This window comes from Sinohyriopsis cumingii, unplaced genomic scaffold, assembly GCF_028554795.1.
Source record: "Sinohyriopsis cumingii isolate HCF-2022 unplaced genomic scaffold, ASM2855479v2 utg000160l, whole genome shotgun sequence".
Taxonomy (NCBI): Eukaryota; Metazoa; Mollusca; class Bivalvia; order Unionida; family Unionidae; genus Sinohyriopsis; species Sinohyriopsis cumingii.
Genome location: NW_028315873.1, coordinates 1,379,436 through 1,659,942, shown reverse-complemented (window position 1 = coordinate 1,659,942; position 280,507 = coordinate 1,379,436). Strand labels below are relative to the sequence as shown.

At 35.0% G+C, this 280,507-nt stretch overlaps 2 protein-coding genes and 1 long non-coding RNA gene across 3 annotated transcripts; all 3 read left to right on the top strand.

Annotated features, from left to right (window-relative positions):
• The first annotated feature begins 1,260 nt into the window (after positions 1 to 1,260).
• On the top strand, positions 1,261 to 14,437 carry LOC149774629 (factor VII-activating protease-like). Its single transcript, XM_089944956.1, has 4 exons — positions 1,261 to 1,279; positions 4,496 to 4,736; positions 11,248 to 11,363; positions 14,265 to 14,437. The coding sequence occupies exons 1-4, from the start codon at positions 1,261 to 1,263 to the stop codon at positions 14,435 to 14,437; spliced, it is 549 nt and encodes a 182-aa protein (XP_089801082.1).
• A 47,266-nt stretch (positions 14,438 to 61,703) lies between these two features.
• Positions 61,704 to 83,625, top strand: LOC149774628 (uncharacterized). Its single transcript, XR_016416739.1, has 5 exons — positions 61,704 to 62,103; positions 62,617 to 62,738; positions 73,467 to 73,581; positions 82,956 to 83,062; positions 83,515 to 83,625. It is a non-coding gene; the product is annotated as an uncharacterized LOC149774628 (long non-coding RNA).
• A 59,306-nt stretch (positions 83,626 to 142,931) lies between these two features.
• On the top strand, positions 142,932 to 274,081 carry LOC149774627 (transmembrane protease serine 9-like). Its single transcript, XM_089944955.1, has 10 exons — positions 142,932 to 143,043; positions 146,208 to 146,448; positions 152,968 to 153,083; positions 156,181 to 156,345; positions 160,781 to 160,957; positions 213,885 to 214,125; positions 220,640 to 220,755; positions 223,657 to 223,821; positions 228,169 to 228,345; positions 273,978 to 274,081. Exons 1-10 carry the CDS (start codon positions 142,932 to 142,934, stop codon positions 274,079 to 274,081), a joined length of 1,614 nt encoding a protein of 537 aa, XP_089801081.1.
• Positions 274,082 to 280,507: the final 6,426 nt, after the last annotated feature.

The following is a 280,507-nucleotide window of genomic DNA, read 5'->3' as shown; positions in this document are numbered from 1 at the left end:
ATGATAGAAAATGACAAACATAATATTAAGATGTAAGTTAGAGATTGACAATTGTAATATTTAGGATAGTACTTATGTATATTCTACTTAAGGTAGCCATTTTTTCAAATTGCATCTATCAAACTGGAGAAAAACGATCAACGTGACTAAGTTACTTAGATTATTAAAAATGCAAATCACGTTATTGCATCATGGAGACAAGTTTGGTAAATATGGTTTGCAAAAAGCCATTATTTGTATTGCATGAACGAAAAGAAAATGTACCTTGATCTCTTGGTCTTCAAAATAGTTTCTAAATAGATCGTTCAAAGTGTATACCCAAATTTCGACTAGAAATAATGTGTTTATATCAACTGTTGATGATAAACATTATAGACGTAGTTTGGTTATAAAATGTGCACTACGACTGGACTCTGTGACCAGCCTACTATCGTGGCGTAAGCGTGCTCGAGATAGTTAACATCCTCTCTCTCTCCCTTCTTCACACGCGCACATACACACATACACACAAGGGTTAACTGATGACGTTCGTGTGTAATCTAATTGAGAACATTCAATGATCACAGTGCAATAGGCCATATTAAGGCAGTTTAACAGATTTAGACAAGGTAGACGAATATGTATCCTGTGTTTACCTATAAAGTTTACATTTGAGATCTTGAATCTAATATCTGAAGGTATGTAATCATTTGACCAGTTTTCAATTTTATGATTCTGAAAAACAACTGTTCAAGGATGTTTCTCATGAGGTTAAAGAAAGGTTATGATGACACCCATTATAGTCATTGACAAAAAGTTATTTCGGTCCAAATTCTGGTTCCAGGCAAAGCACAAGCTCCTCCTTCCCTTCTAATTCATTGGCTGGTCCGTTTATGACACGTCACAGAACGTCAATATAACCTGAGGTTTCTTCATATCCAAGCACTTGAAACATATGTGCGGTATTAGAGAAACTCATGTAGACGAAAGAGATAATTTTATATTAAGAGGTTGTATTATTACGAATTAGGTAAAATAAAATACATCAATATGCATGCCGTGAGATCTCAAACATGGATAATTCTCGCATGTTTGGCATTCATGTCGCACTGGTGCAAATTCATTTGCTGTGAATCGGTAGTTCACAAAACTGGCAATGGGTTGGAAGAGACAATTGTTGGAAATAAAATGTCACATGAAAGGCATGGATTGGAGGGGAATAGATTTCACCTTGCACTTAACATTCCCTCCCACCGTGACATCAGCGAGAATAAACACACCATGAGAGCCGTCACTCTAGGTAAGTAACATTACAGCTACTATGTTTGAGCGTGTATTTTCCTCACGTCAAAATTAAGAAACAAGTCAAGCAATATCAGATGATTCCAGGATTGTTGAACTATCTTCTGACGATATGCCGTTATGTTGCATCGTATGTTATTCTTTAAAACTTTAAATAATCATACATCTGTAATGAATAATCATGTTTGAGTGAACTATTCTGCTTTTAATCTTTCATAAAAACAACTTTATTATAAAACAGTCTCATGTCAAGTATATTGAGGAATCGAGTAATTTGATAGGGTTGATTACGTTCTGTAATTTTGTAATATGTAAATTGGCAGTGGCAAAGGTTATGTTATCCTTGAATATCATGTTTGTGTATAAACATGGGATGTTGAAATACGATATCTTCAGAAAATAAGTAGATATATATTTTTAGTTAAAGAAAAGAGTTGAAATTCAAATGTCTGTATTGTATCAATCATTCATATGCTGTAATGTGGTTTAAAATAGCTGTTACAACTGTATATATATATATATATATATATATATATATATATATATATATATATATATATATATATATATATATAAGCTGAAAATGTATATTGAATCTCCAATTGTTCGAACTATTTGAAATTGGACAAATGCTTGCCCACATTGTTTGCCTGTGAGAACATATAAATGTAGTTTGGATTATGATATGAATATTAAGAATGAGATAATTTAAACAACCTGATAATTGTGAATTATATCTGGAGAGAATTTCACGTTTCTCTTTCTCTCACACACACGTACACACATTCATACATACATGCGTTCGTATACAATCAAACATGTATACTACTATTGACGTTTTGGTGTTCCATATCCGACAATAACTTGAGCATTATGTAATCAACCTTATTTCATGAAATTTCTTTTAAAAAATCCACCTATGCACACTTCGACAAGGTTCATTTGTTGGTGTTCAATGTTAACCTGTCCATTTTGTATTTAGAACCTAGCGTTTCATGTTCAAGTGAAGTGAAATCGTGATCAAGATATTGAATCATGGTGAATATGTTTATTGGCATAAAGAGCTTTTGTTCAATAGTCCGGGTCAAAAGGAAGTCAGAGCAGACCCCCCACCCCCCTTACTGTATTGGGTAATCTCTTAAGACATATTTCACAGCTTAAATATAAAAGGAAGTTTCTTCACATTCTGGCACTTGGAATGTATCTGGAGTATTAAAGAAAACCTCACGTTGTTGAAAAGATAATGTTATAATAAAAGTTCTCTCATGAAGTACATCAGGACGCATGTATTCGAATCTCTGACGTAGATAATTTGTTTAAGTCTTATATTCATGTCGCACTTGTACTGGGGGTATGTTGTGGATCGAAAGTTCACAATACAGATAATAGGTTGAGACAGAATATTGGTGAAAACTAAAAGCTACGGGTGACAAAACAATATATTTAGAGAGGAATATTGATCAGTCTGGAGCTACACCAAAGACCGAACCCATTAGGAACAACTCAATGTTATATCAGCGGTGTTTTTTTAGAAAATTATAGTTGTTTTAGAAAATTATAACTATCTACGAAACGACGTTGAACATAAACCACATAGGATGGAAAAAAAGACGTTTCTTTTCACTTAACATCAACCTCCCACGTGCAATCCGCGAAATAAAGATGAATAGTCTCACCATCAATTTAGTTTATCGCTGCAATCAGAATGGTGGAATTCGTTTGTATTTTAACCGATTGTTGGACTTAGCTACATATTGTGATAATAGTCAAGAAGATTAATGACGATATCAAATGAGGGACAGACATTTCATCTGCAATAATTCACATGATATATTCGTAACTGTCGTAAACAATAGTAGAAAGAAATATGATAGGAACATCTCCTAATGGTAGCATTGTTGCTACAATACATTAAGCACACGGATAGCATTTAAAATGCATTTTTGATACAATACATTCAGCTCAGGTATATCACCTAAAATGCAAAGTAGCTACAGGACAGTTAGCACAGTGAAAACAGCTAAAATTCATTGTTGCTACAACACATGAAGCACACGGATTGCTCCTAAAATGCATTGTTGCTACAACACGTTAAGCACAGGTATAGCACCTAAAATGCATTGTAGGGACAAAACATAATGCACAGAGATATGCACCTCAATTGCATTGTAGGTACAACACTTTAAGCACAGGTATATGCACCTAAAATGCATCTTTGCTGCAACACATTAAGCACACGGATAGCTAATAAAATGCATAGCTGCTACAACACAGTGAGCACAGGTATAGCACCTTAAATACATTGCAGGGACAAAACATAAAGCACCGAGATATGCACCTAAGCTACATTGTAGATACAACACTTTAAGCACAGGTATATGCACATAAAATGCATAGTTGCTACAACACATTAAGAGTAGCTATTAAAATGTATTGTAGATTGAAAACAGTGAGCACAGCCATAGGACCTGAAAGTAATTTTTGCTACAACACATTAAGCACACGGATAGCACCCAATATGCATTGTAGCTACGACAAATTAGGCACAGGAATAACAGGTAAACTGAAATGTAGATACATCACAGTGAAAACAGGGATAGCACATACAAATGCAGTGTAGCAACATCACCTTACCTCAGGGATATGCACCTTAAAAGTATTGTACACAGTATTGGTAGGCCAGTCAGTATATACCGACACACACACAGTGACATGTATATATATATATATATATATATATATATATATATATATATATATATATATATATGGGGTGTGTGGATAAAATAACCAGTTTTAACATAGACAACTGGGGTAGCCAAAGCAATGTAAGCGGATATAGCAGACTCATTGTGTGACCAGGAGAAGACGATCTTGTTAGTAGCACCTAAAATACTATTATGAGATTCATCTGACCCATCTGTCAACATTTATGTTGGGATAAGGGTCAGTCTCAATCGCCTTTCAAACAGTTTGAATTTTTCACAAACACAAACGTCTAGACATACTACATGCCTTATTTTGATCTGATATACAAATGGATATAGGTGGTTACTTACTGTCGAAATGCTTTGTATTTTGAGTTATTAGTATGAATCACATTCACTTACTGTATTAAGAGACACATTTTTCTCCAGTCATCACTTAATACAAGCACACGAATTTCTATTTAGGCAGGGATGTCACCAATTGTAATATAATCCATCTCCTTCAGGACCTGTAACCTGTGGGAAAAGGCCATTGATGGAGCGCGGCAAGCGGGATGTGACTGAGGAGAAGCAAGTAGCTCCAAGACCAAAACTTGAGAAGATAATTGGAGGAAAGAATGCAGTCCAAGGAGCAAACCCATGGCAGGTTGGGATCAGACGTCTTGTAGGCACCATGTATGATAGCCACTTCTGTGGTGGTACCATTCTCAGCGAATACTGGATCCTGAGTGCTGCTCATTGCTTTCAGTGAGTAATGGTCTGTCTGTTGTTTTGCTTACATAAGTGTATAGTTTGGCATAAGTATATGTTATATATTTGCAACATTGCTTCAATTTTCCGTATTGCCAACATACGATATTTATGAATTGTTATCAGAGTGACATCTTCATTGGAAAACATTCTATCACAAAATATAGGCATTTCGGTAAAAGATCATTTCAATACATCACATCACAGCTGTTTATGATATAGATATAATCTGTTGAATCGGATTTTCACTCTCCATATTCGAGGCCGTTGATTTCATTTAACACTTTCTCGTGTCTTAATCATTTCAATTATGAATACGATGACTTCAATAAGTCGGATATATAATAGTCATATTGATGAAAGCTACACTGATTTTTTTTAATGTATCAAATTCGGACGACTTAGTGATACCGAGTTAGAAGTTGAGAAAGCTCAGCCACGGTTGGTGTCATAAATTGATCGACTTGATTGTGAATTAGTTATTTCAAGATTTTAAATCATATAACATTTTTTTTTTTTAATTTGAAATAACGTCTCTAGATTTTTTCATCTTACCTCCAAATTTATACTCGGTTTTTCTCTTAGGAAAGAGAGGATTTCCTTAGCATCAGTAGATTTATGTGATACAATTACCAGAATTTATTAAAACTTGCATTAAACTGTGTCCATTCTTCCTGTCTAGTCTGTATATATGGACATGAGACTAACATATGTCGTACATGAAGATTGGGACACTGTACCCCACTGTCCAGAATTTGAGAAAAATTACCTGAAAATTGTACCAACGATGTCAATACTAACACCTTACCACTGTGATCAAACTTATAATGTGAGTGCTACTGCAGATGGGCAGGATTTAAAGCAAAGATTGGTCCTTGTCACCTACTTCTCAGATTGTATTCTAGATTGCAAAAAGCAATAATTACGTGCATCGTCGATGTATTAAGACGAAATGTACACATTTGTATTTCATGGGTTGAAAATGTGTCACGCATCAACATTATGACCTACCTTTTAGTATTTAAGATAAAGTGGAGACTATTAGCGTTGGCTCTAATTTCAAAACACCAACAGTTGCTATATAAAATGTGATTAAGAATGAAAAGTTTTCACACCTACAGATGGATCACTTGCACTTATTTAACGGTGTATTCTGCAAATAGTTGGCAAGGCTTTAAAACACTGATCAATTGCACATATTAATTTGGTAACAGCTCAAGTTTTCTAGATTAAAACATAAAGATAACCAGCTAATGCGCAAGCCGGTTCAATTTCTCCTCTACAATTTAAATAAATTTAATTTATAAAAGGTGGAAAAACATTGGAACAATATAGAAGATTCTATCACATTTCAAATCCAATCTGAGTAATCGATGATCCAGATTTTCTGCATCTTTTGATCCAGGTTTCACCATGTATGTAAATTGTAAGAACGCTTTAATATATCGAGAAAATGAAAAAAAGAAGAACAATATTCAGTCATGTGATGCATTTAAAAATTGAAGAAACATTAAAAATCGTTATAGTCAATATGTTATGTTTTGTCTGGTCAGCAAATAAAGTTTCGTTTATTTTGAAAACGTTCTCCTTCAATGGATATCATACTATATATGTATTTATTTAAAACCTAATACACACAAACAAATGTTTTCATTGTTAGACCGCATTCATAATAAACGAAATTTGAATCTGATTGTTTGCCGTTTCGCACAATATTTCACTGGTAATATTAGCAAAGAAAATTGAAAATATTAATGTATAGCCATTACTTTAGTTATCAAATAAATAGTCCCAACGCATGGCCATTAATTGCTTTTTAGCTGAGAGAGAGAAACAGTACATGTTTAGTGTAAACGGAAATTTGTACTTGGTAATGATTTGAGGTGACCCTACGAATCCATTACACAACAAAACGATTTATTTTCTATGTTGCTCTAAAATAACAGATCAAAACAGATTGGCTGCTAGGAGAATATATTACGGTGAATTAAAACTATTACTTCCCGTTGACAACATAAGTAAATTGTTTTCATGTGTAACAGAAATTAATTTGAAAACTACGTACATGTTAATGGAGTATATAAACCTCTGTAATTACGATTACATTAAAAAGACACATGCATTTTGAATAGCGTACTTTTTATCATTGATTTAATCTTAAAAAGGTGTTGTTAATTGTTTAAATGTAAAGACATGTTAGGGCAGTGTCTTCATTATTTCAGTGTGATTCATCGCCATTTTATTGTTTGGTACAGTATCGTCCCTTGTGACACCATACCAAAGAATTACATAGTGATGCAACTTGATAGGTCTATCGATATTCGTTTTAATAGTCCTTGTTTACAAACGTAGTTTACATTTTCCTCTCATTTTGCAAGCATATTCTAAAGCCAAATAAATTGATGGGAAACATAACACATTGATGAAAAAGATAACCTATTGATGGGATGCAAATCACATTGATGGGAAGCATAACAGATTGATGGGAAACAATATAAATTGATGGAAAGCAGATTACTGTAATGGGAAGCATAACAGATTGAGGTGAAGCAGTTGCCTTGTTCACTTTATGTGCTCAGTTAGTCATTTACCAGAGGAGTTATTCAATGCCATTTAGTCAAACGTCCATCTGTCATTCATCATGAGCCTGTCTGGGATTCAAATATATTAACAAAAATATATTATAACCTTTAAACTAATGGGACGATTGCCATTACACTGTACACTATTCTTCTTGAAGATCGTGCAATGAAACGTTGCCCTTCATGCATCCAATATAGTGAATGTCTTGGTATCAGTACCCTCCCAACTAGATGGTAATATCAAGATGTACGTTTCATGAAAAAACTCAAATAGAAACATATTTGGTCCTAAATGACGTTGGAGTTGATGTGAGAACTAATGAATCCTCTTTAGCGACCATTGGAACATCTGATCACTATTGTACTGAACAGATGGTGATATCAATATATGATTTTCACTGAGAGACTTATAATGATGTTGATTGGGTTCTACAATAACACGGTAACACTTGTATATCCAATATGAAAACCACAGTGGCGATTTTGGAAAGTAGTATTGTTTCTAATCTTTCTGAATTGACTGTCATAAAATTAACACAATGGGATTTTCTATAAGAGACTATGTATAATGTTTAGTTGGTTCTAAATGAAAGCAGGACTGGTCTGACACACATTATATCTATCACAATGGAAAAGTTGAACGTTTTTCATCACAACTATTTCTGAGCAGATGGTCTTGTTGATATCTTCTCCTTCAAATACGTTACCCATTTCCAATAACGCTAGCTGCATAAGTCATACTATCTAACAAAATCCAGCCCTCTCAAAGGCAATAACTTTGTATATAGACAAAGGGCAATATATCCCGCCTAGTACTGCTAGTTTTAAGGTCCCACTAGTGAAGTGAAATTAGTATTCACTTTGACTTTCAAAATCCATGCCCATCTATTGAAAGATGTTGTTACTTTTCAGATTTATTATGGAATTTTCAGCATATTGTATGCATTGTTTTCTGTATAGGTTATGTGTTATTTGATTGCATACCTACACAAGGCCACATATTACTAGAACATGTTTAGTTTCATGATCATACAGGCAATATTTTTCTTTACCACCCTGAATTTAGCGGAGATATTTTTGGCATTCTTTTAATGTAGTTAACTCTATGAAAATCCTTTGTTTCTAATTTCTTACCGTGTCATTTCAGAATCAACTATAATAACAAGGTATGCTGAATGCAAAAATTCAAAGCTAGCAAGTAATATCATGTCTCATATATCGCATATATGAAGAGTGCTATATCCATCAGCTCTAATTCATCTTAAATGATCAAAATATGGATTTCTTATATATCGTAATCACTTACGTATTCACATTCATCTGAATTGTCATTCTCAAGTAATCCATTTCCTACATATAGTGGATCATAACGAGGCAGTTTCTCCTCAGACTGTGTAATGCTGCAGCAGATCTTATCCTACTGGATCACCTCTACATGTGACCTTTGCAGATGGCCTTGCTATCTCAACGATGCAAATCGTCCTACTGTATCACTTAAACGTGTGCCATTTGCAGCTCACACGTGTACTCACATTCCATGCCACTCGATTACAATATCAGCATAACGAGCAAAATAGTATCATTCCTGGATGAATGGTGCAACCAAGTTTTGCGAACAACATAAATATCATTAAATCTGCCACTAAAAAGGATGTGACTGTGTATATAAATGCAAGTTTCATTGGATGCAAAGCCCATCTGTTACCAAATGTCGACACTGTCAGTAACCAGTAGAACACTGGCCTTCATGTCAGTATCTTGGAGATGAACGTTATCATGAACGTCTTCATTTTTAGAGCAACTGTTTTCAGAACAAGTTTGTTGTTATGGCTGTGTAGTAAATTAAGCAACTGTAAAAGAGAAATCAAACAGGTATGTAAAATTCAGCGAATAATTTATTTGCTTAAGACACCATATGGGAATTTAAAAGTAACTTAGAGTAGTCTTCTCTAAATCCCAAAGAATCCAAAAGTTATATCAGAAGTCAAAAGTTATAGAGCATACAGAATGGATTCCAGTGGTATTCTGAATGAATTCCAAATCTTGAATGTGCTGATGTATCAAAAACCTTTAATGAGCCCCTCTTACATTGTTTTCAAGAACTGGTTACGAGTAAAAATGACACAATTTCCATTTTAGTGCGTCTGTCACATAGGCAGCCGTCATTTATTCTTATAATTCTATGACAAAATGTTGGCTAACATTCTATCATATTGGAACATCCTTCGATCATTGTGGCTATGATGATCTTGGTCATAGCAAAGACCTCTCTGACTTTTCATTCTTTGACCTTCGTATACCTTAATCATTCACACTGTTTTCCAAAGTGGAAAATATCATTTGTTATGTTAAGCCTGAATTTCAAAACTTCAAGCTTTCAACACTGACTTTGCTGAAGCGGAAACTTCTTTAAAACAAAACCTTTCTCCTGATCACATCTACCTTGGCATGCAATTAATTCCATGGACTCTCTATTGAGCCAGTCAGCCTTCCGTTTCGATGAAATGGATCAGCAATCCTTATGATGCAATCCAGTTTCGTCATCAAGAATCGTTTGCCATCATTGTGCAATAGAAAAGGAGACCTATGACTTCACTCTTGTATTAACACAATCCAGAAGGCCTTCAAAGAGGAACTATTATGTAAGATCAAGTGCTATCTAAATTAGACTGGGCATATTGTGGAACTCAAACATGCCTCTTTCTTGCATATATACCTGAGAAATAGCACATAACTCCTCAGGACTTATCATTGTGATTAGCACGCACATTCAAGCATAGCTCCAAAGCAGCAAGCCCTTGATCTGGTAGGTCCAGTCTCATTTGCACAAGCAACAATCAGACAAGGATGAGATCAGCACAACCTCCATATGAACACACTGTACATCTTGAAATGGATTCACCCATAATTTGTATGCGATAAGATGATTTCCTTTGTTTTTTCTTCCCACACATAAAACCTGTCAACTCTAGTTGTGCAGCTTGAACTCAAAAATCAGTAGAGAGGGTTTACCTTCAATATTTTGCACTCAGAAATTACCAAAGAAATACGTTGGGACATTCCGTCTACCTATTATCTATTCTCCAAATGAAATGTGATATGGGAACGTATTTGAAGGTGACACCCAATGTTTTGCAGTATGTTTTGTTTCTGCCAGGATGCTTCAAGAATGCTCACCCAGTCGTATTACTTTAATACACACCAATCCTCCCCACAATGCAAGCATCCATTCACACGATTAGCGGGACCTGTAGGTGGAATGGAGCGGTAATGTGCAGAGTTGTTGCCCTTGTCTACATAACATGGACATAACAACAGCCAAATTTCCATTATTGAGTGGGCAGTTATGAGGAGATAGTAGGCAGATATATTTGATTTTAATGTAATCAGGTACGTATTCTAGGAGAAAAATATTTTATTGGAAAGTTTACTTGCAATAAAGGACCTCTGCTATTTAGTTTGTCATAAGTGGTGCAGATTGTACATTCACTATGGCTTGAAAATGTTATTGGATTACTTCTTATAATGTCCAGTTAGAGTTATTGTTAATTGCTCTAATCTCACAATCAATATGGCTAACATAATGGCCATCGTGACAGCCTTGTTAATGCCTCTTCCCTTCAATTGACTGTCATACTGATATGGTGTTTTCAAAATAAGACTTTTATATGATGTCTGACAGTACCACTTATTGGTCATCAAGAAATGCATGCTACTCCAGACATACGGGTTGGTATTTTGAATTTTTTCAAACATATTAGTGAGTTTTTAAGAAGAACAGAAAAGTAAAATACGCTGACTTCTCTTGGATTGCTTTACCTGTTTTGGCCATTAATTTTAGGTTTCCTATTCCCATTCTTTCTGTCATGAAGACGATGTCTACTTGTATAAATAGCATGTGTAATTTTATGTTTCTGTTTCCATAGAGGTCTCAGGAGTGATGAAATCGTTGTGAGAACAGGTGACCACGATAACACGGGTTATGATAGCCATGAGAAGGAGTTTAGGATTGCTTCTTTCTTCACCCATGAGCGATATAATGGTAACCGCGGATGTCTATCTCACACTTCGCTGTATCGCATTATAATATATATTGGATGCTGTACCTGCTTTGGGATAAACATGTTATAGCCCGTAACCAGACATATTACAAGAATATTTCCAACATTGATTCAAAAGGATTAAAATATTCATTATAGTGTAAATATACTGGTATATACGTTTGATAGTTTTCTATCAATTACATAGATAATAGTTTTTGTAAGACCATTTCTAATCATGATCCATATTAGAGACATATGCAGTTAGTTGGCTATACAAAGCTTAAAAAAGGCACATATTATGGAAGTTGACGAGGAATACGTCGCTAAAGGCATATTCTATAATATAAAAAAACAATTCAAAATTGATAATATACAAACATGTCTTATGAAAGAAAAGAACAATTCAATATGAATAACGTAAAAGCATGTCATATGATTCAAAAGAGCAACTCAAAATGAATAATATGAAAGCATTTCCAATGATGGAAAAGATCAATTCAAAATTAAAGATAAAAATCAAGTGTGAATATAAATCAAGGCAACACATGCAATATGATTTTCATTTTGTTGTATTTAATGTCATCACAATCATCTGTAACATGAAATGTAAATTAAAAGACTGAGTTCTACATTTTGCTGTATTACGATTTATAAGGGGAATATTATCATGGTCATTTTATGTCTAGACTTTAAAAAAAAAAAAATTAATTTAATGGACGTTTCATGTCTTTATCAAGTTTATTCATCATTCATCAGAGATACAGATATTCAAAAAACATTACTAGGTCATTTATTTAGAGTTGTGTTTAAGAGGGGTATTTTTCTGAACAAATGCACTCATACTCTGCTCAGAAATCTTCAGTGAAAATAACATCACATAACTAGTATAACCAAAAACGATCATATTTCTACAGCTTTGTGTACATCTGTGTTTTTAATTTCATGGAATGAATTTAACTGAGTAAAAGGTAAAGACTGCATAGGGATTTAGGAGATGAATGAACTAATCTTGAAGCAGGAATCAATACATATAACAATTAATCTTTGTGAAATTATAATGCTTCTTTTCAATTAATTCTTATGACAAAACCATTGCCAATTAATTAGTATAACTGAGTGATATGTTCTCCCTCATTAAATATACGTTTACCAGTATTTATTTTACATTATTTGCAGATGTTCTCATTTTTCATGATGCATGATTATCGAAAACATGTGTGTGCATGTTTTGCACATTCCTGTGTGTGCATGATTATTCCATGTGTGTGTGTATGATTAGTGCATTAATGTGTGTGTATGATTATTGCATTTATGTCTGTGCATAACTGGAACATGCATGCGTTTCCATGATTAGTTCATGTATGTGTTTGCAGCATTAGTGCATTCATGGGTGCGTACGATTAGTACATGCATGTGTTTGCATGAATAATGCGTGCATGTGTTTCCAAACTTAGAGAACTCGAGGGCCCGTGTGACGGAGATGTATAAAGCTCTCCCCGTTACGGGTCTCTACCATCTCTGCATGATTAGTGAATGCATGTGTGTCAACGATTAGTACATACATGTGTGTGGATGATTGGTATGAGCATGTGTGTGCATGATTAGTGTTTTCTTGTGTGTACATCATTAATCACATTTCCATGATTAGCACATACATATGTGTGCCTGATTAGTGCATATATGTGTATGCACGATTAGTGCATTCATGGGTGCGCACGACTAGTACATGCATATATTTGAATTATTAGTGCATGCATATATGTGCATATCTAGAAGAAAAATGCTTTTCCATGATTAGTGAATGCATGTGTGTGCATGATAAGTTCATGTATTTGTGTGCATGATTAGTGCATTCATGGGTGCGTACGATTAGTACATTCATGTGTTTGCATGATCAATGCGTGAATGGGTGTCCATAACTAGATAACTAGAGAGCCTCGTGTGGCCGAGTGGTCTAAAGCGCTCTCAGTTAGGATCATTGATATCTCACCTGTGCTGCGTAGGATCGAGTCTAGGATTCGGCCAATGTGGGTATGTGAGAAAGCTTGCCAGTAGCTTCTTCCTGGGTTTTTCCCGGGTTCGTTCTTCAACATTAATACGGGCCGCGTTAAACCCATCAACAACAACAACAACCATAAGTAGAAAAAGCATCAGCTTTCATTGTTAGTGCATGAATGTGTAAGTATGAAGTACATACATTGGAACAGTATAATTATTATGATAGAAACATGGCAAGTTAAGCAAGTAAAATATTTTATTTTTGAAACGCATTTATGTTTCATTTCAGTGATTATGATGGGCAAAATAGGTTGATTTGTTATACATTTTGGACATTATGGCAGTTGTTAAGTCTTTTATAGTATTACCTTTAAATGATCTTTCTGAATTTTATTATTTTACCCTGCCATTATTCAGATTGAATTTTAAAAATATTTTCTTCGATATGCTGAAGCACATGACACAATAAGTCCAATGATTAAGTCTTGTAATTGCAAAAAATACCGTCTTGTAGGATGGAAGCAATGTAGATCAAATGTGTCAAAGTGCCATATATTTACTAATGTTACTGTCGGCTACCAAATTTATTTGTTTGAATGTTTATTTCCTCTTTCATATATGACTCTTGGAAGAGATGCATTATAAGCAAACTATATATTGCAACGGGACTGATTTTAGTGTGATGCATCAGTAGTGTATTATTAGTGTATCAAACAGCTCTCTGCGGTGCTGCACATTGGACATATATTTGCAGTAAATTTTAGTTGAAAAACACTTCCACATTCTATTTAAGATGGTCAGTACAAAAGGTATGAAGTATTTTCAATTGATAAGAAATGTACAACGGGTTTCATCCTGTGTTTGAGTCAGAATGTATTGATACTAATTTTCATTAATTATAGATGTAAATCATGATTATGACCTGGCACTTCTTAAGATTCGACCCAAGGATGGGCGAGGCATTGTGTTCAATGACTATGTGCAGCCAGCATGCCTCCCACAAAGTAACACTGAGTACACAGCGGGAATGCAGTGCCACATTACAGGATGGGGGAAAACGTCTATGAGTAAGTAAAAGCTTGCTGGTGCTCAAAACATTTGCTGCTTACATTTCTGTTGAAATGTAGGTACGATATATTGATAGTTCTAACATAGTTACATGGAATTCTCAAGTCCATAAGGTATTGTCCCGATTATTTTTGTGTGTTTCATCCCCACGCAATCGACATTTACGGGATAAGGTGTATTGTGGGTTTTTTTTTTTGTTGCTAATTCTTGCGTTTGTTTTTTCGTTATGCCCGTTGTATATTGGAACCTTTTCTATCTACACATATGACATTTGTATTTGATGTATCTCGTCAAGAGTAACTAATAAAGAACTTAGTGTGACCTGATTTCTGAAGCTGCCGTTAGGTAACATGTAAGTTGTCATCCATTGTTTCAATACACTCTTAATACCCTTTATTCTATTACACTGGTGCTCATAAATAATTGGTATGTGGATACATATTAACATAAAAAACGTAACTATATACAATTATAGCCCTCTATACAATCAACCTTTCATTTGTTAGACCGTCAACACTTACACATATAAAATAAGAATCAACAATTTTTAGTAGTCTTAGTTTTTTATGTAAATCTTCTTTACTGGACAATTACGCATTGTTACATTAACACCTGAGCAGAATCACATTTTTGTAATATTGTTGTGCAGAATGATGATCTGAGCAAATTTATTTTATTCAAATGATTCTGTATTGGAAATAAAAAGTGCTTTAAATTAATATCCCTGGACTTAGAGGTTTGGATTTATAATGAAGTTCAAATAAGGATATATGTTTTGATTATACTTTTTTGTGATTCCGTAAAAGACTACTCGCACATTGTCACAACACAAACTTTTTTAGATTTTTAGATTTTTAGAATACCGCTAAAGTTTATTTAAACTGTTTTCATTAGGACTTGTGTTACAAATTCTAGAATAGTCACAGTAAGTCATTTTTTTATTGTCACTTTTTATTCTAGGAAAATAAATTATTTGTTGAATGATACAAAGCTTGTTGCTTTTGAGTATTTTTAGTACTTATTATAATGCCTTAGGTTTGTAATAAGCAGTCGCCTATATACAATGACCCGTTTGACTTTTCCCCATTGGTGGCTGATATCACATGTCTGACTGTGTTGTGTAAAACCTGGATGAAGTAGGCATTTACCCAGTGGCGAGACATACACAAATGTTAAGTGCTACCCACTAATCTGAGACTTAGTCATTTACCTAGACACACAACCATTGGCTTAAATCCTATCCAAGCCAATCGGAAATAACGGTCACGGCTTTACCTTTAGAACATTCTTAACTCCATTGCATGGCATCAAGGTTTCCATCAGCAGGTGCACTGTCAGGTACTCCAAATGAGCTTTAGCCGTGTAGGGATCCATGTTTACACGTAAACACATAGCCGTATTTTAATTAATCATATGCATCACTGAAATTGATCATATCCATCATTACAATTAATCATATCCATCAGTTGAAGCTTTTACATTAATTTAGATATTGTGATAATGTATGCTATTATTATATCATGAGAAAGGATGAACGACAATACAGGTTTCAGATGCTGCATCCCTAGGTTAAACAGGAGGTCAAAGTTTACAATTTCATATGTAATAAGGACGCTTCCCTGTAACCTGAACTCCAGATGCAATAACTGAGGGATAGTGATCATAGTTAATGCTATGTTTCACTAATAGAATATATAGCAACATGGATTTGAAACATATTTGCCAACACGGGGGTTCGTGATGATGTGAGTTGACGTTGACACTTCAGAAACAAGTTTTCAATCTTTGTAATAGGCTGTATCTGTATTGTTCTGCTTCTCCTAAAATGTTACTAATATTTCATTTGTATTATTTGTTGACCTTTTTAATGTTGTTTTGTAATATATATAAACATATATATATATATATATATATATATATATATATATATATATATATATATATATATATATATATATACATAATGCTTAATTGACCTTAGGCTAAAGTCAAGTTCAATAATAATATATAGTTAACATGTTTTGTGCAATTGCGGACTAAATATCCCAATCATGATCAATGTAACCATGTTTGACATAATTTGAGTTAAAATATTCAATTTTGACTCTGACACTAGACACTTCTAGAATGGAAGTTTCCATAAATGCCAGAGTATCTCCAGAAAATGGTGATTATGACGTAGGGCAAGAAGAGGGGTATATAATTTTGTTCATCTGAACATGATTCATTCTTTTCTTAACATCTTGAAGAAGAATTGGTTATATTGTTATATCGGGTTATTCATTTTTGTGGAATAATGTATTTAAATTACTATTTATAGGAAATGCAAATTGCTCGTCAATAATATTCTTGGACCGGAGTATTTGGAATTATCTTGAATTGAGACAAGGACATTTTGGATTATAGTATTGTGACAAATTCAAAGACTTAGCATATCAGGAAAATGTAAGTCATTGGAACACCACCATGTTCAAGAATTCAGGAACATGAACACATTCAACAATGGAATTTGTTCGTAATATCACTATAATTCAGTTAGATCTTTAACATTTGGATGTGTGATACAAAATAATTAATTAGTGTTATTTAATTTAGAATGATGTAAGTTCATTGTTTCATTTTGAATTATAATCTAGGAAACAATTCATTTGCTAAATTTTACAAATCTTATTGGTTTTCGCTATTAGTGTTCAAGAGTCACAACAAAACCACTAACTATATGACTTGATAAAACATCTTTGTAGTAGCCACTCAGCAACCACTGGCCATATGACTAAAAGACAGAGAAAGCTTTTATATAACATCTTTGTAATAGTCACCCAGCAACCACTTGGCGACCTGACTAATACAAGATAAATTCTTTATATAACATCTTTGTAACGGCAACTTTGCAGAACCTTATCATATTTTTAGACTTGTTTTCTTGCATCATTAAAGACGTTACATTGATATTAGATATAATAAACAGAGGTGGTCATGAGGCCAGAGGTCAAAGATTTAAAGTAGTAAAATCTTTCAAATGTATTGTATATCAATTATGCCAATCTGCCAACAAATATGGCTTCCATTACCATGAATAGTACATTATTGGAATGACTTGTCTGCTTGACTGAACCTGAAGAAATCATACATGTATCAACCCAGTGTCGGTATCTATCAGGTTTGTACCATGACGTTGATTTTCCAACTGCAGTGGCTACCAATATTTAAAATAGATAATTCTTGAAACTAATTATCGAAACTTACTTGAAAGAATTTTACCAGGTGTGGCTCATACATGTATATATTGATATTGGTATAGATATTGATATAATGAATACACTTTACCATCGATATATAGGTGTGGATATTGATGTACTGTATACATTTGCATATATATATATATATATATATATATATATACTATTATTTAAGGTGGGTCGTGGGCAGTTTTGTCGTCCTCAGACGGTTTCGTGGGCAGATAAAAGTTCGTGGGCAGATTTCCATCTGCCCACGAAGCACGTGGTCCTTTTCTGCACTCTTGCCACAAATATCAATAAAATAAATGCATATTTATGCTGCTGAATGTTAAATATTCGATAAATATTCATCTGCAAAATAAATAATTGCCTTTTTACCTATTTATTTCCATTTTTTCATTAATGAATTGAATTGAATAGCACAACTTGAGTTACCTCCCATTATGTACTAGTATATATTGCACCTTAAAAATAGATTGACCCGGAAGTAGTATGTTTCAAATTTACTGCCCATGATGACAGGGGGTCGTTACAAAGAAAATCAAGGGATGGGGTTCTAACCTGTAACAATATAATATGTTAATAGTGTTACAGGTTAGAACCCAAATCTGTTGATTTTCTTTGTAACGAGCCACTATGCCCGTGATTATTATTGTGAGAGATCAAAACTGCCCGGGAACCAGGATGTGGAGTGAATAATCTGCCAATGTCGCCAACAAGCACCATACATATATACTATTTATTTTGATATCTAAGAAGTTTTCAATAATGCTAATTAGTAACATTATAATGAGTGAGCTGTTATATGTCTTTCGAAATACCTCTATTCACTATTGCTGGTCTTGAGCCCAAACTAAGAGGATTGTGGCTGTCATTAGAAATACAAGTGATACCATTTATTTAAATCCAGGCTTAGTAAGTTCATAACTTCACTTAAGTTCATATTATATGCTGCTGCATTTTCTTCTCTCAGTCTACCATTAACAACGACAACAAAAGAAAAATGGTGTTTACTCAGAATTTGTTCCTATATTTATCAAAAAATTTGTTTTGGAACAGATATTTTGTTGGAAAAGCTGAAAGAATAAAATTGGGGGAAAATCATGATGGTATAATAATACAATTGTTTACTTATAATAAAAGAATACTGGATTTAGTGTACAACATCCTTGCAATAATTAAATGGCATTGTGAATATGCAGAACCCCAATTCTTTAATGTACATGTACTGTTTAAGGTACAAAACTGTTTTGCATACTTCATAACTTATTTCTCTAATAGTGCAAATAATAGGAGACAGAAGACATTTAGAAAGAATTAATTTGTCAAAATAAGTTAAATATCAAGATTAGTTTAATGGACGTTTGAAAATTTACTATTAAAGTAAAATTGCCTATTTTTGAGAGAAACATCCTAATAGTAATACACGTAATTTTATTTAAATTAGCAGTAATGTAGAGGATGCTGATTTATTTATGAAATATACCATAAACGTGTGTTTCATGTTCATTACTCCAAAGTAAAATACCCAAGAACCACCTCAGAAAATCAGTAATGACATATTCACGTAAAACACAAAACACAATTCTAAAAAGGTGATGGAGATGCAGTTATCAGCTGTGAGTCACATAGCTAACACATGTTGAGTAGCAGACTGGATGATTGGTATGGAACGAATTGTATTTGCCTTGTCAGAATAGTTGGTAAAGATTTTAAGAGGACTTCCTGGTTGGAAAAAAGTGAATTGGAGAAATGTATTATTTTTTTCATCGTATGTGTCCTTGTTTCACTTCATTAATAATAATGATATGACTTTTGACAAATCTTTTTGTCCGAGTGACTCAATGCTGATAAGTGTAAAAAAATGTCGAGGCTGCGACAGATGTGTCCTCTGTAGAAATGGGTGTTTATTAAACTAGGTCAAAATTAGGTAGTGTAAAAATAGGAAGTGGAACAATACACAATATGGAAAACGCTCGCTGTGGAAGACATTGGGCGGACATACAGACACATCAAGATGTATTTAATAAGATTCATACACATATTATATACTGTTGTATAGCTCTCCTTGTATGCTTCAGATTTATACTATAAACATTGAAGTGTGTGATACCGAGACAAACGGCAATGGAAGATGCACGTATCAAGGTTATGAAGATTGTTAAATTCACAAGCGATACAGAGTCAAATATACCAAAACTTTCATATTGCATTTTCTTACATTTCTACTATCACAGATCGATTTAGACTGATGCGAAACCTATCAATTTATATCAAATTTGTCAAAATCGGGGTTTATTTACTATTGTTATGAGTTATTCACCTGTATGGAAAACGATCGTATAGGAAGACATTAGGCGAAATGACAGACAAAGGAAGATATACTTAATAAGATACATACACATACTATTTACAGTTGTACGGCTTTAATTATATGCTTTAGATATATAGCAATAGCATCGAAATATGTAGTACGATCGCAAAACGGCAATGGTAGATTCACGTAGCAAGGATATGCAGATCGGTAAAGTCGCACCCGATATTCAGTAAAAAGAACAAAACCTTCTATTTTGCATTTTCACACATGTCTATTGGCATAGATCGATTTAGTATGATTAGAAACATATCAATTAAAATCAAATTTGTCATCTGATATCAAATGTGTCAAAACCGTTGTTTTTGCGATTGTTATGACTTATTCGCCCATATGAAAAACTTTCGTATAGGTCGGATCTAGGCGCACGGACAGACAAATAAAGACGTGCTTATTAAGATATATACACACATTTTATAATATTGTATAGTTTTAATTCTATACTTCAGATCTCTAATATTAGCATCGAAGTATGTGCTACAATCACAAAATGGGAAGGGTGTATTAAAGTAGCAAGCATATGAAGATCGGTAAAGTCGCACCCGATATTCCGTAAAAAGTGGAACTTTTTTATTTTGTATTTTCACACACGTCTATTGGCACAAATCGATTTAGGCAGATGAGAACCTATATATTAATATGAAATTTGTCAAAAGCTGTGTTTGTTTACTATTGGTATAAATTATTCACCTATATGGAAACCGTTCGGATAGGAAGGCATCGGGTGCACAAACAGACATATGAAACCGTACTTAATAAGATACATACATATATTATTTAATGTTGTACATCTTAAATTATATGCTTCAAATCTATAGTATTAGCATCCAAGTATGTGCTACTATCGCAAAACGGGAAGGGTAGATGCACATATCAAGGATATGAAGATCGGTAAAGTCGCAAGCAATAATGAGTCATAAATACCAACTTTTTTATTATTAATTTTCTCGACTTTTTTTGGCACAGATCGATTTAAACTGATGAGGAACCTATACATTGATATTATATATGTCGAAATATATGGTTGTTTAAGATTGGTACAACTAATTTACCTATATGGAAAATCTTTGTGTTGGAAGGTATTTGGCGCACGGAAAGACAAATGAAGACGTACTTAATAATATATGTAAACATGTTATATGCTGTTGTTTAGCTTTAATTTTATGCTTGAAATCAGTAGTATTAGCATCGAAGTATGTTGTAACCGCCCTCCCCTTAGTACGCTACTGCAAGCAGACTTTGTTAAATGCTAAGAGACACTAATTGCTCGAAAATTATAATTTAAAAATATTTATGTATTTATGGACTCGTATATTATAACCTTATAATGCGCCTTCATTTTCCATCAGGTAGGTCTCCAGGTCGAGTTGTCATGAAAAACAGGAACCAGTATCGTACATTCTTTACTAAGCGACTTCTCCGATGGTGCAATGTGTCTATAGAGCGTCCGCCTCGGATGCGAGGGGTCGCGTATTCAAACCCCGGCCGAATCATACTAAAGACATAAAAATGGTACTAGCAGCTGCCTCTTTTGGTGCCGATCATTAAGAGGTTAGTGTTCGGATTAGTCGGCCTGGTGTCAGGATAGTGTGACTGGGTGGGACAAGTTTGTCTTATGTCCGCTAAAATGCAAAAGCCTACTGAACCAAGTCGAACAGGTTACGTATTATACAACTTATTTTCGAGGTTTCAGCGCCCCCCCCCCCCCCTTAAATGCGTACATATATTATCAGTATACCTCCATGCTCAAGCCTATGCATTTGGGTTACCCCCCCACCCCTCTATGCGTACATACTAAATGGACGGCCCCTAACCATTCATGAGATGGTATTGATTCAAATTTACGAGTGCGATTGTGATTTACGCATTTCCCTACACAAACACGGGATGGTATTATTCAACCGTACATGTCCACAAAACTATATATATTTACAGATATATGTATACAACCATGGTACATCAATTAGGTATCTAATTACATAATGACAGTGTAGTGGTTAGCAAATTTGAGAAATATACTTTTTTATTCAGACACCATGCCAAAAGGAAAGAACTAACTTACAGTTTACGCTGAACTAAATTAAATTTACTATTTTTGTTTCCAGCATGGTCGGAATATGTTTACATGTTTCATATTAGGAAACAATTTGCATTATGGCTAAGTATATCTAAGAAGGAAATAAGATGTTCTTACAAACTCTTATTTTGTTGGTGTATTGGTTACCTCTCAACATATGAACCATTCTTTGCCATCTCACGATTATAATCCGTATGTACTTAAGCGTTGTCTCATTTGTAGTGTTAATTTTTAAATGTATACTTTGCTTGTAAAATGATCCCACTTTATATAAATGTACAAACACCGCAATCGTGATGTGCTTACAGGAATACATTCTTCTGAGTTCTACTGAAGTCAGTTATTCAGTATAATTTGTAAAACGATATGGACTGATTGATAAAAGTGACTGTTTTCTTTACTTTGGTTTGTCGCAATATTTTTCTAACACAGTACTAATATACACTGGTCACACATGACGCCCCAAAGAAGCAGTTGTAGTTAATTCTTTTTTACCTGTAGTAATGGGATTTTTACAATATATGGCTGTGGCAGATGTACGTCGATTATCAGACAATGGTCGGCTTTTGCACTATTCGCTTATTTCCCTACTTCGAGTGCGGACTGATTGACCGTTAAGCAAAATCTCAATTAATCTCTGCGATTTATGTGCAACGTACGATATTGTCCCCAGTGTTTATTTAATTCCATCATCGTTTAACAAAACTCCTTTTCTTATCCTCTCTAAATCAACTTTTGTTGACCAAAGACAATACATTTTATAAGCAAGGCAGAACGCAAAATCACATTACCCATCCACGAGTACAATGAAAATATGTAAACAAAAATAGTTAATAAAATTCCAAGGTATGTATAATATTGTAATATATTTTGGAGTATGCGCATTTGTTTACCGCTCTCCATTTTAAGGATTCCTTATATACTTGCTTGAATATGGGAAGTCGGTGCTGGGATTATAGTCTTTAGACCAAAATAATTAGCCAGTTACTAGGGGCAAACGTTACGGAGTGAAGTGTAAGTGAGTTTCAAGATGACATGGTTTACTTTTGGTGAATTCAGGTAAGAGCCGCATGAGTATCCCTGTCACTCAGTAGTCCCTATTCATATCTAATTGCGTGAATTGATCGTGTGACTCCAGGTGCAGTATTTATGACTGGAGATTGGTAAATTATACAATGGAATCAACAGAAAAGGACTGTTCCGCCGTCGGCGGGCGCCATTTATTGTTGCTGTGGTGGTAAATATGTTACAAAGTTACAGGCGAAATGAAGCTAAAAATCATGATTTAAAAGGCCTAAGGTGGCGTAGTAAAAACGGTTCCCTGTATTAGGTTGTTGAGTTGTATAGTTTCACGGCGTGAAATACTGGCGGTAAGTTACGGAAAGTTAACGAAGAGAAGCTTTGCAGTTGTGACATTGACATACAATTGGGAAGTTGGGATTTGTGGTCATGTATTAATTAGAGTAACATTACTGATAGATTGGACGCGTTGGACTTTCCAGTTTGCAGAAGTAGTTGTACAGGATTCCTTTGAATCGGGGAAACCTATGACTCGTAGCGGGATTCGCGCAAGGGCTTGACATCGCTCGGTCAAGAAACCCATTTGGTTGATACAATATTTCTTGCGTGAGCATAATGCAAATGTGTATATTGGCTTGCACTGTTTGCAGCTATGATGTACGATGTTAAGATCTCAGTCGGTCAGGATATTCTTTAACAACGGTATCTTTTATCCTAACACGTCTTTCAATACGGTACCATTTACCCCTTGCAATAAAGTATATCAGTTGGAGGTTGAGGATGAACTAATCGATATTGAATTTCTCTAAGTACTGTTTGGTCAATGTTCGGATCTCATTATCTTGTTATTGCAAAAAATATATATTGGTTATAATCAATTACACCTTTAGTTTTATGATTATTTAGACATTCTATATAAATCCAGCATGGTATCAGTTAATATTTCGACGATATTGTTATATGTGACCAGTACATTTGAACATGTATGATTATAAACAGTAAAATTAGGCATTTAAACTGTAGGAAAAAAAAATTCTACTGAAAAATGTTTCATCAGCATAAAAAACTAAGGCTTGTCAAATCCGAGACTAGCAATATTTTATAGTACCTATATTTGCTCTTTTCAGGCCAAGTTCTCACGTAATGGCTTGTTTTAGTAAATTGCTTGTTTTTGTGTGGGGTTTTTTTTGGTGCTCCCACACAAAATGCGCATGCGCGGAATTTATTTTCCGTTGCCATGACGTATAAAAGTTACCGGCCATGCACCAACATTTTTCTTTATACATCAGATTTGCATAACATGATTAAAAGTAGTTATACTTGAACAAAAAGAACCAAAAAAAACCTATAAAGTGTACAGAAAAAATAATTTAATTTCTCGAAATAAAAGTATACATCACTGTTACTTAGATACGATTTTCCACCTATAGAGGACGCCAGCAGGAAATGACGTACATTTATCCCCACAAGACGAAGTACTGGGGGGGGGGGGCCGGCACCAGACAGACCCCCCATCCCACTTTTCCAAAAAATTATAGTGCTTTATGTGTATTTATCCCCCCCCCCATGTGTTGTATGTTTTATATTATGCAAAAGAATTTAGGTCAAAAAAATTTAATTCTCCTTTTTAACGGGGTATTTCTTTTAAAACCTAGTTTTATCTATAGGGTTGTTTTTCCGAATAGGTTTCCATCTTTCCATCACCTGACTTGAAATCCCTTCCCTATACTCTTGGTTGACCTTGGCTAGAGGTCGCCTATATCCCGTGTGTGCTATATATATATATGCTATAGTTTGTGTATGCTATATTTTGCTTCCATGTTGGGATAGCCTTTATTTTTTCCAAAATCTCCCCAGTAATCTTAGGACCTTATAATCGGATCAAGAAAAGGTTTATTTTTATTTATTTAATATATTTTTGAATTTTGGCTAAGTAACGGTGTATTATAATTTAATTAAGAAAAAAAAAAACTTAATGTGTTCTGTGTGCAAATATATTGTGTCATTATTCACATATTGGATTTGTAAATTGAAATCCGCTGTACTCGAGTTGGAGTCCATACACATTTTTATTTGCTTGTATTTCTCCCACCTAGAGTTAGGCCGTCTCAAATTATTTATTGGATTTCTGCCAAAATCTCTAAAAATGGTTGTTCTTCCCACACACACACACACACACACACACACATACACACACACAGTGGGGATTTACCGTGCAGTGCGACAGCTGCACATTTTGAGCAAATAGAATTAGAAGAGAGACTTATTAGATCCTTTGTTTTCGTGTATGTATGTAAAGTTTCCTATATGAGGTGTTTTTCCCGACTCTTTCATAGCCCCATGACGTCATTATCTCGTTCTTTTCCCATATAGTTTCTCTGTCCCGATAATTAGGATTTGTGATAGTTTACGTAATATAATTAAAGTCTATTTAATTATTTAATTTTAATTGTAATGGATAATAAAAAGAAACTGAAGCTGTTTAGGAAAATTTATAAGAATCTAAAAGGGTGGCGGCTACAGCAGATTCCAATCCGGGTGGGGGTATGAGGGCAAGGGTTCACTTTGTGATGGTCCCCTTTAAGGGGAGATTATCCATTGCCCCATCTCCCTCCCCTTCTTTTCACCCTTTGCAGCCCCGTCCCTCCCATTCACAAATCTTCCTAGAAGTTCTTTTTTCTAATTAATTTGAAAGGATTACAAAAAAATTTGCCTATTCATTTTTTTTATGTTTATGACTTGGTCACACACCATCATGGTTTTAGTTATGTTATCTGTTATTTTTCCTATTAAAGTTTTGTTAAAGTTGCCGTCTTGATATAAAACTTGGTTTCTTCTGTATTTTTATTTCTTGGATATCTCCATAATTAATTGTATCCTGTCTTGTTTCCTAAACTCGCACTGTGCCATCGCATGATATTTTGTGAAGTTCGCACATTTGCACATGAGATAATTTACATGTATGCATATGTCGTGTAGATATCTGAATATCAAGCTTTGTATTTTTGGAGAGCCGATGTTGGTCCAGTACCTCTAAGGTCTGTCCCAATTAACCGAGATATTTCCTCCTCTACTTTATTTTTAATTTTAGAGGTTAAATTTTCCCTTATCCAATTATATGTTTCCTTAGTTTCAATTCCCCAAAGTTCCTCATTTTCCCTATATTTACATAAAAGTTCCTTTATACTTCTAAAGGTCCTTGTTGTTTCTAGTCTTTTTACCAGTTTATTATTTTTGTAGATGTCACTTATGTTTTTCATGCTAAAACCAAACCAGTAAATGTATAAAGCTTCCTAAGGGGTTTTGGGTTGGATATTTACTTCTTTTACATTATAAATTAAATACTAGAGAGGAGGCCTAACTCGAATCGGGAGAAACACAAATAAATAAAGAAAGAAAGTGCGGACCCTGACTCGAATACAGCCTACCTCATTTTGAAAATAGACTTTAATGTGAGAAACACCACACCATAGTCAATCACATAAAACAAAAGGTTTTATTTTAATTTCAAATGGTAGTATACCGTTAGTAGTGAAGGGGGGCACTTTACGGACAATGGGAATTAGCATTACAAGACCCCTTGGGGCACTTTACGGACAATGGAAAATTAACATGGAGAAAAATCGTGGGGCACTTTACGGACAAGGGGAATTAACATGGCAATAAATCGTGGGTCACTTTACGGACAAGGGGAATTTAACATGGCAATAAATCGTGGGTCACTTTACGGACAAGGGGAATTTAACATGGGAATAGAGTTTGGGCTTGTTTAGGGACAAGGGGAATTTAACATGGGATTTTTTTTTAAAAATTTTTAAAAAAGGGGTAGGCAATTCAAAGACTATCTCTTTTCGAGAAATATGGCTGGCCCTGAAAAGGGCCTTTGGTTTATGTTAATATGCCCTTAACATAGAGGGCATTTGCGACATCTTCTTTTCCTCAAACTTCGTCTTACAGCAGGGCCATACATCAGAGTCCTCTTGAGGCAACCTTGTCTCTCTATATAGACTCTTCTTATCCACAGGCTGCTGTTGGTCCTGTGGACAACGGTCCACTTGGATCGGACATACATGAGCATGTCCGTCCTGAACATCATTGTTGACACAAGGGTTGAAGATTCAACGTCTGTCCACATGTTGAGGCTCCGAGAATAGGTGAATCAATGCAGTGAACGGCGCTTATTTATAGGGACAGGAAGGATTGAAACGGATTGAGTTCATTCACCAATCCAAACACGCGTTACAGAATTCAGTCAGCCCGCATCCAATCGTAAGAGTGCAGTCTGTGACGTCACGTAGTCTATATAGATTCGCTGGCGCTTGTGTGCAGTCAATCTATGCGACAGTGATTCAACATGACGGAAACTCAGAAAACGATCCATTGGGGTGCACCAGCAGGAGAGACTGCCCAAGGGAACTCGGACTTACTTTCAGAAGAGGTGAATTGGGATTTTGTGGATTTTCTCTCCTCGCAAGAATTTGTTCCGGAACCTTCGTTACCTTCTTCATTACCGCAAGTGGAGAATTTTAGACAGAGACAGAAAGAAGAATTGGAGAAATTTATACAAAGACAAAAGGAAGCCGAACAAGTTTTTCTCCTACAGCAACAGCAGCAAGAAGAAGAGGTAAGAAAAAAACAACAGCAGCAACAGCAAGAAGAAGTAGTAGCAGCAAAGAAACAAGAGGGTGAAAATCAAACGGTCACGGTACTGTTGGACATTTTAGCGGAGTTAAGAAGTCTGAAACAAATGTATCAGACTTCTTTATCACGACCGAAGAGAATACGACCTTCCCGAGCCAAACATGTCAACCCTGTGACTAAGCCTACCGTACCACCCTTAGTGATTTCAACCCAATCATTATCATCATTACGCAGTCCAGAAGTAGGCCTTGGCCGTGGCAAAGGCTTAAGGCAGTTAAAATTGATTGCTTAAACTCACCCCTGCACCATAAAGAAAAAAGGCCCTTTTCAGGGCCACCCACATTTCTCGAAAAGAAATACAATTTCAATTTGCCAATAACTCAAAAAAAAACTCACCCATGTTACCCTTATAGTACGTGTCTGTGTATGAGTGCGTGAGTGTAGCTTCTTATTTTAAAATCAAAACTCAAAGACTCTTACCTTATATCATTCATTTATTCTTTTCTCCATTTTTTACAATCCAATTCACAATTCACAACACAACACTTTAATAAAAAGTTCATTGATTTCTTCTGTCTCCTTGTTTAGTCTCTCTGTTTTTTGAATTTCTTCACCCTCACACTCTTTTCCTCTTCTTCTTCCTCGCTTTCTTCCCTTCTTCTTTTTTTCTCCTGTTTCTTTTTCTTCACCTGTCTTCTTTCTTCCTCAGAAGAATCCCTCTCTTCCTCTGAAGAATCCCTCTCTTCTTCTGAAGAATTCTTCTTTTCTTCTGACTCCTCTTGTTTCTTTTTTGGGCAATCTGGAGACCAATGTCCTTTTTCTTTACAATAATAACAGGTATCTTGACTTTTGTCTTTTTTATCCCCTGTTTTTTTTTCTTTTTTGACGGTCTGGACACTCTGAAGACCAATGCCCTTTCTTCTGACAGATATAGCAAGTATCTTGACTTTTATCTCTAAAGGAAGGAGAGTAGTCCGTAGGCTGGTCTGAAGAGAATTTTCTAATGACCCCTCGCAAAGCTCTGACGAAACGTTCCATCTGGTCAGTCTCTTCCATCGTTGTGCTCGGCTTGAGAGTGAAATGAATAGTGAAAGGACAAGACACACACCCTTTTATATACGCTGGTCTGCTATGACTATAAAGTAGTTTATGGTGTTTGAACTTGAGTCATTTGACTTTTTGCTTTCAAGATGAAACGATCCCATTCATTCGAGAAGAAAGAAGAAGAAAGTAAGAGGCAGAAACGTGATCTATCGCCTCGTACCAGGGCTGAAATCTTGGCACAAATTCATGCCAGTGATTTTGAAGAGGACATGAGTGAACCAGAATCCGAACCCTCTAAACTAAGTTCACCACCCTTTGTCAACCCTGAAAAGTACTATTCCATTCGAGAGACGGAAAAGCGCTCCTCTAGAAAATTTAGAACCACGGCTTACAAATACACGGTGAAGTTTAAAGATTTCAAGGCTGAAGTGCCGTTAGAGAAAGCAGAAGTGTTCATCACTGAGGTGTGGGATTCTTTGCTCACTGCACTCAAGCGACAATGTCAACCCAAAGAAGACGATCGCTTGAGACTTTCCATACAACACGACGGTTTGAAATCCCCTGTTTGGATCGAGTTTAGCACCCCTGCAGAATTGACTGCTTCCAAAGTCATGGACAAGATTCAACAGGTACAACAATCTAATGATCAGTTTGACATCACCGATGGTAAAGCCACACTGGACATGACCCACGTCTCTCCTCCTCAAGGGACAGGACGCAAAAAGATGTTATTGGTGGACGACCTTCGCAACACCAAAAAGAGTCTCGTCCGAATTAACAACTCTCATGACCAGATGTGTTTAGCCCGTGCCATCGTGGTGGGACGAACCTATGCCAACAAGAACGACACGGTAGAATGGAAAAGAACCTGGGACACTATTCAACGATCCGATCGAGCCAAACAACGAAACGAAGCACAACTCCTGTTACAACAAGCCGGACTGTCCAAAGATACACCCTGTGGCATTCCTGAGATGCAAAAATTGCAAGATACCCTAGCTCCACGCTACACCTTGAAAGTGCACCCTCAAGAAGTGCGCGGACCTCTGTTGTTTCGAGGCCAAGACTTTAAGGACGGAAAATACATTCATCTTTATCATCACGATGAACATTTCGATACCATTACCAGTATCACCGGATTCCTGAAATACAGTTATTACTGTGAGAAATGTGACCATGGTTATAACAATCGAGAGCAACACAAGCATTGTGGATCGAAATGCACAGGATGTTTGGCCTCTTCACCCTGTCTGAGCGAAAAACCAGTGCCATGTTCCACTTGTCTGCGCACGTTTGTCAGCCCTACCTGTTACCAACAACATTTGAAGACGCAAGGTTCACAGAAGAAATGCGCTTGTCAACTGCTGAGATTGTGCTCTACGTGTGAACAAGTCATACGTACCAATAATACCAAGGCACACGTATGTTCAGGAAAGAAAAAATGTCACATTTGTCACCACATCGTGGACTTGGAACACCAATGTTACGTGCAAAAATACCAACCCCCACCAGAGAAAGAGGACGGTCACAAGAAGAAAGGCAATTTCATCTTTTTCGATTTCGAATGCATGCAAGAAACCGGCATTCACATTCCTAATTTCTGCGTGGCTCATCGAGCGTGCGAGAAGTGCATTCAAGAACCTATCTTCAGTCATTGCCCTCACTGCAGCAAGATACCCGGAGGGCGTGAAAAAATCTTTCGGGGACCCAACACGTTAGCCGATTTTGCCCAATGGGTCTTAGACCCCGTCGACAAGACGTGGAGCCAAGAGGACATCGAACGTTACGGAGATTGTCATCGTCATGCCACGGTGATGGCTCACAATTTCTCCGGATACGATGGACAGTTTCTTTTGAGGCACTATACGGAACAAGGCACCGAGCGTCCTAAGGTGACTTTGAACGGAGCCAAAATCATTTTCATGCAAGTGGGACAAGTACAGTTTAAAGATTCGATGAGCTATTTGGCCATGCCTTTGAGTCGAATGCCTAAAACGTTTGGAATGACAGAAATGGCTAAAGGGTACTTTCCACACTTTTTCAATACGGAAGCCAATCAACACGCCGTTCTACCCCATTTGCCTGAGGCTCACTATTACGACCCCGACAACATGCGTACCGAACAACGAGAAGCTTTCTACGCTTGGTACCAGATTCACGCCTCAGACCCTTTCGACTTTCAGGAAGAAATGCTAAAGTATTGTCGTTCCGACGTGGACATTTTACGGCGTTGCTGTGGAAAATTTCGAGAACTGTTCATGGAACACGGAGGGGTGGATCCTTTGAAAGAAGCTTGCACCATTGCCAAAGCGTGTTCCCTAGTGTATCGACAACGATTCATGCCTGAAAACACCGTGGCTGTCATCAGCCCTCAAACGACCCACTTTGTCAAACGTCAATACTCGGTCAAAGCCCTACGTTGGTTACATTACTTGTGCGACAAGGAAGACAAGTGGATTCAGCATGCCCGCAACGGAGGGGGCGAAAAGACCATCGGAACGTATTCGGTCGATGGCTGGGACTTAGAAAACCCCAAGATCGTGTACGAGTTTAACGGTTGCTTATTTCACGGATGTCCTGTTTGTTACCCTGACCGTGGCACTAAAAATCAGTTTTTGCAACGAACCATGGAAGACTTGTACCAGGACACTTGTCAGCGACGCCTAAAGTTAGAACAGCAAGGATACCAAGTGGTGGAAATGTGGGAACACGAGTACGATCACCGTATGAAAACCGATCCCGAGTTTAAACGCCTCGTGGAAAGTTACCAGTTCATGGACCCGCTGAACCCGAGGGATAGTTTGTACGGAGGAAGGACCAATGCCACCTGTTTGCTGTACCAAGCCGACGAAGAGAAAGGAGAAGAAATCAAATACTTGGACGTGTGTTCGCTGTATCCCTACGTGTGCAAATATTGTCGCTTTCCTGTAGGGCACCCGCAATTGCTGACGGAACACATCGACCTGAAAAACATTCGACAATACGAAGGCTTGATCAAGTGCAAAGTTTTGCCTCCCACGAACCTATACCATCCCGTCTTACCTCACCATTGTCAAGGCAAACTGATGTTTCCCTTGTGCCGTACTTGTGCCGAAACGTGCAACCAGGACCAACCTTGCCATCACAGCCAGGAAGAACGGTCCTTGACGGGAACCTGGGTCAGCGTGGAATTGTTCAAAGCTCTGGACATGGGATACCAACTGTTAGAAGTGTACGAAATTTGCCACTTTCCCAAGACACAACAGTACCGCAAGGGTGACCCCACGCAGAAAGGCATTTTCGCCGACTACGTGGATGCCTTTTTGAAACTGAAGCAAGAAGCCAGCGGCTATCCTTCCTGGTGTCACACTCCCGAAGACCAAATACAATTCAAAGAGAAATACTACGAACAAGAAGGCATCACTTTAGACCACATCGAGAAAAACGAAGGCAGGCGATCGTTTGCCAAAGTGATGTTAAATTGCTTGTGGGGTAAAATGGCACAACGACCGTGTTTACCCAAGACGGAATATTTGACAGAACCTTCCCGCTACTTCCAGATGATTCACGACAAAACCAAATACATGAAACACGTGGACGTCGTTCGAGATAATTTGATCTTGGTCAATTACGAAGAAGATCTGGACTTTGTACAAGACGACCCTTTTGGAAATGTCATCATTGCGGCTTACGTGACAGCCCATGCTCGCTTAAAATTGTACGAAGCTTTAGAACTGTTAGAAGAACGTGTCCTGTACTTTGACACAGACAGTTGCATTTACATCCATCACCCGATTCAACATCACCCTAACATCGAAGGAGACCGTTTAGGAGCCTGGACAGACGAGCATCCCGACGACAAGATTCTAAGTTTCGTCAGTGGCGGTCCCAAAAATTACGGCTACGAATACCGGGACAAACAAGGAGAAGTGCACACGACGTGCAAAGTGAAAGGACTGACTCTGAATTATCGTACCAGTCGAGTGGTCAACTTTGGAGTATTGAAAGAAGCCTTGCAATCGGGAGAGGATGGAAACTTTAAAGTGACCACTCACCAACCGAACAAGATTGTACGTTTACCCACTCACCACATCGTCAGTCGGCCCTTGGAAAAAGTCTATCAAATCGTGTACCAGAAGCGAGTTCGACTTCCCAATCATTTCACCTTACCGTATGGACATGTTGGTATAAAACATTGGTTGTAAGAGGATAGTTACGAGAAAGATGACTTCGCCACAGCAAGAATCGAGTGAGAAACCCGATGAGAACTCCAAGTTCAAGCCCTACCATTTTCCAGTCTTCTTACCTGACTATTGTGATTGTGCCCGTCGATTGGACACATTTCAGAAATGGCCTACGGATAGGGAAGGATTACCTTCTTCGCATGTTTTAGCTAGAACAGGATTTGTCTACTTGGGACCTGAGTCAGGATTGGGATACGAGGTACAGTGTTTCGCTTGTGGACTGAAGTTACGAATGGATCTATGTATCTATAAAGATTCAGCTATTCTGGAACATACTCGATGGTCTCCGCACTGCCCTTACCTTTCTATGGCCTTTCCACCCATCACACTACGGTACAATGTTGACGGTACCTTAGAGACGGTACCTTCCAGAACAAGACATAAAAAACGTAAAAAAGGAAAGATGTACAAGCTGGAGACTGCATTGAGACTAGTATAAAAAGGGGCTATGGTCAAGATCGATAGTTCATTGTGACTACCAAGACCGAGCGAACAAGATGAATACTTTCAGAGAAACACAGAACAAGTTGTTTAGAAGGGCACAATTCAAGTGTGAGGCTTCGGAAGTGGAATGCGATTGTGAGCCTTGCGATGGGTACGATGCTGTACCTTGTGACCTGAGCGATGCCGTAAAGCATCATGGGAACTTTAGTGCCCCTACCCCTGTCATGGAAAGTGATGCTGTGCGTGTCAAACCAGTGGGATGCGAAAGCGATGCTGCTCGTCCTCTTGGACATTTTACTGGGTTTCGTTTTAAAGGGGAATGTCCACCTTCACGTTTACCTCCCTACGGATGTCATCCAGCCCTGAGCAAACTCCTGCCCATTTCACTCAACCCTCATCGAAACGAACCTGTGAAAAACGAATATTCGTTTCCTGTGCGTTTGTCGGAATACTGCGACTTTGAAAATCGTCTTCAATCGTTCAAAGGAAAATGGCCAAAGTATCTGGGAGGACCGACCCCCGAAGAATTAGCCAGAGCCGGATTTTTCTACTTGGGCGAAGGAGATAAAGTCAAGTGCTTCAGTTGCGGTGTGTCACTTCACCACTGGGAACCGCAAGATTCGGCCTACGTTGAACATGCTCGATGGTCACCGAATTGTCATTACTTACCCTTAGTGGGACCGAGACATTGAAGTAACTTCTTACCATAATAATTTGTTCATGGATACTTTACAAGAGAACATTCGTGCTTTGCCTGTGGAGTTGAGAGAACGCATTTACCGAGAGCTGGTCAAAATACAAGTGAAACGTAAAGAACAATTGCATCCGTTACGTCACCGGTGTTTGAACCACTGGTACCTGAAGGCTATACAAGGATTGATTCAATTGAAAGTGTTCCATCGGACAGACATTGATCAACGATCCTCTAGTTTTAAAAAGGATTGGTTTGGTATGGACGATTGTAGTTACATCATTGTAAACGTACTGCATCGAATTCCAGAGGAAGAGTTAACGAATTACCAACATCTTGAACACAATGTCAACTTGGTGAAAGAGGAAACTTCTGAACGAATTGTAATGTGTAGATTAGTGACTCAACGATTTAAATTCGACACTGAAGTGAAACCATGTTTGTGCAAAGAGTACATTTCTTGTGTCAGACCAAAGAGGAATTAGTATGACCTATTCATGGATACTTTGCTAGAGAACATTCGTGCTTTGCCTGTGGAGTTGAGAGAACGCATTTACCGAGAACTGATCAAAATACAAGTGAAACGCAAACTCAAAGTGATTCGTCCGTTTTTAAATTATGCTATGTTCCAAAGTACAAGAAGACTGATTATGAGTGGATATTACATTAGACACAAAGTTAAACGAGGCTATTGGTCGCCACCCAACGATTCCAAAAACAGTGTATATAATTATGGATACTTTACAAGAGTACATTTTGGGCTTGCCTGAGGAATTGAGAGAAAGGATTTACCGAGAGCTGGTGAAAATACAAGTGAAACGTAAAGAACAATTGCATCCGTTACGTCACCAGATCTTTAACCACTGGTACCTGAATGGTATAAGAGGACTGATTCGTCAGAAATTTTTTCACTGGTCAGACCTTGTTGAATACTTTCAGTATATGAATGATGATGGGCTAGACGTTCGTAATGTTGGTTACTTGGAGATTCACTTACTGCAACGTATTGAGGAAGACGAGTTAAAGGATTACCAACATTTGTTACATGGAATCTGCTTAGAAAAAGACGAAACATCTAGACAAACTCTGACGTTTCAGTTACAGTATGTAACATTTAAATTCCCTACTGGAGAACGAACGTGTTTGGTTAGAAATTACCTGTATTGCTTCCGAAACAAAGACACTATAAAATCAAGTTGCCATGCCACGGATTATGTCACATATCATTCACACGATTCCGTGGAAGGAACTCAATGACCATATTCAAACCGTGGATCATTACCATCAATTATTGCAAGAACTGTATCCATTCAATTTGGGACGACAAGTGGTGTGTGTCTTAGTGACTTGTTTTCTGGGATTTCGTTTACCAGCCGATTCTTTGTGGACTCTTTACGATCAGTACTTACCACCTCCATGGCCTTAAATGGTCACGAAAAACTCCTTTTGCTCAAAGCCTTGCGGTTTCATCTGGATACTTCTCGACCTCAACAGGAAAAAAAGATTCGTCAACTTTTAGCTACCCAAGACGTGTATGACGATGTGTGTGTAGCTTGTGACTTACACCCTCATTGGACAGATGTTCGTGACTGGAAAAAGGGGGGTTTTGAGGTTTGGACCCAAGAAGTGGCCCAGTATGCACAAGAGTTGTTCAAGGAAAAAAGTTACTTTTCAACCTGTGTTAGTGACGGTGCCAGAAGAACCCGTCACCGAGAACAACCACTCGCTTCAGGACAGGACTGTCATGGACAGGCCTGAAAGGTCATTCCGGGAGGACACTTGTGTGACAATACCTCATGTAGAGACTGTAAGAACATTACACACTGTCCCTAGGACATCTTCGTTACCCAAAACATGTTGTACAGACACTTGTTTATATTCTACTTTGATCGCTTTGCTGTGTTTTATATTCCTGTACATCACTATTTGGGTTGTATGTATTTTTGTCTTTCGTGTTCATATTTGAAACATTCAATAAACGTGTTCTGAAAAAAGTACATAAACTCTTGTCTTGTTTGTTTTTCGTGTCACAAGTGACATTTCTCACACCATGGCTACCTCTGCTGTCTCTGCTCCCTCTTCCTCTACTGTCAAAGTCATCGACGAACACTTAGATCGTGCCAGTTGGGAGGCTTTGTATCTTCGCCATCCCTTTAACATGCTCATTGTTGGACCTAACGGTTCAGGCAAAACCGAATTCGTCAAACGTTTGATCGAACATAAACATCATTTGATCGATCGGCCCCCTCAACGGATCGTGTGGTGTTACAAAGAGTGGCAATCGGCGTACAGCCTCTTGCGAGAAAGTCAAGGCGATTCCATCGTGTTTGTGGAAGGCATTCCTAAAGAAGACGACGGCATCGTCTCTGACTCCCGTCTAACCCATTTGGTCATTTTCGACGACATGTTAGGAGAAGACGAAGAAGAAATTAAATTGTGGTTCACGCGCAAAGGGCATCACCGTAATGCCAGTGTCGTTTACATCACCCAAAATTTGTTTCAACAAAGTAAAGCCCATCGCACCATCAGTCTCAATGCGCATTACGTGGTCTTGTTTAAAAGTCCTCGAGATAAATCGCAAGTGCAAGTCTTAGCCAAACAGTTAGGAACGCCTTGGCTGACTCAGGCGTACGACGATGCCACTCAAACGCCACACGCCTATTTACTCGTCGATTTGAAACCTACGACTCCCGAGGATTTGCGATTTCGTACCCACTTGTTTCACCACTGGTGCCAAGACGGAGGGCCTGTCCTGTACACGTCTCCGTCCTCGACTTCATTTCATTCCCCATGAAAAAAATCTATAAAAACCTCAGACCCTTTTTCGTCTGTCTCACACAGTGTGAACATGACGTCCCTTCAGTCGCATCTTCCCGTCAAATTGATTCGTGCCTTGTATGGCATCAGTCGAGAAAAAGATCCACAAACACGAGCCCGTGTCTTAGAAGCTAGTCTCAAAGAAGTCTTACGATGGTTCACGGTGACGGCACGTCAATTACTCCAAGGAATCATTCAGATTCCTCATCAAACCCAACGCTTTTTCGATCGAAACAAAGTCGCTTTGGTCCAACTGGCCGATCCCCGCATCGATACTCAAACCAAAAAACAAATCATTTTGAAACCTGGAGGGAGCGGTACTCTAGGAGGGGTCATCATTCGCTCACTCTTAAGATGGGATCCTAATGCCCCCAAAGTTATCCCCAAGACAAAAGTCCAACGAAGCCCCAAGAAGAAAAAGAAAAAGACCAGGTCCCCAAGAAGAATAACTTCTCCAGTGGCAGGACCCTCCTCTTACCAGACACCACCACCATCACCCCGGAAAAAGAAAAGAAGCCCCCAGAAAAAGAAACAGAGAAAAAGTCCCCAGAAAAAGAAAAGTCCACAGAAGAAAACTAGTCGCAAGAGAGGCACTTCGGCCAGGACGCAACCTTACACTCGCAAACCACGACCTGCCACGGCAGTGACTGCGTCTCCGGCATCCTCACGTTCGTCCACTTCTCCGTTGATGTCACCAGGAACTGAAGAGTACTTGGAGACGTTGATTACACCAAGAACTTCTCCGTTGATGACCCCCAAAAGAACTTCCCCAGTGGCAGGACCTTCCAATTTAGCGGCAGTGGCTGCTGCTCACAAAGTACCTTCTCCCAAAATCAAAGTCCAAGAAAGATCGGGCATGTTACAAAGTTTACTGGATTTGTCCAAACAAGAACTGGCTCGATTTAGTCCGTTACGTACCCCATGCACGACGTGTCATGCCTGTCCTCAAACTGATAAAACGTAAAGACAATCAGTGGCGACGCGTTCCAGTATAAAAAGACCTGTGACCAAGTCGGGGGTATCAGTGAACTTGTAAAAGATGTCACCTCCAAGAAGCCACAAAAGAAAGAGACAAAGGCAGACGCGTCATCCGACAAAGCGCTTAGCCAAGCATCGACGTTACCCTAAAAAAAGACAGTCGTTCCAAGAAAAAGAGGCACCAACAAAGGGGAGGATTCCTTGGCGATTTTCGGAAAAACATTGTCACCTTTATGACAAAGCGATAGTCCCAGAAAAAAGATAAAAGGGTGTGCGTTAAATCATCGACGTTAGTGTCTGTTCGGTGAATGTCCCGGAACCCACAAGCAAAAATGTCACCCTCCAGAAAACCCCAAGGAAAAAAAAGGAAAGGACTGCCACCACGTTTAGCCAAACATGGGGACATGTTATCTGTCCTGTCCAAAGCTTCTCCACCCCTACGAAAAAAACTCATTCAAACGGCCTCCAAAGAGGTCATCGATACCGTGTGCGAATGTTGTTTGAACGTTTTGAAAGGCACGATCCCTTTGTCCAAACACCAGAAACAATGCTTAGGCAAACATCGTCACGTTCTTCGGAAAATGGTTCAAAAGAAAATTCCCATTCGTCAAAAAAAGAAGATGTTGGTCCAACGTGGAGGCATTTTACCTCTCTTGTTAGGCCCCATACTGAAAGGAGTCTTGGGAACCATGTTGGGAGGACTGGTGGGAGCAAGATAAAAAGGCCTTCGGAAGTCCCAAGATCTCAGAATTCACCCCTGACAACCCCATGGAAGGACGAAAACTAGCTTTAGTGCCTTACAAACGATGGATGGAATACCATCGGTGGCAAGAACAACGCACCCCGCATTTACCTCCCAATCCCAATTTGAGCGAGATGTCCCAGTTACAACACGAATTGCAATCCTTGATGGATCGCCAAGATTTGTCCGAAACAGAAAAATCGCAAAAGTACGGTCAACTCTTACAAAGACTGCAACTCTTTCACCAGAAAGCTTTAGACGAAACAGCTTTACCCACTCTGAAAGATTTTAAGATCTTGATGAAAAGTCCAGCACCATCATCATCATTACCACCACCACTGTCATCCCCAACCGTCACCAGAGATGCTACCCCACGAAGACCTGAGGAAGAAGAGACGCGCGAAGTGTTTCAAACACCGTCAGCAGCTCCCATTTCGAGTAAGATTGCAGCATCCTTATTGACCCCGTCCCCCACACCCCAACGAGAAGAAATGAAAGCTTGGGTTAAAAAGATGATGTCCACACCTCCTTCGACAGAAGTGAAAAAGAAAGAAGAGAAACCAGAAGCGAAAAAAGAAAAGAAAACCAAAGCCATTCCATTGCCTCCTCCACCACCACCACTACCTTCGACTTCTACTCCCGTAGCCCATCGGACACGTAAATCCGTTTCCAAACCACCCTTTCGACCCACCCAAAGTAGCATCACCGAAGAGTGGGTGACTTATTAACACACCAACACAAAAAATAAAAAATGGAAAAAGTCTTAGCCAGCATTTACTACGATCCCTCCCATCCTGCAGGTTACGCAGGAGTTCAAAAATTGTATCGTGCTGCCAAAACGCGACTGAAAAGTCTCCGTTTACCTCAAGTACAACGATGGTTACAAGAACAAGCTACCTACACTTTACACAAACCCATTCGACGCAAGTTTGCCAGAAGTCGCACCCGAGTGGAAGGCATCGATCATCAATGGCAAGCCGATTTAGCCGATGTCTCTCATTTGGCCAGCTACAATCGCGGCTACAAATATTTGTTTTGTGTCATCGACGTCTTTTCCAAAATTGCCTGGGTCGTGCCCTTGACTTCCAAATCCAGCAGCGAGTTACTGAGAGCCCTGCAACGGGTGTTGAAACAAAGCGGTCGTCACCCTCTTCGATGGCAAACGGACAAAGGCACCGAATTTCTGAACCAAGCTTTCCAAAAAGAATTAAAGAAACGTGACATTCATTTTTTTACCACCGAGAATCCCGAAACCAAAGCCAGCATCGTGGAACGTTTTCAACGCACTTTGAAAGAACGCATGTGGAAATATTTTACGCATCACCACACTCTGAAGTACATCGACATCTTACCGCACCTGGTGCAAGCGTACAACCAATCTTACCATCGAAGCATCGGACGTGCCCCGCAAGACGTGACTCCCGACAACGAAGTGCTGGTGTTTGAGCGCCTGTTTGGTACGTCCCCGACGAGGGCTGTCCCCAAGAAAAGTGGAGAGTTGACCGTAGGAGATTGGGTGCGCATTGGCAAAACCAAACGCACTTTCGACAAAGGTTACTTACCTAACTGGACGACCGAATTGTTTCGCGTCACTGGACGAGTGCATGGCCGTCATCCTGCCGTCTATAAATTGGAAGACATGAACGGAGAAGTACTCAAAGGAACGTTTTATTTGCCCGAGTTACAACGTGTCACCAAAAAAGAAGACGACGTGTACGACATCAAAAGCATTCTCGAACGCAGAACCCGTAAAGTGGGCAAACGACGTGTCAAAGAAGTCAAAGTACGTTGGAAAGGATATCCACCCAGTTTCGATTCTTGGATCGACGCTTCGCAAGTCATCGACTATAAAAAGAAGAAGTGACCATCATGCCCTTTCACACAGCAGACGCAGCTACGTCGACCACTCCTTCTTCCACTAGTTCTTCTGTGCAAGATTTACAAAAACAACCCTTGTGGGTGTGGTGTGGAGAACGTGTGCCTAAAACGCAAATCGTCTTTTTCTGCCAAATCTTCGTGGTGTATTGTGTCATCGGGGCAGCCATCGCCAATTTGAGTTTGCAACAAGGAGACAAACAATTGTGGACCATTTTATTGAGCAGTTGCATCGGTTACCTGCTTCCCAATCCCTCCCTGAAATTCTCCTCAAACGGGAACGTTGTGTCCAGTGCCAGTGTCAGTGCCAGTCACCACTCCAACAACCACAACCAGAACCAGAACCCCATTTTGGGCGGAGACACGCCTCTGACATCCACTAACCCCTCGGACAGCCACAGAACTCTGGAATTATGAGTCACCAAAACCAATTTTACTTAACCTTACCCAGTGACAGTTCCATGGAGGTGTTTCCCAACAACACGTTGTGCTGTTACACGGCCAAATTACCTCAAGCCATCCCCTTAGATCACGAAGCCCATTGGGAAGTGGCTTTAGTCGAAATGATTCACCCGACCCAAGTCCTCAATGTCGTTGCCAATCAAAATAAATTTGATGTGGAAGTTTATGACGAACAACTGCAAAAGTGGATGGATGACAATAGTAAATATAAGTATAAAAACCCTAACAAAGACAATCCAAAGTGGACCAACTATCAGTTGTTCATTCTCCCAGGCTATTATTTTAGTGGTCAACATTTGGTCAACACCATAGCCACCAAGTTTAATGGCGTGTTTGGGGAAGCTTTTAAGACTTTCAAGACCAAAGCTGTCACCATAGAATACCACAAAACAGCTCGTCGCTTCTTGATAAAATTTCCTGAGGGGGATAAAATCATGGGTTTCTATTTCTGTGATGAATTGTTTGACATGTTGGGCGGTAACATGAAGATGAGGAAGAAAACAGAACAAACACTAGCCCAAAAAACCGTCATTTACAGCAACGAGTCTTTTGGCCAGTATTTTAATACCCCGGTAGAACTGAACCAAGGACTGAATTTGATGTTTGTGTATTCCGATGTGGTGGAATACAACGTGGTGGGACACACCTCCGTGCCGTTACTGCGTGTCATTCCTTTCAAAGTGGATTCTGCCACGAACGCTGACGAGGAAGGTGGAAACACTTACCACGTCCACCGCGAATTTGTCCATCCTCACTATTTGCCGGTCAGCAAGTCGTATTTGGACACGGTCAACATTACTATAAAAGGAGATCTGGGACAAAATATTCCATTCACCAAAGGAAAAGTCACGGTGAAACTCCATTTTCGAAAACGGTTCTCTCACGACTCGTAAGCAAGTCATGTATCCAGTGTACCGAGGGGTTGCACGACAGCGAGGACACGGTTTAGGAGATATGTTAAAATCGGCCTTTCGTTCGGTGGCCCCGGTGTTGAAACCGATGGTGACACGCGGATTGCACGCCTTGAAAGATGCGGCACTGACGCAAGGCAAAGAATTTCTCCAAAATGTCATCATCGACAAACAAAACCCTAAAGAAGCCTTCATGAGGGCAGGTAAAAATGTCTTGCTGCAAACGGGAAAAGACATTTTGGGCCGACGAGACACACCTATAAATGCCCTGCACGCTACCGAGTCTGGCAATCAGCAAGGACAAGGCAGAAAGAGACGACGAAGAAGAAAACACCCTTTCACCAGACTTCAAGCGAGAAAGGCCAAGAAAAGAAGAACCGTTCGAGACTTAGACGTTTTCGATTATTGAGAAAGAGAAAAAAATGATGCACCGAGAGTCTTGTGCTTGTTCCAAGACGGAACTGGATCTGTTTGCCATGCCCCCCACGATGATGACCATGCAAGAATCCCAGTGGGTGGAATTTAATCCCATCTCCACATTGACCGATTCTGCTCCCATCGAATTTGAAATCAAAGGACAGCCCGAAGATTACATCGATCTGAATAGCAGTTACCTGTACTTGAAAGTCAAAGTAACCGAAGCGAACAACGGTGCCATAGACAATGATGATGTAGTAGCTCCCGTCAACAATTTCATGCATTCCTTGTTTAGCGAAGTGGACTTGTACTTGAATAACAAACTGGTCAGCAGCAGCATGGATACTTACCCTTATCGAGCGTACCTGGAAAATCTCTTGACGTACGGAAAAGAAGCCAAGAACACTCATCTGGATGCTTGCGTGGTATGGAAACCTGACCAAGCGGATAGGTTCAACAAAACTACAATTGTTGCTGGGGAGGAACCAAATACAACGGGATTTGTAGAACGAAGAAAGAAAATTCATCTAAGTCGTAGTTTAGAACTGATGGATCGCTTGCATTTGGACATGTGGTTACAAGAGAAGTATTTGCTGAACGGGGTGGATGTCCGCCTGAGACTGAATCGCAGTAGTGCTGCTTTCCATTTGATGACTGGTGCTGCTGATGCCACTTACAAAACCACCATCGAAGAAGCCAAACTTTATGTGCGTCGTGTGGAAGTGTTACCTAAAGTAGGTAACGACATCAGTCAGACATTGAGCAGAACATCCGCCAAGTATCCCATACGACGCGTAGAAGTGAAAACGTTCACCATTGCGTCTGGACTCCGATCCAAGATCGAAGATCATCTGTTCCAAGGACAGTTACCCAAACGTTTGATTGTTGGCATCGTCAAGAATTCAGCTTTAAATGGTGACTATAAAGAAAATCCTTTTCAGTTTCAACATTACAGAGTGTCCAAGATCGAAGTCAGCCGCGATGGCAAGACCTTGTGTACCCGACCTTTCGAACCTGTCTTTCATGCCGCCGATAAGACTAAGTCGAATTACTTGAGATCGTACTTGTCCCTGTACGAAGCCACCGGACAGTTAGGAACTAACACCAGTCACGGCATTACGTACGACGAATATGACGGAGGCTATGCTTTGTGGGCTTTCGATTTCACTCCAGACCAAGGCAGCGACGAGGGACATTTCCACCCTATAAAATCTGGCCAGATTCGTGTGGAACTTCAGTTTGCGGTTGGTCTACCAGAGACGGTGAACGTCATCCTGTATGCAGAATTCGATAATACCATAGAAATCAACAGTTTGAGAGAAGTCATTCTAGATTACTAGATGCCATGGAAGACTGTTATCCCTCTTTACAAAGTGAAGAAACTTTGGACATGGAATGTGAGGAGACCGTGGAAGGAGAATCCCAAGACGAAGAAATTGTCATGATGAAGTCGAGATGGCCAGAACAAGAAGCCCATTTAGTCTCCTGTTTTGCCAAACACTTGGTCGACAAAATGACGGAATTGATCAAGAAAAATTGCTATGGATGTCAAAACGATCATCCCAGTCAAATTCAACACGATAAATGCCTGATGTTAAGTCAAGAAGAAAAATTGGACGAGTATCTGGACGAAGCTTGGAGTCTCATCTCGAACAAAGACGTGTTGCACCAGTGGTATAAAGACTTGCGTGAACATTCTTGTCCACCATTAACCACTCAAGAGATCCATCGTATCGAAGCTCTCCTGAATCAGAGTGAGGAAACAGAACGAATAACCGTTTATTCGTCAGACATTTTCAAGCAAAAAGTCAGGATCGAATTGACAACTTATTATTACCTGTGAAGAAGAAAAAAGCACACACAAATCAATGGATACCTGGGAACTTTATTACCTTTTGAACCACAGTTCGTATACGGCTTCTTGGAATCCTGTCGTCTGTGCTAAAGATGAACTCCCTCATCGCAAACCTAAAGACCATCAAGCTTACGTGATCAACACGGACGACAGTCATCTCCCAGGAACCCACTGGGTAGCCATCTACTTTCCTCAAGAAGGATGTGTGGAATATTTCGATTCGTACGGATTGCCCCCTTTGGAAGACGATATCATTGACTTTATGAGAAGAAATGCTCAAACCACCCGATTCAATAATGTGAAATTACAAGGCACAGATTCCTTGGTGTGTGGACAATATTGTGTGTATTTTCTGCATCATCGCAGCCTGGGCTATTCCTTAGAACATTTAGTGACTCATTTCGATCCTCGTTCTTCTGCTAGAAACGATGTGAAAGTAGACCGATGGTTTTGTGACAATTATGCTTATCTTTTGTCTCAAGCTAGGAAACGTAGTGTCAATCAATGGCCTAATGATTTCCAACAGTGGAAATCACAATTTCATTCACAACGTTGTCAGCCTTGTTCAAAGTAGTTAGTATTTGAAGAAAAAATGTTTGTGATTTGAAGAAAATTGTTTGATGTTATAGTGTTGGATTATTGTTAAAAATGTTGTTGTTTAGTGTTAAGTGATTTTTAAATAAAAAATGTTGTGTTTCGAAAAAAAATGCCTTTGTCTTTTGTTTAGCTATAAGAATGTTGGATTGATGCTCTTTCATTTCTTACTATCCCTCTCATGAACGTTGCGGCTCGAAAACCGTGTGGGGGATGTTTTCCTTCACGTCCGCGCTTTAACTTTAAGAACCGGTTTGTTCCCAGTCTAACCATCCATTGTCGACTCATCCTCCTACGAAGATGTGCTCCAAACTAGCTAAGCTCAACGAAGCCTACGTGAATTTGCATAGGGTCAGACACAGTCTGATACCGAAGCCAGACGAAATAGAGAATGTGAGAATGTTAAAAATCACTGAAGACCTAATAGAAGAGCTCTTCAGAGAAGAAGTGAACAGGGAAAAAGAAGAATGGACAGAGAAGTACAGACTTCAGAGACAGCAGCAACAGCAGCAACAAGAGCAGCAGCAACCTGAAGCTGACAGAGGCTTTGTCGATTGCCGTATCGACACCAAAGAGTTCTTCTTCTCTTTCCGAAGAAGCAGACCTATCGCCAGAAAGTCTATCCTCAGAGGACATCGCATTCTTAGAAACTAAAAAAGAATGCCATAGCAAAACAAAAAAACAGCCCTTTTCAGGGCTACCCAATACTCTAGAAAAGAAATAACTATTAATTTGCCAATGTGTGTAAGTAGAGTAGTGTGAAAATAAACACTAACTCTCTCTTAAAAATGTGAGGGTATGTGTTTGTGTGTTAGTGTGTTAGTGTTAGTAAGAGCTAAAAGTAAGTTGGTGTGGATAGTAGATTAAAATGATATCTTATCTTAGTGTTTGAGGTGTATATTTGGGATTATATTGAATTGCTTTGAGTATGTAGATAGTCTATTGAAGTGATTTATAAAAAAATTTTACAATAGTGATGGGTAGCATAAAAAGTGAGTGAGTGTTTCTTTTAGGTCCGCGCGTTGTTGTTTTTTTTTTGGTTCATGATCTAGGTAAGATGAATTTAATGTTATTAGGGGATGTTTTCCTTCACGTCCGCGCTTTCAGTATAAATTGAAAGTCGTTCGGCAGTCCAGCTACCCTTGTTGATTGATCAACACCAAAAAATGAACACGAGACTTGAGAAACTGTTGGAGCTTCATGTGCATCTGGAATATGCCAGGCGCATATTAAATGAACTGGCCGCGAAGCCATTGTCGAGGAGGGAAGGATAAGAGAGGAGGAAAGAAGAAACAAAGAAGAGGAGGAGGAAAAGGAGAGAAAAAATTTCAAAATCCCAGAGAGCGAAAATTGGGATTCTGAAGCGACATATCCTGCCTCTGCTCTCTCCCCCCAAAAGGTAAAAAGTAACTGGGGGATAAGATGCGTATGTGGTGCCAGGCCTGGAAGGTGCCACCATTAACCAGGTGCCCATGAAGTTCCAAACAAAACAGCCCTTTTCAGGGCTAACCAATACTCTAGAAAAGAAATAACTATTAATTTGCCAATGTGTGTAGGTAGAGTAGTGTGAATATAAACACTAACTCTTTATTAATAGTGGAAGTGTGTGTTTGTGTGTTTGTGTTTGTAAATGGTGAAGTAAGTTTGTGTGAATAGTAGATTATGGGTTTCTTAGCGTATGTGAAGAGTATAGTTAGGGTTATATTATATGAAAAAAGTAGGGGGATGTTTTCCTTCACGTCCGCGCGTTGTTGGGTCATGATCTAGGTAAGATCCATTTTATGTTTTAGGGGGATGTTTTCCTTCACGTTCGCGCTTTTCGTATAAGAACCCACAGTATTAGTTGTTCAAACCATTCTGCAAAGAATAAAAAGAAGATGGCGTCAAACCAAATGGACAAAATACAAACCTTGCAAGACGTTTTAGACAACTTAGGAATAATGGAACAGATGCTAATAAGACTCGTTGAAGACCATTATTCCTATAGTCCCCATCGTGTAAAGATGGAAATTAACAATTTAAGAAAAGCAAAGGACAAGATTAGTGGTGTGATGAAGGAAATAAAGGAGGAGAAGGAGGATGAAGAGGAAAAGATAAGAATAAGAACATGGAACGAAAAAATTGAAAAAGAAGAGGAAAATGAAAAGAAGAAGAAAGAAGAAGAGGAAGAGAAAAAGAAAGAAGAGGAGGAGAAGAAAAAAAAGAAAGAGAAGAAGAGTGTAGGAGATAAGATAAGAACTTGGTGGAGGAAAAGAAGAAATTAGAAGAAGAAAACCCAAAGGCCCTTTTCAGGGCCAGCCATATTTCTCGAAAAGAGATAGCCTTTCCATTGCCTACCCATTTTTTCAAAAAAATTTTTTTAAAAAGAAAAAAATCCCATGTTAAATTCCCCTTGTCCGTAGAGTGACCCACGATTTATTGCCATGTTAAATTCCCCTTGTCCGTAAAGTGACCCACGATTTATTGCCATGTTAAATTCCCCTTGTCCGTAAAGTGACCCACGATTTATTGCCATGTTAATTCCCCTTGTCCGTAAAGTGCCCCACGATTTTTCTCCATGTTAATTTTCCATTGTCCGTAAAGTGCCCCAAGGGGTCTTGTAATGCTAATTCCCATTGTCCGTAAAGTGCCCCCCTTCACTACTACCGTTCATCTCGCCGGAATTCTAAATTGCAAATTAATTCAAAAGCAACTAAATTTATACCAGGACAAACAAATAAATTTGAAAAGTCCATAGAAAAATATATATTAAGACAACAGAGACAAATTTGACATAGTATCGCTGTCCCTACACACAGACTATATAGCATACACACACCATAGCATTGATACACATAGCATACACGGAACATAGAAAATTCTTGACAAAGATCACTAAAAATCAAGGATATGAAATCTGAAAATGGGAATAAGACCCATGTTTCAGACTACTACCCTTTAGAAAACACTAGGACTAATTATAAACTAAAAGTTTGATCAAAATTCCTTTTTTAAACTTTAAACAAGCACACACATCTTGGGGTATACAAGAGTACATGAAAACACTTTATTTTTTATGTGGTGGGGGTCATCTGTCTGGTGCCCCCCCCCATGATACTTTCGTAACTCATACCTGCGAAAGATTATCATTTGCACTCACATTGTATGTTCTTTAAAATAATGATTTTTTTTTTTTATTTGCGAGATATCGTCGTATAGTTAACCTGGATACAATATAATCTTGGTCCGTTTGCACCTTGAAACTTATCATGCGTGAATGGCAGGCGCCTTCAAGCAATCTGGTGATATTTTCGTCTCTTTTGCGATATTTTTTTTATCTGACATTAGCGATACACACACAGTAAGGATGCATACGCATGCCGGCATCCGCTACATTTACGGAGTTCGTTGATATATTTTGTTCTGTAAATTTCGCATGATGAAAAAAGAAGGAATACATTATAACAATGCAAGGTTAGTTTCTTTTATTTTATTTTCAATCAAGTGTTTGTTTATTGTACCGTGCCGGGGCGGGGTGGGATGGGGGGGGGCACAAATTCAACACAAAATTAGTTCCTTTCTTATCTGCATGGAATAATGGAGCAAATATGATTGACGATATTGACTGGTAATAACAAGCTTTCAATTTACGCGCGCACACACGAAGACAACTTGAAAAATAGAAACAAACAATAAAATTAACTGGTAACTTCGCACTTGCTCAAGGCTTTGTAGTTACAATGGGGGGGGGGGTCTGTGCTATTATCTGGTTAGGCATGACTATTTCGCAGAAATACAAACAAATCTTTTGAGATGAGCATAAAATACAATTATTTCTTTTCCTCCATACATTTACGATGCTCTCAAAGGACCCACATATTTAGGTAAAAGTATGACCGTTACCAGGCGTTACCGAGTTGAAAATATGCCGAGTAAACTTACGAATTACGCCACGTACAATGTATAAACAACACTTGGCAACTTTTAATGATAAAAGATGGTGTTTTTATTTATTTACTTATTTATTTAGTTATCAGAACTCTTTCAGAATAACAATGTAACTGCCGATTATACAGCTCGCCTCTAAGAAGATTTTCGTAGTTTCCAACTGCCATGCATAAAATAAGTTTATGCCAAAGTGATCGTGACCTACAAAATGTTGGCCATTGTCACAGGGCATAAAATTCATAAAACAATAAAGAACATTCCTTTTTGTTCTACCAAAGCAGCGGAACCATAATGAGTTGATAAAACACAAGGATATTTGTTGTTATTTTGCAAACCATTGCTAATAAAATCAGCTTCAGAAACTATTATTATTGTCCGCCCTAGAGGAAAGATTTTACAAGGTGGAAATCACTGACTGTCAGTATCCCTGGAATGACAACCAGTATGACAACTATAACTAGTTTGTGCATCAGTAAATAATCTTGAGTAGCCACTGCACTTGAAATGCGTGCAGTCCATTCATCGAATACCTCCTATTCATTCATTGTATAATACACATTTTACTTACTAAGAATACCCTATCACAGTATAAATGTTTAGTCATAAATCGGGAACGTTTACAACTGTATATGCATATTTATTTCTATTTTAACCGTACTGTCATAAAGGTACTTCTGTGGAGGCTAGTGTGTATATGTCATGATGAAAGCTTATGTCATTAATAGTTTTCTTTCTTTGCTCTTTACAAAAAATCAAAATAATAAGACTTTCGTTATCTTTTGTCAGATTTCATATTTTCTTGAGAATTTTTTAAAAAATGTATCTGGAAAGTAAACATAAAAAATACGATAATTTAAAAAATGAAATTTGGGTCTCCATCTAAAGAATTTATATATTCTTAGTTACTACTCAGTAATTTTTAATTATTCATAAATGATTGTAAGATAAATTAGTTTTACAGTGTAAAAGTGCGAGTTTGCTCCATTTACAGAAGGGTTTACTTGCTATTCTCTTTGTATAATTCTCCCAGCTTTAAACTACAGATACAGAACATTACATAAGACAGCGAATTTCAGTCTTAACCTAAAGCTCGAGGCTGGAGAAGAGGTCACTAAATTACCGTTTCCATAGTTACACACTGGTCAGATAGAGCAGTCTCCCGCAGGTATCATTCCCTATAGATGAATTAGAGGCCAAGTAAACTGCCTTCATTTCATGAGCTATACTAGTGTAGTATAGATGAAATAAGTTTTAAATTGCAAAAGTTGTCTCTTTTGTAACCAAAGTGCAAATCAATAAAGAAATATAATGACATGTAAAATTACATGAACAGCAATGGAGGATCTTTTCACGAGAGTCGCAAAAGATTGAAACTATTTAACGAATTTCATAAATTTCATTTTAATAAACTTAAATGTAAGATTATGTTATGTGTATCACATGACAGAAATGATATTCAATAAAAAGCATAAAAATAGGTTACATAATTGACTTTAAATTGCATTCGTCATTACACCTTCAATTCATATGTCGTCATGCCGGCATTTGCTGAGTTACTGGGTGTTATTAAACGTATCATATAGTTACGTATGATACTGGAAAATATGATATGGGTATATTAATCTTAAGAGGAGCAACATTGGCTCAGTGGTTAGCGTCTCAGACCTGCGACCGAAAGGATGCAGGTTCAACCCCTGCCATCGGATCAAATCCTCGACCTTATTGGAAAATAATGAGATAACAAGTACATTCTACAAAGACATGGAACCTATTACCTCCACTGAAACGTACGAAATGATCATCTAAATTTGCAACAAGTGATCAGGAGAAGTGCGACCTGTTGAACTCGGAAGTTTGATATGTTACACGTTTAAAAAATTATGATAAACAGTTACCGCATTTTGAAGTTAGAAATGAAACTTTTATTTCTGCCATCATTATATATAAACAAGAAATTATTGATGTAGTAACTAGTCTTGACCTAAACAAAACCGCTGGAACCAATCCAATAAGTAATAAACTTGTACAAGTATAGTTGAAGAAATGTATGTTCCATTGCAAATACATTTAAATAAATCACTCCCAGCCAGCGTGTTTTTAACACAGTGCAAGCTAGCGTATGACATACCGATGTATAAGAAAGGAGATAAAACACTACCGTCTAAATGCAGACTAATTGTTGACTTCAGCTAAATTATATACACTATTCATAAGTCCAACCTTAGAATATACTTCTGGAGTCTGGGATAATTGTTCTATTGAAGATTCGGAAAGATCAGAATAAAGGGGGGAAAATCAGATGGAAGATGCACGGATCGTTCCAGATCTATACCCATTAATTCTTCTAGATAGTCTCTTTATGCGGAAACTGCTTGGTTTGCACAACGAAGGAAAAGGAAGAGATTATGCATTATGTATTCGATTATAAATACTCAAGTACCTAACTATTTAAACGAACTTCTTCCACAAAGGAGATATGAGGCATCTAATTATCGTCTACGTTACTCTCAAAGTATCACACCAATCTCAACCAAACTTTATATTTTCACACGACCTTTTACCATATACGATTCGTCTTTAGAACTCTCTGCCTGATGATATCCGAAATCCTCCAAATCTTTCTATTTTTAAGAAACGTTTCTCTAATTTAACTAACGGGTCATCACACAAGCAGTAAGACATCTTATTGTAGGTGAGTAGTCACGTCACTTTTCAATGATAACTCTAGACTTAACCAAGAAGTGTATTGAAAGGTAGAGCGAAAGAGCTGGGATCTTTGGCATTAGGTAAGGGGCAATAGACAAAGTGTTCAACTTCTTCATTATCATAAGCACATGCACACGTGAAAGAGTTAACTAAATTCACCATGTAAAGGTCGGATTTCAGGAGACTACCTGCTTGTCTAAGTTTAGTATGTAGGATATTAAGGTGACATTTGTCAGTAGCGTAATTTTAGCGTGATGACCCGTTAGTTGAATTAGAAAAACGTTTCTTAAAAACAGAAAGATTTGGAGGATGAGAAACCTATAAACTAATATCAAATGTGTTAACATCGGTGGTTCTTTACAATTGGCATGACTTATTTGGTTATATACAAACCATCAAAAAACGGCAAGGGTAGAAGCGGGTAGCAAAGATATGAAGATCGGTAAGTCGCAAGCAATACCGAGACAAAAAAGGCAACTTTCAAGGTAGCATTTTCACACATTTATATTGACACGGGTCGTTTTAGACTAATGAGAAACCAATGACTGGATATCAAATAGGTCCAAATCTTTGTAGCTTTTTTTACGATTAACATGACATATTTAGCCTTATAGAAAACGATCATGTTGCAAGGATATAGGCGCACGGACAGAGACATGAAGATGTACTTAATAAGATACATACACATAATTTTTACTGTTTTATTGCTTAAGTATATGCTTCATATCACTAGTATCAGCATCGAGGTATGTGATACCATCGCAAAACAGCAATACTAGAGGCACGTAACAAGGATATGAAGATTGGTAATGGTAAAGTCGCAAAGGATACTGGGTAAAATATATAAACTTTTCTAGGTTGCATTTTCACACATTTCTGTAGGCATAGATCAATTTAGACTGATGAGAAACCTACCAAATAATACCAGATTTGTCAAAATCTGTGTGTGCTTACGATTGGTATGACTTATTCGACTCTAAGATAAACGTTCGTGTTGTAAAGATCTAGGAGCACTAACATTCAAATGATTATCATCGAATTATATGGTACCATCTCAAAGCGGCAAGGGTAGAGGCACGTAGGTAGAATATAGAATATGATGATCCGTTGATGATCCGTAATATCGCAAGCGACACCAAGTAAAAAATATCAACTTTTTTACTTGCATTTTCACACATTTATATATTTCACAGATCAATTTAGACTGATGAGAAACCTATCAATTGATATCAAATTCGTCTAAATCGCGTTTTTAAAAAATTACTAATGTTATAACTTATTTGCCTATATGGAAAACGCTCATTGAGGAAGACATTGAGCGGACATACAGACACACAAAGATGTACTTTATAAGATGCATACACATATTATATATTGTTGTATAGCTTTCCTTATATGTTTGAGATCTATAATATTAAAATTGAAATATGTGGTACCGTGGCAAACTGCAATGGTAGAGGCACGTATAAGTCGCAACCGATATCGAGTCAAAAATACAAACTATTTTATTTTCATTTTCACACATTTCTGTTGGCACATATCGATTTAGACTGACGAGAAACCTAACAATTGATATCAAATTTTGCTAAATCGGTGTTTATTACTATTGTAATGACTTATTCACCTGTTTGTTAAACGATCGTATAGAAGACATTAGGAGAAAAGACAGACAAATGAAGACGTACTTAATAAGATACACACACATATTATTTACTGTTGTACAGCTTTAATTATATTCTTCAAATTTGTAGTATTAGTATCGAAATATGTGGTACAATCGCAAAACGGCAATGGTAGTTTCACGTACCAAGGATATGAAGATCGGTAATGTCGCACCCGATATTCAGTAAAAAGAACAATCTTTTTTATTTTGCATTTTCACACATGTCTATTGGCAGAGATCGACTTAGAATCATGAGAAACGTATCAATTGATATCAAACTTGTCAACATCGTTGGTTGTTTGCGATTGGTATGACTTATTCGCCTATATGGAAAATATTCGGTTAGGAAGACACTAAACGCAAGGACGTACAAATGAAGACGTACTTCATAAGACGCATACACATTATTTACCGTTGAACAGCTTTTATTATATGTGTCAGGTTTATAGAATTAGCATCGAAAAAATGTGATACGATCGCAAAACGGGAATGGCAGATGGACGTAGCAAGGATACGATGATCGGTAACGTTGCAAGCGATACTGAGTGAAAAATACCAACTTTTCTATTTTGCATTTTCACCCATCTATATTGGCACAGATCTATTTAGACTGATAAAAATTTATCAACTGATATCAAACGTGTCAAAATCGTTCTTTGCGATTGGTATGACTTATTCGCCCATATGGAAAACTTTCGTATAGGTCAGATGTAGGCACACGGAAAGACAGATAAAGACGTGCTTAATAAGATACATACACATATTTTATAATTATGTACAGCTTTAATTCTATGCTTCAGATCTATAGTATTAGCATGGACGTATGTGCTACCATCGCAGAACGGGAACGGTATATGAACGTAGCAAGGATATGAAGATCAGTAAAGTCGAACCCAATATTCAGTAAAAAGTACACTTTTTTGTATTCTGCATGTTCACACATGTCTGTTGGCACAGATCGAGTTAGACAGATGAGAAACCTATATATTAATATGAAATTTGTCAAAATCGGTGTTTATTTGCTATTGGTATGACTTATTCGTGTATATCGAAACCGTTCGTAGAGGAAGGCATTGGGCGCACGAACATACATTATGAAGACGTACTTAATAAGAAGATACATAAACATATTATTTACTGTTGTACAGCTTTAATTATATGCTTCAAATCTATAGTATTAGCATCCAAGTAGGTGCTACCATCCCTAAACGGGAAGGATGGAAGCATCAAGGATACGAAGATCGGTAAAGTCGCAAGCGACAATGAGTCGCAAATAGCAACTTTTTTATTATTCATTTTCACACATTTTTTTTAATTTTTTTTTTTTTTTTTTTTTTTGCACAGATCGATTTAAACTGATGAGAAACCTATAAATTGATATCATATATGTCGAAATCGGTGGTTGTTTACGATTGGTACAACTTATTTACCTATATGGAACATGTTCGTGTAGGAAGGCATTTTGGCGCACGGAAAGACAAATGAAGACGTATTTAATAAGATATATAAACATGTTATGCTGTTGTTTAGTTTTAATTTTATGCTTCAAATCAGTAGTCAGCATCGAAGTATGTTGTAAACTCCCCCTCCCCTTAGTATGCAACTGCAAGCACACTTTGTCAAATGCTAAAAGGCACTAACTTTCTTGAAAATTATAATAATCAAAAAAAATTCCGGATTCGTATATTATAACGTTATAATGCGCTTTCATTTTCCGTCAGGTGGGTCTCCAGGTCGAGTTGTTATGAACAACAGGAAACAGTATCGTACATTCTTTGCTAAGCGATCGCTCAGGTGGTGCAGTGTCTGTACAGAGCGTCCGCCTTGGATGCGAGAGGTCGCGGATTCAAACCCCTGCCGAATCACACTAAAGACATAAAAATGGTACTAGCAGCTGCCTCTTTTGGCGCCCATCATTAAGATATTGGTGTGAGGATAATGTGACTGGGTGGGACAAAATGCTGTATGTTTGTGGCATGATGCCACATTGCTAGACATCATTATAAACTGTCACAATGCAGACATGGTAGCGATATGATTGCATTTTTTTTTAAAGCTACGTTAAAAATTACACACACACACACACACTTTGCTTAGTTATTTGCTATTTGAAGAGATGGAATATTGTTCATATTTCAACCGCTTTTTATTAATGATCATCGATGTGACCAACATATACGATAATAATACTCCCGATGATGATGATGATGGTTGTTGTTCTGATTTCTGTATTACTACTGCTCCATGGGTATATTATATATCGAACTTGAAAACAGAAGCACTACCAGCAATAAAGCAGCTTTGAAAACAAATCGCACTTAATCGATATCAATATATATTGACATCAAAATGAACGTCAAATGCTCTGTGCAACTGTATCGAAATGAACTATTACATGCTGGGTTTTTTTTCTTTTTTGGGGGGGACAGTTTTAGACCGAAAAAAGTAGTACTTCAAGGCTCTGTCTATGGTATAAATATGTTCATGTACACTTTTCCATTGTAACTTTAAGTGTATAGACTGCAAATACGATGAAGCACAAATCGAGGACGTCGAGTGTTAGCATTGGAACAATGTTACTACTTCGGTCGAGAAGGATAACGACCTATATATGTATTCCTGCCCACTACCATGTAGGATGTATCAAACTGTATATTACTCAAGCGCTCTTTGTCGAGCGTGCTGGTGTGTGTGTACAAAAACAAATGGAATATAATAACTTTAACTGAAATATATACAATTAAATTCTATATAAAAGTGATGCGGCACCTGGGAGTAAAGCAAAAATGGAAGAAACAAATTTCCGGATCGCTACTATCAACAGCAATGGGATAGACAAAGCGAAAGCAGACAAAGTAGCCAAAGAAACAAACTTTGGTGTAATAATGATACAAGAAACACACTATAGAATTAAGCCAGAGTTCGAAATTTTAGTAGAAGACAAACTTAACGCAATAAAGATATGCAACAATTTTGCAAATAATGATATTAGAGTTGGTTGCAACAATAATATTTTTAAAAAGCTGGGAAAGGTTTGAGGAGGGGGGAATTTTTTAAGGGACGGTTGCTACGTGTTAAAATGTTTAATTGGCATATTATAAATGTGTACATGCCAGCTAATAGAAATAAGAAACTAATTTTAAAGAAAACTTATACACCTACCTGCAACAATATTCGATGGAAAATCTAATCATAGGGGGAGATTGCAACTGGGTAACTATAAATTAAACCAGTATAGCAGGATTGATAAATTTTACGGAAATTTTTATGATCCATTAATATATATTAATACTGCAATAACCAACCAAAAGCTATCAGACCATTTCATGCTCACTATTGACCTAAAAATGAAAAAAATAGAAAAATGTGGGTCAGGACTATGGAAACTAAATAATAAGATTTTAAATGACAAAGAATATGTCGAAATAATAATTAAAAAAAGAAATTGAAACCGTCAAAAATGAAGAAAATATTAATATAATAATTGATTGGGATGTTTTAAAAAACAAAATAAAAGGAATAAATATTCAGTACTCAAATAGAGGGCGGAAAAACCCCAGAACAAAAAGACAAACACGAACTCAAATTAGAACTAAGCAAAACAACAAACGACGATGGAGAAAGAAAAAAAAAACGATTGACAGACAAAATTAAAATCGTTGAAGAAGACGAAAATCAGGGGAGAATAATAAGGGCGGGAAAATTTACAGAGATCTACAACGAGGCAAAAAACGTATATAAGCGAGAAGAATTTAGAAAAGGGGGTGATACAATTTTAAACAATATCAAAATAAACAATGTAACCCATACTGTAAAAGAAGATATCCTAAATAATATTTCCAAATATTATAAAGAACTATACACCACACACCACACAGAACATATACTTCAGCACAATCGACAGCTACTTAAAAAATGTCGACTGTGAGATGACATCAGCAGTACATAGAGACCAATGTGATGATGTCATCTCAGATGAAGAAATCACAAAAAGTATATCAACACTCACAAAAGTCACCAGGGAAAGATGGACTCATCGTGGAATTCTACCAAAAGTTCCACGGTGAACTGACGCCGATCTTAAACGCTTTGTATAATAATATAGTTTTAAGTAAAAATAAAATGACTAAATCTATGAGGGAGGGAGTTATCACAATTATATACAAAGGGAAAGGGAATAGAGACGAGATTAAAAACTGGAGGCCTATATCACTTTTAAACACGGACTATAAGATTTTAAGTAGGATTTTAACAAATACAGTAAAGGGTAGGATAAACAAGATAATTAATGTAAATCAAACTTGTGGGGGAGGGATATACAAAACAATATTTTAAACATTAAAACTATAATTAACTACATAAATGAAACTGGTATGATGAGTGTTATGGTACTCTTCGACCAGGAGAAAGCTTTCGACTGATTTGAACAAAACTGTATAAAGAATGTTTTTAAAAAATTTGGTTTCGGACCCAATTTCCAAAATGGACCAAAATCCTACACACTGGGATAATTAAACGGGAAATGCACGAAAGAATTTGAAATACAACGATCAGTGATACAAGGATGTCCACTATCAATGCTAGAATACGTAATGGCAATATAAATCCTACGTCACACGATAAGAAACAACCCAGATGTGCAAGCAGGGGCGTATTAACCATTAAGCAGACTAAGCACGTGCATAGGACACCAGGGCCAAAGGGGGCACCACAAAGTTGAGAAAAGGGTGAAAAGAAAGAAAGAAAAAAGAATGAAGATTTGTAAAAAAAACTGATACAACTAGTGCAAATTGATCATGATGTTCTGTTTCTTGATCATGGTACACCCTAGGGTTATCTTCTCAGGTGTACGTGGAAAAGAGGGGCGCGCCAAGATTTGTCAGTGCTTAGGGCACCAGTGAGCCTTAATCCGCCCCTGATTATACAAGGCATACAAATACCAAACCTAAAAAAGAATTAAAAAATGCTCTAACATGCATATGATTGCAACATCTTTATAAGAGAGGGGAAATGCTATAAGCGTCGGGTTCCAAAATAAACCACAACAAGCACGAAATCTTAAAAATAGTTAACTGGAGGGGCAACCACCCTGGATTATCGCCCACACACACACACACACACACTTACTGAGAGACACTGTAAAGGCTCTAGGGGTTTACTTTGGTAATAAAAAAAAGAAGCTGTAGAAAAATATGAACATATTATCAATAAAATAAGAGAAAATGTGAAAATCTGGCCATGGCGCCATTACCTATCATGGAGCGGGCCCAAGTGGCCAAGACTTATTTATACTCAAATATTAACTACATAATTAAATCCATAGATATGGATAATACAATTTTAAACAAAACAGACAACGAAATAATAGATTATATATGGAATCATAAAATGCATCATGTAAAAAAAGAGACATTATATAGGGCCAAAAGTAGAGGGGGCTTGGGGTTGCCGAGCCCTCTACTACTATAATTAACTAACATAATCAATAGATTAAAAAAAAAATGCACTCAGACCCGGCTACAGCGTGAGAAGCACCGTACATCTACTGGTTCGGCTTCACCTTGAGAAACCGACCAGAGATATACAAAAATAACAAATTAATATAAAAAAATCGAAGTGCCACGCAAACATATGAGAACTAATTTTAAAATATAGAGACAAAACAGATTTATGCAAAATTTAATAAGTAAAAGTCACGCTTGGATTAGGGAGGAGGTAACCAAAAATATAAAATGTAGAGTAGAGCAGGACAACTGAGGGGGTAAATTGGACAAAAAATTGGAAAAATTGGGGAAAATAAGATCTGTCAAAACACAAAGTATAATTTTTAAATACCTGCACAACACCTGGCTAACAGGCGAAGAAACAATCAAACATCGTATGCTGAGGATAATGCCGAAATGCCCTTTATGTAAAACAGCGAACTTCACCAAACTACATACGATTGTCCAATGTGATAAATCTAAACATAATAGGATAAAGTTAATAATGAAAATTTGCAAAAAATATAAGTATAACAAAAATAACATTTTATTCATATATTTAGACTACGAAAACAAAATCGTTCTAAAATGTATAGACTATATAGTAACTACGATGATATCCTGTGGACAGGTGATAAAGATTTTTAAATAAGATACGTGGTAAAAATAAGAATATTAACCACAACAAGAACTCAGTACGTCTTACGACGAATAGATACTTACCGTCAGGTTGATATAACGCAATTGATGTTGGAATTGGGGGAGAGAGGGGGAGGGAGGAATAGGTATTACAGACCGAAGGGTCGCGTAGCGCAATTGCGAGCTGATGCCATACCCATACCCCCTCCTCGCACCCCACAACAGCCATATTTCAAAGAAAATTTCAAATTCTATTTCAAATATTTCAAAGAAACCCATATAACTTTTTTTTAAAGAGAAAAGGGAAGAAAGGAAGAAAGAAAAAAATAAAAGAATTTTGTAATTTATTTTTTTTTCTTCTTTCTCTGAAAGAAAATTCTAAAGACATATATAGGAAGGGATACAGGGAAAATATAAGGGGGAAGTAAATGGCGATGACATCATGGGGCTAAGTCACAGGGCTCAGTGAAGTGCATAGGCCCATCATGAGTCTTTGAAAACACCCAATGTAGAACATAAACAGACAAAATAAAGACACAAATACATACTGTATAACACTTAGTTTAAAACCCTACTAACTTCTCCCGCACTGCATGGTTGACCACTGTAGAATAATGTGGTCTCATAAATACGTTTGGATCTTTCAATAAAGCATAATCAGATAAACTAAATAAAGGAGGCCTAACGCGACCCAGGAAAAACACATAGAGAATAAAGAAGCGTGAACCTTGGATCGAGCGTAACCTACCTATCAACATCTTTAAAGACTATTATGAGGAACGACACATATTATCACTCGAATAATAAAATAGGAAATTATTTTTTTTAAACAAAGTCTAAATAGTACACCATTCCATCGTCAAAATTAGAAAACCATAAAACAAATTAAAAGATACAATATAACATCATAAAGGAAGAAATACAACTGGGAAAGATATTTGATCTATACTTGCTGTCTCAAACATAAAGAAAATATAGCATACACACAATATAACACCATTACATATAGCAAACACTGAGACCTAGGCGACATATAGCAAAGGTTACAAAACATTTCAAGGGAATGAACTTCGAGCAAGGTGAGGGAAACCAGACTCGGACGAACAACCCTTTAGATAACACTATGGAAACATAAATACCCCATCAAAAATTCTAAAAACTAAATTTTTTATATAAAATTTTGTTTTAATAAAACGTAGAACACATCTGAGGGGGAAATACACAAATATAAAATACTTTTTATTTTTTTGGGGAAATGGGGGCATCTGTCCGTTGCCCCCCCCACTCCCAAAAAAGTGTGTGTGTGTGTGTGTGTGTGTGTGTGTGTTATTATACCCATTACATTACTTGCAAAATATATATGGTGCTGACATTTTCGGCAAGAGGGAGACCTACCGATATTCTGCATATAATTATTTTAATGTTTTTCAGAGCGAGAGTATTGGGGCCTGATCTGTTCAATATATTTCTCAACTGATACAGCAGGTATAATCAGAGGCGTAGCGGGGGGGGGGGGGAAGGGGAGTACATATGTCCCCGGGCGCCAAGGTACAGGGGCGCCAAAATGAGGCTTACAACGTTACATTATAATAAGTAAACAAGGGTAATATTCAAAAATGTGATTAAACGGGGAGGGGGCTGGGGCGCCAATTTTATAGTTCGTCCCCGGGCGCAAAATATCATAGCTACGCCTCTGGGTATAATAGAGACCCCCCCCCCCCCCCCGAGTTTGCCACAGAGCGCTCGTGTAATATACGGTTTAATACAAAATACATGATTGTGGGCAGGAATATACAAAATTTGGTCGATATACATGATCGTTGGTATCTACTCAAACGAGGGCCATGAAATACATTAGCAAATTCCTACAGTATTTTAAGGCAGGCGATTACGAATTATTTAAACCACGTTTTTTATCTGTCACAGATTTTATAATCATTTTGAAGTGGCTGCTTTATCTCGAGGAAAACGAGCGGTAAGTGTTATACAAAACAAAATCTTAATAGCAATTTGATCACTTTTGCGTCATTTGACAGTAAGAATAGTAATAAATAGAGGATAATTTCTTTTCCTACGTTAGGCCTAATACCTGGTATGTTTTTTAGTGTGGTACACACACAAAAAACAACCCCAAAACAACACTAACAACATTTTAAAAAACCCACAAAAACGAGTGCCGTGCCGAAGCCACGGGCTAAAATGCTTTATTATCATTTTTTTTTATTTATAGCATCAATCACAAATTGAAATATATACAGTATTAGCGTTGGAAAAGAAAGTTTTCTTTTTGTTATATTTTTTTTTCTCACCCTAGCGAAACACTTTCTGCAAATGACCTTAATAAAGAAAAATAATAAATTAACCTAAACCACTTTGAATGTCGACCGTATCTTTTATTTACACGGCATCATGCGCGGAAGAAAATACCAACTGAACCGGGATTTCAGACAGCAGATGAATTGAAGTTGATTCATTGAACATCATTAGCAATTGTACAATCAAACAGATGCAACAATGAAAAGTGGAACTATGAAAAATCGAGAATGTTAGATTTGCGAAGGATTTATTCCGAATCATTGTCTGCTAATAGAGAATTCATGTCAGTTGCTGTGTCGGCGATGCCCACACAGCGCGCCGTCCAAATGTGAAGTTGCGTTTTGCTGACAGACATAACACTGTGCCATAATTTATCTGATGGCATGTAAAGAAGCTGCTTAAATTATAGTATTTAAAAGTTTCTTCATTTTGTAAGAGCTCAAGAAATTAATTCTGGTTTGAAAGACAAGATGACGGTAAAACTCAGAAGACGTAGCTGTACAGTACCGTTGGTGTTGGAGACGTCATAATAAAGGTAACTGCGTTAACTTCGCTTTTTGTTTGGTAATTTGTTGGATATTATCTTTTGCTGATCTTCTTTGAGCTTGGAGTAAATTTTACATTCTGAACATTTTTATTTGCACTTATCTGCTTAATATGTATTGCTGGGATATCATATAGAATATGAAGTCAGTATAATGGTACTATATTACATATTTGAATGATAAAAGACTGGTAAATGATATAATGATAAACTACAAAATAAATAATTTGCCCAATATCCCAAATATGTTAATTAAAACAAACATTGAATGTAAATTCAGATATAATGAGCAGTTGTAAGAAGTAAGAAATAACATTTTATCCATTGAACCTGTTATGTGCTATCATCATCAGTTTTAAAATAAACACATGGAGACAAGTTTGCTTAAATTCTAAAATTAACACACACACACACACACACACACACACACACATATGGTATTTTAATCTAATACAGAAATGGTGACATTGATATATGCAGACCAATAGTTTTTTTCTTCTACAGATATAAATTAAAAAGCCTAATTCTGAGAGTTTCACCTACAACATTCATGATGGGAAAGGGCCACTAATTAAGAGCTGACATATGTGGAAGAAAAATACCATCCATGTTGAAAAGGGCTAGAGGTAATGTGAGAAAACATAATTTATCAATCTTATTTAACATTATTGTTGATATTTTATCTCAACTGGTCAAAAGGCTAAGTGGGTTTATGTAATGGTCCAGAGTGTGTTATTTATTTCACATCCCCCTCTGTCTTTCAACAGTAAGAAATTAGCTACTTTGGAGTCCATAGTTCTGATCAATTTGTTTATATAAAACTTGGTTTTGGGCTTAAATCAACATCTTGGATAAATCTAATAATGAGCAAAATCCAAGTATATACATGTGATCATGTATAAGATTAGTTGAGTTTTTTAACCAGCCTAAAAGCCATACTTCCACAATATAGGCTAAAATCATTAAGTTGTCCTTGAAGTTTGATGAGTGTTAACCATTAATAATAATAAGGTGATCTTTCATCTGAGTATGTTACCACCGCATGCAATATTTATACATGTAGTGCAGTTTTTACTAAACGTAGAATACATGCTTATATAAATGAGATCTAGATTGAAGAAGTGAAGATGCATACAAATACATGAGGTTATAACCACTACTGCTGATTCAAGTTTGATCATGCTTGGCCATTGGGCTTATAGAGTCAAGTTTCACAATGATGCTTATTATGTGTGATAAAGGTATGGTAGTGAAGTGACCTTGCATCTGATTGGCAGAGTTTCTTATGATTTGCACAACAGTGTTTATGATCCAATTTAGATCTGACTTGTTTAATTATTTGCTTGTATGTCTGAGGCTATAAGCAAAATCTATGCATATAATGTGGTGGTTCTACATCTCACTAGCCATTCTTGCTACTGCTCTTAAAACTATTTCTCATTAATTTCATCAGACTTGGTGAATAGATTTATCTCATCAAGATATAGCAAAAGAGCAATTTTGTAAAAAAAATATTCATTCATATTAAACTCAAATTCTGCATCTGATTGGTTGACCTTGCAAATACTATAAGGGCTCTATTTCTGACAAAAAGATTATTTTGATCTAATGTAGCAGAAATGCTTATATGATCAAAACATTGAACATATTTGATGACAAATAAGAAATAGTTTTTCATGCAAATTTGATAAACATTGATAAATCGGTTCATATCATTAAAAGCTTGGAAGAGTTTGATTACATGTGAGACCATCACATATTAATCATTCTTTATTTAGAGAATTATTTTTGTCAGGATTTAGTAAAATATGTAAAATCAATATGGACTGGTTTTGTTATGTACAGCAACACTAGTTGTTTACTGAGTACTGAGGGAATTGGAGTAAGGCAAGGGTACATTGCAGTAGGTAACCTGGTTGACTTGATAACAGGATTTTAACACAAACATTTTTATCAGGAGTCTAGCATACTAACCATTGATTCACTGCAGATCCTGCCCCCATTAGTTACCTTTTAATACATAAAGCATTTGGGTTTTTTATGTCACAAATCCCATAGGGATTAAAATTAACATCATAGGTCTCACTGGATAGTTTCGTATTTTGACATCCCTCTAATTTTTAAGGTAGAAGGCATGAACCTAATTATCACAAGCCTAGCATTTATAAATTTACACATAAGCTAAATCTATAATGTGGTTCAGATTTACTTTGAGTTAGGCATGGAAATAGGTTGGCTTGTTGGTGACTGCCTGTCACAGTTAGATGAGCATTGGAGATCATATGCGTAACTTAGTCTGCAAATGAGCAGCCGACTTTTATTTGTGTCTGCTACAGAGGTAAATATAAAAAAATCTTGATGGTAGAGGGGTGACGAAAAGTATGCTAATTTGTTATAGTACTAGTGAACTTTATTCATGCATAAGGCACATACTGATTCTTTTAGTTGCCTTGTCACAGAAAAATATTGAAAATAGCTATTTCTAGTAAAAAATGAATGTAAAATGTACCTGCATCCTTTGACCCTACCAGAACCAAACTAAAAGCTCAAATTTGTGCAGCTGCTTTTGCTCATCACAAACATAATTGGGAGTATAACTGCTAACCCTACCCTCTAGCACACATTTCATTCATTCATTGGATTAAAGTCACGTGCACCTTTCGGTATGTGCGACTGTTTAGTTTGTACACGTTTGTGTACTTTTTGAATTTAGCGATTAACTTATACAATGCCCCCAAGCAAGCAAGCCGAAGCCCAGGTGCCCCAAAAGGTCCCGCCCAGGCTCTCATCGCTGCAACCTTCTCCATCGTTGTACTCCGTTGGTGGTCTGTTTCTGCATCCTGCATCTCCTTCCTCTCTCATTTCAGGCAGTAACCGAAGCACACCAGCAGCAGTATTATGAAATTTTCGTTGCAATCAATGCCCAGTTCCCTATATTTATTGGGCTATTCCTGTACTATCTTGCCAAACATGTGATTGTCACATACGCTTCAGATATTCCTGAGTTGTGAATTTTCCTATCTTGTGTAAGGTCTATTAAATTTTGTGTACTTTGCGTACTTGAATTTTCCGAAAATTTTTTCACATCTAGTAGGCTTTTAGTAGCCCTTTATTTTGTTTTGGAGATCTCAATTTGGTTAAGTATTTCGTACGTGTGGCTTTAAACCAATCAGTGTGTTTCAGGGCCAGTAAGTTGTTGGTCAAAAGAGGGCTTTCGTGGGTCAGAATGAAAGCCCTATGTGGTAAAATTTGTTTGTAAAAAAGAAAAAAAAAAAGAAAAGAAAAGAAAAAAAAGGTGGGTAGGGAGTGTGTATGCTATATTTGTGTGATGGCTATAGACATTTTTGTTCGTTTTTCTGCTTTTCCCACATATCCCGACAACACACATTCACGCTCACTTTCTCATTCACACTTATAAGTAGATGTGGGGGGGGGTGGCCTTATTTCTTTTGTTTGATTTCGGGAAGGCAATTCTTTTCATACTGGGGGGTGGGGGTGGTTTGATTATTTGAGGCATACTCTTTTCATTGTTTCTGCCTTCATTCCCCAAGGTCTGCAAGTGTCCTGTTCTTTCTTCTTTTACTGCCTTAGGACGTTTAACTTCATCCTGTGCCTTTTCCTGCTCTTCTTTATTTCAGCTCTTTCTGCCTTATCCCGTGTCCGTTTCTATTTTGGTCTTCTCGTCCTTTTGATACTGCCATGTTCGCCGTGAGATGTTTTCTTCGAGGGAGGTGGTTTGATTGCCTTTGTTTCCCTTCGCTTTGACCACTTGGCTATTTACCTGTTATTTTTGTTTAGCTTAGCTATTTGTGATTTATTTTAATGTATATTTTTTTTATTTTTATTTTTTTATATTTTTTTTATTTTTTTTTTGATCCTACGGGACCTAGCATGCCGTTATAATTCCGAAACAGTGATTTTGTAATATTTTGTCCTTATCTGGTTTTTATTGTTCGGGTTATGATCGGCTGTGCCAGTCTGTGAACCCACGATACCGAGCCAGCCGTCACAATTCCCAAACAGTGATTTGTAATATTTTGACTGGTCTTTGATTTACTTTTTAATATTTTTTTTTTTGTTTTTTGTTTTTTTTTTTTTTTTTTTCCTTTTTTTCTTTTTTTTTTTTTTTTTTTTGAACCTACGGGGCCTAGCATGCCATTATAATTCCAAAACAGTGATTTTGTAATATTCGTCCTTATCTGGTTTTTATTGTTCGGGTTATGAGCGGCGGTGTCAGTCTGTGAACCCACTAGCCCGAGCCGGCCGTCACAATTCCCAAACAGTGATTTGTAATATTTTGATTGGTTTTTTTCTTTTTTGGTTCGATCTTTTAGGTTTATTGGTTTTAATTTCTTTACATGGTCTCTCTTTATACCCAACCCTTCATTCGGTTTAGATTTGTCCCCTTTTGCCTATTTTGTTAATGAATGTCATGATGTTATTATAGGTCATTCCTATGTTATTGTTTTTTGCCACAAGTAACTCCGGGTATGTCCACCGTTCTCCTATTTGTTCCTGTTGAGATTTTAGTTCGGCCCTTTCCTGGTTGTATTTGGGGCATATATTTATTAAGTGTGCGATTGTTTCTGGAGTTGGGCAGTAGGGGCAGTTTTCGGTTGGTCCCCTTTTTATGTGTTTCCCTGCGCATCCTGCCAATAGTGTTTTACCTGTTCTTATTCTATTTATTATTGTTATATCGTATGGATTTTTGAAGGTCGGACTTTCGACTTTTCTACTTACTTTTTTCATCATCGTGTGTATTAGACTGTTTGCATCCGATTTTTCCCATAGCTCTTGCCACATGTCATTGATCTTGTCCCATGTTATTGATTTCAGTGACGCTGTATGCTATATTTTGGGCTTTTGGTTCGTTTGTGGCGTTTTTTGCTTCTGCATCTGCTTTGTCATTGCCTGGGATTATGGATGTGAGAGGGTATCCATACGAATTCAACGTGTTTGTTGTTTTTTTCAATCTCTTTAAGTAGCGATCTTGCATGATTAATCATATTAGGTCTGCTCTTGGATTGGTCTGTTGCTAACGATTGTAGTACACTGTAAGAGTCGCTTAGAATGACTGCCTTAGTTGTGGGGTATGTTTTGACGTATGTTAATGCCATTAGTATTGCCATGAATTCTACCGTGTATATAGCGCATTGGTCTGGGAGTCTTTTTCCAACGGCGACATCTAATTTTGGGATCACTATCCCTGCTGCAGTTTTATTTGGATTTTTGGTTTTTGATCCATCTGCGAAGATTTGCGTGTATGTCTCGTATTTGTTGTCAATGTACGTTAGTATTGATGCTCTTAGTCCTATCGGGTCATTTTGTTTTTGTCCTAGTTTACGTAAGCTAAGATCTATTTGTGGTGTGGGACAGGTCCACGGGGGGTCTGGGTAGTACCTTATTTTTTCTGGGTTGATATTTGCGATTTGAAATTTCCTTTTTAATTCTATAATTATTTTCCCACTAGGTATTTTTTTATTTTTTCCTTTTGTATCGAATGGTTTGTCGCATGCTAAGAGGGCTTGTAGCGTGAGGTGGTTGGGTTGGTGTATTGATATTCGAGTCGAGTATCGCAGCATCAATTCCTTCCGCCTTAGGTCTAGCGGGGGTTCTCCTACTATTATTAAGATATCTTGTGTGGGGGTACCATTTAGGACGCCGGTGCATACCCTTAGCGCTTTTGATTGGACTGTGTCTAGTTTCTTTAGTAACGTGGCGTTCGCCGCTCCATATACCTGGCAACCGTAGTCCAATTTTGCTCTTATAAGTGCTCTATATAGGGTAACGAGTGTTTTTTGATCAACCCCCCAATTCACCCCTCTGAGGTTTCTGTGGAGGTTGATGTCTCGTTTGCACTTTGTTACGAGATCTTGGATATGAGCTGCCCACGTGAGTTCGTGGTCGAATACCATACCTAGGAGTGTCGCTTGTTTTTCGAATTTGATGGGTACCCCCTTTAGGGTTAAGTTTGGAGTGGGTGGGGGGTGGCCACCTCCCGGATTGAAAACTATGCCTACTGTTTTTAGAGGTGACAATTTAAATCCCCATTTATCTGTCCAATTTCCTATATCGTTTAGTCCTTTTTGTAAGTGCTTGGTCGTTTCTCTGCTGGCTGGGTTGCCAGTTTTCCATACGGCGCTGTCATCGGCGAATTGGGATAAGTCAAGGTGGTTGGGTTTTACCGCTGTTTCCAGGTCGTTTATCATTATATTAAATAAAGTTGGGCTGATTACGCTTCATTGTGGCGTGCCATTTTCCAGTTTGTATCGTTCGGAGTAGTCTTGTCCTAGTCTGACTTGTATCTTTCTATCGGTTAGGAAGTTAGCAATAAATTTGTATATATTGCCAGTTATTCCGTATGGTTTAAGTTTACTTATCAGTCCCTTAGTCCACATTAGATCATATGCTTTTTCCATGTCTAAGAAGATGGCTGTAACATATCTGGATTTTTAAAATTTTTCTCTAGATGCTAATTTGACAGCGGTTTCTAGTCTCATGAGTTGGTCTATTGTGCTTCGGTAGTTGCGAAACCCGCTCTGTGTATTAGCTAGTAGTCCTTTGCTTTCTAAATGGTATTTCAGCCTGTTGTTTACCATAGTTTCCATTATTTTACATATATTGTCTGTTAGTGATATGGGCCTGTATGATTTTATATCGCTTGAGGGTTTTCCAGGCTTAAGAATCGGGACCACTACTGCCTTTTTCCATCTTATAGGTATGGTACCGGTTTCCCATATTTTATTAATGAGGTTAAGTGCAATTGTGACAAGTTTTTTGGGTAGGTTCTTGTACATTTCATACCCCAAAGTATCCTCCCCGGGGGATGTGGTCTTTTTGCCGGCGAGGGCCTTTCTCCATTCGGCTTCTGTAAACGGAAGGTTTAGTGGGCCGTCATTATTTCCTGCTTCCTTTATGTTGTCAGAGTTGCTTTCCTCAAATTGCCTTTTATGATTTTTAAACTTATCCTCTAAGTTGGTATTGCTACACATGTTGGCGAAATAGTTTGCGAATAATTCTGCCTTATGTTTGTTGTTTTGTCCAGGTATGTTGGGGGTTATTGATTTAGTTTTGCCTCTCATTTTTTTAATTCTTTGCCACACCTCCTTCGATTTTGTGTTAATATCTAGTTTTGAGCAGAATTCTCTCCATGAGTTTTGTTTAGCTATCATAATAGTTTGTTTGGCAGTTTTTTCCTTTTCCTTGTAGTAGTTAAAGTCCCTATTATTTTTAGTTCTTTTGAATTTGTTTAGAGCTCTTTTTTTTCTCTTTAATTGCTATTTTACATTCATTATTCCACCAGGGCACCGTGGGTTTGGGTGCTACTCCTTTAGTTTTAGGAATTGTTTCTTGGGCCATTGTGTTAATGGTTTCTATTAATTTGTCATTAAAGGTGTCAATGTCCCGGCGATATATGGTTTCTGGGTCGATTGAGTCACCTATCTGTTTGAACCTAATCCAGTTGGCCTGTTCGTATTTCCATCTTGGTGTGAAGGACGCTTTATTTTGAGGTATTCTAATTTGTATTTCTATATTTATAAGGTAATGGTCACTTCCCATAGGGTCGCTTTCATCAACTTGCCAATCAGAAATGCCTGTTAATCTTGGTGTGCATAGAGATAGGTCTATTGCTGATGTGTGGCCTGTTCTGTCATCTATCCGGGTGTGCATTCCGTTGTTTAGAAAAACTAAGTTGCATTTTTGTGCCCATTTTTCTACAATTTTTCCTTTAATGTCCGTCTTTTGACTCCCCCATAGTTCATTGTGCGCATTGAAGTCCCCGCATATTACCACCCATTCTCCACAGTCTTTAATCATTTTGATTGTTTCGTCTGCACTTAAATTGCGCTGCTCATTTGTTTCATAGAGGTTAACGATTAGTACCTGCTTAGTTTGAGCGGTTATTTTGACTATCTGTATTTCGAAGTCATTGGGCGGTCTACTATCTGTTAATTTATGCATTTCTGATGTAATTCCATCTCTAACAAAGGTTGCTAACCCCCCTCCTCTTGCTGTGGGGGATCGATGCTTTAGGTATTTGGTGTTGTAGCCTATGATGTTTGGGATACGTGAGGTATCATTTAGGTGGGTTTCCTGTATGCATATAACATCTGGTTTTCTTTCCTGTTCAAGTATTTTGTTATTTAGTTGGTCAGCGTGGGCCCTAAGGCCGCGTGCATTCCATTGCCATATTTTGATTTCTGCTCTGGAATCCATCTCTAGTGCAAAAAGTCTTAATAGTTTGTTTAATTTACTGTTGTTTTCGTTTTATGCGTGTTTCCTACCAGTGAGGGTGCTACCTATTTATTTTGTTTTTGGTATCCTGATTTTTGTTTTGGCCTGCTTATAGTTTACCCCATGGGAGATCATATATTCGACTATTAGGGCTTCTCTAAGAGCCCTGGGGCATTCTGCGTGGTTTGGTTTATGGTTACCACTACAGTTAGCGCAGTGCTGATTGGTGGCGCTACATGTTTTCCGGTCTGGGTGGTGAAGACCACATTGATTGCACCGGAATAGGTTTCCGCAACTCTTAGAGTAATGCCCCCAATTTTTGCAGTTGCCACAGAACCGTGGTTTGTTTTTGAAAGCAAAAATTTTTTTAGCCTCGAGTTTTTCGGCTATTTTGATAGTTTCTGGGGTGGCGCCCTTAAAAAAGAGTACCACTGCAGTGCTATCCTTTCCCATTCTTGTTTTTAGGCGGATTGCTTTCTCTACTTCCTGTCCTTTACTCCTTATGTAGTCTACTATTTCATTGGTTTTATTTTGAGTTGATACGTATATGACTCCTTTGTTGTGTGTTTTTGGGGGGTTTGGGTCTATGTGTTGTTTTGTTCTGTTGTGTCTAGTGACCTGAACATTTATTTGGTCTATTCTTTCAATTTCCATATATTTGGCAATCTGTTGTTCAGTGGTGCATTTGATTATCAGCAAGTCGTCTCTAGTGCTTTTAAGCGTGAATTCTCCTTGGTGATGTTTGTTCAATTGCCATGCTATGGTTTTAAAGGCTAACTTCGTTATTTTGGAATTTACTCCCTTGACGAAGAGAGTCAGTTCAGCGGGGTGTTTCTTGTTTTGGATATTTTGCAGACTGGTCTTTTTTCCCCTGGTGTTTGTCTCTTTAGCTGACTTTGTTTCGTTGTCCATAACCGGCTTGCTGGGTCTTGTATTCTGACAGTTAGTGTGTTCCTTATTCTTTCTAACTGGTATTTGGGATTTGGTTTTCCTATTATTCTTACCTTTTGTTGAGTCGTGTGTGACTGCTTTATTTGTGGTAGGGTGAGGGCGTTCTGTTTCATCTAGTAGGTTCTCAGTTTGAGTCCCCTGGCTGCTAGTGTTTTTAACCAGCGTGGTCTGGGTTGTTTTTGTGCTTGTTGAGTATTGTTCCTCAGTTTGGGTACTCGTGTCGGATGTAGTTTTGCGGTTACTCGGTAGATTGTCCACATTCTCGTTTACGCTTGGTGACAGGTAGAGTCTACTCATCGAGTCAGTTGGGGTCGAGTTGAAAATTGGCGTTAAGAACTGTATCTGTCGTTTTTCTCTTAGGGGGGATGAGACTGCTTCGGAGTAAGTTTGCCTTAGTTTATCTGCCTTTAGGTTGACCAGGCAGCTGAGATAACTATTTGATGATGTGACATTAATTTTGTTGTTATCCATCTTGAGTTTCTTTATTTGATGTAAGGTATATATGACGGGATATTTCTTTAGTTTTAATCCTGGGTTTGTTTTGATTTCTTGCAATTTATTTGAGTTTAATTCTAGCTTAAAGCTATCTGTCTTAACTATACTTTATTCTACTTAGTACTATGAAAAAGCAACAGCTGTAAGGGGATATGCAAATAGCTTTTATTCTGATTTGTGTAATTAATTATTATATTACTATTATCCAATTTAAACTTATTGAAAATTATTTTCTAGCCAAATGGTCAAAGTAAAAGGTTTTACTTACCCCGATCCAATTTTCTTTTTAAGATCTTTAGAGTTTTTAAATACAGCCTTCTAATTATACAAGTTTCATTACATTGGTCAATAATTAGTCACATGTGATGACACTTGTAACTAATCAAACCACAGCAACTGAGAGCAGACTAAGCACTGATATTTATATGGTACAGTGGCAATATACAGTCTGTCTGCCGCAACACATGAAACAAACTGGACAAATCTGAAAGCCTTGAATTTGACTTTATTTATCTGTATGGTAGAACAGAACCTGAGTTGAAAAGCTTTTAAAGAAAGACCTTGATATCAAACCTAATAATAACTGCAGGAGTTATATTATGGATAATTAACCATTCTCTCAGTTTCAAACTGGGCATTCCATCCCATGGGGTTCTAAATGTAAACCAAGTGTAACTGATATCCTAATGAACTGTAAAGACCATAGCAGCACAACAGCAGGGGACCAGGTATGTCCAGATCCAGAAATCACAGACCAGTTTCAAACTGATGATGAACCACATAAAAATTACACATCTGCTAGAACTTATGTTATGAAGATAACTTAAATTGCATTATTATTAATCCTCCTCCTCACATTCATCATAATTGAGATGCATCATATATGTTTTATTGTAAAATAGTTTATGCAACATAATTCAGTGAAGACCTTTGCTGCCAATTTACCAGTGAACCATTTGTTTCAATGAACATATTTTATGTTGTAACAAGGAGCATCATTTAAACATTATGATACACTTATCATACCTGTATATGAAATCTTAATACTAACACTTATACTTGCAATACTACTACTAATAAAAACACCTGCATTGATAATTTGATTATGTTCAATTGGACTTGTATCTAAATGATCACCAGCTGTATGAAAAGACGTATTTTAATATATAGATATTGGATGGAATACTAGTTACCACAATTGAATAGTCATATGATAAATGATATATTATTTTAAACAATTTATATTTGCAGTGAAACATACTTTTACATTATTTTCACTTAAATTTCATTTATAGAGCAGTATACTCTGCATTCATTAAATTACTGAAATGGTTATAATACAACAACAAATACTGCAACTTCCAGAATCACAAAAATCAAAAGATATAAACAAAAACTTCCCTACATGTATCAACAGTTGTCACTTAATAGACAGAACTCTGAAGATTTAGAATAGGATGTTAACAAATTAGGTATTCAAGTTAAAAAGAAAAAAATACCAAGTAAGCTTACTACCAAAAAATCAAACAATAACAGTGAATTTTAGTACATTCCCAGGAAACAGAATATATGATTTTTCTTAACTTGATCTGATACATCTTAAATCTATAGAAAATGATTCATATTGTATGACTAAAATATTATGTAAACAAAAATTCCATCACTTTTTTCAGATGCAACATGCATACCCCAACCCATCCTTCTTGATCATAAAGTATACCAGCATTCCACTATAAGATGGGGAGCTGTAGTGGCTCAGTGGTTAGCTTTCTGGACCTGTGAAATAAGGTAGGTTCAAATTCTACCATCAGACCAACCTGGGTTAGCTACCATGGTGTGTCCTTGGGCAAGGCACTATACTTAAAGTGCCTTGGCACTAAATAACTTACTTGTGTTGGTTTACCATAAAAGGCCAAACCAAACACAAAAAAAAAAACAACTTTAAAATATGAGTTTTGTCAATACTAAGTAATTGAAAATCATACTGAAGAAATGTTTTTGTTAATACAGATTAATGGATCTAAAAAATCTCTTTCTTCTGCAGGAGTTTAAAATGTTAAATTAAAAAGGTCATGGTACACATTGCTTTGTTCGTACACATCAGGCTCCGTAACCCATATCCAACTAAAAATTTTAGTAGAGTCTGAATAAAACATATTTTAATCTGGATGATAATATTCTTTCTCCATTCATATATTACACCACCAAGATTGATCCAAATAAGATTACATTTTACTATAACACTGAGGATGAGTATGCCTCTTAACAACTGACAAATGTGGAGAGAATGGAGTTAAACTGAACTTTGATTTCTTTTCAACCATAGCACAAGATGATCATTTATTATGAAAAAACCTGAATAAAGTTGGAGTTCATAACCATGACAGTCTTGATACAATATAAATTCAATATATTATTGTTGTCTTGAGGTATAGTTCTGTATATTACAATCTCACACAAGATCAGGGTATATTTTAGTACCATACAGTTAATTCGGGATTGTATTAATACCTATTCTGGTGAATGAACATTAAATAAGATTTACTATTTTGGAACCAGTTGCAATAAAGTTTACTAAACAAGAGAAAATATGACTTTACTATAATATCTAAAATGTAAAATCTGCAAACAGAATACTTGCTTGACTTTACACTTCAACTATATCATAATATTTATTTGAAATGAATTTATACAAATGGCATTAAATTTGGTTTCAGGCTGGTAATGACAATGGTAGTAGTGAATAGGGATGGTCTAGGGACTAGGGAACTTCCATGTTAAAAAGGGTATATCCACTCTGGGGACTATGTAATTTAACATGGGAGAAAAAAAAAATATCCATTCTAGGGACAAGGGGAATTTAACATGGGAGAAAGAAAAAAAACTATTCACTCTAGGGACAAGGGAAATTGAACATGGGGAATAATTCGTGGGACTGTCTTGGGACTAGGGGAAATGGAACAGGGTCGGGACCCTATTTTAATAAGGTCCCGACCTGATGGGTCTATGAAAATGGAACAGGCGAAAATTGAAACAGGGAGGGGTCTCTATTTTTTTATTATTTTTTTAAACAAAAAAATAAAAAAAGGGGTAGGCAATTGAAAGTCAAGATCTTTTCGAGAGATAGGAATGGCCCTGAAAAGGGCCTTTGGTTTTATGTTAATATACCCTTAACATAAAGGGCATCTGTGACATCTTCTTCTTGACCTTAGGCTGTGCCTGACTGCAGGACCATAGATTAAGACTCTTTTGAGGCATCCTTGATGCTCCACATAAGATTCTTCGCATCCACAGGCTGGTGTCTGTCCTGTGGATAACTGTCCAGTTGGATCGGACATACATTGATATGTCCGTCCGGAACATCATCGAAGACACAAGCGTTGAAGATTGTACATCGGTCCACATGTTGGGGTGCTGAGTAACAGGTGAAGGAATGCAGTGAACTGTACTTATTTATAGGGGGAGGAAGGATTGAAACGGATTGAGTTTGTTGACCAATCCAAACACGCGTTACAAAATTCAGTCAGCCCACGTCCAATCCGAAGAGAGCAGTCTGTGACGTCACATAGTCTATATAGATTCGCTAGCGCCTGTGCGTAGTCAATCTAAGCGACAGTTTTTCAACATGACGGAAACTCAGAAAACGATCAGTTTGGGTGCACTGATGGTGGAGACTACCCAAGGGAACCCATACTTACTTTCAGAAGAGGTGAATTGGGATTTTGTGGATTTTTTTACCTTGCAAGAATTTGTTCCTGAACCTTCGTCACCTTCTCCTTCATTACCGCACATGGAAAATTTTAGACAGAGACAGAAAGAAGAATTGGAGAAAGTTATACAACAGCAAAAGGAAGCGGAACAAGCTTTTCTCCTACAGCAACAGCAGCAAGAAGAAGAGGTAAGAAAAAAACAAGAAGAAGAAGACGCAGCAGCAAAGAAACAAGGGTGTCAAAATCAAACGGTCACGGTACTGTTAGACATTTTAGTTAAGAAGTCTGAAACAGATGTATCAGACTTCTTTATTACGGCCGAAGAGAATACGACCTTCCCAAGCTAAACACTCCAACCCTGTGACTACGCCTACTGCACCATCCTTAGTGATTTCAACGAAATCATCATCAACAGTACGCAGTCCAGAAGTAGGCCTTGGCCATGGCAAAGGCTTAAGACAGTTAAAGTTGATTGTTTAAACTCACCCCTTACACCAAAAAAGGCCCTTTTCAGGGCCATCCACGTCTCTCGAAAAGAGATAGGCTTTCAATTGCCAATAACTAAAAAAAAACATTTTACCCAATAGTACCTGTCTGTGTATGAGTGTGCGTGAGTGTAGGTTCTTATTTTAAAATCAAAACCCAAAGACACTTACCTTTTATAATTAATTTATTCTTTTATAAATATTTACAATTCACAATTCACAACAGAGCACTTTAAAAAGTTCATAGACTTATTCTGTCTCATTGTTCACTCTCTGTTTTTTTAATTTCTTCACCGTCATAGTCTTTTCCTCCTCTTCCTCCTCACTTTCTTCCCTTCTTTTCTTCTCCTGTTTCTTTTTCTTCACCTGTCTGTTTTCTTCCTCTTCTTCTTCCTCTTCCTCTGAAGAATCCCTCTCTTCTTCTGACTCCTCTTGTTTCTTTTTTGGGCAGTCTGGTGACCAATGTCCTTTTTCTTGACAATAATAACAGGTATCTTGACTTTTGTCTCTTCTAACCCCTTTTTTTTCTTTTTTGACGGTCTGGTCACTCTGAAGACCAATGCCCTTTCTTCTGACAGATATAGCAAGTATCTTGACTTTTATCTTGAAAGGAAGGAGAGTAGTCCCTCGGCTGGTCTGAAGAGAATTTTCTAATGACCCCTCGCAAAGCTCTGATGAAACGTTCAATCTTGGTAGTCTCTTCCATTGTTGTGCTTAGTTTGAGAGTGAAATGAATAGTGAAAGGACAAGACACATACCCTTTATATACGCTGGTCTGCTATGACTATAAATTAATCCATGGTGTTTAAACTTTAGTCATTTGACTTTTTGCTATCGAGATGAAATGATCCAATTCATTTGAGAAGAAAGAAGAAGAAAGTAAGAGGCAGAAACGCGATCTATCGCCTCGTACTAGGGCTGAAGTCTTGGCACAAATTCATGCCAGTGATTTTGAAGAGGACATGAGTGAACCAGAATCCAAACCCTCTAAACAAAGTTTACCACCCTTAGTCAACCCTGAAAAGTACTATGACATTCGAGAGACGGAAAAGCGTCCCTCTAGAAAATTTAGAACTACGGCTTACAAATACACAGTGAAGTTTAAAGATTTCAAGTCTGAAGTACTGTTAGAGAAAGCAAAAGGGTTCATCACCGACATGTGGGATTCTTTGCTCACCACACTCAAGCGACAATGTCAACCCAAAGAAGATGATCGCTTGAGACTTTCCATACAACATGACGGCTTGAAATCCCCTGTTTGGATCGAGTTTAGCAGCCCTGCAGAATTGACCACTTCCAAAGTCATGGACAAGATTCAACACGTGCAACAATCTAATGACCAGTTTGACATCACCGATGGAAAAGCCACACTGGACATGACCCACGTCTCTCCTCCTCAAGGGACCGGACAATGCAGAAAGACCTTATTGGTCAACAACCTTCGCATTACCAAAATAAGTCTTGTCCAAATTAACAATTTTCAAGACCACATGTGTTTAGCCCGAGCCATCGTGGTGGGATGAACCTATGCCGACAAGATTGACACGGTAGAATGGAAAAGAGCCTGGGAGAACATTCGAAAATCGAACCGAGCCAAACAACGAAATGAAGCAGAACTTCTGTTACAACAAGCATGCCTGTCCAAAGACACATCCTGTGGCATTCCTGAGATGCAAAAATTGCAAGATGCCCTAGCTCCACGATACACCTTGAAAGTGCACCCTCAAGAAGTGCGCGGGTCTCTGTTGTTTCGAGGGAAAGACTTTAAGGATGGAAAATACATTCACCTCTATCATCACGATGACCATTTCGATACCATTACCACTATCACTGGATTCCTGGGATACAAATATTACTGTGAGAAATGTGACTTATGATGGTTATAATAATCGAGAGCAACACAAACATTGTGGATCGAAATGCTCAGGGTGTTTGGCCTCTCAACCCTGTCTGAGCGAAGGGCAAGAACCAGTGCATTGTCCTGCTTGTCTGCGCACATTTGTCAGCCCTGCCTGTTACCAACAACATCTGAAGATGCAAGGTTCACAGAAGAAATGTGCTTGTCAACTCCTGAGATTGTGCCCAATGTGTGGACAAGGTCTATGTATCAACAGTACCAAGGCACACGTATGTTCAGGAAAGAAAAAATGTCACATTTGTCACTGCATTGTGGACTTGGAACACCAATGCTACATACAAAAATACCAATCCCAACCAGAGAAAGAGGATGGTCACAAGAAGAAGAAAGGCAATTTCATCTTTTTCGATTTCGAATGCATGCAAGAGATCAGTATTCACATTCCTAATTTCTGCGTGGCTCATCGAGCGTGCGAGAAGTGATTCAAGAACCTATCTTGAGTTATTGCCCTCACTGCAGTAAGATTCCTGGAGGGCGTGAAAAAATCTTTCAAGGACCGAACACACTAGCAGATTTCACACAATGGGTCTTAGACCCCATCGACAAGACGTGGAGCCAAGAGGACATCGAACATTATTATGGAGATTGTCATTGTCATGCCACGGTGATGGCTCACAATTTCTCCGGATATGATGGACAGTTTCTTTTGAGATGTTATACGGAACGTGGCATCGAGCGTCCTAAAATCACTTTGAACGGAGCCAAAATCATTTTCATGCAAGTGGGACAAGTGCAGTTTAAAGATTCGATGAGCTACTTAGCCATGCCTTTGAGTCGAATGCCTAAAATGTTTGGAATGACAGAAATGGCTAAAGGGTACTTTCCACACTTTTTCAATACAGAAGCCAATCAACACGCCGTTCTACCCCATTTGCCTCAGGCTCACTATTACGACCCTGACAACATGCGTACCGAACGAGAAACTTTCTACGCTTGGTACCAGGCTCACGCCACCGACCCTTTCGACTTTCAAGAAGAAATGCTAAAGTATCGTCGTTCCGACATGGACATTTTACGGCGATGCTGTGGAAAATTTCGAGAACTGTTCATGGAACACGGAGGGGTTGATCATTTAAAAGAGGCTTGCACCATTGCCAAAGCGTGTTCCTTAGTCTACCGACAACGATTCATGCTTGAAAACACTGTGGCTGTCATCAGTCCTCAAACGACCAACTATGTCAAACGTCAATACTCGGTCAAAGCCCCATGCTGGTTGCATTACTTGTGCGACAAGGAAGAAAAATGGATTCAGCATGCCCGCAACGGACAGGGCGAAAGATCATCGGAATGCATTCGGTCAATGGCTGGGACTTAGAAAACCCCAAGATCATGTACGAGTTTAACGGTTGCTTATTTCACGGATGTCCCGTCTGTTACCCTGACCGCGGCACTAAAAATCAGTTCTTACAACGAACCATGGAAGACTTGTACCAGGCCATTTGTCAGCCACGCCTAAAGTTAGAACAGGAAGGATACCAAGTGGTGGAAATGTGGGAACACAAATACAATCACCGTTTGAACACCGATCCCGAGTTTAAACGCCTCATGGAAAGTTACCAGTTCATGGACCCCCTGAACCCAAGTAATAGTTTGTACGGAGGAAGGACCAATGCCACCTGTTTGCTGTACCAAGCTGACGAAGAGAAAGGAGAAGAAATCATATACTTGGACGTGTGTTCACTGTATCCCTACGTGTGCAAATATTGTTGCTTTCCTGCAGGGCACCCACAATTGTTCACCGAACACATCGACCTAAAAAACATTCGACAATACGAAGGCTTGATCAAGTGCAAAGTTTTGCCTCCCACGAACCTATACCATCCCGTCTTACCTCGCCATTGCCAAGGCAAACTTATGTTTCCTTTGTGCCGTACTTGTGCTGAAACGTGCAACCAAGATCAACCTTGTCATCACGCCCAGGAAGAACGGGCCTTGACGGGGACATGGGTCAGCGTAGAATTGTTCAAAGCTCTGAACATGGGATACCAACTGTTAGAAGTGTACGAAATTTGCCACTTTCCCAAGACACAATAATTCCACAAGGGTGACCCCACGCAGAAAGGCATTTTCGCAGACTACGTGGATGCCTTTTTGAAACTGAGCAAGAAGCCAGTGGCTATCTGTCCTGGTGTCACACTCCCGAAGACCAAAAGACATTCAGAGAGAAATTCTGGGCACAAGAAGGCATTACTTCAGATCACATTGAGAAAAACGAAGGCAGGCGATCGTTTGCCAAAGTGATGTTAAATTGCTTGTGGGGTAAAATGGCACAATGACCGTGTTTACCCAAGACGGAGTATTTGACCGAACCTTCCCGCTACTTTCAGATGATTCACGACAAAGCCAAATTCATGAAACACGTGGACGTCGTTCGTGAGGATTTGATCTTGGTGAATTACGAAGAAGATCTAAACTTTGTAGAAGATGACCCCTTTGGAAATGTCATCATTGCAGCTTACATGACAGCTCATGCTCGCTTAAAATTGTACGAAGCTTTAGAACTGTTATGGGAACGTGTCTTGTACTTTGACATGGACAGTTGCATTTATATCGATCACCCGAGTCAACAGCACCCTGACATCGAAGGAGACCGTTTAGGAGCCTGGACAGACAAGCACCCCGATGACAAGATTCTAAGTTTCGTTAGTGGTGGTCCCAAAAATTACGGCTACGAATACTGGGCCAAACAAGGAGAAGTGCACACGAAGTGTAAAGTGAAAGGACTTACTCTGAATTATCGTACCAGTCGAGTGGTCAACTTTGGCATATTGAAAGAAGCCTTGCAGTCTAGAGATAGTGACCACCTATCAACCCAACAAGATTGTACGTTTACCCACACACCACATCGTCAGTCGACCCTTGGAAAAAGTCTATCAAATCGTGTAGCAGAAGCGAGTGCGGCTTCCCACCCACTTTACTTTGCCGTATGGACATGTCGGTATAAAACATTGGTTGTAAGAGGATAGCCACCCACCAGAAGGATGACTTCGCCGCAGCAAGAATCGAGTGAGAAATCCAGTGAGAATTCCAAGTTCAAACCCTATCATTTTCCAGTCTTCTTACCTGACTATTGTGATTGTGCCCGTCGATTGGACATGTTTCAAAAATGGCCTACGGATAGGGAAGGATTACCTTCTTCGTATGTTTTAGCTAGAACAGGATTTGTCTACTTCGGACCCGAGTCAGGATTGGGATACGAAGTACAGTGTTTCGCTTGCGGACTGAAGTTACGAATGGATCTATGTATCTACAAAGATTCAGCTATTCTGGAACATACTCGATGGTCTCCGCACTGCCCTTACCTTTCAATGGCCTTTCCACCCATTAAACTACGGTACAATTATGACGGTACCTTAGAGACGGTACCTTCCAAAACTAGACATAAACACATTGCATCCTATTTCATTGTTGTTTCTTTTCCACATAATAGCTTATTTTTTATAAAATGTTAAACTTTACTAATCTTTTTTCAAGATCACTTTAGTTTGCAAAAATACATCTTGTCATTTATTGGCATTCTACATTGAATTTTGTAAACTAGCTATAAACCTGACCTAATTACTCAACTTAACTGCTGACAGAAACAGTCTACAGTAAATGTATTTCATTTCTATAGCTCGATGGATAAACATTACATCTTTTAAAGCTGTGCACAGAATAGGCCGACATATCACGAGTCAGGAAAACATGGGGGTGGTATCCCCTGTGTCCAAAATTAATATCATTTTGAATAGAATATTCTAGTGACAATTGCCTCTTTTCAAATGGTAAGCATTGCTTTTTTTATTTTCATCAATCTGTCAAATTCGGTATGCATTTTGCTTTAATATTTGAGATGGAAACCTTAGGTGCATAGAAATGTCAGACAGCATTGTACATCATGGATGGTGTCCAACATACTTTTATGATCATAAAACAAAATCCCATTTTTTAGTTATGGCCACTGATTTAAAAAATATTCATCCAAGCTAAATATAATAATAATAATAATGAGGACTTTGTATAGCGCCTAATCTTTAGAAGCTCTAAGCGCTTTGCAACATTAGACAACATAAAAACATACACAATGATATGATTACAAAAACAAACACCATGAAATTAGAAAACATAAAAAACATGCTGAGAATATTTAAGGTAGTTAACATTATTAAGTCATTAAGTTTGTTTTTGTAGTCAGAATAAGTAGTTTTGAGAGCACTCTTGAATGGGATCACTGCGTCTTTGTGTCTAAGTTCAGTGGGCAATTCATTCCATGTTGCTGGGCCCTGGTATGCAAAAGAATGCTGTCCATGTGACTTTGTTTTCATAGTGAGAATAATGAGTATATGATTGTCGGAAGAGGAGTGTAAGTATCTTGCTTGTGTGTACACATAGGTGAGGTCGGATAGGTATGTTGGACTAGAGTCTGTCAGTGAAACGTAGCACAGAGAACTAATGTTGTGTTTGATTCTGGATCGAATGGATAGCCAGTGTTGGGTACAGAGCAGCTGGGAGGTGTGCTCTGATTGTGGTACTCTAAGTATGATCCAAGCAGCTATGTTTTGAACTTTTTGAAGTCTCTGCAGTAGATATTAAGATGAACCAGACAGAATTGAGTTACCATAGTCCAGTCTTGAAAGCAGTAATGAACACACAAGTGTTTTAGTGGCATCAACTGAAAGATATCTGAGAATGGAGCTGATGCGTCTCAGCTCAAGATACGCAGCCTTGCATATGTTCATGACATGTTGGTGCAATGTGAGAGTACTGTCCAGAGTAACACATAGGTTTTGTACTGATTGTGTGAATTTAATGTTGGTGTTGCTGATATTTATTGTGTGAGGTAAAGGATGTGAATGAGAAAGTCTTTGATAAGTAAGTATGGCTTGATTTAAATTGTGTTTTTCATGTGACTTGCCAGAGATTTTTAAATGAATTGATAAAGTAACTTGAGACACATTTCAAAGTACATGTTTTAAAAATATTCCATTGATTATTGCTGGCATTTAGAAAAATGCAATGCATCCTTTGTTGTGAAACTTATTTTAAAACATTGTATTACTCATGCAGAAGCCTGCTTGAAAACTAATGGCAAAGCAAAGGCAAATGGAATGGAAGAGACCATATCAGAGACCCTCAAATATGCACCCAACCAACGCAGAATGATAAAAAACAAGGTTATCCAAATGACTCTTATTTCATCAATATTGGATTCAGTTTCGTCTTTTAAAGCATAGTATTTGCAAAGCGGATGCATTTCTAAACTGATAACAAAATCAGCTTATCCTATTGCCCAGGACTATCAGAGCTAGAGTCCAGCTAACTACAAGATGCATATATCTTGTCTGATCGGACAAGTGCCTCCATTTGGAATTTTTATTCACATGAAATATTTGGATGAAATAAATTCATCTTTGTGCAAATTGATTGCACCATCCACTTGCCAGAAATGACAAGTAAGTGCAAAGTTATCTTGTATCATGGCTTAACGATAGTAAGGGAAGCACAAGTGCAGTGAAGAAAATTTCATACATTTTTATAATGCTGATTAACATGACTTCTGCATATGTAACTAGTGCTGAGATGATATGACTTTATTTAAGCATTACAATTTTGTTTTAATTTGCAGGTGCCTGAGCAGAAGAAGTAATAGATAAACTTTACAGTGGAGTTGGAGACTGATTCTGATTCATAATCTTAATTAAATCTAGAAAATAAACATTAAAGTCATATTAAAATATCTGTTGTATTGTTTCCTTCTTTCATTTTTCTCTTAAAAACAAATGTCTGAACCTTTAGTCTGTAAATTCAGTGGATTCCTTATCAGCCCATCTACTTTTACTTTACACCATGCTACTTTAAAAAAAAAATGAATTATCCCCATTGGGGTAGGTCCCCCCAACCCCCCACCCTACTTTGTCAACTTACCTGCCACATTTAAATCTAATGGAAGGCCCTGCTGTAAAGCCTGTTAGTAAAACTACCCAACAAGAGGATTTCATACATTTGCAACTCCTAGATGGATGGTAATGTTTTCATTTTTGTAATGTAGATTTGGACATTCTTGCCACCAGTATGGAATATGTGTTTGAGAAACACAAGCAGCTTTCATCAGATTTGCATATAGGTTTTATATGTTGTGAGTATGTTGTAGGAAGTTTTTTAAAATAACATCATATGAGATGATGCCAGTGGAAATGGCAGAAAAGTGTCTGTATTGTTCACCAACTACACCTTGTTCTTACAAAATGTGGCTGTTACACATTCCCATGATGATGTCACTGACAGCCATCAGTGAGGAATGCCCCAACAAGCATAATACAAATTGCTTCCATTGTAATTGTTACAATTCCATTCTGACCACTCCGGTGTCCTAGTGGTTAGAGCGTCCGCCTCAGAAGCGGGAGGTCATGGGTTCAAACCCCAGCCAAGTCATACCAAAGACTTACAAAAATGGTATTAACAGCTACCTCGCTAGACGCTCAGCATTAAGAGGTTAGTGTTAGGACTGATCGGCCTGGTGTCAGGATAATGTGACTGGGTGCAACATCATACTACATGTTTGCAGCATGATGCCCCAGTGCTATACATCACTATAAACTGCCACACTGCAGACATCGTAGCAATATGACTGAAAAATTATTCAAGCTAAGTTAAAAATCCAATCACACACACACAATTCCATTCTACGATCCAGAACCAACACTAATTCCGTACTACAGTTCTTGCATTTCAATCCAATTTTGCTTTTGAAATGTAGTGCCACTCAATTCATAATGAACCCATTCATTTCAAACACTCGCAAATACTTATTATTCCTGTCTACAACTGAAAAATATCTATATAAAAAAACGTGTAACTGTGTTTTATGCAAGGGCATGGAGATGCACAAAAACTTGCACCTGAAGCTTGAATAAAACCCCGACTGTGGATAAGACTTTACCCATCGATTACCCCAGCTTGGGGATAAATTCCGACCGTGGCGATTTATTATATATCCTATGACTGCTCCAGCTTGAGGGCAAAATCCAAGCACATCCCTAAAAAGATAACAAGTATAGCGGCTCTTTACCTTCTGTAAATGCCACTTGAGCTTCCTGATGCTGTTGTATCTGCCATTTGACAGAATCACGAATGTGGATATATTTCTTAATTGCCTCTAGTTGTTGAGCTAGTTTAGCTGTATGAAATTCCTTTGTGCAGACTCACTCATTATTAATATTACAACAGTGATTTAATTACACATCACCTGTCAGCACACCGATGATAAGTCAGTTATTTTATAACACACCAACAAGCTTGCCCCTTGCACCCCCCCCCCTTTTTTTTTTATTTGGGCACCTGTGGACATGAATCTGCAAGGCTCAAATTGTCATTTTTAATATAAGATCTCAACATTTTTAAGGCCTTAATTTTAAAGACATCCTTAAAACCCCCAAAAGGTTATCAACTGGATCACCAGCCTTCGTTTAGAGTAACAGCAAGTATATATATATATTTAGGTCTAAGGAAACACAATAAAAATGTTTGATTTAAGAATGACATATTTGCCTCAGGTCTGTGATCCTGAATTGAATATTAACTGTCCATTTATTTTCTTGGCTTTTCTTTACTAGGAAATTGATTATAGAGATTTCTGCAATGGTGAAGGCAATGTACAAATTGGTTACTATAACATACTTTTTACGCCATGTTTGAAAAAATAAATCCAATGGAAAGGTTATAGTCTGAAAATCTTCATTAAATTAAGTTAATATAGGGGAAAAAACTTTAAGAGTTCATAAATATTTTTCAGTGCTGAATAAAGATATAACATAACACTTTCTGCTGTGATTTTAATAGTTTCTGAGAGCATGAAAAATTTCTAGAACTATAATGTATAAATGTTTTCAAAAGATTATATTAATATGAGGGAAAAATCTGTTATGAAATAAACTGACAAGATCTTGTATGAATTCATGTTATCTTTAAATATGATATTTGTGTGAAAATATCTGGAAGAAAAAACAAGATGTTGCCACTCACACATACAATGTGGTTGCCACAGTAGCCATATTAAGAAACTTTTTATCGCTACTTCTGAATGGATAATTGTGTCAGCGTGTCAACATGTGTACAAAATACTTATGTTGATGTCTAGCAGGTCCTGAATGAGAATTATGGTGCTGTACAGACATCCTATAAGGCCACCAATGTGGCCATCCTGAAAATCTTGGTATAACTACTTCTCCTGAATGAATCGTCATATCAGTGAAAGACTTCTTATGTCTAGTTGGACATAAATGAAAATAGTGCCAATCTAACCTCCACTATGGCTGTTTTAATGGGCATCTGGAAAACCCCTTCCTTGCTACTTCTCCTAGATGGCTGGTCATTTTGACATTGTGCTTTCACTAGATGACCTATTTGATGTCTGGTTGGCCGTAAATGGAACTATGCATATGGTTTTGATGTCTAGTTGGTCCTAAATGTGGTTTTTGCTGCTCATAAACTTCTAATGGTATTATAGTTGGTTCCTTAATGAAACTGCTGTACAAAATTAAAAGGCCTTCTGACTTTCTATCAAGTTGGATACAATTGTCTTTACCAGCTAGGATTTCTTGATCCTCTTTTTTATACATCAACCCTTCGCATATGTAGTTAGCTAAAACAGTATTTTGAACAATTAATTGCCCTCTTGCAAATACAATCCCAATTGCATGCTTTTACCAGTGTGAGAGCTCCTTATATAAGTAGCTAAGTATTCAGTAACTGAATTTCCACATCCACATGCATCAACTCAGAATTAAAAGTTGCAAAACATATACAAATTTGAAAATCTTGAGACATGTGTCACTTTGCATGGTGGGTGTTATGATTTAAATGCAACAAGGAAATTGAATTAGGGTTAATTTCTTTAAGCTGTATTCAATCATGGGGCCCTGGATTATAGAATGGTCTAGGCATACACATCACTAATCAACTCTCTCTAGTCCAACCAATGTGTGTATATGAGAAAGCTTGCCAGTAGCGTTATGTGTGATGATTTCTTCCAATAAATATGTTGGCTGCCATGTAAAGTCTATGATGTCCTGAAAAATGGTGTTAAGCTCCATACAAGCAAGCTAAACAATCAATGATATAATGGAACAGTAGACACCATTTTAGCTAAACATGCCAAGAATTGATTTAGAGACTTGGTTAGTGATGATGACTTAAAATTGGCAAGGGATTAAAAAGATAAAAGAAATGACCTTTCATGGCACTGTAATATAACAAATGAGGAAAAACAAAAGTTTATTGCATTTGAACCTTTTGTTTTTTCACAGTTTCAATTTAAGTCATAAGGCCCCTTATTTTGCCTTACCAAACATATAGCAAGTTATTACCTCAAGCCCTAGCACTAATAATGCCTCACAAGTAAGCAGTCTTTTATGAAGTCTCAGGTCTGAGTATATGTCTAGCAATACTTATGTCCAGTTTGTTTATAAAATTCTTTCTCACATGGTACAGTTTTCAGAGAGACACGATAAATTCAACAAGTGTGGTAATGAAGGGACAGGCATTCTTTATTTATGCACACATCCCAAAGGGACATTGCTATGTTTGAATCAACACTGAACTGAAGAATGGAGCATCAGCTGCATCAATTAAAATATTGTGGCCCACACAAAATACTGCAAGGACTATAATCAATTTATGAGTGCAATGGGCATGAATTACTATAGCAGACTGGAGGAAGTAATCCGAATTTATTAATATCTTGAAGCTAAATATAGTAAAGTTTTCATCTATAATCTGTGGAATCATTTTTGCACACAGTTTGCAGGATTTGTCTTTGGGTCATCGTTTTTCTTTTTCTTCATCTTTCTAGCTTATGGTATCTTGATAAGTCTTATGGTGCCGTGCAACTGCACTTGATGATTACCACAGCCAGTGACATTGTATCAAATCTTCTGGGATCAGATGATTCAATGCAAATTCCACATAACCTATCACCATCCTCATGTTTGCCATCTGACTTACTAAGTTATTTTGCCTAAATAATAATAAAAACAATCTGGTCTGATGTATTGATAGCGTTCTGAATAACCATAATATATTCTCTGTATCTATCCTAGAAAATCCTGAGTGGATTGCTGTTTGGTTTTAATAAACCAAAGTAATCCAATGAAAGGCATTTTACAGACACAAGTGTCTGTTTCCTGTATGCAGTGATTAAATGATAGTATTATGTCTTTATTTTTTTAAAACTGATGATACATATGATCACCTTCAATGTGCAATATTAGTTATGTTAATTAACGAGTGGGCAATATTTGAATTTCAAAGATAAAAGTGTATGCCATGATCACTTTAGTAGGATGATTTGTCAAGTGAGGTTATCTTTTCTGTTTGAATAAATATTGTTAACTAAACTATTTTCGCAAGTTATGACATAAGAATGATTCAAAGAAAGAAAATTCATTAAATTGAACATATAAAATGTAATACTGCAACAGAGTCTAGATGAACTATTTCTTCAGAGACACAATCCAGACTCTGTGGCAGCAAAATTATCAAATAGGACACAACTAAGAGGCAATCACATTTTCAGTCACAATGGTTTGACAATTATCAATGGCTTGAATTCATTGACTGTGAAGGCAAAGTGATTTGCAGTTACTGCAAAAAAAGTTCCCAAACTGTCACAGATTTTAAATTCTACCAGTGGACTTGTAAGTGTAACTGACAAATTCAGGATTTAATCAAGCAAGTCTCATGATAGTTTATACCTAATAAAGCAAAATGTAGCACAGTATATTCATGACACTTAGGCCAGCATGTACAAAATATTCCTCAAGTTACAGTTGCTAGCACTCCACTAAGAAATGTCATTTTATAATAAATAAAAATGTAATGGAAAAAAAATCGATAAAGTGATTGCACTCTTTAACATAGCCTACTACCTAACTCAATAATGAAAATGATTTGGTTCATTATATCTTTGTGTTTTATGGAATAAATGCATACATCTGATTGAATTTTAGGCAAGAGACTGAACTTTTGGGTTAAGTTAAAATGTATGTGGAACAAATGCATTTTCTAAAACTACTTGTATCAGTGTGCATTGTGACTTTTCTTTAAGATAACTCTAAATGGTACTGGGTATATATCATTTTCTTCAACTGCACACTGTTGTCTTCCATTTGATTTGATGACTTACAGCTATACCGTCTACACAGTAGGCCTCAACGTCAGGAAAAATTCTGTATACTTCAGTTACAGCTGAAATAAGTTTTGCATTAGTACCTGAATCAGACAAAAAAGGTTGTGTTCTGGTGTGTGAATAGAAACGGCTAAAAGTAATATAGACAAAAGCCATAAGAGTACACAAGTTACATATGAAAACCACCAATTCACTTGCATGTGTGGCATACAAGTTCAAAGATTTGCTTCATGTTTATTTCTGTACACACATTGTTCAACTCATAAGATATTTTAAGAGCTATTTCTCTATTGTATGCATAATTCATTTACAAATGTGATTAGTGGGCCACACCGAAGGCATACTATTAGTTCACTTGGCAATATGGTAATGTCAGCTGAAAAGCATAATCATCCATTAAAAGAGCATTATGATATGAACATTAGGTATTTAGGACATATAGATTTTTCTTTTCCAAATGGAGTCCAAGTAATTATTGCCCAATCCAGGTATAATTTTGTACACAAGTAAAGAACAAAATAAGATAAATCTTCATTTATTTGCAATTGACAATACACTTCTTAATGAATATACACTTTTGCATTTATTTTGTATCACTTGAATAAACAATATTTCTTTCAGTTCATTTTAAACTTTTATTTTATATCACTTGAGTAAACAATATCTCTTTCGTTTCATTTAACACTTAGAAACAGGTTCTTCCAGTTACAATAATCAACTCTGGAAACAATAAACAAACTGGAACTTTTGACCTAATTATATTACATTTACTAGGGTTAAAACAATAAATTCCTTAACATAATAAATTAACAGTTCCAGTTAATCAAACACAAAATCACCTTTTATACAGGGTGTGAACTGTTAATATTTACAGGATAAAGCTTATAGTTTCCAAATTGATTGAAGCTTACATGTTGCAGTTGCTGGCACATATCTATTTCCAGCATGGTTTGCATACATTCCACCTTTAATAATTTTGTTACTTCCCTACCCCACCCCATTCAGTAACAAGTATCAAAAATCAGGCTCATTCTAAGGCAAAGTCTGTAACTTGTGTACCACAGTCATCAGAGAGACAAAGATGCAAAACTTTATGATGCCTGTCAAAGGAAGAAAACAGTTTGTTGTTTACCCAAGTTTTGAACCAGTTAACTTGAATTCTCAGACCATCAATTGCTACAGCCCCACTAATTACAATTGTTAGGGAATAATGAGAACTCACCTTCAGTTATCTGTGTATATATATAATTTTAATAACCAAGAATACCGGATGTCTGGGAACATTATAGCATTCAATGGTAACGTCAGAACTGAGATGAGAGAATTAAACAAGCATAGTACATGACATAATATATCCATAAACTATTGACTGGGAAAAATACTACAGAACACCATTTCTGCTGGCAGTAAGATGTTGAACCTATATGTCATAAATATCAGGTTGGACATCTAGGACCAGTAATATTCATAATGGGCAGTACCCACCCCCCACCCCCCCCCCAAGTGAGAAGGGCCTGATTTGTAATCTAAGCCACCCAACCTATCACAGCCTTTATAGTACTTGAAACAAATATTGAGTAATAGTAAAACAAACTCTGAAAGTTATTAAAACCAATTTGTTATATTTCCATAACTCTGCATAGTTAACTGTGCAAGCAGACTTAAACATATCAGTGTATGACAGTTAAATTGAGCTATAGCATCGATTAACAGAAGCTACGAATTCATCAACAAGCAGTGAACAATCATCTTCACAATAAATGTCAAACATTAGCATCCATAAGCTGTCAAGACAAGTTGTTACACTGGATATATAATCATCCATTTATTTCAAACAAGCTGTGAAAAACGAACCTCACGTCCGCTATATGTACGCTGGCCATTGCAAAGGATGCTTTAATAGATTAATGTTTATCGTCGTGTCTTGACAACCATTTTGCGCGCGCACACCGGAAAGTCATGCTATATATGTGTTACTTGTGAACGTATTCGTGGGCAGTACGCTATATATTGTTCCCGTGACCGTATTCACGGGCAGAATGCTATATGTTTGTCTTCGTGAACGTATTTTTGGGCAGTTACTTTGTCATCTTCAACCTAAAGGTCAAAACTGCCCATGAAATATATATATCTGCCCACGAACCGAAAACATGAATAGGACTATAACATAAGTGTATATACTTATTTTCAACATATACATAATTACTATGTAAGAAATACAACCTATGTATATGTATTTTGATTTGAAATGTAAACTATATCAGATCCTTCCCGTAAACCCACTTTCGGGATGACTGCCCACAACGCACCTAAAACGTGTGTATATATATATATATATATATATATATATATATATATATATATATATATATATATATATATATATATATATATATAGGTATAGTGACTGAATACAGTTTGCCATGAATATATATGTTAGAAAGATGCGATAAATTAAAATACCATGAATAAACTTTTATGGGTGTTGTATATATAATTGTATTTTTGAGTTACAACGTTTTCACATAATTTGACCTGTTTCAGTAGTTCACAAATAAATGAACCTTTTAGTGGCATCTAATCAGGAAATCCAAATAAGTTAATACTAAAAATGTTGTAGGTTATGATAATGATAGCAGAAAGCAAAAAATACCAAGAAAGGTATATTAGAGGTTTTTTGTACCTTATTAAAGCTTGACTCCTATACCAACATGTTTTCTGAAAATGTAAACTCAGAACTCTAGGAGAGTGACATATGACTATGATAGTCTATTACGTTTGGAAGAACATCCTCTTTGCAGTAAAATATGGGGATATGGGATTGCTAGAATATGAATGAATTTGCAAGACAATAGTCAAAATACCCAAATTAGATTCAATCTATCGAGTCTATACACTTATCTCAAAGCTGGGTGGATCATTATACTGAGAATATGATACTAGGTAATTTAGATTTAAAAACTGAATGATAATTAGATCTTATAGTTTTCATGGTGACAAAAGCTTTCCAAATAAACACAATGTGATATATATTTCACAGTGTGGACCAAATTAGCTGTTATTAAGAGCTTTAGATGTTCAACTGAAATAGGTTGCTTCCTTGGACGGGATAATTCTTTAGTAATTTCTCATACTCAGAGCATAACTATCTTGAGAATTTAACAACGAAGTTCATCACGAAACAGGGATATGGGGACTGAATTACCACCTATCGACACAAGTCTCATTGTATAACGTGACCATTATATGATAAAAACATTGCTATTACCGATAAGTTCGAATTCTTAAGATAATTATGCTCTGAGTAATTGAATGTCTAATCATTCATGTAGTTGAGCAGTTTATAGGAAAATATATTATTAGGCTTTTATACTTTTCCAGGATCGCTTCCAGACATACTACAAGCTGCCGTAGTTCCCATCATCAGTGATAGTGAATGTAAGCTTGTATACAAAGATCGCATAACTCCACGGATGTTTTGTGCTGGTTACTTGTATACTGGAGGTGTGGATAGCTGTAGTGGAGACAGTGGGGGACCTTTTGTGTGTAACATAAACGGTAATAATGTATTGCTAATATATTCCGTTTTGATGTGGGAGTCTGCATTGGGGTCATCTACAGTTAGAGTAGTCAGTTCTTTGAGTGGCAGATCTGCTACCCGTTAGGATTTTACTATAACAATTACAGAAGCAACCCTTCGGTGACAATCTTACAGAACAAAAGCGAGAAATACAAAAAGATATAATCAATGATTTAAAGTCCACATTTTGCCTTGCAAAGTTTTGTCTGGATCTTGGTTTTTATATTCGAGTCAGTGTAATAATACAAGTTTCGAGATGGCTCCTGTGATATACGAGCTGTATATATTTCATCCAGGATCAACAAGACAGCTAGCAAAGACTACATTTGAAATCCTATAAAAATCTGACTCTTCATTTCGAAAGAGTTCAAATGTAAGGATTTCAATATGACTGTTGCTGTGGTTATGTTTGACATCAGATTGGCACTATTTTCATTTAAAACCAATTAAATAGAATATGCTGTCTTATGGTGTCAACCCTATGCATTTGTAATGCCAGTAGCTGGTAAAGGAAAGTAACATTTCCATTGGTCAGAATGTTACCTCGTGATCAAAATGAATTACGTTTATTTCTATTCGAACTGAAAGGATTACAATATTTTATGAATACCACTTCTATAAATAGTCACTAGTACAGCATAAGACATACACTGTCAGTGAAGGCAGATACGAAGTATGTGTTAAAAGAAAACATCATTCTAACAATATTTTTAAAAAAATAAAGGAATAAATTTGGCTTTCATTGGTTGAAGGACTGGTATTATGATGACCTTATTACGATAAATCAGGACAACCCAAAGTGCTATAAATAGCTACGTAACATTGAAATTAGTCTGTATAGTTGACTGCCATGGTGGCCAAATTGGATGTCAGAATGGTATCATATTTCTATTTTCATTTAGGATTGATTAGATAATAGAAGCCTTACATTTGAAAATTCCATGCTAACACAAATACACACGAAATAGGTTTGAGCATAATCGTATAACATGATCATAAATGTATAGACGTTTACACTGTCCAGCATTAAAGGAAAAGAAACAGTAGTTATTAAAACATTAATTACTTTAAATTGCAATGGTTGCTACTGTGATGTAGCCACAATAACATTCTCAGTGAGGTACATCACAATAACATTCCCAATGAGGTACAGCACATAACATTCTCAATGAGGTACAGCACAAGTTTAAACTGAAAACAAAATCATATGGCTTACAGGCAAGTGGTGACAAGGGAGGGGGGGTAGGATTAATTAAGAAAATCCAGAGGCGGAGGAAGCATGTTCTGATGCTTTTATGGACATAAGCAAATTCTTGACATATTTAGCATGGATAATTCAACTACTAAACGTACTCATGCATGCAGTTGCACGCAGTTAGTCAAGCATTTTATCAATGATCCCGTTCAGTCTGTTCCTACTAATGATTTGCTCCTAATGATGCAATTGTGAATTACCTTTCTTAATCATGTGTGGATGTAATGGAGAACACCCATAACAATCACCTTTTTATGGCAGGCTTATAAAATTAATTTACGAGTTCAAGAATGGAACACCTATATGTCACAGAAAATCATTTTCTAAATTTGTGATCATTATCTTAGGAAAATGTAATATAGAGATGTCACATTCATTGCATTCCTGAGGTAGTATATCTAATAGACCAATTCCCAAAGTACCTTGAAGAACTCATTGTATTACGATGTAATCTGCTTCATACATCATCTCCTGAGAGCTCAAAAATATCATTTAGTTCTTTATAGTTTTCAAAACAGACATTATATTGTTATTTTACAGTTGAAACTATTGTTTTCAGGTAAATACACAGTTATAGGAGCCACATCATGGGGGGATGGATGTGCCTTGGCTAATAAGCCCGGAGTGTATGCAAAGGTCACAGAGTTCCTGACATGGATACAAGCAAAAATGAAGCTATAATAAAATAAATGATGTCGGGTCTTACTTAAGCATGAAACAAATTGTTTGTACCGTTACTCATATCTGTATGAGATATACATAATTCTCAAAGGGATGTGGCCACATCGTCTTGAGGAACATCTATTGTAGATTTGTTATAAGATGAGAATAATGTAAGATAATACAAACTATATTTCACTAATCTGAACTTTTTATAACTTCAGTCTGCATAATTGTTTTATCATAATGAATAAGTGTAATCAATAAATATCTCTACTTTGCAATATATTTGCTACATAATGGATACTAGTAATTCACAAATAAAGACAATTCAATTGCAATACAATTCAGATGTATTCCTTGAATGACTTCACTGCATTTCCCAAACCTTTTAGATTATCTAAAATGATTTGAGAAGCAGATTGTCAAGGGGCCTCGAATGGCATAGTGGTCGAAATCTCTCAAAGTTAAAGATCACTGCCGTTTCACCTCTGTCTGTGTGGGTTCGATTTTCAGCTGCGGCCAATGTTGATAGGAGATAAATCTTGCCAGTAGATTATAGTGGATCAGTGTTCTTTCCGGGATTTTCTCCGGGTTCCTCATATATTGTACTAAACATGGAGATAAACCCTATAACACCATCAGATAGTCCAGGAAAAAAACCGAGGTACAGTAATCAGTTAGAGATCGCTTCTTTTGTTGGAGGTGACGGCGACGAGCAGGACGTATTTCCATCAATTTACATCCGACATCCAAACGTATTTTCTGATACAGACCGAGCATTCTTCAGGACGAAGAATAGTGGGTAAAAATCATATTCAAGTTCACAAATGAATTGTAAACTTCGTTGGTCAGAAAAAGAAAAGAGTTCATTGTGTAACAGGATAGACATAAATGGATCCCTGGTTCGAATGACAACACAGCACAATGTAACGAAACATGATAATTTATATAAAATGAACTAATCTATATATATATATATATATGTGTGTGTGTGTGTATGTGTGTGTGTGTGTTAGTGTGTGAGTGTGTATAAAAGTTGTAAAATTAGTTCACTGCCAAACCCCACAGCTCTCCAGAATTAGTGGGTGGGCCCTCACTTGTGTAGACAGTACACACACTTCATGTATAGACCATGCACACAAGTTTACAAGCTAGCGGTTTCGTCTTCGTATGGTCTTGCATCATCTTCCATATCGACAAACAGACTGCCAGACAGATATATTGAGATACCCGCACGCATATGCACCGACAGCACAAACTTTTCCTATTATAGGTTGGCCAACTTGTGTTGGCTACACCCTCAGTTATTGGATCCACCATTCGCACAGACTCACGGATAGACATACGTGCAGAGCTATATACAGCCCTATGCATCTATTGACAGCTTCAGACAGCCCATAACAGCTACGATAAAACCAAACTGGTCATAAAACCTGTTCCGGAATTAATATCTTTATATGTATGCTACAAAATGAAACTAATAGCAACATGCAATTCAGAAGTTCACAACGATTCAAACCTCCCTGGTAATAAAAGCATCTTTTCACGATACGACATTAAAAAAACGAATAGGCTTCACATTTAAAATACAATACAAATTGAACACGTACCCCTATGGCTGGAGAACACAAATGGATAGCGTCCACACAATTGACAAGCTCCATAGACCAGAGTGTCAGTTAGAAACGGAACATGCCATAAATCCACATGAAAATGAGTATTAGTTAGGTTAAAGTAAACGTGCTTTCTGTGGTTTTAGTGAATCTTTCCGCAATCGTATCTACGACGAGATACATTTTAGTTCAGTTGGTTACCTATAAAACAAGTATTGACCCTAAGTAACGTTGTACGCATGTACGACGAAAATGTACATATTATTAGATTAAGTTGTTGGTTTTGTTGTCTCTCAAAGCATCTGAAGGAACATATTTGCATTTTGTGATCGTTTGTACGCTGTTGAATCTGAATTGTTTTAAGTACACTACTAATAAATATATTATCATATGTGCGAACCTGATGCATTTGCCAGCAGTTTAAAACATGTATGCATTGCTCCATGTACGGTATAAATGTATGTATATTTTGTCGTTGAACAATGCTTGGTGGCTTCCGTACACTGATTTGTCAGCTGGACACCCTCGCGGAAGAAAGGCAGATCTCATGGGAGATGAAACTCTCATTAATCATTGTAATCGCTTTTTTAGGACAATATCGAAAATTCCTTGAGTTCATTACGGGAAAATCAAACGTATAGTTTGTAAATCTCTCTGTCTTCTGTGTATCTCTCTCTCCCTCTCTCAACATGAAGTCGTAAAAAAGCAAATCCATTCATTAACTAAGTTTGCAAATTATTCCATAGTAACTACATCGTATTCGAAACAAATGATATTTAGTTGCCAATCTCCTTTTGTACCCTTATAACTTTAGGTAGGTTTGGAAGTATGATAATGTTGATTCCTGTTGAAAACAAAGACACAGTGGATAATGATATGCAAGTATCTAACGATCATATGCTATTCTAAACCCCCTTTCATACACCGCGATCTGTAAATCGTCAGAACTGCTATGTATTGCACTGACTTGCCCTGTTCGTAGCTTAGGTGACCATATATAATACTTTGTTCTATCCTAATTGTTTTGAACGATACATGTTTGCATCCTGCATGAGTCACAACTTAAGAAGCTTATCACTTATGTGGAATATGGGGAGGTCGTTCAATACCATTCTACCCCAATTGCGTGCTACCGAATTTGCAGCATATCGTTTTACCTTAATATCACTGAAACTACATTATTACCGGTTTCAATCAGTATAATTGGGCTTCGCTTTGGAACTGTTTTATGTAAAGTTTCTTCATATTTAAAGATGCTCTGTGTGCATGTGATAAAATGATGTGAGGGATTACGGTATTTAACTTACGAAGCGATCTTCTTGTCCTGCTTGCCAGAATTGTGTATATATTTGTCGTACATTGACGTTTTTGTATGTGTTGTTATTTAATATGTCGCCTTCTTGGATGTCTTCTGAACGAACAACACTATTGGCCTCTAGAATTATTATGCTCAGTTCTAATCTGAATATAAAAATATAACAAATCTTCAACAAATTAGTTTTGATTGCTCTCAACAACTACAATTATAAGTCGAATACAACTGCAACCGACACGGCTTCAGATCTGCCGTCGGAAATGTGTTGGCAGGAATGGGTCTCTGCAGATATTTGGAGTAATGAGGAAAATAATTATTGTTGAATATGCATTATACTACGGCACACCAGGATCTGTGTTGTTTGCAGTTTGAGACGATCATTAAGCGAGAATATCCGCATTACGGTGAGATATGTTCCCTATTTATGGTACTTTGGTTGTTATTATCTAGGAGATTACCAACCTTGGTGGTATTACCCTGATCGAGTAAATAATAAAATAAGATATGAAATAATGGATTAAATAACACGGATATGTTCTAGAACAGCACGAGCCCCCGTATACAAAATATAACAATTTAATAAATTGCATAAACAAAATAAAATTGAACATGACAAATATATGATAATTCTTCTTTTGGAAATAGAACTAAAAAAGTCATACGAAATTGAATTAGCATTTCTGCTTTTCTAAAAAAAATACCAATTTCATCACATACTAAAGTGAATTAACAAACTCTTTATCTCAGCATGCATGAATAACCTGGTTGCTTCCGGTTCTCACCAATTCAAAATTGATGACAAGTCAGAGTCGCCGTAGTGTTTTTCTTGTTTTCTCTTTATATGCTCATCCTCTTCGGGTCACCAACCGTACTTTGACTGTATGTCTTCTTTTCCCACCGTGTGATACACATATGGGGCTACTTTTATCTTCAAATAAATGAAATTTATCCTAAGTATTTGTCATTATTTTATTTTTGGCGTCGAACTTTATTTCCATTCCCGTTATGTCAGATGCCGTCTTATCGTAATTCATCAGAGTAAGGCCAATGCGATCCGTTCTCAGCCTATCAACTGATATACACATCATCTCCTCATTACCAAACATGGAATGTCTGTGGCAACTGCTAGAAACGTCTAGTTACACTATGACATCACTATTTTAGCATACAAGATCGATATCATTTAAGACATATATTCAAGCAATCTCGGCATGAAACTTACTAAGAACGCATTCATATCAATAAAATAGTGAATGACATTTTATAATACATGAGTTATATAACATTAAAGACGAATGAATACCATCTTACCATGGGAGCTCAATGAAAATTAAAGTATGAATTTTTAAACTAATGAATGCATCACATAATTACAGTCATTTTGATTAACGTTATCCTAGAGATTCCTAAGTAAAAAATAATAAATGCCATCAAACAGTGAGTGATTAAGCATTGCAATCTTCCGATATATTGCGAGCATATCCCTTATGTCAATCTGTATTGTTACCTGTCAAGCTAACCACCACAAATCTGCTGCGATATAACATTTACAAATAGTTTACATCAAGACAATACGGTATCTAATAATTCGTTCAATTACTCAAGTGGGATTTTTATATTCTCGACAACAGTTTTTATTCCATTATATTCACAAGTTTAAACTGAATATAGATATCGACAGAACTTTACCAATCAGTACTGTATCTCTCAAATGCACGTGCAATGTAATGTCATCTGAGTACTCATGACCGTAAAATGCGTGAACTGTCACTGGGAGTATGACAATATATATTCAAAGGACAATCACGTATGCATATACACATATGTTTCACACAGGGGTAACCTTCGTACGACATTACATTAAGAAGTTTCGTTTATACATCATTAATACAGCTGGAGATATGCCAGTACGACTAAACGTTTACACTGTGTTAACCTGTAAATAATGCAATACCTGGAGTTAGAAGAGTTGGTAGATGTGTCATGAAGGGAATGTTCTCATTACTTTTTATGAAATTATATTTTCTCATATACGTATTATGTTTCAAAACATTATTATCGGATGATGATTTATGGACATGTACTCTTCATCGTGACCAGACTTTGGTGGCGGACACAATCAGATCGATAGAAAGGTGACAATTTTACTCCTTTACGGTATTGTCACTCTACCGATGATATGATTTCACACCGCTGATGATACAGAGAGAGAGAGAGAGACAGAGAGAGAGAAGTTCGTGTGCGTATTGAAAAGAAAACGGTAACCATCATCATGAAGCCCAACGGAAAACTGTTTTATTGAAAATAAATAATGTTTGCAATAGAGAGTCACAGTCCGAGTATTGAAATGCATGTACATAATGTGTTACATTTTAGATTTAAAAAATATATATCATATCACAATTTTCCTTCAAGTGTACTAATTTCATGAAATTCACTAACGTATCTGATAGAATATAATATAACTGATACAATATTGAAAATATTAAGGATTTAGCATGATTGGATATTCAATATTTCTTACCAAAACCACGATAATATCTTTAGGGAAGCAGTTTACTTAATACTTGACCTGAAATACCAAAATACTATGTTATGGAACTTTTAAAAAAAGTTTATTTCAAAATTAGTTATTGCTAAGCATGCAGTTGTAAGGAATACAATCATCACTAAGCCCATCCACCAGGTTGGCGCACGACTTTAGTCGCTGCTTAAATATAATTCTTGAAATTGGAGAACATCACTCGCATCCAAAAAGGCCATCACATCGAGTGGTGAACTTAACATAAGCTTCACTGTTAAGTACAATTATGGGACACAATTAGTTTAATGTGAACTGCATGAAGAAACTGTACGAGGACGTACCACTCGATACAGCCATAAACGTTTAAAGTACATGCTGAAGGATGCGAGGAATTTTAGTCACGTTATAATGATATACATGTGTTACCTAATACGTTATTGTATACATATTGTACAGACATCTGATATGTTTACATTTTATGTATTATTGTTTTTGTAATTAAACTTTACATTTGTTTAGAATGATTTGTCTTCCATTATTGTGCAACTCATTTTATCATTTTCAAAACTTAAATTTTAGTTTGCACTATGTAGACTCTTTTGTGCTGAGGTGATGCAAACTAATACTACTACTACTACTACTACTACACACACACACACACAAACACACACACACACACACACACACACACACACACACACACACACACGCACACTGACAACGGGAGGCACCTGCTCGTATAGTTTTGAGAAGATCTTGGCATGAAACAGCCTGGGTTCGAACCCACGACCGTCAGAGTCCGCTGAAGGTGCTCTAACCACCAGGACACCAGATTGGTCTCATAGGGATATATAATGTATTATGACTGTATAGGGGCAAGGGGAATTTAAGATAGGGATAATGAATGGCAATGGAATATGACTGTCTAGCTACGAATGTAATTTAAGATGAGGAACAAAGGACCTTCACGTTGGGGACAATGTGTCATTAACATGGGAATATTGGGCCTGAATGTCGTGATAATTTTTGAAAGCAGAAATAAGATAGTATCTCTCTCTCTCTCTCTCTCTCTCTCTCTCTCTCTTTCACACACACACACACATACACACACACAAATTATCAGTCTTAATCTCTCTCTACGTCGTAATAAGTTCGATTAAAATGATAATGGTACTTGTTCCGTTTGAAAATGCCTATCCAAAAATGTGATCATAAGTTTCCAGAATTATGTGATCTTTTCTGTTTGTTTTGTATTTGCTTTAAAAAAAAAAAAACTTACACCCTTGCATACTACAAATCAATATGTCGTTGGCTAAAACAAATCTTGAGTTGACGAGCTTGTACAATTCAGATATACTAGCTTTATCCTTTTCTCCCGCCCTTAGATTTTTGAAAACTATGCAAGATCATTTGTAGCGTGTGCTGCAAGAAGCGTGACATCTCTCAAATCTGGCATACATTTACGCAAATTTAAGCAGTCAGTCGACAATAAATATCACACTACCATTTTATGAAATTGATGACTGAATGAAACCAATGCACATATTTCACATATAATGTATGTTTCTCCTAATTATATTTGTCCTGTAATATGGCAAAAAATAGCAGAACCAAAAATGGTCTGCATTGTTTCTGTGTTGCTTCTTTAACATTTTATCTTTGTATCTGATATGCATTGCCAAGTTTGTCTGCCAATCTCACAAAACACAAGACTCCAAACTTACTGTAACTTAATACAGTAAGACTAGTGGGCCTTCAGACCTACGTAGTTATGCAACACAATATAAATCCATAGTAATTATTGTATATCTACAACATAAATATTGTTACTTTTTCAGCGACACAAAAGCAAGAGCCAGTCAAACATCATACAGCGCTACCAAATTATATCAGATCACTTATCATAGCCACATCTGGGCCTGGTAAGACGCAAGTATTACATCATATGATATAGATGTCTACGATGGTATTAGTTCTATTTAGTGACACCATCCGTAGATGATCAACGATGTCACGATGTGCTTAAAGATTTACATGGAAATGCATAATGGTTGCACAAGGATGCTAATAATACTATTGATTTTAAGATCGATATTGATGAAGTCCCATCTGTAAATAATCTGAATGGATTTATTTATAATCTCGCAGCATGCGATAACGTGATGCTCGACAAGCAATACAGCTTGGATATTTTCTCCAAGCAGACACACAAACATTGATGTTATATACGTTACACAGCGAATTACACAAAAACACTAAACTAATTATAGATAACTGTCATATCATATTTGTGTTTAATGGAGGCGATACACATGCTCTACTACGAAACATTAATTATAATTGGTTATCCGGGAATATGGATATAATCAAGTTGAAAAGCTTCTTTTCACGTGCAATAGCAACCCCACATGGATTTATGACGATACGTGTACCTGAATGTCGCTCCCAATATCGGTTAGGTATTGATACAAGTTTCAGTTGAGAGACAGCAGCAGGAAAGGTGAGTACAAATATTGGGTTAGCCGGTGTGTAAACAAAAACGAAAACACAAACTCCAAAAATGATCTAACGCAGTTAAAACATTCTCGGTAGGTTAGAGGCTTCGTTTTGGCGTAATTGAACATGCAATTTCATTTTCGTAGGAAGTTTTATTTTCGCGGATGGACCACCGACTCTTTGTAGGGTCCACCATTCCTGATGCCTCTTCAAATATAATAGCTCCATGTTAAAAAGAAAGCTTTATTATATTAATGTTTACTTTTGTTTATGGGGGATTGTTATGCATATGTAATATAATTTATATTTGATTTGATTTAATTGTTTGTACATTTTAAATTGTTTTTATTCTATTACATGATATTGTAATGTAACTTTATTTACTGGATTTGTCATTATCTAGAAATTCAGTTCGATCTGACTGCATTTTCTTTAAACAAGTAAAAAATGAAACTTTGTTTATAATGCTGACCTAGTTCCTGACTTTGATTCAGAACCAGCGATAGTTGTAGAAAACAACTTTTATTTTCGTCCTCGAGGTAACAGTCATAAAGTGAAATCGAGGCCATAATTGGAGTATGTGACAAATAGCAATGCATCAATCAGGTATATGCAAAGGATTGACAAACATCCGTGCATCTGTTTTGCGATGTAACAATATTTGTTATTGGTGTTTTGTGAAAGAAGAGTCAGTAGTGTCATGGCACTTGTGAAGATAAAGAGTTGTATGTTGCAACCAGTTTTTGGACTCATTATTGTATCTTTCTTCAAATTATTCGAATTCCGAGAGAATCATTTTTTGTGGTCTCAACTGATTCTTGAAAAAGGACAGTTATCAAAATTTATATATAATTCAAAAGAAAGAATGCTATTTTATATGATTCAACAAGAGACTGTGCAGCACTTCACCGACGATTAATGACGTCATCGTCTTGCATTTTGGATTTCGTCAGGACTTCAACACATGCAATTTGATTAAAAGACATTTTTATTTTATTTTTTTTTAACTCCGGGGCTATTTTTCGATTTGATCTTAAAACCGTATGTTCTTTTTATTTCGATTTTCTCTTCATATCATAGGGTAATAATTTTTTTCGTAAATTTTACAAAGCTTTTTGTTTTCACTTTCCGTATTAATCAGAATTGACTTCGAGAGTCTAATTTTATTTTGTAAAATGTTCCAGATTAATAACAATATTAGCCTTCAAATGAATTATATCGAAACAGTATCTCACTATAATTACGTTTTCAATGTTTAGATGTTGGCGTTTCGCAAGAAAAGCAATTTGGTTTGGTCTCTTGTTTAACGTATTTCCGATCTTTATGTTTTTATACTAAATGAAATTTTCTCCCGTCCTAAGGTTTACATTGATACAATTTGAGACGAGATTTCACATGCAATGAATTATATGGCCTGTCTAAGCCAGTCAGAACACCAATTGTTTCTACCAGTGTATTATTATTCGTCAAAAGGACGTTACGGGTATATTGGGTTCCGATTTCACCAACTAGTACGACCAAGAATGCATAGTTATATAGATAACCAATGGCATGGGATATCTCTAAACCACAGCAATTTGTATCAAGTTATATCAGTTAATATTTGTTAAATTCGATGATAATTAAACCATATCTAATAATAATAGCTTATGTCATTAGGATGCAATGAGTCCTGGAGAGGATTGCATAAGTCATTCACAGAAAATTATTTCGCTACAGCTGAAATTTAAAATTGTCATCACTTCATCAATTTTTAAAATATAGACAAGCCTCACTTCATCGTGATGTCTTAAAGTATTAATATTGAAGCAATCACCCAGGAGATCTTACAAAAGAATCATTAAAAGCTATAGGATAATATTTTGATTATATGATGGTACTGAGTCTTTGCATAAACTAATGCTTCACTATATTATTGTGATTAAAAAGGCAAATAAATTAAGCGCTGCTATTATTATTATTATTTTCAGTAGTAGTAGGAATAGTAGTGGCATTATTTTACATGATGATTACGCTAGAAACGTTGAACGTCCGATACATGAAGAAAAATACCACAAACACATTTCTAAACTCTAATTCAATCTTATTCCGGATCAGACTAGTCGACAGTGCATCTAAGAGTACATGCGGCTCTTCGCATAATCAAATAGCATATTTTGAACTATGCCATAAGGACCTCATCTAATAGCGTATTTTTAACTTTGCCATAAGGACATCGTCTAACAGTATCTTTACAACTATGCAGGATATCGTCATACAAGTAACAGTGTTCAAGAGTTGACTATATTGTATCCAGAAATAGCACTTTTTTCGAATTATTTCTTTCAACAATTTTAAAGGGTATGAATGTTTTTTATCGTCTATTTACATTAAAATATATTGGTAAAAATCAGATTAAAATATTCATACTAATGTTCATTGCATAGGAATTTTGAATTTCCTTTCTTAAGTTATGAATGTCACTATTTATGCGCAAAAAAAGATTGAATCTGACCTTCGCTGCTTACGAAATAACCACATGGCAAATGTTGTCGAATAGACATTCTAAAACCTTGATTGATCACGTTGCGTCATAATGAGGCATTGAATTATCATTATAGATTTTACGTCGACGCAAGTCATCCTTATCAACAAGCAAGACACTCGCAATCCTTCCAGTATATAAATGCAGCCACGTGGAACGCGTGCAATGTTACAAACTTACCAAATGAATACAAATCACGAAAATGAAGGAAAAAAAATCATTTTTCGTAATAAAACTAAATTCAGAAACTAATTGGGATTCAGGAGTTGAATTCAGCATATCACAGGTACTATGCAGCCTTATCGACTCACGATGGAGTATATTCATTATTTGTTCATAATAACAACATTGTATTTTCATTATATGTTCAAAGGTCTTATCGTGGGCCATTTGGGAATGTTCTCCTGTGTTTTGTGAATATTGTCATTATAATATTATTATAAAGCATGTGCTATCTAATTATCATTCCTAAATCAACGAAAATAGCATAGTAAGCAATATAAAATAATACTCACCTTGATGGAGGCATCCATAGATACTTTAATAGTTAAATTTGTAAGATGTATATTGATGGCCATATCAAAATAATATATAGTCGTATACTAAGGTGATGTACCAAGGTTGTTTTTTTCTTAAAAAATAAGGCAAATAATGCAGTAGAAAAAAACAAATTAATCATATCGAAATTTCCAGTTTTTTTTACACACACACACACACACACACACACTTTTATCTCTCTCTACCTGCTATATGTTTTACAATAATCTGTATAATATGTGTATGCTTGAAACATCTTAATCTGTAAGTTTGCGCTTATATCCCTTTATTTGTTGGTTCCTGTCACTATAAACTGTATAGTACATGTTTGCTTACACTATCTTATATATGCATTTAATTTTTATTTCCCTTTTCAATATGTATTTTATTACTATAAACTTTATAATACATGTTTGTTTAAAACATGTTAATCGAGATGATTTAAATTATCTCTTCTTTCCTGCTGTATTATATTACCATAATCGTTATAAGATGTGATTTCTTAGACATAATAATCTGGAAGATTACATTTATCTCCTTTTCCTGCTTTATTAAATGCTATGATGTGTTTTCTACCTTTTTGCTTAGAACATCTTAATCTAGAAATGTAATGTATCTCCCTTTTCTTACGTTAGCTTATTTCTATAAATTGTATAGAACGGGTTTTAATTGAACATCTTAATCATTAAGAATACATTTATATCCCATTTCCTGCTATAACTTATTACTAAAAACTGTACAATATTTGTTTCCTTAGAACATTTTAATCGAGAAGGTTAATTTGATTTTCCGATCCCTGCTCTATTTTCTTCCTATAAACCGTAATGTAAGTGTTTGCTTAAGACATCTTAATATGTAAGTCTACATGTATTTCCCTTTTCCTCTTGTATTTTCTAAATATAAACAGAAAAGTACGTCTTCGCTTAGAACATACGCTTAAATTAATCACTTTTTTATAGCTGTAATTTATTGCTATAAAATATATTTTTAAGTATTTTTTTTCTTCTGCTGTATTGTATACGTATATAATGTATAGTAAATGTATGCTTAGGATAACTTAACCATTAATATTTAGATTAACTCCATATTCCAACTGAAGTTTATAAGTATAATCTGTATATTACTTGTTTGTTTAGAAAATCTTAATCTATAATATTTACCGTATCTCCAAATTTCTCGAGTATCGTATTGTTATTGACTGTATAGTATGTATTTTCTTAGATCATCTTATGCGACATGTTAAATTGTTTCTCCCTTTCGCTCCGTATGTTATTGATATAAACTGTATATTACGTCTTTGCATAGAACGACTTGATATATATATAAGATTCAGTTCCTTTCCCTTTCCATGATGTATGTTATTGATATAAAGTGTATAGTAAGTGTTTCCTTAGAACATTTTGACAAACACCATTACATATCTCTCCCATTTCCTGCTGTAACTTACTTCTATAGTCTGAATTGTACTTGTTTCCTTCGAACATATTAATCTATAATTTTAATTTAATTTCAATTTCCCTGCTGTATTCTATCGCTTTAAACTGAATAGCACGTGTTTGCTTCGACCATCGTATTATATGCGATTACACTTGTATCCATTTACTATAAACTGTATAGTACGTGTTTGTATAGAACATCTTACTCTATATAATTAAGTTTATGTCCCTTGTACTGATGTAGTTAGTTAATTAAGTGTATATTGTATGTGTTTGAGTAGAACACCTTAATCTATATCTTACATTTTTCTCCCTTTTACTGCATTAGATTAATGCTCAAAACTGTATAGTACGTTTTTATATTGAATATATGAACCGATAAAATTTCATTTATCTCCCTTTTACTACTGTGTCATATTACATAAAAATATGTGTTAATTTAGAACATCGTGTTCAAGATGACTATGTAGGTTTCATTGTATGTGCCTTTCCCTGCTGTAGTTTATTCATAAAAATTGTATAGTACGTGATTCCTAAGATTCCTATTGTATTGCTATAAACTGAATGTGAAGTGTTTGCATAGAATATCCTAATATGCAAGTTTAATTTTTTCACCATTTTCCTGCTGTATGTTAGCACCGTGACCTGAATATTACGCCTTTGCTTAGAACATCTTCATATATACGATTAAGTTTATCTCCTTTCCCAAGCTGTAGTTTGTTACAATAAACTGTAAAATACGTGTTTCTAAGAAATTTATTGTATGAGTTTAATGAATCTCCCTTTTCCTGCTATATTTTAGAAATATAAACTGTATAGTACGTGTTTCCATATAACATCTTAATCTATCGGTGTTTTTATCTATTTCACTGCTACATTGTATTGTTAGAATATGCAATTTATCTCCCATTTCCTGCCGTGACTTATTAGTATAGACTGTATAGCACGTGCTTTTATAGAACATGTTAATCTCAAAGATTATCTTTATCTTCCTTTTGCTGATGTATCTTATTACTATATAGTGTTTAGTTACGTGCTAATTTATAACAGCACAATCTTTATGTTAAAATTTATCTCCCTTTTCATATTTTAAAAATAAATATATAAATTGTATAGTGCTTGTTTTATAAAACATCTTAATATATAAGATTTAGTTTGGCTTCCTTTTCCAAATGTAGCTTATAATTGTAAAATGTAAAGTACGTGTTTGATTAGAAAATCTTAATCTATAATATTAAATGTATATTTCATGCTGTAACTTATTCCAATAAACTCTATAGTCCGTGAGTCATTAGAACAACTTAATATATAAGTTTAATATTATCTCCCTTTTCCTGCCGTAGTTTATGGCTTGTATCTATATCGTACCTGTTTGTTTAGAACGTTTTAATATATACGAATAAATTTATATTCCTTCCCAGGCTATAATGTATTGATTTAAATTGAATAGTAAGTGTTTTCATAAAACATCATAATTAGTTAGTTTAATTCTATCTCCCATTTCATGCTGTATTTTATGACCATAAACTGTATATTACATGTTTCCCTAGAACGTATTAATCTATATTTATAATGTTGTCTTCTTTTTCTTCAGTCAGCTTTTTACTGTACAATGTGTAATACGTGTTTTACATAAAATCCCAATCAATAAGATATAATGTATGTGCGTTTTCCTACTTATTTTGTTTGTATGATCTATATAGTACGTGCTTGCATAAAACATTTTACCTATAATATCGAGTGTCTCTCCCATTTTCTGCTGCATCGTATTAAAAGAGTCTGTATGATTCGTGTTTTCTTCGACCATTTTAATCTACACTTTAATTTTTCTCTCCCTTTCCCTGTTGTATTTTTTGCTCTAAACTGTATATCACGTATTTGCATAGAACGACTTGATATATACAATTCATTTTATGTCCCTTCAAATTCGTTTCTGAATGAACTAAAACAGAATTTTCATGGACTGGCACATAACAGCTGCTTTGACACATTCCGCGTTGATACAATGTTTCGGATTTAGGCTAGCTACAGTATATAACAGACGGAAAATAAGGTCCTTACAAATAACATACAAGTGACAAGTCATATAGTCTCTTCTTTATCTGGAGATAAGAATGCCAAAATAAAATATAATTACAGCTTTGCATCCTGAATTTCCTGAGGAAAGAAAAAGTATTTTCTTAATTCTTAATATATAGGATTCAATTTATCTGCCTTTCATAACAGTAATGTACTGAAACAAATTATATAGTAAGTATTTACTTAGAAAATCTTAATCTATGATATCATATTTTCTCCCTTTTCCTGCTTTATCTTATTAACATAAACTGTACAGTTCGTATCGTGGCTTTAATACCTTGTTGAAGAAGATGGATCTGGCTTGGAAAGGAAATATCGGAATTTTCAGTAAATATTTGCTGTAAAATTTGTAAGTTAGCTTGCGGAAGAGCATTTGCTGTGGATACATATGATTTCTTTCTCGTCACTCATAGTTTTGATAAAGACAATACTCTTATCTTACTGACTGAGATTATGGAAACGTTGTCGTAATTAATATCAGTGACATTATGAGTTTATGATTTTAATATGGATCGAGGAGATAGCAACATGAGAGGCGGTGTTGATGGTGGTGAATCATAACGAATGCGACATCATTACACACTAGAAATGTTGGCAGAAATAATATGAATGCGTTGAAAGAAATTTCATTAAACTGCCGTGAAACCATTGAGCACCATTTACATAATGGCGACCAATACTCTTCCTCTATATTTATTACACACCTTCAAGATATTTAATGAACATAGCTTACTCTTCCGAGATATGGTGCTTCTTTTATACTCGTCCGGGATATACATACTATACGGAATACTCTTCCGATGTATCGGTACATCTATAATACTCTTCCTAGTTACCCAATATATATTGACGTCTCTTCTGAGATATACCGTATATCTGAAATGCTCTTACCAGAACATCGGTAATACTATTCCGAGTCATACAATACACATGGAAAAATATAGAGTACAAAAATGGAAATGATATATGCCCATAGTGCGTAACACATTTACAAAAACTATAAGGCACGTCGTATAACGGTGTTACATGGGTTATATAAATGCCCAGTATCCAAAATATGATGATGATTATTGTTGTTATTATTATTATTATTATTATTATTGTTATTGTTATCAATCCAATGTGTGTATATGAATAAAGGGTTGAATACGGACTCTTACCAAATGACTACACTTCATGTAGATTGATAAAGTATTAGATGGTTCATTCTTTGTCGGGTTCACATGTTATGTATCCAAGTATTAACAAGTAATTTGAACAGAAAATTTCCAATTACATGACACTAGTTTTATGAATCAAACATTGTAAGAAGAAAGGAAACGCTATGTTTGTTTAAAGCTACTCTAAAACCTTTCTTCGCTCAAAATAAAGGAATCCGAATTTATTGTAGATAATTAGGAACCATTCATATCGATATGTGTTTTGTCAACTGCTTATGATTCAGCCTAGAAAATCATTATCAAATTATATTAAAATAATACTAAACACATGAGTGTGCTACAGGTTGGTGTTTTTCTAGTATCAGTTGCTTTGCCATGTTCTGAGAAGTTTCTTCCAATAAAAGTACTTTTATTGAGAGAATAGAATGTGGCTTTATTAATATTCCTATCCATTGTGATAATTTGAAACCAGACTTAGTCGTTGTGTTTGCAGAAGAGGTGACTTCAAAGCCCAATAAGAATATTAATTTATGACTAGGTAAATATGAAGCAGGGGGCCTGTCTGTATCAAACAGTTGATCCAATTTAAGTTGAAATCACTGGTTCATGAACAGCTTGTGCAGTGACTAGGGCTGTAGCACAGACAGTTGGAGATAATGTTGTTAATCAGGAATGTTTTCATTTCGCTGACGCATTTATCGGTCCGACTCTTGATCATGTTTAGGGTATAAATCTAAGTCATCCTCTTTTTAGTACAATTTTAATAAGGTGATAAAAGATCGCTCACTGTCGAAGCAAAAGGATATCCTGAGATATCCTGAGATTTCATATTTGCTTCACATGGATATTAACGACAAGTGTGAAATCATTTACATGGATCAAAAATGAAAGACAGCGTTTCTGCGCATTTGCATCTTAACACACATGTGAATGGTCTGGATAACCCATTTAAAAGATACCTAAAGCTATATGCAACGAATTACAACATTTGATAACCATTTATGAAAATGTGGTTAGACCGTATCGGTTCATTGCCTGTAACCAAAATCAGATGACAAGTACACGTTGTATATAATATGTTGTTCCGAAAGATTTCCATAGGCTATACATTTGTATGAATATTAAAACTGCAAATATTATACATATTTATTTTTTTAAATTGTTTTTAACAAATTTCTCTCTTTCTAAGCAGTATGATCATAGGTCTATTTCATATCCGGATATTCTTTGCAAGTTATGGATGATTTAGACAACCAACCGTTTAATTCTTCTTCCTATCAACCTCATTTTCAAGGGGGTTAGGTAACTGTACTTCAAATTTTGAAAATATATCTTCAGTATAAGATATTGTCTTGATGCCGGGAAGAAGTGGAACGAGGTTGTTTCTTGCTGTTTCATGTTAGTGAATCAGTTCCAAGATCTTAAGATTTTACTCAATTTCAACAAGTAATTTGACTTACTGTCCTTGACCTTTTTGAAGTTATTTAAATAGAAACGTGTTTCTGACTAAGTTTCAGAATTTAATATTATTGACTTTGTTGGAAATGAGGGATTTATATATGAATACAAAGAAAATGAGTTTTCTGCTGAGTGATATAATTTTGGCTCTCGTGTTCATACATCGGGTTAATCTTCATATTAAGTAGTATGGTCCTTATAAAGTTAAACATTTAACACTCCTTCAGGCGAAACTAACCCATCTTTTACATACAAATATGTTAATGGAGTATGAAGATAAAGGTAACACTTTTAATCCATCAATACATTTTGTGTACATATGCCACACGTAAAGATTTAGCGGTTGCGTGAAATCAGACGGTACTGATTATGGTCTAACCAATGTTCGGAACTCAGAAATATTAAACAATCTAGACCAGGATCTGTGGCAATCGAGACCACAAGAGGAGAGAGATCTAGTTATTAAGTGAAAATGATCTATTGTTTCCAGATGTTACAACACAAGCAAGTAGCATATATAATAATATTAATATTTCAGATTCTTCACTTGTGAAACAAAAGTATTTAGACGATCCATGACGTCATCGTTAAACATATCAGATGGAACGATCATTGGGAACCATTCAGAAATTCTAAGACCGACTCAGTGATGAAATATAACAATCAAATTAGCATGAATTTAATTCTGCAGTGTTGTGTCACATTGTTGGACATCTGTTTTAATCCGCTCGCCTCAACTATAAGGGAGTTAAGGTCAAGGCTGAATATAGTTGCATCTTAGGGTATTTTATAAGTGGGGTTTACCTGAGTAATAGTTATTGATTTATTCATTATTAGTTCTAGCTGACTCACTTAATTGCGTTCTGTTTATTTATGGAAGTATTTTACCTGTTTACAGTTATAAGTTTTTCATAAATTAGAGGATTAAGAAACGTTTTTCTGTGAATTCATTTAATGGCATATTTTCCAAAGGTAACATACCTGATTTTTGAAACAAATTTATGAGCTATTGCATGTATAGCAGTATACGGGGAATGGTTGGATGGATGAATCGATCTTTTGTTGTTTCTTTAAAATGATAATTTTCACCGTTGATTCTTTTCCAAAGCATAATCAATCGGTGTACACATATTTATATTATCATCTAACTGAATACAATGGTCAATTTAAAAAGAAGTTATTTAGCTTTTCTTTTGAACTTAAAGTTTGAAATTTGACAATGTCGAATCTGGGGACAGACCCAGTTCACGGTATCACATGAGCTGTCTCATATTTCCACTGAAAAATACGGTGCAATTTACAGTAGTTCTTGTACGATTTGCTAATTGCATTAAGTAGTAAAAATGTACGAGAATCATTACATAAGTGTAGAAATTAATAACTTTGCTTCACCCTGCACAAAACCCTTAATTCTTATTTAGTAGATTTTCATGGACATTTTAATCAATATCATCATTAATTCGGATACGAGCTGAGATAGACACTAGGATGACCAGATGTAATTCTAACAAATGAAATTTGTTTTACCAGAAAAAAATATGACATTATTGGCGATGTTTAAAATACAATTAATGCATCGTTAGCTGTGATAATGTATAACGTGTTAACAAATAGTCATACTTTAGTTCTATATAGCTGAGACAAATTAATACAAGCAGATGTTATAAGAAATTTGCAAAAATACTTGAAATATTTAGAGTTAATTAAAAGTTTTTCTATAAGTATTTGTTTTTCTATATTGTACAAACGTGCAATAGTATTATATTTGTAAACAAAACGCATTGGATATGCATGCAGACCATACAAATGATTAATTAGACTTAAGACTTTGCTTTACAAAATGAAAAAAATATATATATTCGTCAATCTCCGTAAACAATCAGTAGTTTCCGTGTAACAAAACCGGATATGACATACATTTATCCCTTCTATTAAACCTAGCAATTCAAAAGCTTAATTTGCCCACGTGAATGTCTATGTGATATAGCGTACGATCGAGCTTTTGAGCAGCAAATATGGTGCACAATTGTGTACGGATGTAACCAAAAGATTGATGATGGAAAAAATCGTTCTTTTTTTTCTCGAAAAAACATCTTTGCCGCAACAATTGTATATAATATTTGGGATCGAACAGGGGAGGGATTGAAAAATTGTATTATTTATGCCGGATTATAGTGAATATGGCCTAAAGACTATTCGGCCCAACTCGAAATACAATTCGGCTAAACTTGACAATTGTTTGTACGTTCTTCTTCTTCAACACAAAGGTAGATGCTATGTAAGAGAGGTTTTAGGGAGAAAAAACTAAATTTAAATCAACTTTTTGATATTCGTAGAAAGAAAATGATCATAGTTCGTAATATAAATATTTATGAGAGAAGACAACAACTGACATATCGTGCTTGTTCTAATTATAATATTTATATACATTGTTTTGCTAACAAATATATGCATCTACACAACGACAATCACAAGTCTTCCGGTCAAATTATCAATAATCATTTATAAAATAAAAATCCGTGACAGATAACATTCTACATAATACGTATACATTTTTCCAATGGTAGTGTAGATTAGATATTTTAACAAATATACTTAATTTTAGGCTTCACGTTTTGACACAGCTGCACACAATACATACTAAATTACACATGAGAGATAGAGAGAGAATAGTGTTGAGCATTTTGTCAGTATTTAATTGCTGCAATATGAAGCTCTTACCAGTCAATTGTATTGTTTGTTTTTATTTTTCAAGTTGTGTCAGTGCTTGCGATCGTAAATTCAAAGCTTGTCATTACTGGTCAATATCGTCAATACTATTTGCTCCATTATTCCGTACAAATTAGAAAGGAAATACTTTTGCGTTTAATTTGTGCCCGTCCCCCCCCCCACACACACACAAGCAAACATACTCACTGTACAAAATACATTGTCCTCAATGAAAGTAAACTGAAAGAAATAACCTTGCATTGTTTTCATATATTCCTTCTTTTTTCATCATGCGCAAATTATTTTAAAAGAATATATATCCAAGAAATCCGTAACTGTAGTGGATGCCAGCTTTCGTATTCATCCTGGAGTGCGAATCGCTTATGTCAAATAACAAAATCGCAATTGATAGGAAATTATCACCCGATTGCTTGAAGGCACGTGCCATTTACGCATGATAAGTTATGTATTGCACCCTGACCCAGATCGTATTGTATCAAGGTTAACTAGAAGTCTGTATCTCGAAAATAAAAAAAATAAAGAATCATTATTTTAAAATACATTCCATGCGAGTGCACATGTTAATCGTTTTGCTAGCATGGGTTACAAAAGTATTATTAAAGCAAATTATTATTGTGGATATCATTTGCCCTTCAACCATCAATTATGAATGCATTTGGCAAACATATAGAAGCCTGGGTGATAAACACAACGGCATGAAACAATAAACTCAATTTTTAAACTTAGAGGCAGGATATCAAGTAGATAGATTATGTTATTACAATGCAATCCAGCCGCGAAAAATGTTGACTTTGATATCTTTTTAGAGTGCCGATTTTGTATCCTGAAGTCGGCAGACAAAATGGAAGTCAAGTTTGCTTCCTTTGGATTCTTTAAATGTGACGATTTCTTTCATCTTTTTTTAATAAAGTCTGCCTACACAGGAAAGCCAGCATTGAGTTTTTTACCTGTATTAACAGGAATTTTCAAAATAAATTGACATTGATATAGATTCCTTGAAGATGAAGATATTTTTTTGCAAACGAGTCTGATATTGAAGATTGTTCTTTGGTGTTCCTTCTTGTTCAGAAACTTTCCTGCTCTTCAGCAATAATCTTCTCTGCTTAAAGCTTTTGTGTGTTGGGAATTATTTTCAGCATGCGATTGATCAAACGGATGATTCTGTAATTTTGGCAAAGCTGTAGGGTTCTTTGTTTTGGTGAGCACTATGAATAAGGATTGAGTCCTTGTCTTGGACCATTCTCCTGTCAGCCAAATATTGTTGCAGATTGCTGTTTGGAATGTGACTATCTCATTTCCTCATGCTTCAAACTAGTTCTGCTAGTATGTTTTCAATGCCGGTTGACATTCCTTCTTTAGTGACCTAAATGCAACTTAAAATTTTTCACGAAGAATGGGGTTGACATCAATTAATTCTGTCTGAGGGCAATTTACTACTGCGGGATCTCCTTTGGTCTTATGATTGCACAGTTCTGAACAGTATTATGTCCATCGAATCAAGTTCTATATGTGGGCCATTTTTTCCGACTTGTCTTGGATGTTGGTAGTTTACCCTTATTAATGGGTTGTGAGATATTTTAATAGTTGATATGCCATTTTGTCTTCACGTCTACTCAGATTTCAATTCTGCAGCATTGCCTATATATGCCGGATTCCCTTGCCATGTTGATGCTTGTCCTGATCATGTTGTTTATCTCTCTGTACTTTATAGCTCTTTACTGATCTCTGTTTCCTTTTAGTTCAATCATTTTCTTTTGTCGCATAGTTCAAAGACATATGATGTGTCCCAATCTTTCTTTCTTCGACGATATTTGCCCATGATCTTGCTAGCTGTGCCAGTCACAACTATGTTGAATGTGGTTGTTAAGGACTCTCAGTCGGTATCTTGGCTGCCAAGAGTTATCATAGTTGCAAATTTACATCCTAACTTAGCTTGGAAGGCTACAACGAATTTTGGATCTTTCAGTCGTTCAAGTAAAAATCGGATTGTTTGTTGGTTAAGAATGTTGACCGTATTCAGGTGGAGGCGAAATGTTGTCATTAATACGTCAAGGTCACTTCCAATATTTGCTCATGAAAAGTGTCGTGTTAAGGCGAGAAACAGTCAACTGTAGAATTGTTTTATCTCCAAAATGTAATCAATCTGATTCTGACGTTTTCTCAGCGAACTTCGCAGAGATCAATAATGTTCCAGTTGTTCCTCTCCAATTAATGTCTAAGTTATTTCATCTTTCTCACAGCCTTCAGTGTTATAACGTTTCATGTACCCATGATAATGTTGTCTCTATCACGGATCTTGGTAGTGGATACACCAGTAACATACTTGTCACCTCCGTCATGGTGTGCAGTGGAAGGCGCGGTCACTATTGACCCGAGCTGCGACCGATCCGGTATGGAAGAAACGTTAATTGTCTTCATGTGGTATGTCAAGGGCACGACACAACCTGGGAGATGAACAAAAATGTGATCCACTGATATAAAGAGGAACGCCCTGGCCCTGATCACACGATCGTTTAGCTCATCTTGAATCCATTTGTCTGGAAGTTGACTTCATTGACTAAGTCAAAGTGCAGATGAGGAAACGCCTAATCACTACGAGGCACAAGCCAAAGTGGAGCAGGCTGTCACAAAGGGGGCGCCATATGAAACAACGTTGTTTGGGAGACTGCGTGGTGAGGACGTCTCCCCTACTTGTAAATAAATAAACAGCACCAGGAACACCCTCCCGGCGAACACTGTCTCGCAAAAAATGGTGGACAAACCATGAAATTCTAGATTTAATATAGCTGGCCATGTTAGTTGTGATGCTTTTATATTACGCCAAATGCTAAAACTAAGGCTGTGACCCACACAAAGAGAAACATGACGAAGGAAAAAAAAATTAAATATCTTGCGATCACTTAAATAAGACACAGAAGTATCACCCTTGAACAGTGTCTCAGAAAATGATAAACGTCTCACATATATTGCGCTTGTACTGAAATCTATATTTATTGAAAATAGACCATGATGTTACGTTGTCCTGCTGCTTTCGTATTATGTTCATACAAAACACTTAGGCACGCTTACTAAAACATAATAATTCACGATGTTTATGCAAAAAGAAAGCTTTTTTTATATTTGCTTGTTTCACTGTACAATATTTGGTTGTAACTACTTATAATATGAGTGTGTAAAGTAAAAGGTGTGTACATTTAATTTGTGTTATCATTGTTTCGTATAATCTACATCTAGAAACCTAGTAAACCTCTTACAAACACATTAAAGGAAATTATATATATATATATATATATATATATATATATTGTGTGTGTGTGTATGTGTGTCCAGCATGAACGTGCTAAAGCAATACTATTAATTTATATACACTTTGTTTCCCATTCAGTTAGATTTTGTGTAAAATTTGTATAATTTTAAAGGAGATAGTCCTCATTAAGTACATAATCTTTTACGCTACTTTCTCCATAATACATGCATTAAAGTATACTTCACGCCAAACTATTAACTATATATATATGTTATGATATATATCCATAATACATGCAATAAATTAAACTTCACGCCAAACTATTAACTGTATATATGTTTTGATATATTTCCATTATACATGCATTAAATTATACTTCACGCCAAACTATTGATTATATATATATATATATATGTTGTGATATATTTCCATAATGCATGCATTAAATTATACTTCACGCAAACTATTAACTATATATATGTTTTGATAAATTTCCATCATACATGCATTAAATTATACTTCACGCCAAACTATTAACTATATATATGTTGTGATATACTTCCATAATACATGCATTAAATTATACTTCAAAGCCAAACTATTAACAATATATATCTTGTGATATATTTCCATAATACATGCATTAAATTATACTTCACGCCAAACTATTAACTATATAATGTTGTGATATATTTCCATAATACATGCATTAAATTAAACTTCACGCCAAACTATTAACTGTATATGTGTTTTGATATATTTCCATTATACATGCATTAAATTATACTTCACGCCAAACTATTGACTATATATATATATATATATATATATATATATATATATATATATATATATATATATATATATATATGTTTTGATATATTTCCATAATACATGCATTCAATTATACTTCACGCCAAACTATTAACTATATATATGTTGTGATATATTTCCATAATACATGCATTAAATTATACTTCACAGCTAAAATATTAGCAATATATATTTTGTGATATATTTCCATAATACGTGCATTAAATTATACTTCACGCCAAACTATTAACTATATAATGTTGTGATATATTTCCATGATACATGCATTAAATTATACTTCATGCCAAACTATTAACTATAGATATGTTGTGATATATATTCCATAATAAATGCATTAAATTATACTTCACGCCAAACTATTAGCTATATATATATGTTGGGATATATTTCCATAATACATGCATTAACTTATACTTCACGCCAAACTATTAACTATATATATGTGTTGTTATATATTTCCATAATACATGCATTGAATTATCCTTCACGCCAAACTATTAACTATATATATGTTGTGATTAAGGGACTGTATTATCAATGTAGTATAACTATATTAAACCAGAGCTGCTCTTTGCAACGCCATAACTCAAAAGAACATAATTCATTATTATATAAACTAAATTGTCATTCAAAATTACGCGTTACCTATAAATAAGAGATTGAAATGAACATATCAATTTTCTCTCTTGTCTTACCTCTGTTACCGGTAAACACATTAGGATCAGACGATCGTAAAAACATCACTCATACTAAATAAAAGTATGACAACAAAGATAATAAACAAGCAGAAGATTGATACATTGTTAAATATATGTAATATGTATGCAACATTTCTAGCTTCTACATGCATGACATCACATCAACAAATAGTCACTTCCCTAGACTGTATTATTTTGTGCTATTCAGAATGTAACAAATATTAACTTTCCTATATATATTCCTCTATATTTGTATGTTAAAATATTATCAAATATAAGAATACTGCATCGACTTTATTTAATTTGGGATGAGGCAGTTCCATTAGAAGTTTCATTAAAAAAAATCAGGGTATATTGGCGAGGAAAGTCAAGCAAGTTGTTTATTATTCTGTTCTAGAAGCATTAATTATATTGTTTATATAGTCAGCAGGCTTAGCCAACAAAGTAACTAAATATTAGAGTACACATCAATATTCAGATGAACGAATCTAGCGGGTGGTACAGGGTATTCAGTGACAAAGTAAAACTAAATAAATCGCCGAAAGCCATTAGGTTGGGTCGTAATGTAAGAATCCTTATTTTCAGTAACTGGTTCATCACCATGACTGATTTTTCTTAGACTCAAATTATACACACCCCATAACACACATCTAAAACAGTGGAAATTAAATTTAGTTTCGCAGTATCAACCGTTTCTCATCAAAATGAGGTTTCATATTATAAGGAAACCCCGAATCAATAAAATATTAATTTGTCAACGATTCTCAAATTATCTGAAACATACGTGACATCTACTATCATACCCTAATTCAAGTCTATTTTTTTACTGTTTCATAAAGACTCTGTGATATATTATTAAAAACATAGGCATAGCATTTGAAATCATTTGACCCTAAGATTAAATACAAAATACCTAGTAAATATATTTAAAAAATCCATTTCAGAATTCGAAATTGATGTTTATCATTATGATTATTATTAATATATTTATAAATATTTTTAAGTTCAAATGGCGTGTGTGGCTATATATGTGATAAACTGTAAATTTAAAATCAAAGCATTATTTTCAAAATAAGTAGGTTTCAGTGATCTATGCTGACACGATTTTTTTCAAGGAAGTCAAGTGATGGAAGATATTTTGAAAAAGAGAAAAGTATGTTTGTCTTGGCAAGCTTTCGTTACGAACGTGAAATAAAATATGATGTTTATGACAATGATTAATGAGATATTGCTGATCTAAACAAGAGGCGAAAGTGGTTTCAAGTCTTCAAGTTTTGTAACCTTTAACCAACCTCTACATCGGTTATATTTTAGGACGGGAGGGTTAGCGACTGTACATTCTTGCTTGCAATTTAGCAAGGGATTTATATTAGCAATATAAAGCTGCATTTTGTGAAGAAATGTTTAGTACCGTAGGCTTTTTGTCGGGTAGGGTTAGGTTTACTCCAGAACCTGTCTTTTGTTCTGTAATTATTGTGAACATAATGTAAACTGTATAACTTACCGTATAAAAGGTCATAACGTTTTATCGTATATGCTCGTGTCATGCATATTACATAGTGATATATGTATTTTCAGTTGACCAGAGTGACCCGAGTGACCGGAGCGATGCCAAATGTTGGAGTGATCGGAGTCGTTTTGGTATCTGCTGTAAGCCTATTAATTGACAGTAGCAGCTGTGAAGCTGGACCATAGCAGCCGTGGAGGTGAGGAAGATTTTGCTGGTCGAGGAGCAGGTGATCGCGAGTTGCTTGGCCGAGATTGGTGGGCGCTGACTACTTGATTGACTATCAGTAATACTGACGGCTTGATTGGCCACTGTGACTGGTACCCGGGTGTGTTGGTGACGGAGTGTGTAACACCATGTATGTCAATTTTTAGCTGTGGGACAATTTTGGGGCTTTCTAAAACCCGGTGTGTGTTTTGGGACTGTTAAGATAATTTGCATATCTGTCCCATTTGTATACACTAATTCACTATTTGACTGAATACATTTTACTATATGAGTAAAATATAGCATTTGGTTTACTATTTGAGTACAACACATCAATCGTTACGTAGTGATATCGCTGTGAATCATGCACCTCTTGTAGCTGTACTGTGCAATGTCATTTATTTGTATTTTCTTTATTAAGTCCGTGCGTTTTATGTTTACTTATCAAATATGTGGATCATATTCACCCAGATATTAATCGTACTTGATTGATCATTCAAGTCTTTCGTGATAAACATTAGAATTGTATGACCATCAAAATTGTTATGTTGTAAGTCCGATATCCAACCCGGTTATCATGTTACAACAACTACAAAACAGTTTATAGTAATAAGATAGAGAGGGATACCGTTAAACTTTAAGATTAAGATGTTCTCTGCAAACACCTGCTATAGAGTTTATAAGTATAAGATACAGTACGAAAAGGGAGATAAATGTAATATTATATATTAAGATGTTTATACAGGTTATGGTAATAGGATACATTAGGATATGGGAGTTAATTTTAAACTGATAGATTCATAAGTTCTAATCAAATACTATACATTTTATAGAAATAAAATATACTAGGATAAGGGAGTTAATATTTAAGTTATACTAATAAGGTACAGCAAGAAAATCGAGACATATTTATTATTAGTTTGATATATTATAATGAAGCAAGTACACTACAATTTGTAGTAATACAATACAGAATGAATAGGAAAATACATTTCGTATTATAGTTCAAGATGTTCTAAGCAAGCACATACTATCCACTATAGCAGGGAAAGGGAGATATAATTAGTCTTATATATTTAGATGTTCATAGCAAACAGGTAATATACAGTTTATAATAATCCGACAGAAATGGAAAAGGGTGCTAAATTGAACCGTATATATCAAGATATTTTAAACAAACACGTAACATACACTTTTTATTTTATTTTTTAAACTAGAGCAGGAGAAGGGATATACATTTAATTTAATAGAAAGTGATGTTCTAAATGAACACGTACTATGCAATTTATAGCAATAAGATACAAAGGAAAAGCGAGATAACAATATTATTATTGATTAGTATGTTTTAAACGAACATTTACTGTACAGCTTATAGAAGTACAATGCAGCGGGGAAAGGGAGATACATTTACGAGTACTGTATATATTAAGAAGTTCCAACCACACATGTTCAATACAGTTTATAGTAATAAATTACAGCAGCCAAAGCAAGATAACATTAAATATCTATTAAGATGTTCTACGGAAATACGTGCTATATAATTTTTAGTAATACAATACAGTAGGAAATGGGATATATATGTAATATGATGCAGATAATCTACAAAAGCTTGTACTATTTACTTTATAATGATAAGCTAATGCAGTAAAAGGCAGATAACTTTAACAATATCGAGTACAATGTTCGAAGCAAACAAGATGAATATAATTTATTTTAATAAGATGAAGCAGGACAATGGTATACAATACAATAGACATATACGGATGTTCTAATACATACGTTTCATTTTATCTTCCTGTTGATGTTCTAATATTTTGATCTAAACTGTACTGTGCGTGTTTGCTTAAAATATCTTAATTTATAATATTATATTTATCTCCCTTATCTTGCTCTATCTTATTACAATAATCTGATAGTATACATTAAGAAGTTACATGCAATCAAGTGCCGTACAGTTTACATTAATATAATACAGCAGGAAATGTGAGATTAAATGAATCTGATTGATTACAGAAGTATAGAAAAGCACGTACTCTACAGTGTATAGCAATAAGCAAACCAAGGCAACAGAGATGCAATTAAAGAAACATTAAAGTATGTTCTAAGCAAACACGTATAATTCAGTCTATTTTATCAAAATACAGCAGGAAAATGGATATAAAATTAACCTTAAGAATTAGGATGCTCTCAGCAAACACTAAATATATACTTCATAGGAACAGAATACAGCAGGGAATGGGAGATAAATCAAGTCGTACATATTAAAAAAGCTATAACCAATCGCGTACATAACCGTTTATAGTAATAATAAATAGCAGATATAGAGAGATAAGTGTAAATGTACAGATTAAGATGTTATAAGCAAACACGTGCTATACAGTTTATGGAAATAAGATACAGCAGGGAAATGGAGATAAATTTAAATTAAAGCAAACACTTTCGTTATAGATTTTAGAAATAAGATACGAAAAGAAAAGGGAGATAAATTTAATAGTATAGATTTTTAAATTTCATGCATTTCCGTATTATCCAGATTATGATACTTATATAGCAGGAAGAGGGAGATGAATTAAACGTATAGAATAATGCGTTCTAAACAAATGCGTACCATATAGCTTATAGTTATTTTTTTGAGCATACACGAGAAACACAATGACCACGCACAATCAGTAAGAAAAAAACTTGATCAATGATCACCCAAACAAAACTTGGCAACAGCAGTGTATTACAATGCCAAGTCTAAACGTTCAACCATTATGCAACCGGGAGATGCAAGCAAATTTCCTCAGACGACAGGGACTTAATTTTCAATAACTAAATATTTTAATCTTATACAAATGTAACCGTCATAAAATATGTATGCAATGAAAATTACTAAAAGAACACTATGAGAAATTGAAGGGCCACACCAATGGTTTCCTTAACTAAGGAAATGGATATTACGATCAAAATATGTCCAAAATAAACTCTAAATAAAGTACAGAAGCAGCTTAAACATAACATTACGGTATAAACTACTGTCTTCTTTTATTACCTCTTGATCCGGACTATGCAATGTTGCTCTACCAACAAAACTAATCTAGGTTTGTGATGCTCCGTAGTTTCCGCGAGTGTACACCAGTTCGCTGGCTTCATTCATAAGGTTTAAATTCGTTACAGTTGGAGGTTAGCTAGACAATTGTGTTTCATATTGGAGAATTTTGAAAATTGTTGGAAACGCACGAGTGGGCTGGAGATTAGAAACATGTGTACACATGACAATTATTTAAAACCAAGCACTTATATTTTATAAAATTAACATCAACGGAAAATAGGATATTGAACATTAATCCAAATTCTATTGATAAACCACATTTTGGTAAGTTACATCTCCTCCACATGGGTGAATTGTACTGGACCTATAATGCAATTGCTTAGTGAGCTATACACCGCACTGGGAATCATATCACAATTAGTATTTCCTGTTCAATATCCACAAATGTATTACCAGTCTATCGTTAGGACATTTATTCTACCACTGTTTCCTTGTGCTTCAAGTGTTAGATTTTGGCATTATTGGTGTGGATTTAAAGGTAATTGTTTATGCGTTAGATTGTGAGCATTGTGTTTGGTTGTCTGTGTCTATTTCACCGACAAATCACTGTACGTAAGGAGACATTGATGATGGGTAGCGAAATATGTCACCCAATGTACGGTGCTTTGTTTTAAGTCCATCATAACGAAACATACTGATAACCTGTGACAAGAACTTCACGGAGTGTATCGCTGACGGTACGTTATAATAATAAAAACATGATTTGGAATGATTTGGAGACAATACAAACTCCGATACTGAGAAATACATGTATAATACATAGTAAGAGTAATTGCGATAGGATTCCAGCAAACTACGAAGGACACAGACAGTCGTGTTTTAATTGAATCCCGCTGTGTTGTTTGAAGAGCCGGTAACATCTCTTAAACATTATCTTCGGTAACCAAAACAGTATCTCCGCAATCTCCTCTGATCTATCCAGTAACTTCGCTTGATCATGACACACCTGCAAATGTGTCCCTGCAAATAGTAGGTCACATGTACTTGTACATGTCTCGTGTGCAACCTTCTCCTGCTATAGTTCATACGACTATATATTATTTTCAGAAAAATATTCATCCTACACAAAATCAAGTTTGTATTGTGGTCATTATGCTCTACTTTAATGTCGTAGATTTTAGTATTTTTCTAGCAACATGCAATTTCCGTATACACTACAAATATCCCGCTTATTTTTAGAAACAAGTTGCATATGTGTTCTTCATATTTAAGAATCACATATGGCTGTAAACCTAGCCAGTAATATTATTTGTTTGCAAACAAAACAATTAGATCTTATAGTAGATATTGACGACATGTATGCAATGTAAGACACAACTGTCATTTCATATAAATAGCTTCAATATTGATCTGTTTTGCTTGAATTATGGAGTTGTAACCTTTTTATTAACGTGTTTTCAAAAGCAATATAGTTCATGTATTCTTATTTAAAATTTGGGTTTCTCCTCCTTCCGTTCATTTTTATTCGTTTTGTTAAGTCTTTCGAAGCAAAGATCTACATCCGACTCTGTTTGCTTCTTTTTAATGTTTTTAATATATTGCCCTGTTATGTTTTAACTCTTTCCTCTAGGACCAATGTCTTAGCAGAATTTTCGTGATATCTGATAAAAATCGAAAGGTTTAATAATACTAGTAATAATAATAATAATGATAATAATGATAATAATAATGATAATACTAATACAAATAATAATAATAATAAGGAGGACTTTGTTTTGGTCCTAATATGTAAAATCTCTAAGCACTTTACAACATTAGAAAACATTTATAACATAAAACCAAATATAATCATATGATTACAAAAAACAAGCACCGTGAAATTAAAAAACATAAAAACATACTGATAATATTTAAGGTAGGAAACATTATCAGGTCTTTAAGTTAAGTTAAGTTATGTTTATAAAGGTAGTAATTCTGCGAGCCTTAATTTTACTTTCTGTTTCCTATTTGGAATAAACTTGATGTTGCAACCTAATGTCATAAATTTGAATTATTCAGCTTTATTCTCAAGTGCTATTTTGCGTAATTTATTTTGTATTGGGCACACTGACGTTTATTTCGTGACACATATAATGTTTCCGACATTGTTTATTAAAAATCAGACAAATAATCAAACCAATTAATGTCTGAGCCATCTGTTAAAATAAGATTATGTTTTAAGAACATCGCGACGGTCAACAAACAGTGTGTCCAAACAACAAGTCCAAGTGATCTAACTCCTAGGGATTCTTGTACTGTTTCCCAAACGTGAAAACAACAGTAATGGAATACATTGGAACCATTCGTTTCTGGTATCAAAGCAATATGACTATAATATTCTTTAAGGTCTGGTGACATCTTCCCAACGTCCCTAGCTTTCAGGGGTATTATGAAAGGACTTACAGTCCTGTTTACCTAATTCATACACAACTTATCGTAAGAACACTAACATGAAATTAGGATCTAGATCAGATTGGATCTGGGCAGGCCAGCATGATAAAGAACTTCATAAAAGCTAGGACTATATATTTAATCTTAATATGACCTAAATTAATTGCTTCTGGAGACCTTGTCGACGAACACATTGCGTTTGACAAGCATTGGTTGCTTAACTTTTTATTACGTAAGGGACCCATAAAATCCACCATTATGCTGCTAAATGATTGTGAAACTCAGGAATAGGTAGTTAATGAACCAAATGTATAGTTTGGTTTGGGTTTCATACAATGAGACAAATGTGACAGGATATACTGTATTTTTGGACATAACATTCTAGTATCGGCCGATGAAAATGGTGAAATTCATGTAATAGGTTGTATTGACTCCTAAATGAGCAAGGGAGTTTCATGGCCTAAACTATGAAATGTTTGTCTATACGACATTGGAACCACAATGAGGTAGCTCAATCAATAGTCGCTGACAAGAGGTACATCGGTGGTTATCACTTCAGTAAACATTCATAAATAAAAAGTACAAAACGTTAGACAACATCAACGACAAGGAATGACAAAAATGTAGAAATACATAACATATTGTAAAACCAAAAGAAAACGTAATCATATCCTTAACAAGTGAGACGAGCAGGGCATCTAAAAGATACATATTTGTCTCTAACACAAAAGTCATTAAAGGAACCTCGCTGTGCCGTAAACATGTAAGGTGTGTGCATATTTTTTGTGATAGATATTATGAAAATCAAACTATGAAATGTTTCTTTTTTTGTTCCCAATCATATGATACAGTCTTCATTATGTGTGATTTTGGGACGGTTTGCATAATATGATTCGCTGCACCGTTTTCTTCGTACGCATTGTCCTCAGTGTCTCTGAAAATACAACATTAGAAGCACCTATTTAGAGAATGCGTACGTAACACGGTTGTCTCTCTGCCTTCTGTACAACACACACACTGAAACAAAAAGCTTTAGTGTACACTTATGCATGTCAAACGCTAGTATACTTACCATTACATTTGCTGATTTCTGTGTTTTTGTACTTTAGATATAGCACATAAGTTCTGATCTTCGATGCATTTAGTTACATGTTTTCACACGCGTGAATCTCGGTGTACTTGATTACGTTACGCTAGCAAAATAACTTTATAACTTTGTCCATACATAGAAATTTGAAACGAAAGAATAACGCAAAACACATATTTAGCTTATACCTATTGTGATGTTTAGCGTTTCCGAAATGTGGGGTTTTCTTGACCAAACGGAATAAATGTATCCGCTTCCATTACGAAGATGATTAGAAGACGCAACAGGGTACTCACTTTTTACATCTATGAATTGATATGAGATTCTAACGATATACCAACAAAATTAGAAATAAAGAATAATGGATCAGAATGCCAATGAATGTGAAATGTTAAAATGAATATACATGCAGTCTCAGTATCAATTGGGTTGTTCGTTTTACAGATATCATCAATCTGCAGACATACATACACACCCACACACACACACACGCACACGCATAATATTGATATGTGCTATGAGTAACACATTAGGACGTATATGTTTAATCTTATAAACATTAGGAAAAGCAATTTCAGTTGGAGTAAGTAAGTACTCACACGAATAATAACGCACTTGATAGGAAGTTCTCAAAACTTTAGTGAAACTCGTGATACCCAAACTTAAAATAAAGAACGTCAAGAAGATAAAGCTTTCCTGTATGTTATCTTTATCTAAAGTTAGACAACTATGTCAAACGAGACATCAATGCCCTTATCTTAGAACGATAAAAGCATTTTCTTCTTTACAGAGAAACGTTGCTGATAAAAGACTAAAATTGACATTTTTAATCTATACGCTACATATACGGACAAACACACACCCACACAGCCACGCAAGCATAAACAGATGCAGTCTTACTCTGTATATTGAAAAGGCCTGATGTTGTATTGCAGCATACCACACCGATTATACATATCAAAAAAGACAGACACCGAATAAATAGGTTTTGTCAAAAAAACACCTAATATCGATCAAATTAATTTTCTTAAATTCGAGTGTGTGTTAGTGTCGAAATGAGATAGACAGAAAATACATTATTCCAAGACATTATTTTAAATATTTGCTGCAAAATTTGTAACTTAGTTTGATGAAGAGCATTTGTTTTGGCTAAAGATGACATCTTTATCGTCACTCATAGTTTTGATAAAGACAATACTCTTACCTTACTGACTGAGATTACGGAAACGTTGCCGTAATTACTATCAGCGACATCATTAGTTATGAGGTTATTATGGATTGGGGAGATAGCAACATGAGAGGCGGTGTTGATGATGGTGAATCTAAACGAATGCAATATCATTACACACTAGAAATGTTGGCAGAAATAATCGGAATGCGCTGAACGAATTTTCATTAAAGTGCCATGAAACCATTGAGCACCATTTACACAATGGTGAGGAATACTCTTCCTCGATATGTATTACAATCTTTCAAGATATTGGATGAACATAGCTTACTCTTCCGACATACACAGTTGGAAATAATATTGTTAATCCGGAATGTATTGCTCTCGCTCACGCATTTATCGGTCCGACACTTGATCATATATATGGTATAAATCTAAGTGATCCTCTTTTTAGTACAATTCTAATCAGGGTGATAAAAGCTCGCTCACTGTGGAAGCAATAGGATATCCTGAGATATCATGATATCTCATATTTGCTACACATGTATATTAGCGACAATGAATTCACAAAATTACCAGCTTGCCATTTTGTGAAAAATGACATTATTATGAGCAAATGTAGAACATATGAGATAACCGCTGTTGACGAATGGTCAATTATATATTAAAATGTTTACAAATGTCATAGCGACATGAAATATTTATTTTACGCACAGGACACACCTTTAGCTGGTCATTCATGTGTCAATAAAGATGTAGCACAAGGTGTGAAATCATTGACACGGATCAAAAACGAATAACAATGTTACTGCGTATTTACCTTTTGCCACATATGTGAAAGGACAGGAAACCCCATTTAAAAGATACCTAAGACTATATGCAACCTATTTCATCATTTAATAACCATTTCTTAACATGTGGTTAGACTGTATCGGTCCATTGCCTGAAACCAAAATCAGATAACTAATACACGTTGACTATAATCTGTTGGTCAGAGAGATTTCCAGAGGTAATTCCTTTGTGAGAATATTACAACTAAAACTATGGTAAATGATTTGAAAAAGTTTGGTTTAAAACATTTTCTCTCTTTCAAAATCTGACTAGTCTGATCTTATGTCAATTTCATTTCATGACATTTTTAGCATGCAATGCATGATTTAGTCATATAACAGTTTAAATCCTCTTCATATGACCCTCATGGCTCACTGGTATTGCTATGTTTACTTCAAATGTTGGAAAATATGGTATATGTCGTGCTGCATTAATGCAGGGAAATAATGGAACGAGGGTCTTTCTTGCTGTTTGCTGTTACTGAATCATTTCCCGAATCTTTAGGATTTACTACATTTAAACTCGTGGATTGACTGAATGTCCATTGACACTTTTGAAGTTCTTAAAATATAAACTTGTTTCAGTCCAAGATTCAGAAATTAATCGTCTTGACAATGTTGTAAATGAAGGAATGATATATATATATATATATATACAAAAGAAATGAGCATTCTGCTCAGTAATATAGTTCTGTGTCTATACCTCCGGTTCCTCGTCAGACCAAGTAGTGTGTACCTTATCAAGCTAGACAAATGACAGTGGCTTAAATTACACAATTAACACCCTGTCAGGATAAACTGACACAACTATAAATCATTTTGTGTACGTATCCCACAAGTAAAGATTTAAGTGGTGGCGTGAAATCAGACCTCACTAACTTTGGTCTAAACAATGATTAGAACTCAGAAATATTGAACTATCTAGACCAAAAAACAACCAATTAAAAATCAGTTGATAGCTTCTTTGAGATATGTTCATATAGTAAATTACAAATATCCTTAACTCATTCTTTACAGAGAATTTCGCCTACAAGGAATCACTGAACTCTGAATTCCCAAAACTTACTAACATCAGGACCCTCTATCATAAATTAGTATTTAAAAAATGTTAAAGAGACAGAGTTTTGATTGGGAAAGTATCTGCACTACCAGTCTTATTTTCGATGTAAAAAACGTTGACTGGTTTTAGCAAACCGTTGTGTTTGTCACTTATTAACCATATAAAATCAAATAGTCTCCATATATCTATCTATCTATCTATCTATTAATGAGATGACTTATATTTACAGGAACCGTTTCTAAACCCATTTGATCTAATAGTAATATTAAATGGTATGTTAGGTTTGAAAAATGAAGAAAAAATAAAACTAACCATATGGTTCAATTATATTTACAAAAATGTATGATTGGTGAATCGAAAAAAGGAACCGTAGCCAAACATGCTACATCGGCTGACCTTACGAAGATGTCCTAATTAGCACATTATGTTACCATATACCATACTATCTCAAATTAATATGTCGATACAAAAACTGTTATCAGGTTGTCGAAATTATATGTTAATATTGGACTTACTTTATTATGAATTAACTAAATCTGGATGGCGCCTGACAAATCCGTATCTTGACTGCACAATGAAATGTGTCGTTGTATGTGTGCGTTTGTGTGTATCTGTGTTTTAAATAAGTGGATTACTTTTTCGTTGATATTTTACATATGATCGTATTGTATTTATGGTTTCTTCACACGCTAAAATAACAAAAAAAATCAAAGATATGTATGTGTCTGTGATCATGATAAATACGTTAATTTTAAAATATAACATTTCCTAGTTTAAGTTATTCCACATACGTATGAATACAATAAGATTTGTAATAATATATCGTCGTCACATTAAAAGAACTAAAATTATCTCTATTCACGAGTATGCGGATATGTAAGTGACATGGCGTAAAATAGCGGAAGCTCTATAAAATGTCTGCAAACGAAATTGCGTTACAAAAATGGCACAAAATCCATTTTCATCTACCTAGATGCAGCGGTGAAATATCATTCACACTACCTATATTCACACAGGTGGTATCAGTATACACTGTTGATACAGATAGAAACAGCATACTAACCATTTGCACAAATGGTAATAATTTATTAAAAATTATTAATACTTAAAATACAATTAATGACAATATGCTAAACATCTACCCAGTCAGTAGATAACAGTTTACAAAAAAATATTCACGCAAATACTAACGTTATAGGTTATCATTAATGTAAAAGTTTATCAATGATATTTAGTCTGCATCACAAACACTTAAACTGAAAATTACATAGTTACCATAGTTACCATATACGCTTTTGAAACAAATATATGAGGTAATGCATTTCTAGCTAATTGCGGGGATGGATGGATGACTGAATCGATTTTCTTGTTGTTTCTTCACTAGCTCATTTTCGCCGTTGCTTCTTTTCCAAAGAATCATCGGTCGGTCTAAATATATCTCATATTTACTTCTAAGTGATTACAATTGTCATTCAAAAAGACGTAATTTAACTTTTCTTGTGAAATTAAAGTTTTTAATTTGACAATGACGAATATGTGGACATTTCCAGTTCACGGTGACACATTAGATATGTGATATTTCCAAAGAACTATACGGTGTAGTTTACAATAGTTTTTGTACGATTTACTAATTAAATTAAAGAGTAAAACTATACGAGAATCAGTAGCTTAGTGTAGAAAATAATCACTTCCGTTCACCCTGCACATAGCCCTAAAATCTTATTTAGTACATTTTCATGGACAAATGTATCAATATTATCAATATTACTGATAACGGTTGAAATAGACATTCTTGCGTCACGTGACAAAATGAAAGTGGAATTCTAACAAATGCAATTTATGCCAGAACAAAACATATTCTGCACGATCTTTAAAACAAAGTGTATGCATGGTCCTGCCTAATAATGTATAATGTGCTAACATATAGTCATACATTTGTTCTTTGTACCTGAGAGAAATGAATTCAACCTGATGTCATCAGAAATGTACACAAAAAACTCGAAATATTTTTAGTTAATTGCTTGTTTTTGTCTATTGTTGCTAGGGTATGATTCTACGTGATCCGATATTTACTACTTATTCTCGAGATTTTAATCAGAGCTATAAACCACGATCACTCAATGCGCAAGCAAAATGAGATCCTGAGAGCTCCTATTTGCATCATATGGATATTAGCGACACTGAATTCACACAAGTACTATCTTGTCATTTTGTGAAAAATGGGATCCTTCTGAGCAAATGGAGGACATAAGAGATACTCTCTAATGATGAATGGTCAATGAGCCATGATCATGTTTACCTAAGTCACAGCGACATTACATTTGTATTATATGCACAGGAAACGCCCTTGGCTGGTCATTCAGGCGTCAATAAAGATTTAGCACAAGGTGTGAAATCATTTACACGAATCAAAACTGAAAAAGAATGGTTCCGCGCATTTACGTCTTAACACACTTGTGAAAGGACAGGACAACCCATTTAAAGGATACCTAAGGCTATATGCAACCGATTACAGCATTTGATAACCATTTATTAAAATGTGGTTAGACCGTATCGGTCCTTTGCCTGAAACCAAAATCAGATAACAAATACACGTTGTCTATAATATGTTGGTCCGAAAGGTTTCCAGAGGCTATACCTTTGTGAACATATTAAAACTAAAAATATTGTAAATATTTTGAAAAAGTTTGTTTATAACACTTTTCTCTCTTTCTAATCAGTCTGATCATAGGTCAATTTTATATCCGGAAAGTGTTCTCAAGTTATGGACGGTTTAGACATCCAACAGTTTGAATCGTATTCCTATCACCCTCATGGCAAAGGGGTTTGGTAACTGTTTTTGAAATGTTTGGTACTCAGAAATGTTGAACTATCTAGACCAGGAGCTGTGGCAACCGCTAACACAAGAGGACAGTAATCTAGTTTTCAAGTGAAAATGATATATTGTTTCCAGATGTTACAACACAAGCAAATAGCATATATAATAATATACATAGTTCAGAGTCTACATTTGTGAAAAAAACAATCTTTGGAGTATCCGTCACGTAATCGTTAAACTTGACACGTGGAAATATCACTTGGGAGCCATTCAGAAATTATAAGATCTACTCAGCGATACAAAATTAACAATTACTTTAGCTTAATTTGAATTTTGCTGCGCTTATGTTACATTGTTGGACATGTGTTTTAATACGCTCGCCTCAACTAAATTGAAGTTAAGGTCAAGGTCGTATAAAGTTACATGTTAGGGTATTATTTATTGATTTTTTGAGTATTATTTCTAGCTGAGCCACTGAGTTGCGTTCTGTTTATTTATGGAAGTATTAAAAATGTTGACAGTTACAAGTGTTTCATAAATGAGATGATTCAGAAAGGTTTTTCCAATTACTGTGAATTCATTTAATGACATCATTTCCATAGTTACCATACCTGATCTTGTAACAAATATATGAGCTAATGCATGTATAGCTATATACGGGTGATGGTAGGATGGATGAATCCGATAATTTGTTGTTTCTTCCAAAGCGCAATCAATCGGTCTACAAATGTTACTATTATTATCTAACGGGATACAACGGTCAATTTAAAAAGAAGTTATTTAACTTTTCTTGTGAAATTAAAGTTTGAAATTTGACAATGTCGAATCTGTGGACTGATCCAGTTCACTGTATCACATGAGATGTCTTATATTTCCACTGAACAATACCTTGCAGTTTACAGTAGTTCTTGAATCTTTTACTAATTGCATTAAAGAATATATATATATATATATATATATATATATATATATATATATATATATATATATATATATATATATATATACGAGACTCATTAACCTAGTGCAGAAATTAATAGCTTCCCTTCACCATGCACACAGCCCTTAAATCTTATTTAGTATATTTTCATGGACATATTTATCAATAGAATCATACATTCAGATAAGTGTTGAAATAGACGCTCGCATGACTAGATGGAATTCTAAGAAATGAAGTTTTTGCCAGAAAACAAATGACATTCTGGGCGATGTTTGAAACAAAATTAATGCATGGTCAACTGTGATAATGTAAAACGTACTAACCAATAGTCATATATTAGTTCTATATAGCTGAGACAAATTAATTCATCCCGATGTGATACGAATTTGAAGAAACAATTTGAACTGTGTAGAGTTACTTAATTGTTTTTCGATATGTATTTGTTGTTGTTAAAGGTCACCGGCCGCCCTATATTGTACAAAGGTGAGATATTATCATAGTTGTAAACGAAACGCATTCGTTATGCATGCAGACCATACAAATGTTTAATTAGACTTAAAACTCTGCTTTATAAAATAAAAAAAAGATATTTGGCAATCTCCGTAAATAATAGGATGTTTTTGCCTGCACATACCAGATATGACGTTCATTTATTCAATTTAGCCATTCGAATTATTAATTTCACTACGTAAAAGTCTATGTGATAAAGCGTAATATCGTGCCTTTGTAAAGCAAATATGGTGCACTGTGTTGCATACGGATGTAACTAAAAGGATGATGATGAGAAAAAGCGTTCTTTCTTTTTCCGAAAAGACATGTTTACCAGAATAAAAGTGTTTTTAACATGTCTGATCAAACAGGGGAGGGATGGAAAAGTTGTGTTATTTATGCAGGATCATAATGAATTTTCCCAAATACAAATTCTGCCAAACCTAACAATAGTTTTTACGTTTATATTCTTCAACAAAAAAGTGAATGGTATGTCAAATAGTTTTTAAGGAAAAAAAACTGAATTTTAATAAACAATTTTGATTTTCTTTAAAAGAAAATAATCATACTTCGTAACGTACATATTTATGAGAGAAAACACAAACTGACATATCCTGCTTGTTTTACTTAAAATAGTTATATACATTTGTTATGCTAACACATATATACATCTGAACAACGACATTCTCAAGTCCTCCGGTCAAATTATAAATAAGCATTTATAAAACAAAAATAAATAACAGTTAATATTCTAAATAATAAGTAAACATTTTGCTAAGGGTAGTGTGCATGAGATTGTATACAAATTATACTTAATTGTAGGCTTTACATTGTAACATAACTGCATAAAATACATACTAGAATACAAATGAGAGTGAGATAATAATGTTGATCATTTTGTCAGTATTTAGTTGCTGAACTACGAAGCTCCCAACAGTGAATTGTATTGTTTGTTTTTATTTTTCAAGTTGTTTTAGTGTTTGAGCGCGTAAATTGAAAGCTTGTAATTGCTGGTCAATATCGCACTCATATTTGTTCCATTATTCCGTACAAATTAGAAATGAAATACTTTTGTGTTTCATTTGTGCCCGACACATAAACTTACACACACGCAGACTGTACAAAATAAATTGATAAACATGCACTTCTTTGAAAATAAAATAAAAAAAAAAAACAAATAATCTTGCATTGTTATCATCTATTCTTTCTTTCATCATTCGAAAGTATTTTTTAAACTTGCAACTGATTCATTTGGCGAACACTTTGTTGACTGATATAGTTTAAGAATCTGTTTTCTAATATTATTATATTTTTCTTTTTTTAATTTTTTTTTATAAACTTATATATTGATTATGTTTATAAGAGTTAATCTTATATCATGTGATGTTCCATGGAAGGAAATAAAGCTGATGATGACGATGATGCATGGTAATTTGCTTATTGCAAACTGACCAAGATTATACGATATCCAGGTTAACTATAAGTCGGTATCTTGCAAATAAAAATAAATATAGGTGGGAAATTGTAACTAAAGCGAAGTAAAAGCGTTGATTACTTATATTTGCATCAATTAAATTATTTCTTCTTTACACTTGATAAAAACATGTGCGAGAATAACAATTCTTAATCATGTAATGCAAATCTAATATAAATAGGACAAAATTGGAGTATGGCAGGTGACCTTTAAATAAATAAGAACAAGACTATATAAACATTGTGATTTCCCTGATTTAGTTTCATACTGGAAATGATAAAATTCCCATTGCAATCGTTCCGATAAACTTTGTCCACGGTCCAAAAGTACACGTTTGGAGTTATTTTCATAATATATTTCATTTGTTTTAAAATGAAGATAAGTTATAAAGATCTTGATATATATATATATATATATATATATATATATATATATATATATATATATATATATATATATATATATATATATATATATGCAATAAACTGGCAATAAACAATGCAAAACTGGTAGCTGACTAATCTGAGAGTTTGGACATGGATTAAAGTTTTAAATTTATCTTGTTTCAACTAGTTATGACAAGTTATTCGGGATGCTGGAAAATATTTGTATTGACCTAGAAACCAATGACCAATAACGACAGATGTTGTTATATGTATTTTATTGTTATTATCATTCTTATTATGATTGTTATTACATATATATATATATATATATATATATATATATATATATATATATATATATATATATATATGTGTGTGTGTGTGTGTGTGTGTGTACTGTGCACAGAAAAACATAGAGGAGTAAATGGTTGTTGTTTTATTGTTTAACGCCAATGTTTTCAGCACGTGATAGGCTATACATGTCGGAGGAAGAACCCGGGAAATCCCTAGAAAGAACCACCTACCATCGAAAAGCTACTGGCAAGCTTTCTCACATACCTAAATTGGCCGAACCCGACACTCGACCCCACGCAGACAGAGGGGATATGGCAGTGATTTGTAACGGAGAGCGCTTTAGACCACTGGGCCTTTCGGGGCACACAGAAGGGGGGAAGAATGTAGTTTGTGAAAGTAGCATGTATATCATTGGAACATTTATTATTACAAACCTAAAAAAATAAGTATAATACGACAAGTCCCACCAAGCTTCACCAATCCATACCTAGCTTCCATGACTTTGGTACACAAACAAACACATATAACACGAGCAACATTGTTCTACTTTGTTCACGTACTAGATCGAACACAAGCATTTATCTTACACAACATATGAGTTCGTTTTGTTTCTGCCTAGCTGAATTCTTATTATAGAAGATACTGATAACGACAAATGTTTTTATCATGATAGTGTTCGCTTTGAAACTATAAAATAGACGGGTTGTCTACGTTGATGCTGGAAACTAAATAAGGCAGATAGGCAAGAAGATTGGACAACGAAAACGACAGGGAATGAAGAAGTAAAACGGATAGCTTATCACTGATAAAGGTGCTTATTTTGCACAAATACTACATTGGCAATCTATTATAATTATATCACGGACATTTCATAGAGAAGGTAATTAATATGTGTTCATCCTTATCAGTGTATCCCTATTCCGAACAACCGCTCATGTGTCCTAGTGGTTAGAACTTCCGCCTCGTATGCGGGAGGATGTGGGTTAGATCCCCGGCCGAGTCGTATCAATGACTTACATAAATGGAACTGACAGCTACCACGCTTGGCGCTCAGCATTAAGAGGTTAGTTTTAAGACTGGTCGCCCTGGTGTCAGGATAATAATACTGGGTGAGACATTGTCATGAATTATGCCGCATGATGCCCCAGTGCTTGACACCACTGTCAACAGTAACAATGCAGAAATCGTAGTGATATGACTGAAACATTATTAAAGCAACATTTAAACTCCAAATACACCACAGGCACACCTGTTCCGACACAAACTATATGGCTAAGAATCGATTGCACCCACACATTGTACCATTGTATCAGTTTACTTCGATGCATCGCTTAGACCATATACGGTATATTTTTCAAAATAGGCTGATAGATATCAAAAGGAACATCGCAAACGCCGATTTTCAAATACAGGCTAGGTTATTGACACGAGTTGTAAATAAATACTAATCAAAATGAGGGACCATCAAGATTCATTTTAAAATTGAAACATATTTACAGTTCATCTAAATGATTATTCGTATTTAACTGGCATTGCTACCGTATATATAGTTATTTACATTATCTATTTATTACTTTCTCCTTTCAGTTACTTCGTGCGACTACAGTGTTCCACCAATCATAACTTCAGAGAGAAAGAGAGAGAGAGAGAGAGAGAGCGGAATAGACAAATATACACATTTATACAGAAGAGAGACATACAGACAACGAGAGAAACATACAGTTTAGCATACAAGGAGTCTTGGTAGTGGGGTTACAACACTTGTTGACTCTCCGTCCGGTCCTATCGATTATCAGGTCGTTTAGTCTGCTGCCTGACCAATATACACCCAATAATGTTTGATAGAGGATAGAGCGACCTCCGAACATTTTAATATTAAATAATTTGTGTGCGTACCAATATTAATAGGTTTTATAAAGCAGGAATACAATATATCAATAAAAACCATTAAATAATTAAATAATTATAGTAATCTTATGTATATTCCTCCAAAGAAACGACAGTAATGCATAATCCCGACAAGCTAGTGCAACTTTAAATCGCGCGCACACACACCCAGACACAGAGACACACAGACACACACACACACACACACATATATATATATATATATATATATATATATATATATATATATATATATATATATATATATATATATATATATATATATAATATTAGTTTTGACCGAAGAGATAAATATTAATGGCAACATCAGTGACCTAGTTCATAAATGTACTGCTATGTTAAAGTGTCTGATTGTCATGTATTTATAATCACACAACATGTACCAAATCTTGTGGCATTTTATATATTTGTTGCCAAAACACTTTATTAAATATTATTTATATATGTGTATTGGATTAGACAAATACGCGGGTTTGCTTTTCTCATTAAAACAAACACATATCTAGAAAACAAGATTGATGAAATCAATGAACATAACATGCTACTGTTGTGAATATAGTCGAACCAGAGATTTGAATGGCGTTATGTCCAAGAGCCAGCGTCCAAAATGACCTATGTATTTATATTTCGTCAAAAACTGTATGTGCCTGATATGCCCACAAATTCGAAGTTATAAAGAGCTTAGTACGCATCTATTCGGTAATTCCAAAGATGATTACATCAAAATTATATCAGATCTCTTATATTCATTTAATACTAAAGAACAGACTGAACGAAGTAAAATTTAAAGGTAGCAGTTTTTATTTGTTATACAACCAATACAGGTGTGATCCAAACGGACTCATTCAAGCATGTGGTATTTATAATGGTTCGTGTTGAAAATCTCAATGGACGTGTCCCCGATTAAGATCTTTACTGGTCAACTGCCTGAAGACTCTACCATAGATAAAACAGATGAACATGTGCCTGAAGGATTAACTTATACAGTTCAGCTGGTCAACTTTGATTGGGAAGAGACACTTGTACTCGTCATTGACACAGATTTCAGAGATCGGCTTTTCTGAAGGCGAACGCAGATCTAAACAGCCTCATATACCCCCCCCCCCCGAAAAAAAGAGAATACTTTAGCCTAGCTGTACACCTTTCACTAAGTGGATTTACCATATCTCACTTGCAACTTGATCATGGTCGACGCCAGGAACACTGCAAAAATGCCTCGTTTCAAAACAAAATCAGAAATATACGAAGGGCTGTACCAGATGTTAGGTAACAAAATGGTGTGTGCTTCTATCATCTGATGTGTTATTGTGCTAGATTTAAAAGAGCTTTTGCATCATTCTACATGGCACAAGTAGCTACTTCGCTTGGTTTTCAGCATTTAGAGTTCAGTGTTAAGACTGTTTGCAATGGGTTCCAAATAATGATTTTGGGTGTGATTGTTTTATGTCAACGGCATGATATCCTAGTGTTAGACATCACCCTAAACTTCGACACTTCAAACATCCTAGCAATAAGAAACATATTGTTAATGCTTAGTAAAAACATCACAAATCCACATATATCATTTAACATGGTTTATAATTGTCTGGAAATTTTCATATTTCTAAGACCAATTATTCACTCAAATATTTAATCCTTTCTCATTGTGGTTTCAACGCTCACGAAACATAATTACAATAGTGCCTCAAAATTGGAATGATTCATAAGTTGTGTAATCTGTAATAGATAAGGAGTATTTCACATTGTATTTCTCCTTTATACTTATTCTGAATTTGTACGTTGAGCATTGTTTGTTTCCTCAGTGAGGCGTGTCATTGCTCCAATTGTTTTCGTAACAGAAACAGATGTATCAATCTAGTTATCCGTTCCTTACTGCAAAATATGACTTCACAAACGAAATATAGTCAACAAGGGTTGTTCTTTTACTCCAAATCAGGATTTTACTTTGTTAAACTAATGTTTGTTGTTTTGCATGTGGACGAACTCTCTGTAATAACATGTCCGTGATTTCAACAGCAGTTCAATGCTTCTCATACTTTACATTTTTTTAAGAACTGTATAAATCTATAATATTTATATAGTTATTTATAAAGTCTTGTAAACATTCAGTCAATCATATGCAACATCGCATCAAAAGTGTGCTGTACTTAGTCGTCCATGCCGTTAAGATGACAGAAAAATAGTTAACATCTACGGTCCCTTGTATCTAATACTTCCAACCATTCTCTCCGGATTCAGGATTTTTCAGTTTCCGTTAACTTTCGTAAGGGTTTCGGCTCCTAAGTATTAACTTTGGATTCGAATATTTAATCTCGAAACCCCAGTTGTGTAAGTCACACGGTAGACGTAATTATGTTTAAACCATACGTCCAATAACGTACTCACACATACCTACACACTAAACCCCCATCACCACCGCACACCCACTAACACACCTCAAAACACATACACTGTCTCTCGCTATCTCTCTATCTGTCATTAATATATATATATATATATATATATATATATATATATATATATATATATATATATATATATATATATATATATATATATATATATATATATATATATATATATATATATAGGATATATTTGATGTTTGATTGTGGCAAAGGATATTCTTGATGTATGATTGCATAATATTGAGCACCAATCAATGTGTGTATAAGCCTTTGGCCACTCTAAGCAGTTACGCCAACGGATTAGTCGTGACATAGGTAATGTGTGTTGTATGATATACATCATCAAGTTAATGTTTGAGATATGATACTAAATGCGAAAGGTAGTGTTTGAATTAAGAATGGCAGTGACAAATTTAATGATTGGTGTATCACATATATCACCATATGAATGTATGTGTGTTGTATGATAGAAAGCAGCAAAGTAATCTTTCGTGTATGATAATCAGTGAGAAAGGTATTGTTTGAAATTGTATACCGGCAACTTTATGCTTGATATATAAAATATATAAACAAATGGCATGCTTGCTGTATGATATAAAATGACAAACATAATGTTATGATGTAAGATAGAGATTGAAAATTGTAATATTTAGGGTAGTACTTATGTATATTCTACTTAAGGTAGCAATTTTTTCAAATTGCATCTATCAAACTGGAAAAAAACGATCATCGTGACTAAGTTACTAAGAACGAAAAGAAAATGTACCATGATCTCTTGGTCTTCAAAAAAGTTTCTAAATAGATCGTTCAAAGTGTATACCCAAATTTCTACTAGAAATAATGTGTTTATATCAACTGTTGATGATAAACATTATAGACGTAGTTTGGTTATAAAATGTGCACTACGACTGGACTATGTGACCAGCCTACTATCGTGGCGTAAGCGTGCTCGAGATAGTTAACATCCTCTCTCTCTCCCTTCTTCACACGCGCACATACACACATACACTCAAGGGTTAACTGATGACGTTCGTGTGTAATCTAATTGAGAACGTTCAATGATCACAGTGAAACAGGCCATATTAAGGCAGTTTAACAGATTTAGACAAGGTAGACGAATATGTATCCTATGTTTACCTATAAAGTTTACATTTGAGATCTTGCATCTAATATCTGAAGGGATGTAATTATATGACCAGTTTTCAATTTTATGATTCTGAAAAACAATTGTTCAAGGATGTTTCTCATGAGGTTAAAGAAAGGTTATGATGATACCCATTATAGTCACTGACAAAAAGTTATTTCGGTCCAAATTCTGGTTCCAGGCAAAACTCAAGCTCCTCCTTCCCTTCTAATTCATTGGCTGGTCCGTTTATGACACGTCACAGAACGTAAATATAACCTGATGTTTCTTCATATCCAAGCACTTGAAACATATGTCCGGTATTAGAGAAACACATGTAGACGAAAGAGATAATTTTATATTAATAGGTTGTATTATTACGAATTAGGTAAAATAAAATACATCAAGATGCATGCCGTGAGATCTCAAACATGGATAATTCTCGCATGTTTGGCATTCATGTCGCACTGGTGCAAATGCATTTGCTGTGAATCGGTAGTTCACAAAACTGGCAATGGGTTGGAAGAGACAATTGTTGGAAATAAAATGTCACATGAAAGGCATGGATTGGAGGGGAATAGATTTCACCTTGCACTTAACATTCCCTCCCACCGTGACATCAGCGAGAATAAACACACCATGAGAGCCGTCACTCTAGGTAAGTAACATTACAGCTACTATGTTTGAGCGTGTATTGGCCTCACGTCAAAATTAAGAACAAGTCAAGCAATATCAGATGATTCCAGGATTGTTGAACTATCTTCTGACGATATGCCGTTATGTTGCATCGTACGTTATTCTTTAAAAGTTTAAATAATCATACATCTGTAATGAATAATCATGTTTGAGTGAACTATTCTGCTTTTAATCTTTCATAAAAACAACTTTATTATAAAACAGTCTCATGTCAAGTATATTGAGGAATCGAGTAATTTGATATGGTTGCTTACGTTCTGTAATTTTGTAATATGTAAATAGGCAGTGGCAAAGGTTATGTTATCCTTGAATATCATGCCTTGTGTATAAACATGGGATGATGAAATACGATATCTTCAGAAAATAAGAAGATATATATTTTTAGTTAAAGTAAAGAGTTGAGATTCAAATGTCTGTATTGTATCAATCATTCATATGATGTAATGTGATTTAAAATAGCTATTAAAACTGTATATATATATATATATATATATATATATATATATATATATATATATATATATATATATATCGGCTGAAAATGTATATTTAATCTCCAATTGTTCAAACTATTTGAAATTGGACAAATGCTTGTCCACATTGTTTGCCTGTAAGAACATATAAATGTAGTTTGGATTATGATATGAATATTAAGAACGAGATAATTTAAACAACCTGATAATTGTGAATTATACCTGGAGAGAATTTCACGTTTCTCTTTCTCTCACACACACGTACACACATTCATACATACATGCGTTCGTATAGAATCAAACTTGTATACTACTATTGACGTTTTGGTGTTCCATATCCGACAATAACTTGAGCATTATGTAATCAACCTTATTTCATGAAATTTCTTTTAAAAAATCCACCTATGCACACTTCGACAAGGTTCATTTGTTGGTGTTCAATGTTAACCTGTCCATTTTGTATTTAGAACCTAGCGTTTCATGTTCAAGTGAAGTGAAATCGTGATCAAGATATTGAATCATGGTGAATATGTTTATTGACATAAAGAGCTTTTGTTGAATAGTCCGGGTCAAAAGGAAATCAGAGCAGACCCCTCCCCCCTTACTGTATTGGGTAATCTCTTAAGACATGTTTCACAGCTTAAATATAAAAGGAAGTTTCTTCACATTCTGGCACTTGAAATGTATTTGAAGTATTAAAGAAAACCTCACGTTGTTGAAAAGATAATGTTATAAAAAAAGTTCTCTGATGAAGTACATCAGGACGCATGCATTCGAATCTCTGAAGTAGATAATTTGTTTAAGTCTTATATTCATGTCGCACTTGTACTGGGGGTATGTTGTGGATCGATAGTTCACAATACATATAATAGGTTGAAACAGAATATTGGTGAAAACTAAAAGCTACGGGTGACAAAAAAATATATGGAGGGAGGAATATTGATCAGTCTGGAGCTACACCAAAAGACCGAACCCATTAGGAACAACTCAATGTTAAATCAGCCGTGCTATTTGTTTTAGAAAATTATAACAATCTACGAAACGACGTTGAACATAAACCACATAGGATGGAACCAAGAAAGAGAATTCTTTTCACTTAACATCAACCTCCCACGTGCAATCCACGAAATAAAGGGAAATAGGCTCACCATCAATTTAGTTTATCGCTGCAATCAGAATGGTGGAATTCGTTTGTATTTTAACCGATTGTTGGACTTAGCTACATATTGTGATAATAGTCAAGAAGACTAATGACGATATCAAATGATGGACAGACATCTGCAAGAATTCACATGATATATTCGTAACTGTCGTAAACAATAGTAGAAAGAAATATGATAGGAACATCGCCTAATGGTAGCATTGTTGCTACAATACATTAAGCACACGGATAGCATTTAAAATGCAGTTTTGATACAATACATTCAGCACAGGTATATCACATAAAATGCAAAGTAGCTACAGGACAGTTAGCACAGGGATAACAGCTAAAATTCATTGTTGCTACAACGCGTGAAGCACACGGATTGCTCCTAAAATGCATTGTTGCTACAACACGTTAAGCACAGGTATAGCACCTAAAATGCATTGTAGGGACAAAACATAATGCACAGAGATATGCACCTCAACTACATTGTAGGTACAACACTTTAAGCACAGGTATATGCACCTAAAATGCATTTTTGCTGCAACACATTAAGCACACGGATAGCTAATAAAATGCATAGCTGCTACAAAACAGTGAGCACAGGTATAGCACCCTAAATACATTGCAGGGACAAAACATAAAGCACCGAGATATGCACCTAAGCTACATTGTAGATACAACACTTTAAGCACAGGTATATGCACATAAAATGCATAGTTGCTACAACACATTAAGAGTAGCTATTAAAATGTATTGTAGATTGAAAACAGTGAGCACAGCCATAGGACCTGAAAGTAATTTTTGCTACAACACATTAAGCACACGGATAGCACCCAATATGCATTGTAGCTACGACAAATTAGGCACAGGAATAACAGGTAAACTGAAATGTAGATACATCACAGTGAAAACAGGGATAGCACATACAAATGCAGTGTAGCAACATCACCTTACCTCAGGGATATGCACCTTAAAAGTATTGTACACAGTATTGGTAGGCCAGTCAGTATATACCGACACACACACAGTGACATGTATATATATATATATATATATATATATGAGGTGTGTGGATAAAATAACCAGTTTTAACATAGACAACTGGGGTAGCCAAAGCAATGTAAGCGGATATAGCAGACTCATTGTGTGACCAGGAGAAGACGATCTTGTTAGTAGCACCTAAAATACTATTATGAGATTCATCTGACCCATCTGTCAACATTTATGTTGGGATAAGGGTCAGTCTCAATCGCCTTTCAAACAGTTTGAATTTTTCACAAACACAAACGTCTAGACATACTACATGCCTTATTTTGATCTTAGATACAAATGGATATAGGTGGTTATTTACTGTCGAAATGCTTTGTATTTTGAATTATTAGTATGAATCACATTCACTTACTGTATTAAGAGACACATTTTTCTCCAGTCATCACTTAATACAAGCACACGAATTTCTATTTAGGCAGGGATGTCACCAATTGTAATATAATCCATCTCCTTCAGGACCTGTAACCTGTGGGAAAAGGCCATTGATGGAGCGCGGCAAGCGGGATGTGACTGAGGAGAAGCAAGTAGCTCCAAGACCAAAACTTGAGAAGATAATTGGAGGAAAGAATGCAGTCCAAGGAGCAAACCCATGGCAGGTTGGGATCAGGCGTCTTGTAGGCACCATGTATGATAGCCACTTCTGTGGTGGTACTATTCTCAGCGAATACTGGATCCTGAGTGCTGCTCATTGCTTTCAGTGAGTAATGGTCTGTCTGTTGTTTTGCTTACATAAGTGTATAGTTTGGCATAAGTATATGTTATATATTTGCAACATTGCTTCAATTGTCCGTATTGCCAACATACGATATTTATGAATTGTTATCAGAGTGACATCTTCATTGGAAAACATTCTATCACAAAATATAGGCATTTAGGTAAAAGATCATTTCAATACATCACATCACTGCTGTTTATGATATAGATGTAATCTGTTGAATCGGATTTTCACTCTCCAGATTTGAGGCCGTTGATTTCATTTAACACTTTCTCGTGTCTTAAGCATTTCAATTATGAATACGATGACTTCAATAAGTCGGATATATAATAGTCATATTGGTGAAAGCTACACTGATTTTTTTAATGTATCAAATTCGGACGACTTAGTGATACCGAGGTAGAAGTTGAGAAAGCTCTTCCACGGTTGGTGTCATAAATTGATCGACTTGAATGTGTATTAGTTATTTCAAGATTTTAAATCATATAACATTTTTTTTTTAATTTGAAATAACGTCTCTAGATTTTGTCATCTTACCTCCAAATTTATACTAGGATCTTCTCTTAGGAAAGAGAGGATTTGCTTACCATCAGTAGATTTATGTGATACAATAACCAGAATTTATTAAAAATTGCATTAAACTGTGTCCATTCTTCCTGTCTAGTCTGTATATATGGACATTAGACTAACATATGTCGTACATGAAGATTGGGTCACTGTACCCCACTGTCCAGAATTTGATAAAAATTACCTGAAAATTGTACCAACGATGTCAATACTAACACCTTACCACTGTGGTCAAACTTATAATGTGAGTGCAACTGCAGATGGGCAGGATTTAAAGCAAAGATTGGTCCTTGTCACCTACATCTCAGATTGTATTCTAAATTGCAAAAAGCAATAATTACGTGCATCGTCGATGTATTAAGACGAAATGTACACATTTGTATTTCATGGCTTGAAAATGTGTCACGCATCAACATTATGACCTACCTTATTGTATTTAATATAAAGTGTAGACTATTGGCGTTGGCTCTAATTTCAAAACACCAACAGTTGCTATATAAAATTTGATTAAGAATGAAAAGTTTTCACACCTACAGATGGATCACTTGCACTTATTTAACGGTGTATTCTGCAAATAGTTGGCAAGGCTTTAAGACACTGATCCATTGCACATATTAATTTGGTAACAGCTCAAGTTTTCTAGATTAAAACATAAAGATAACCAGCTAATGCGCAAGCCGGTTCAATTTCTCCTCTACAATTTAAATAAATTTAATTTATAAAAGGTGGAAAAACATTGGAACAATATAGAAGATTCTATCACATTTCAAATCCAATCTGAGTAATCGATGATCCAGATTTTCTGCATCTTTTGATCCAGGTTTCACCATGTATGTAAATTGTAAGAACGCATTAATATATCGAGAAAATGAAAAAAAAAATGAACAATATTCAGTCATTTGATGCATTTAAAAATTGAAGAAACATTAAAAATCGTTATAGTCAATATGTTATGTATTGCCTGGTCAGCAAATAGAGTTTCTTTTATTTTGAAAACGTTTTCCTTCAATGGATATCATACTATATATGTATTTATTTAAAACCTAATACACACAAACAAATGTTTTCATTGTTAGACCGCATTCATAATAAACTAAATTTGAATCTGATTGTTTGCCATTTCGCACAATATTTCACTGGTAATATTAGCAAAGAAAATTGAAAATATTAATGTATAGCCATTACTTTAGTTATCAAATAAATAGTCCCAACGCATGGTCATTAATTGATTTTTAGTTGAGAGAGAGAAAGAGAGACAGTACATGTTTAGTGTAAACGGAAATTTGTACTTGGTAATGATTTGAGGTGATTCTACGAATCCATTACACAACAAAACCATTTATTTTCTATGTTGCTCTTAAATAACAGATCAAAACAGATTGGCTGCTAGGAGAATATATTACGGTGAATTAAAACTATCACTTCCCGTTGACAACATAAGTAAATTGTTTTCATGTGTAACAGAAATTAATTTGAAAACTACGTACATGTTAATGGAGTATATACACCTCTGTAATTACGATTACGTTAAAAAGACACATGCATTTTGAATAGCGTGCTTTTTCTCATTGATTTAATCTTAAAAACGTGTTGTTAATTGTTTAAATGTAAAGACATGTTAGGGCAGTGTCTTCATTATTTCAGTGTGATTCATCGCCATTTTATTGTTTGGTACAGTATTGTCCCTTGTGACACGATACCAAAGAATTACATAGTGATGCAACTTGATAGGTCTATCGATATTCATTTTAATAGTCCTTGTTTACAAACGTAGGTTACATTTTCCTCTCATTTTGCAAGCATATTCTAAAGCCAAATAAATTGATGGGAAACATAACACATTGATGAAAAAGATAACCTATTGATGAGATGCAAATCACATTGATGGGAAGCATAACACATTGATGGGAAGCATAACACATTGATGGGAAACAATAGAAATTGATGGAAAGCAGATTAATGTAATGGGAAGCATAACGTATTGAGGTGAAGCAGTTGCCTTGTTCACTTTATGTGCTCAGTTAGTCATTTACCAGAGGAGTTATTCAATGCCATTTAGTCAAACGTCCATCTGTCATTCATCATGAGCCTGTCTGGGATTCAAATACATTAGCAAAAACATATTATCACCTTTAAACTAATGGGACGATTGCCATTACACTGTACACTATTCTTCTTGGAGGTCGTGCAATGAAATGGTTCCCTTCATCCAATATAGTGAATGTCTTGGTATCAGTACCATCCCAAATAGATGGTAATATCAAGATGTACGTTTCATGAAAAATACTCAAATAGAAACATATTTGGTCCTAAATGACGTTGGAGTTGATGTGAGAACTAATGAATCCTCTATAGCGACCATTGGAACATCTGATCACTATTGTACTGAACAGATGGTGATATCAATATATGATTTTCACTGAGAGACTTATAGTGATGTTGATTGGGTTCTACAATAAAACGGCAAAACTTGTATATCCAATATGAAAACCACAGTGGCGATTTTGGAAAGTAGTATTGTTTCTACTCTTTCTGAATTGATTGTCATAAAATTAACAGAATGGGATTTTATAGAAGAGACTATGTATAATGTTTAGTTGGTTCTAAATGAAAATAGGACTGATCTGACACACATTATGTCTATCACAATGGAAAAGTTGAACGTTTTTCATCACAACTATTTCTGAGCAGATGGTCTTGTTGATATCTTCTCCTTCAAATACGTTACCCATTTCCAATAACGCTAGCTGCATAAGTCCTACTATCTAACAAAATCCAGCCCTCTCAAAGGCAATAGCTTTGTATATAGACAAAGGGCAATATATCCCGCCTAGTACTGCTAGTTTTAAGCTCCCACTAGTGAAGTGAAATTAGTATTCACTTTAACTTTCAAAATCCATGCCCATCTATTGAAAGATTTTGTTACTTTTCAGATTTATTATGGAATTTTCAGCATATTGTATGCATTATTTTCTGTATAGGTTATGTGTTATTTGATTGCATACCTACACAAGGCCACATATTAATAGAACATGTTTAGGTTCATGATCATACAGGCAATATTTTTCTTTATCACCCTGAATTTAGCGGAGATATTTTTGGCATTCTTTTAATGTAGTTAACTCTATGAAAATCCTTTGTTTCTAATTTCTTACCGTGTCATTTCAGAATCAACTATAATAACAAGGTATGCTGAATGCAAAAATTCAAAGCTAGCAAGTAATATCATGTCTCATATATCGCATATATGAAGAGTACTATATCCATCAGCTCTAATTCATCTTAAATGATCAAAATATGGATTTCTTATATATCGTAATCACTTACGTATTCCCATTCATCTGAATTGTCATTCTCAAGTAATCTGTTTCCTACATATAGTGGATCATAACGAGGGAGTTTCTCCTCAGACTGTGTAATGCTGCAGCAGATCTTATCCTACTGGATCACCTCTACATGTGACCTTTGCAGATGGCCTTGCTATCTCAACGATGCAAATCGTCCTACTGTATCACTTAAACGTGTGCCATTTGCAGCTCACACGTGTACGCATATTCCATGCCACTCGATTACAATATCAGCATAACGAGCAAAATAGTATCATTCCTGGATGAATGGTGGAACCAAGTTTTGCGAACAACATAAATATCATTAAAGCTGCCACTAAAAAGGATGTGACTGTATATAAATGCAAGTTTCATTGGATGCAAAGCCCATCTGTTACCAAACTTCGACACTGTCAGTAACCAGTAGGACACAGGCCTTCATGTCAGTATCTTGGAGATGAACGTTATCATGAACGTCTTCATTTTTAGAGCAACTATTTTCAGAACAAGTTTGTTGTTATGGCTGTGTAGTAAATTAAGCAACTGAAAAAGAGAAATCAAACAGGTATGTAAAATTCAGCGAATAATTTATTTGCTTAAGACACCATATGGGAATTTAAAAGTAACTTAGAGTAGTCTTCTCTAAATCCCAAAGAATCCTAAAAGTTATATCAGAAGTCAAAAGTTATAGAGTTTACAGAATGGATTCCAGTGGTATTCTGAATGAATTCCAAATCTTGAATGTGCTGATGTATCAAAAGCCTTTATGAGCCCCTCTTACATTGTTTTCAAGAACTGGTTACGAGTAAAAATAACACAATTTCCATTTGAGTGCGTCTGTCACATAGGCAGCCGTCATTTATTCTTATAATTCTATGACAAAATGTTGGCTAACATTCTATCATATTGGAACATCCTTTGATCATTGTGGCTATGATGATCTTGGTCATAGCAAAGACCTCTCTGACTTTTCATTCTTTGGCCTTCGTATACCTTAATCATTCACACTGTTTTCCAAAGTGGAAAATATCATATGTTATATTAAGCCTGAATTTCAAAACTTCAATCTTTCAGCACTGACTTTGCTGAAGCGGAAACTTCTTTAAAACAAAACCTTTCTCCTGATCACATCTACCTTGGCATGCAATTAATTCCATGGACTCTCTATTGAGCCAGTCAGCCTTCCGTTTCGATGAAATGGATCAGCAATCCTTATTATGCAATCCAGTTTCGTCATCAAGAATCGTTTGCCACCATTGTGCAATAGAAAAGGAGACCTATGACTTCACTCTTGTATTAACACAATCCAGAAGGCTTTCAAAGAGGAACTATTATGTAAGATCAAGTGCTATCTAAATTAGACTGGGCATATTGTGGAACTCAAACATGCCTCTTTCTTGAATATATACCTGAGAAATAGCACATAACTCCTCAGGACTTATCATTGTGATTAGCACGCACATTCAAACATAGCTCCAAAGCAGCAAGCCCTGGATCTGGTAGGTCCAGTCTCATTTGCACAAGCAACAATCAGACAAGGATGAGATCAGCGCAACCTCCATATGAACACACTGTACATCTTGAAATGGATTCACCCATAATTTGTATGCGATAAGATGATTTCCTTTGTTTTTTCTTCCCACACATAAACCCTGTCAAATCTAGTTGTGCAACTTGAACTCAAAAATCAGTAGAGAGGGTTTACCTTCAATATTTTGCACTCAGAAATTACCAAAGAAATACGTTGGGACATTCCGTCTACCTATTACCTATTCTCCAAATGAAATGTGATATGGGAACGTATTTGAAGGCGACACCCAATGTTTTGCAGTATGTTTTGTTTCTGCCAGGATGCTTCAAAAATGCTCACCCAGTCGTATTACTTTAATACACACCAATCCTCCCCACAATGCAAGCATCCATTCGCACGATTAGCGGGACCTGTAGGTGGAATGGAGCGGTGATGTGCAGAGTTGTTGCCCTTGTCTACATAACATGGACATAAAAACAGCCAAATTTCCATAATTGAGCGGGCAGTTATGAGGAGTTAGTAGGCATATATATTTGATTTTAATGTAATCAGGTACGTATTCTAGGAGAAAAATATTTTATTGGAAAGTTTACTTGCAATACAGGACCTATGATATTTAGTTTGTCATAAGTGGTGCAGATTGTACATTCACTATGGCTTGAAAATGTTATTGGATTACTTCTTATAATGTCCAGTTATAGTTATAGTTAATTGTTCTAATCTCACAATCAATATGGCTAACATAATGGCCATCGTGACAGCCTTGTTAATGCCTCTTCCCTTAAATTGATTGTCATACTGACATGGTGTTTTCAAAATAAGACTTTTATATGATGTCTGGACGTACCATCAGGAAATGCATGCTACTCCAGACATACGGGTTGGTGTTTTGAATTTTTTCAAACATATTAGTGAGTTTTTAAGAAGAACAGAAAAGTAAAATACACTGACTTCTCTTGGATTGCTTTAACTGTTTTGGACATTAATTTTAGGTTTCCCATTCTCATTCTTTCTGTCATGAAGACGATCTCTACTTGTATAAATAGCATGTGTAATTTTATGTTTCTGTTTCCATAGAGGTCTCAGGAGTGATGAAATCGTTGTGAGAACAGGTGACCACGATAACACGGGTTATGATAGCCATGAGAAGGAGTTTAGGATTGCTTCTTTCTTCACCCATGAGCGATATAATGGTAACGCGGATGTCTATCTCACACTTCGCTGTATTGCATTATAATATATATTGGATGCTGTACCTGCTTTGGGATAAACATGTTATAGCCCGTCACCAGACATATTACAAGAATATTTACAACATTGATTCAAAAGGATTAAAATATGCATTATAGTGTAAATATACTGGTATATACGTTTGATAGTTTTCTATCAATTACATAGATAATAGTTTTTGTAAGACCATTTCTAATCATGATCCATATTAGAGACATATGCAGTTAGCTGGCTATACAAAGCTTAAAAAAGGCATATATTATTGAAGTTGACGAGGAATACGTCGCTAAAGGCATATTCTATAAAATAAAAGACCAATTCAAAATTGTTAATATAAAAACATGTCTTATGAAAGAAAAGAACAATTCAATATGAGTAACGTAAAAGCATGTCATATGATTCAAAAGAGCAACTCAAAATGAATAATATGAAAATATTTCCAATGATGAAAAAGATCAATTCGAAATTAAAAATAAAAATCATGTGTGAATATAACTCAAGGCAACACATGCAATATGATTTTCATTTTGTTGTATTTAATGTCATCACAATCATGTGTAACATGAAATGTAAATTAACAGACTGAGTTCTACATTTTGCTGTATTACGATTTATAAGGGGAACATTATCATGGTCATTTTATGTCTAGACTTAAAAAAAAAATGGTTTAATTTAATGGACGTTTCATGTCTTCATCAAGTATATCCATCATTCATCAGAGATACAGATATTCAAAAAATATTACTAGGTCATTTAAATTTAGTTGTGTTTAAGAGGGGTATTTTTCTGAACAAATGCACTCATACTCTGCTCAGAAATCTTCAGTGAAAATAACATCACATAACTAGTATAACCAAAAATGATCATATTTCTACAGCTATGTGTACATCTGTGTTTTTAATTTGATGGAATGAATTTAACTGAGTAAAAGGTAAAGACTGCATAGGGATTTAGGAGATGAATGAACTAATCTTGAAGCAGGAATAAAGACATATAACAATTAATCTTTGTGAAATTATAATGCTTCTTTTCAATTAATTCTTATGACAAAACCATTGCCAATTAATTAGTATAACTGAGTGATATGTTCTCCCTCATTAAACATACGTTTACCGGTATTTATTTTACATTATTTGCAGATGTTCTCATTTTTCATGATGCATGATTATCGAAAACATGTGTGTGCATGTTTAGTACATTCCTGTGTGTGCATGATTATTCCATGCGTGTGTGTGCATGATTATTGCATTTATGTCTGTGCATAACTAGAACATGCATGCGTTTCCATGATTAGTTCATGCATGTGTTTGCAGTATTAGTGCATTCATGGGTGCGTACGATTAGTACATGCATGTGTTTGCATGAATAATGCGTGCATGTGTGTCCATAAATAGATAACTAGAGGGCCCGTGTGACGGAGATGTATAAAGCTCTCCCCGTTACGGATCTCTACCATCTCTGCATGATTAGTGAATGCATGTGTGTCATCGATTAGTACATACATGTGTGTGCATGATTGGTATGAGCATGTGTGTGTGCATGATTAGTGTTTTTTTGTGTGCACATCATTGATCACATTTCCATGATTAGCACATACATATGTGTGCCTGATTAGTGCATGTAAGTGTATGCACCATTAGTGCATTCATGGGAGCGCACGACTAGTACATGCATATATGTGAATTATTAGTGCATGCATATGTGTGCATAACTAGAACAAACATGCGTTTCCATGATTAGTGCATGCATGTTTGTACATAAATAATGCATTCATGTGTGTGCATGATTACTGGATTCATGTCTATGCACGAATACTAAATGCATGTGTGTGCATGATTGGTGCATGTATGTTTGTGCATGATTATTACAAGCATATGTGTGCAAGCTTGTTGAATGTATGTTTGGCATATCTAGAACAAGCATGCTTTTCCATGATTAGTGAATGCATGTGTGTGCATGATAAGTTCATGTTTTTGTGTGCATGATTAGTGCATTCATGGGTGCGTACGATTAGTACATTCATGTGTTTGCATGATCAGTGCGTGAATGGGTGTCCATAACTAGATAACTAGAGAGCCCCGTGTGGCCCAGTGGTCTAAAGCGCTCTCAGTTAGGATCATTGATATCTCACCTGTGTCTGCGTAGGATCGAGTCTAGCATTCGGCTAATGTGGGCATGTGAAAAAGCTTGCCAGTAGCTTCCCGTGGGTCGGTGGTTCTTCCTGGGTTTTTCCCGGGTTCGTTCTTCAACATTAATACTGGTCGCGTTAAACCCATCAACAACAACAACAACCATAACTAGAAAAAGCATTAGCTTTCATTATTAGTGCATGAATGTGTTAGTATGAAGTACATACATTGGAACAGTATAATTATTATGATAGAAACATAGCAAGTTAAGCAAGCAAAGTATTTTATTTTTGAAACGCATTCATGTTTCATTTTAGTGATTATGATGGGCAAAATAGGTTGATTTGTTATACATTTTGGACATTATGGCAGTTGTTAAGTCTTTTATAGTAGTACCTTTTAATGATCTTTCTGTATTTTATTATTTTACCCTGCCATTATTCGGATTGAATTTTAAAAATATTTCCTTGGATATACTGAAGCACATGACACAAAAAGTCCAATGATTAAGTCTTTTAATTGCAAAAAATACCGTCTTTGAGGCTGGAAGCAATGTAGATCAAATGTGTCAAAGTGCCATATATTTACTAATGTTACTGTCAGCTACCAAATTTATTTGTTTGAATGTTTATTTCCTCTTTCATATATGACTCTTGGAAGAGATGCATTATATGCGAACTATATATTGCAACGGGACTGATTTTAGTGTGATGCATCAGTAGTGTATTATTAGTGTATCAAACAGCTCTCTGCGGTGCTGCACATTGGACTTATATTTGCAGTAAATTTTAGTTGAAAAACACTTCCACATTCTATTTAAGATGGTCAGTACAAAAGATATGAAGTATTTTCAATTGATAAGAAATGTACAACGGGTTTCATCCTGTGTTTGAGTCCAGAATGTATTGATACTAATTTGCATTAATTATAGATGTAAATCATGATTATGACCTGGCACTTCTTAAGATTCGACCCAAGGATGGGCGAGGCATTGTGTTCAATGACTATGTACAGCCAGCATGCCTCCCACAAAGTAACACTGAGTACACAGCGGGAATGCAGTGCCACATTACAGGATGGGGGAAAACGTCTATGAGTAAGTAAAAGCTTGCTGGTGCTCAAAACATTTGCTGCTTACATTTCTGTTGAAAGGTAGGTACGATATATTGATAGTTCTAACATAGTTACCTGGAATTCTCAAGTCCATAAGTATTGTCCCGATTAATTTTGTGTGTTTCATCCCCACACAATCAACATTTACGGGATAAGGTGTATTGTGTTTTTTTTTTTGTTGCTAATTCTTGCGTTTGTTTTTTCGTTATGCCCGTTGTATCTTGGAACCATTTCTACCTACACATATGACATTTGTATTTGATGTATCTCATCAAGAGTAACTAATAAAGAACTTAGTGTGACCTGATTTCTGAAGCTGCCGTTAGGTAACATGTAAGTTGTCATCCATTGTTTCAATACACTCTTAATACCCTTTATTCTATTACACTGGTGCTCATAAATAATTGGTATGTGGATATATATTAACATAAAAAACGTAACTATATACAATTATAGCCCTCTATACAATCAACCTTTCATTTGTTAGACCGTCAACACTTACATATATAAAATAACCATCATCCGTTTTTTGTAGTCCTAGTTTTTTATGTAAATCTTCTTTACTGGACAATTACTCAGTGTTACATTAACACCTGAGCAGAATCACGTTTTTGTAATATTGTTGTGCAGAATGATGATTTGAGCAAATTTATTTTATTCAAATTATTCTCTTATGGAAATAAAAAGTGCTTTAAATTAATATCCCTGGACTTTGGTTTGGATTTATAATGAAGTTCAAATCAGGATATATTTTTTGATTATATTTTTGTGATTCCATAAAAGCCTATTCGCACATTGTCACGACACAAACTTTTTTAGATTTTTAGATTTTTAGAATACCGCTAAAGTTTATTTAGACTGTTTTCATTAGGACTTGTGTTAAAAATTCTAGAATAGTCACAGTAAGTTATTTTTGTATTGTCACTTTTTATTCTAGCAAAATAAATTATTTGTTGAATTATACAAAGCTTGTTGCTTTTGAGTATTTTTAGTACTTATTATAATGCCTTAGGTTTGTAATAAGCAGTTGCCTATATACAATGACCCGTTTGACTTTTCCCCATTGGTGGCTGATATCACATGTCTGACTGTGTTGTGGAAAACCTGGATGAAGTAGGCATTTACCCAGTGGCGAGACATACACAAATGTTAAGTGCTACCCACTAATCTGAGACTTAGTCATTTACCTAGACACACAACCATTGGCTTAAATCCTATCCAAGCCAATCGGAAATGACGGTCACGGCTTTACCCTCAGAACATTCTTAACTCCATTGCATGGCATCAAGATTTCCATAAGCAGGTGCACTGTCAGGTACTCCAAATGAGCTTTAGCCGTGTAGGGATCCATGTTTGCATGTAAATACATAGCCGTATTTTAATTAATCATATGCATCATTGAAATTAATCATATCCATCATTACAATCAATCATAACCACCAGTTGAAGCTTTACATTAATTTAGATATTGTGATAATGTATGCTATTCTTATATCATGAGAAAGGATGAACGACAATACAGGTTTCAGATGCTGAATCCCTAGGTTAAACAGGAGGTCAAAGTTTACAACTTCATATGTAATAAGGACCCTTCCCTGTAACCTGAACTCCAGATGCAATAACTGAGGGATAGTGATCATAGTTAATACTATGTTTCACAAATAGAATATATAACAACATGGATTTGAAACATATTTGCCAACACGGGGGTTCGTGATGATGTGAGTTGACGGTGACACTTCAGAAACAAGTTTTCAATATTTGTAATAGGCTGTATCTGTTTTGTTCTGCTTCTCCTAAAATGTTACTAATATTTAATTTGTATTATTTGTTGACCTTTTTAATGTTGTTTTGTAATATATATATATATATATATATATATATATATATATATATATATATATATATATATATATATATATATATATATATATATATATATAAATTTATATATATAATGCTTAATTGACCTTAGGCTAAAGTAAAGTTCAATAATAATATATAGTTAATATGTTCTGTGCGATTGCGGACTAAATATCCCAATCATGATCAATATAACCATGTTTAACATAATTTGAGTTAAAATATTCAATTTTGACTCTGACCCTAGACACTTCTAGAATGGAAGTTTCCATAACTGCCAGAGTATCTCCAGAAAATGGTAATTATGACGTAGGGCAAGAAGAGGGGTATATAATTTTGTTGATCTGAACATGATTCATTCTTTTCTTAACATCTTGAAGTAGAATTGGTTATATTGTTATATCGGGTTATTCATTTTTGTGGAATAATGTATTTAAATTACTATTTATAGGAAATGCAAATTGCTCGTCAATAATATTCTTGGACCGGAGTATTTGGAATTATCTTGAATTGAGACAAGGACATTTTGGATTATAGTATTGTGACAAATTCAAAGACTTAGCATATCAGGAAAATGTAAGTCATTGGAACACCACCATGTTCAAGAATTCAGGAACATGAACACATTCAACAATGGAATTTGTTCGGAATATCACTATAATTCAGTTAGATCTTTAACATTTGGATGTGTGATACAAAATAATTATATAGTGTTATTTAATTTAGAATGATGTAAGTTCATTGTTTCATTTTGAATTATAATCTAGGAAAAAATTCATTTGCTAAATTTTACAAATCTTGTTGGTTTTCGCTATTAGTGTTCAAGAGTCACAACAGAACCACTAACTATATGACTTGATAAAACATCTTTGTAGTAGCCACTCAGCAACCACTGGCCATATGACTAAAAGACAGAGACATCTTTTATATAACATCTTTGTAATAGTCACCCAGCCACCACTTGGGGACCTGACTAATACAAGAGAAATCCTTTATATAACATCTTTGTAACAGCAACTTTGCAGAATATTATCATATTTTTAGACTAGTATTCTTGCATCATTGAAGACATTACATTGATATTATATAAAATAAACAGAGGTGGTCATGATGCCAGAGGTCAAAGATTTAAAGTAGTAAAATCTTTCAAATTTAAATCTTTCAAATTTATTGTATATCAATTATGCCAATCTGCCAACAAATATGGCTTCCATTACCATGAATAGTACATTATTGGAATGACTTGTCTGCTTGACTGAACCTGAAGAAATCATACATGTATCAACCCAGTGTCGGTATCTGTCAGGTTTGTACCATGACGTTGATTTTCCAACTGCAGTGGCTACCAATAATTAAAATAGATAATTATTGAAACTAATTATCGAAACTTACTTGAAAGAATTTTACCAGGTGTGGTTCATACATGTATATATTGATATTGGTATAGATATTGATAAAATTAATACAGTTTACCATCGATATATAGGTGTGGATATTGATGTACTGTATACATTTGCATATATATATATATATATATATATATATATATATATATATATATATATATATACAGGTATAGTGACTGAATACAGTTTGCCATGAATATATATGCTAGAAAGATGCGATAAATTAAAATACCATGAATAAACTTTTATGGGTGTTGCATATATAATTGTATTTTTGAGTTACAAAGTCTTCAGATAATTTGACCTGTTTCAGTAGTTCACAAATAAATGAACCTTTTAGTGGCATCTAATCAGGAAATCCAAATAAGTTAATACTAAAAATGTTGTAGGTTATGATAAAGATAGCAGAAAGCAAAAAATACCAAGAAAGGTATATTAGAGGTTTTTGTACCTTATTAAAGCTTGACTCCTATACCAACATGTTTTCTGACAATGTAAACTCACAACTCTAGGAGAGTGACATATGACTATGATAGTCTATTACGTTTGGAAGAACATCCTCTTTGCAGTAAAATATGGGGATATGGGATTGCTAGAATATGAATGAATTTGCAAGACAATAGTCAAAATACCCAAATTAGATTCAATCTATCGAGTCTATACACTTATCTCAAAGCTGGGTGGATCATTATACTGAGAATATGATACTAGGTAATTTAGATTTAAAAACTGAATGATAATTAGATCTTATAGTTTTCATGGTGACAAAAGCTTTCCAAATAAACACAATGTGATATATTTTTCACAGTGTGGACCAAATTAGCTGTTATTCTGAGCTTTAGATGTTCAACTGAAATAGGTTGCTTCCTTGGTCGGGATAATTCTTTAGTAATTTCTCATACTCAGAGCATAACTATCTTGAGAATTTAACAACGAAGTTCATCACGAAACAGGGATATGGGGACTGAATTACCACCTATCGACACAAGTCTCATTGTATAACGTGACCATTATATGATAAAAACATTGTTATTACCGATAAGTTCGAATTCTTAAGATAATTATGCTCTGAGTAATTGAATGTCTAATCATTCATGTAGTTGAGCAGTTTATAGGAAAATATATTATTAGGCTTTTATACTTTTCCAGGATCGCTTCCAGACATACTACAAGCTGCCGTAGTTCCCATCATCAGTGATAGTGAATGTAAGCGTGTATACAAAGATCGCATAACTCCACGGATGTTTTGTGCTGGTTACTTGTATACTGGAGGTGTGGATAGCTGTAGTGGAGACAGTGGGGGACCTTTTGTGTGTAACATAAACGGTAATAATGTATTGCTAATATATTCCGTTTTGATGTGGGAGTCTGCATTGGGGTCATCTACAGTTAGAGCAGTCAGTTCTTTGAGTGGCAGAGCTGCTACCCGTTAGGATTTTACTATAACAATTACAGAAGCAACCCTTCGGTGACAATCTTACAGAACAAAAGCGAGAAATACAAAACGATATAATCAATGATTTAAAGTCCAGATATTGCCTTGCAAAGTTTTGTCTGGATCTTGGTTTTTATATTCGAGTCCGTGTAATAACACAAGTTTCGAGATGGCTCCTATGATACACGAGCTGTATATATTCCATCCAGGATCAACAAGACAGCTAGCAAAGACTACATTTGAAATCCTATAAAAATCTGACTCTTCATTTCGAAAGAGTTCAAATGTAAGGATTTCAATATGACTGTTGCTGTGGTTATGTTTGACATCAGATAGGCACTATTTTCATTTAAAACCAATTAAATAGAATATGCTGTCTTATGGTGTCAACCCTATGCATTTGCAATGCCAGTAGCTGGTAAAGGAAAGTAACATTTCCATTGGTCAGAATGTTACCTCGTGATCAAAATGAATTGCGTTTATTTCTATTCGAACTGAAAGGATAACTATATTTTTAAGAATACCACTTCTATAAATAGTCACGAGTACAGCATAAGACATACACTGTCAGTGAAGGCAGATACGAAGTATGTGTTAAAAGAAAACATCATTCTAACAATATTTTTAAAAAATAAAGGAATAAATATGGCTTTCATTGGTTGAAGGACTGGTATTATGATGACCTTATTACGATAAATCAGGACAACCCAAAGTGCTATAAATAGCTACGTAACATTGAAATTAGTCTGTATAGTTGACTGCCATGGTGGCCAAATTGGATGTCAGATTGGTATCATATTTCTATTTTCATTTAGGATTGATTAGATAATAGAACCTTACATTTGAAAATTCCATGCTAACACAAATACACACGAAAAAGGTTTGAGCATGATCGTATAACATGATCATAAAAGTATAGACGTGTACACTGTCCAGCATTAAAGGAAAAGAAACAGTAGTTATTACAACATTAATTACTTTAAATTGCAATGGTTGCTACTGTCATGTAGCCACAATAACATTCTCAGTGAGGTACATCACAATAACATTCCCAATGATGTACAGTACATAACATTCTCAATGAGGTACAGCACAAGTTTAAACTGAAAGAAAATCATATGGCTTACTGGCAAGTGGTGACAAGGGGGGGAGTAGGATTAATTCAGAAAATCCAGAGGCGGAGGAAGTATGTTCTGAAGGAAATATATATATATATATATATATATATATATATGCTTTTATGGACATAAGCAAAGTTCTTGACATATTTAGCATGGATAATGCAACTACTAAACGTACTCATGCATGCAGTTGCACGCAGTTAGTCAAGCATTTTATCAATGATCCCGTTCAGTGTGTTCCTACTAATGATTTGCTCCTTATGATGCAATTGTGAATTAGCTTTCTTAATCATGTGTGGATGTAATGGAGAACACCCATAACAATCACCTTTTTATGGCAGGCTTCTAAAATTAATTTACGAGTTCAAGAATGGAACACCTATATGTCACAGAAAATCATTTTCTAAATGTGTGATCATTATCTTAGGAAAATGTAATATAGAGATGTCACATTCATTGCATTCCTGAGGCAGTATATCTAATAGACCAATTCCCAAAGTACCTTGAAGAACTCATTGTATTACGATGTAATGTGCTTCATACATCATCTCCTGAGAGCTCAAAAATATCATTTAGTTCTTTATAGTTTTCAAAACAGACATTATATTGTTATTTTACAGTTGAAACTATTGTTTTCAGGTAAATACACAGTTATAGGAGCCACATCATGGGGGGATGGATGTGCCTTGGCTAATAAGCCCGGAGTCTATGCAAAGGTCACAGAGTTCCTGACATGGATACAAGCAAAAATGAAGCTATAATAAAATAAATGATGACAGGTCTTACTTAAGCATGAAACAAATTGTTTGTACCGTTACTCATATCTGTATGAGATATACATAATTCTCAAGGGGATGTGGCCACATCGTCTTGAGGAACATATGAGAATAATGTAAGATAATAAAAACTATATTTCACTAATCAGAACTTTTTATAACTTTAGTCTGCATAATTGTTTTATCATAATGGATAAGTGTAATCAATAAATATCTCTACTTTGCAATATATTTGCTACATAATGGATACTAGTAATTCACAAATAAAACAATTCAATTGCAGTACAATTCAGATTTATTCCTTGAATGACTTCACTGCATTTCCCAAAACTTTTAGATTATCTAAAATGATTTGAGAAGCAGATTGTCAAGGGGCCTCGAATGGCATAGTGGTCGAAAGCTCTCAAAGTTAAAGATTTCTGCCGTTTCACCTCTGTCTGTGTGAGTTCGATTTTCAGCTGCGGCCAATGTTGATAGGAGATAAATCTTGCCAGTAGATTATAGTGGATCAGTGTTCTTTCCGGGATTTTCTCCGGGTTCCTCATATATTGTACTAAACATGGAGTTAAACCCTATAACACCATCAGATAGTCCAGGAAAAAAAACCGAGGTACAGTAATCAGTTAGAGATCGCTTCTTTTGTTGGAGGTGACGGTGACGAGCAGGACGTATTTCCATCAATTTACATCCGACATCCAAACGTATTTTCTGATACAGACCGAGCATTCTTCAGGACGAAGAATAGTGGGTAAAAATCATATTCAAGTTCACAAATGAATTGTAAACTTCATTGATCAAAAAAGAAAAGAGTTCATTGTGTAACAGGATAGAAATAAATGGATCCCTGGTTCGAATGACAACACAGCACAATGTAACGAAACATGATAATTTATATAAAATGAACTAATCTATATATATATGTGTGTGTGTGTGTGTGTGTGTGTGTGTGTGTGTTAGTGTGTGAGTGTGTATAAAAGTTGTAAAATTAGTTCGCTGCCAAACCCCACAGCTCTCCAGAATTATTGGGTTGGCCCTCACTTGTGTAGACAGTACACACACTTCATGTATAGACCATGCGCACAAGTTTACAAGCTAGCGGTTTCGTCTTCGTATGGTCTTGCATCATCTTCCATATCGACAAACAGACTGCCAGACAGATATATTGAGATACCCGCACGCATATGCACCGACAGCACAAAGTTTTCCTATTATAGGTTGGCCAACTTGTGTTGGCTACACCCTCAGTTATTGGATCCACCATTCGCACAGACTCACGGATAGACATACGTGCAGAGCTATATACAGCCCTATGCATCTATTGACAGCTTCAGACAGCCCATAACAGCTACGATAAAAACAAACTGGTCATAAAAATTGATCCGGAATTGATATCTTTATATGTATGCTACAAAATGAAACCAATAGCAACATGCAATTCAGAAGTTCACAACGATTCAAACCTACCTGGTAATAAAAGCATCTTTTCACGATACGACATTAAAAACCGAATAGGCTTCACATTTCAAATACAATACAAATTGAACACGTACCCCTATGGCTGGAGAACACAAATGGATAGCGTCCACCAATTGACAAGCTCCATAGACCAGAGTGTCAGTTAGAAACGGAACATGCCATAAATCCACATGAAAATGAGTATTAGTTAGGTTAAAGTAAACGTGCTTTCTGTGGTTTTAGTGAATCTTTCCGCAATCGTATCTACGACGAGATACATGTTAGTTCAGTTGGTTACCTATAAAACAAGTATTGACCCTAAGTAACGTTGTACGCATGTACGACGAAAATGTACATATTATTAGATTAAGTTGTTGGTTTTGTTGTCTCTCAAAGCATGTGAAGGAACATATTTGCTTTTTGTGATCGTTTGTACGCTGTTGAATGTGAATTGTTTTAAGTACACTACTAATAAATATATTATCATATGTGCGAACCTGATGCATTTGCCAGCAGTTTAAAACATGTATACATTGCTCCATGTACGGTATAAATGTATGTATATTGTGTAGTTGAACAATGTTGGTGGCTTCCGTACACTGATTTGTCAGCTGGACACCCTCGCGGAAGAAAGGCAGATCTCATGGGAGATGAAACTCTTATTAATCATTGTAATCGTTTTTTTAGGACAATATCGAAAAATCCTTGAGTTCATTACGGGAAAATCAAACGTATAGTTTGTAAATCTCTCTGTCTTCTGTGTATCTCTCTCTCCCTCTCTCAACATGAAGTCGTAAAAAAACAAATCCATTCATTGACTAAGTTTGCAAATTATTCCATAGTAACTACATCGTATTCGAAACAAATGATTTTTAGTTGCCAATCTCCATGTTTACCCTTATAACTTTAGGTAGGTTTGGAAGTATGATAATGTTGATTCCTGTTGAAAACAAAGACACAGTGGATAATGATATGCAAGTATCTAACGATCATATGCTATTCTAAACCCCCTTTCATACACCGCGATCTGTAAATCGTCAGAACTACTATGTTTTGCATTGACTTGCCCTGTTCGTAGCTTAGGTGACCATATATAATACTTTGTTCTATCCTAATTGTTTTGAACGATACATGTTTGCATTCTGCATGAGTCACAACTTAAGAAGCTTATCACTTATGTGGAATATGGGGACGTCGTTCAATACCATTCTACCCCAATTGCGTGCTACCGAATTTGCAGCATATCATTTTACCTTTATATCACTGAAACTACATTATTACCGGTTTCAATCAGAATGATTGGGCTTCGCTTTGGAACTATTTTATGTAAAGTTTCTTCATATTTAAAGATGCTCTGTGTGCATGTGATAAAATGATGTGTGGGATTACGGTATTTAACTTACGAAGCGATCTTCTTGTCCTGCTTGCTAGAATTGTGTATATATTTGTCGTACATTGACGTTTTTGTATGTGTTGTTATTTAATATGTCGCCTTCGTGGATGTCTTCTGAACGAACAACACTATTTGCCTCTAGAATTATTATGCCCAGTTCTAATCTGAATATAACAATAAAGCAAATCTTCAACAAATTAGCTTTGATTGCTCTCAACAACTACAATTATAAGTCGAATACAACTGCAACCGACACGGCTTCAGATCTGCCGTCGGAAATGTGTTGGCAGGAATGGGTCTCTGCAGATATTTGGAGTAATGAGAAAAAGAATTATTGTTGAGTATGCATTATACTACGGCACACCAGGATATTTGTTGTTTGCAGTTTGAGACGATCATTAAGCGAGAATATCCGCATTACGGGGAGATATGTTCCCTATTTATGGTGCTTTGGTTGTTATTATCTAGGAGATTACCAACCTTGGTGGTATTACCCTGATCGAGTAAATAATAAAATAAGATATGAAATAATGGATTAAATAACACGGATATGTTCTAGAACAGCACGAGCCCCCGTATACAAAATATAACAATTTAATAAATTGCATAAACAAAATAAAATTGAACATGACAAATATATGATAATTCTTCTTTTGGAAATAGAACTAAAAAAGTCATACGAAATTGAATTAGCATTTCTGCTTTTCTAAAAAAAATACCAATTGCATCACATACTAAAGTGAATTAACAAACTCTTTATCTCAGCATGCATGAAGAACCTGGTTGCTTCCGGTTCTCACCAATTCAAAATTGATGACAAGTCAGAGTCGCCGTAGTGTTTTTCTTGTTTTCTCTTTATATGCTCATCCTCTTCGGGTCACGAACCGTACTTTGACTGTATGTCTTCTTTTCCCACCGTGTGATACACATATGGGGCTACTTTTATCTTCAAATAAATGAAATTTATCCTAAGTATTTGTCATTATTTCATTTTGTTCGTCGAACTTTATTTCCATTCCCGTTATGTCAGATGCCGTCTTATCGTAATTCATCAGAGTAAGGCCAATGCGATCCGTTCTCAGCCTATCAACTGATATACACATCATCTCCTCATTACCAAAAAAGGAATGTATGTGGCAACTGCTAGAAACGTCTAGTTACACTATGACATCACTATTTTAGCATACAAGATCGATATCATTTAAGACATATATTCAAGCAATCTCGGCATGAAACTTACTAAGAACGCATTCATATCAATATAATAGTGAATGACATTTTATAATACATGAGTTATATAACATTAAAGACGAATGAATACCATCTTACCATGGGAGCTCAATGAAAATTAAAGTATGAATTTTTAAACTAATAAATGCGTCACATAATCACAGTCATTTTGATTAACGTTATCCTAGAGATTACTAAGTAAAAAATAAAAAATGCCATCAAACAGTGAGTGATTAAGCATTGCAATCTTCCGATATATTGCGAGCATAGCACTTATGTCAATCTGTATTGTTACCTGTCAAGCTAACCACCACAAATCTGCTGCGATATAACATTTACAAATAGTTTACATCAATACAATACGGTATCTAATAATTCGTTCAATTACTCAAGTGGGATTTTTATATTCTCGACAACAGTTTTTATTCCATTATATTCACAAGTTTAAACTGAATATAGATATCGACAGAACTTTACCAATCAGTACTGTATCTCTCAAATGCACGTGCAATGTAATGTCATTTGAATACTCATGACCGTAAAATGCGTGAACTGTCACTGGGAGTATGACAATATATATTCAAAGGACAATCACGTATGCATATACACAGATGTTTCACACAAGGGTAACCTTCGTACGACATTACATCAAGAAGTTTCGTTTATACATCATTAATACAGCTGGAGATATGCCAGTACGACTAAACGTTTACACTGTGTTAACCTGTAAATAATACAATAGTTGGAGTTAGAAGAGTTGGTAGATGTGTCATGAAGGGAATTTTCTCATTACTATTTATGAAATTATATTTTCTCATATACGTATTATGTTTCAAAACATTATTATCGGATGATGATTTATGGACATGTACTCTTCATCGTGACCAGACTTTGGTGGCGGACACAATCAGATCGATAGAAAGGTGACAATTTTACTCCTTTACGGTATTGTCACTCTACCGATGATATGATTTGACACCGCTGATAATACAGAGAGAGAGAGACAGAGAGAGAGAAGTTCGTGTGCGTATTGAAAAGAAAACGGTAACTATCATCATGAAGCCCAACGGAAAACTGTTTTATTGAAAATAAATAATGTTTGCAATAGAGAGTCACAGTCCGAGTATTGAAATGCATGTACATAATGTGTTACATTTTAGATTTAAAAAATATATATCATATCACAATTTTCCTTCAAGTGTACTAATTTCATGAAATTCACTAACGTATCTGATAGAATATAATATAACTGATACAATATTGAAAATATTAAGGATTTAGCATGATTAGATATTCAATATTTCTTACCAATACCACGATAATGTCTTTAGGGAAGCAGTTTACTTAACACTTGACCTGAAATACCAAAATACTATGTTATGGAACTTTTAAAAAAAGTTTATTTCCAAATTAGTTATTGCTAAGCATGCAGTTGTAAGCAATACAATCATCACTAAGCCCATACACCAGGTTGGCGCACGACTTTAGTCGCTGCTTAAATATAATTCTTGAAATTGGAGAACATCACTCGCATCCAAAAAGGCCATCACATCGAGTGGTGAACTTAACACAAGCTTCATTGTTAAGTACAATTATGGGACACAATTAGTTTAATATGAACTGCATGAAGAAACTTTACGAGGACGTACCACTCGATACAGCCATAAACGTTTAAAGTACATGCTGAAGGATGCGAGGAATTTTAGTCACGTTATAATGATATACATGTGTTACATAATGCGTTATTGTATACATATTGTACAGACATCTGATATGTTTACATTTTATGTAATATTGTTTTTGGATTTAAACTTTACATTTGTTTAGAATGATTTGTCTTCCATTATTGTGCAACTCATTTTAACATTTTCGAAACTTAAATTTTAGTTTGCACTATGTAGACTCTTTTGTGCTGAGGTGATGCAAACTAATACTACTACTACTACTACTACTACACACACACACACACACACACACACACACACGCGCGCGCGCGCGCGCGCGCACACTGACAACGGGAGGCACCTGCTCGTATAGTTTTGAGAAGATCTTGGCATGAAACAGCCGGAGTTCGAACCCACGACCGTCAGAGTCCGCGGAAGGTGCTCTAACCACCAGGACACCAGATTGGTCTCATAGGGATATATGATGTATTATGACTGTATAGGGGCAAGGGGAATTTAAGATAGCGATAATGAATGGCAATGGAATATGACTGTCTAGCGACGAATTTAATTTAAGATGAGGAACAAAGGACCGGCACATTGGGGACAATGTGTCATTAACATGGGAATATTGGGCATGAATAGGACGAAAAATTATGTCGTGGTAATTTTTGAAAGCAGAAATAAGATAGTATCTCTCTCTCTCTCTCTTTCACACACACACACACACACACACACACACACACACACACACACACACACACACACACAAATTATCAGTCTTAATCTCTCTCTACGTCGTAATAAGTTCGATTAAAATGATAATGGTACTTGTTCCGTTTGAAAATGCCTATCCAAAAATGTCATCATAAGTTTCCAGAATTATGTGATCTTTTCTGTTTGTTTTGTATTTGCTTTTAAAAAAAAAAAAAAAAAAAAAAAACTTACACCCTTGCATACTGCAAATCAATATGTCGTTGGCTAAAACAAATCTTGAGTTGACGAGCTTGTACAATTCAGATATACTAGCTTTATCCTTTTTTCCCGCCCTTAGATTTGTGAAAACTATGCAAGATTATTTGTAGCGTGTGCTGCTAGAAACGTGACATCTCTCAAATCTGGCATATATTTACGCAAATTTAAGCAGTCAGTCGACAATAAATATCACACTACCATTTTATGAAATTGATGACTGAATGAAACCAATGCACATATTTCACATATAATGTATGTTTCTCCTAATTATATTTGTCCTGTAGTATGGCAAAAAAAATAGCAGAACCAAAAATTGTCTGCATTGTTTCTGTGTTGCTTCTTTAACATTCTATCTTTGTATCTGATATGCATTGCCAAGTTTGTCTGCCAATCTCACAAAACACAAGACTCCAAACTTACTGTAACTTAATACAGTAAGACTAGTGTGCATTCAGGCCTACGTAGTTATGCAACACAATATAAATCCATAGTAATTATTGTACATCTACAACATAAATATTGTTACTTTTTCAGCGACACAAAAGCAAGAGCCAGTCAAATGTCATCCAGCGCTACCAAATTATATCAGATCACTTATCATAGGCACATCTGGGCGTGGTAAGACGCAAGTATTAAACCATATGATATAGATGTCTACGATGGTATTAGTTCTATTTAGTGACACCATCCCTAGATGATCAACGATGTCACGATGTGCTTAAAGATTTACATGGAAATGCATAATGGTTGCACAAGGATGCTAATAATACTATTGATTTTAAGATCGATATTGATGAAGTCCCATGTGTAAATAATCTGAATGGATTTATTTATAATCTCGCAGCATGCGATAACGTGATGCTCGACAAGCAATACAGCTTGGATATTTTCTCCAAGCAGACACAAAAACATTGATGTTATATGCGTTACACAGCGAATTACACAAAAACACTAAACTAATTAGAGATAACTGTCATATCATATTTGTGTTTAATGGAGGCGATACACATGCTCTACTACGAAACATTAATTATAATTGGTTATCCGGGAATATGGATATAATCAAGTTGAAAAGCTTCTTTTCACGTGCAATAGCAACCCCACATGGATTTATGACGATACATGTACCTGAATGTCGCTCCCAATATCAGTTAGGTATTGATACAAGTTTCAGTTGAGAGACAGCAGCAGGAAAGGTGAGTACAAATATTGGGTTAGCCGGTGTGTAAACAAAAACGAAAACACAAACTCCAAAAATGATCTAACGCAGTTAAAACATTCTCGGTAGGTTAGAGGCTTCGTTTTGGCGTAATTGAACATGCAATTTCATTTTCGTAGGAAGTTTTATTTTCGCGGATGGACCACCGACTCTTTGTAGGGTGCACCATTCCTGATGCCTCTTCAAATATAAAAGCTCCATGTTAAAAAGAAAGCTTTATTATATTAATGTTTACTTTTGTTTATGGGGGATTGTTATGCATATTTAATATAATTTATATTTGCTTTGATTTAATTGTTTGTACGTTTTTAATTGTTTTTATTCTATTACATGATATTGTAATGTAACTTTATTTACTGGATTTGTCATTGTCTAGAAATTCAGTTCGATCTGACTGCATTTTCTTACAACAAATAAAAAATGAAACTTTGTTTATAATGCTGACCTAGTTCCTGACTTTGATTCAGAACCAGCGATAGTTGTAGTAAACAACTTTTATTTTCGTCCTCGAGGTAACAGTCATAAAGTGAAATCGATTCCATACTTGGAGTATGTGACAAATAACAATGCATCAATCAGGTATATGTAAAGGATTGACAAACATCCGTGCATCTGTTTTGCGATGTAACAAGATTTGTTATTGGTGTTTTGTGAAAGAAGAGTCAGTAGTGTCATGGCACTTGAGAAGATAAAGAGTTGTATGTTGCAACCAGTTTTTGGACTCATTATTGTATCTTTCTTCAAATTATTCGAATTCCGAGAGAATCATTTTTTGTGGTCTCAACTGACTCTTGAAAAAGGACAGTTATCAAAATTTATATATAATTCAAAAGAAAGAATGCTATTTTATATGATTCAACAAGAGACTGTGCAGCACTTCACCGACGATTAATGACGTCATCGTCTTGCATTTTGGATTTCGTCAGGACTTCAACACATGCAATTTGATTAAAAGACATTTTTATCTTTTTTTTTTTAACTCCGGGGCTATTTTTCGATTTGATCGTAAAACCGTATGTTCTTTTTATTTCGATTTTCTCTTCATATCATAGGGTAATAATTTTTTTCTTAAATTTTACAAAGATTTTTGTTTTCACTTTCCGTATTAATCAGAATTGACTTCGAGAGTCTAATTTTATTTTGTAAAATGTTCCAGATTAATAACAATATTAGCATTCAAATGAATTATATCGAAACAGTATCTCACTATAATTACATTTTCAATGTTTAGATGTTGGCGTTTCGCAAGAAAAGCAATTTGGTTTGGTCTTTTGTTTAACGTATTTCCGATCTTTATGCTTTTATACTAAATTAAATTTTCTCCCGTCCTAAGGTTTACATTGATAAAATTTGAGACGAGATTTCACATGCAATGAATTATATGGCCTGTCTAAGCCAGTCAGAACACCAATTGTTTCTACCAGTGTATTATTATTCGTCAAAAGGACGTTACGGGTATATTGGGTTCCGATTTCACCAACTAGTACGATCAAGAATGCATAGTTATATAGATAACCAATGGCATGGGATATCTCTAAACCACAGCAATTTGTATCAAGTTATATCAGTTAATATGTGTTAAATTCGATGATAATTAAACCATATCTAATATTAATATCTTATGTCATTAGGATGCAATGAGTCCTATAGAGGATTGCGTAAGTCATTCACAGAAAATTATTTCGCTACAGCTGAAATTTAAAATTGTCATCACTTCATCAATTTTTAAAATATAGACAAGCCTCACTTCATCGTGGTGTCTTAAATTATTAATATTGAAGCAATTACCCAGGAGATCTTACAAAAGAATCATCAAAAGCTATATTATAATATTTTGATTATATGATGGTACTGAGTCTTTGCATAAACTAATGCTTCACTATATTATTGTGATTAAAAAGGCAAATAAATTAAGCGCTGCTATTATTATTATTATTTTCAGTAGTAGTAGGAATAGTAGTGGCATTATTTTACATGATGATTACGCTAAAGACGTTGAACGTCCGATACATGAAGAAAAATACCACAAACAAATTTCTAAACTCTAATTCAATCTTATTCCGGATCAGACTAGTCGACAGTGCATCTAAGAGTACATGCGGCTCTTCGCATAATCAAATAGCATATTTTGAACTATGCCATAAGGACCTCATCTAATAGCGTATTTTTAACTTTGCCATAAGGACATCGTCTAACAGTATCTTTACAACTATGCAGGATATCGTCATACAAGTAACAGTGTTCAAGAGTTGACTATATTGTATCCAGAAATAGCACTTTTTTCGAATTATTTCTTTCAACAATTTTAAAGGGTATGAATGTTTTTTTATCGTCTATTTACATTAAAATATATTGGTAAAAATCAGATTAAAATAGTCATACTAATGTTCATTGCATAGGAATTTTGAATTTCCTTTCTTAAGTTATGAATGTCACTATTTATGCGCAAAAAAAGATTGAATCTGACCTTCGCTGCTTACGAAATAACCACATGGCAAATGTTGTCGAATAGACATTCTAAAACCTTGATTGATCACGTTGCGTCATAATGAGGTATTGAATTATCATTATAGATTTTACGTCGACGCACGTCATCCTTATCAACAAGCAATACACTCGCAATCCTTCCAGTATATAAATGCAGCCATGTGGAACGCGTGCAACGTTACAAACTTACCAAATTAATACAAGTCACGAAAATGAAGGGAAAAAAAAATCATTTTTCGTAATAAAACTAAATTCAGAAACTAATTGGGATTCAGGAGTTGAATTCAGCATATCACAGGTACTATGCAGCCTTATCGACTCACGATGGAGTATATTCATTATTTGTTCATAGTAACAACATTGTATTTTCATTATATGTTCAAAGGTCTTATCGTGGGCCATTTGCGAATGTTCTCCTGTGTTTTGTGAATATTATCATTATAATATTATTATAAAGCATATGATATAGAATTATCATTCCTAAATCAAAGAAAATAGCATAGTAAGCAATATAAAATAATACTCACCTTGATGGAGGCATCCATAAATACTTTAATAGTCAAATTTGTAAGATGTATATTGACGGCCATATCAAAATAATATATAGTCGTATACTAAGGTGATGTACCAAGGTTGTTTTTTCTTAAAAAATAAGGCAAATAATGCAGTAGAAAAAAAACAAATTAATCATATCCAAATTTCCAGTTTTTTACACACACACACACACACACACACTTTTATCTCCCTCTACCTGCTATATTTTTTACAATAATCTGTATAATATGTGTATGCTTGAAACATCTTAATCTGTAAGTTTGCGCTTATATCCCTTTATTTGTTGGTTCCTGTCGCTATAAACTGTATAGTACATGTTTGCTTACACTATCTTATATATGCATTTAATTTGTATTTCCCTTTTCAATATGTATTTTATTACTATAAACTTTATAATACGTGTTTGTTTAAAACATGTTAATCGATATGATTTACATTATCTCTTCTTTCCTGCTGTATTATATTACCATAATCGTTATAAGATGTGATTTCTTAGACATAATAATCTGGAAGATTACATTTATCTCCTTTTCCTGCTTTATTAAATGCTATGATGTGTTTTCTACCTCTTTGCTTAGAACATCTTAATCTAGAAATGTAATGTATCTCCCTTTTCTTACGTTAGCTTATTTCTATAAATTGTATAGAACGGGTTTTAATTGAACATCTTAATCATTAAGAATACATTCATATCCCATTTCCTGCTATAACTTATTACTAAAAACTGTACAATATTTGTTTCCTTAGAACATCTTAATCGAGAAGGTTAATTTGATTTTCCGATCCCTACTCTATTTTCTTCCTATAAACCGTAATGTAAGTGTTTGCTTAAGACATCTTAATATGTAAGTCTACATGTATTTCCCTTTTCCTCTTGTATTTTCTAAATATAAACAGAAAAGTACGTCTTCGCTTAGAACATACGCTTAAATTAATCACTTTTGTATAGCTGTAATTTATTGCTATAAAATATATTTTTAAGTATTTGTTTTTCTGCTGTATTGTATACGTATATAATGTATAGTAAATGTATGCTTAGGATAACTTAACCATTAATATTTAGGTTAACTCCATATTCGAACTGAAGTTTATAAGTATAATCTGTATATTACTTGTTTGTTTAGAAAATCTTAATCTATAATATTTAACGTATCTCCAAATGTCTCGAGTATCGTATTGTTATAGTCTGTATAGTATGTATTTTCTTAGATCATCTTATGCGTCATGTTAAATTGTTTCTCCCTTTCGCTCCGTATGTTATTGATATAAACTGTATATTACGTCTTTGCATAGAACGACTTGATATATATATAAGATTCAGTTCCTTTCCCTTTCCATGATGTATGTTATTGATATAAAGTGTATAGTAAGTGTTTCCTTAGAACATTTTGACAAACACCATTACATATCTTTCCCATTTCCTGCTGTAACTTACTTCTATAGTCTGAATTGTACTTGTTTCCTTCGAACATATTAATCTATAATTTTAATTTAATTTCAATTTCCCTGCTGTATTCTATCGCTTTAAACGTCATAGCACCTGTTTGCTTCGACCATCGTATTATATGCGATTACACTTGTATCCATTTACTATAAACTGTATAGTACGTGTTTGTATAGAACATCTTACTCTATATAATTAAGTTTATGTCCCTTGTACTGATGTAGTTAGTTAATTAAGTGTAAATTGTATGTGTTTGATTAGAACACCTTAATCTATATCTTACATTTTTCTCCCTTTTACTGCATTAGATTAATGCTCAAAACTGAATAGTACGTTTTAATATTGAATATATGAACCGATAAAATTTCATTTATCTCCCTTTTCCTACTGTGTCATATTACATAAAAATATGTGTTAATTTAGAACATCGTGTTCAAGATGATTATGTAGGTTTCATTGTATGTGCCTTTCCCTGCTGTAGTTTATTCATAAAAATTGTATAGTACGTGATTCCTAAGATTCCTATTGTATTGCTATACACTGAATGTGAAGTGTTTGCATAGAATATCCTAATACGCAAGTTTAATTTTTTCACCATTTTCCTGCTGTATGTTAGCACCGTGACCTGAATATTATGCCTTTGCTTAGAACATCTTCATATATACGATTAAGTTTATCTCCTTTCCCATGATGTAGTTTGTTACAATAAACTGTAAAATACGTGTTTCTAAGAAATTTAATGTATGAGTTTAATGAATCTCCCTTTTCCTGCTATATCTTGAAATATAAACTCTATAGTACCTGTTTCCATATGACATCTTAATCTATCGGTGTTTTTATCTATTTCACTGCTACATTGTATTGTTAGAATATGCAATTTATCTCCCATTTCCTGCCGTGACTTATTAGTATAGACTGTATAGCACGTGCTTTTATAGAACATGTTAATCTCAAAGATTATCTTTATCTCCCTTTTGCTGATGTATCTTATTACTATATAGTGTTTAGTTACGTGCTTATTTATAACAGCACAATCTTTATGTTCAAATTTATCTCCCTTTTCATATTTTAAAAATAATTATATAAATTGTATAGTGCTTGTTTTATAAAACATCTTAATATATAAGATTTAGTTTGGCTTCCTTGTCCAAATGTAGGTTATAATTGTAAAATGTAAAGTACGTGTTTGATTAGAAAATCTTAATCTATAATATTAAATGTATATTTCATGCTGTAACTTATTGCAATAAACTGTATAGTCAGTGAGTCATTAGAACAACTAAATATATAAGTTTAATATTATCTCCCTTTCCCTGCCGTAGTTTATGGCTTGTATCTGTATCGTACCTGTTTGTTTAGAACGTTTTAATATATACGAATAAATTTATCTTCCTTCCCAGGCTATAATGTATTGATTTAAATTGAATAGTAAGTGTTTTCATAGAACATCATAATTAGTTAGTTTAATTCTATCTCCCATTTCATGCTGTATTTTATGACCATAAACTGTATATTACATGTTTCCCTAGAACGTATTAATCTATATTTATAATTTTGTCTTCTTTTTCTTCAGTCAGCTTTTTACTGTACAATGTGTAATACGTGTTTTACATAAAATCCTAATCAATAAGATATAATGTATGTGCGTTTTCCTACTTATTTTGTTTGTATGATCTATATAGTACGTACTTGCATAAAACATTTTACCTATCATATCGAGTGTATCTCCCATTTTCTGCTGCATCGTATTAAAAGAGTCTGTAGGATTCGTGTTTTCTTCGACCATTTTAATCTACACTTTAATTTTTCTCTCCCTTTCCCTGTTGTATTTTTTGCTCTAAACTGTATATCACGTATTTGCATAGAACGACTTGATATATACGATTCATTTTATGTCCCTTCAAATTCGTTTCTGAATGAACTAAAACAGAATTTTCATGGACTGGCACATAACAGCTGCTTTGACACATTCCGCGTTGATACAATGTTTCGGATTTAGGCTAGCTACAGTATATAACGGACACAAAATAAGGTCCTTACAAATAACATACAAGTGACAAGTCATATACTCTCTTCTTTATCTGGAGATAAGAATTCCAAAATAAAATATAATTGCAGCTTTGCATCCTGAATTTCCTGAGAAAAAAAGGTATTTTCTTAATTCTGGAAATCCGAATTATACGAGCCATTCATAGGTTCTCAATCTGGATTACACATTTCGATGCAAAAACTCGTTCATATTTTCCCATACAAATGCAGTAACCTATAAATAAGTGTGTAAGTTTAATTGTACCTCCCTTTTCCTGCTGTATTTAATTGATATAAACAGTATGGTACGTGTTTGCATAGAACGTCTTAATATATAGGATTCAATTTATCTGCCTTTCATAACAGTAATGTACTGAAACAAATTATATAGTAAGTATTTACTTAGAAAATCTTAATCTATAATATCATATTTTCTCCCTTTTCCTGCTTTATCTTATTAACATAAACTGTACAGTTCGTATCGTGGCTTTAATACCTTGTTGAAGAAGATGGATCTGGCTTGGAAAGGAAATATCGGAATTTTCAGTAAATATTTGCTGTAAAATTTGTAAGTTAGCTTGCGGAAGAGCATTTGCTGTGGATAAATATGATTTCTTTCTCGTCACTCATAGTTTTGATAAAGACAATACTCTTATCTTACTGACTGAGATCATGGAAACGTTGTCGTAATTAATATCAGTGACATTATGAGTTTATGATTTTAATATGGATCGAGGAGATAGCAACATGAGAGGCGGTGTTGATGGTGGTGAATCATAACGAATGCGACATCATTACACACTAGAAATGTTGGCAGAAATAATATGAATGCGCTGAAAGAAATTTCATTAAACTGCCGTGAAACCATTGAGCACCATTTACATAATGGCGATCAATACTCTTCCTCTATATTTATTACACACTTTCAAGATATTTAATGAACATAGCTTACTCTTCCGAGATATGGTGCTTCTTTTATACTCGTCCGGGATATACATACTATACGGAATACTCTTCCGATGTATCGGTACATCTATAATACTCTTCCTAGTTACCCAATATATATTCACTTCTCTTCTGAGATATACCGTATATCTGGAATGCTCTTACCAGAACATCGGTAATACTATTCCGAGTCATACAATACACATGGAAAAATATAGAGTACAAAAATGGAAATGATATATGCCCATAGTGCGTAACACATTTACAAAAACTATAAGGCACGTCGTATAATGGTGTTACATGCGTTATATAAATGCCCAGTATCCAAAATATGATGATGATTATTGTTGTTATTATTATTATTATTATTATTATTATTATCAATCCAATGTGTGTATATGAATAAAGGGTTGAATACGGACTCTTACCTAATGACTACACTTCATGTAGATTGATAAAGTATTAGATGGTTCATTCTGCGTCGGGTTCACATGTTATGTATCCAAGTATTAACAAGTAATTTGAACAGAAAATTTCCAATTATATGACACTAGTTTTATGAATCAAACATTGTAAGAAGAAAGGAAACGCTATGTTTGTTTAAAGCTACTCTAAAACCTTTCTTCGCTCAAAATAAAGGAATCCGAATTTATTGTAGATAATTAGGAACCATTCATATCGATATGTGTTTTATCAACTGCTTATGATTCAGCCTAGAAAATCATTATCAAATTATATTAAAATAATACTAAACACATGAGTGTGCTAGAGGTTGGTGTTTTACTAGTATCAGTTGCTTTGCCATGTTCTGAGAAGTTTCTTCCAATAAAAGTACTTTTATTGAGAAAATAGAATGTGGCTTTATTAATATTCCTATCCATTGTGATAATTTGAAACCAGACTTAGTCGTTGTGTTTGCAGAAGCGGTGTCTTCAAAGCCCAATAAGAATATTAATTTATGACTAGGTACATATGAAGCAGGGGGCCTGTCTGTATCAAACAGTTGATCCAATTTATGTTGAAATCACTGGTTCATGCACAGCTTGTGCAGTGACTAGGGCTGTAGCACAGACAGTTGGAGATAATGTTGTTAATCAGGAATGTTTTCATTTCGTGACGCATTTATCGGTCCGACTCTTAATCATGTTTAGCGTATAAATCTAAGTCATCCTCTTTTTAGTACAATTTTAATAAGGTGATAAAAGATCGCTCACTGTGGAAGCAAAAGGATATCCTGAGATATCCTGAGATTTCATATTTGCTTCACATGGATATTAACGACAAGTGTGAAATCATTTACATGGATCAAAAATGAAAGACAGTGTTTCTGCGCATTTGCATCTTAACACAAATGTGAATGGTCTGGATAACCCATTTAAAAGATACCTAAAGCTATATGCAACCAATTACAACATTTGATAACCATTTATGAAAATGTGGTTAGACCGTATCGGTTCATTGCCTGTAACCAAAATCTGATAACAAGTACACGTTGTATATAATCTGTTGGTCCGAAAGATTTCAATAGGCTATACATTTGTGAGAATATTAAAACTGCAAATATTGTACATATTTATTTTTTTAAGTTGTTTTTAACAAATTTCTCTCTTTCTAAGCAGTATGATCATAGGTCTATTTCATATCCGGATATTCTTTGCAAGTTATGGATGATTTAGACAACCAACCGTTTAATTCTTCTTCCTATCAGCCTCATTTTCAAGGGGGTTAGGTAACTGTACTTCAAATTTTTAAAATATATCTTAAGTATAAGATATTGTCTTGATGCCGGGAAGAAGTGGAACGAGGTTGTTTCTTGTTGTTTCATGTTAGTGAATCAGTTCCAGGATCTTAAGATTTTACTCAATTTCAACAAGTAATTTGACTTACTGTCCTTGACCTTTTTGAAGTTATTTAAATAGAAACGTGTTCGGACTAAGTTTCAGAATTTAATATTATTGACTTTGTTGGAAATGAGGGATTTATATATGAATACAAAGAAAATGAGTTTTCGGCTGAGTGATATAATTTTGGCTCTCGTGTTCATACATCGGGTTAATCTTCATATTAAGTAGTATGGTCCTTATAAAGTTAAACAATTAACACTCCTTCAGGCGAAACTAACACATCTTTTACATACAAATATGATAATGGAGTATGAAGATAAAGGTAACACTTTTAATCCATCAATACATTTTGTGTACATATGCCACACGTAAAGATTTAGCGGTTGCGTGAAATCAGACCGTACTGATTATGGTCTAACCAATGCTCGGAACTCAGAAATATTGAACAATCTAGACCAGGATCTGTGGCAATCGAGACCACAAGAGGAGAGAGATCTAGTTTTTAAGGGAAAATGATCTATTGTTTCCAGATGTTACAACACAAGCAAGTAGCATATATAATAATATTAATATTTCAGATTCTTCACTTGTGAAACAAAAGTATTTAGACGATCCATGACGTCATCGTTAAACATATCAGATGGAACGATCATTGGGAACCATTCAGAAATTCTAAGACCGACTCAGTGATGAAATATAACAATCAAATTAGCATGAATTTAATTCTGCAGCGTTGTGTCACATTGTTGGACATCTGTTTTAATACGCTCGCCTCAACTATAAGGGAGTTAAGGTCAAGGATGAATAAAGTTGCATCTTAGGGTATTTTATAAGTGGAGTTTACCTGAGTAATAGTTATTGATTTATTCATTATTAGTTCTAGCTGACTCACTTAATTGCGATCTGTTTATTTATGGAAGTATTTTACCTGTTTACAGTTATAAGTTTTTCATAAATTAGAGGATTAAGAAACGTTTTTTCTGTGAATTCATTTAATGGCATATTTTCCAAAGGTAACATACCTGATTTTGAAACAAATCTATGAGCTATTGCATGTATAGCAGTATACGGGGAATGGTTGGATGGATGAATCGATCTTTTGTTGTTTCTTTAAAATGATAATTTTCACCGTTGATTCTTTTCCAAAGCATAATCAATCGGTGTACAAATATTTCTATTATCATCTAACTGAATACAATGGTCAATTTAAAAAGAAGTTATTTAGCTTTTCTTTTGAACTTAAAGTTTGAAATTTGACAATGTCGAATCTGGGGACAGACCCAGTTCACGGTATCACATGAGCTGTCTCATATTTCCACTGAACAATACGGTGCAATTTACAATAGTTCTTGTACGATTTGCTAATTGCATTAAGTAGTAAAAATGTACGAGAATCATTACATAAGTGTAGAAATTAATAACTTTGCTTCACCCTGCACAAAACTCTTAATTCTTATTTAGTAGATTTTCATGGACATTTTAATCAATATCATCATTAATTCGGATACGAGCTGAGATAGACACTAGGATGACCAGATGTAATTCTAACAAATGAAATTTGTTTTACCAGAAAAAAATATGACATTATTGGCGATGTTTAAAATACAATTAATGCATCGTTAGCTGTGATAATGTATAACGTGTTAACAAATAGTCATACTTTAGTTTTATATAGCTGAGACAAATTAATACAAGCAGATATTATAAGAAATTTGCAAAAATACTTGAAATATTTAGAGTTAATTAAAAGTTTTTCTATAAGTATTTGTTTTTCTTAAAGGTTACCGGCCACCTATATTGTACAAACGTGTAATAGTATTATATTTGTAAACAAAACGCATTGGATATGCATGCAGACCATACAAATGATTAATTCGACTTAAGACTTTGCTTTACAAAATGAAAAAAGTATATATATTCGTCAATCTCCGTAAACAGTCAGTAGTTTCCGACTACCAAAACCGGATATGGCGTACATTTATCCCTTCTATTAAACCTAGCAATTCAAATGCTTAATTTGCCCACGTGAATGTCTATGTGATATAGCGTACGATCGAGCTTTTGAACAGCAAATATGGTGCACAATTGTGTACGGATGTAACCAAAAGATTGATGATGGAAAAAATCGTTCTTTTTTTTCTCGATAAAACATCTTTGCCGCAACAATTGTATATAATATTTGGGATCGAATAGGGGAGGGATGGAAAAATTGTATTATTTATGCCGGATTATAGTGAATATGGCCTAAAGACTATTCGGCCCAACTCGAAATACAATTCGGCTAAACTTAACAATTGTTTGTACGTTCTTCTTCTTCAACACAAAGGTAGATGCTATGTAAGAGAGGTTTTAGGGAGAAAAAACTAAATTTAAATAAACTTTTTGATATTCGTAGAAAGAAAATAATCATAGTTCGTAATATAAATATTTATGAGAGAAGACAACAACTGACATATCGTGCTTGTTCTAATTATAATATTTATATACATTGTTTTGCTAACAAATATATGCATCTGCACAACGACAATCACAAGTCTTCCGGTCAAATTATCAATAGTCATTTATAAAATAAAAATCCGTGACAGATAACATTCTACATAATATGTATACATTTTTCCAATGGTAGTGTAGATTAGATATTTTAACAAATATACTTAATTTTAGGCTTCACGTTTTGACACAGCTGCACACAATACATACTAAATTACACATGAGAAATAAGAGAAAATAGTCTTGAGCATTTTGTCAGTATTTAATTGCTGCAATATGAAGCTCTTACCAGTCAATTGTATTGTTTGTTTTTATTTTTCAAGTTGTGTCAGTGCTTGCGCTCGTAAATTCAAAGCTTGTCATTACTGGTCAATATCGTCAATACTATTTGCTCCATTATTCCGTACAAATTAGAAAGGAAATACTTTTGCGTTTAATTTGTGCCCGTCTCCCCCCCCCCCCACACACACAAGCAAACATACTCACTGTACAAAATACATTGTCCTCAATGAAAGTAAACTGAAAGAAATAACCTTGCATTGTTTTCATATATTCCTTCTTTTTTCATCATGCGCAAATTATTTTAAAAGAATATATATCCAAGAAATATGTAACTGTAGCGGATGCCAGCTTTCGTATTCATCCTGGAGTGCGAATCGCTTATGTCAAATAACAAAATCGCAATTGATAGGAAATTATCACCCGATTGCTTGAAGGCACGTGCCATTTACGCATGATAAGTTACGTATTGCACCCTGACCCAGATTGTATTGTATCAAGGTTAACTAGAAGTCGGTATCTCGAAAATAAAAAATAAAGAATCATTATTTTAAAATACATTCCATGCGAGTGCAAATGTTAATCGTTTTGCTAGCATGGGTTACAAAAGTATTATTAAAGCAAATTATTATTGTGGATATTATTTGCCCTTCAACCATCAATTATGAATGCATTTGGCAAACATATAGAAGCCTGGGTGATAAACACAACGGCATGAAACAATAAACTCAATTTTTAAACTTAGAGGCAGGATATCAAATACATAGATTATTTTATTACAATGCAATCCAGCCGCGAAAAATGTTGACTTTGACATCTTTTTAGAGTGCCGATTTTGTATTCTGAAGTCGGCAGACAAAATGGAAGTCAAGTTTGGTTCCTTTGGATTCTTTAAGTGTGACGATTTCTTTCATCTTTTTTTTAACAAAGTCTGCCTACACAGGAAAGCCATCATTGAGTTTTTTACCTGTATTAACGGGAATTTTCAAAATAAATTGACATTGATATAGATTCCTTGAAGATGAAGATATTTTTTTGCAAACGAGTCTGATATTGAAGATTGTTCTTTGGTGTTCCTTCTTGTTCAGAAACTTTCCTGCTCTTCAGCAATAATCTTCTCTGCTTAAAGCTTTTGTGTGTTGGGAATTATTTTCAGCATGCGATTGATCAAACGGATGATTCTGTAATTTTGGCAAAGCTGTAGGGTTCTTTGTTTTGGTGAGCACTATGAATAAGGATTGAGTCCTTGTCTTGGACCATTCTCCTGTCAGCCAAATATTGTTGCAGATTGCTGTTTGGAATGTGACTATCTCATTTCCTCATGCTTCAAACTAGTTCTGCTAGTATGTTTTCAATGCCGGTTGACATTCCTTCTTTAGTGACCTAAATGCAACTTAAAATTTTTCACGAAGAATGGGGTTGACATCAATTAATTCTGTCTGAGGGCAATTTACTACTGCGGGATCTCCTTTGGTCTTATGATTGCACAGTTCTGAACAGTATTATGTCCATCGAATCAAGTTCTATATGTGGGCCATTTTTTCCGACTTGTATTGGATGTTGGTAGTTTACCCTTATTAATGGGTTGTGAGATATTTTAATAGTTGATATGCCATTTTGTCTTCACGTCTACTCAGATTTCAATTCTGCAGCATTGCCTATATATGCCGGATTCCCTTGCCATGTTGATGCTTGTCCTGATCATGTTGTTTATCTCTCTGTACTTTATAGCTCTTTACTGATCTCTGTTTCCTTTTAGTTCAATCATTTTCTTTTGTCGCATAGTTCAAAGACATATGATGTGTCCCAATCTTTCTTTCTTCGACGATATTTGCCCATGATCTTGCTAGCTGTGCCAGTCACAACTATGTTGAATGTGGTTGTTAAGGACTCTCAGTCGGTATCTTGGCTGCCAAGAGTCATCATCGTTGCAAATTTACATCCTAACTTAGCTTGGAAGGCTACAACGAATTTTGGATCTTTCAGTCGTTCAAGTAAAAATCGGATTGTTTGTTGGTTAAGAATGTTGACCGTATTCTGGTGGAGGCGAAATGTTGTCACTAATACGTCAAGGTCACTTCCAATCTTTGCTCATGGAAAGTGTCGTGTTAAGGCGAGAAACAGTCAACTGCAGAATTGTTTTATCTCCAAAATGTAATCAATCTGATTGTGACGTTTTCTCAGCGAACTTCGCCGAGATCAATAATGTTCCAGTTGTTCCTCTCCAATTAATGTCTAAGTTATTTCAACTTTCTCACAGCCTTCAGTGTTATAACGTTTCATGTACCAATGATAATGTTGTCTCTATCACGGATCTTGGTAGTGGATACACCAGTAACATACTTGTCACCTCCGTCATGGTGTGCAGTGGAAGGCGCGGTCACTATTGACCCGAGCTGCGACCGATCCGGTATGGAAGAAACGTTAATTGTCTTCATGTGGTATGTCAAGGGCACGACACAACCTGGGAGATGAACAAAAATGTGATCCACTGATATAAAGAGGAACGCCCTGGCCCTGATCACACGATCGTTTAGCTCATCTTGAATGCATTTGTCTGGAAGTTGACTTTATTGACTAAGTCAAAGTGCAGATGAGGAAACGCCTAATCACTACGAGGCACAAGCCAAAGTGGAGCAGGCTGTCACAAAGGCGGCGCCATATGAAACAACGCTGTTTGGGAGACTGCCTGGTGAGGACGTTTCCCCTACTTGTAAATAAATAAACAGCACCAGGAACACCCTCCCGGCGAACACTGTCTCGCAAAAAATGGTGGACAAACCATGCAATTCTAGATTTAATATAGCTGGCCATGTTAGTTTTGATGCTTTTATATTACGCCAAATGCTAAAACTAAGGCTGTGACCCACACAAAGAGAAACATGACGAAAGAAAAAAAATTAAATATCTTGCGATCACTTAAATAAGACACAGAAGTATCACCCTTGAACAGTGTCTCAGAAAATGATAAACGTCTCACATATATTGCTCTTGTACTGAAATCTATATTTATTGAAAATAGACCATGATGTTACGTTGTCCTGCTGCTTTCGTATTATGTTCATACAAAACACTTAGGCACGCTTACTAAAACATAATAATTCACGATGTTTATGCAAAAAGAAAGCTTTTTTATATTTGCTTGTTTCACTGTACAATATTTGGTTGTAACTACTTATAATATGAGTTTGTAAAGTAATAGGTGTGTACATTTCATTTGTGTTATCATTGTTTCGTATAATCTACATCTAGAAACCTAGTAAACCTCTTACAAACACATTAAAGGAAATTATATATATATATATATATATATATATATTGTGTGTGTATGTGTGTCCAGCATGAATGTGCTAAACCAATACTATTAATTTATATACACTTTGTTTCCCATTCAGTTAGATTTTGTGTAAAATTTGTATAATTTTAAAGGAGATAGTCCTCATTAAGTACATAAGCTTTTACGCTACTTTCTCCATAATACATGCATTAAAGTATACTTCACGCCAAACTATTAACTATATATATATATGTTATGATATATATCCATAATACATGCAATACATTAAACTTCACGCCAAACTATTAACTGTATATATGTTTTGATATATTTCCATTATACATGCATTAAATTATACTTCACGCCAAACAATTGATTATATATATATGTTGTGATATATTTCCATAATACATGCATTAAATTATACTTCACGCACACTATTAACTATATATATGTTTTGATACATTTCCATCATACATGCGTTAAATTATACTTCACGCCAAACTATTAACTATATATATGTTGTGATATATTTCCATAATACATGCATTAAATTATACTTCAAAGCCAAACTATTAACAATATATATCTTGTGATATATTTCCATAATACATGCATTAAATTATACTTCACGCCAAACTATTAACTACATAATGTTGTGATATATTTCCATAATACATGCATTAAATTAAACTTCACGCCAAACTATTAACTGTATATATGTTTTGATATATTTCCATTATACATGCATTAAATTATACTTCAAACCAAAAAATTGATTATATATATATGTTGTGATATATTTCCATAATACATGCATTAAATTATACTTCACGCACACTATTAACTATATATATGTTTTGATACATTTCCATCATACATGCATTAAATTATACTTCACGCCAAACTATTAACTATATATATGTTGTGATATATTTCCATAATACATGCATTAAATTATACTTCAAAGCCAAACTATTAACAATATATATCTTGTGATATATTTCCATAATACATGCATTAAATTATACTTCACGCCAAACTATTAACTACATAATGTTGTGATATATTTCCATAATACATGCATTAAATTATACTTCACAGCTAAACTATTAGCAATATATATCTTGTGACATGTTTCCATAATACATGAATTAAATTATACTTCACGCCAAACTATTAACTATATAATGTTGTTATATATTTCCATGATACATGCATTAAATTATACTTCATGCCAAACTATTAACTATAGATATGTTGTGATATATATTCCATAATAAATGCATTAAATTATACTTCACACCAAACTATTAGCTATATATATGTTGGGATATATTTCCATAATACATGCATTAACTTATACTTCACGCCAAACTATTAACTATATATATATGTTGTTATATATTTCCATAATACATGCATTGAATTATACTTCACACCAAACTATGAGCTATATATATGTTGTGATATATTTCCATAATACATGCATTGAATTATCCTTCACGCCAAACTATTAACTATATATATGTTGTGATTAAGGGACTGTATTATCAATGTAGTATAACTATATTAAACCAGAGCTGCTCTTTTCAACGCCATAACTCAAAATAACATAATTCATTATTATATAAACTAAATTGTCATTCAAAATTACGCGTTACCTATAAATCAGAGATTGAAATGAACATATAAATTTTCTCTCTTGTCTTACCTCTGTTACCGGTAAACACATTAGGATCAGACGATCGTAATAAACATCACTCATGCTAAATCAAAGCATGACAACAGAGATTAAAAACAAGCAGAAGATTGATACATTGTTAAATATATGTAATCTGTATGCAACATTTCTAGCTTCTACATGCATGACATCACATCAACAAATAGTCACTTCCCTAGACTGTATTATTTTGCGCTATTCAGAATGTAACAAATATTAACTTTCCTGTATATATTCCTCTATATTTGTATATTAAAATATTATCAAATGAAAGAATACTGCATCGACTTTATTTAATTTGGGATGAGGCAGTTCCATTAGAAGTTTCATTTAAAAAAATCAGGGTATATTGGCGAGGAAAGTCAAGCAAGTTGTTTATTATTCTGTTCTAGATACATTAATTATATTGTTTATATAGTCAGCAGGCTTAGCCAACAAAGTAACTAAATATTAGAGTACACATCAATATTCAGATGAACGAATCTAGCGGGTGGTACAGGGTATTCAGTGACAAAGTAAAACTAAATAAATCGCTGAAAGCCATTAGGTTGGGTCGTAATGTAAGAATCCTTATTTTCAGTAACTGGTTTATCACCATGACTGATTTTTCTTAGACTCAAATTATACACACCCCATAACACACATCTAAAACAGTGGAAATTAAATTTAGTTTTGCAGTATCAACCGTTTCTCATCAAAATGAGGTTTCATATTATAAGGAAACCCCGAATCAATAAAATATTAATTTGTCAACGATTCTCAAATTATCTGAAACATACGTGACATTTACTATCATACCCTAATGCAAGTCTATTTTTTTACTGTTTCATACAGACTCTGTGATATATAATTAAAAACATAGGCCTAACATTTGAAATCATTTGACCCTAAGATTAAATACAAAATACCTAGTAAATATATTTAAAAAATCCATTTCATAATTCGAAATTGATGTTTATCATTATGATTATTATTAATATAATTATAAATATGTTTAAGTTCAAATGGCGTGTGTGGCTATATATATGATAAACTGTACATTTAAAATCAAAGCATTATTTTCAAAATAAGAAGGTTTCAGCGATCTATGCTGACACGATTTTTTTTCAAGGAAGTGTAAGTGATGGAAGATATTTTGAAAAAGAGAAAAGTATGTTTGTCTTGGCAAGCTTTCGTTACGAACGTGAAATAAAATATGATGTTTATGACAATGATTAATGAGATATTGCTGATCTAAACAAGAGGCGAAAGTGGTTTCAAGTCTTCAATTTTTTTTAACCTTTAACCGACCTATACATCGGTTATATTTTAGGACGGGAGGGTTAGCGACTGTACATTCTTGCTTGCAATTTAGCAAGGGATTTATATTAGCAATATAAAGCTGCATTTTGTGAAGAAATGTTTAGTACCGTAGGCTTTTTGTCGGGTAGGGTTAGGTTTACTCCAGAACCTGTCTTTTGTTCTGTAATTATTGTGAACATAATGTAATCTGTATAACTTACCGTATAAAAGGTCATAACGTTTTATCGTATATGCTCGTGTCATGCATATTACATAGTGATATATGTATTTTCAGTTGACCAGAGTGACCCGAGTGACCGGAGCGATGCCAAATGTTGGAGTGATCGGAGTCGTTTTGGTATCTGCTGTAAGCCTATTAATTGACAGTAGCAGCTGTGAAGCTGGACCATAGCAGCCGTGGAGGTGAGGAAGATTTTGCTGGTCGAGGAGCAGGTGATTGCGAGTTGCTGGCCGAGATTGTTGGGCGCTGACTACTTGATTGACTATCAGTAATACTGACGGCTTGATTGGCCACTGTGACTGGTACCCGGGTGTGTTGGTGACGGAGTGTGTAACACCATGTATGTCAATTTTTAGCTGTGGGACAATTTTGGGGCTTTCTAAAACCCGGTGTGTGTTTTGGGACTGTTAAGATAATTTGCATATCTGTCCCATTTGTATACACTAATTCAATATTTGACTGAATACATTTTACTATATGAGTAAAATATAGCATTTGGTTTACTATTTGAGTACAACACATCAATCGTTACGTAGTGATATCGCTGTGAATCATGCACCTCTTGTAGCTGTACTGTGCAATGTCACTTATTTGTATTTTCTTTATTAAGTCCGTGCGTTTTATGTTTACTTATCAAATATGTGGATCATATTCACCCAGATATTAATCGTACTTGATTGATCATTCAAGTCTTTCGTTATAAACATTAGAATTGTAGCTATGTTGTAAGTCCGATATCCAACCCGGTTATCATGTTACAACAACTACAAAACAGTTTATATCAATAAGATAGAGAGAGATACCGTTAAACTTTAAGATTAAGATGTTCTCTGCAAACACCTGCTATAGAGTTTATACGAATAAGATGCAGTACGAAAAGGGAGATAAATGTAATATTATATATTAAGATGTTTATACATGTTATGGTAATATGATACATTAGGATATGGGAGTTAATTTTAAACTGATAGATTCATAAGTTCTAATCAAACACTATACATTCTATAGAAATACAATATACTAGGATAAGGGAGTTAATATTTAAGTTATACTAATAAGGTACAGCAAGAAAATCGAGACAAATTTATTATTATAGTTTGATATATTATAATGAAGCAAGTACACTACAATTTGTAGTAATACAATACAGAATGAATAGGAAAATACATTTCGTATTATAGTTCAAGATGTTCTAAGCAAGCACATACTATCCACTATAGCAGGGAAAGGGAGATATAATTAGTCTTATATATTTAGATGTTCATAGCAAACAGGTAATATACAGTTTATAATAATACGACAGAAATGGAAAAGGGTGCTAAATTGAACCGTATATATCAAGATATTTTAAACAAACACGTAACATACACTTTTTATTTTATTTTTTAAACTAGAGCAGGAGAAGGGATATGCATTTAATTTAATAGAAAGTGATGTTCTAAATGAACACGTTCTATGCAATTTAGAGCAATAAGATACAAAGGAAAAGCGAGATAATAATATTATTATTGATTAGTATGTTTTAAACGAACATTTACTGTACAGCTTATAGAAGTACAATGCAGCGGGGAAAGGGAGATACATTTACGAGTACTGTATATATTAATAAGTTCCAACCACACATGTACAATACAGTTTATAGCAATAAATTACAGCAGCCAAAGCAAGATAACATTAAATATCTATTAAGATGTTCTACGGAAATACGTACTATATAATTTTTAGTAATACAATACAGTAGGAAATGGGATATATATGTAATATGATGCAGATAATCTACAAAAGCTTGTACTATTTACTTTATAATGATAAGCTAATGCAGTAAAAGGCAGATAACTTTAACAATATCGAGTACGATGTTCGAAGCAAACAAGGTGAATATAATTTATTTTAATAAGATGAAGAAGGACAATGGTATACAATAAAATAGACATATACGGATGTTCTAATACATACGTTTCATTTTATCTTCCTGTTGATGTTCTAATATTTTGATCTAAACTGTACTGTGCGTGTTTGCTTAAAATATCTTAATTTATAATATTATATTTATCTCCCTTATCTTGCTCTATCTTATTACAATAATCTGATAATATACGTTAAGAAGTTACATGCAATCAAGTGCCATACAGTTTACATTAATATAATACAGCAGGAAATGTGAGATTAAATGAATCTGATTGATTACAGAAGTATATAAAAGCACGTACTCTACAGTGTATAGCAATAAGCAAACCAAAGGCAACAGAGATGCAATTAAAGAAACATTAAAGTATGTTCTAAGCAAACACGTATAATTCAGTCTATTTTATCAAAATACAGCAGGAAAATGGATATAAAATTAACATTAAGAATTAGGATGCTCTCAGCAAACACTAAATATATACTTCATAGGAACAGAATACAGCAGGGAATGGGAGATAAATCTAGTCGTACATATTAAAAAGCTATAACCAATCGCGTACATAACCGTTTATAGTAATAATAAATAGCAGATATAGAGAGATAAGTGTAAATGTACAGATTAAGATGTTATAAGCAAACACGTGCTATACAGTTTATGGAAATAAGATACAGCAGGGAAATGGAGATAAATTTAAATTAAAGCAAACACTTTCGTTATAGATTTTAGAAATAAGATACGAAAAGAAAAGGGAGATAAATTTAATAGTATAGATTTTTATATTTCATGCATTTCCGTATTATCCAGATTATGATACTTATATAGCAGGAAGAGGGAGATGAATTAAACGTATATAATAATGCGTTCTAAACAAATGCGTACTATATAACTTCTAGTAATATTTTCAGCATACACGAGTAACACAATGACCACGCACAATCAGTAAGAAAAAAACTTGATCAATGATCACCCAAACAAAACTTAGCAACAGCAGTGTATTACAATGCCAAGTCAAAACGTTCAACCATTATGCAACCGGGAGATGCAAGCAAATTTCCTCAGACGACAGGGACTTAATTTTCAATAACTAAATATTTTAATCTTATACAAATGTAACCGTCATAAAATATGTATGCAATGAAAATTACTTAAAGAACACTATGAGCAATTGAAGGGCCACACTAATGGTTTCCTTAACTAAGGAAATGGATATTACGATCAAAATATGTCCAAAATAAACTCTAAATAAAGTACAGAAGCAGCTTAAACATAACATTACGGTAGAAACTACTGTCTTGCTTTATTAGCTCTTGATCCGGACTATGCAATGTTGCTCTACCAACAAAACTAATCTAGGTTTTTGATGCTCCGTAGTTTCTGCGAGTGTACACCAGTTCGCTGGCTTCATTCATAAGGTTTAAATTCGTTACAGTTGGAGGTTGGCTAGACAATTGTGTTTCATATTGGAGAATTTTGAAAATTGTTTCAAACGCACGTGTGGGCTGGTGATTAGAAACATGTGTACACATGACACTTATTTAAAACCAAGCACTTATATTTTATAAAATTAACTTCAACGGAAAATAGGATATTGAACATTAATCCAAATTCTATTGATAAACCACATTTTGGTAAGTTACATCTCCTCCACATGGGTGAATTGTACTGGACCTATAATGCAATTGCTTAGTGAGCTATACACCGCACTGGGAATCATATCACAATTAGTATTTCCTGTTCAATATCCACAAATGTATTACCAGTCTATCGTTAGGACATTTATTCTACCACTGTTTCCTTGTGCTACAAGTGTTAGATTTTGGCATTATTGGTGTGGATTTAAAGGTAATTGTTTATTCGTTAGATTGTGAGCATTGTGTTTGGTTGTCTGTGTCTATTTCACCGACAAATCACTGTACGTACGGAGACATTGATGACGGGTAGCGAAATATGTCACCCAATGTACGGTGCTTTGTTTTAAGTCCATCATAACGAAACATACTGATAACCTGTGACAAGAACTTCACGGAGTGTATCGCCTTAATTTTACTTTCTGTTTCCTATTTGGAAAAAACTTGATGTTGCAACCTAATGTCATAAATTTGAATTATTCAGCTTTATTCTCAAGTGCTATTTTGCGTAATTTATTTTGTATTGGGCACACTGACGTTTATTTCGTGACACATATAATGTTTTCGACATTGTTTATTAAAAATCAGACAAATAATCAAACCAATTAATGTCTGAGCCATCTGTTAAAATAAGATTATGTTTTAAGAACATCGCGACGGTCAACAAACAGTGTGTCCAAACAACAAGTCCAAGTGATCTAACTCCTAGGGATTCTTGTACTGTTTCCCAAACGTGAAAACAACAGTAATGGAATACATTGGAACCATTCGTTTCTGGTATCAAAGCAATATGACTATAATATGCTTTAAGGTCTGGTGACATCTTCCCAACGTCCCTAGCTTTCAGGGGTATTATGAAAGGACTTACAGTCCTGTTTACCTAATTCATACACAACTTATCGTAAGAACACTAACATGAAATTAGGATCTAGATCAGATTGGATCTGGGCAGGCCAGCAGGATAAAGAACTTCATAAAAGCTAGGACTATATATTTAATCTTAATATTACCTAAATTAATTGCTTCTGGAGACCTTGTCGACGAACACATTGCGTTTGACAAGCATTGGTTGCCTAACTTTTTATTACGTAAGGGACCCATACAATCCACCATTATGCTGCTAAATGATTGTGAAACTCAGGAATAGGTAATTAATGAACCAAATGTATAGTTTGGTTTGGGTTTCATACAATGAGACAAATGTGACAGGATCTACTGTATTTTTGGACATAACATTCTAGTATCGGCCGATGAAAATGGTGAAATTCATGTAATAGGTTGTATTGACTCCTAAATGAGCAAGGGAGTTTCATGGCCTAAACTATGAAATGTTTGTCTATACGACATTGGAACAACAATGAGGTAGCTCAATCAATAGTCGCTGACAAGAGTTACATCGGTGGTTATCACTTCAGTAAACATTCATAAATAAAAAGTACAAAACGTTAGACAACATCAACGACAAGGAATGACAAAAATGTAGAAATACATAACATATTGTAAAACCAAAAGAAAACGTAATCATATCCTTAACAAGGGAGACGAGCAGGGCATCTAAAAGATACATATTTGTCTCTAACACAAAAGTCATTAAAGGAACCTCGCTGTGCCGTAAACATGTAAGGTGTGTGCATATTCTTTGTGATAGATATTATGAAAATCAGACTATGAAATGTTTCTTTTTTTGTTCCCAATCATATGATACAGTCTTCATTATGTGTGATTTTGGGACGGTTTGCATAATATGATTCGCTGCACCGTTTTCTTCTTACGCATTGTCCTCAGTGTCTCTGAAAATACAACATTAGAAGCACCTATTTAGAGAATGCGTACGTAACACGGTTGTCTCTCTGCCTTCTGTACAACACACACACTGAAACAAAAGCTTTAGTGTACACTTATGCATGTCAAACGCTAGTATACTTACCATTACATTTGCTGATTTCTGTGTTTTTGTACTTTAGATATAGCACATAAGTTCTGATCTTCGATGCATTTAGTTACATGTTTTCACACGCGTGAATCTCGGTGTACTTGATTACGTTACGCTAGCAAAATAACTTTATAACTTTGTCCATACATATAAATTTGAAACGAAAGAATAACGCAAAACACATATTTAGCTTATACCTATTGTGATGTTTAGCGTTTCCGAAATGTGGGGTTTTCTTGACCAAACGGAATAAATGTATCCGCTTCCATTACGAAGATGATTAGAATACGTAACAGGGTACTCACTTTTTACATCTATGAATTGATATGAGATTCTAACGATATACCAACAAAATTAGAAATAAAGAATAATGGATCAGAATGCCAATGAATGTTAAATGTTAAAATGTATATACATGCAGTCTGAGTATCAATTGGGTTGCTCGTTTTACAGATATCATCAATCTGCAGACATACATACACATACACACACACACACACACATAATATTGATATGTGCTATGAGTAACACATTAGGACGTATATGTTTAATCTTATAAACATTAGGAAAAGCAATTTCAGTTGGAGTAAGTAAGTACTCACACGAATAATAACGCACTTGATAGGAAGTTCTCAAAACTTTAGTGAAACTCGTGATACCCAAACTTAAAATAAAGAACGTCAAGAAGATAAAGCTTTCGTGTATGTTATCTTTATGTAAAGTTAGACAACTATGTCAAACGAGACATCAATGCCCTTATCTTTAGAACGATAAAAGCATTGTCTTTTTTACAGAGAAACGTTGCTGATAAAAGACTAAAATTGACATTTTTAATCTATACGCTACATATACGGACAAACACACACCCACACAGCCACGCAAGCATAAACAGATGCAGTCTTACTCTGTATATTGAAAAGGCCTGATGTTGTATTGCAGCATACCACACCGATTATACATATCAAAAAAGTCAGACACCGAATAAATAGGTTTTGTCAAAAAAACACCTAATATCGATCAAATTAATTTTCTTAAATTCGAGTGTGTGTTAGTGTCAAAAAGAGATAGACAGAAAATACATTATTCCAAGACATTATTTTAAATATTTGCTGCAAAATGTGTAACTTAGTTTGATGAAGATAATTTGTTTTGGCTAAAGATGACATCTTTATCGTCACTCATAGTTTTGATAAAGACAATACTCTTACCTTACTGACTGAGATTACGGAAACGTTGTCGTAATTACTATCAGCGACATCATTGGTTTTGAGGTTAATATGTATTGGGGAGATAGCAACATGAGAGGCGGTGTTGATGATGGTGAATCTAAACGAATGCAATATCATTACACACTAGAAATGTTGGCAGAAATAATCGGAATGCGCTGAACGAATTTTCATTAAAGTGCCATGAAACCATTGAGCACCATTTACACAATGGTGAGCAATACTCTTCCTCGATATGTATTACAATCTTTCAAGAAATTGGATGAACATAGCTTACTCTTCCGACATACACAGTTGGAAATAATATTGTTAATCAGGAATGTATTACTCTCGCTCACGCATTTATCGGTCCGACACTTGATCATATATATGGTATAAATCTAAGTGATCCTCTTTTTAGTACAATTCTAATCAGGGTGATACAAGCTCGCTCACTGTGGAAGCAATAGGATATCCTGAGATATCATGATATCTCATATTTGCTACACATGTATATTAGCGACAATGAATTCACAAAATTACCAGCTTGCCATTTTGTGAAAAATGACATTATTATGAGCAAATGTAGACCATATGAGATAACCGCTGTTGACTAATGGTCAATTATATATTAAAATGTTTACAAATGTCATAGCGACATGAAATATTTATTTTACGCACAGGACACACCTTTAGCTGGTCATTCATGTGTCAATAAAGATGTAGCACAAGGTGTGAAATCATTGACACGGATCAAAAACGAATAACAATGTTACTGCGTATTTACCTTTTGCCACATATGTGAAAGGACAGGAAACCCCATTTAAAAGATACCTAAGGCTATATGCAACCTATTTCATCATTTGATATCCATTTCTTAACATGTGGTTAGACTGTATCGGTCCATTGCCTGAAACCAAAATCAGATAACTAATACACGTTGACTATAATCTGTTGATCAGAAAGATTTCCAGAGGTAATTCCTTTGTGAGAATATTACAACTAAAACTATGGTAAATGATTTGAAAAAGTTTGGTTTGAAACATTTTCTCTCTTTCAAAATCTGACTAGTCTGATCTTATGTCAATTTCATTTCAGGACATTTTTTAGCATGCAATGCATGATTTAGTCATATAACAGTTTAAATCCTCTTCATATGACCCTCATGGCTCACTGGTATGGCTATGTTTACTTCAAATGTTGGTAAATATGGTATATGTTGTGCTGCATTAATGCAGGGAAATAATGGAACGAGGGTCTTTCTTGCTGTTTGCTGTTACTGAATCATTTCCCGAATCTTTAGGATTTACTACATTTAAACTCGTGGATTGACTGAATGTCCATTGACATTTTTGAAGTTCTTAAAATATAAACTTGTTTCAGTCCAATATTCAGAAATTAATCGTCTTGACAATGTTGTAAATGAAGGAATGATATATATACAAAAGAAATGAGTATTCTGCTCAGTGATATAGTTCTGTGTCTATACCTCCGGTTCCTCGTCAGACCAAGTAGTGTGTACCTTATCAAGCTAGACAAATGTCAGTGGCTTAAATTACACAATTAACACTCTGTCAGTATAAACTGACACAACTATAAATCATTTTGTGTACGTATCCCACAAGTAAAGATTTAACTGGTGGCGTGAAATCAGACCTCACTAACTTTGGTCTAAACAATGATTAGAACTCAGAAATATTGAACTATCTAGACCCAAAAAACAACCAATTAAAAATCAGTTGATAGCTTCTTTGAGGTATGTTCATATAGTAAATTACAAATATCCTTAACTCATTCTTTGCTGAGAATTTCGCCTACAAGGAATCACTGAACTCTGAATTCCCAAAACCAACTAACATCAGGAACCTCAATCATAAATTAGTATTTAAAAAAATGTTAAAGAGACAGAGTTTTGATTGGGAAAGTATCTGCACTAATAATATTATTTTCGATGTAAAAAACGCTGACTGGTTTTAGCAAACCTTTGCGTTTGTCACTTATTAACCATATAAAATCAAATATTCTCCATCTATCTATCTATCTATCTATCTATCTATCTATTAATGAGATGACTTACATTTACAGGAACCGTTTCTAAACCCATTTGATCTAATAGTAATATTAAATGGTATATGTTAGGTTTGAAAAATGAAGAAAAAATAAAACTAACCATATGGTTCAATTATTTTTACAAAAATGTATGATTGGTGAATCGAAAAAAGGAACCGTAGCCAAACATGCTACATCGGCTGACCTTACGAAGATGTCCTAATTAGCACATTATGTTACCATATACCATACTATCTCAAATTAATATGTCGATACAAAAACTGTTATCAGGTTGTCGAAATTATATGTTAATATTGGACTTACTTTATTATGAATTAACTAAATCTGGATGGCGCCTGACAAATCCGTATCTTGACCGCACAATGAAATGTGTCGTTGTATGTGTGTGTTTGTGTGTATCTGTGTTTTAAATAAGTGGATTACTTTTTCGTTGATATTTTACATATGATCGTATTGTATTTATGGTTTCTTCACACGCTAAAATAACAAAAAAATCAAAGACATATGTATGTGTCTGTGATCATGATAAATACGTTCATTTTAAAATATAGCATTTCCTAGTTTAAGTTATTCCACATACGTATGAATACAATAAGATTTGTAATAATATATCGTCGTCACATTAAAAGAACTAAAATTATCTCTATTCACGAGTATGCGGATATGTAAGTGACATGGCGTAAAATAGCGGAAGCTCTATAAAATGTCTGCAAACGAAATTGCGTTACAAAAATGGCACAAAATCCATTTTCATCTACCTAGATGCAGCGGTGAAATATCATTCACACTACCTATATTCACACAGGTGGTATCAGTATACACTGTTGATACAGATAGAAACAGCATACTAACCATTTGCACAAATGGTAATAATTTATTAAATATTATTAATACTTAAAATACAATTAATGACAATATGCTAAACATCTTCCCAGTCAGTAGATAACAGTTTACAAAAAAATATTCACGCAAATACTAACGTTATAGGTTATCATTAATGCAAATGTTTATCAATGATATTTAGTCTGCATCACAAACACTTACACTGAAAATTACATAGTTACCATAGTTACCATATACGCTTTTGAAACAAATATATGAGGTAATGCATTTCTAGCTAATTGCGGGGATGGATGGATGGCTGAATCGATTTTCTTGTTGTTTCTTCACTAGCTCATTTTCGCCGTTGCTTCTTTTCCAAAGAATCATCGATCGGTCTAAATATATATCATATTTACTTCTAAGTGATTACAATTGTCATTCAAAAAGACGTAATTTAACTTTTCTTGTGAGATTAAAGTTTTTAATTTGACGAATATGTGGACATTTCCAGTTCACGGTGACACATTAGATATGTGATATTTCCAATGAACTATACGATGTAGTTTACAATAGTTTTTGTACGATTTACTAATTGCATTAAAGAGTAAAACTATACGAGAATCAGTAGCTTAGTGTAGAAAATAATCACTTCCGTTCACCCTGCACATAGTCCTAAAATCTTATTTAGTACATTTTCATGGACAAATGTATCAATATTATCAATATTACTGATAACGGTTGAAATAGACATTCTTGCGTCACGTGACAAAAAGAAAGTGGAATTCTAACAAATGCAGTTTATGCCAGAACAAAAAATATTCTGTACGATCTTTAAAACAAAGTGTATGCATGGTCCCGCCTAATAATGTATAATGTGCTAACATATAGTCATACATTTGTTCTTTGTACCTGAGAGAAATTAATTCAACCCGATGTCATCAGAAATGTACACAAAAAACTCGAAATATTTTTAGTTAATTACTTGTTTTTGTCTATTGTTGCTAGGGTATGATTCTACGTGATCCGATATTTACTACTTATTCTCGAGATTTTAATCAGAGCTATAAACCACGATCACTCAATGCGCAAGCAAAATGAGATCCTGAGAGCACCTATTTGCTTCATATGGATATTAGCGACACTGAATTCACACAATGACTATCTTGACATTTTGTGAAATATGGGATCCTTCTGAGCAAATGGCGGACATAATAGATACTCTCTAATGATGAATGGTCAATGAGCCATGATCATGTTTACCTAAGTCACAGCGACATTACATTTGTATCATATGCACAGGAAACGCCCTTGGCTGGTCATTCAGGCGTCAATAAAGATTTAGCACAAGGTGTGAAATCATTTACACGAATCAAAACTGAAAAAGAATGGTTCCGCGCATTTACGTCTTAACACACTTGTGAAAGTACAGGACAACCCATTTAAAGGATACCTAAGGCTATATGCAACCGATTACAGCATTTGATAACCATTTATTAAAATGTGGTTAGACCGTATCGGTCCTTTGCCTGAAACCAAAATCAGATAACAAATACACGTTGTCTATAATATTTTGGTCCGAAAGGTTTCCAGAGGCTATACCTTTGTGAACATATTAAAACTAAAAATATTGTAGATATTTTGAAAAAGTTTGTTTATAACACTTTTCTCCCTTTATAATCAGTCTGATCATAGGTCAATTTTATATCCGGAAAGTGTTCGGAAGTTATGGACTGTTTAGACATCCAACAGTTTGAATCTTATTCCTATCACCCTCATGGCAAAGGGGTTTGGTGACTGTTTTTGAAATGTTTGGTACTCAGAAATGTTGAACTATCTAGACCAGGAGCTGTGGCAACCGCTAACACAAGAGGACAGTAATCTAGTTTTCAAGAGAAAATTATATATTGTTTCAAGATGTTACAACACAAGCAAATAGCATATATAATAATATACATAGTTCAGAGTCTACATTTGTGAAAAAAACAATCTTTGGAGTATCCGTCACGTAATTGTTAAACTTGACACGTGGAAATATCACTTGGGAGCCATTCAGAAATTATAAGATCTACTCAGCGATACAAAATTAGCAATTACTTTAGCTTAATTTGAATTTTGCTGCGCTTATGTTACATAGTTGGACATGTGTTTTAACACGCTCGCCTCAACTAAATGGATGTTAAGGTCAAGGCCGTATAAAGTTACGTCTTAGGGTATTATTTATTGATTTTTTGAGTATTATTTCTAGCTGAGCCACTTAGTTGCGTTCTGTTTATTTATGGAAGTATTAAAAATGTTTACAATTACAAGTGTTTCATAAATGAGATAATTCAGAAAGGTTTTTCCAATTACTGTGAATTCATTTAATGGCATCATTTCCATAGTTACCATACCTGATCTTGTAACAAATATATGAGCTAATGCATGTATAGCTATATACGGGTGATGGTAGGATGGATGAATCCGATAATGTGTTGTTTCTTCCAAAGCGCAATCAATCGGTCTACAAATGTTACTATCATTATCTAACGGGATACAACGGTCAATTTGAAAAGAAGTTATTTAACTTTTCTTGTGAAATTAAAGTTTGAAATTTGACAATGTCGAATCTGTGGACTGGTCCAGTTCACTTTATCACATGAGATGTCTTATATTTCCACTGAACAATACCTTGCAGTTTACAGTAGTTCTTGAATCTTTTACTAATTGCATTAAAGAATATATATATATATATATATATATATATATATATATATATATATATATATATATATATATATATATACGAGACTCATTAACCTAGTGCAGAAATTAATAGCTTCCCTTCACCATGCACACAGCCCTTAAATCTTATTTAGTATATTTTCATGGACATATTTATCAATAGAATCATACATTCAGATAAGTGTTGAAATAGACGCTCGCATGACTAGATGGAATTCTAAGAAATGAAGTTTTTGCCAGAAAACAAATGACATTCTGGGCGATGTTTGAAACAAAATTAATGCATGGTCAACTGTGATAATGTAAAACGTGCTAACCAATAGTCATATATTAGTTCTATATAGCTGAGACAAATTAATTCATCCCGATGTGATACGAATTTGAAGAAACAATTTGAACTGTTTAGAGTTAGTTAATTGTTTTTCGATATGTATTTGTTGTTGTTAAAGGTCACCGGCCGCCCTATATTGTACAAAGGTGAGATATTATCATAGTTGTAAACGAAACGCATTGGTTATGCATGCAGACCATACGAATGTTTAATTAGACTTAAAACTCTGCTTTATAAAATAAAAAAAAAGATATTTGGCAATCTCCGTAAATAATAGGTTGTTTGTGCGTGCACATACCATATATGACGTTCATTTATTCAATTTAGCCATTCGAATTATTATTTTCACTACGTAAAAGTCTATGTGATAAAGCGTAATATCGTGCCTTTGTAAAGCAAATATGGTGCACTGTGTTGCATACGGATGTAACTAAAAGGATGATGATGAGAAAAAGCGTTCTTTCTTTTTCCGAAAAGACATGTTTACCAGAATAAAAGTGTTTTTAATATGTCTGATCAAACAGGGGAGGGATGGAAAAGTTGCGTTATTTATGCAGGATCATAGTGAATTTTCCCAAATACAAATTCTGCCAAACCTAACAATAGTGTTTACGTTTATATTCTTCAACAAAAAAGTGAATAGTATGTCAAATATTTTTTAAGGGAAAAAACTGAATTTTAATAAACAATTTTGATTTTCTTTAAAAGAAAATAATCGTGCTTCGTAACGTACATATTTATGAGAGAAAACACAAATTGTCATATCCTGCTTGTTTTAATTAAAATAGTTATATACATTTGTTATGCTAACACATATATACATCTGCACAACGACATTCTCAAGTCCTTCGGCAAATTATAAATAAGCATTTATAAAACAAAAATAAATAACAGTTAATATTTTAAATAATAAGTAAACATTTTGCTAAGGGTAGTGTGCATGAGATTGTATACAAATTATACTTAATGTTAGGCTTTACGTTGTAGCATAACTGCATGAAATACATACTAGATTACACATGAGAGAGAGATAATAATGTTGATCATTTTGTCAGTATTTAGTTGCTGAAATCCGAAGCTCCCAACAGTGAATTGTATTGTTTGCTTTTATTTTTCAAATTGTTTTAGTGTTTGAGCGCGTAAATTGAAAGCTTGTAATTGCTGGTCAATATCGCACTCATATTTGTTCCATTATTCCGTACAAATTAGAAATGAAATAATTTTGTGTTTCATTTGTGCCCGACACATAAACTTACACACACGCAGACTGTACAAAATAAATTGATAAACATGCACTTCTTTGAAAATAAAATGAAAAAAACAAATTATCTTGCATTGTTATCATCTATTCTTTCTTTCGTCATTCGAAAGTATTTTTAAACTTGCAACTCATTCATTTGGCGAACACTTTGTTGACTGATATAGTGTAAGAATTTGTTTTCTAATATTATTATATTTTTCTATTTTTAATTTTTTTTATATACTTATATATTGATTATGTTTATAAGAGTTAATCTTATATCATGTGATGTTCCATGGAAGGAAATAAAGATGATGACGATGATGCATGGTAATTTGCTTATTGCAAACTGACCAAGATTATACGATATCCAGGTTAACTATAAGTCGGTATCTTGCAAATAAAAATAAATATAGGTGGGAAATTGTAACTAAAGCGAAGTAACAGCGTTGATTACTTATATCTGCATCAATTAAATTATTTCTTCTTTACACTTGATAAAAACATGTGCGAGTATAACAATTCTTAATCATGTAATGCAAATCTAATATAAATAGGACAAAATTGGAGTATGGTAGGTGACCTTTAAATAAATAAGAACAAGAATATATAAACATTGTGATTTCCCTGATTCAGTTTCATACTGGAAATGATAAAATTCCCATTGCAATCGTTCCGATAAACTTTGTCCACGGTCCCAAAGTACACGTTTGGAGTTATTTTCATAATATATTTCATTTGTTTTAAAATGAAGATAAGTTATAAAGATCTTGATATATATATATATATATATATATATATATATATATATATATATATATATATATATATATATATATATATATATATATATATATATATTTATATTTATATATATATATATATATATATATATATATATATATATATATATATATATATATATATATATATATCCAATAACCTGGCAATGAACAACGCAAAACTGGTAGCTGACTAATCTGAGAGTGTGAACATGGATTAAAGTTTTAAACCTATCTTGTTTCAACTAGTTATCACAACTTATTCGGGATGCTGGAAAATATTTGTATTGACCTAGAAACCAATGACCAATAAGGACAGATGTTGCTATATGTATTTTGTTGTTATTATATATATATATATATATATATATATATATATATATATATATATCTATATATATATATATATCTATATATATATATATATATATATATATATATATATATATATATATATATATATATATATATATGTGTGTGTGTGTGTGTGTGTGTGTGTGTGTGTGTGTACTGTGCAGAGAAAAACATAGAGGAGTAAATTGTTGTTGTTGTATTGTTTAACGCCATTGTTTTCAGCATGTGATAGGCTATACATGTCGGAGGAAGAACCCGGGAAATCCCTAGAAAGAACCACCTACCATCGAAAAGATACTGGCAAGCTTTCTCACATACCCACATTGGCCGAACCCGACACTCGACCCCACGCAGACAGAGGGGATATGGCAGTGATTTGTAACGGAGAGCGCTTTGGACCACTGGGCCTTTCGGGGCACACAGAAGGGGGGAAGAATGTAGTTTGTGAAAGTAACATGTATATCACTGGAACATTTATTATTACAAATCTAAAACAATAAGTATAATATGAAAAGTCCCACCAAGCTTCACCAATCCATACCTAGCTTCCATTTCTTTGGTACACAAACAAACACATATAACAAGAGCAACATTGTTCTACTTTGTTCACGTACTAGATCAAACACAAGCATTTATATTACACAACATAGGAGTTCGTTTTGTTTCTGCCTAGCTGAATTCTTATTATAGAAGATACTGATAACGACAAAATGTTTTTATCATGATAGTGTTCGCTTTGAAACTATAAAATAGACGGGTTGTCGACGTTGATGCTGGAAACTAAATAAGGCAGATAGGCAAGAAGATTGGACAACGAAAACGACAAGGAATGAAGAAGTAAAACGGATAGCTTATCAGCGATAAAGGTGCTTATTTTGCACAAATACTACATTGGTAATCTATTCTAACTATATTACGGACATTTAATAGAGAAGGTAATTAATATGTGTTCATCCTTATCAGTGTATCCCTATTCCGAACAACCGCTCATGTGTCCTAGTGGTTAGAACTTCCGCCTCGTATGCGGGAGGACGTGGGTTAGATCCCCGGCCGAGTCGTATCAATGACTTACATAAATGGAACTGACAGCTACCACGCTTGGCGCTCAGCATTAAGAGGTTAGTTTTAAGACTGGTCGCCCTGGTGTCAGGATAATAATACTGGGCGAGACATAATCATGAATTATGCCGCATGATGCCCCAGTGCTTGACACCACTGTAAACAGCAACAATGCAGAAATCGTAGTGATATGACTGAAACATTATTAAAGCAACATTTAAACTCCAAATACACCACAGGCACACCTGTTCCGACACAAACTATATGGCTAAGAATCGGTTGCACCCACACATCGTACCATTGTATCAGTTTACTTCGATGCATCGCTTAGACCATATACGGTATGTTTTTCAAAATAGGCTGATAGATAACAAAAGGAACATCGCAAACGCCGATTTTCAAATACAGGCTAGGTTATTGACACGAGTTGTAAATAAATACTAATCAAAATGAGGGACCATCAAGATTCATTTTAAACTTTAAATATATTTACAGTTCATCTAAATGATTATTCATATTTAACTGACATTGCTACCGAATATATAGTTATTTACATTATATATTTATTACTTTCTCCTTTCAGTTACTTCGTGCGACTACAGTGTTCCACCAATCATAACTTCAGAGAGAGAGAGAGAGAGAGAGAGAGAGAGAGAGAGAGAGAGAGAGAGCGAGCGAAATAGACAAATATACACGTCTATACAGAAGAGAGACATACAGACAACGAGAGAAACATACAGTTTAGCATACAAGGAGTCTTGGTAGTGAGGTAACAACACTTGTTGACTCTCCGTCCGGTCCTATCGATTATCAGGTCGTTTAGTCTGCTGCCTGACCAACATACACCCAATAATGTTTGATAGAGGATAGAGCGACCTCCGAACATTTTAATATTAAATAATTTGTGTGTGTACCAATATTAATAGGTTTTTTAAAGCATGAATACAATATATCAATAAAAACCATTAAATAAATTATAGTAATCTTATGTATATTCCTCCAAAGAAACGACAGTAATTCATAATCCCGACAAGCTAGTGCAACTTTAAATCGCGCGCACACACACACACAGACACACAGACAAACACACACACACACACACACACACACATATATATATATATATATATATATATATATATATATATATATATATATATATATATATATATATATATGATATTAGTTTTGACCGAAGAGATAAATATTAATGGCAATATAAGTGACATAGTTCATAAATGTACTGCTATGTTAAAGTGTCTGATTGTCATGTATTTATAATCACACAACATGTGCCAAATCTTGTTGCATTTTATATATTTGTTGCCAAAACGCTTTATTAAATATTATTTATATATGTGTATTGAATTAGGCGCATACGCGGGTTTGCTTTCTCATTAAAATAAACACATATCTAGAAAACAAGATTGATGAAATCAATGAACATAACATGCTACTGTTGTGAATATAGTCGAACCAGAGATTTGAATGGCGTTATGTCCAAGAACCAGCTTCTAAAATGACCTATGTATTTATATTTCGTCAAAAACTGTATGTGCCTGATATGCCCCCAAATTCGAAGTTATAAAGAGCTTAGTACGCATCTATTCGGTAATTCCAAAGATGATTACATCAAAATTATATCAGATCTCTTATATTCATTTAATACTAAAGAACAGACTGAACGAAGTAAAATTTAAAGGTAGCAGTTTTTATTTGTTATACAACCAATACAGGTGTGATCGAAACGGATTCATTCAAGCATGTGGTATTTATAATGGTTCGTGTTGAAAATCTCAATGGACCTGTCCCGGATTAAGATCTTTACTGGTCAACTGCCTGAAGACTCTACCATAGATAATACAGATGAACATGTGCCTGAAGGATTAACATAGACAGTTCAGCTGGTCAGCTTTGATTGGGAAGAGACACTTGTACTCGTCATTGACGCAGATTTCAGAGATCGTCTTTTCTGAAGGCGAACGCAGATCTAAACAGCCTCATATCCCCCCCGCCCGAAAAAAAAGAGAATACTTTAGCCTAGCTGTACAGCTTTCACTAAGTGGATTTACCATATCTCACTTGCAACTTGATCATGGTTGACGCCAGGAACACTGCAAAAATGTTTTGTTTCAAAACAAAATCAGAAATATACGAAGGGCTGTACCAACTGTTAGGTAACAAAATGGTGTGTGCTTCTATCATCTGATGTGTTATTGTGCTATATTTAAAAGAGCATTTGCATCATTCTAAATGGCACAAGTAGCTACTTCGCTTCGTTTCCAGCATTTAGAGTTCAGTGCTAGGACTGTTTGCAATGGGATCCAAATAATGATTTTGGGTGTGATTGTTTTATGTCAACGGCATGATATCCTAGTGTTAGACATCACCCTAAACTTCGACACTTCAAACATCCTAGCAATAAGAAACATATTGTAAACGCTTAGTAAAAACATCACAAATGCACATACATCATTTAACATGGTTTATAACTGACTGGAAATATTCATATTTCTAAGACCAATTATTCACTTAAATATTTAATCCATTCTCATTGTGGTTTCAACGCTCACGAAACATAATTACAATAGTGCCTCAAAATTGGAATGATTCATAAGTTGTGTAATTTATAATAGATAAGGAGTATTTCACATTGTATTTCTACTTTATACTTATTCTGAATTTGTACGTTGAGCATTGTTTGTTTCCTCAGTGAGGCGTGTCATTGCGCCAATTGTTTTCGTAACACAAACAGATGTATCAATCTAGTTTCACAAATGAAATATAGTCAACAAGGGTTGTTCTTTTACTCCAAATCAGGTTTTTACTTTGTTAAACTAATGTTTGTTGTTTTGCATGTGGAAGAACTCTCTGTAATAACATGTCCGTGATTTCAACAGCAGTTCAATGCTTCTCATACTTTACATTTTTTAAGAACTGCATAAATCTATAATATTTATATAGTTATTTATAAAGTGTTGTAAACATTCAGTCAATCATATGCATCATCGCATCAAAAGTGTGCTGTACTTAGTCGTCCATGCCGTTAAGATGACAGAAAAATAGTTAAGGTCTACGGTCCCTTGTTTCTAATACTTCCAACCATTCTCTCCGGATTCAGGATTTTTCAGTTTCCGTTAACTTTCGTAAGGGTTTCGGCTCCTAAGTATTAACTTTGGATTCGAATATTTAATCTCGAAACCCCAGTTGTGTAAGTCACACGGTAGACGTAATTACGTTAAAACCATACGCCCAATAACGTACTCACACATACCTACACACTAAACCCCCATCACCACCGCACACCCACTAACACACCTCAAAACACACACACTGTCTCTCGCTATCTCTCTATCTGTCATTATATATATATATATATATATATATATATATATATATATATATATATATATATATATATATATATATATATATATATATATATATATATATGATATATTTGATGTTTGATTGTGGCAAAGGATGTTCTTGATGTATGATTGCATAATATTGAGCACCAACCAAGGTGTGTATAAGCCTTTGGCCACTCTAAGCAGTTACGCCAACGGATTGGTCGTGACAAAGGTAATGTGTGTTGTATGATATACATCATCAAGTTAATGTTTGAGATATGATACTAAATGCGAAAGGTAGTGTTTGAATTAAGAATGGCAGTGACAAATTTAGTGCTTGGTGTATCACATATATCTCCATATTAATGTATGTGTGTTGTATGATAGAAAGCAGCAAAGTAATCTTTCGTGTATGATAATCAGTGAGAAAGGTATTGTTTGAAATTGTATACCGGCAACTTTAATGTTCGATATATAAAATATATAAACAAATGTCATGCTTGCTGTATGATAGAAAATGACAAACATAATATTAAGATGTAAGTTAGAGATTGACAATTGTAATATTTAGGATAGTACTTATGTATATTCTACTTAAGGTAGCCATTTTTTCAAATTGCATCTATCAAACTGGAGAAAAACGATCAACGTGACTAAGTTACTTAGATTATTAAAAATGCAAATCACGTTATTGCATCATGGAGACAAGTTTGGTAAATATGGTTTGCAAAAAGCCATTATTTGTATTGCATGAACGAAAAGAAAATGTACCTTGATCTCTTGGTCTTCAAAATAGTTTCTAAATAGATCGTTCAAAGTGTATACCCAAATTTCGACTAGAAATAATGTGTTTATATGAACTGTTGATGATAAACATTATAGACGTAGTTTGGTTATAAAATGTGCACTACGACTGGACTCTGTGACCAGCCTACTATCGTGGCGTAAGCGTGCTCGAGATAGTTAACATCCTCTCTCTCTCCCTTCTGCACACGCGCACATACACACATACACTCAAGGGTTAACTGATGACGTTCGTGTGTAATCTAATTGAGAACATTCAATGATCACAGTGAAATAGGCCATATTAAGGCAGTTTAACAGATTTAGACAAGGTAGACGAATATGTATCCTATGTTTACCTATAAAGTTTACATTTGAGATCTTGAATCTAATATCTGAAGGGATGTAATCATTTGACCAGTTTTCAATTTTATGATTCTGAAAAACAACTGTTCAAGGATGTTTCTCATGAGGTTAAAGAAAGGTTATGATGATACCCATTATAGTCATTGACAAAAAAGTTATTTCGGTCCAAATTCTGGTTCCAGGCAAAGCACAAGCTCCTCCTTCCCTTCTAATTCATTGGCTGGTCCGTTTATGACACGTCACAGAACGTCAATATAACCTGAGTTTTCTTCATATCCAAGCACTTGAAACATATGTGCGGTATTAGAGAAACTCATGTAGACGAAAGAGATAATTTTATATTAAGAGGTTGTATTATTACGAATTAGGTAAAATAAAATACATCAATATGCATGCCGTGAGATCTCAAACATGGATAATTCTCGCATGTTTGGCATTCATGTCGCACTGGTGCAAATGCATTTGCTGTGAATCGGTAGTTCACAAAACTGGCAATGGGTTGGAAGAGACAATTGTTGGAAATAAAATGTCACATGAAAGGCATGGATTGGAGGGGAATAGATTTCACCTTGCACTTAACATTCCCTCCCACCGTGACATCAGCGAGAATAAACACACCATGAGAGCCGTCACTCTAGGTAAGTAACATTACAGCTACTATGTTTGAGCGTGTATTTTCCTCACGTCAAAATTAAGAAACAAGTCAAGCAATATCAGATGATTCCAGGATTGTTGAACTATCTTCTGACGATATGCCGTTATGTTGCATCGTATGTTATTCTTTAAAACTTTAAATAATCATACATCTGTAATGAATAATCATGTTTGAGTGAACTATTCTGCTTTTAATCTTTCATAAAAACAACTTTATTATAAAACAGTCTCATGTGAAGTATATTGAGGAATCGAGTAATTTGATAGGGTTGATTACGTTCTGTAATTTTGTAATATGTAAATTGGCAGTGGCAAAGGTTATGTTATCCTTGAATATCATGTTTGTGTATAAACATGGGATGATGAAATACTATATCTTCAGAAAATAAGTAGATATATATTTTTAGTTAAAGAAACGAGTTGAAATTCAAATGTCTGTATTGTATCAATCATTTATATGCTGTAATGTGGTTTAAAATAGCTGTTACAACTGTATATATATATATATATATATATATATATATATATATATATATATATATATATATATATATATATATATATATATAAGCTGAAAATGTATATTGAATCTCCAATTGTTCGAACTATTTGAAATTGGACAAATGCTTGCCCACATTGTTTGCCTGTGAGAACATATAAATGTAGTTTGGATTATGATATGAATATTAAGAATGAGATAATTTAAACAACCTGATAATTGTGAATTATATCTGGAGAGAATTTCACGTTTCTCTTTCTCTCACACACACGTACACACATTCATACATACATGCGTTCGTATACAATCAAACATGTATGCTACTATTGACGTTTTGGTGTTCCATATCCGACAATAACTTGAGCATTATGTAATCAACCTTATTTCATGAAATTTCTTTTAAAAAATCCACCTATGCACACTTCGACAAGGTTCATTTGTTGGTGTTCAATGTTAACCTGTCCATTTTGTATTTAGAACCTAGCGTTTCATGTTCAAGTGAAGTGAAATCGTGATCAAGATATTGAATCATGGTGAATATGTTTATTGGCATAAAGAGCTTTTGTTCAATAGTCCGGGTCAAAAGGAAGTCAGAGCAGACCCCCCACCCCCCTTACTGTATTGGGTAATCTCTTAAGACATATTTCACAGCTTAAATATAAAAGGAAGTTTCTTCACATTCTGGCACTTGGAATGTATCTGGAGTATTAAAGAAAACCTCACGTTGTTGAAAAGATAATGTTATAATAAAAGTTCTCTCATGAAGTACATCAGGACGCATGCATTCGAATCTCTGAAGTAGATAATTTGTTTAAGTCTTATATTCATGTCGCACTTGTACTGGGGGTATGTTGTGGATCGAAAGTTCACAATACAGATAATAGGTTGAGACAGAATATTGGTGAAAACTAAAAGCTACGGGTGACAAAACAATATATTTAGAGAGGAATATTGATCAGTCTGGAGCTACACCAAAGACCGAACCCATTAGGAACAACTCAATGTTATATCAGCGGTGTTTTTTTAGAAAATTATAGTTGTTTTAGAAAATTATAACTATCTACGAAACGACGTTGAACATAAACCACATAGGATGGAAAAAAAAGACGTTTCTTTTCACTTAACATCAACCTCCCACGTGCAATCCACGAAATAAAGATGAATAGTCTCACCATCAATTTAGTTTATCGCTGCAATCAGAATGGTGGAATTCGTTTGTATTTTAACCGATTGTTGGACTTAGCTACATATTGTGATAATAGTCAAGAAGACTAATGACGATATCAAATAAGGGACAGACATTTCATCTGCAATAATTCACATGATATATTCGTAACTGTCGTAAACAATAGTAGAAAGAAATATGATAGGAACATCTCCTAATGGTAGCATTGTTGCTACAATACATTAAGCACACGGATAGCATTTCAAATGCATTTTTGATACAATACATTCAGCTCAGGTATATCACCTAAAATGCAAAGTAGCTACAGGACAGTTAGCACAGGGAAAACAGCTAAAATTCATTGTTGCTACAACACATGAAGCACACGGATTGCTCCTAAAATGCATTGTTGCTACAACACGTTAAGCACAGGTATAACACCTAAAATGCATTGTAGGGACAAAACATAATGCACAGAGATATGCACCTCAATTACATTGTAGGTACAACACTTTAAGCACAGGTATATGCACCTAAAATGCATTTTTGCTGCAACACATTAAGCACACGGATAGCTAATAAAATGCATAGCTGCTACAACACAGTGAGCACAGGTATAGCATCTTAAATACATTGCAGGGACAAAACATAAAGCACCGAGATATGCACCTAAGCTACATTGTAGATACAACACTTTAAGCACAGGTATATGCACATAAAATGCATAGTTGCTACAACACATTAAGAGTAGCTATTAAAATGTATTGTAGATTGAAAACAGTGAGCACAGCCATAGGACCTGAAAGTAATTTTTGCTACAACACATTAAGCACACGGATAGCACCCAATATGCATTGTAGCTACGACAAATTAGGCACAGGAATAACAGGTAAACTGAAATGTAGATACATCACAGTGAAAACAGGGATAGCACATACAAATGCAGTGTAGCAACATCACCTTACCTCAGGGATATGCACCTTAAAAGTATTGTACACAGTATTGGTAGGCCAGTCAGTATATACCGACACACACACAGTGACATGTATATATATATATATATATATATATATATGAGGTGTGTGGATAAAATAACCAGTTTTAACATAGACAACTGGGGTAGCCAAAGCAATGTAAGCGGATATAGCAGACTCATTGTGTGACCAGGAGAAGACGATCTTGTTAGTAGCACCTAAAATACTATTATGAGATTCATCTGACCCATCTGTCAACATTTATGTTGGGATAAGGGTCAGTCTCAATCGCCTTTCAAACAGTTTGAATTTTTCACAAACACAAACGTCTAGACATACTACATGCCTTATTTTGATCTTAGATACAAATGGATATAGGTGGTTACTTACTGTCGAAATGCTTTGTATTTTGAGTTATTAGTATGAATCACATTCACTTACTGTATTAAGAGACACATTTTTTTTCCAGTCATCACTTAATACAAGCACACGAATTTCTATTTAGGCAGGGATGTCACCAATTGTAATATAATCCATCTCCTTCAGGACCTGTAACCTGTGGGAAAAGGCCATTGATGGAGCGCGGCAAGCGGGATGTGACTGAGGAGAAGCAAGTAGCTCCAAGACCAAAACTTGAGAAGATAATTGGAGGAAAGAATGCAGTCCAAGGAGCAAACCCATGGCAGGTTGGGATCAGACGTCTTGTAGGCACCATGTATGATAGCCACTTCTGTGGTGGTACTATTCTCAGCGAATACTGGATCCTGAGTGCTGCTCATTGCTTTCAGTGAGTAATGGTCTGTCTGTTGTTTTGCTTACATAAGTGTATAGTTTGGCATAATTATATGTTATATATTTGCAACATTGCTTCAATTTTCCGTATTGCCAACATACGATATTAATGAATTGTTATCAGAGTGACATCTTCATTGGAAAACATTCTATCACAAAATATAGGCATTTAGGTAAAAGATCATTTCAATACATCACATCACTGCTGTTTATGATATAGATGTAATCTGTTGAATCGGATTTTCACTCTCCATATTCGAGGCCGTTGATTTCATTTAACACTTTCTCGTGTCTTAATCATTTCAATTATGAATACGATGACTTCAATAAGTCGGATATATAATAGCCATATTGATGAAAGCTACACTGATTTTTTTTAATGTATCAAATTCGGACGACTTAGTGATACCGAGGTAGAAGTTGAGAAAGCTCAGCCACGGTTGGTGTCATAAATTGATCGACTTGATTGTGAATTAGCTATTTCAAGATTTTAAATCATATAACATTTTTTTTTTTTTAATTTGAAATAACGTCTCTAGATTTTTTCATCTTACCTCCAAATTTATACTCGGTTTTTCTCTTAGGAAAGAGAGGATTTCCTTAGCATCAGTAGATTTATGTGATACAATTACCAGAATTTATTAAAACTTGCATTAAACTGTGTCCATTCTTCCTGTCTAGTCTGTATATATGGACATGAGACTAACATATGTCGTACATGAAGATTGGGTCACTGTACCCCACTGTCCAGAATTTGAGAAAAATTACCTGAAAATTGTACCAACGATGTCAATACTAACACCTTACCACTGTGATCAAACTTATAATGTGAGTGCTACTGCAGATGGGCAGGATTTAAAGCAAAGATTGGTCCTTGTCACCTACTTCTCAGATTGTATTCTAGATTGCAAAAAACAATAATTACGTGCATCGTCGATGTATTAAGACGAAATGTACACATTTGTATTTCATGGGTTGAAAATGTGTCACGCATCAACATTATGACCTACCTTTTAGTATTTAAGATAAAGTGGAGACTATTAGCGTTGGCTCTAATTTCAAAACACCAACAGTTGCTATATAAAATGTGATTAAGAATGAAAAGTTTTCACACCTACAGATGGATCACTTGCACTTATTTAACGGTGTATTCTGCAAATAGTTGGCAAGGCTTTAAGACACTGATCCATTGCACATATTAATTTGGTAACAGCTCAAGTTTTCTAGATTAAAACATAAAGATAACCAGCTAATGCGCAAGCCGGTTCAATTTCTCCTCTACAATTTAAATAAATTTAATTTATAAAAGGTGGAAAAACATTGGAACAATATAGAAGATTCTATCACATTTCAAATCCAATCTGAGTAATCGATGATCCAGATTTTCTGCATCTTTTGATCCAGGTTTCACCATGTATGTAAATTGTAAGAACGCTTTAATATATCGAGAAAATGAAAAAAAAAAAGAACAATATTCAGTCATTTGATGCATTTAAAAATTGAAGAAACATTAAAAATCGTTATAGTCAATATGTTATGTTTTGTCTGGTCAGCAAATAGAGTTTCGTTTATTTTGAAAACGTTCTCCTTCAATGGATATCATACTATATATGTATTTATTTAAAACCTAATACACACAAACAAATGTTTTCATTGTTAGACCGCATTCATAATAAACGAAATTTGAATCTGATTGTTTGCCGTTTCGCACAATATTTCACTGGTAATATTAGCGAAGAAAATTGAAAATATTAATGTATAACCATTACTTTAGTTATCAAATAAATAGTCCCAACGCATGGCCATTAATTGCTTTTTAGTTGAGAGAGAGAAACAGTACATGTTTAGTGTAAACGGAAATTTGTACTTGGTAATGATTTGAGGTGACTCTACGAATCCATTACACAACAAAACGATTTATTTTCTATGTTGCTCTAAAATAACAGATCAAAACAGATTGGCTGCTAGGAGAATATATTACGGTGAATTAAAACTATTACTTCCCGTTGACAACATAAGTAAATTGTTTTCATGTGTAACAGAAATTAATTTGAAAACTACGTACATGTTAATGGAGTATATAAACCTCTGTAATTACGATTACATTAAAAAGACACATGCATTTTGAATAGCGTACTTTTTATCATTGCTTTAATCTTAAAAAGGTGTTGTTAATTGTTTAAATGTAAAGACATGTTAGGGCAGTGTCTTCATTATTTCAGTGTGATTCATCGCCATTTTATTGTTTGGTACAGTATCGTCCCTTGTGACACCATACCAAAGAATTACATAGTGATGCAACTTGATAGGTCTATCGATATTCGTTTTAATAGTCCTTGTTTACAAACGTAGGTTACATTTTCCTCTCATTTTGCAAGCATATTCTAAAGCCAAATAAATTGATGGGAAACATAACACATTGATGAAAAAGATAACCTATTGATGGGATGCAAATCACATTGATGGGAAGCATAACACATTGATGGGAAACAATAGAAATTGATGGAAAGCAGATTACTGTAATGGGAAGCATAACAGATTGAGGTGAAGCAGTTGCCTTGTTCACTTTATGTGCTCAGTTAGTCATTTACCAGAGGAGTTATTCAATGCCATTTAGTCAAACGTCCATCTGTCATTCATCATGAGCCTGTCTGGGATTCAAATATATTAACAAAAATATATTATAACCTTTAAACTAATGGGACGATTGCCATTACACTGTACACTATTCTTCTTGAAGATCGTGCAATGAAACGTTGCCCTTCATGCATCCAATATAGTGAATGTCTTGGTATCAGTACCCTCCCAAATAGATGGTAATATCAAGATGTACGTTTCATGAAAAAACTCAAATAGAAACATATTTGGTCCTAAATGACGTTGGAGTTGATGTGAGAACTAATGAATCCTCTTTAGCGACCATTGGAACATCTGATCACTATTGTACTGAACAGATGGTGATATCAATATATGATTTTCACTGAGAGTCTTATAATGATGTTGATTGGGTTCTACAATAACACGGTAACACTTGTATATCCAATATGAAAACCACAGTGGCGATTTTGGAAAGTAGTATTGTTTCTAATCTTTCTGAATTGATTGTCATAAAATTAACAGAATGGGATTTTCTATAAGAGACTATGTCTAATGTTTAGTTGGTTCTAAATGAAAACAGGACTGATCTGACACACATTATATCTATCACAATGGAAAAGTTGAACGTTTTTCATCACAACTATTTCTGAGCAGATGGCCTTGTTGATATCTTCTCCTTCAAATACGTTACCCATTTCCAATAACGCTAGCTGCATAAGTCATACTATCTAACAAAATCCAGCCCTCTCAAAGGCAATAGCTTTGTATATAGACAAAGGGCAATATATCCCGCCTAGTACTGCTAGTTTTAAGGTCCCACTAGTGAAGTGAAATTAGTATTCACTTTGACTTTCAAAATCCATGCCCATCTATTGAAAGATGTTGTTACTTTTCAGATTTATTATGGAATTTTCAGCATATTGTATGCATTGTTTTCTGTATAGGTTATGTGTTGTTTGATTGCATACCTACACAAGGCCACATATTAATAGAACATGTTTAGTTTCATGATCATACAGGCAATATTTTTCTTTATCACCCTGAATTTAGCGGAGATATTTTTGGCATTCTTTTAATGTAGTTAACTCTATGAAAATCCTTTGTTTCTAATTTCTTACCGTGTCATTTCAGAATCAACTATAATAACAAGGTATGCTGAATGCAAAAATTCAAAGCTAGCAAGTAATATCATGTCTCATATATCGCATATATGAAGAGTGCTATATCCATCAGCTCTAATTCATCTTAAATGATCAAAATATGGATTTCTTATATATCGTAATCACTTACGTATTCACATTCATCTGAATTGTCATTCTCAAGTAATCCATTTCCTACATATAGTGGATCATAACGAGGCAGTTTCTCCTCAGACTGTGTAATGCTGCAGCAGATCTTATCCTACTGGATCACCTCTACATGTGACCTTTGCAGATGGCCTTGCTATCTCAACGATGCAAATCGTCCTACTGTATCACTTAAACGTGTGCCATTTGCAGCTCACACGTGTACTCACATTCCATGCCACTCGATTACAATATCAGCATAACGAGCAAAATAGTATCATTCCTGGATGAATGGTGCAACCAAGTTTTGCGAACAACATAAATATCATTAAATCTGCCACTAAAAAGGATGTGACTGTGTATATAAATGCAAGTTTCATTGGATGCAAAGCCCATCTGTTACCAAATGTCGACACTGTCAGTAACCAGTAGAACACTGGCCTTCATGTCAGTATCTTGGAGATGAACGTTATCATGAACGTCTTCATTTTTAGAGCAACTGTTTTCAGAACAAGTTTGTTGTTATGGCTGTGTAGTAAATTAAGCAACTGTAAAAGAGAAATCAAACAGGTATGTAAAATTCAGCGAATAATTTATTTGCTTAAGACACCATATGGGAATTTAAAAGTAACTTAGAGTAGTCTTCTCTAAATCCCAAAGAATCCAAAAGTTATATCAGAAGTCAAAAGTTATAGAGCATACAGAATGGATTCCAGTGGCATTCTGAATGAATTCCAAATCTTGAATGTGCTGATGTATCAAAAACCTTTAATGAGCCCCTCTTACATTGTTTTCAAGAACTGGTTACGAGTAAAAATGACACAATTTCCATTTGAGTGCGTCTGTCACATAGGCAGCCGTCATTTATTCTTATAATTCTATGACAAAATGTTGGCTAACATTCTATCATATTGGAACATCCTTCGATCATTGTGGCTATGATGATCTTGGTCATAGCAAAGACCTCTCTGACTTTTCATTCTTTGGCCTTCGTATACCTTAATCATTCACACTGTTTTCCAAAGTGGAAAATATCATTTGTTATGTTAAGCCTGAATTTCAAAACTTCAAGCTTTCAACACTGACTTTGCTGAAGCGGAAACTTCTTTAAAACAAAACCTTTCTCCTGATCACATCTACCTTGGCATGCTTATTAATTCCATGGACTCTCTATTGAGCCAGTCAGCCTTCCGTTTTGATGAAATGGATCAGCAATCCTTATGATGCAATCCAGTTTCGTCATCAAGAATCGTTTGCCATCATTGTGCAATAGAAAAGGAGACCTATGACTTCACTCTTGTATTAACACAATCCAGAAGGCTTTCAAAGAGGAACTATTATGTAAGATCAAGTGCTATCTAAATTAGACTGGGCATATTGTGGAACTCAAACATGCCTCTTTCTTGCATATATACCTGAGAAATAGCACATAACTCCTCAGGACTTATCATTGTGATTAGCACGCACATTCAAGCATAGCTCCAAAGCAGCAAGCCCTGGATCTGGTAGGTCCAGTCTCATTTGCACAAGCAACAATCAGACAAGGATGAGATCAGCACAACCTCCATATGAACACACTGTACATCTTGAAATGGATTCACCCATAATTTGTATGCGATAAGATGATTTCCTTTGTTTTGTCTTCCCACACATAAAACCTGTCAACTCTAGTTGTGCAGCTTGAACTAAAAAATCAGTAGAGAGGGTTTACCTTCAATATTTTGCACTCAGAAATTACCAAAGAAATACGTTGGGACATTCCGTCTACCTATTATCTATTCTCCAAATGAAATGTGATATGGGAACGTATTTGAAGGTGACACCCAATGTTTTGCAGTATGTTTTGTTTCTGCCAGGATGCTTCAAGAATGCTCACCCAGTCGTATTACTTTAATACACACCAATCCTCCCCACAATGCAAGCATGCATTCACACGATTAGCGGGACCTGTAGGTGGAATGGAGCGGTAATGTGCAGAGTTGTTGCCCTTGTCTACATAACATGGACATAACAACAGCCAGATTTCCATTATTGAGCGGGCAGTTATGAGGAGATAGTAGGCAGATATATTTGATTTTAATGTAATCAGGTACGTATTCTAGGAGAAAAATATTTTATTGGAAAGTTTACTTGCAATAAAGGACCTATGATATTTAGTTTGTCATAAGTGGTGCAGATTGTACATTCACTATGGCTTGAAAATGTTATTGGATTACTTCTTATAATGTCCAGTTAGAGTTATTGTTAATTGCTCTAATCTCACGATCAATATGGCTAACATAATGGCCATCGTGACAGCCTTGTTAATGCCTCTTCCCTTAATTTGACTGTCATACTGATATGGTGTTTTCAAAATAAGACTTTTATATGATGTCTGACCGTACCACTTATTGGTCATCAAGAAATGCATGCTACTCCAGACATACGGGTTGGTATTTTGAATTTTTTCAAACATATTAGTGAGTTTTTAAGAAGAACAGAAAAGTAAAATACGCTGACTTCTCTTGGATTGCTTTACCTGTTTTGGCCATTAATTTTAGGTTTCCTATTCCCATTCTTTCTGTCATGAAGACGATGTCTACTTGTATAAATAGCATGTGTAATTTTATGTTTCTGTTTCCATAGAGGTCTCAGGAGTGATGAAATCGTTGTGAGAACAGGTGACCACGATAACACGGGTTATGATAGCCATGAGAAGGAGTTTAGGATTGCTTCTTTCTTCACCCATGAGCGATATAATGGTAACCGCGGATGTCTATCTCACACTTCGCTGTATCGCATTATAATATATATTGGATGCTGTACCTGCTTTGGGATAAACATGTTATAGCCCGTAACCAGACATATTACAAGAATATTTCCAACATTGATTCAAAAGGATTAAAATATTCATTATAGTGTAAATATACTGGTATATACGTTTGATAGTTTTCTATCAATTACATAGATAATAGTTTTTGTAAGACCATTTCTAATCAAGATCCATATTAGAGACATATGCAGTTAGTTGGCTATACAAAGCTTAAAAAAGGCACATATTATGGAAGTTGACGAGGAATACGTCGCTAAAGGCATATTCTATAATATAAAAAAACAATTCAAAATTGATAATATACAAACATGTCTTATGAAAGAAAAGAACAATTCAATATGAATAACGTAAAAGCATGTCATATGATTCAAAAGAGCAACTCAAAATGAATAATATGAAAGCATTTCCAATGATGGAAAAGATCAATTCAAAATTAAAGATAAAAATCATGTGTGAATATAAATCAAGGCAGCACATGCAATATGATTTTCATTTTGTTGTATTTAATGTCATCACAATCATCTGTAGCATGAAATGTAAATTAAAAGACTGAGTTCTACATTTTGCTGTATTACGATTTATAAGGGGAATAATATCATGGTCATTTTATGTCTAGACTTTAAAAAAAAAAATATTTAATTTAATGGACGTTTCATGTCTTCATCAAGTTTATTCATCATTCATCAGAGATACAGATATTCAAAAAACATTACTAGGTCATTTATTTAGAGTTGTGTTTAAGAGGGGTATTTTTCTGAACAAATGCACTCATACTCTGCTCAGAAATCTTCAGTGAAAATAACATCACATAACTAGTATAACCAAAAACGATCATATTTCTACAGCTTTGTGTACATCTGTGTTTTTAATTTCATGGAATGAATTTAACTGAGTAAAAGGTAAAGACTGCATAGGGATTTAGGAGATGAATGAACTAATCTTGAAGCAGGAATCAATACATATAACAATTAATCTTTGTGAAATTATAATGCTTCTTTTCAATTAATTCTTATGACAAAACCATTGCCAATTAATTAGTATAACTGAGTGATATGTTCTCCCTCATTAAATATACGTTTACCAGTATTTATTTTACATTATTTGCAGATGTTCTCATTTTTCATGATGCATGATTATCGAAAACATGTGTGTGCATGTTTTGCACATTCCTGTGCGTGCATGATTATTCCATGTGTGTGTGTATGATTAGTGCATTAATGTGTGTGTATGATTATTGCATTTATGTCTGTGCATAACTAGAACATGCATGCGATTCCATGATTAGTTCATGTATGTGTTTGCAGCATTAGTGCATTCATGGGTGCGTACGATTAGTACATGCATGTGTTTGCATGAATAATGCGTGCATGTTTTTCCATACATAGAGAACTCGAGGGCCCGTGTGACGGAGATGTATAAAGCTCTCCCCGTTACGGATCTCTACCATCTCTGCATGATTAGTGAATGCATGTGTGTCAACGATTAGTACATACATGTGTGTGGATGATTGGTATGAGCATGTGTGTGCATGATTAGTGTTTTCTTGTGTGTACATCATTAAGCACATTTCCATGATTAGCACATACATATGTGTGCCTGATTAGTGCATATATGTGTATGCACGATTAGTGCATTCATGGGTGCGCACGACTAGTACATGCATATATTTGAATTATTAGTGCATGCATATGTGTGCATATCTAGAAGAAAAATGCTTTTCCATGATTAGTGAATGCATGTGTGTGCATGATAAGTTCATGTATTTGTGTGCATGATTAGTGCATTCATGGGTGCGTACGATTAGTACATTCATGTGTTTGCATGATCAATGGGTGAATGGGTGTCCATAACTAGATAACTAGAGAGCCTCGTGTGGCCGAGTGGTCTAAAGCGCTCTCAGTTAGGATCATTGATATCTCACCTGTGCTGCGTAGGATCGAGTCTAGGATTCGGCCAATGTGGGTATGTGAGAAAGCTTGCCAGTAGCTTCTTCCTGGGTTTTTCCCGGGTTCGTTCTTCAACATTAATACTGGCCGCGTTAAACCCATCAACAACAACAACAACCATAAGTAGAAAAAGCATCAGCTTTCATTGTTAGTGCATGAATGTGTTAGTATGAAGTACATACATTGGAACAGTATAATTATTATGATAGAAACATGGCAAGTTAAGCAAGTAAAATATTTTATTTTTGAAAAGCATTTATGTTTCATTTCAGTGATTATGATGGGCAAAATAGGTTGATTTGTTATACATTTTGGACATTATGGCAGTTGTTAAGTCTTTTATAGTATTACCTTTTAATGATCTTTCTGAATTTTATTCTTTTACCCTGCCATTATTCAGATTGAATTTTAAAAATATTTTCTTCGATATGCTGAAGCACATGACACAATAAGTCCAATGATTAAGTCTTGTAATTGCAAAAAATACCGTCTTTGAGGCTGGAAGCAATGTAGATCAAATGTGTCAAAGTGCCATATATTTACTAATGTTACTGTCGGCTACCAAATTTATTTGTTTGAATGTTTATTTCCTCTTTCATATATGACTCTTGGAAGAGATGCATTATAAGCAAACTATATATTGCAACGGGACTGATTTTAGTGTGATGCATCAGTAGTGTATTATTAGTGTATCAAACAGCTCTCTGCGGTGCTGCACATTGGACCTATATTTGCAGTAAATTTTAGTTGAAAAACACTTCCACATTCTATTTAAGATGGTCAGTACAAAAGGTATGAAGTATTTTCAATTGATAAGAAATGTACAACGGGTTTCATCCTGTGTTTGAGTCAGAATGTATTGATACTAATTTCATTAATTATAGATGTAAATCATGATTATGACCTGGCACTTCTTAAGATTCGACCCAAGGATGGGCGAGGCATTGTGTTCAATGACTATGTACAGCCAGCATGCCTCCCACAAAGTAACACTGAGTACACAGCGGGAATGCAGTGCCACATTACAGGATGGGGGAAAACGTCTATGAGTAAGTAAAAGCTTGCTGGTGCTCAAAACATTTGCTGCTTACATTTCTGTTGAAATGTAGGTACGATATATTGATAGTTCTAACATAGTTACATGGAATTCTCAAGTCCATAAGGTATTGTCCCGATTATTTTTGTGTGTTTCATCCCCACGCAATCGACATTTACGGGATAAGGTGTATTGTGTTTTTTTTTTTTTTTTTTGCTAATTCTTGCGTTTGTTTTTTCGTTATGCCCGTTGTATATTGGAACCTTTTCTATCTACACATATGACATTTGTATTTGATGTATCTCGTCAAGAGTAACTAATAAAGAACTTAGTGTGACCTGATTTCTGAAGCTGCCGTTAGGTAACATGTAAGTTGTCATCCATTGTTTCAATACACTCTTAATACCCTTTATTCTATTACACTGGTGCTCATAAATAATTGGTATGTGGATACATATTAACATAAAAAACGTAACTATATACAATTATAGCCCTCTATACAATCAACCTTTCATTTGTTAGACCGTCAACACTTACACATATAAAATAAGAATCAACAATTTTTAGTAGTCTTAGTTTTTTATGTAAATCTTCTTTACTGGACAATTACGCAGTGTTACATTAACACCTGAGCAGAACCACATTTTTGTAATATTGTTGTGCAGAATGATGATTTGAGCAAATTTATTTTATTCAAATGATTCTGTATTGGAAATAAAAAGTGCTTTAAATTAATATCCCTGGACTTAGAGGTTTGGATTTATAATGAAGTTCAAATAAGGATATATGTTTTGATTATACTTTTTTGTGATTCCGTAAAAGACTACTCGCACATTGTCACAACACAAACTTTTTTAGATTTTTAGATTTTTAGAATACCGCTAAAGTTTATTTAGACTGTTTTCATTAGGACTTGTGTTAAAAATTCTAGAATAGTCACAGTAAGTCATTTTTTTATTGTCACTTTTTATTCTAGGAAAATAAATTATTTGTTGAATGATACAAAGCTTGTTGCTTTTGAGTATTTTTAGTACTTATTATAATGCCTTAGGTTTGTAATAAGCAGTCGCCTATATACAATGACCCGTTTGACTTTTCCCCATTGGTGGCTGATATCACATGTCTGACTGTGTTGTGTAAAACCTGGATGAAGTAGGCATTTACCCAGTGGCGAGACATACACAAATGTTAAGTGCTACCCACTAATCTGAGACTTAGTCATTTACCTAGACACACAACCATTGGCTTAAATCCTATCCAAGCCAATCGGAAATAACGGTCACGGCTTTACCTTTAGAACATTCTTAACTCCATTGCATGGCATCAAGGTTTCCATCAGCAGGTGCACTGTCAGGTACTCCAAATGAGCTTTAGCCGTGTAGGGATCCATGTTTACACGTAAACACATAGCCGTATTTTAATTAATCATATGCATCACTGAAATTGATCATATCCATCATTACAATTAATCATATCCATCAGTTGAAGCTTTTACATTAATTTAGATATTGTGATAATGTATGCTATTATTATATCATGAGAAAGGATGAACGACAATACAGGTTTCAGATGCTGCATCCCTAGGTTAGACAGGAGGTCAAAGTTTACAATTTCATATGTAATAAGGACGCTTCCCTGTAACCTGAACTCCAGATGCAATAACTGAGGGATAGTGATCATAGTTAATGCTATGTTTCACAAATAGAATATATAGCAACATGGATTTGAAACATATTTGCCAACACGGGGGTTCGTGATGATGTGAGTTGACGTTGACACTTCAGAAACAAGTTTTCAATATTTGTAATAGGCTGTATCTGTATTGTTCTGCTTCTCCTAAAATGTTACTAATATTTCATTTGTATTATTTGTTGACCTTTTTAATATATATATATATACATAATGCTTAATTGACCTTAGGCTAAAGTCAAGTTCAATAATAATATATAGTTAGCATGTTTTGTGCAATTGCGGACTAAATATCCCAATCATGATCAATGTAACCATGTTTGACATAATTTGAGTTAAAATATTCAATTTTGACTCTGACACTAGACACTTCTAGAATGGAAGTTTCCATAAATGCCAGAGTATCTCCAGAAAATGGTGATTATGACGTAGGGCAAGAAGAGGGGTATATAATTTTGTTCATCTGAACATGATTCATTCTTTTCTTAACATCTTGAAGAAGAATTGGTTATATTGTTATATCGGGTTATTCATTTTTGTGGAATAATGTATTTAAATTACTATTTATAGGAAATGCAAATTGCTCGTCAATAATATTCTTGGACCGGAGTATTTGGAATTATCTTGAATTGAGACAAGGACATTTTGGATTATAGTATTGTGACAAATTCAAAGACTTAGCATATCAGGAAAATGTAAGTCATTGGAACACCACCATGTTCAAGAATTCAGGAACATGAACACATTCAACAATGGAATTTGTTCGGAATATCACTATAATTCAGTTAGATCTTTAACATTTGGATGTGTGATACAAAATAATTAATTAGTGTTATTTAATTTAGAATGATGTAAGTTCATTGTTTCATTTTGAATTATAATCTAGGAAACAATTCATTTGCTAAATTTTACAAATCTTATTGGTTTTCGCTATTAGTGTTCAAGAGTCACAACAAAACCACTAACTATATGACTTGATAAAACATCTTTGTAGTAGCCACTCAGCAACCACTGGCCATATGACTAAAAGACAGAGAAAGCTTTTATATAACATCTTTGTAATAGTCACCCAGCAACCACTTGGCGACCTGACTAATACAAGATAAATTCTTTATATAACATCTTTGTAACGGCAACTTTGCAGAACCTTATCATATTTTTAGACTAGTTTTCTTGCATCATTAAAGACGTTACATTGATATTAGATATAATAAACAGAGGTGGTCATGAGGCCAGAGGTCAAAGATTTAAAGTAGTAAAATCTTTCAAATGTATTGTATATCAATTATGCCAATCTGCCAACAAATATGGCTTCCATTACCATGAATAGTACATTATTGGAATGACTTGTCTGCTTGACTGAACCTGAAGAAATCATACATGTATCAACCCAGTGTCGGTATCTATCAGGTTTGTACCATGACGTTGATTTTCCAACTGCAGTGGCTACCAATAATTAAAATAGATAATTCTTGAAACTAATTATCGAAACTTACTTGAAAGAATTTTACCAGGTGTGGCTCATACATGTATATATTGATATTGGTATAGATATTGATATAATGAATACACTTTACCATCGATATATAGGTGTGGATATTGATGTATTGTATACATTTGCATATATATATATATATATATATATATATATATATATATATATATATATATATATATATATATATATAGGTATAGTGACTGAATACAGTTTGCCATGAATATATATGCTAGAAAGATGCGATAAATTAAAATACCATGAATAAACTTTTATGGGTGTTGTATATATAATTGTATTTTTGAGTTACAACGTTTTCACATAATTTGACCTGTTTCAGTAGTTCACAAATAAATGAACCTTTTAGTGGCATCTAATCAGGAAATCCAAATAAGTTAATACTAAAAATGTTGTAGGTTATGATAATGATAGCAGAAAGCAAAAAATACCAAGAAAGGTATATTAGAGGTTTTTGTACCTTATTAAAGCTTGACTCCTATACCAACATGTTTTCTGAAAATGTAAACTCAGAACTCTAGGAGAGTGACATATGACTATGATAGTCTATTACGTTTGGAAGAACATCCTGTTTGCAGTAAAATATGGGGATATGGGATTGCAAGAGTATGAATGAATTTGCAAGACAATAGTCAAAATACCCAAATTAGATTCAATCTATCGAGTCTATACACTTATCTCAAAGCTGGGTGGATCATTATACTGAGAATATGATACTAGGTAATTTAGATTTAAAAACTGAATGATAATTAGATCTTATAGTTTTCATGGTGACAAAAGCTTTCCAAATAAACACAATGTGATATATATTTCACAGTGTGGACCAAATTAGCTGTTATTCTGAGCTTTAGATGTTCAACTGAAATAGGTTGCTTCCTTGGTCGGGATAATTCTTTAGTAATTTCTCATACTCAGAGCATAACTATCTTCAGAATTTAACAACGAAGTTCATCACGAAACAGGGATATGGGGACTGAATTACCACCTATCGACACAAGTCTCATTGTATAACGTGACCATTATATGATAAAAACATTGTTATTACCGATAAGTTCGAATTCTTAAGATAATTATGCTCTGAGTAATTGAATGTCTAATCATTCATGTAGTTGAGCAGTTTATAAGAAAATATATTATTAGGCTTTTATACTTTTCCAGGATCGCTTCCAGACATACTACAAGCTGCCGTAGTTCCCATCATCAGTGATAGTGAATGTAAGCGTGTATACAAAGATCGCATAACTCCACGGATGTTTTGTGCTGGTTACTTGTATACTGGAGGTGTGGATAGCTGTAGTGGAGACAGTGGGGGACCTTTTGTGTGTAACATAAACGGTAATAATGTATTGCTAATATATTCCGTTTTCATGTGGGAGTCTGCATTGGGGTCATCTACAGTTAGAGTAGTCAGTTCTTTGAGTGGCAGATCTGCTACCCGTTAGGATTTTCCTATAACAATTACAGAAGCAACCCTTCGGTGACAATCTTACAGAACAAAAGCGAGAAATACAAAAAGATATAATCAATGATTTAAAGTCCACATTTTGCCTTGCAAAGTTTTGTCTGGATCTTGGTTTTTATATTCGAGTCAGTGTAATAACACAAGTTTCGAGATGGCTCCTGTGATATACGAGCTGTATATATTTCATCCAGGATCAACAAGACAGCTAGCAAAGACTACATTTGAAATCCTATAAAAATCTGACTCTTCATTTCGAAAGAGTTCAAATGTAAGGATTTCAATATGACTGTTGCTGTGGTTATGTTTGACATCAGATTGGCACTATTTTCATTTAAAACCAATTAAATAGAATATGCTGTCTTATGGTGTCAACCCTATGCATTTGTAATGCCAGTAGCTGGTAAAGGAAAGTAACATTTCCATTGGTCAGAATGTTACCTCGTGATCAAAATGAATTGCGTTTATTTCTACTCGAACTGAAAGGATAACTATATTTTTAAGAATACCACTTCTATAAATAATCACTAGTACAGCATAAGACATACACTGTCAGTGAAGGCAGATACGAAGTATGTGTTAAAAGAAAACATCATTCTAACAATATTTTTAAAAAAATAAAGGAATAAATTTGGCTTTCATTGGTTGAAGGACTGGTATTATGATGACCTTATTACGATAAATCAGGACAACCCAAAGTGCTATAAATAGCTACGTAACATTGAAATTAGTCTGTATAGTTGACTGCCATGGTGGCCAAATTGGATGTCAGAATGGTATCATATTTCTATTTTCATTTAGGATTGATTAGATAATAGAAGCCTTACATTTGAAAATTCCATGCTAACACAAATACACACAAAAAAGGTTTGAGCATAATCGTATAACATGATCATAAATGTATAGACGTTTACACTGTCCAGCACTAAAGGAAAAGAAACAGTAGTTATTAAAACATTAATTACTTTAAATTGCAATGGTTGCTACTGTGATGTAGCCACAATAACATTCTCAGTGAGGTACATCACAATAACATTCCCAATGAGGTACAGCACATAACATTCTCAATGAGGTACAGCACAAGTTTAAACTGAAAACAAAATCATATGGCTTACAGGCAAGTGGTGACAAGGGAGGGGGGGTAGGATTAATTAAGAAAATCCAGAGGCGGAGGAAGCATGTTCTGAAGGATATATATATATATATATATATATATATATATATATATATATATATATATATATATATATATATATATATATATATATATATATATGCTTTTATGGACATAAGTAAATTCTTGACATATTTAGCATGGATAATTCAACTACTAAACGTACTCATGCATGCAGTTGCACGCAGTTAGTCAAGCATTTTATCAATGATCCCGTTCAGTCTGTTCCTACTAATGATTTGCTCCTCATGATGCAATTGTGAATTACCTTTCTTAATCATGTGTGGATGTAATGGAGAACACCCATAACAATCACCTTTTTATGGCAGGCTTATAAAATTAATTTACGAGTTCAAGAATGGAACACCTATATGTCACAGAAAATCATTTTCTAAATTTGTGATCATTATCTTAGTAAAATGTAATATAGAGATGTCACATTCATTGCATTCCTGAGGTAGTATATCTAATAGACCAATTCCCAAAGTACCTTGAAGAACTCATTGTATTACGATGTAATCTGCTTCATACATCATCTCCTGAGAGCTCAAAAATATCATTTAGTTCTTTATAGTTTTCAAAACAGACATTATATTGTTATTTTACAGTTGAAACTATTGTTTTCAGGTAAATACACAGTTATAGGAGCCACATCATGGGGGGATGGATGTGCCTTGGCTAATAAGCCCGGAGTCTATGCAAAGGTCACAGAGTTCCTGACATGGATACAAGCAAAAATGAAGCTATAATAAAATAAATGATGTCGGGTCTTACTTAAGCATGAAACAAATTGTTTGTACCGTTACTCATATCTGTATGAGATATACATAATTCTCAAAGGGATGTGGCCACATCGTCTTGAGGAACATCTATTGTAGATTTGTTATAAGATGAGAATAATGTAAGATAATAAAAACTATATTTCACTAATCTGAACTTTTTATAACTTCAGTCTGCATAATTGTTTTATCATAATGAATAAGTGTAATCACTAAATATCTCTACTTTGCAATATATTTGCTACATAATGGATACTAGTAATTCACAAATAAAGACAATTCAATTGCAATACAATTCAGATTTATTCCTTGAATGACTTCACTGCATTTCCCAAAACTTTTAGATTATCTAAAATGATTTGAGAAGCAGATTGTCAAGGGGCCTCGAATGGCATAGTGGTCGAAATCTCTCAAAGTTAAAGATCACTGCCGTTTCACCTCTGTCTGTGTGGGTTCGATTTTCAGCTGCGGCCAATGTTGATAGGAGATAAATCTTGCCAGTAGATTATAGTGGATCAGTGTTCTTTCCGGGATTTTCTCCGGGTTCCTCATATATTGTACTAAACATGGAGATAAACCCTATAACACCATCAGATAGTCCAGGAAAAAAAACGAGGTACAGTAATCAGTTAGAGATCGCTTCTTTTGTTGGAGGTGACGGCGACGAGCAGGACGTATTTCCATCAATTTACATCCGACATCCAAACGTATTTTCTGATACAGACCGAGCATTCTTCAGGACGAAGAATAGTGGGTAAAAATCATATTCAAGTTCACAAATGAATTGTAAACTTCGTTGGTCAGAAAAAGAAAAGAGTTCATTGTGTAACAGGATAGACATAAATGGATCCCTGGTTCGAATGACAACACAGCACAATGTAATGAAACATGATAATGTATATAAAATAAACTAATCTATATATATATATGTGTGTGTGTGTGTGTGTGTGTATGTGTGTGTGTGTGTGTTAGTGTGTGAGTGTGTATAAAAGTTGTAAAATTAGTTCACTGCCAAACCCCACAGCTCTCTAGAATTATTGGGTTGGCCCTCACTTGTGTAGACAGTACACACACTTCATGTATAGACCATGCACACAAGTTTACAAGCTAGCGGTTTCGTCTTCGTATGGTCTTGCATCATCTTCCATATCGACAAACAGACTGCCAGACAGATATATTGAGATACCCGCACGCATATGCACCGACAGCACAAACTTTTCCTATTATAGGTTGGCCAACTTGTGTTGGCTACACCCTCAGTTATTGGATCCACCATTCGCACAGACTCACGGATAGACATACGTGCAGTGCTATATACAGCCCTATGCATCTATTGACAGCTTCAGACAGCCCATAACAGCTAGGATAAAACCAAACTGGTCATAAAACCTGTTCCGGAATTAATATCTTTATATGTATGCTACAAAATGAAACTAATAGCAACATGCAATTCAGAAGTTCACAACGATTCAAACCTCCCTGGTAATAAAAGCATCTTTTCACGATACGACATTAAAAAAACGAATAGGCTTCACATTTCAAATACAATACAAATTGAACACGTACCCCTATGGCTGGAGAACACAAATGGATAGCGTCCACACAATTGACAAGCTCCATAGACCAGAGTGTCAGTTAGAAACGGAACATGCCATAAATCCACATGAAAATGAGTATTAGTTAGGTTAAAGTAAACGTGTTTTCTGTGGTTTTAGTGAATCTTTCCGCAATCGTATCTACGACGAGATACATGTTAGTTCAGTTGGTTACCTATAAAACAAGTATTGACCCTAAGTAACGTTGTACGAATGTACGACGAAAATGTACATATTATTAGATTAAGTTGTTGGTTTTGTTGTCTCTCAAAGCATCTGAAGGAACATATTTGCATTTTGTGATCGTTTGTACGCTGTTGAATCTGAATTGTTTTAAGTACACTACTAATAAATATATTATCATATGTGCGAACCTGATGCATTTGCCAGCAGTTTAAAACATGTATGCATTGCTCCATGTACGGTATAAATGTATGTATATTTTGTCGTTGAACAATGCTTGGTGGCTTCCGTACACTGATTTGTCAGCTGGACACCCTCGCGGAAGAAAGGCAGATCTCATGGGAGATGAAACTCTCATTAATCATTGTAATCGCTTTTTTAGGACAATATCGAAAATTCCTTGAGTTCATTACGGGAAAATCAAACGTATAGTTTGTAAATCTCTCTGTCTTCTGTGTATCTCTCTCTCCCTCTCTCAACATGAAGTCGTAAAAAAGCAAATCCATTCATTGACTAAGTTTGCAAATTATTCCATAGTAACTACATCGTATTCGAAACAAATGATATTTAGTTGCCAATCTCCTTTTGTACCCTTATAACTTTAGGTAGGTTTGGAAGTATGATAATGTTGATTCCTGTTGAAAACAAAGACACAGTGGATAATGATATGCAAGTATCTAACGATCATATGCTATTCTAAACCCCCTTTCATACACCGCGATCTGTAAATCGTCAGAACTGCTATGTTTTGCATTGACTTGCCCTGTTCGTAGCTTAGGTGACCATATATAATACTTTGTTCTATCCTAATTGTTTTGAACGATACATGTTTGCATCATGCATGAGTCACAACTTAAGAAGCTTATCACTTATGTGGAATATGGGGAGGTCGTTCAATACCATTCTACCCCCATTGCGTGCTAACGAATTTGCAGCATATCGTTTTACCTTTATATCACTGAAACTACATTATTACCGGTTTCAATCAGTATAATTGGGCTTCGCTTTGGAACTGTTTTATGTAAAGTTTCTTCATATTTAAAGATGCTCTGTGTGCATGTGATAAAATGATGTGTGGGATTACGGTATTTAACTTACGAAGCGATCTTCTTGTCCTGCTTGCCAGAATTCTGTATATATTTGTCGTACATTGACGTTTTTGTATGTGTTGTTATTTAATATGTCGCCTTCTTGGATGTCTTCTGAACGAACAACACTATTGGCCTCTAGAATTATTATGCTCAGTTCTAATCTGAATATAAAAATATAACAAATCTTCAACAAATTAGTTTTGATTGCTCTCAACAACTACAATTATAAGTCGAATACAACTGCAACCGACACGGCTTCAGATCTGCCGTCGGAAATGTGTTGGCAGGAATGGGTCTCTGCAGATATTTGGAGTAATGAGAAAAAGAATTATTGTTGAATATGCATTATACTACGGCACACCAGGATCTGTGTTGTTTGCAGTTTGAGACGATCATTAAGCGAGAATATCCGCATTACGGTGAGATATGTTCCCTATTTATGGTACTTTGGTTGTTATTATCTAGGAGATTACCAACCTTGGTGGTATTACCCTGATCGAGTAAATAATAAAATAAGATATGAAATAATGGATTAAATAACACGGATATGTTCTAGAACAGCACGAGCCCCCGTATACAAAATATAACAATTTAATAAATTGCATAAACAAAATAAAATTGAACATGACAAATATATGATAATTCTTCTTTTGGAAATAGAACTAAAAAAATCATACGAAATTGAATTAGCATTTCTGCTTTTCCAAAAAAAAATACCAATTTCATCACATACTAAAGTGAATTAACAAACTCTTTAGCTCAGCATGCATGAATAACCTGGTTGCTTCCGGTTCTCACCAATTCAAAATTGATGACAAGTCAGAGTCGCCGTAGTGTTTTTCTTGTTTTCTCTTTATATGCTCATCCTCTTCGGGTCACCAACCGTACTTTGACTGTATGTCTTCTTTTCCCACCGTGTGATACACATATGGGGCTACTTTTATCTTCAAATAAATGAAATTTATCCTAAGTATTTGTCATTATTTTATTTTTGGCGTCGAACTTTATTTCCATTCCCGTTATGTCAGATGCCGTCTTATCGTAATTCATCAGAGTAAGGCCAATGCGATCCGTTCTCAGCCTATCAACTGATATACACATCATCTCCTCATTACCAAACATGGAATGTCTGTGGCAACTGCTAGAAACGTCTAGTTACACTATGACATCACTATTTTAGCATACAAGATCGATATCATTTAAGACATATATTCAAGCAATCTCGGCATGAAACTTACTAAGAACGCATTCATATCAATATAATAGTGAATGACATTTTATAATACATGAGTTATATAACATTAAAGACGAATGAATACCATCTTACCATGGGAGCTCAATGAAAATTAAAGTATGAATTTTTAAACTAATGAATGCATCACATAATTACAGTCATTTTGATTAACGTTATCCTAGAGATTCCTAAGTAAAAAATAATAAATGCCATCAAACAGTGAGTGATTAAGCATTGCAATCTTCCGATATATTGCGAGCATAGCCCTTATGTCAATCTGTATTGTTACCTGTCAAGCTAACCACCACAAATCTGCTGCGATATAACATGTACAAATAGTTTACATCAAGACAATACGGTATCTAATAATTCGTTCAATTACTCAAGTGGGATTTTTATATTCTCGACAACAGTTTTTATTCCATTATATTCACAAGTTTAAACTGAATATAGATATCGACAGAACTTTACCAATCAGTACTGTATCTCTCAAATGCACGTGCAATGTAATGTCATCTGAGTACTCATGACAGTAAAATGCGTGAACTGTCACTGGGAGTATGACAATATATATTCAAAGGACAATCACGTATGCATATACGCATATGTTTCACACAGGGGTAACCTTCGTACGACATTACATTAAGAAGTTTCGTTTATACATCATTAATACAGCTGGAGATATGCAATACGACTAAACGTTTACACTGTGTTAACCTGTAAATAATACAATAGTTGGAGTTAGAAGAGTTGGTAGATGTGTCATGAAGGGAATTTTCTCATTACTATTTATGAAATTATATTTTCTCATATACGTGTTATGTTTCAAAACATTATTATCGGATGATAATTTATGGACATGTACTCTTCATCGTGACCAGACTTTGGTGGCGGACACAATCAGATCGATAGAAAGGTGACAATTTTACTCCTTTACGGTATTGTCACTCTACCGATGATATGATTGCACACCGCTGATGATACAGAGAGAGAGGGAGAGACAGAGAGAGAGAAGTTCGTGTGCGTATTGAAAAGAAAACGGTAACTATCATCATGAAGCCCAACGGAAAACTGTTTTATTGAAAATAAATAATGTTTGCAATAGAGTCACAGTCCGAGTATTGAAATGCATGTACATAATGTGTTACATTTTAGATTTAAAAAATATATATCATATCACAATTTTCCTTCAAGTGTACTAATTTCATGAAATTCACTAACGTATCTGATAGAATATAATATAACTGATACAATATTGAAAATATTAAGGATTTAGCATGATTGGATATTCAATATTTCTTACCAAAACCACGATAATGTCTTTAGGGAAGCAGTTTACTTAATACTTGACCTGAAATACCAAAATACTATCTTATGGAACTTTTAAAAAAAGTTTATTTCAAAATTAGTTATTGCTAAGCATGCAGTTGTAAGGAATACAATCATCACTAAGCCCATCCACCAGGTTGGCGCACGACTTTAGTCGCTGCTTAAATATAATTCTTGAAATTGGAGAACATCACTCGCATCCAAAAAGGCCATCACATCGAGTGGTGAACTTAACATAAGCTTCACCGTTAAGTACAATTATGGGACACAATTAGTTTAATGTGAACTGCATGAAGAAACTTTACGAGGACGTACCACTCGATACAGCCATAAACGTTTAAAGTACATGCTGAAGGATGCGAGGAATTTTAGTCACGTTATAATGATATACATGTGTTACCTAATACGTTATTGTATACATATTGTACAGACATCTGATATGTTTACATTTTATGTATTATTGTTTTTGTAATTAAACTTTACATTTGTTTAGAATGATTTGTCTTCCATTATTGTGCAACTCATTTTATCATTTTCAAAACTTAAATTTTAGTTTGCACTATGTAGACTCTTTTGTGCTGATGTGATGCAAACTAATACTACTACTACTACTACTACACACACACACACACAAACACACACACACACACACACACACACACACACATACACACACACACACACACACATACGCACACTGACAACGGGAGGCACCTGCTCGTATAGTTTTGAGAAGATCTTGGCATGAAACAGCCTGGGTTCGAACCCACGACCGTCAGAGTCCGCTGAAGGTGCTCTAACCACCAGGACACCAGATTGGTCTCATAGGGATATATAATGTATTATGACTGTATAGGGGCAAGGGGAATTTAAGATAGGGATAATGAATGGCAATGGAATATGACTGTCTAGCTACGAATGTAATTTAAGATGAGGAACAAAGGACCTTCACGTTGGGGACAATGTGTCATTAACATGGGAATATTGGGCCTGAATAGGACGAAAAATTATGTCGTGATAATTTTTGAAAGCAGAAATAAGATAGTATCTCTCTCTCTCTCTCTCTCTCTCTCTCTCTCGCTCTCTCTCTCTCTCTCTCTCTCTCTTTCACACACACACACACATACACACACACAAATTATCAGTCTTAATCTCTCTCTACGTCGTAATAAGTTCGATTAAAATGATAATGGTACTTGTTCCGTTTGAAAATGCCTATCCAAAAATGTGATCATAAGTTTCCAGAATTATGTGATCTTTCCTGTTTGTTTTGTATTTGCTTTAAAAAAAAAAAAAAAAACTTACACCCTTGCATACTACAAATCAATATGTCGTTGGCTAAAACAAATCTTGAGTTGACGAGCTTGTATAATTCAGATATACTAGCTTTATCCTTTTTTCCCGCCCTTAGATTTTTGAAAACTATGCAAGATCATTTGTAGTGTGTGCTGCGAGAAACGTGACATCTCTCAAATCTGGCATATATTTACGCAAATTTAAGCAGTCAGTCGACAATAAATATCACACTACCATTTTATGAAATTGATGACTGAATGAAACCAATGCACATATTTCACATATAATGTATGTTTCTCCTAATTATATTTGTCCTGTAATATGGCAAAAAATAGCAGAACCAAAAATGGTCTGCATTGTTTCTGTGTTGCTTCTTTAACATTTTATCTTTGTATCTGATATGCATTGCCAAGTTTGTCTGCCAATCTCACAAAACACAAGACTCCAAACTTACTGTAACTTAATACAGTAAGACTAGTGGGCCTTCAGACCTACGTAGTTATGCAACACAATATAAATCCATAGTAATTATTGTATATCTACAACATAAATATTGTTACTTTTTCAGCGACACAAAAGCAAGAGCCAGTCAAACATCATACAGCGCTACTAAATTATATCAGATCACTTATCATAGCCACATCTGGGCCTGGTAAGACGCAAGTATTACATCATATGATATAGATGTCTACGATGGTATTAGTTCTATTTAGTGACACCATCCCTAGATGATCAACGATGTCACGATGTTCTTAAAGATTTACATGGAAATGCATAATGGTTGCACAAGGATGCTAATAATACTATTGATTTTAAGATCGATATTGATGAAGTCCCATCTGTAAATAATCTGAATGGATGTATTTATAATCTCGCAGCATACGATAACGTGATGCTCGACAAGCAATACAGCTTGGATATTTTCTCCAAGCAGACACACAAACATTGATGTTATATGCGTTACACAGCGAATTACACAAAAACACTAAACTAATTAGAGATAACTGTCATATCATATTTGTGTTTAATGGAGGCGATACACATGCTCTACTACGAAACATTAATTATAATTGGTTATCCGGGAATATGGATATAATCAAGTTGAAAAGCTTCTTTTCACGTGCAATAGCAACCCCACATGGATTTATGACGATACATGTACCTGAATGTCGCTCCCAATATCAGTTAGGTATAGCAGCAGGGAGGGTGTACAGACCAGGTGGCTCAGATAAATTTAACCCTCCTACCAAACATTTATCCGTAGAAGCCTCAGATTTCAAAAATAAACCCTCCTGCGCAAATTAATCCGCAAAATTTCAACCCAAAGTGCATTTTCAGACATAAAAAAAAACAGCAATTTTTGGGGGGGGGTATTGTAAAATTTATTTGTGATTGCAAATTCCGACTGCGGATACTAATTTTATTTCACAATAAAACAATATAGTTGAAAATAAGATGAGTCGAAAAGTTAGCACAGTTGGAGAGCCTCAATCTGCTAGATTAGCGCGAGATCAATTAGCGGCATTAAAGAAGCTAATTCCGACAAAACGATTATTTAAGAGAAATGTTCGTGGTTACGAAGATATGCAACATGGAATTTCAGAAACTTCGGCAAAATGGTTGAAGCCAGTGACCGGAACAATTGAGCAGGTTGTATATGGCGACGAAAAAGATCCAGATGCTAGAAAACGTGGAATCTTTCCTATGTTGAAAGGTATTGAGGATCAATCACGAACATTACCCGAGCGATTAGCAATAGCAGCAGCGGCGCAACAACTTGCAATTGCTGATGGAGGACAACCTGGAGGAAAAAAACCTGGAGGAAAACCTTTAATGATAAAAGGAAAGTTTAATATTGAGAATTTAAGAGAAAATTTTACCGAGGAGGGATGGAATATGATATCGCGACCTCTCTCGGCATTGTATACTATAGAACAAATTGGTGATTTTGCGGAAAATTATTTTAGCGATCGAAATGAATATTTGACTCCAATAGGAAAAAAAAGATATGGAACTCGTGATAATTGGTACAGCATGGTATATAAAGTTTATACGGGAAAAACACATGTGAGTGTAGTAACGGATCCGCGTTACAGAAGATTTTTAGAAGCGGCAAGAGATACACAAAGATTTAATAAGCAAGTAGCGGACGAAAGAAAACAAGAGGAGAAAGAAAGAAAACAACAGGAGAAGAAGGAAAAAACTAAAAAACGAGGGAGAAAAGAAACACCACAGGAAGATATTCAACAACAGGAGTCAATATTTCAACCAGAGGAATTAGAAGTTAGACCAACACCTAAAAAACGAGGAAGAAAAGCAGCACCACAGGAAGATATTCAACCACAGGAGCCAATATTTCAACCAGAGGAATTAGGAGCTAGACCAAAAGAGAGAACTCTACCACAGAAAAAAGAGAGAAAATCGAAAAAGAAAAAAGATCAGAGTGATGAACCGATAATTGTACCTAAATACATATACGATGAATCTGGTTGGTTTATTCCTGATTCTAGTTTACCTGCTGATAATTATTTGGATGAAGATAACATACATGTAATTCGTGAAGATGATGTTGCGAGAGTTGTAATTGCTTCAAAAACTGATTTGAAAACTAAAAAAATTTATTTGAAAAAAGATATTAATGCTGATAAAGTCAACGATATTGTTTGGCATGCGATAGTTTATTTTGGTAGTTTAGGAAAACCAGTAAATTATAAAGATGATGATTTTTCAAAATTTTTGTCGGATATTGTTAATTATCAAGTAAGGAAAGATGTAAAAATTTCAACACCCAAATTTAAGGGTTCACTACCCAAATTTGAGGATTCGCCACCCAAAAGTAAAAGTTCGTCACCTAAAAGTAAAAGTTCGTCACCTAAAGATGAAAGTTCTGATTCATCCTCCTTTGATATTCGCCACTCTATTGAATTTCCTGAAATACGTGAAAAGTTTTATCCTCACGTAGAACGCCCCTGGTATATGGACCCACCTCCGGAACCAACAGCTTCAAACTACAGGGGTCCCACTGAGAAATATTTATTATACGATCCTGAGGGTAAAAAACTAGAAAGACACCCGGCTGGGACTCCCCCATCTCCACCAGAAATATATTCACCACGGACGTCGTCGGGAACATCGCCGGGGTCATCATCAGAGGAGAAGAAGAAATCTTCAACGCCGTCAGACGATTTATTCTACGTAACGCCATTGGAATCTCCAGAATCACACACAGGAAGTGGATATTCAGTTTGTCCCGATAGTGTTGTCAACGATGTATCTCGTCTTGAAGTATTAATCGGAGGAAAGCGAGCAGGAAATAATTCCCGTGAGATAGTCAACGAAGCATCAGATATTTGTCAGCGATTATTCCGTGGTGGTATCATCGATTCTCACATTTACAAGGAGTTTGTCGATGAACTCATCGATTAAATCAACACAATTGAAATAATATGATTATTCACAAACATCAACGCAGACCTAATCAGGTCCGCATAGTAAACTCTCGATTGCCAGTATACAAATATATTCACGGTAATGGATTCGGCGATATCGTTGGAAGTCTTGTCACGCGAGTAATACCTAAAATTGGACCAATGGTAAAACAACTAGGATTGAAAGCGATAGGAAAGATAGGTGAGACTGCTGTTTCTGGTATCGGTAATTTGGCCAGTAAAGGCTTCAACGCTATCAAAAATAAAATATTAAGTTTAGTACGTAAAAAGCAACCTGTTAAATTACCCATTACCAGAGAAATGCCACCTGAAGTTAGTAAGGTCATAAATGATGCGGCAAATAAAAAAATAAATGATCTAGCACAGGAAGCTGCTATAACAAATCTAGTGCAGGAAGTTGCTAATATAAATCCAGCACAGAATGTTGCTAATACAAATTTAGCAAATACAAGTTTTGTTTCAGGTAGTGGTCTTCGTTTTAGACGATATTATTAGTAATAAATGTTCGCACAAGTGTCAAATGAAGTATTTGATATGGACGAGCCAGTAGGTAGGGACACATCAGTGCGAGATTTTCAGTATTTCTCGTACGATGTAGTTGAGCCAGATTCAAGAAATCGGAAGGAAATTCAAGTCCACGATACAACAAGATATTTTCTTCCATCTGAGGCGTATATCGAATTTGTTGGAAAAATTGTAAAGGCAGCTGATGGTACCAACTACGATGCGGATTTTGGTGTTGGTTTTGTCAATAATGGTATCATGGCATTATTCAAGAATGCCACTTACATGATTGATGGAAGAGAGATTGAATCAATTACGAACAACGTTGATATAGCAACGACTATCATAGGTCTAGCGAGATACTCGGATGATTTTACCAGATCAGCCGGTCCTAGTATGATGTTTGCCAAGGATAATTCCAACTACCCTGAACATTTACCATTTGATATTGGTAGACCGTTAGACCCCGCTGGCCAACCCGCTGATGTTCGTTCAGTGATGATTGCCCCCAATGGCAATTACAATCTTGGATTTGCCATAAGAAAAAATATGTTGAAGGGAGATGAACGAAAATTCTCCTGTGCAATTCCATTATCTCATATTTTTGGATTTTGCAGACATTTCAGAAAAGTTATTTACGGAGCGAAGCATACGATATCTTTCGTTCGAGATGCCAATGATGACAGAGCCATTTGGAGAGATCCTGGTGATCCTGGTAAAGTTGTCCTTGAAAAAATTACCTTGTGGATGCCAGCAATAGTTCCATCAATGATCATAGAAGAAAAATTATTATCATTTATGAATCAAGGAGGAAAATCCATCATGTCTTGGTTGACAACAATGACTGACTCCAACGAAAATGTTAATTTGGACGGAATTTTTACCTGGCGAATTGCTTCACAGCAAGGCTCTTCCGCACCTAGACATATCTTTGTTGCCCTGCAAAGCATGATCAGAGACGATCAATTACATAGTAACATGATATTCGATCGATTAGAGGCAACAAATGTATCGTTGAGAATAAATGGCCAACAGGAGCCATCTGAGGAAATAGCCATCGATTTTGAAAATTATTCGACGGCACGTGCATATCATCGATTACTAAGTTTTATGGGACGTGATCAAAATATTGATACCGGATTGCAAATATCACAGTTAGATTTTAATACTCTCTATCCCATCTATTACTTTTCCCTGGAACATCTCGATTTGGTAAAGCAGTCTGTCGTTGATATTCATTTCAAAGCCAGAATTAACACAGGAGGACCAGCAAGAGCAATCGCGGTTATTCTCAGCGATAGAACAATGATCCTAGAAGGTATTAGTGGTAGAATGAGAGTTATCGACGCATCCGTAGAGAACATGTGATAAATTCTAAATTTAGATTAAGTGATTATTAATATGCCATACGATCACGTCAGCGTAACTCTGACCCCCGGTCAGGTGAAAAAACTTCATGCAGCAACAACAGCACGACGAGGTTTAAGTTTAACCTTAAAAAGTAATCAACTTCACGGTGGACCTAATAAACTATCGTTAACTAAAAATCAACACGGACATTTCACCAGAGCCAGATCAGCAAATACTGGTATTCGCTTGAATCTCTCGATAGGTGCAATCAGAGATATGATCAAAGTAGGTGGTATTTTTCCTTTATTCGCCGCTATTCCAGGATTAATAGCTGCGGCGGCCCCCATGATTGCAAAAACAATAGGATTAGGTGCACTCGGTGGGATAGGTTCCGTATTGGGAAAAAAGATAGTTGGAGGAAGATATCGCAAAAAAAAGGGAGGATTTATCTCCCCCTTCTCTCTTCTAGCAAAATTGATGCAGCCGCAACAAGGATCCGGCCTTTATCTAAGACGACCCCCGTACGGATCCGGTCTAAGTCGATCCTACCAGCCTCAAATTTAGATTTAATCAGTGAAGCAAAAAAAAAGAAAATAAAATTTTTCAGAGGCGTATTTATGCGAGATCAACTACCAGATAAACCAAATCCTACCGAGACAGGAATAATAAATCTTGATAAAAATTCCGGCCCTGGCACTCACTGGGTTGCTTACGCGATTAATCCTCGCGAAATCATTTACTTCGACTCATATGGATTAGCACCGCCGAATGAATTTATCAAATACGTGTCAAAACTAAAACTTCCGGTTTGGTATTCAACACTTCCAACACAAACATTAGCGGATCCACCAATATGCGGTCCAGAGTCAATTAATGTCCTTGATGCAATTTCAAAATCATCTCGTCCTTTTCGCAAAATTTTATTTGAATATACCGTAGATAAATATCATGGTTGACATTTACGGTAGATCTCTCTTTAGGAAAGAAAAAAAAGATGCAGTCGACATCGATACATCAAAGTTTGCAACCAAGAGCGATATTAATAATCTTTTATCGTTGTCAGAAGTTGATCCTGGTGAAGTTGCTGTTTTTCAAAATACAGAAGGGCGATTACAAACTAGTAACGTCAAAATAACTGATATAATTAAGCGAGACGAATACCGCGATCACATTAGTCAGTTTACTCGCCAATCGGAGATGGTATTAAAATCTATTGCTGATATCGCCGATATTATAGCGAAGTTACCCCTGAAGGCCGATAAAGCATTACACGACGATCTTCAGGATAGAATGACAAAAAGACTTAATAGGCTAAATAACGACCTTAAAAAACTTGACGATGCTTTAGATAAATTTAGCAAAAAATTTGACGAGAATATAAAAACATCCAGTGATACTTCCTCCGCATCAGATAAGAAAGCCGATCAAGCATCACATGACGATCTCAGCGAGAAAATAAAAAAAATCAACGAGGAAATTACTAATATTCTTGCCGAAATTAACGAAGTAAATATCTCGATGAGTCAGAAAATCGATAAAACATCAATCGACGATCTCAACAAAAAAATAAAAAAAATCAACGAGGAAATTACTAATATTCTTGCCGAAATTAACGAAGTAAATATCTCGATGGGTCAGAAACCATCGATCGACGATCTCAACAAAAAAATCAACGAGGAAATTATTAAACTCGGCAATGTTGTTGTTCCTGAATTTACCAGGGGGATTAACGCGATGCAAGTACAAATAAAATCCATCAACGATGAAATTAACGTGGTACGTGAATTAGCGCGTCAAAAAGTCGATACATCAACGTACGACGAAAAAATTCAAGATTTAAACACGAAACTTCTTGCTGCAACAGCAAAGATTGACCAATCCGTCGATAAAACTGGTCACGCCACTGACGTAAAGCAATTAGGTAAAGAAATTGACGATATCAACACAAAAATATCGTCAATGAACCTTGGAAGATTATCGCGAATTTCGATACCAAAGGAAGTAGAAACAAAAAATATTGTCTGCAATGTGCCATTTGTGTTTAAGACATACAATTATGATTGGAACCCTGAAAACGGTAGTATCGGATTTTATTTCACTGTGCCAATTACCGGCATATATCGAGTATATGTTATTTCCAAGATAAAATTCAGCGTGATAATGGAAAGTGGCAGTAGAATTCATGAATTCCATCCTGGATTTTTTATTATTTCGATAGAAAAAAATGTCGGTACATCATGCCGTCTAGAACCGCCAGATAGAACCACCACAGGACCGGTGGATTATTTTGTAATTTTCGAATATTTATCGGGATTGGGAACAGTTGGTATTCCAGGATAAACATGGTAATCCCGTAATTGTTATCGTAGATTAATAAATGACAGCATCTGATTACCGTTACAATCAGGCGAGATCATGGCAGGATTCGTTGCGAAAACAACTTGACGATTATCAAACAAAAATAAATAAATACCAGCGCAAATTAGTTATCATTGATGTTGCTGTTTACGCGGTATCGGCCGTAGTAGCTGGTGCAGGAATTATTCTATCCGCAGTAACAATGATAGCGCCAATCGTTGCAACAATAATAATCTCGTCAACAACAGCAATCGCTGGTGTTCTTAATATCATCGCAAAAAAGATATCCTCGTGCACAAGTGAAAAATTATCATCATATAAAAGTAAACTTGCTAAAGTTAGTGACGCGTACTCGAAGTTATCATTGTTACTTTCTGAAAGTCTCAACGATGGTATTATATCCGATCTAGAATTTTCTTCAATGATTAGTATTTACTCGGAGATTGAACAAATGAATATTAATAATGTCCGAGTTAGCCCAGATCGTGACAAACACGACACCGCCAACAACAACGTTAATATCGCTAAGTTCAACGAAACCCGAGTTTAGTATTAATTTCTCAACACCAATTAGCGTTAACGAAATTGCATTAACACAATTGCGCGTCTACAACAGCTGGCCTAATGTTAGATCGAAATTATTCGGTAATTTGATGCCAAATAATTCACTTGTTTTTGCAAATAAAAATAAACCCGATGGAACACCCGATTGGATCGTCGTTGGTATACCAACGGGCAGTTATGAAATTGATCAACTGAATAATGAGTTTACCACTAGAATATCAAATTTAACCGGCGATGCTACTCCGGGAATAAAGATATCTTCACATGATCCAACACTATCGTCAATGATAGAAGTGAAATCACCGTACGTGGTAGATATTTACCAATCATCGATTAGAAATATATTAGGTTGGCCCGAGGTCGCACCTCTGATAAAACCAAAGAAATCGGATGTTATTATTCCAGGTTGGTATGATGAAACCCTTCCAGAACTACCGGAACCAAAAAAGGAAGATTTTACAACCAACGAAGGATGGTATGGAGATATCAAACACAAACCTTTGATCCACAGCGCCATCAATCTCATGAATAACCACAAAATTAACCTAGTAATATTCGCTTTCACTTTTATTAACGAAAGAATTCTCTCATGGTTGCCTCTTCCTAAAATCCCCCCAGATGTAAAAATCTTCGACGCTACCCACATTAACAGGATAATAGCCCCCATAGACGGTATCTTGGTAAGAAGAACTCTAGACGAGTTTATTCAAGAACACGAATTACAATTAAATTTATTGCGAGGATCATTTCATGAATGCATCCTAAATAAATCTAGTTCATGTAGTGAAATTATAAAGCACGTGAAAATTTTAAATCAACTTGCGAATGATATTGAATATTATCATGATATGTTTATTCGGGCGATAGTCGACGATATATCAATTGCCGACTATGTTCTTCCTATCAGCAAATTCGAGTTGATCAAGAACTCGGGTGAGAAACAAAAATTCATGAGAGTATTTGAATTAACCGAGGAAACACTGCCAAATTTCAAATTTCCTAATTCTGATTTTGATGCGATGAGAAAATCCGTCACTGATACCATCGATGATTTATTTCCGAAATTACATGCTTCATGGACTAAAAAAATACATTCAGAATTGATTCTTAAACACAATAACGATCCTGACAAAGGTGGACGACATATATCGCCGGGTATCGTTAATATAACGGAAGTTATCGCGATTTATCTTCACGCGGATGTTGTCGAGGGTAGTTATAATGTTGATGCGTCAGAGTCAAATCAAGCCCATCAGGGTTTTATATTGTATTCATTTTCACCTAGCGCATCTCCTGGTTACTTGATAATCAAGGAACCGATGAATCCGTTTTACCTGCGATGTCATAATCGATTATTGACAAGAATAAATTTCAAATTAACGGATCAAAAAGGAAATTTACTTGATATACGCGGAGAAACTGTAAGTATCAATCTTTTGGTGAAATCGTGAGAATCTCTGATTTTTAAATCGCAAGTGAGATTTTCCAAATCTGTATCCCAGAAATATTTCTGGGGAAAAAAATAAATAAAACCCAGGAGAATTTTCAAAATTAATCTTTTTTTTTGTTTTGCGGAGATATTCAATTATTCTTCGTCACTCTCCGAATCAAATATTATTGGTACATAGGAGAATTTGATCCACGAATCAGCATCATAAGAAAATGTTGCGTTGTATTTTCCTTCTGCCACTCGTTTTACTGAATGCGAGTCAATAACGAAATATTTTGCTGCTGCAGACATCGATGTAAACGCGATTTCCTCACCTGTTGCTTGATTCACTGATTTAACAGTCCTCGAATAATTAGGAAATCCACGGTTATTACCAAATCTTGAATTTTCACTCTGGGTTACCGCGCGCAGATTGGAAAGTTTATTGTTAAGTTTATTACCGTCAATGTGGTCGATAACAAGTCCTCTCTCTATTGGTCCTTTGTAGCATTCGAATATAAATCTATGATTCGAATAACATTCTGTTCTTTCATTTCTTTTATGGACTGTAAATTTGAGATATCCCGAATTACAAATACTACCAACACGTTTCTTTGTTTTGATGTTTCTGACATTACCATCCTCAGATGCTTCGTAACCTTCGATGATGGGATGCGATTTATATTCACTCATGGGAATCGCTGATTTCATTTCCATATATGATATTCTCTTTGTTTAAATCGAAATTTGCTTTGAAACGATTAATATAATCTTCTTCGCATTTTATTACCGAGGAGGATCTTTTTTCATAATATCTCCGTAACTCACGATATTTTTTCCCTCCACAGGAGAAACATAATCTTGTCTTTCCTCGAATGCCAACTTGACAAACTAAACATCGCTGTGGTCCTTTGTTACCTCGTCGAATTTCGTATATATGAGCGCCACAATATTCACCTCTGCAGGATTTGTTACATGTTTTTGTTGATCCAACTGTTATCCACGCGCATTGCTTCATTATATTTAGATATTTGTCTAAAATATAATAATGGATTTATTTGATCTCGATGAGGCAGAATATATCATTCCTGAAGTTGATAGTGCGAAGAAGGAATTTTTTGATGATGGAGCGATTCATGTTTGGTCGACATGGAAAACTAACTTTGTTGATGCTACGATGAATCTGGAGCGAGCGAAGAAGATAATCGAACATATAAAAAACTCACACAAAGAAGAGAGATTTATTTTCGGAATAAAATTTATTGCACAAATGCCCGATGACATTTGGATTATTCGTGATAAACGAGATCCAGTACGTGGCGGTAATAAAAATGTTGTTCTTGATAAAAATTCGAAACCGGGATTGCTGCTGGGGATTGATGGTCCTTATTATGCTAGGGCGTATCCTTCTAGTGCTGTTGTTTATGGAATTTATCGGCTGAATAATAATCCTGATGCGAAAAATTTACCTGCGATGAGGGAATCTCCGATGATAAATTGTGTAGCTGAGCGAGTTATCGAGCACATGAAAAATGCTCGTCGTGGATCTGGTCTAACTCAATTGAGATTGGATAAAATTAATTCATGGGCAAAGACAGTTGTTGATGGCGCATCAATCGATGATGTTGCTGCGTTAAGTAAGAAACTTAAATTTCCTATTACGGTTAAAACATTATCGGGTGAAATATTATATTCGTCGCCGTATAATTCTCGAGGAACACCAATCGAAATTGTTGATCATAATTCACATGCGTGGAGTCAGTCGGTAATGATATTTCCGCGAGATCGTGTTGTTAAGTTTTATCCCGTGGAATCTGGGAAAGATAGTTCCGATGCAATGTTCCGATATATCAAACTATTAGCCAAGTCCGATCCAATATCGATTTGGTTATTTTCTAGCGAAGAAAGATACGATCAATTTATCTTACCACGCGGAGATATTTACCGAGATGAAATATTACATGAATCGATGAAAAATATCGCGGAGAAGTATTCGTCTAATCCAGATCGATTACTGACAAATTGCTTTACTGTTCCGTCTGTTGCTGCTCACGCTGCTAGAGAGAGAAATTCGTGGAAACCTACAAGAAATGAATTTCTCAATGATATTCAACTTAGTTGTATCGAATACGGCCATGGAGGATTATGGAATACCAAGTATTATTTCGAAGATATGATTTCTGTTGATATGAGCGCATGCTATCCTGGAAGTTTTCTCGGATATGGCGATTGTGCGGATTACTTTGCTAAATTCGGTCATCCTACCAACGAGATGACGAGAGTTGCAATTAACGGACCATTACCTGATTTTGTAATGACAGGATTCGCTCATGTTACTTCATTCGAACTTGCTGAAAATTTGCATAAAATTTGTTATATTTGGTTTGGTCGGCATTTATCTCAGCGAAGATGGATTCCCATAGTGCTGTTGAGATATATGTTGGATTCGTCGATGTTAATATCATTGACGGTAAGTGAAGCGATTATATCGTATAGAAAGCAGACCGAGGTGTGGTTACCCACGGATTGTGAGAACGCGAAAGATATTGGAAGAAAAATAATTGGTAAATTTACTCAAGGAGGATCAGTTGATCATAAACACCGTCACGCTAGGTTATTTATCAATGATGCTGAGATGGATTTTATTATTGCTGATACAGTGTCTCGTGGAATATTTTGCAACAGAGAAAATATTATTATTGATGGAGAAAAATTGGGTACAGTGATCACTTATCTCGATGGAGAATCCGCGCAGTATACTCATTTAAGATCATCGATGCTCGCTTATGTGAGTATCAATCTGCTATCAATGATAAATAAATTTTCTGATATCGCGGTAAGGGTTGCAACGGATTCATTTTATATCGATAAGAAATTTCAATGTAGATTGGAAAATTTAATCACCGATGGTTCCTGGGGAACTTGGAGAATAAAAAACGAGGATATTCTAGATTATTGTGAGGACGCGGATGTAGAAGATTGCGATAAATTTCATAAAGATAAATGCGATGAAGTATCAACAGCAGTATCAGTGTTTGATCCAATTTCACGAAACAAATTTGTTTACCTAAATGGTCCTGGCGGTAGTGGTAAAACAACAAGAGCAATAAATTTATTTTCAAAATCTGATATGATCGTGTTGACTCCAACTCATAGATTAGCGCGAGAAATAAAACAACGTGGCGTTAATTCTTGTACTTATCACAGTTATTTCAAATATAGTGGTGGATTGTGGGATCCGGCTCGAATGGGAAACAAATATATCAACAAGATTATAATATTTGATGAAATTTGCACAGTAAATTTAGTTATACTAAAATCATTCCTAAGTTGGTTGGAAGAGAAAAACACCGCAGTAATAATGTGCGGCGATCATGGGCAACCTGATCCTATTGATGGTGAATCTCCTCACAGGTGGCTTAGAAACTTTGTAGATTATTATGAAGAGATTGATGCTGATTATAGATCTAATGATAATTTATTGACTGAGTTTAAAAAAATGATTCGGTTGCAACCTAATAAGTTTCAATGTGATGTGATGAGAAAAATAATTGATGAGACTTCGATGGATAATTTTCTAATTTTGTGGCGTCCGGATCATTTGATCGTTGCTAGTAGGAAAATTATTCGCGATGCTATTCAGAAAATATTATTTAAACTTCACTGTGAGAAATTTCCAACATTGCAGGTTCCGTTGTGCTATAGGCCAGCTGATACTAGAAAACAAAATATTAATGTTACTTTGCCATGCGGAGAAGAAAAAATAATGGTTTTAAACGATATTATTTTCGTTGATATTAATCTTGTCAATGATGCGATAAACGCAGAAAGATCGCCATGGAAACTCGGATACGCAGCAACGATTCACTCGTCACAGGGATTAACAGTAGATGGCCAGGTCTGGATCGTCGATGATAGAATTTCCTGGTCAAATTTAGTTTATCTAGCAGTTTCTCGAGTAAGAAAATTATCTCAGTTAGGTAGGATTAGATTTCACATTAACGACGACGGCGGTAATTGAGTATCATTTGGAATTACTTGTAGTTCTTCTTTGGTAAATCCTCGTTGTGGTGCTAGTGAATCTAGAAAATAAATTGCTGGTCTTCCTGATGATCTTGTTACGGCCGATATTTTATGCGTTGTAACACTCCAGTTTGGATCGGTTGCTCTTTTTCTGCCACCCTCGGCTTCTCCCTCCTTATATAAATACCTTACAATAACGCTACCCAACACAGGTGAAATAGTAGAATCTCGCTTTAGTGGTATTTTTGTTTTTGTAATTGCAATTGCGGGTTTCATTGATATCGTTCGTGTTACTTCGTTATTTAGCGCGTTAATCACGTGAGGTAATCTTGTTACCCAATCGTGAGATCGTTTATCTTGGATAAATTCTCTCGCGTACTGATATCCGAATAATCGTTCTGCAAGAGTTTTATTGAATCTCTCAACGATAGCTTGATTGTGATGAACACCTACAATACCGCGACGGATTTTAACATTATTCTTTTTCATCAGTGAAGTAACCGCGCCAAGAAATTCTCGACCTGGATCAACCTGGAGAAGCTTCGGCCATGTTAATGGAGATCGTGAATAAATTTCGCTAAACGCCTTAGCAATATCTGTTGCTGTTTTATTCGATAACGGTTCCGCTTCCTTGTATCTGCTAGCGATATCAACAACCGTCAGAACATATTTGTATATAACTCCGTCGACGGTATCGTAAGGAAGAAACATAAGATCAGCCTGATGGACTTCATTAGGGACACTGACAGAGAAACTCGCATATGATATTTTCTTAGGCGGAGGAAGATAAATTTGCCAAACTGCTTGCCTCGATAGCCACGATTCAGCGACAGATTGCTTTACTTTTGCTGCCTTAGCAAGTTTGGCTATTGCTGATTTTCCTTTCCAAAATCCTCGCGGCGAATAATATATTTGCTCCATTATAAATTACCAGCACCTAGTACTAATTTACCTTTCATTGCTCCTTTTATCAACCAAGTTGCCAATTTCTCTTTGAAATTTTTATCAGGAATAGCATCTATTGCGTGAATTAATTTAATATCAGCGAGATGTCTTTGTTGTAAATCTCCGCTGCGATATGCAAGATCGTGATAGTAGCATGCGTTATCGATAGCGTTTACTGGATCCTCGCCAGGATTTGGTTGATTATTATCGTTAAGTCTTATATCTAGCCTTGTACCAGGTCCGCAGTAATTATATCCTGGTAAATGTTTCTCTCCGGGATATTTCGCCCAAGGAGCTCCAGGCAGATTTGTTAAGGAGGTTGCGATGTCTCCTCCGGTTCTACTTTTTTTTTTACAAATCTAAACTTAATTGTCTTGCAAACTTCACATTCTCCCTTGATTGCATTTCTGTTGTTGCGTGTAACGACTTCGATTGGATTTATCGTAGCAGTTCGAGTGCGACACTTAACACAATATGAATCCATAATATTCTAATAACATGAATGTAATTGATTTTTCAGCCACAAAGAAACGCGAGCAAGTAAAACATATCGCGTCATTACCAAATTCGATTAGAATGATAATTATTGGACCATCTGGTTCTGGAAAAACACAGTTGTTACTAAATTTGATAATGAGATGGCTAAAATGGGATAAATTATATTTGATTGCGCCGTCCGTTGATGATCAGCGATGTTATAAAGTACTAAAGGAATTTAGCGATAAAACTGAGGATGGCACAATAGAATTTATAACGGATATCAATGAAACTCCATCAGTGGAAAATTTAGATGGTGATGCTAATAATCTTGTTGTTTTCGATGATGTGATGCTGGATAAGCAAACTAACCCAGCTAGGATATTCTCGCGTGGCCGACATAAGAACACCGATGTGATTTACGTGACGCAGCGATATACGCAAATTCCAAAGGTAATTAGAGATAATTGTAATATTTTATCAGTTTTCAATGGCGTTGATACTCACACGCTAAGGAATATTCATCAAACTTGGTGCAATGGCGATATGGACATAAATAAGTTTAAAAATTTCTTTAGTCACGCTCAGGCAACACCGCACGGTTTTGTCACGATTAATCTTCATGATCCGCGTAGTAGATATCGAGTCGGTCTTGATCAGATTTACTCATAAAATTGTAGTCCGAATTCAATTATGGCAAATAAATTTTACAATACCCCCCCCCAAAAATTGCTGTTTTTTTTTATGTCTGAAAATGCACTTTGGGTTGAAATTTTGCGGATTAATTTGCGCAGGAGGGTTTATTTTTGAAATCTGAGGCTTCTACGGATAAATGTTTGGTAGGAGGGTTAAATTTATCTGAGCCACCTGGTCTGTACACCCTCCCTGCTGCTTAGGTATTGATACAAGTTTCAGTTGAGAGACAGCAGCAGGAAAGGTGAGTACAAATATTGGGTTAGCCGGTGTGTAAACAAAAACGAAAACACAAACTCCAAAAATGATCTAACGCAGTTAAAACATTCTCGGTAGGTTAGAGGCTTCGTTTTGGCGTAATTGAACATGCAATTTCATTTTCGTAGGAAGTTTTATTTTCGCGGATGGACCACCGACTCTTTGTAGGGTGCACCATTCCTGATGCCTCTTCAAATATAAAAGCTCCATGTTAAAAAGAAAGCTTTATTATATTAATGTTTACTTTTGTTTATGGGAGATTGTTATGCATATGTAATATAATTTATATTTGATTTGATTTAATTGTTTGTACATTTTAAATTGTTTTTATTCTATTACATGATATTGTAATGTAACTTTATTTACTGGATTTGTCATTATCTAAAAATTCAGTTCGATCTGACTGCATTTTCTTACAACAAGTAAAAAATGAAACTTTGTTTATAATGCTGACCAAGTTCCTGACTTTGATTCAGAACCAGCGATAGTTGTAGAAAACAACTTGTATTTTCGTCCTCGAGGTAACAGTCATAAAGTGAAATCGAGGCCATAATTGGAGTATGTGACAAATAACAATGCATCAATCAGGTATATGCAAAGGATTGACAAACATCCGTGCATCTGTTTTGCGATGTAACAATATTTGTTATTGGTGTTTTGTGAAAGAAGAGTCAGTAGTGTCATGGCACTTGTGAAGATAAAGAGTTGTATGTTGCAACCAGTTTTTGGACTCATTATTGTATCTTTCTTCAAATTATTCGAATTCCGAGAGAATCATTTTTTGTGGTCTCAACTGATTCTTGAAAAAGGACAGTTATCAAAATTTATATATAATTCAAAAGAAAGAATGCTATTTTATATGATTCAACAAGAGACTGTGCAGCACTTCACCGACGATTAATGACGTCATCGTCTTGCATTTTGGATTTCGTCAGGACTTCAACACATGCAATTTGATTAAAAGACATTTTTTTTTTTTTTTTTTTAAACTGCGGGGCTATTTTTCGATTTGATCTTAAAACCGTATGTTCTTTTTATTTCGATTTTCTCTTCATATCATAGGGTAATAATTTTTTTCTTAAATTTTACAAAGATTTTTGTTTTCACTTTCCGTATTAATCAGAATTGACTTCGAGAGTCTAATTTTATTTTGTAAAATGTTCCAGATTAATAACAATATTAGCCTTCAAATGAATTATATCGAAACAGTATCTCACTATAATTACGTTTTCAATGTTTAGATGTTGGCGTTTCGCAAGAAAAGCAATTTGGTTTGGTCTCTTGTTTAACGTATTTCCGATCTTTATGGTTTTATACTAAATGAAATTTTCTCCCGTCCTAAGGTTTACATTGATACAATTTGAGACGAGATTTCACATGCAATGAATTATATGGCCTGTCTAAGCCAGTCAGAACACCAATTGTTTCTACCAGTGTATTATTATTCGTCAAAAGGACGTTACGGGTATATTGGGTTCCGATTTCACCAACTAGTACGATCAAGAATGCATAGTTATATAGATAACCAATGGCATGGGATATCTCTAAACCACAGCAATTTGTATCAAGTTATATAAGTTAATATTTGTTAAATTCGATGATAATTAAACCATATCTAATAATAATAGCTTATGTCATTAGGATGCAATGAGTCCTGGAGAGGATTGCATAAGTCATTCACAGAAAATTATTTCGCTACAGCTGAAATTTAAAATTGTCATCACTTCATCAATTTTTAAAATATAGACAAGCCTCACTTCATCGTGATGTCTTAAAGTATTAATATTGAAGCAATCACCCAGGAGATCTTACAAAAGAATCATTAAAAGCTATAGGATAATATTTTGATTATATGATGGTACTGAGTCTTTGCATAAACTAATGCTTCACTATATTATTGTGATTAAAAAGGCAAATAAATTAAGCGCTGCTATTATTATTATTATTTTCAGTAGTAGTAGGAATAGTAGTGGCATTATTTTACATGATGATTACGCTAGAAACGTTGAACGTCCGATACATGAAGAAAAATACCACAAACAAATTTCTAAACTCTAATTCAATCTTATTCAGGATCAGACTAGTCGACAGTGCATCTAAGAGTACATGCGGCTCTTCGCATAATCAAATAGCATATTTTGAACTATGCCATAAGGACCTCATCTAATAGCGTATTTTTAACTTTGCCATAAGGACATCGTCTAACAGTATCTTTACAACTATGCAGGATATCGTCATACAAGTAACAGTGTTCAAGAGTTGACTATATTGTATCCAGAAATAGCACTTTTTTCGAATTATTTCTTTCAACAATTTTAAAGGGTATGAATGTTTTTTTATCGTCTATTTACATTAAAATATATTGGTAAAAATCAGATTAAAATATTCATACTAATGTTCATTGCATAGGAATTTTGAATTTCCTTTCTTAAGTTATGAATGTCACTATTTATGCGCAAAAAAAGATTGAATCTGACCTTCGCTGCTTACGAAGTAACCACATGGCAAATGTTGTCGAATAGACATTCTAAAACCTTGATTGATCACGTTGCGTCATAATGAGGCATTGAATTATCATTATAGATTTTACGTCGAGGCAAGTCATCCTTATCAACAAGCAATACACTCGCAATCCTTCCAGTATATAAATGCAGCCATGTGGAACGCGTGCAACGTTACAAACTTACCAAATTAATACAAATCACGAAAATGAAGGAAAAAAAATCATTTTTCGTAATAAAACTAAATTCAGAAACTAATTGGGATTCAGGAGTTGAATTCAGCATATCACAGGTACTATGCAGCCTTATCGACTCACGATGGAGTATATTCATTATTTGTTCATAATAACAACATTGTATTTTCATTATATGTTCAAAGGTCTTATCGTGGGCCATTTGGGAATGTTCTCCTGTGTTTTGTGAATATTGTCATTATAATATTATTATAAAGCATGTGCTATCTAATTATCATTCCTAAATCAAAGAAAATAGCATAGTAAGCAAGATAAAATAATACTCACCTTGATGGAGGCATCCATAAATACTTTAATAGTTAAATTTGTAAGATGTATATTGATGGCCATATCAAAATAATATATAGTCGTATACTAAGGTGATGTACCAAGGTTGTTTTTTGTTTTAAAAAATAAGGCAAATAATGCAGTAGAAAAAAACAAATTAATCATATCGAAATTTCCAGTTTTTTTTACACACACACACACACACACACACACACACACACACACTTTTATCTCTCTCTACCTGCTATATGTTTTACAATAATCTGTATAATATGTGTATGCTTGAAACATCTTAATCTGTAAGTTTGCGCTTATATCCCTTTATTTGTTGGTTCCTGTCACTATAAACTGTATAGTACATGTTTGCTTACACTATCTTATATATGCATTTAATTTTTATTTCCCTTTTCAATATGTATTTTATTACTATAAACTTTATAATACATGTTTGTTTAAAACATGTTAATCGAGATGATTTAAATTATCTCTTCTTTCCTGCTGTATTATATTACCATAATCGTTATAAGATGTGATTTCTTAGACATAATAATCTGGAAGATTACATTTATCTCCTTTTCCTGCTTTATTAAATGCTATGATGTGTTTTCTACCTTTTTGCTTAGAACATCTTAATCTAGAAATGTAATGTATCTCCCTTTTCTTACGTTAGCTTATTTCTATAAATTGTATAGAACGGGTTTTAATTGAACATCTTAATCATTAAGAATACATTTATATCCCATTTCCTGCTATAACTTATTACTAAAAACTGTACAATATTTGTTTCCTTAGAACATCTTAATCGAGAAGGCTAATTTGATTTTCCGATCCCTGCTCTATTTTCTTCCTATAAACCGTAATGTAAGTGTTTGCTTAAGACATCTTAATATGTAAGTCTACATGTATTTCCCTTTTCCTCTTGTATTTTCTAAATATAAACAGAAAAGTACGTCTTCGCTTAGAACATACGCTTAAATTAATCACTTTTTTATAGCTGTAATTTATTGCTATAAAATATATTTTTAAGTATTTTTTTTTTCTGCTGTATTGTATACGTATATAATGTATAGTAAATGTATGCTTAGGATAACTTAACCATTAATATTTAGATTAACTCCATATTCCAACTGAAGTTTATAAGTATAATCTGTATATTACTTGTTTGTTTAGAAAATCTTAATCTATAATATTTACCGTATCTCCAAATTTCTCGAGTATCGTATTGTTATAGACTGTATAGTATGTATTTTCTTAGATCATCTTATGCGACATGTTAAATTGTTTCTCCCTTTCGCTCCGTATGTTATTGATATAAACTGTATATTACGTCTTTGCATAGAACGACTTGATATATATATAAGATTCAGTTCCTTTCCCTTTCCATGATGTATGTTATTGATATTTCTTGGCATCCGTCCGTCTACGAGAGACGATGGCATAGCTCCAAAGTACGCTTTTGCTTATCCTTCTTTTTAGCTCTCTTTTCAGCTTGCTTTATTCTTCTCTTTTCCTCTGCGTTTTGAACTCCCTGCCTGACAGCTAGACGCCAGCTGGAACGGTTGTTTGCACAGCTCTCCCAGTCATTGACATTGATGTTTGCTGTCTTCATATCCTTCTTGCAAACATCTTTGTAGCGCAGATGTGGTCGTCCAGTTGGTCGTGCACCTTCTGCTAACTCCCCATATAACAGGTCCTTGGGAATGCGACCTGGGTCCATTCTCTTGACATGGCCGAGCCAGCGAAGGCGCCTCTCGCTGAGTATGGAGAACATGCTGTTCATGTTGGCGCGTTCTAGAACCTCTGTGTTGGGTACTTTGTCCTGCCACTGGATGTGCAGAATGCGCCGCAGACATCTCAGGTGGAAGCTGTTGAGTTTCCTCTCGTGTCTTGCATAGGTGGTCCATGTTTCGCTGCTGTAGAGAAGTGAGCTGAGCACGCACGCTTGGTAGACATGCAGTTTGGTCTTCTCTGTGAGGTTGGGGTTGTTCCAGACCCTCTGGTTAAGTCTGGCCATCACTGCTGCTGCCTTGGCAATCCTGCCGCCCACCTCAGAATCAATGGAGAGTGAGCTGGAGATGTTAGACCCGAGGTATGTGAAGTTCTCGACAACTTCCAAATTGTACCCATCGATGGAGACAGAGGGAGGGGAGTCTGTGTCCTGTGCCATGACATTTGTTTTCTTCAAACTGATGGTCAGTCCAAATTCCTTACATGCATGGGAGAGGCAGCATACCAGCTGCTGGAGTCCATCTTCCGTGTGTGATGTCAAGGCTGCATCATCGGCAAAGAGCAATTCACGAATGAGTACCTCTGTGACTTTAGTCTTAGCACGGAGACGGGCGATGTTGAACAGCTTGCCGTCAGCCCTGGTATGGATGTACACTCCCTCGCTGCAGTCCTTGAATGCGTACTGGAGAAGCATGGAGAAGAAGATGGCAAAGAGCGTCGGTGCAAGGACACAGCCTTGTTTGACTCCGCTAACGACTGGGAATGCTTCAGATGTTGCGCCATTGAAGCACACTGTGCTGTGCATGTTCTCGTGGAACGACATAATGACAGCAAGCAGACGTGGGGGGCAGCCGATCTTCTGCAGGAGTCTGAAGAGTCCACTCCGACTAACCATGTCAAACACCTTCGTCAGGTCTATGAAGGCAATGTAGAGGGGCATACGCTGCTCGCGACACTTCTCCTGCAGCTGACGTAGTGAGAAGATCATGTCTACAGTTGACCTGCCGGCTCGAAATCCACACTGGGATTCTGGGTAGACGCGGGAGGCTAGGATCTGCAAGCGTGCCAAGGCAACACGGGCGAAGGCCTTTCCGACGATGCTGAGGAGGGAGATGCCCCGATAGTTGTTGCAGTCGCTACGGTCTCCTTTGTTTTTGTACAAAGTGACGATGTTGGCATCACGCATGTCCTGTGGGATGTATCCCTGTTCCCAGCAAAGGCAGAGGAGTGTGTGTAGGGGCTGGAGCAGTGCTGGTTTTCCGCTCTTGAGGACTTCAGGCGGAATGCCGTCGCTTCCAGAAGCCTTCCCACAGGCAAGGCAATCGATGGCTTTTCCGAGCTCTTCCAGGGTGGGCTGTGTGTCTAGCTCCTCCATGACAGGCAGGTCTGGAATGGCGTCCAGGGCAGTTCCAGTGACATTGTTTTGGGTTGCATATAGCTCAAGATAGTGCTCAACACATCGCTGCAGTTGTTTCCCCTGGTCTGTGATGACTTCGCCCGTCTTGGACTTGAGGGGGGCGGTCTTGTAGCTGGGGGGGCCTGTCGCTTTTTTGATACCCTCATACATTCCTCTTGTATCCCCGGTGTCAGCAGCTGTCTGTATACTGTTGCAAAGGTTCAGCCAGTAGGTGTTGGCACAGCGGCGGGCGGTCTTCTGGGCGTTATTCCTTGCAATCCTGAGGGCTTGTAGTGTTCTGGGGCTAGGTGCAGCCTTGTATGCCAGAAGGGCTTTCCTCTTTGCCTCAGTCACGGGCTCCATCTCCTCCCAGTTTGCCTCATACCAGTCGACATTCTTTCGCTCCCTCTTCCCGTAAGCTGTGATGGCTGATTTGTACACAGAGTCACGGATATGGGACCACTTGGAATCAATGGTGTCATCAGGTGTCACTTTGGTGAGGGCTTCCTTCAGTTTGCTGATGAACTGCTGTGTTTTCTCTGGGTTGCTTGCACAGTAGGTGTTGATACGTGGGTGACCCTTCTTCTTGGCGTGGTGCAGCTTCTTGGGTAATATTCGCACCTTGCTGGCCACGAGGGAATGGTCCGTGTCACAATCGGCACTGTGGTAGCTGCGGGTAAGGAGGACACTGGCCAGTTCTGCACGCCTGGTGATGACGAGGTCTAGCTGGTGCCAGTGGCGTGAACGTGGGTGTCTCCACGACACCTGGTGGATCTCCTTGCATTTGAAGAAAGTGTTTGTCACACATAGGCTGTGGGAGCAGCACATCTCCAGCAGTCGCTGACCATTCTCGTTGATCTTGCCCCTTCCGTAAAAACCGAGACAGGTGGACCAGGCCTCATGGTCAGCTCCCACTCTAGCATTGAAGTCTCCTAGTAAGTAAAGGCTTTCATTGTTGGGGATACTGGATATTGCCTGATCCAGAGCCTCATAAAACTTGTCTTTCTCCTCGTAGGTGGAGTAGAGGGTTGGGGCGTACACACTGAAGATGTTGACCGGGCCTAAGGATGTTGACAGCCGGAGGGCAAGGATTCTCTCAGTAGCTGATGATGGAGGTTCAATGAAGGCGATTAGCGTGTTCTTGACGGCAAAGCCTACACCATGCTGCCTAGGTTCATCCAAGGGCTTCCCCTGCCAAAAGAATGTGTAATTGGCTTCCCTGATGGTGCCGCTGTCAGCCAGTCGGGTCTCCTGGAGGCAGGCAATGTCGATGTTCAGTCGGGAGAGTTCTCTGTCAATGACGGCAGTCTTCCGTGCATCGTCGATCTGCTGTAGGTCAGTGGTCAATCCAGGACACATGGTCCTGATGTTCCAGGTTGCAAAACGAAGAGTTGGAGTCTTTTTATTTCTTCTTTTAGTCTTTCCTGTTGCAGAGTTTTGTGGCCCACTTGTCGAGATGGTTCTCTGAGCTCCACGCACCCAGTGAAGCAGGCAGGCCATGGCGGGCAGCACCTTACTGACTGGGGGCTGCCCAGCTTGAGGCGGGCGGTAGCTGTCCAGTGAGACCTGATGATCTCTCCCACCGTCAGAAGTAACCCCTGGCGCCAAGCTCTACGCCAATCGAGCTTTGACTTAGAACCGGTAAACTGCTACTTCTCGTGTTGTGCCGACGCCGTACGACGACGCTGGAGTGTCCTCTCCAGTGGAGCTATGAAGCCTGGGCAGGGTGGTATGGAGAATCAGCTGTTGCCCATGCAGCAGATCCCCCCTCTCCACGCAGCTGGTGTGCCCAAGGGAACGACGAATGCCGATACAGCTTGGCACCAACGGCGTCGCAGGAGTTGCCGGAATGACGTTGAAGTCAATGCCATACCGCCTTAGGGACTCCATCTCCGGATTTTCTGTCGGGGTTTACTCCCTTAGCCTTTCCCATGAGTGGGTATAGCCACAAGGCAGCAGAGGTTTGGAATCGGAGTTTTCCTTCTCCTAGATGAGCTACCATCCAAGGTTTACGAGTCCCATCTACCCGAAGCAACTGGTTTTAAGGCGCCAGTGGGCCGCCTTCACCCCTTCTCCTGTTAGTAGAAAACATGGTCTGCCGGGCTTCAAATGTAAGCCACTCGCGAAGGCCAGGAGCTGGATTTTAGTTGACAGAGGCAGTAGGAGACGCAGGCCGTATGGGACATTTTGGAGGATTGGGGCGCTTGTCTCCCACTCCCACCCCGGGCAATGTCAACCTTAGACCACTGTTATTGATATAAAGTGTATAGTAAGTGTTTCCTTAGAACATTTTGACAAACACCATTACATATCTCTCCCATTTCCTGCTGTAACTTACTTCTATAGTCTGAATTGTACTTGTTTCCTTCGAACATATTAATCTATAATTTTAATTTAATTTCAATTTCCCTGCTGTATTCTATCGCTTTAAACTGAATAGCACGTGTTTGCTTCGACCATCGTATTATATGCGATTACACTTGTATCCATTTACTATAAACTGTATAGTACGTGTTTGTATAGAACATCTTACTCTATATAATTAAGTTTATGTCCCTTGTACTGATGTAGTTAGTTAATTAAGTGTATATTGTATGTGTTTGAGTAGAACACCTTAATCTATATCTTACATTTTTCTCCCTTTTACTGCATTAGATTAATGCTCAAAACTGTATAGTACGATTTTATATTGAATAAGGTCCTTACAAATAACATACAAGTGAGAAGTCATATAGTCTCTTCTTTATCTGGAGATAAGAATGCCAAAATAAAATATAATTACAGCTTTGCATCGTGAATTTCCTGAGAAAAAAAAAGTATTTTCTTAATTCTTAATATATAGGATTCAATTTATCTGCCTTTCATAACAGTAATGTACTGAAACAAATTATATAGTAAGTATTTACTTAGAAAATCTTAATCTATGATATCATATTTTCTCCCTTTTCCTGCTTTATCTTATTAACATAAACTGTACAGTTCGTATCGTGGCTTTAATACCTTGTTGAAGAAGATGGATCTGGCTTGGAAAGGAAATATCGGAATTTTCAGTAAATATTTGCTGTAAAATTTGTAAGTTAGCTTGCGGAAGAGCATTTGCTGTGGATAAATATGATTTCTTTCTCGTCACTCATAGTTTTGATAAAGACAATACTCTTATCTTACTGACTGAGATCATGGAAACGTTGTCGTAATTAATATCAGTGACATTATGAGTTTATGATGTTAATATGGATCGGGGAGATAGCAACATGAGAGGCAGTGTTGATGGTGGTGAATCATAACGAATGCGACATCATTACACACTAGAAATGTTGGCAGAAATAATATGAATGCGCTGAAAGAAATTTCATTAAACTGCCGTGAAACCATTGAGCACCATTTACATAATGGCGACCAATACTCTTCCTCTATATTTATTACACACCTTCAAGATATTTAATGAACATAGCTTACTCTTCCGAGATATGGTGCTTCTTTTATACTCGTCCGGGATATACATACTATACGGAATACTCTTCCGATGTATCGGTACATCTATAATACTCTTCCTAGTTACCCAATATATATTGACTTCTCTTCTGAGATATACCGTATATCTGAAATGCTCTTACCAGAACATCGGTAATACTATTCCGAGTCATACAATACACATGGAAAAATATAGAGTACAAAAATGGAAATGATATATGCCCATAGTGCGTAACACATTTACAAAAACTATAAGGCACGTCGTATAACGGTGTTACATGGGTTATATAAATGCCCAGTATCCAAAATATGATGATGATTATTGTTGTTATTATTATTATTATTATTATTATTATTATTATTATTATTATTGTTATTGTTATCAATCCAATGTGTGTATATGAATAAAGGGTTGAATACGGACTCTTACCAAATGACTACACTTCATGTAGATTGATAAAGTATTAGATGGTTCATTCTTTGTCGGGTTCACATGTTATGTATCCAAGTATTAACAAGTAATTTGAACAGAAAATTTCCAATTATATGACACTAGTTTTATGAATCAAACATTGTAAGAAGAAAGGAAACGCTATGTTTGTTTAAAGCTACTCTAAAACCTTTCTTCGCTCAAAATAAAGGAATCCGAATTTATTGTAGATAATTAGGAACCATTCATATCGATATGTGTTTTGTCAACTGCTTATGATTCAGCCTAGAAAATCATTATCAAATTATATTAAAATAATACTAAACACATGAGTGTGCTACAGGTTGGTGTTTTTCTAGTATCAGTTGCTTTGCCATGTTCTGAGAAGTTTCTTCCAATAAAAGTACTTTTATTGAGAGAATAGAATGTGGCTTTATTAATATTCCTATCCATTGTGATAATTTGAAACCAGACTTAGTCGTTGTGTTTGCAGAAGAGGTGCTTCAAAGCCCAATAAGAATATTAATTTATGACTAGGTAAATATGAAGCAGGGGGCCTGTCTGTATCAAACAGTTGATCCAATTTAAGTTGAAATCACTGGTTCATGAACAGCTTGTGCAGTGAGTAGGGCTGTAGCACAGACAGTTGGAGATAATGTTGTTAATCAGGAATGTTTTCATTTCGCTGACGCATTTATCGGTCCGACTCTTGATCATGTTCAGGGTATAAATCTAAGTCATCCTCTTTTTAGTACAATTTTAATAAGGTGATAAAAGATCGCTCACTGTGGAAGCAAAAGGATATCCTGAGATATCCTGAGATTTCATATTTGCTTCACATGGATATTAACGACAAGTGTGAAATCATTTACATGGATCAAAAATGAAAGACAGCGTTTCTGCGCATTTGCATCTTAACACACATGTGAATGGTCTGGATAACCCATTTAAAAGATACCTAAAGCTATATGCAACGAATTACAACATTTGATAACCATTTATGAAAATGTGGTTAGACCGTATCGGTTCATTGCCTGTAACCAAAATCAGATGACAAGTACACGTTGTATATAATATGTTGTTCCGAAAGATTTCCATAGGCTATACATTTGTATGAATATTAAAACTGCAAATATTGTACATATTTATTTTTTTAAGTTGTTTTTAACAAATTTCTCTCTTTCTAAGCAGTATGATCATAGGTCTATTTCATATCCGGATATTCTTTGCAAGTTATGGATGATTTAGACAACCAACCGTTTAATTCTTCTTCCTATCAACCTCATTTTCAAGCGGGTTAGGTAACTGTACTTCAAATTTTGAAAATATATCTTAAGTATAAGATATTGTCTTGATGCCGGGAAGAAGTGGAACGAGGTTCTTTCTTGCTGTTTCATGTTAGTGAATCAGTTCCAAGATCTTAAGATTTTACTCAATTTCAACAAGTAATTTGACTTACTGTCCTTGACCTTTTTGAAGTTATTTAAATAGAAACGTGTTTCTGACTAAGTTTCAGAATTTAATATTATTGACTTTGTTGGAAATGAGGGATTTATATATGAATACAAAGAAAATGAGTTTTCGGCTGAGTGATATAATTTTGGCTCTCGTGTTCATACATTGGGTTAATCTTCATATTAAGTAGTATGGTCCTTATAAAGTTAAACATTTAACACTCCTTCAGGCGAAACTAACACATCTTTTACATACAAATATGTTAATGGAGTATGAAGATAAAGGTAACACTTTTAATCCATCAATACATTTTGTGTACATATGCCACACGTAAAGATTTAGCGGTTGCGTGAAATCAGACCGTACTGATTATGGTCTAACCAATGCTCGGAACTCAGAAATATTAAACAATCTAGACCAGGATCTGTGGCAATCGAGACCACAAGAGGAGAGAGATCTAGTTATTAAGTGAAAATGATCTATTGTTTCCAGATGTTACAACACAAGCAAGTAGCATATATAATAATAATAATAATATTTCAGATTCTTCACTTGTGAAACAAAAGTATTTAGACGATCCATGACGTCATCGTTAAACATATCAGATGGAACGATCATTGGGAACCATTCAGAAATTCTAAGACCGACTCAGTGATGAAATATAACAATCAAATTAGCATGAATTTAATTCTGCAGTGTTGTGTCACATTGTTGGACATCTGTTTTAATACGCTCGCCTCAACTATAAGGGAGTTAAGGTCAAGGCTGAATAAAGTTGCATCTTAGGGTATTTTATAAGTGGGGTTTACCTGAGTAATAGTTATTGATTTATTCATTATTAGTTCTAGCTGACTCACTTAATTGCGTTCTGTTTATTTATGGAAGTATTTTACCTGTTTACAGTTATAAGTTTTTCATAAATTAGAGGATTAAGAAACGTTTTTCTGTGAATTCATTTAATGGCATATTTTCCAAAGGTAACATACCTGATTTTGAAACAAATCTATGAGCTATTGCATGTATAGCAGTATACGGGGAATGGTTGGATGGATGAATCGATCTTATGTTGTTTCTTTAAAATGATAATTTTCACCGTTGATTCTTTTCCAAAGCATAATCAATCGGTGTACACATATTTATATTATCATCTAACTGAATACAATGGTCAATTTAAAAAGAAGTTATTTAGCTTTTCTTTTGAACTTAAAGTTTGAAATTTGACAATGTCGAATCTGGGGACAGACCCAGTTCACGGTATCACATGAGCTGTCTCATATTTCCACTGAAAAATACGGTGCAATTTACAGTAGTTCTTGTACGATTTGCTAATTGCATTAAGTAGTAAAAATGTACGAGAATCATTACATAAGTGTAGAAATTAATAACTTTGCTTCACCCTGCACAAAACCCTTAATTCTTATTTAGTAGATTTTCATGGACATTTTAATCAATATCATCATTAATTCGGATACGAGCTGAGATAGACACTAGGATGACCAGATGTAATTCTAACAAATGAAATTTGTTTTACCAGAAAAAAATATGACATTATTGGCGATGTTTAAAATACAATTAATGCATCGTTAGCTGTGATAATGTATAACGTGTTAACAAATAGTCATACTTTAGTTCTACATAGCTGAGACAAATTAATACAAGCAGATGTTATAAGAAATTTGCAAAAATACTTGAAATATTTAGAGCTAATGAAAAGTTTTTCTATAAGTATTTGTTTTTCTATATTGTACAAACGTGCAATAGTATTATATTTGTAAACAAAACGCATTGGATATGCATGCAGACCATACAAATGATTAATTAGACTTAAGACTTTGCTTTACAAAATGAAAAAAATATATATATTCGTCAATCTCCGTAAACAATCAGTAGTTTCCGTGTAACAAAACCGGATATGACGTACATTTATCCCTTCTATTAAACCTAGCAATTCAAAAGCTTAATTTGCCCACGTGAATGTCTGTGTGATATAGCGTACGATCGAGCTTTTGAGCAGCAAATATGGTGCACAATTGTGTACGGATGTAACCAAAAGATTGATGATGGGAAAAATCGTTCTTTTTTTTCTCGAAAAAACATCTTTGCCGCAAAAATTGTATATATTATTTGGGATCGAACAGGGGAGGGATGGAAAAATTGTATTATTTATGCCGGATTATAGTGAATATGGCCTAAAGACTATTCGGCCCAACTCGAAATACAATTCGGCTAAACTTAACAATTGTTTGTACGTTCTTCTTCTTCAACACAAAGGTAGATGCTATGTAAGAGAGGTTTTAGGGAGAAAAAACTAAATTTAAATCAACTTTTTGATATTCGTAGAAAGAAAATGATCATAGTTCGTAATATAAATATTTATGAGAGAAGACAACAACTGGCATATCGTGCTTGTTCTAATTATAATATTTATATACATTGTTTTGCTAACAAATATATGCATCTACACAACGACAATCACAAGTCTTCCGGTCAAATTATCAATAATCATTTATAAAATAAAAATCCGTGACAGATAACATTCTACATAATACGTATACATTTTTCCAATGGTAGTGTAGATTAGATATTTTAACAAATATACTTAATTTTAGGCTTCACGTTTTGACACAGCTGCACACAATACATACTAAATTACACATGAGAGATAGAGAGAGAATAGTGTTGAGCATTTTGTCAGTATTTAATTGCTGCAATATGAAGCTCTTACCAGTCAATTGTATTGTTTGTTTTTATTTTTCAAGTTGTGTCAGTGCTTGCGCTCGTAAATTCAAAGCTTGTCATTACTGGTCAATATCGTCAATACTATTTGCTCCATTATTCCGTACAAATTAGAAAGGAAATACTTTTGCGTTTAATTTGTTCCCGTCCCCCCCCCACACACACACAAGCAAACATACTCACTGTACAAAATACATTGTCCTCAATGAAAGTAAACTGAAAGAAATAACCTTGCATTGTTTTCATATATTCCTTCTTTTTTCATCATGCGCAAATTATTTTAAAAGAATATATATCCAAGAAATCCGTAACTGTAGTGGATGCCAGCTTTCGTATTCATCCTGGAGTGCGAATCGCTTATGTCAAATAACAAAATCGCAATTGATAGGAAATTATCACCCGATTGCTTGAAGGCACGTGCCATTTACGCATGATAAGTTATGTATTGCACCCTGACCCAGATCGTATTGTATCAAGGTTAACTAGAAGTCGGTATCTCGAAAATAAAAAAATAAAGAATCATTATTTTAAAATACATTCCATGCGAGTGCACATGTTAATCGTTTTGCTAGCATGGGTTACAAAAGTATTATTAAAGCAAATTATTATTGTGGATATCATTTGCCCTTCAACCATCAATTATGAATGCATTTGGCAAACATATAGAAGCCTGGGTGATAAACACAACGGCATGAAACAATAAACTCAATTTTTAAACTTAGAGGCAGGATATCAAGTAGATAGATTATTTTATTACAATGCAATCCAGCCGCGAAAAATGTTGACTTTGACATCTTTTTAGAGTGCCGATTTTGTATCCTGAAGTCGGCAGACAAAATGGAAGTCAAGTTTGCTTCCTTTGGATTCTTTAAGTGTGACGATTTCTTTCATCTTTTTTTAATAAAGTCTGCCTACACAGGAAAGCCAGCATTGAGTTTTTTACCTGTGTTAACGGGAATGTTCAAAATAAATTGACATTGATATAGATTCCTTGAAGATGAAGATATTTTTTTGCAAACGAGTCTGATATTGAAGATTGTTCTTTGGTGTTCCTTCTTGTTCAGAAACGTTCCTGCTCTTCAGCAATAATCTTCTCTGCTTAAAGCTTTTGTGTGTTGGGAATTATTTTCAGTATGCGATTGATCAAACGGATGATTCTGTAATTTTGGCAAAGCTGTAGGGTTCTTTGTTTTGGTGAGCACTATGAATAAGGATTGAGTCCTTGTCTTGGACCATTCTCCTGTCAGCCAAATATTGTTGCAGATTGCTGTTTGGAATGTGACTATCTCATTTCCTCATGCTTCAAACTAGTTCTGCTAGTATGTTTTCAATGCCGGTTGACATTCCTTCTTTAGTGACCTAAATGCAACTTAAAATTTTTCACGAAGAATGGGGTTGACATCAATTAATTCTGTCTGAGGGCAATTTACTACTGCGGGATCTCCTTTGGTCTTATGATTGCACAGTTCTGAACAGTATTATGTCCATCGAATCAAGTTCTATATGTGGGCCATTTTTTCCGACTTGTATTGGATGTTGGTAGTTTACCCTTATTAATGGGTTGTGAGATATTTTAATAGTTGATATGCCATTTTGTCTTCACGTCTACTCAGATTTCAATTCTGCAGCATTGCCTATATATGCCGGATTCCCTTGCCATGTTGATGCTTGTCCTGATCATGTTGTTTATCTCTCTGTACTTTATAGCTCTTTACTGATCTCTGTTTCCTTTTAGTTCAATCATTTTCTTTTGTCGCATAGTTCAAAGACATATGATGTGTCCCAATCTTTCTTTCTTCGACGATATTTGCCCATGATCTTGCTAGCTGTGCCAGTCACAACTATGTTGAATGTGGTTGCTAAGGACTCTCAGTCGGTATCTTGGCTGCCAAGAGTCATCATCGTTGCAAATTTACATCCTAACTTAGCTTGGAAGGCTACAACGAATTTTGGATCTTTCAGTCGTTCAAGTAAAAATCGGATTGTTTGTTGGTTAAGAATGTTGACCGTATTCAGGTGGAGGCGAAATGTTGTCATTAATACGTCAAGGTCACTTCCAATATTTGCTCATGGAAAGTGTCGTGTTAAGGCGAGAAACAGTCAACTGCAGAATTGTTTTATCTCCAAAATGTAATCAATCTGATTGTGACGTTTTCTCAGCGAACTTCGCCGAGATCAATAATGTTCCAGTTGTTCCTCTCCAATTAATGTCTAAGTTATTTCAACTTTCTGACAGCCTTCAGTGTTATAACGTTTCATGTACCAATGATAATGTTGTCTCTATCACGGATCTTGGTAGTGGATACACCAGTAACATACTTGTCACCTCCGTCATGGTGTGCAGTGGAAGGCGCGGTCACTATTGACCCGAGCTGCGACCGATCCGGTATGGAAGAAACGTTAATTGTCTTCATGTGGTATGTCAAGGGCACGACACAACCTGGGAGATGAACAAAAATGTGATCCACTGATATAAAGAGGAACGCCCTGGCCCTGATCACACGATCGTTTAGCTCATCTTGAATCCATTTGTCTGGAAGTTGACTTCATTGACTAAGTCAAAGTGCAGATGAGGAAACGCCTAATCACTACGAGGCACAAGCCAAAGTGGAGCAGGCTGTCACAAAGGCGGCGCCATATGAAACAACGCTGTTTGGGAGACTGCCTGGTGAGGACGTTTCCCCTACTTGTAAATAAATAAACAGCACCAGGAACACCCTCCCGGCGAACAGTGTCTCGCAAAAAATGGTGGACAAACCATGCAATTCTAGATTTAATATAGCTGGCCATGTTAGTTGTGATGCTTTTATATTACGCCAAATGCTAAAACTAAGGCTGTGACCCACACAAAGAGAAACATGACGAAAGAAAAAAAAATTAAATATCTTGCGATCACTTAAATAAGACACAGAAGTATCACCCTTGAACAGTGTCTCAGAAAATGATAAACGTCTCACATATATTGCTCTTGTACTGAAATCTATATTTATTGAAAATAGACCATGATGTTACGTTGTCCTGCTGCTTTCGTATTATGTTCATACAAAACACTTAGGCACGCTTACTAAAACATAATAATTCACGATGTTTATACAAAAAGAAAGCTTTTTTATATTTGCTTGTTTCACTGTACAATATTTGGTTGTAACTACTTATAATATGAGTGTGTAAAGTAATAGGTGTGTACATTTCATTTGTGTTATCATTGTTTCGTATAATCTACATCTAGAAACCTAGTAAACCTCTTACAAACACATTAAAGGAAATTATATATATATATATATATATATATATATATATTGTGTGTGTATGTGTGTCCAGCATGAATGTGCTAAACCAATACTATTAATTTATATACACTTTGTTTCCCATTCAGTTAGATTTTGTGTAAAATTTGTATAATTTTAAAGGAGATAGTCCTCATTAAGTGCATAAGCTTTTACGCTACTTTCTCCATAATACATGCATTAAAGTATACTTCACGCCAAACTATTAACTATATATATATATATGTTATGATATATATCCATAATACATGCAACACATTAAACTTCACGCCAAACTATTAACTGTATATATGTTTTGATATATTTCCATTATACATGCATTAAATTATACTTCACGCCAAACAATTGATTATATAGATATGTTGTGATATATTTCCATAATACATGCTTTAAATTATACTTCACGCAAACTATTAACTATATATATGTTGTGATATATTGCCATAATACATGCATTAAATTATACTTCAAAGCCAAACTATTAACAATATATATCTTGTGATATATTTCCATAATACATGCATTAAATTATACTTCACGCCAGACTATTAACTGCATAATGTTGTGATATATTTCCATAATACATGCATTAAATTAAACTTCAAGCCAAACTATTAACTGTATATGTGTTTTGATATATTTCCATTATATATGCATTAAATTATACTTCACGCCAAACTATTGACTATATATTATATAGATATGTTGTGATATATTTCCATAATACATGCAACACATTAAACTTCATTAAATTATACTTCAAAGCCAAACTATTAACAATATATATCTTGTGATATATTTCCATAATACATGCATTAAATTATACTTCACGCCAGACTATTAACTACATAATGTTGTGATATATTTCCATAATACATGCATTCAATTATACTTCACGCCAAACTATTAACTATATATATGTTGTGATATATTTCCATAATACATGCATTAAATTATACTTCACAGCTAAACTATTAGCAATATATATCTTGTGACATATTTCCATAATACATGAATTAAATTATACTTCACGCCAAACTATTAACTATATAATGTTGTTATATATTTCCATGATACATGCATTAAATTATACTTCATGCCAAACTATTAACTATAGATATGTTGTGATATATATTCCATAATAAATGCATTAAATTATACTTCACACCAAACTATTAGCTATATATATGTTGGGATATATTTCCATAATACATGCATTAACTTATACTTCACGCCAAACTATTAACTATATATATATGTTTTTATATATTTCCATAATACATGCATTGAATTATACTTCACACCAAACTATGAGCTATATATATGTTGTGATATATTTCCATAATACATGCATTGAATTATCCTTCACGCCAAACTATTAACTATATATATGTTGTGATTAAGGGACTGTATTATCAATGTAGTATAACTATATTAAACCAGAGCTGCTCTTTTCAACGCCATAACTCAAAATAACATAATTCATTATTATATAAACTAAATTGTCATTCAAAATTACGCGTTACCTATAAATCAGAGATTGAAATGAACATATCAATTTTCTCTCTTGTCTTACCTCTGTTACCTGTAAACACATTAGGATCAGACGATCGTAATAAACATCACTCATGCTAAATCAAAGTATGACAACAGAGATTAAAAACAAGCAGAAGATTGATACATTGTTAAATATATGTAATCTGTATGCAACATTTCTAGCTTCTACATGCATGACATCACATCAACAAACAGTCACTTCCCTAGACTGTATTATTTTGCGCTATTCAGAATGTAACAAATATTAACTTTCCTGTATATATTCCTCTATATTTGTATATTAAAATATTATCAAATGTAAGAATACTGCATCGACTTTATTTACTTTGGGATGAGGCAGTTCCATTAGAAGTTTCATTTAAAAAAATCAGGGTATATTGGCGAGGAAAGTCAAGCAAGTTGTTTATTATTCTGTTCTAGAAACATTAATTATATTGTTTATATAGTCAGCAGGCTTAGCCAACAAAGTAACTAAATATTAGAGTACACATCAATATTCAGATGAACGAATCTAGCGGGTGGTACAGGGTATTCAGTGACAAAGTAAAACTAAATAAATCGCTGAAAGCCATTAGGTTGGGTCGTAATGTAAGAATCCTTATTTTCAGTAACTGGTTTATCACCATGACTGATTTTTCTTAGACTCAAATTATACACACCCCATAACACACATCTAAAACAGTGGAAATTAAATTTAGTTTTGCAGTATCAACCGTTTCTCATCAAAATGAGGTTTCATATTATAAGGAAACCCCGAATCAATAAAATATTAATTTGTCAACGATTCTCAAATTATCTGAAACATACGTGACATTTACTATCATACCCTAATGCAAGTCTATTTTTTTACTGTTTCATAAAGACTCTGTGATATATAATTAAAAACATAGGCATAACATTTGAAATCATTTGACCCTAAGATTAAATACAAAATACCTAGTAAATATATTTAAAAAATCCATTTCATAATTCGAAATTGATGTTTATCATTATGATTATTATTAATATAATTATAAATATTTTTAAGTTCAAATGGCGTGTGTGGCTATATATATGATAAACTGTACATTTAAAATCAAAGCATTATTTTCAAAATAAGAAGGTTTCAGCGATCTATGCTGACACGATTTTTTTCAAGGAAGTGCAAGTGATGGAAGATATTTTGAAAAAGAGAAAAGTATGTTTGTCTTGGCAAGCTTTCGTTACGAACGTGAAATAAAATATGATGTTTATGACAATGATTAATGAGATATTGCTGATCTAAACAAGAGGCGAAAGTGGTTTCAAGTCTTCAATTTTTTTTAACCTTTAACCGACCTATACATCGGTTATATTTTAGGACGGGAGGGTTAGCGACTGTACATTCTTGCTTGCAATTTAGCAAGGGATTTATATTAGCAATATAAAGCTGCATTTTGTGAAGAAATGTTTAGTACCGTAGGCTTTTTGTCGGGTAGGGTTAGGTTTACTCCAGAACCTGTCTTTTGTTCTGTAATTATTGTGAACATAATGTAATCTGTATAACTTACCGTATAAAAGGTCATAACGTTTTATCGTATATGCTCGTGTCATGCATATTACATAGTGATATATGTATTTTCAGTTGACCAGAGTGACCCGAGTGACCGGAGCGATGCCAAATGTTGGAGTGATCGGAGTCGTTTTGGTATCTGCTGTAAGCCTATTAATTGACAGTAGCAGCTGTGAAGCTGGACCATAGCAGCCGTGGAGGTGAGGAAGATTTTGCTGGTCGAGGAGCAGGTGATCGCGAGTTGCTGGCCGAGATTGGTGGGCGCTGACTACTTGATTGACTATCAGTAATACTGACGGCTTGATTGGCCACTGTGTCTGGTACCCGGGTGTGTTGGTGACGGAGTGTGTAACACCATGTATGTCAATTTTTAGCTGTGGGACAATTTTGGGGCTTTCTAAAACCCGGTGTGTGTTTTGGGACTGTTAAGATAATTTGCATATCTGTCCCATTTGTATACACTAATTCACTATTTGACTGAATACATTTTACTATATGAGTAAAATATAGCATTTGGTTTACTATTTGAGTACAACACATCAATCGTTACGTAGTGATATCGCTGTGAATCATGCACCTCTTGTAGCTGTACTGTGCAATGTCACTTATTTGTATTTTCTTTATTAAGTCCGTGCGTTTTATGTTTACTTATCAAATATGTGGATCATATTCACCCAGATATTAATCGTACTTGATTGATCATTCAAGTCTTTCGTTATAAACATTAGAATTGTATGAAAATCAAAATAGCTATGTTGTAAGTCCGATATCCAACCCGGTTATCATGTTACAACAACTACAAAACAGTTTATATTAATAAGATAGAGAGAGATACCGTTAAACTTTAAAATTAAGATGTTCTCTGCAAACACCTGCTATAGAGTTTATACGAATAAGATACAGTACGAAAAGGGAGATAAATGTAATATTATATATTAAGATGTTTATACATGTTATGGTAATAGGATACATTAGGATATGGGAGTTAATTTTAAACTGATAGATTCATAAGTTCTAATCAAACACTATACATTTTATAGAAATAAAATATACTAGGATAAGGGAGGTAATATTTAAGTTATACTAATAAGGTACAGCAAGAAAATCGAGACAAATTTATTATTATAGTTTGATATATTATAATGAAGCAAGTACACTACAATTTGTAGTAATACAATACAGAATGAATAGGAAAATACATTTCGTATTATAGTTCAAGATGTTCTAAGCAAGCACATACTATCCACTATAGCAGGGAAAGGGAGATATAATTAGTCTTATATATTTAGATGTTCATAGCAAACAGGTAATATACAGTTTATAATAATCCGACAGAAATGGAAAAGGGTGCTAAATTGAACCGTATATATCAAGATATTTTAAACAAACACGTAACATACACTTTTTATTTTATTTTTTAAACTAGAGCAGGAGAAGGGATATACATTTAATTTAATAGAAAGTGATGTTCTAAATGAACACGTTCTATGCAATTTATAGCAATAAGATACAAAGGAAAAGCGAGATAATAATATTATTATTGATTAGTGTGTTTTAAACGAATATTTACTGTACAGCTTATAGAAGTACAATGCAGCGGGGAAAGGGAGATACATTTACGAGTACTGTATATATTAAGAAGTTCCATCCACACATGTACAATACAGTTTATAGCAATAAATTACAGCAGCCAAAGCAAGATAACATTAAATATCTATTAAGATGTTCTACGGAAATACGTACTATATAATTTTTAGTAATACAATACAGTAGGAAATGGGATATATATGTAATATGATGCAGATAATCTACAAAAGCTTGTACTATTTACTTTATAATGATAAGCTAATGCAGTAAAAGGCAGATAACTTTAACAATATCGAGTACGATGTTCGAAGCAAACAAGGTGAATATAATTTATTTTAATAAGATGAAGCAGGACAATGGTATACAATAAAATAGACATATACGGATGTTCTAATACATACGTTTCATTTTATCTTCCTGTTGATGTTCTAATATTTTGATCTAAACTGTACTGTGCGTGTTTGCTTAAAATATCTTAATTTATAATATTATATTTATCTCCCTTATCTTGCTCTATCTTATTACAATAATCTGATAGTATACGTTAAGAAGTTACATGCAATCAAGTGCCATACAGTTTACATTAATATAATACAGCAGGAAATGTGAGATTAAATGAATCTGATTGATTACAGAAGTATATAAAAGCACGTACTCTACAGTGTATAGCAATAAGCAAACCAAAGGCAACAGAGATGCAATTAAAGAAACATTAAAGTATGTTCTAAGCAAACACGTATAATTCAGTCTATTTTATCAAAATACAGCAGGAAAATGGATATAAAATTAACCTTAAGAATTAGGATGCTCTCAGCAAACACTAAATATATACTTCAAAGGAACAGAATACAGCAGGGAATGGGAGATAAATCTAGTCGTACATATTAAAAAGCTATAACCAATCGCGTACATAACCGTTTATAGTAATAATAAATAGCAGATATAGAGAGATAAGTGTAAATGTACAGATTAAGATGTTATAAGCAAACACGTGCTATACAGTTTATGGAAATAAGATACAGCAGGGAAATGGAGATAAATTTAAATCAAAGCAAACACTTTCGTTATAGATTTTAGAAATAAGATACGAAAAGAAAAGGGAGATAAATTTAATAGTATAGATTTTTATATTTCATGCATTTCCGTATTATCCAGATTATGATACTTATATAGCAGGAAGAGGGAGATGAATTAAACGTATATAATAATGCGTTCTAAACAAATGCGTACTATATAACTTCTAGTTATATTTTCAGCATACACGAGGAACACAATGACCACGCACAATCAGTAAGAAAAAAACTTGATCAATGATCACCCAAACAAAACTTAGCAACAGCAGTGTATTACAATGCCAAGTCTAAACGTTCAACCATTATGCAACCGGGAGATGCAAGCAAATTTCCTCAGACGACAGGGACTTAATTTTCAATAACTAAATATTTTAATCTTATACAAATGTAACCGTCATAACATATGTATGCAATGAAAATTACTTAAAGAACACTATGAGCAATTGAAGGGCCACACTAATGGTTTCCTTAACTAAGGAAATGGATATTACGATCAAAATATGTCCAAAATAAACTCTAAATAAAGTACAGAAGCAGCTTAAACATAACATTACGGTAAAAACTACTGTCTTGCTTTATTAGCTCTTGATCCGGACTATGCAATGTTGCTCTACCAACAAAACTAATCTAGGTTTTTGATGCTCCGTAGTTTCTGCGAGTGTACACCAGTTCGCTGGCTTCATTCATAAGGTTTAAATTCGTTACAGTTGGAGGTTAGCTAGACAATTGTGTTTCATATTGGAGAATTTTGAAAATTGTTGGAAACGCACGTGTGGGCTGGAGATTAGAAACATGTGTACACATGACACTTATTTAAAACCAAGCACTTATATTTTATAAAATTAACATCAACGGAAAATAGGATATTGAACATTAATCCAAATTCTATTGATAAACCACATTTTGGTAAGTTACATCTCCTCCACATGGGTGAATTGTACTGGACCTATAATGCAATTGCTTAGTGAGCTATACACCGCACTGGGAATCATATCACAATTAGTATTTCCTGTTCAATATCCACAAATGTATTACCAGTCTATCGTTAGGACATTTATTCTACCACTGTTTCCTTGTGCTACAAGTGTTAGATTTTGGCATTATTGGTATGGATTTAAAGGTAAGATTGTGAGCATTGTGTTTGGTTGTCTGTCTATTTCACAGACAAATCACTGTACGCAAGGACACATTGATGACGGGTAGCGAAATATGTCACCCAATGTACGGTGCTTTGTTTTAAGTCCATCATAACGAAACATACTGATAACCTGTGACAAGAACTTCACGGAGTGTATCGCTGAAGGTACGTTATAATAATAAAAACATGATTTCGAATGATTTGGAGACAATACAAACTCCGATACTGAGAAGTACACGTATAATACATAGCAAGAGTAATTGCGATAGGATTCCAGCAAACTACGAAGGACACAGACAGTCGTGTTTTAATTGAATCCCGCTGTGTTGTTGAAGAGCCGGTAACATCTCTTAAACATTATCTTCGGTAACCAAAACAGTATCTCCGCAATCTCCTCTGATCTATCCAGTAACTTCGCTTGATCATGACACACCTGCAAATGTGTCCCTGCAAATAGTAGGTCACATGTACTTGTACATGTTTAGTGTGCAACCTTCTCCTGCTATAGTTCATATGACTATATATTATTTTCAGATAAATATTCATCCTACACAAAATCAAGTTTGTATTGTGGTCATTATGCTCTACTTTAATGTCGTATATTTTAGTATTTTTCTAGCAACATGCAATTTCCGTATACACTACAAATATCCCGCTTATTTTTAGAAACAAGTTGCATATGTGTTCTTCATATTTAAGAATCACATATGGCTGTAAACCTAGCCAGTAATATTATTTGTTTGCAAACAAAACAATTAGATCTTATAGTAGATATTGACGACATGTATGCAATGTAAGACACAACTGTCATTTCATATAAATAACTTCAATATTGATCTGTTTTGCTTGAATTATGGAGTTGTAACCTTTTTATTAACGTGTTTTCAAAAGCAATATAGTTCATGCATTCTTATTTAAAATTTGGGTTTCTCCTCCTTCCGTTCATTTTTATTCGTTTTGTTAAGTCTTTCGAAGCAAAGATCTACATCCGACTCTGTTTGCTTCTTTTTAATGTTTTTAATATATTGCCCTGTTATGTTTTAACTCTTTCCTCCATGACCAATGTCTTAGCAGAATTTTCGTGATATCTGATAAAAATCGAAAGGTTTAATAATACTAGTAATAATAATAATAATGATAATAATAATGATAATACTAATACAAATAATAATAATAATAAGGAGGACTTTGTTTTGGTCCTAATATGTAAAATCTCTAAGCACTTTACAACATTAGAAAACATTTTTAACATAAAACCAAATATAATCATATGATTACAAAAAACAAGCACCGTGAAATTAAAAAACATAAAAACATGCTGATAATATTTAAGGTAGGAAACATTATCAGGTCTTTAAGTTAAGTTAAGTTATGTTTATAAAGGTAGTAATTCTGCGAGCCTTAATTTTACTTTCTGTTTCCTATTTGGAAAAAACTTGATGTTGCAACCTAATGTCATAAATTTGAATTATTCAGCTTTATTCTCAAGTGCTATTTTGCGTAATTTATTTTGTATTGGGCACACTGACGTTTATTTCGTGACACATATAATGTTTTCGACATTGTTTATTAAAAATCAGACAAATAATCAAACCAATTAATGTCTGAGCCATCTGTTAAAATAAGATTATGTTTTAAGAACATCGCGACGGTCAACAAACAGTGTGTCCAAACAACAAGTCCAAGTGATCTAACTCCTAGGGATTCTTGTACTGTTTCCCAAACGTGAAAACAACAGTAATGGAATACATTGGAACCATTCGTTTCTGGTATCAAAGCAATATGACTATAATATTCTTTAAGGTCTGGTGACATCTTCCCAACGTCCCTAGCTTTCATGGGTATTATGAAAGGACTTACAGTCCTGTTTACCTAATTCATACACAACTTATCGTAAGAACACTAACATGAAATTAGGATCTAGATCAGATTGGATCTGGGCAGGCCAGCAGGATAAAGAACTTCATAAAAGCTAGGACTATATATTTAATCTTAATATTACCTAAATTAATTGCTTCTGGAGACCTTGTCGACGAACACATTGCGTTTGACAAGCATTGGTTGCCTAACTTTTTATTACGTAAGGGACCCATACAATCCACCATTATGCTGCTAAATGATTGTGAAACTCATGAATAGGTAGTTAATGAACCAAATGTATAGTTTGGTTTGGGTTTCATACAATGAGACAAATGTGACAGGATATACTGTATTTTTGGACATAACATTCTAGTATCGGCCGATGAAAATGGTGAAATTCATGTAATAGGTTGTATTGACTCCTAAATGAGCAAGGGAGTTTCATGGCCTAAACTATGAAACGTTTGTCTATACGACATTGGAACAACAATGAGGTAGCTCAATCAATAGTCGCTGACAAGAGGTACATCGGTGGTTATCACTTCAGTAAACATTCATAAATAAAAAGTACAAAACGTTAGACAACATCAACGACAAGGAATGACAAAAATGTAGAAATACATAACATATTGTAAAACCAAAAGAAAACGTAATCATATCCTTAACAAGTGAGACGAGCAGGACATATAAAAGATACATATTTGTCTCTAACACAAAAGTCATTAAAGGAACCTCGCTGTGCCGTAAACATGTAAGGTCTGTGCATATTCTTTGTGATAGATATTATGAAAATCAAACTATGAAATGTTTCTTTTTTTGTTCCCAATCATATGATACAGTCTTCATTATGTGTGATTTTGGGACGGTTTGCATGATATGATTCGCTGCACCGTTTTCTTCTTACGCATTGTCCTCAGTGTCTCTGAAAATACAACATTAGAAGCACCTATTTAGAGAATGCGTACGTAACACGGTTGTCTCTCTGCCTTCTGTACAACACACACACTGAAACAAAAAGCTTGAGTGTACACTTGTG

What these genes read in the sequence shown, in the direction of transcription:
- LOC149774627 (XM_089944955.1), top strand. Translation starts at nt 142,932, where the DNA reads ATGTCACATGAAAGGCATGGATTGGAGGGGAATAGATTTCACCTTGCA. An exon ending in AGTGCTGCTCATTGCTTTCA is followed by an intron (nt 146,449 to 152,967) that starts GTGAGTAATGGT and finishes CTGTTTCCATAG; the next exon opens with AGGTCTCAGGAGTGATGAAA. An exon ending in CACCCATGAGCGATATAATG is followed by an intron (nt 220,756 to 223,656) that starts GTAACCGCGGAT and finishes CATTAATTATAG; the next exon opens with ATGTAAATCATGATTATGAC.
- LOC149774629 (XM_089944956.1), top strand. An exon ending in AGTGCTGCTCATTGCTTTCA is followed by an intron (nt 4,737 to 11,247) that starts GTGAGTAATGGT and finishes CTGTTTCCATAG; the next exon opens with AGGTCTCAGGAGTGATGAAA. An exon ending in CACCCATGAGCGATATAATG is followed by an intron (nt 11,364 to 14,264) that starts GTAACCGCGGAT and finishes CATTAATTATAG; the next exon opens with ATGTAAATCATGATTATGAC.